Source organism: Cupressus sempervirens, chromosome 10 (assembly GCF_028749045.1).
Source record: "Cupressus sempervirens isolate cs-2001-9-10 chromosome 10, ASM2874904v1, whole genome shotgun sequence".
Taxonomy (NCBI): domain Eukaryota; kingdom Viridiplantae; phylum Streptophyta; class Pinopsida; order Cupressales; family Cupressaceae; genus Cupressus; species Cupressus sempervirens.
The window spans coordinates 128,361,240-128,649,597 of NC_143127.1; the positions used below are offsets into that span (position 1 = coordinate 128,361,240).

The following is a 288,358-nucleotide window of genomic DNA, read 5'->3' on the forward strand; positions in this document are numbered from 1 at the left end:
TGAGTCATGTTTCTTCAAAATTTTGCAGGGGCCGAATTTCTTCATTTTCAGCTTGTTGTAAGTACCGGCTGAAAATCTTTCTTTTTGTAAGTGCACCATGACAAGATCCCCTACTTGGAATTCCTTGTGTCTTCTCCTTTGATCAGCCCTAGCCTTATACTCTTGATTCATCTTGGTAATGTGTGCCTGAACCACCTCATGTAGATGCTTGATATGTTTAGCAAATTCCTCAGCTTTAGCACTTGTCCTCTCCCCTTGTTCTATCTTCCTCAATTCTGGTGCAGTCCTTGGGCTATTCCCATATACAATTTGGAATGGTGATTTTCCAGTACTCCTATTTATAGAGTTATTGTAAGCAAACTCTGCTTGTGGTAGAATCAAATCCTATACCTTGGCCTTATCCCCAACTAAACATCTTAGCAAATTGCTCAAACTTCTATTTACCACTTCTATTTGGTCGTCAGTCTGCAGGTGATGCGTGGAACTGAATTTTAAGTCTGTTCTCAACTTCTTCCACAATGTCCTCTAGAAATACCCCACAAATTTAGTATCTCTATCAGAAACTATACTCCTTGGAAGACCATGTAGTCTTACCACCTCTTTGAAAAAAAAGTCTGCAATATGGACAGCATCATGAGTTTTGTGGCATGGAATGAAATGTGCCATTTTGGAGAACCTATCAACCACCACGAAAAATGAGTCATTACCCCTTTGTGTCCTTGGCAATCCAAGAACAAAATCCATACTTATTTCCTCCCATGGCCTTGATGGAATAGGCAATGGCTGATATAGTCCAGTATTGTGGCTAAATCCCTTAGCAACTTGACAAACTTGACAACTTTGTACAAACCTTTTCACATCTTGTTATATTTGAGACCAAAAATAATGTTCTCTTAGAATGGAAATGGTCTTATCTCGACCAAAATGTCCTGCCATCCCTCCACTGTGTTACTCCTTAATCAGATTTTCCCTCATGGAACTCCTTGGAATGCACAATTGACTACCCTTTAACAACATGCCATCCTAAATCAAATAGTCTAACCAGTTGGTTCTATCTACAGCAACAGGTTCTTTACAAGCTTTCCATGCTTCAGAAAAATCAGGATCCTCGGGGTACAAATTCTTGAGTTCATCAAACCGAACTACTTCAACCTGCATTACTATAAGCAAAAACTATCTCCTACTTAGTGCATCTGCAACCCTGTTAGATTTTCCACTTCTATGCTTCAACACAAATGTATAACTCTGCAAGAATTCTACCCACTTCATATGCATATGATTCAATTTACCTTGGCTATTTAGGTACTGTAATGCTTGATGATCAGTATACAAAACAAATTCTTTTGGCAATAAATAATGCCTCCATTTCTTTAAGGCTTGAACTATTGCATAGAACTTTTGATCATAAATAGAATACGTCTTCTTTGCATTATTCAATTTTTCACTAAAATATGCAATAGGCTTACCTTCTTGGCTTAATACAGCCCCAATAGCACTGCCACTGGCATCACAATCCCCCTGGAAAACCTTTCTAAAATATGGAAGTTCCAACACAAGCTATTCTATCACCTTCTTCTTCAGCAATTCAAAACTTCTCGCAGCTGTTGAAGTCCATTTGAACTCTTTTCTATCCCCTCTTATTGTATCAGTTAGGGGTGCACATATTCCACTAAAATTCTTAATAAACTTCCTGTAAAAACTAACCAGACCATGAAATGATCTTACCTCAATAGTAGACCTTGGAGTAGGCCATTCCAAGATGGCTTTTACCTTCTCTGGATCCATTTTGAGACCTTCAGGTGATATAACAAACCCCAAATAGACTAACTCCCTTTTTGCAAAGATACACTTCTTCAGATTAATTAACAATTTCTCTTCCCTTAACCTTTCAAGGACACTATGAATATGCAATAAATGTTCTTCCAAAGTCTTGCTAAAAATTAAAATATCATCCAAATAAACAATAACAAATTTTCCCAAGAACTTCTTAAGTGCCTCATTCATGAGCCGCATGAAGGTGCTTGGGGCGTTCGTCAATCCAAAGGGCATGACTAACCACTCATAAAGAGCCTCCTCGATCTTGAAGGCTATTTTCCACTCATCTCCTTCTCAAATTCATATCTGATGATAGCCACTCTTGAGATCTATCTTTGTGAAGTACTGAGCTCCACTCAAGCAGTCCATAAGATCATCCATCCTTGGCAAAGAAAACCAGTACTTGATGGTTATCCAATTTATAGCTCAAGAATCTGTACACATCCTCCACTCCCCATCCTTCTTTGGTGCGAGTACTGCAGGTACTGCACATGGACTCAGGCTCTCTCGAATCAAGCCCTTCCTCAACAGCTCTTGAACTTGTCTATTTAGCTCCTCTGTTTCAGCAGGAGTCATCCTGTGAGCAGCCTTGTTAGGAAAACTAGCTCCTTGAATCAGATCTATCTGATGACTGATTTGCCTTACTAGTGGCAATCCATCTGGAACATTATCAGAGATAGTATCTCCAAATTCCCCTAGTAAATCTGAAACTTCAAGTGGTATTTCACTACTACCTTCTTTATCTTTCCTAGGAATCAAAGCATAGCACATATGCTAATGTTTCATGCCATCTAAAAACTTCCCTCCATCAACATGACAAATCCTAGCACTGCTACATACCTTTTCACCTTCTTTTTTCATGGGCTTCAATTTGTGGCAAACTCCATCCTTTGTCAGAGAGTATGTGTTTGCATGCCCATCATGTACTGCATGTCTATCAAACTGCCATGGTCTACCCAATAATAGATGGCAAACATCCATCAGAATAACATCACAGAGAACTTCATCATGGTAACTCCCAATTTTGAATTTCACTAAACATTGTTCACTTACTAGGACCTTATGATCATCTTTTACCCAAGCAATCTGATAGAGCTAGGGATGTTTCTCCCTCTTGAGCTTCAGCTTAAAGACCATCTCTTCTAATACCAAGTTATCAGTGCTACCACCATCAATGATCATGTCACAACATTTATCCTCACACTTGCATCTTGTACGGAATAAACTCCTCCGTTGTCCTGGTTCAATCTCACCACTTAGTAGGACTCTTTCATTTACCAAGGTCTCTCCTCTTTTTGCATCCTCTGAATGTGATGATTGTGCATCCTCATCCACATGAGCAACCCTAGCTTGGCCCTCAGCTCTCCTATCTGTCCTTCCTTATCGTTGAGGGCATTCAAAGGCACAATGACCTTCTTCATTGCAATGGAAATAGGTACCACGAAAGCCACCTCTTCCTTGTCCACGTCCTCTACCTCTTCCTCTCTGATTTCCAAAGTCTTGGTCATGGGAGCAGTTGAAACCATCATTCCTCTGGTTCTTGCTAGTACCGTCATCTTCATTTTTCTTTTGGGTTTCATTGTGGCCTCCAGATGACCTACCGCTTCCCCTTCCTCCTTGACCATGCCCTCTTTGTCTTCCTTCAAACCTTTTATTCAACTTCTCTTCAACTCGTAGGGCAAACTGGTATGTCTCTTCAACGCTGGTCATTCTTACCAGAATTAATTCCTCCTGGATGCTAGGTCACAACCCACTGATATAACAACCAACCTTCTTCTTATTTGCTTCTGCATGCCCTACTCTAATCAAGAGTCGATAAAACTCCTCTATATATTCTTGGACTGATCTTCCTGCTTGCTTTAACGCATGCATCTTCTTAAACAAATCAAGCTCGTAGTCCATAGGAATGAACTGCTTCTTCAATTTGTCCACCATGTGATCCCATCTTGTGATCTTCTCCTTTCCTCTTCTGTTTCTTTCCAATTGAACCTCTTGCCACCAGATTTTGGCATGGCCTTTCAGTTTGGCCTTTGCAAACTTAACCCTATCTAGGTCCCTGATATCCTCATACTCAAAGTATTCTTCTAGTTCATTGATCCAATTAATCAACTCATCTGGTTTCAGATTTCCTGAAAATACACCCACTTCAATTGTAGGTCTTTTCCCAAACTTAGAAATGGCCCTAAAAAGCCTTTCCTCTGCATGATTCAGAACTTCCCCTTCAAATTCCCCTTCTGGTCCAATTTTGTCTTCTTCGTTGTCATCTTCACTTTCATCACCTGTGGCCACAGTTGCTCCTCTACGGAGCTCCTCCTGCAATGCTTGTACCTACCTTTGGAGGGCTCTAACCTCCTCAGGATTAATAGCTCTGGCCCTTCCACTACGCTCTCTTCATGGAAGCATCTTCTTAACTCAAACCCACAACCACATAGTCCTGGTGCAAACTGCCTCACAGTTGGTGCTCTGTCTACACACTCAGGAAAACCAGCTCTGATACCACTTGATGGGGACACAACCCAGGAACAGAATGGACACAACAGAAAAGGGAAATTGTATTAATTGAAAAATAAGCTAGTACATTCAGTACAGAGAAAATAAACTTCAAAACATGCCCTAAGGCTTACAATAGCATAAATTTGGAGATAATTTCTCCTTTCAGTACCTCCTCTCAAACTCCACTCCGAACTGCCTTTTACAATGCCAGGAATCTCCTTATGTAATGCCCCACCCAGAGATCCTTGGAAACAAGGATTCAAATCAAGCCAAGATATTTTTTTTTTACAGGTATGAATGGACATGACAACATCATACAGGGATCACAAAGATCGCAACGAAAGACTTCAACACAATCCCGACAACCAACGAATCTTCGAATGCCACTACCCAACTGACACACCCAAACAAAAGCCAACAACTACCACAACAAGATGAGGGCACAAGAAATGACCAATCATCAACAAAACACCAAGCTAGGGTAAAATATAGAATCTCAAAGTTTGGCTAAGCCTGAAATCCTGAAGCCCTGAAAATTGGCTAAGTCTGGATTTCTGAAGCCCTGAAATTTCTTAGAATCCATAACTTATCTCCGAGAGGTTTGAAACCTATCTCAAACAATTTGTCGTATATATTAAAATATATTTTAAGTATAAGAAATTATATATATGTCAACTTAAACATAAACAATATATTTTAAACCCCAAGAGACTAAAACAGAAACACGAAAACTCGATTTCAAGAGAAATTAACAGAATTCAAAATGCAACAGCATAGGGTCGAAGAATGCCCAAAAGGGTATCCAAAACCACTCTCAAAATGATCGGATCATGAAGAAAACTTTCCATTGATGGCATGCACAGATTTTTCACAAAAACTGTCCGACACTTTTTACTAAGGGAGGGCGATACTTATCCTTAGGGCATGTGACACTCTTCCAGTGTCGTACGACATTTTTCAAGAAGGCATGCAACACTTTTCAGCATCGTATGATATTTCTCAAGAAGGTGTGTGACACTCTTCCAGTTTCGTACGACATTTCTCAAGAAGGTGTGTGATACTTTATAGTGTCGTACAACATAGTTTGCATGGGCATACGATACTTTACAGTGTCGTACGACATAGTTTGCATGGGCGTGCGATACTTTTTAAAGTGTCGCACCATGCTGAACAAATGTCACCCATAGAAACACAAAAATACTCCCAGAAGCAAAAAAGACCAAAATTAGAGCAAAGAACCTCCACACCAGGGAGTACCAGATCCACAAAGGCTCGAGGAATGAACACTCGAGTGCAAGAACAACATAGAAAGGAGAACATGCATCCATCTAAACTATAGTAGCAAAGAACACACTGAAATAAACATCGCAGTGAATTGAACAACCAAACTAAGTGCGTGGTTCCTCCCAACCGTCAATAGCATCATAAGACCATCATGGATCCTAGCCATCCCCCGCGCGTAACATCCCAAGCCACCAACCAAATCGTCAGTACTGTTGTAATAGGGATGTCACTACTAAAACATGCATAATAGCAGCATAAGAAAATCTAACATGCTAGTGATAACGCATAAGATAATCCTACAGTAGATAACATCACCTATCACATGCTAAATAGCAGTAAGCAACAGATATACTACTAAAGTAAATCACATCGTCTAATCATATGCTAAACATCATAATAAGGGAATGTGTCAAATAAAATAATCATCATCTAAACATGATATACAAGCATCCCAAGGAAAGCATAAATCACAAGAAAGCATACTTCGAAACTCGAAGTACCAAGTGAAGACATCCAACAATAGTCGCACTAGGATAAAAGATCGTCTCTCTACATCGATCCTTAGCAGTGGTGAAGGTAGCTATGCCTCCCAACCACATGGCACCCATAGGTCCACACCTGCCATGCTGATGGAGATAATGATCCAACCACAAACACACATAAAGCACAACATCCAAGGCTAACACTCATGCCCGACAGTATGATGGCTGAACCAAGAACCTAAGACAATGCAAGGAGTAAAGGTCCTGGTCAAACACTCAATAGGCTATTATGTAGGGGCTGACATCCTGGAGAGTTGCTTGGCATCAAAAGGCCCAAGCTCGGATCGTGTGTCCTCAAACTTAAACGGGTGCTCACACATTGTGTCCTCGAACTTAATCGGGTGCTCACACATTTTACTTATCTTCAGTTTTATTAACAATCACACATTTTATTTAGTTATCACTTGCTTAAAACTTCTTATCCTCCATCAACCTCTGACGCCATGAATGTCGAGCTGCGAGATAGAAGCCCCCTCTAGATGCTACCCTACCCTACCCATGCTCATCCTACAACAAGTGCCCATGGGCATGCATACTCCCATCCCAACCCCAATGATCATAACTTCCTAAAAATCCACGGAAGATCGAGCCTCGCAAGTCACCCAAAAAATGTACATGCACGTACTTGTGTGTGGTGCACCACCATCATGAAGATCATAACACAAGGATAGGAATGAGAACACAATGCAAAGAAAATGCCCAACTGAAAGCAACACGAAAAGGACGGATTCTACACGAATCCCAAGCCAATAAAATCATACATCATGAAATCACTCAATCGGCCTCAATTCGAGAGCATGGATTCTACATGAATCCCAATGATGTAACAAGACCAAACATCATGAACTCACTCAACTAGCCTCAATCTGAGAGTATGGATTCTACACGAATCCTAGTGTTCACGAAACAAAAGCAAAGGTCCAACAAAAACCATAACAGGTATAAAATCACTCAACCAAACACAAAGTCGGGAGTACGGATGCAACATGCATCCCAATGCAACATAAAAGTGCAAAAGTGGTCTGACTGATATCCAAACAGATCATCAAGGTCCATGACCCACATTATGCCAAGAAAACTCAAGAAAATAGGGCGGCATGCAAAACAAGGTAAAAACTCCAAAAATTTGGAAAACTTCAAAATTAAAACCCATTTGGCCTTTGGGTTCAAAAACTCTAAAAATTTGAAAATAAATGGAATCGGACACTGTATGCAAAAATGGCCAGCATAACAGCGTAAAATTCCAAACCCTTATCCCAAAAAATAGGGAAATGTTCATACCCGCCCAACCAGGTAGAACTAGCATACAGAAATGGAGGGGAACACTAGTTCTCAGCCTCCAAACAAATGGCTACAAAAAATAGAAGCAAAAACAAAGCAGAAACAATAAAATAGGAAAGCCCTACCTCACAGCCAAAAGGGAAAAATGAGAATCGGAACCATAAAATAAATATCCTACAGAAGTAGTTGAAAATTGCGGCAATCCAAGGTTTCCCTGAGCTGGATCCAACAAGCCCAACCTCGTGATGATCCCACGCCCGTAGCTCCCACAACGAAAAAAATAGTAAATCCTCATGAAGAGGATTTTGGGTTTTACTCTCCAACTTTCCAATTCAAAAGTGAGAAGTGAGGAATTAAATTCCTCTTTGGATACTTATTCACTTTTCGGGTGAATAATCGATTAGGGCATTTAACCAGCCAATCTAGTTAAACCCCGAATTGACCCAAACAAAAATAGGCTATTCCTATAAATAGGAATTCATCTATGGAAAAGCTGCCAGAAATTAAAATAAATCAATTAAAAGTCCTAAAAACTCAAAAACACAGAAATCACCTAAACAACTTTCATGACAATGCGAACCTCTAAATGCACAAACACGCTTACTGGTCTAATCACATAATGCAAATGAGTTCCAATTTAATAATCACTGAAAGGTTTAAATTAAACATTTTAACAAAAGATATGTCGACCATACAAGGATGACATTGGTAAAATATGAAAGGCTGAATCACTAACTCCATGTGCCACTGCCAAGGATATAAATCCTGCACACTAAACAACACGATCAAGTGCAATTGCATATAATGACATAGTCAAAGCAATAAATGCATTAAATCACCTAATTTAACCATTTAATTAATTATATTAAAATAATCTATTTACATCACTCACGTTCGCATAAAGCATAACAACGTAGGAATGAAGTAAATAACCGTAGCATTAAATCCATCACATAACATAATCAGAGGTATGTCCAAGTACCAGATAACCAGATATCATCATAAAACACACTGTCATCTCAAAATGGCATCATCATGCAATATGATTAACTGAATAGCATAGTAGTCTAATATCTATGATACTGGAATCAAAGAGTAACATTTGACCCTTAGGTCATCTCAAATGTAAAACATCACATAAGAACAGATATCTCTCAGATCAAAATAAAACAAGGTAAATGTGCGCAACACATAACCAAATAATCCAACAAGAACAATCAATTCTAATTACTTAAGCATTTAATAAGACACTTAAAACACATAAGCAAACACAGTCAAAACATGACTAACCACTGCTACAGGAACCTAGTCTTGTGTAGCATGGTAAAAAGTACACATTGAAATCTCTGTACACATCTCAAGGTAATCACAAAACAACCTCATGATACCACATCGATCCTGGTAACCACTGGCACAAACCTCAGTGAACCAAAAATCACATCATAATCTCAAAGATCAGTCAAAAGCATAATCAAAGCAACTGATACAGAAACATAAATCCAAACACCTCAATGGTGTAGACCACTTAGGGTCACAATCATGATCCCATCACAACAAAAGATCATCAAGGTTGCATCCATCAGGACGACTTACAAAAGTCAAATGGGAGAGGTACTACACCTTAAATAGACCCCAGAGGGCTAAGGACTAGGAGTACATTCTAGAAAGTGCTAGTAGGCATCCACTGACCAAATAGAAGGCTCCAGAAGCTGCATTAGAAATCGGCGCAAATCTAGAAGAATCCAAAAATGGTAATCGAACTTTCGGGAGGCATAACTTTTGAACCGTAGCTCCGATTGACGAACCGTTTACATTTTTGAAAATCTCTCGAAGTGCTCTATAGCCCTATGGATCAGCTTTGCTCATCCTCCATTTTTTGGCCCTTTTTGAAGTCATTTAATGCCCCTAACTTGACTTTGAAGCATTCTTAGGAGGTCTCCAAAACCCAAAAAATTGCAATAACTTTCAAACCGTGGGGCCTTTTGACCTGATTCTTTTTTTGGAATGCTCTAAATTAAAATTACATTCATCTAGCCAATTTACACCTCCTAGTTCACCAAAATGATGGCTCAATTACATACTCCTATTTTTTGGGGATTTACACGAACACTGATAGTGGAACTGTGAGAGTTGGAACCTTTATTTGACCCAAATGGGTATCCAAAAATGAAAAAACATGAAACAAAAACTAAGTCTAAGTACATTTTTTTGGGTGACACAGGATTGCCCTTATACCTCTGGATGCTCCTGCATCAATACATTGTAGCATGTTTAGGTGTGACATCCCTATTATAATAGTACCGATGATCTCTTTGGTGGCTTGGGATGTTATGAATGGGGGATGGCTAGGGCCCATGATGGTCTAATGATGTTATTGATAGTTGGGAGGAACCGTGCACTTAGTTGTGTTTTATGATGTATAGTTGTATTTCATGTTGGATGTTTATATCTTTTATGATGGATGGATGTATCATGTATGGTAGATGATTTCAATACTTTATTTTACTTTGTATCATGGATCCGAAGAGGATGATGTATTTCTATTTTTACATATGTATATTCTTTTAGCCTTTCATACCCTGTGACATGTACAGTGGATGATTGAGCATTCCGAATTTCATTTTCCAAGAGGAATTCAGAACAAATGTATATTATGGACTTTGGACTTTCTAATTATGCTTTCATGTGTTTGTGGTAGTTGTTAGACTTAGAATTAATTAAATTTAAATGTGACTCAACGTCTTGGGATCCTTAAGGAATGTAACTTGTTATGTATGTTTACAGTTGATAGTATGTTATTGCTTCTGCTACTACGTGATTGGTGTGAATGATTTATCCTTCTTGAAAAAAAAATGCTTGGAAAACTTAGTAAAACTTTAGGTTAATTCTTTCGGATCCCTTGGCGGGGCATTACATACTCTCTATTTGGAATTATTTGAGGACAACTTCTCTTTGGCTCTCAAAAGACTTAATTTCTTCTGATTAGTGTGTAGAGAAAAAGCAGCCCCTCAAAAGTCTTCTATTCTTGGATGGATGGAGTTTCCTCCTAGTTTGTTACTCAAGATGGGTTGAAATTGACTAGGTCTAAAACCATTACTAGATATTTGGGTATTCCATTTCCTCTGGAGCCTTCTTTTCTAATATGTGGGAGTGGATTTTCAGCAAGATTAATATAAAATATATTAGGTGGAAAACTTACTCCCTTTCTTTGGCTAGAGGTTGTACAAAAACTCCTTTCTTCTCATCATATATACTTTTCTTTGACCTGACTATTTACTGTCTCAATTTAGTATGCTTGAAAAAATTCTTAGAGACTTCCTGTGGTCGAATGGTATGGGATCCAAAAGAATACATTATGTTAAGTGGGAGTGGCGTTGCCTTCCCAAATAGTTGGGGAGCTTGGGGATAAAAGATATTAGAGTCCAAGGGATTGCTCTTGTGGCTAAATGGATATATAAATCTTTTTGGGGGATTGAGCCTTGGAAGATTCTTGTGAGAAACAATATTGAACAGTCAGTAATGAAAAAAGGTAAACAATGGACTAGCATTCCATTTTGGGATATTATTGTGGGGGATTTTAAGATGAAGATTTTTGGGTCTAAATTGTTCAATTCTCTTTGGTCTGCATGGTCACAAGTAAGGGAGTTCATCTCTTGCAAGAATACCACTGGGGGTCCTCCTAAATATATTGTTGCTAACAGATCAATTTGGTGGGTATTGCATTTGAATAATAAACCTCTTGCTCTTACTCAAAGTTGTTATGCAAAAACATGGAATGATAAAGGCATTTCTTTGATTAGTGATTTACTGGTTAATAATAAGCTAAGGTCATGGGATAAGATCTCCAAAAAGTATGGTATCCCCAAATCTCAAAAGAAGACATATACTCTTCTATCCAAAGTGATTAGTAAGGAGAATGTTTGGAAAATCATGAATGGTGATATGTTTATTAGAAATACCAAATGGAAGGATGGTATTATTATTGATAATACCTCTACCAAGCAGATTTATGGAATGTTTAAAAGTGATCACTTTGTATTCCTATGTATAGGTAAATGTTGGAGTCTTGAATGTCCTTTTCCAAACTGGCATTTTTTCTTTGATTATTTTTGGAAGGGTCCTTGTGAGCCTAAGATTATTTATTTTAGATGGTTTTTATTGATTAAAAATCTTGATGTCAAGTTAGTCCTTTCTTCCATTAATGTTGAGTCTCTGATTTACAGGTTGTGTAATAAGCTTGAGAGTTTTGAGCATGTCTTCTTTGAGTTTATATATGCCAAGAAAATTTGGGCCATTTTCTTTGGGTCTCCAATTGATCGGAAGAGTAGTATTGGCTATTCATGGTGTGAAATCTTGGTTGGTTATGTTAAATCTTTTGACTTATTTTTTAACAAATTTTGGTTTACTCTTATAAGTGAAATGCTATGGTTTCTTTGGAAGGAAAGGAACAAGGAGATATTTCAAAATGTTAGAATGTGCCCTACTGAGTTTAACCTTAAACTCATACAATTATACATAATGTCTTAGGTATCTTTTTGCTTGGAGATTCCAAAGTCCAAATTCATGAAGCTTATGCACAATGGAGTTCTGCAAATATATAAAGATGAAGTTAAGGCAGCACAGTATAAGTTTCAAAATTTTCTTACACAAGCAAAGGTTGATGAGCTTAGTAGTCTTTTGGAGAACTATCATCTAGATTCTAATGGAAAAAGTATTGTATACAAACATCATTACATAAAGAGCATGAGTGAAAGAGGGGCAAACACATTTTTTGCCTTACCAATAGCACACATTGATAATACTTTTTAGTCAGGGCATGGTTATCAGATATCTTAGGCTCTGCTCTTTTTTCTATTAAGGTGGTCTTTTGAATGTAAAATTGTATGAAGTAATCATGTAAAAAATATGCAGTACCTTATGGGTTAAGCTCCTAGATGTTTAAGGCACCTCCCTCCATTTTGTATCTTGGTGATCGCTGGTCTTATATTATGCATTTGTTTCATACTAAAATAGCTCTTTTTGTTGATTATACTATTTCAATATTTTTTTTTAAATGAAAATAAATATCTTTAATTTATTTTCTCTTTATAATAATATTCTAAAATTTAAATTTAAGTTTAAATATTTATATATAAACTAAAACACAATTATTTCAATTATATTAAGATAGAGACATTATTTCAATTATATTAAGACGAAGACTTAAATCTTTAAAATGTAGATTCTTATGCTAATAAAAGATAATAGTAAAAGAAATTAATAGATTCTTGATCTAATATGAAATTGGATTTAATAAAATGCAATTTATATTTATTAGATTAATATCTTTAACTATTTGAAACTTACTATCTCGAATAAAACAGGGGAAAAAATAAATATTTTAATATATCTCATGTGTAATTTCACATTAGATTAAAAAAATGATTATGTAAACTGAAAAGAAGACTTCAGTGGAGTAAATTCAACCCTACGATATAGAAGCAATAGGAAAGCATTTTCAAAAAACAAAACATTCAATCAAGACAAATAATTCCTTTGAGGTGCTAAAGGTAGATGATCATTATATTACGAATCGGAGAATTATTAAAAATAGGATACTAACCAATAATCGTATTCGGTCAAATCTTGTTAACATTGACAAAGCATAGAATTTAGTCCACTGTGGAAGAAAGGGAAATGCAAAATTCCTTGGGCAAAATGCTTCACCAAATTGGAATCATAAGAAATTCATTTCTTATCCACAATCGTGTTCATATTTTCATAAAATTAAATGTTCCCAAGAAAGTGTCTAGGAAAAACTATCAGCGGTTTCAAATAAAACCCCAGCTTAAATCAACTTCATCCAATTCTTTGAAGGTAACAAACCTATGGTCAAAGAAATTCAATAGAGTATGTGCATATTAAGAGTTTGAAGCATAATAATGAAATAGAGTTTCTAAAAATAAGTAACCCAGTGACTAAAAGATTATAGGAGGAATGTAAAATAATTGGTCAAATAGCATTTTGGCAAGGTAGTTATATTTCAAACTTTCATTTTTCTTTTTGGATTTCTTTGAATTTCAGAGGAAAGATATCTACCACTAAACTCAAGAAAGGTTTTTCCTTTGTAGAATGCTTAAATTGGCATATCAAAGATAAACTTTTATCAGACCCTCCTTTATATCTTAAAGGTTTTTTAATTAATTTATTTGAAAGAAAAAAATAGTTTGGACTTATCAGATTTACCCATTCCTTTCATCTATAGTTGGATCAAATTTCCTAACTTGCCAGTAGAATCAATGAACATTAACATATTGGAAATACTCAGGGAGGTTTCAAAGACATATCTAAAAAATTTCAAATTTCAAATTCAATTAAGATTTTGATTGATTATCCAATGAACCAAGCCCTTAAACCTTTAAAGATCATCACTAACAATTTTATATATAATTTAGATGCATCATTTTTTAGAGGTATGATTAGTTCTAAAATTATATTTATTGATTTAGAGTTAATAGAAAAAATTTATTCAATCGCTCCAAGAAAAATTGTGAAGGAAACTGGTATTAAAGTTTTAGAGCATGGTGTTTTTTGATTTTTTCAAACACTCTCGATCACTAGAAGATAGAGAAATTAGCATTCCTTCATTGTCTAAAGATTTAAACCATCAACACACTCCTTTTAACAATAGGAAGCCCTTGTTCCATCCCCCCTCTCCTTCACTTGTAAACCTAGCTAGCCATGATTCCTCAAATAGGTAAGATCAAAATCAAGATGAATTATTAGTCTCCTATTAATGAACAAAAAAATTGTTATCCAAAAAGATAAAGGATGATCATTTGTACTCATCTCATAATATTGAGATGGTTAATAAATCTATTTCGAATAAGATATTGCTTAACACTGAGTTGCATATAGTAAACTCTAAATTCAAAAACATGAATGATATAGATGTATTTATTAAAAATGTATTAAAAAAAATGTTAATCTTAAATAATCTAATGAAAGATATAATGATATCTCACAAAGAGGTTTTTTTAGAAATTGCCTCATGACATTATTTCTATATCTAGTTGTCCTCTAGGGAATAATTTTTTTCCAATGAGATTTTTCCCAAGGACTTATGTCTCCCCTCTATTGAAACCAATCATCAGTTTGAGGAATGTGGTATGGACCGATAGATGAGTATTGATTTGAATAATATTTTGTGATACAAGAGCATCCTAGGTGTAAGGGAAATGTTGCATCACCCAAAAATATTTCTATTTCCAGTTTTTGAGTTTTGAATAAGGGTTATTCCTCTATAGATTTCTATTTGTGGGAGCTTGCTAATTTTAGTAAGTTAGTATTATGTGCTCAGATTGTTCTAATCTCATATGTGGAGGTTCATCTTTGACATGTCAGCCTGCTAGATGATTTTTGTTGTCATATCATATGTATTGGTGTAGTTATTGCAGATTTTTGGTATGAATTTTGACTATCCAAACTTTAGGTCTAGCAATGAAGGCCTAAATGGCTCTGAAATGAGGCAAAACATCGACTAAGAAATTCTTGCATGATTAGTTGTTGTAGATCGCTAGTTGAGGATTTGGGAATGGGGTTATAAAAGCTCATTAGGTCAACGATTTTCTAGTTATGGTCTCCAAAAGTGGACCCATCCAAAAATATAATTTGTAAATTGTCTTGAGTAGATATTATATAATAAAGTGTAATGAAATGATATAATACAAGGTTGGTTGGTCTCAAGGGTTAGGTCTTAGTGTAAAGAACCTTCTTGAGCAATTAAAAGTGTCCAGATAAGGAAGTCCCTTAGGTTGTGTAGGGCAGTTATGGGTGATAGTCGAAGCTTTGTCTTGCAGACTATTGTAAGGAAGGCACCCGTGTGGGTTTGCATATTGTAATTCTATAATTTTTTATTTGCGGCGACAATAAGAAATTCATATTTCATTCTCTCAATTTGTGTTGTTCTCTATCTTTTTTATTTGTTGTGATATTAAGGGGGGCACCCTTCATCAAGTGGTATTAGAGTTGAAGTTCCTAAGTGTGTAAAAAGATTGTCGATTGGGAGGCAATTTGCACCAAGACCATGGTTTGTGTTGACCAAGTGGATAGATCATCAATTGTGAGGTAGTTTATGCTAGGGTTTCAGTGGAAGCGCGAAAAATGCCTCCATGAAGAGAGCATAGTGGAAGAGTTATAGGTGTTACACCTAAGGCTTTTAGTTCCCTCCAAAGATAGATGAAAGAATTGGAATAAAAAAGGCACAGAGGAATAAATCTTGGTGTAAGAGATGAAAGTGAGGATGAAAAAGAATAAAATGTTGAAGAAGTGGCAGTTTTGAACCCAAAAGAAGCTAGGCTTCTTAGGGTCATTTCCAAGATTGGAAAAAGACCTAAGTTTGAGGTTCCCACATTTTTGGAAAATTTTAACCCAGAGGAATTGATTGATTGGATCAATGGAATAGATTAATACTTTGATTATGAAGATATTGAAGATCTAAATAGGGTCAAATTCGCAAAGGCCAAACTAAAGGGTCATTAGAAAGATTTGGTGATGGGAGATTCAATTGGAGTAAAATAGAATAGGGAAGGACAAAATCACAAAATGGGACTAGATGATAGCTCAATTGAAGTTATAATTCATTCTCTTTGATTATGAGCTTGACCTATTAAAGAAAATGCAATGGTTGAAGCAAGTAGAAAGATCTACTCAAGAGTACATCAAATAGCACTACCGAGTTCTCATCAAAATAGTTCATGCAGAAACTAACAAGGAGAAAGTTTATTTTATCTTAATGGGTTAAGGCCTAAAATTCATGAGGAATTGAGTCTAGTCTAAATGAATAGTATTGAAGAGGCATACCAATTCTCCCTAAGAGTTGAGGAAAAGATGAACAAGAAGTTTGATAACAAAAAAAGTGGAATAGGTCACAATGGAAGATCTAGTGGACTATCTTATGGAGGAAAAAATTATTATCAAAAGAACAAGGATGAGGCCAGCAATATTAGTCAAAACTAGACGGGAAATAATTCCAATCATTTCCATGATCATAAAAATAGAGATTAGAGAGGAAGAGGAAGAGGACAAGGATTGGGAAGAGGAGGTTTCTATGGAAAAAGTGAGGAGAAGAATGGCATAGAGCATTTGAGTGTTCCCAACACTAAAGATGGACTGATAGAAGGACACAAGTCTAGGCCAGAGTTGCACATGTTGATGAAGACACCAAATCATCACATTTGAAAGATGTTGATAGAGGAGAAGCCCTAGTTAATTGAAGAGTCTTGCTAAGTGGTGAGAATGAACCTAATAAAAGGAGGAGTTTGTTTTGCACAAGGTAAAAATGTGAAGATAAATGTTGTGATGTAATCATTGATAATGGAAGAACTAATAATTTGGTGTCAAAAAATATGGTCACGAAGTCAATGTTGAAGAGGCAGAAACACTTGTGTGCATATCGTAGTACTTGGGTACAAGATGACCACAAGTTAATGGTCAATGAGAAGTGCCTAGTGAAGTTCAAGATTGGAAGCTACTAGGATGAGGTTCTTTGTTATATCATACCTATGGAGATATGATGTATGTTATTGGGTAGGTCATGGCGGTTTGACAGGCATGTTGTACATGATGGGTGTGCAAGTACCTACCCTCTTACAAGGGATGGAGTGAAACTTAAGCTGAAGTCATTAAAGGGGAAAGAAGAAAAGGTAAGTAGTGTTTCCATAATATGTTTTTTCGATGGAAAGGAGTTTCTCAAGGATATGAGGCATGAGTATATGTGTGTTTTTTTGTAATTCCAAAAGACGGTAAAGGTGAAGTAGAGGAGGTGCCTGTAGAAGTGGCATATTTATTGAAGGAGTTTCTAGATATTGTGTTAGATAATGCACTTGATGGATTACCCCCAGTGAGGAAGATCAATCACCAAATGGACTTGATTCTAGGAGACACTTTTCCAAACAAGGCAATGCATAGAATGACACCAGTAGAAAGTAAAGGGTTGAACAAAAAATTTCATGAGTTATTATAGAAGGGGTTGATTCACATGTTTTGTACCAATAATATTGGTACCTAAGAAGAATAGAGTATGGAGGATGTGTACAGATTCTTGAGCTATCAACAAGACCACAATCAAGTAAAGATTTCCATTACTGTGGATGGATAATATTATGGATTATTTGAGTGGAGATGTGTATTTCACAAAGATAGATCTAAAGAGTGAGTACCATTAGATTCACATCAGAGAAGAAGATGAGTACAAGATTTCTTTCAAGACAAGGGAAGGATTATACAAGTGGTTGATCATGCCTGTTGGGCTAACCAATGCGTCAAGCACTTTCATGAGGCTTATGAATAAGGTACTAAAGGAGTTTCTAGGTAAGTTTGTCATTGTTTACCTAGATGATATTTTGATCCTTAGTAAGACATTGGAGGAGCATTTGATGCACATCCATAAGGTGTTTGATAAGTTAAGGGAGGAAAAGTTGCTGATAAACTTGAAGAAGTGTAGTTTTGTAAAGGAGTTGGTGTACTTGGGATATGTAGTTTTAGTAGAAGGTCTAAAAAAGGACCCTCAGAAAGTGAAGGTTATCCTCCAATGACCTACTCCAAGGAGTGCAACAAAGGTAAGATCATTTCATGGACTGGCTAGTTTTTACATAAAGTTTATCATAGGTTTTAGTAGTATTTATGGACCTTTGACTAACACAATGAGAGGAGATAGAAAAGAATTTAAGAACATAGTAGGAGTAGATAAGAATTTCAATTTGTTGAAACAAAAAGTTATAGAGAAGCCTATTTTAGCACTTTTAGATTCTAATAAGGTGTTTCAAGTAGACTATGATGCTATTGGTACTACAATAGAAGTTGTTTTGAGCCAAGAAGGTAGACCTATTGCTTATTCTAGTAAGAAATTGAATGATGCCAAAAGAAAGTATTATGTTTATGCTCAAGAATTTTATGCTATAGTTCTGGCATTGAAGAAGTGAAGGCACTATCTTCTTCCTAAGGAGTTTGTTTTGTATATTGATCATCAAACTTTTCAATATTTGAATAGTCAAAGAAAATTGAATCAAAGGCACTTGAAATGTGTTGACTTTTTACAAAGTTATACATTTTTTTTGAAACACGGGAGTGGGGAGTCCAACAAAGCTGTAGATGCTCTTAGCAAAAGACAAGTTTTGCTGACAAAAATGTAGATTGAGGTGTTTGGGTTCAAGGAACTCAAGAATTTGTAGCCTAAGAATCCTTATTTTGGTCAGGCTTGAAAAGATTGCATAGAACCTATTGCACTTGATAGGAAAAAGTGGTTGGATTTCATAATCCAAGATGATATGTTGTCCAAGGGAAGTAACTTGTGCATTACAAAAAGTTTAATGGGAGATAATTTCATCAAGGAAAAGTATAGTGGAGAATTGGATGGACACTTTGGTAGAGATAAGACCATTGTGTTGGTTGTTGAGAATTATTATTGACCACAGTTGTAGCAAGATGTGAACAAGTTTGTGTACTGTTGCAAAGTATGTTAGATGGTGAAAGGAGTGAAGTAAACTACAGGGTTATATTAGTCATTACCTGTAACTGAGAAGCCATGGGAAGATGTTAGCATGGATTTCATTTTTTGTTTACCAAGGGCACGATGAGGGCATGATGTGAAAGATTTTCAAAAATGGCACATTTTATTCCCTACAAGAAGACAAGTGATGTTGTTCATGTGGGGGAGTTATTTTTCAAAGAAGTGGTCAGACTGCATAAATTGCTAAAGAGTATAGTTTATGATTGAGATACCAAGTTTGTTGGGTATTTTTTACATACACTATGAAAGACATTGAAGATAGAATTGAAGTTCAGTTCATCCCATCATCCACAAACTAATGGAAAAATAGAAGTTGTGAACTAGCGTTTGGGGAATTTGTCGAGATGCTTGGTTGGAGATATGACAAAAGTTTTGGATCTAATTTTACCACATGCATAATTTTCATAAAATAATTCTATCAATAGGAGTACTAGTAAGTCACCATTCTAGATTGTATATGGGAGAAGTCCTATAAATACTTTTGAATTGAGGTAGTTGGATAAAGGAGAGACAAGTACTATTGAAGCATAATATTTTGTTGAACATTTGAAGAACATCTATGAGGAGGTGAGCAAACACGTTACAAAGATGAATACATAGTATAAGGCTATGAAAGATGTGAAAAGGAGGTATAAGGAATTTCATATTGGAGATGAATTCATGGTTCATTTGAGGAAGGGAGACTTCTAGTGGGTACATATAGTAAGATGAAAATGAAGAAGTTTGGATCGTGCAAGATAGTGAAAAGGCATGATTATGGAAATGCCTATGAAGTAGAGTTGCTAGCTGAGTTGAACAATTCACCAATGTTTAGCATTTTAGATTTGATAGAATATTATGAGGAAGGTGATGGAGATGAAGTTTTTGAAGCAGAGTGGAGTCTTATGGCATCTACTTCAGCTACACAAGAGATTGAGGATATATTGGACAGACATGAGGGAAGAAGCACAAGGAACAAAACATATGAAGAGTATTGGGTCAAATGGAAATGGAGGCCAATGGAGCATCTTTCATGGATAGCATGGGAGGAGGTTGATCATCTTGGTTTTCCTCTGACTATCTCATACATGATAGGTTCACTTCTCAAATTACACATGTGGTTTTATATATTTTAATTATGTAATTCTACATTTGCAGGAATAATAAGAAACTCATATTTTTTTCTCTCAATTTGGCTTGTTCTTTTTTTCTTTTTTTTGTTGTGGTATTAAGGGGAGTGCCCTTCATCATTTTGGATCCTTACAATGACCCAAAATTTTCTTTGGCATCAATAAGTTTTCCATTACTTACGCATAGAACAGTAAGTGAAAAATGTACTCAAGATAATAAAGAGGAAAATTGTCCTAAGTAGGAATTTGAGGAAAATGCATGAAGTTTACACAAAGAACTTTAGTCGGACTCCCCCAATCTTAGTTCAAACATTGATTTAAAGTCCTAGAGAAATTAGGCATTTCAATTATTATTGACAGCCTTGATCATCCCAAAGTAGCAAAAAAAAGAAAAAGAAAAGAGGGAGGAAGCCCCTTTCTAAATTAAGGAAAAAAGATGGGTTGGCTGAAAATTAGTCAAAGACTATGAATTTGTTCAATGCAGGAAGGGGAATGTTCCCTTCCACCCCCAATGAATATATTCATGTGGAATGTTAGAGGACTAAATGCCCCTAACAAACAAAGACTCCTAAAGAGGAGTTTGAAAATTTCCAACTCAAATTTAATCTTACTACAAGAGAGAAAAATTAAATAACGATGATTCTGACAAATTTAATAGGAATATTAGACTATGGAAAAATACAAAGGTAGAATCCAATGGTGCATCTGAGCATCTAGCTAAAATGGGATCCAAGGAAAATTAATTGAACCAATATTAGCAATGGTAATAACTAGATTTGCGCCAAGGTTAGTAGTGTCAATAGAAAATTGACCTTTTCTATAGTTAATGTGTACAGGCCTACTAGCACAAAGGATAAGGCCAATGTATGGAATCAAATTAATAACTTACTATATTTTGACCCAAAGGAAACATTTATTTTAAGAGGAGACTTTAATGTAGTTTTAGATTCTTCAGAGAAGAGACGAGGAAGTAACTTTATTTCATAGGCCCAAAAAGACTTCAGTAATTGACTATTCTCTGATAGTTTATCTAAGATTTAACTAAGAATGGCACTTTTACCTAGAACAACAAGAGGAAATATTTTAGCATAATATCCAAAAAGCTTGATAAGTTTTTATTCAAAGGACACCTATCTTCCTTTAACTACAATTAAGAAGCAAAAAATCTTAATCATTTTGGTTCAAAGCATTTTCTAGTTAGGCTTAACATTTTAGAATCTATCATTTCATCAAAGCATCCATTTAGATTTGAGAATATGTGGGTTGAACACAAGGATTGTTGTCATCTAATTAAATATTGGTGGGAAAAATGTAAAGTGGAAGGATATAAAATGTTTAAGCTCATTTTTAAATTAAAACATATAAAGTTAAACTTAAACACTTGGAATAAAGAGATATTTCATAATTTTTTTGATGAAAAAGATACAATTGAAGAAGAGCTAGCAAACCTCAATAATTATATTATCAAAGATGGTATGGATAATGAGTTGTCTAAAAGAAAAATAGTTACTAGAAAATCATGAGGAAGTTATATCTTAGAAAGAATTTTTTTGGAAACAGAAATCCAAGGAGATATGGCTAGTTGAAGGGGATAGACACATGACCTTTTTTCATAATGGTACAAAAGTAAGAAGAGTTGATAATAAGGTCTCCAAGATAAAATATGTTAATGCATTTGTTCCTAAAAAGCTAGAGGAGATATCAAAAGAGATTGTTATTTTTTTCTCAAAAATGTATAATGAAAGGGACTAGTCAAAATTAGAAGCTCAAGAAAGGATGTTATCATCAATTCCTAACCTTATAACAAAAGAAGAAAGAAAGTTTTAAATAATATTATTTCCTTCAAAGAAGTTAGATCAACAGACTTTCAAATGAATCTAGATTAAGCTCCTAGCTTGGATGGCTTTAATCCAAAATTCTTTCAAAAATATTGGGATATCACTAGACATGATCTACATGAGGCCATTGAAGTGACTAGGAATGCAAGGTCCCTATTTGCAGAGATTAGTAACACTTTTGTGAAACTCATTCCCAAGCAATTACCCTGTGTGACCATTGGAGATTATAGACCCGTCTCTATTTGTAATACCATTTATAAGAGTTTTTCAAAACTTCTTTCTAATAGATTAATGTAGAAAACAAATTGATACGAGTATGATAAATGTATTTCAATCATTGTTTTGTCACTGACGTCAAACCTGCTATTTGTTCATAAGACAATTTCTTATATGATTTAAGTACTATCATTTATTTGATTGATGAAGAGGATTTGATCAAATGATGTAATAATAGCACCTAGAGGAAAGGTTGAGTTATGATATGAAAAGGAGTACAAGAATCAGCTAAGAAAGTGATATCATAGTGCATTAATAATCTACTTAAGGTTGGAAAGATTGGTTGCACTAAGAAAGTTCAAGAGAACAAGTTAAACAAAGTTTGTCTGCCAAGCTTGACCAAGTGGACAATAGGTGTTGAGAAAAGTTAGTTCAAGTCAAGAAGAAAATCAATTGGAGTAGAGTAAAAGTCTATTTTACTATATGTTGAGTAAAGTTTAGTTGATGTCGAGCACCAGTAAACTTTAGTTTGTGCCAAGTGATTTTACAGAGCATGTCGAGAAACACAGTAGGTGTCAAGCATCAGAAGCTAGTTAATGTCGAGTGTCAGCATTATTTGAAAGATCATGAATTCGATAGATCTAAGCCTACAAGTTTTTTTTCTTGGATTGTGTGAACCATGTGGAAGATAAGATTGATGAGTTGGTGGCACAAAATCCATGGTAAATTGTTTTGAGGCAGATTCAAAGAGGATTGAAGGAGAATTTTTTAGAAAGGGATGAAATGAAATAAGGGGTAGATTTATTGAATTCTACCTAATCTGTTCTAACCCTAAATTAGATGATGGAATATGAACAGCAAAATATCTTAATTCTCTATTTATAGGGATGGCTAGTCAAAAGCAAAGGTTGTCATGTGCGAGAACCTAAGGAAGACAAGGAGTCTAGGGTATTGCTTCATTTAGTGACCTAAGTGAAGAGTCTGCATTGGTAAGTTAAGCAAGAAGACTTAAGGGTATGGATGCTTGAAGCGTGAACAAGCTATCAGAGCTAAAGTGTGTGAAAGCCAAGTAAAATGGAGGACTAAAATAGAGATTTTCAATTTGCAAATGGAGTTGTAAGTTGTTATCAGATCAAGCCTTACTCTTACTCTCTAATAATTGTATCAGCTTAGGGTAAATCTTTTGGATTAAGGTTGACCTAATAGTCATTTATAAATCCGTTAACCGGGTGACACTTCAAGTGAATGGTTTAAAGTCCCCTAACAAGGAGATTGAAATCCTTTAACCTTGTCACATTTAACAGTGTGCATTGTAACCTTATAAGAAGTAAATTATTGTAGCAAGTGTGTTATTGAATCTATTATATTTCATGTTTACATTTCTACAAATTGATTTGACAGTAACCTACAAGTTTTAAGTGATTGCATAATCTTATGGATGTGTGTGCATGCATGATAAATTTTTTATGGATTCAATAAGATATAAAAAAAATTTAATAGTATTTTTGACCTTGGATATCTAATTCACCCCCCATCTCAGTTATTCTAAAGAATTCGAACAATTGGTATCAAAGCAATTTGCTTAAGGGATGAATGCACCAAATTGTGGTGCCAAAAAGATGACACATTTTTTTCTTCAAAATTTCCAATAGCACGCACACACTATAGCATGCACACACTATGGCCTGGGTATAGACTTGTTGATCCTAGGCCATAGTGCATGCATGCTATAGCATGTACATGCTATGGAAAAATGAATTTCTCAATAGTGCATATGCACTATGGAAAAATGGATTTCTCAATAGCATGTACACGCTTTGGAGAAATGGAATTCTCAATAGCGTGTGCGCCCTATTGGAAATCACATACAAAATAGAAACCCCTACTCTCTCTCTCCCCCTCTCTCTCCCTCCACCCTTTCTCTCCATTTCTCCCTCCCTTTCTCTGTGCACCCTATCATGTACTCTTTCCCTCCTCCCTCTTCCCCCCTCTCTCTCTCCCTCCCTCCCTCTATCATCCACTACTATATGTCCCCCCCCTCTATCTCTTAATATACATCCTCTCCCACATACTCTTTGAACACCCATTCCTCTCTCTCTCCCTCCCTTTATCATCCACTACTCTCTCTCTCTCTCTCTCTCTCTCTCTCTCTCTCTCTCTCTCTCTCTCTCTCTCTCTCTCTCTCTCTCTCTCTCTCTCTCATACCCTACTCTATTTCCCTCTCTCTTTCTATACATCCTATCCCACGTACGCTTTGAACTTCCATCCCCTGCTCTCTCTCTCTCTCTCTCTCTCTCTCTCTCTCTCTCTCTCTCTCTCTCTCTCTCTCTCTCTCTCCCTGCTCCCTCCCTCCCTCCCTCTCCATTTCTCCCTCTATCTCTCCCCATTTCTCCCTCCCTCCCTCCCTATCCCATACTCTTTCTCTCTCTCTCTCTCTCTCTCTCTCTCTCTCTCTCTCTCTCTCTCCCTCCCTCCCTCTCCCATCCCCTACTCTCTCTCTCTCTCTCTCTCTCTCTCTCTCTCTCTCTCTCTCTCTCTCTCTCTCTCTCTCTCTCTCTCTCTCTCCCCTTCCTCCCTCCCTCCCTCTCCCATCCCCTACTCTCTCTCTCTCTCTCTCTCTCTCTCTCTCTCTCTCTCTCTCCCCCCTTCCTCCCTCCCTCCCTCTCCCATCCCCTACTCTCTCTCTCTCTCTCTCTCTCTCTCTCTCTCTCTCTCTCTCTCCTCCTCCCTCCCTCCCTCTCTCATCCCCTACTCTATGTCTCTCTCTCTTTCTATGCATCCTATCCCACATACACTTTGAACTCCCATCCCCTACTCTCTCTCTCTCTCTCTCTCTCTCTCTCTCTCTCTCTCTCCCTCCCTCCCTCTCCCATCCCCTACTCTATGTCCCTCTATGCATCCTATCCAACGTACGCTTTGGACTCCCATCTCTCCCTCCCTCCCTCCCTCCCTCCCTCTCCCTCTCCCATCCCCTACTCTATGTCCCTCTATGCATCCTATCCCACGTATGCTTTGAACTCCCATCCCTCCCCCCCCTCTCTCTCCCTCTCCCTCTCCCTATCCCTCTCCCTCTCCCATCCCCTACTCTATGTCCATTTATGCATCCTATCACATATATGGTTTGAACTCCCATCTCTCTCTCTCTCTCTCTCTCTCTCTCTCTCTCTCTCTCTCTCTCTCTCTCTCTCTCTCCGTCCCCTCCCTCCCTTGCTCCATCCTTCCTTCCCTCTCCATTCCCCTCTCTCCAATTCTCTCTCTCTCTCTCTCTCTCTCTCTCTCTCTCTCTCCCCAACCTTAATTATTTAATATTTAATTTATGTGAACTCTCTCTCTCTCTATGCTCTTTCCCAATTCCCTTTTATTTTTTTATTCTTCTCTATCACTCTACATCATATCCCCTACTCTCTCTCTCTACCTCTCTCCTTCCTTCTCTCTCCTTATCCATCCTCTTTATTAAAATTGAAGGCTTAAATAGTGCATACATACTATAGTGTGTGTGCACTATTTAAGTCTTCAATTTAAAAAAGGTTTAAATAGCACGCACACACTATAGTGCATATGCGCTACTTAAGCCTTGAAATTAAAAATGCTTTAAATAGTGTGCATGCACCATCGCATGTACACACTATTGCATGCATGCACTATCTAAAGTATTAGATACCACCAAGTCTAAGGCTTGGATTTTCCTTGGGGATCCAACCCAAAGGTTTGGAGGCTCTAAACTAGTCTGAGACGTGTTTTGTAGCAAGCATACAAAAAATAGTTATTTTTTCTTCTTTGCTCTCCTTCAAGTTTTCCTATAGTTGAGAATTGATAAAATCAGGTTACATAGTATTATAGATCTCTGTGTTAGCTATATAACTATAGAATTTATTTCAAATTCATATTATTTTAAGCCTTTCAACTATAATTTCTTTTGAATGTATGTCCAATTTCTCTCAAAAAGCAACATGTACTAATTGGGGTGTAGATTTTAGCTCATTCATTGAATTTTGTAAAAAGTTAGTTTTTTTAGAAACTAGACTCCATTCTGCACACTTTGAAAAAAAGAAATTTTTATTTTGGATTAGTTTTCAATAATTAATAGGGGAAGTACATAGATATTTCATGTTTTTGGGATGTGTCCACTTACAAAATTCATTCAAAAACAAAACACATTATAAAAATACACAAAAATCTTGTGATAAACTACACAGTGTTAGGTAACTTTTGACTAGAGTGATTAAAGAATTTCAAAATAAAAGTTAAAATTTTAGGGGTGCCACACTTTGCACTATGTTATGTTTTTTTTGAAAAAATGGTGCCTCTTTCTGTGGCCCCCTTTTTTGAGGGCCTAAAACTAAACCATTTTGGGGAAAAATTAGTAGTTTAGAAACTAGATTTGAAGGACTACTACTTTTGTTTTTGTCATATCTGAAAATTTTGAACTTAACTATCTTCAAACTCTTGTCAAAGTTTAGAAATTGCTAATATCAGAGAAAAGGTGTCCAGTTATACCCCCCTTTTGGCATCACAACTTGGTGCACTTACCCTAAGATGACTAGTTTGAAGGCACTAGAAGCTCAAAGATTGAGATGTCAAAAAGAGAAGTACCCAAGCTTAATAGAGATAACTTTCCTACATGGAAAAGTCCGATGAAGGTACACCTTGGAGGACTTGGAGATCATGCACAATCCAGCATTACTGTTGAGCATATTGATCATGTTGAAGCCCTAACTACTAAGGATCTGAAAAAGAAGAAAGAACACAACTAAGCAATGTTGGTGATTACCTTTTCCCTAAGTTATGTTGAGTTTGATGATGTCAAAAGTCTTGACAGTGCAAAGAAAATGTGGAATGCTCTACACACCATCTATGGAGGAGACAAGAATGTTTAGAGAGCCAAATCTGAAAGTCTCAGAGGTAAGTTTGATGATATGAGAATGCAAGAAGGTGAGAATATTTCTCAATATTTCTCTAGGATAAAAGATGTTGTTAATGCAATAAGAGGAGCTACTAGTACAATAGATGATGATACAATACTAAGAAAAGTTTTGAGAACATTGTTACCTATATATGCTATTAGAGTTTCTTCTATACAAGAACTAAGATGTGTACCAGGGAATGTTCTAACTCTTGAAGGTCTAGTAGGTAAACTAACTTCTTTTGAGCTATCTAACTTTGATAATTAAAAACCTAAAAATATTGATTCTTCTTTCAAAGCTAAGCTATCATTGAAGGAACCTGATTAGAAGAAGAAGAAAAAGACAAAATATGTGTCCAATGATAGTGATATAGATGAGGAGGATGTAGATCAACTTGAAGCACTACTAAAAAGGAGATTTCACAGAGGTAAAGGAAAGTTTAAAGGTAAACTACCTATCATTTGTTTTAATTGCAATGAGGTTGGTCATATTGCTACTAGATGTCTAGAGAAGAACTACAGAGGTGGTGACAAGTACAAAAGTAGAAGAGATGAAGACAACAAAGATTTCAAAGACAAAGGCAATAAGTCTTGCTACATTTCTAAAGAGGAAACAAGAGATGAATCTGATGAACATGATGATGAAGTGGTGTATGTTGTAGTGAAGGATGAATTTGATGAAGATGAGACAACTACACTCGTGTCTTGTGTGAACAAGAATGAAAGATGGATGCACCATGTTTGATAAAAGGAAAAGGTTCTATCAAATTCACAAAAAATATTTTATGTGACAATTCTTACTATGTTGAAGGGCTTAACTATAATTTGTTGAGTGTGTCACAACTGAATAATTCAGGATGTAAGTTTGAGTTTGAAAAAGAGATTGCTAAGATATATGATATTGATAGACAATTGATTGGAAAGGGTGATCAAACTAGAAGTAATCTATTCTACCTTGATATAGAGGATGCTACTTGTTTAGTTGTAAAATTTGATGATGTGTGACTATGGTACAAGAGGTTATTTCATATTAATTTTGATAACTTGGTTAGTATCAATAACATGAGAAAAGTTAGAGGTTTTCCTAAGTTGAAGAAGCCTGATAGTATAATGTGCAAACAATGTCAGTTAGGCAAGATGAAAAAGTTAATTTTTAAGAGTAAAACTCATACTTCTAAAGGAATACTAGAGATTGTTCATACTGACTTGTGTGGACCAATTGAAGTACAAAGCTACAATGGAGATAAGTACATTATGCTGCTTATTGATGATTATTCTAGAATGATGACAGTTATGTTTCATAAACAAAAATGGGATGCTTTTCAAATGTTTAAGTGGTACTTAGAAAGAGTTGAAAACGAAACAAGTAAAAGTCTGAAGTGCTTGAGATCTGACAAAGGAGGAGAATTTACACCAAACGAGTTTGAGATGTTTTGTAATGACAAAGGAATCAAAAGAAAAACATCTGCTCCTAGAACCCCTCCACAAAATGGAATTGTTGAAAGGAGGAATAGGTATGTAATGGATTGTGCTAGGATACTCATGATGGAGAAAAATGTTGCTTTGAAATACTGGAGAGAAGTTGTAAGTACAGCTATCTATACCTTGAACCATGTACAAGTCAAGAAAGGTCTATGGATATTCACCCAATGTAAAATATTTTAAGGTATTTGGAAGCAAATACTATATTCTCAAAGATTTCAGTAATGGAAAATTAGATTCAAAAAGTGAGGAAGGTATATTCGTAGGTTATTCCACAAGAATTAAAGTTTATAAGTGTTTAAACACTAACACTAACAAAGTTGCGGAAAGTGCAAATGTGAAATTTGATGAATATACAGAAGTATATGAGGCTGAACCTATGAAGGAACTAGAAGAATAAAAATTATTTGTATACTTTTATGAAGGTATGCCTACTAAAGAAGATGTTGCAAATCAAGTTACAAACCAATAGCAAGTTTTAGTGGTTATCGAGTTGCATTCAGGAACTGAGCTACATTCAAGTGTCAAGTTATAGAATGAAGTTGAGGCACATTCTAATTCTAAGATTAGTGTACATGAAAGAGATGCTAAAATACCTAACAAAGATGTACATAGTGACTTAGAATCAAAGACCAAATGAAGAAACCAGAGCTAAACCAAAATTATCTAAATATATCAACAGACATCATCTTGTTGCAAAAATCATTAGAGATAAAGATGTTAGACCAATGACAAGGAACAAGTTGAGAAACAATACATTCTTGTTGAGCATGAAAGAGTCCAAAACAATGAAAGATGCCTTAGAAGATGTGGACCAAAGTAAAGCCATGGAAGAAGAGATTGAACAAATTGAGAAAAACAAGACATGGACTCTAGTACCTAGGTTAGAAGATAAAAATGTTATTGGCACCAAGTAGGTATACATAAAAAAGTTAGATTAAAATGGTGAAGTCACAAGGAAGTAGGCAAGATTAGTCTGTAAAGGATATGCACAAGAAGAAGGAATTGACTATGGAGAAACATTTGCCCCTGTTGTTAGATTGGAAGGAGTAAGAACTCTGTTTGCTTACTCTACATGCAAAGGTTTCAAAGTTTATCAAATGGATGTTAAATCTACATTTCTAAATGGTGTAATAGAGGAAGAATTTTATATAGAACAACCAGGAGGATTTGTTGATGTTAACAATAAAAACATGGCATGTAGATTACACAAAGCTTTATATGGTTTGAAGGAAGCACCAAGAGAATGGTATGAGAGATTTCATAATTATCTTGTGAAGATTGGATTTGAAAGGACTGATAATAATAGCAATTTGTATTTGAAGACAGAGAAAGGCAAAGGTCTTTTTTTATCTAAATTTTTTGTCGATGATATCATATTTGGAGGTCAAGATACTTTTTGTAAGGCTTTTACAAATGAAATGTAGCAATAATTTGAGATGTCTATGTTTAGAGAGATCCAGTTTTTTGTGGGTTTGCAAGTGCACCAGATGAAATATGGTATATACGTCATTTAGTCAAAGTCTATCAAGCAGATGCTGAAAACTTTTGGATTGGAGAACTCCAAGCCAGTAAGTACACCTATGGTGATAGGACAAAAATTATCAAAGAATGATGATTCAGCTGAGGTGAATCAAACATTATATAGGTTTATGATTGGCAAATTTCAATATGTAGTACACAGCAGACCTAATATTGCTTTATCTGTAGGGTTAGTTGCAAGACTCTTTGATAATACCAAGGAGAATCATTTGATGGTTGTAAAGAGAATAATGAGATATCTGAAAGGAACATAGGAATATAACCTATAATATAAGAAAAATGAGAAATTTGAATTAAGAGCCTATACTGATGTTGATTGGGTTGGAAATATTGATGACAGAAAGAGCACCAATGGAGAAGCATTTTTCATAGGAAAGAGGCTAGTTACATGGACTAGCAAGAAACAAAACTGCACTTCTCAATCTACTATTAAAGTTGAATATCTTGTTGCTACAGTAAATTGTACAAACATTATATGGATCAAATAGCTACTCAAAGGTATGAAGGAAGAGATCACTAAACTAGTGATACTTTATTGTGATAATACAAGTGTTATAAATATATCAAAGAATCTTGTGATGCACACATAGACTAAGCACATTGCAATCAAGTATCACTACTTGAGAGAATTATTTCAAGATAAAGAGGTGAAAATGGAATATGTTAACACAAAAGAGAAAATTGTTGATATCTTCACAAAGGCATTACCCAAGGATGCTCATGTGTATCTAAGAGGTAAACTAGAGGTGATACCCCTATCAAAGGTTGTCTAAGAAACAAGAGGAGTGCCTTGCATCAAACAAGTTGACTGACATATGTTACAAATTGATGCAGTAGATCTCACTTTAGGAGCTGCCTAAAGTAATCAAAGAGCTTAAACTAAAAAATAGTCACAAGTAAGGTGAAAAAGGGAGAAACTAAAGAAGTTCATATCTGTATATTAAGATAACAAGTCTTTGGCATTGTTGTCAAAGAGGGAGATAGTAACTGAAAGAGGGAGATAGTAACTGATTAGAAGAGATATTGAAGATAGAAACTAAATAAAAAGGGAGAAATCCTAACACATAGTATGAGGGAGGTTTTGATTGTTGAGAACGAAAGTGTATATGCTAATTACATCTACCTAGTAAGGGGAACATAATGTGGAGGAAGATTTAAGAAGTAATTCAGAGGGAATCACAAGGATGAGTTGATTGTTTTTTATTAGAACAGAACAAATTTTGTAACCTATTCAGAAGATAAAAGTTGTTGATAGAGGAAGAGATTTCAATACAAGGAACTATTTTATTTTTGGTATTTTGTTGGTCTTACTATTTAAACTGGGTCACTTTGGTTTATCAGTTTGGTTTGCCATCAATGCCAAAGAGGGAGATTGTTGAAAACAGATTGATACAAGTATGATAAATGTGTTTCAATCATTATTTTGTCACTGATGTCAAACCTGTTATTTTCTAGTATGACAACTGTTTATATGATTTAACTACTATCATTTATTTGATTGATGAAGAGGATTTGATCAAATGATGTAACAATAGCACCTAGAGGAAAGGTTGAGTTATGATACGAAAAGGAGTACAAGAATTAGCTAAGACAGTGATATCATAGTACATTGATAATCTACTTAAGGTTGCAAAGATTGGTTGCACTAAGAAAGTTCAAAAGAACAAGTTAAAAAAAGTTTGTCTGCCAAGCTTGACCGAGTGGACAGTAGGTGTCGAGAAAAGTTAGTTCAAGCTAAGCAGAAAATCAGTTGGAGTCGAGTAAAAGTCTATTTTAGTGTATGCTAAGTAAAATAGTTGATTTGAAGCACCAATAAAAACTTTAGTTCGTGCCGAGTGATTTACAGAAGATGTCGAGCAAGGCAATAGATGTCCAGCATCAAAGCTAGTTAATGTCGAGTGTTAGCATTATTTGAAAGATCATGAATTCAATAGATTTGAGCCTATAAGTTTGTTTTATTGGATTGTGTGAACCATGTGGAAGATAAGATTGATGAGCCAGTAGCACAAAATGCATGGTAAATCATTTTGAGGTGAATTCAAAGAGGACTGAAGGAGAAGTTTCTAGAAAGGGATGAAATGAAATAAGGGGTAGATTCATTGAATCCTACCTAATCTATCTTAACCCTAAATTGGACAATGGAGAATGAATGAAAAAATATCTTAATTCTCTGTTTATAGGGATGGCTGGTCAAAAGAAAAGGTTGTCATGTGCGAGAACCTAAGGAAGAAAAGGAGTCTAGGGTATTGCTTCATTCAGTGACCTAAGTGAAGAGTCTACATTGGCAAGTTAAGCAAGAATGCTTAAGGTTATGGATGCTTGAAGGTTGAACAAGCTAATAGAGCTAAAGTGTGTGAAATTCAAGTAGAATGGAGGATTGTAATAGAGATCTGTAATCTGCAAATGGATTTGTAAGTTGTTATCAAATCAAGTATTACTGTTACTCTAATAATTGTATCAGCTTAGGGTAAATCCTTTGGATTAAGATTGACCTAACAATTATTTCTAAATCCTTTAACTGGGTGACATTCCAAGTGAATGGTCTAAAGTCCTCTAAAAAAGGCTTACTCCTAACATGGTGATTGATATCCTTTAACCAGGTCACATTTAACAGTGTGTATTATAACCTTTAACGAGGTTGGCCTTTCACAAGGCATCACTTTAGAAGAGTGAGAAAGAGTAGCATGTTACTGGTGATTTTTCCCAAATTGGATTTACACGTAAATCATTGTGTCAAGTGTGTTATTGAATCTGTTATGATTCATGTTTGCATTTCTACAAATTGATTTGATAGTAACCTACAAGTTTTAAGTGATTGCATAATCTTATGGATGCGTGCATGATGATAAATGTTTTATGGGTTCACTAAGCTCTAAAAAGTTTTAATAGTACACTTGGACCTTGGATAACTGATTCACCACCCCCCCCCCCCCCCCTTTTAGTTATTCTAAAGAATTTCGACAATTAAAACTCCTAGTCTGTAAGATAATCTCTACGGAGCGGACGGGAACTTTTCCTAACAGATCCATCCTAGTGGGGATATATCTTAAGAGATTATTCATACGACCTAATCGAATCAAAACCCTTGTATGTTGATTAAGCTAGGTATACAAAAATCTTATGATAACATTGATTGGAGATTCTTATGAAAGTGCCTAAAGGAATAATTTGGTTTCTCTAAAACATGGGTAAACCATATCTTCAATTGTATCGCAACTCTCAATATCTATATTTTTCTTCACAAAAATTGAAAGGCTTTTTTACCATTTATAACAACATTCGCCAAGGATATCCATTGTCGCCTTTTCTCTTCGTCATAATGGAAGAAGATTTAGGTCAGTCTATTAAGAAAGACAATAATGATAGAGTTATTAGGGGAGTACAAATTGTTGATAACACTCAAGATATTACTCATTAATAGCTTGTAGATGATATTATTCTTCTAGGAGAAAGCACTTGTGAGGAAGCTAATCAAACATTCTAAATAATCATATGAATGCTTTTGGACAAAATTTTAATGTGGATAAATCAAAAATCTTCTTTATGAACACTAAATCAAAAGTAGAAAAAGAAATGTGTGGTATTTTGGATTTCAAACATGGGGATTTTCCATGCAAGTATCTTGGAATTCCCTTAGACAAAGGCACCAAGTGTAACAAACTTTGGGAAGATATTCTACCCTAAATTCACCAAAAAGTGGCCGGTTAGAAAGGAAAATAGTTGTCTAACGCTATAGAATAACAATGATCAAATCTATCCTAAAAATTATTCCTCCCTATCAAAAAAAAAAATTCCCTCAATGCATATTGTAGAAACAAATTAGAAGCCTAAATTTGAAAATTTTCTTGGCAAGGTTCTTTGGACAATGAAAAGTTTGCACTTTTTAAATGGGAAAATATTTGTAAATCTATTAAGAATAGGGGTTTGGGTATTAAGAACTTATATTGGAAAATCTTAGCCCTTGGTGTGAAACTAGTTTGGAATCTTCTTAAGAACCTAAAAGGAAATGGGTGAACATTCTTCTAAATAAATGTGTCTTAAATGTTGAGGTAAATCTTGCATCCCAATTATCACCAATAAACAAATTTGTTTGGGTTGGATCCAAAGATGGCAACTACAAGCTAAAAGATGATTACAAGCTTTTATCTTCTCCTTAGCATTCATCACAACTTTCTCTCCTTGTCGATCTTTGTTGGGATAAAAATTATTTTCCTAAAGCAGGAACCTTTTTATGGGTTTCTTTGCAAAAGAAGATCCTTACAGCAGCATGGTTCAAGTAAAGTGGATATGAAGGACCATCTAGATGTATCTTATGTAAATCATATGAGGAATATGTGGACCACATTCCCCTTAATTGCCTATATGCAAATGAGTGTTGCCTAGACATTTGTACAAAATTAAATTGGCAATCTACTTTCCATAATGATCTTATTGAACATCTTAAAAGTTGATTGCTATCTCTGCATAAAGGCTTATATTAGCACATTTGGAGGGTTTTTCCTTCCATAATTGCATGGGAATAGTGGAAATAGGGAAAACGTCGTACTTTCCAAAATAGAGAAATGCCAGTAAAATCCCTAGTAAACAAAATAGAAACTATCGTTGAGACTTTAAATAATAGAATTAATAAAATAAACCACCATGAAGGAATCTTCTCCATTATGGATAGAATCATTTGTAAAAATTGGTTTGGATTAATCATCCTTGTCTAATTTGGGAAAGGTGGTATTAAGAGTAAGGATGGAAGAGCGAATTGTAAATGGATTTCACCAAAACATGGGTGGTTCAAACTTAATTTTGATGGTGCGTCCATGGATAATATAAGTAAATATGGTATAGTATGTGTTACCCATAATTATGAAGATAAGGTGGTAGCTAAACTTGCTAGACGTTTGAATGAAAAAACAAATAATATAGTAGAAGTAATGGCATTAGTTGAAGGATTAAAACTAAGTAGAACATTAGGTATTTCCAAATTGGAAATTGAAGGTGACACACCAATCATTATAAATGCATTAAGAGTTGATAAAATCCCTAATCGAAAAATCTAATCATTTTGGATATAGCTTTAGAATTTTTAATATCCTTTGAGCATGTAGAATTTAAACATATTTTTCAAGAAGGAAACACAGAGGCAGACAAAATAGCTAATAAAGGTGTAGATGTAGCTACGATTAACTAAAATATAGATCCTCACATCTTTTATTGTATGTTTTGAGAGAGCTTATTATCCTTAAAACTACCTCTACAATTCTTAAAATCCTTCTCATTGGCTCATTGAATTTACCTAGTTATGAGATTATTTAGATAATACTTTAGTATTACATTCGCAATCCACATAGAATATAAGTCCTACATATAATCCCTAGGGTATTTCGATCCGCTTAAACAATATTATTAATAATTCATGGATTATTTAGAGCATAAAATTAGCCCTTACATTCCGATCCAAAAAAAAGTAAGCCCTTACACCATGAAATATCCTAACTATAGAATGGGATATCTAAAAATTCAATCCTTTTATAATTTGGTATAATTGAAAAATATGGTGGTCGATAATAGTACCCAAATATGGTAGTAAGTAAGAACTATTTCTAATTCCATCATTATAATTATGGTAGACATCTATTCGTAGACTTTCATAGTTTCTACAGGAGTTAGAATTACTTAGTTTTAGCTTATTTAGTGATGTAATCATTGTCTTTTCCAATAGAAAACATTGATTATAAACATTTATTAACCTCTATAGATGAGATGGATAATTCAAAATTTGTGCTCTCTTGGAAGGCCATTACGTATCTTTAATTAGTAGATTTAAACTAAAATCTTTATGATTGAATGAAACAATACAACTAACTAGAGTTAGCATAGCTCTACTAGGTATTTAAGCTATCAGTAAAGGATTAAGGCCTTTAGTTGGATAGCCTTTACTATAGTTTTAAATTAGGTCATAAGGCTAAAATAGTAACATTTTTATCTACATATTTCTTTTTAATCTTAACCGAAAGGACAATAATCAATCATTTGTTAGTATTAATTGTGGCACGTAAGGTGACATGAATGTGCATTCTCTTTGTCAGCCTTTATGACCGTGATTGATTCTATAATATGTGGAGTTTAACTTTAGTATTGGTAATCCTTTTCAATCAAGAAAAGTATTGTCATGCTCGGTTCTCAACAATTATTAAACTATGCATTTATGAGATGGTCACTAGACCACATGTCTATAAACATTAGAAAAGTTGTATTCATATTTATCAAGATTAAAGACCACAATGATTATTACAGCATTAACAACTCTAACAACTCTAATTCTTGGCCTCTTTTGATATCATTTATATACAATAGCTCATCTATCAATTATATCCCCATTAGTTTCCTTAGCATAAGATATGGTTTTAGTGACCAATTGACATTACTCTCAACATGAGTAGCTGTCAAGATAGTGTCATGAGATGGAATAAACATATTATTACTCTTCCAACCTTGGATTTTATATCTACCTAAATTGTGGTAATGAGCAATAATTACTAGCCAAAAATCTCGCCTCGAGCTCTCTAGATATTCTCAACTTCAATCCTTCTATATCTAGGATTTGAAATTCCAATTAACTCTATTCCAGTTTGTACCCAATCTTCCATTCTTCATTGTATTTCAATGGATACTGCAATAGTGTTATTCCACACACAAGAAAACAGCACTATGGTGTTTTTGGGCTCGGTTAAACCTGAGAGGTGCGGAAGGATTTTACAAGTACTAGACGATTTGGTTTGGTTGGCAGTGAGTAGATTGTTGGGAAAGACACTTTGACTATAGCCATACCTGGACAACAAAAAATAGTAAGGTGATTGGGTGCTTCATATCTTGTTTTCTGTGTGTAGGTGTCACCCAGTGGTATACGATAAGAATTTGTGAATTCATTTTTTACCCTACCTGGATGAAAGGGATTCACAATGCGGTATTCAATATTAACAACAAGATGGAGATCCCTTATCTGAAAGCTTACATGGATTGGCCCATTGGAAGCCTTAAATTGGCTAAAATCCCTAAACATCTCATTTTAACAACCAAGGATCCTATATTATTTGATAGAGTTTGGCCAGGGATGATGGCAAATGTGCAAATTTCTCCTCAGATGGTGCAATGCAATCTAGGAGAGGAATAAACAGTGGCTTGTTTGATTATTCAAGAAAGCTAAAATGGAGGTCCCTCTAGTCATAGACATAGACAATCATAATGACTTTACATTCATACTTCCCAAGCTAAAGAAGTCTAGCAACCCAAAGAAAATCAAGGAAGCATCTGGAGCAGTAAGCCTTGGCACTATCAACGAAGGTGACGACACTGACAAGAAACTTATAATCATTCCTTGCTCAGATGTTTGAATATCTATGATGGATCCTTCTAAGATGAGATTGTTTTCCAAACTATTAGGTTTAATTAGGCTAGTCTAGATACAGAGTACAATGCCAATGTTGTGTTTTTCTTAAACTTGGCTTTGTAATATTATTTAAAGTATGCAAACCGATCCCAACAGGTATATAATGTTTATATCTAGTCTAGGTTTGTTCATAAGGAAGACTTTGTTTCGATTATCTTGTTAGACTTTGTCTTAAATTGGATATAAATATACTTTATTAAATCAAATGCTTGATAATATTAAATTATGAATCATTGTGAAGTGATTCTAACTGGTAGCAAATGATTCATTTTATAAGGTATGGATTGGTCTTTTATATTGGTTAAATATGAAGGTGGTGGACGAATAATAGTTCATCTTCCAGAAATTAGTTTCCCCCGCAATTGAATTTTGTTCCTTATTATAGCATTTACAATACAAATGGTCTGATAGATTCGATTGTCCTTGAATTTCTTTATATGGAGTAAGACAATAATTTAGAATCATTTACAACTTTTTGTAATAGATCAGGTTTCTTCGATTAGTTTTTGGGTCTTTGTAGTCACACTAATCGTGTATTTCAAATAAACACAATAGATATAAAAAGTAAGATTATAGCCAAGTATAATTTCAATAGAAATTAGGTTTCAAACAGCATTTAAAATACCTTTAATGATAGGAATGTGTCGCATAGAATATATCGATTGTTAGTTAGTTTGGGAATTGCTAAATCAAAAATACTGCTTTTTGTCTTATATTTTCAAAATTTTATTGCTTAAAATTGGAATGAGCATTCATAAGATTTTAGGAGAAGTTACAAGCGATATAGATAATTTTTTATTGAATTATTTCGATTTTCTTTCCTGTGAAGATTACATTCAAACTTACTAATTGAAATTGATCATCATCATATCAAACAATGTAATCCTTCATAAACTTATGAATTGTATAGATTAACATCTTTTAAGGAAATCGTTAAAAATAATAAGTTGTCTCTAAATCAAGAGTCGATTCAATATCCTTTTTCAAGCCAATTATAAGTAATCATATTATTCAAAGTAGGAGTTGATAAATCTTTTGTTGCCTTTATTCCTTTTAGAAGTTTCATCATAATTTGGTGTTTAATCATTTTATTTCTCTCATTTTTTGCAGCTTTACCTAATCTATGTTTTTCTAATTTAGAAATCCCAAGTTGCAATGCTCTTGTCAGAATGAAATAAGTGTTCTTTTGACAGTTTGATTCCCTTAACCATAAGGGCATTTTTAGTGAGGGTATAGTATCTTGTTACTTGTGTTCAGTTCTTTGTCCCTTATTTATTTGTATACAAAATCAAAGTATTCAATACTTCTTGATGAGTTATGGTTTTTAGTGATATTATATGTTTGAGATTCAAGAACTCCCAAACATAACAATATCCCTACAAAGAATTTCCCCTTAGCCTCTTGTGCTTGGATGTTACCTCGTATCATGTTATTATATTCCAATATATAAGATTTGCTAAGTTGATGATTCAGTAAGTTGTTTAAGGAGAAAGTATGTATATACTCTATCCCTCATCTTTTCGTCGTAGATGACTTGCAAGGTAGATACCTTGTTATTGGGTGGGTATGGTTCTGTATACTTACCTTAGTCATAAATACCTTATCATGGCTCCTATTGAAACATTGATGTCTTATAACAAAGCAATATAGGTATGGATGTTTGATGAAACTCAGATGATGTCTTCCTTCCAAGCAGGATGAATCTTGACAGATCTTGTCTTCAATTGGACAACTTCCCCTTTTGTTTTTGTAACATGAGAAAAATGATTCTTTGAATACATCAAAAATGGGAAGGCTTTCTTTACTAGGACAATTCCTTCTGAAGACCAAGTTTGTAAAGCCTTAAATCACAAGTAATTGGGCTTGTTAAATATGTATAGTTTCTCAATTCTCTTGTCTCGAATCCTAGCTAAGTGTAACTTTCTTATTGAATTTCTTGGCAACAAATGTGATGTGAAAATAGCGATCGATTAGTCAATAGTATTGGCTTTCCTTGAGTATCTTAAAACACCTTAGTAGTTTTTAATATTATTTTTTTTGAACTTGTATTGTTTCATATTCTTGATCGAGCTTTCTTCACACATCCCTTCACATTCCTAGCTTATGCTTGCATTCACCTATTATACAAGGATGTATTTGTTATGAGAAGCATAGGTCCAAGGCCAAAAATTATAAAGTTATGTGGGCCTATTACAAAAATTGCATTTGCAAGGTCTGTAGCTGGAATGATGGTCAAAGATATGTTAAAGTCCTCTCATTTTCTGGTAAATAGAGCAGTATTTAGTACTCTACGGAAAGAATCCATTTTTAATATAGATTGATATAGAGTTCCTTTTGATATTGCACCAATGTTTGTAGCAATGGTTAATATGGTGGAGGCTGAAAAATACATAATAGAGCATCTATATAGAAAACTATTTAAGGTGTTTATCTTAGAGATCTAGAGAACGCACTAATTAATATCAACGAGGCTCGAATGATTCCCAGTCCTTGTAAATACGACTTTAAACTGATTGGAAGGAATAATGTTCTCTTGTTTCCTATTGTGTTCACTACAAATCAAAAGATATTTAGACAATGGAAACCAATCATGAGGAATGTAGATTTTTGGATGCATTATCTTCTTGTTAGATACCCTCCCTCCTTTCCTTAGATTGACTAATTTATAAAAGATCAAGTTGATTTGTGGGAGGATGTAGATAACATCAATCTCAAATACATTTAGCCAAATGATCCCTTCGATTAGTTGTCAATTCGGATATTACTTCTCCATAATGGCTTTCAAACTATTGTTTTCTAATGAAGTTAATTATGACTTCTTGTTTTTAATCCATATGGACTATAATTGAAAAAGAGGCACAAAGTTATGCATATCTTTGAGCAACAATATTCATTAATATGAAAATTCTCTTCTACACAATAATTGGAGTTAGGGATTTATAAACTCTATCTAGTTGAAGTTTGCAAGCATGTTCTTGCTTTTTGAAAATATTATTCTATAATCTTTATTTTCCTAAATAACTAATATGAACATTTCTAATTAGTAGGCATATCTAATAAAATATTATTTGTATATAGAAGAAATCCTTCTATATGACAATGAACCAAGGATTTCATTAAGCTTAAGATATATAACAAAAGATCTTAGTCAAGATTGAATTACAAGTATTGTAGGGAAGGATAAAACAAGTTAACAAGCATATCATGGAGGAGTCAATCATGGGATACTAATATGTCTATTTTGCATACCAAGTTTGTAAGGGCAAAACCAAAGATACCTATCGCATCTCTTATCTTTGCTGTCCTATTGAGATGGGTTCTGTAATTTTTAAAATATAAATCCTGGCCTTTAGGCCTATTACTGATCCAAAAAGGCCTATTACTGATCCAAAAAAAAACACTTTAGTTTATGAAAAAAAACACTTGTCAATACTTTATAAAATAATTTCGATTGGAACACATTTTATTAATGACTAGAGGCATTCTACAATGGACTTCTGGAAATTATGGTACAAAGGTGCTTGTGGCTATTGAAAATCCAAGATAGACTTCTTGAAAAACTTATTATTAATTATTTAGCTCTAATTAATGATTGTTTAATTTTCATTAGTAATTATTTTCATGAAAAGTCCATGAAAAATATTGCACAAGTGGTGAGCATAGTTTTGAGTTGGCTAAGAGTAGCTCTCTTACTATCATCACAAGTTCAAAGGTGAAGAGTAACAAGGTGGCGGTGAGCATGGTTGGAGTTAAGGAGGTCAAGGGAAAACTTCATTGTAAAAGCTGTAATAACAATGAGCATGTTGAGAGTAGAAGTCAAAAATAACTCCCAAATTTGAACCATTCTTGGGACAAGGCAAGGTAATAAAAACACTATACAAAGGCAAGTCAAAGGGTTTAAACACAACTTTGAAGTGGATGATAGTGTTCAGGGCTAACAAGAGCAGCAACGTAAAGAGTGACAAAGGTGGTGGTGAGATGGGTTGAAGTTAAGGTGGTCAAGAGCAAACTTTCGTGTAACAATTTTAATAAAAATGAGAATTTAGAGAGTAGATGTCGAAAATTACACCCAAATCTGAATCATTCTAAGGCAAAGTAATGATAACATTATACAAAGGCAAGTCAAAGGGGCCTAACATAAATTCGAAGTGGATAATAGATTGGCTTGTGGTATTCTTCACAAGTGCATTTCCAAGTTTTGTGTTCGCTCAAACAATGGAAAGTAGATAATTTTCTCACACCTAAGCAAATGAGACATAGGAACATTGATGCTACATCTTCACATTTAAACCTTGTCTCTCATTATTTGAAGCTGGTAGACCATCCACATCCACATGGTTTAGGATGCCTACAAAATTGAATAGAGAGAACTTTAACCAAGCAATGTAAGTTATCAATGAACTTGCTCCCAAATTGAAGGATGTAGTGTTTGTAGATGCCATTACATTATGTAATTGTGGTATCACATATGGAAGCCCATATCTCTTTGAGATTGTTAATGTCTCCTCTAGAAGATGAATGAATATAGGCTAAACTAGAGCAGGACAATGTTTATGCCACATACATACACTAGAAAATCTATGGTCATATCTGCAAGTACTCTTAAATTCATGAGATTAACTCCAGAAAACGGAAGGGTCATTCTTAGTAAGGTAAGGTTGGGAAAGAAAAGAAGATGAAAGAACAAGGATAGCAAGGAAATCATATCATATCAAATTTGAAGAGAAAAGTGTGCAAAGTTTAAGGATGTCATTTGCCTTGTGTTGCAGGGCAAAGTGGCATCTTTGTAAGATGAAGGGTTCATCAACTCTTTTCACTTTAAGCCCAAAAGGCTCCTATGAGATGTTCTATTCCAATATGTGTGTCAAATTGAAGGGTCAAGTTCTTGGTTAGCATTAACACTTATATTAGTATTAAGCCTTTAACTCATAGAATGTGAGGCATTTGAGGCAAAGATGAAATCATGAGAATATTCAGAGTGATACTGGACAACTCCCGTAATTTTTTAAAGTTGCAAACGTCAAAATGACATAGGCATCCAGATTTGGCATGGTAGTCACTCTCAATGGTTGATGAATGTGCTCCCCCCTAAAAAGCCAATAAACAAGTCACTGCTCAAACATAAGTGGAATATGAACAGTTTGGAGTGTTTCAAAACACTTTTTTTGGAAATTGATCTTCCATTCTTGATGTGCGGGAGGTTATTAGAGAGCTAAGTATCTCGTGGAAATTGAGGTAAACACTTCCTTTTAACATTGAAGATTTTGGAATCCTCGTTCTAAATCTTCTTAGAGTTCAATTTCCAAAATTGCATTCTGAATGGGTAGGTTGAAGTTGTTAAGACTTGCATATGTCGAGGGATAGTTTGATTCATCCTTCAGCAATGTATGCACCCTTTGAGCATTTTATCACTACTAAAAGACTAAGAGGTAGTGACAGGAGTTTTCTTCACTCTTACTGGAGTTTTCTCCTAATTTATGATCTCTCTAGCTATTTGTGTGTCTAGGTTGTTTTATGTCTTACTGCGTCTTTTTTGTCTCACTTGCGCTTATATACAGAGATGTTGCTCCTCTAATTGACCTAGAGACATTGTATGCTTAAACCATTGTTGGTGGTGAAAACTATGTTTGAAGGTTGTTACACGAATTCCTTGAGTAATATATTGTTGAAGACATGTGAGAGGAGCATTTTCCCTATTTGCAAATCACCCAAACCGACAATCTCTTCTTACATTATCAACATCTTCATCTCACTTTGCCAAATTGTGCAGACATCAATTAGAGACTAATGACAAATAAAAGACATTTATGCAAAACTTGTCCCTATCTTCTAAATATAAAGAAATCACGATAGGGTAAGATTGTTAATAAACATGATGTTGTGAGGCATGAGATACACAAGAAAGGGCTGATCGGTGCACAACTTTAGGAAAATATACAGGAAAAATTTCATTTAATTGCACAGATGTCAATCAGATTGTCAGCAGGTGAACAGAAAACTAATTAACATTGAAAAACAACAGCCACTATGGACATAGGTCCTGCATAAATCTATTTAGAATATCCTATTCCTTGCCAGTACAGAAGGGAACCTTGAAAGCTAGAATCTTTCAAAATAATCTATAGAAAGATTCACATAACAAGAAACATGCCAACATGCTGCTGCTGCTGAAGGGAAAGTGCTATTTGATCATTTGTAATTGCCAATTGAGCAGTAGGCTAAGCAATTGCCTGCACATGCAACATCAATGTTTTTCAGAGTGGTTGCTTTACACTCCTCTCAGATTCCCAGTCAAATCGCAGCTGGTTTTTTAACCATACAGGATTTATACATGTATAAATCCAAAAGAAACTCCAGCTTATCATGCGAAGCCTTAAATGATTCAGTACTTTGGATGAACTTCATATCCTCCAACACTTAAGAACCCAATCAATTACCATCATTCCGATTACGTGTTTCGAAAAGCTACAATCTGATTCCTAACAAGCATGTCCACAAAGGCAATCTTAATTGTCATCTGGCTAGACAGTGTTATAACACCACAAATCATGTGTGTGTACATGTTTTATGACTTAAGCTACTGTACTAGGCGGTTGTTCATGATCAACCTGGTGTACAGTCTCCTGAACCAATCCTAATTGATTTCCTGCATATTGTACCCAGAATATAGACCATCAAGACAGAAGCACATTAGCATCACAAACTTAATATAGCCAAAAAACATAGACTTAAAAAAGGATCTGCAAATGTGGTCAAGAAATAGGCAACAAGCCAAAGAATTTCATTGTACCCTGATTTACTGGTGCAGGAAGTGTTTGTCTAGCATATATCCCTCCTTGGTTGGCTGGGGGAGCAGAGGCCACCTCTTGTGTCGAATGTGAAGCTGTAAAGCCTGCAACTGTATAGTGTCTCTGATCATGCTGAACAGTTGATGGCAAGCACACGGGTATTGGTTGCTGTTGAAGTCATACCAAAAAGTCACAGTTGTCAAAGCTGTGAATGAAGTATGTAAAGTAGATATATTTATGTAAAATGAAAATGAAAGGATTAAATCATTAAAGCAGCGCTATCACCAAAACTGACCAAACTTCCATGTAGCATGAAAGCAAATAACAGGAAATAGTTGGAAGACATTAATCTAAAGATCTGTACAAAATTCAAATATAGAAAAAGAATGTGAATGTTCAATAACAACAAAGTTCACATCTACTAGAGAAACATTTATTGGGATTCAAATAATAAAAAATGGGTCATACTAGAAGGCAAGCACGTGGAAATATAACCTATAAATGTTGCATTATTTTAGAGAATAAGATTCAAACAAATTTATGAGTAAGAAAAGGAGCAAACAGCCATTCTAATATTAAATAGGTCGAAGTAGAATACAATTTCCCATGCCTTCTCAATACCTGATTTTTTACTTGTGTGGATAAAAAGGTTTTATTGAAGCCACCAGTAATTAAACATGGACTAGGCCTATCAATCAGTATCAACATAGGTGGGCCATGATTATGATTATGATAGGGGTTCAAATATCAAATGGGCTTGCTTTGTTGAAATGACTATGACAATATGGAGAAAAAAGAACACATATGGTTGCAAATTCTAAGTAAATAGGGCTACCCCAAGATGCAGTTTGCAATTCAAATACTTATTTAGATCAGAGAGTACCCTCCATATGCATCAAAAGATGGAAAATATAAAGGGAAACAATGACAAAGGTAATTGCATGGTTCTGTACTCTATTTCACCCCATCTAAATACATCTGTTACCAAGACCTTGATCCACACTTACCACCACCATCGCTTAACAAATAAACCTCTTCCAGCTTATATAAGAATTTTATATCCAAAAGTAAACATGATGCAGTAGAATGGGATGACCTTAAGTGCTCGACCATCGGGGATTTCCCAAAGAAGACTTATCATCAAATCCCAAAGAGAAATGTTAATGTTAGTATGTACAAATGTTGTGTTTCTATTAGATTAACAACTGCATCCAATTTCAGGTGTGGTAATCTAAAAGGTGAGGACAGATTCAATTGTTCAGCAGATTTGACAGAAGACATACCCCTTGATTGGGTTACCTATGCTGGAGGACTCTCCATAAGGAGAATTTAGAAAATAAAGAGTAAAACTAAAAAGATACTCCCAGATACAACTTCAATTCAAGAACTCATTTAGATTATAAATCTGATTGTATCCTCTCTATGCATTGAAGCTATAATAGTAAAGAAAAGCGTTGACGTAGGTAACTGAGTGGTTGGGATATGAGTCACTTCAATTTCTGTACTCAATTTGCCCCACCTAAATTCATCTTGTACTTACACTAATTGCTGCCCACTAGTTTATACAAGAATTTCTAATCAATCACAAAAAACATAATGCAGTGCAATGAGACAAATGATTAATTACAGGTTTTCATAGCAGAGAACCACATTCAATACCTTGAAGGCATGTTAAATGCTAGTGCATACAAATATTCATTTAAACAGTTGAACTGACACACCCAATTTTAGTTGTGGTACCCTAACAAATGAGGCCAGATGTTAATTTTGGGTAAATTTAACAAAAGAGACTACCATTGGTCATCGTATTTAACCTGAAAGACTGCAGTAAGGGTACCTAAAGAGAATTTATTCAACATTAATAAACAAAATAAAGAACAGAATGCAGCAAAGGCAAGAGATTTGTTATTGAAACCACAGTAACTGCTTGCAAAACTTTTTTGAAAGCATGTTTGTTTCAGCTTCTACTTTCATGATAGCAATGTCATCTATTAGGACTTATCGTACTCTAGCTTTGTTTATATATGTTGCAGGTATCATTCAGCTTATTCCCCATCAACTTCCATTTCTGAACTATGCATCTTCTTTCCCAAATTCTGATATCTGTTCTCTACTTGACAATTTGGGAAGCATTTACTTCTGTTAGCATATAACTTTGTCATCAAGACGAAATTAAATTACATCACGTAGGGAAGGACTACTTTTATTTGAAGGGGAAACTCTGATCATTCAATATCTACAAAACAACTAAAAGTTATTCACAGACATATATTTCTCAAAAATGTTGAAGAAATGATACTCTTACAAGATGATTTACAGAAATAAAAAAAATTGCATACAACAATGAATAATGATAAATTAAATGTTCAAGATTGCATAATATATAGAGAGAAAAGATTTCAAACCAATTAACAAGGTCATTCAATTTTCAGAGTACTGCAACGTTATTTACTATACATAAGAAGCAGGAAAATGTAACATCATATATAGAGAACAATTAGAATTCAACCATAGAGAAAAATATGATAAATTGATCTCTCTTATATGTTCTCCTCATATGAAATCATCCCACTTGATTATATCTTCCAATGTGAGGAACACATACCCCACTTCATCATGTCCCTTTGCAATGGTCACAACCTTCCACAGTTACTACCCCACAAAAAAATCACAACCCTTCATCATCGCTGCCCTTTCAAAGAGAACTTTCACAAATACCAAGAACTTTCACAAATACCATCCTTTGGAAGAGTCGCAACCCTTCATGAGTGCTGCCCTTCAAAAGGGTAACAACTTTCCACAATTACCACCCTTTCGAAGAGTCACAACCCTTCATCATTTCTACTCATCATTTCATTATATCTTCCAATGTGAGGAACACATACCCCACTTCATCATGTCCCTTTGCAATGGTCACAACCTTCCACAGTTACTACCCCACGAAAAAATCACAACCCTTCATCATCACTGCCCTTTCAAAGAGAACTTTCACAAATACCATCCTTTGGAAGAGTCACAACCCTTCATGAGTGCTGCCCTTCAAAAGGTTAACAACTTTCCACAATTACCACCCTTTCAAAGAGTCACAACCCTTCATCATTTCTACTTTTTGAAGGAGTTAATCTCTTATTTCCTTTTTATTCCTCTTTTCCATCCCATTAATTCTTTCTCGATTCACATCTTTCCATTCTTTTCTTCCTTTCTCTATATCCGCTTTGAAATGAACTTCTCTCTATTTTATATCTTATGTTGAGGATGACAATTCTTTATCGCATGCCTCTTGACGTATCATTAAACTTGACTTGTAATTATATTGCATTATAATTTATCATTATTTATTTTATTTTGGTATATTTTATTGCGAGTTTTTTGAAGAGGTACCTTTACAAAGTATAAGTCTGCAAGGTTTTTATATATTTTACGTAAGTGTTTGTTAAGATGAATGGGCCAGAAACAAAAACTGGGAGCACAAGCTGAGTTTTTAAGTCTTGTTCAGATGCATCAAGCTCTCCCTTCTACTTAATAAAGACAAAATTTAGTTTCTATCTAATGACTTGTGGGAATCCAGAAGGCTGAAATGTACAAACTTATGGAACCTTTTGTATGACTGCAATTAAGTCCACCCCTTCAATATTGTCTTTAGTGCATGAACATTATGGACTCTTGGGAGATGGAAATACATCTGCAGTTTGTAACTTTAACAAGAATATATGTGTCGTAAATATGCCAACTGGCTCCCACATAACGACATATAAAAATAAATTGTTTTAACTATACCCTTTATTTTGCATGATGGAACTTTTGTGTAACTCACAACCTTTCCATGTAAAATTGAGTATTGAATTGGAAACTTGCAATTTGATTCATTAATGGACATATTTAAACTTGCCAATTTTAATTAAAACTTCCAAACTTATTCCAATTATTTGACTTGGAACCCTTAAACTCTTCTGCCAAAGTAAATTAATATTAAAACTGGATTGGCAACGAACAATTTGACTGATAATGTATTTTAATGTTTTGCCAAATTTAATCAAAACAAACTTGGAAATCGACTAGTGACCATGTGAAACTGTAAAGTGTGAATTGTGACTTAATGAATTGCAAGTTGCATTATATTTTTGCAACTACACCTGATTATCAACTGGTATTGCTTTCCACATGCATTATCTGACCTTTAGTCAGAAAGAACAAGTTAAAATGCTGCTCTAAACTGTCAAATTCCTGAAGGAGAACACATATTGTGTGGGAAGCTTGTGAGCCATCTTGCAACTTTGCAAAACTGCGAACATGAAGAACTCCACTCGGGCTATAAATATCTAACAGGAGCAATCCAGGCGGATATTTAGACATTTATGCACAGAATTGCCAAACTGAAATTGTTTATGGCTCAACTCTGGTGTTTTACGACACTTCAAAATGACTAAAGTTGACTCCAGATTACTTGTAACCAAGGCCAATTGCCAAACTGAAATCATTTATGACTCAACTTTGGTATTTTATGACACTTCAAAATGACTAAAGTTGACTCCAGATTACTTGAAACAAAGACCAATAGTTCAACAATTTAACACTTAGGCATGACAGATGATTTCAAGTTTCAACAACTCAAAATGATTGAGCACATTTCCAGTGAAACCAATTGGCAATGACATTTTCAACTTGATCAAGGCAAGATGACAAGGAAACTTCATCAATTACATAGAATAATGACACATTTCTCAAGAAAGCCATTTGTTCACACTTATAGATATGTTCTTATAAAAAATTGTCTAAACTTGTCTCTCAAAATTTCCTCTAGAATTTTCAGCAATGTTGTATTCCACAGTTGACAAAAGGTCATGGTCAAGTGCTAGGACCCTTTGGATATCATGTCGGAGGCCACCATTCTGTCCTCCCCAAGAACATATTAGAATTGGAATCTCATGCTGTAACAGTAGTCCAACTTCAGTTGACAGAGTATCTGATGGGCCTGCAAAGGAAGAGATGTGGAGCAACAAGAACGATGTCCTATAGGAGGAGATCACAGATGCAGCATTCATGCAAAAAAGGTGCTAGAGGTCTGTGAGCAATAAAGATAGAGCGACAAGGAGGAAGGACTGCATGCAAGAGGAGCAGGAAGGCATACAAGCTTATACAGAGTAGTATTCCTGCATGTTGTAAGTGGACAAGGCTGTTTCTAACCCTCATAATTAATAAGTTAATAGCTAAAGAAAGATAGTGTACTCCACAGTTTTCTTCATCTTCGCCATATTTTTCTTACTAACATATGTGATACAATTCAGACAATAAAAACTTGTTTCTATTTACATTGTCATAAGGTGAATTGGCTTCAGAGAATTATAAATAAACACGATACATACCAGCATATAGTTAAAAATACAGAAACTCTCAGAAATTGATATAGTTGAGAAGGGCCAAGAGTCAAGGCAAGCTAACCATGTATTGCTGGTACATATCTGATGAAGCCACAGGTCGATTTGATGGTGAGACGAGTGGCTCCACAGGATTCCCTTTTGCCATAGATTCTACATCTGTAGCTGTGTGTGCTTGTCCATCTGCTCTCCTCACAGACTGCTTAACAGCACGAGCAATCTTTAATTTAGGCTTTCGTGTTTCACTCGATTTCACAGCACTAGCTTCTGAGGCACGTTGTTTCCTAAAAATGATAATTAAGTTAGAATTTCATAGCAAAACATGTCTATGAGAATCTAAATCAGAGCTATGCTAAAATGCCACTAACAGTATGAATGACATATCATTTAAGCATATTCACAAAAATATTGTCTTAAATTTTGAATGTATGTCACACGTTACACAAAGCATCAGGCAGAATTAGCAATTTCACCTGGTGAGATAAGCATGAACAGCATGAGCAAATCCTGGCTTATACGAGAACAATAGACCTCGTAATGGCTTCCCATCAATATTGGATTCAATAGTATATCCATAATGAAAAACATCAGTTATCTTTGCTTCAAAAATCTTCTCTTCAGGAGGCTTGAACTGAAGTGAAAAGTTGTCTGGACCTACATTTTCAACTCTAAAATAAATCATACAATATTGTCTTCCGATCACTTGATTGACCCTAACAATGTATAACTTTTATATGCCAAAACCAAACTATAAGGAATAAATTAATAATCTAAAAGAAATACTAATCTGGCATTTTGAATCCCAGACTACATCATTCTAATGGTCCCTACAAAAGTGTACAGGAAATAAATAAAACAAATTATGAAATTGTTTCTGTATAGCAATCAAATAAACTGCACAAGACTTTCCATAACACAATGATGGAAGAAAAGAATCCTCTAAACCCGAGCCAACCTCCTTATAAAACATATTTACCTTGCACAATAAAATCTTAAAAATATCTGATACGCATACTTGAAAACCGCTTGAAAAAACAAGGTTAATGCCTGCTGCATATGATATATGCATGGCCTATTTATAGTGAAAGCATGTCTACTTGTGTGCAAAGCATAAGGGATTAAGCACCTGGTAATTGAAACATCTAAAGGTGAGATGTGATTATTTATCTAGTTTCAGCAGCACCCTGAATTGGATTGGCATTAACTTCCTGTTACACTTGATAGGAGATTCAAAATATAATATGAGGAGTGATACAATAATGAAGGAAAAGCCAGATACAAACCACTAAGCATACGGCAGCAAGCAGCATAAAAGGCATTACTATAACGGTAGTGTTGATGTTTGGTAGCTTCTGTCAGATAAACATATATATAATTGAGATATAAATTTATGAGAGAAATTTATATATATATATATGATTAAACATATTATTATATTAATTATCTGATTAACGAATAGACATGTCCCATGAAGGGACATGTCTATTCATGGCTTATACTCAACATAAATGTAAGTGATTGTTGCATTTAGAAATCATTGCTTTAAAACGGAAGGTTTTTATATCCTAGTCATCACATATATATAGGTGATTATTGCCAAATAAAGGTGGAATTCTACAGTCAAGTCATCCGATATATATATTAAGAGATCATTGACGTAAATCAAAAGATTCATATGTAGAAGTCTTCCCATTTAGAAGATCGTTGTCGTTCAACTAAATTGCAGAGGATAGTTCAGATTCAAACAAATCTGGAAGATGTGGTCTAATGATCAATATCATTTGCCGAAGTGCACATTTATTTAGTTGAGGAATGCCAAGGAAAGTAACAATGAATTTAGAATAAATGAATAGTACCATATGGTAAATTATCACGTGAATGCTTTGCTCTTTTATGTGTGATGCAAAGACACCGAGGACATAAGCAACATTTCACCGAACACGGGAGTTCATTTCTTTCACCCAATATCGAGTAGGATGACATGCGACGTGTGGAAAAATTAAGGCACAAATACCTTGCATTGCTTGTCCAAAGCTGATGGCTCGAGACTTAGCGGAATATTTTCCACAGAAGCTGCGGGAATATCAAGCTGTATTTGAAAGGAGATGACATGTTGATATTATATCTTGAACAAGATTTACCTTTGTCTTCAGGAACAAAAGGGACAATCTTCCTTGTCGTGAGGACTTCCAAAATAGGGTTTCATAGAGGCCCTGGGCCAACACCTGTTAAGTTTGTAACAGTGATAATCTACTGGTCTGAGAGTGCAGACCGCACCTAATCTTCTCCTGCTTAATATCATTTGAAGGCATTAAATATATTACAAACACCTCTTGTGATAGGCGGTGACTTCTAAGATTGTTTAATATTAATGTTAACATTGTGTTAGTTACTGATATTGTTAACCATCCTTGCTAAGTCGCTGATTTCTGGGAGAGGGGTTTGAGTCAACTTAGGAAGGATCATGTCCCTTTGAGGGACATGCCCTTTAGTCATGATATTTAGGGAGAGTGTTATTGTAGTTTGAGGGCATACAAGTACAAGAAGTCTGCTCCCTCGAGCAATAATACCCAGTCAACTTATTGCAGAGATAAATAACTTTCAGTTCAAGATAATAGTAAACAACTTCTTCATACTTCAGTTTATTAAGAAGTTCATTTTCAGCAACCAAGGATAGATTACAAGTCTGATTGAAAAGGTACAGAATTTGCAAAAACTTTACATGGTATCAGAGCTCTCGTAGTCAAACCTAGGCTCTGCAAATTTAAGTAATCAGACCTTAAACATATCTAGCACCTTTCTCCTACCTTCAATGGCATACACAACCAAACCCGAGGGCAGGTTTGATGGGAAAGAACACATTGATGCCTGGAAATTCATAATCATGATGATTCTTGAAGAAAATGATGTAAAACAATTTGTTGATAAAGCATCCAAGCAACCTCCAGTTAAACCTCATAAATCTATCTGGAGCAAAGGAAATAGGAGAGTCATTCAAATCATATTTAGATGGAGTAAAAAATGAAATCGTACCCATGCTTACAAAACATCAAACAGCATTTGATATGATGAATGCATTACTAAATGCATATGAGGTCAACAATGCAACTAGAGTTCTTGCACTGAAAAGGCAACTAAATCACATACAAATAAAGAAAGGAGAATCAATGAATTCTTACTTCCTAAGGGTTGCTAGCATTAGAGATGAACTGTCAAGTATAGGAACCATTATTAGTGACACAGAATTAACACTAATGGCTATAGATGGATTACCAAATTCATGGGAAACTTTTGCATAAGGAATAAGTGCCAAAGATAAACTTCCTGACTTCAACAGACTTAAGGGGGATTGTCTTCAAGAAGAATCCAAAAAATTAAAGAAAGGAGGGAAACTAAAAACGGAAGATAATACAAACTCCTATGAGGCAAGAAGAAAAAGGGAAATCAAAATAATGGCAAACCCAAGAAAGATCTATCCAAGATAAAGTGTTTCAGATATGAAGAGTTTGGACACTACACATCTAATTGTCCTAAGAATTCTAAACAGCAAGTGAACAGTACAAATGTTACTAGGGAAGAAGATAACTGTCATCCCGAGAATCGTGTATTGTATTCATCACTATCAAATGAAATCTCAAGTAAAGCATCGGTAATTGATAGTGGATCTTCTAGACATATAACGGGATACAAAGAAGCACTAGACTCTATTTCAGAAAAGCTTAATGGCAAAGTTACCATTGGTGATAATCCAGTACATTTCATCAAAGGAATTGGAAACTGCACCTTGAAAATAAAATCAAGAAAGTCTCTTCTCCTCAAAGGAGTACTCTATGTACCAAGAATAGAAAGAAATCTAATCTCGGTTACAGCACTTGAAGATGATGAGCATAATGTTGCATTCCTAGACGGTAAAGTAATAACTTGGGCAAAGAACTCCTCTATTAAGAAAGTGAAGTTGATTGGTCAAAGAAAAGGATATTTGTATGAATTGAATTCAAAATCTAGTTGACCTATTCAAGCCTTAATTCATGAAGCTGCAGACATAAATGAAATATGGCACAGAAGATTAGGGCATCTAAGTTTCAAAACCTTATCAACTATGGGGAAGATGGTCACTGGGTTACCTTAACTAAATAAAGGCCACTCAAGCATATGCAAAGGGTGCGCTTTGGGTAAGAATACCAAAAGTCCATTTCATGATAGCACTAGAAAAACAAATAATGTTTTGGAATTAATTCATTCAGATTTACGTGGACCTATGTTTGTTCCTTCTCTTGGAGGATTCTGGAACTATATTTTGTTCATAGATGACTTCTCTAGGAAAACATGGATTTACTTCTTAAAATGCAAAGAATCAGATGAAAACCCAAAGAGATTTAAAGAATTCAAAACATTAACTGAGAACTTATCAGGACATAAAATTAAAACTCTTAGAACTAATAATGGAAGGGAATACACCTCAGATTTGTTTAAAAGGTTTTGTCGAGAAACAGGAATTAAGAGGGAGTACACCGTTCCTTATAATCCAGAACAAAACAAGGTAGCAAAAAGAAAGAATAAAACAATTATAGAAGCTGCTAGAGCTAAGATATCTAATCAAAATCTAGAATATTATCTTTGGGCGGAAGCCTCTTGTACTGCTGTCTATATTCAAAACGGAAGCCCGCATCCTTACCTTAGAGATAAAACTCCTGAAGAAGTATTTACTAAGGTTAAACCCAATATAAGTCATCTTAGGATTTTTGGGTGTCCCGTATATATCCATGTTCCAAAAGAAAAAAGAACTAAGTTAAAACCCTCTGGGAAGAAAGGTATTTTAGTAAGGTATAGTCAAACATCTAAAGCATATAGGATTTTCATACCTAGACAGAAAAGTATTGAACTTAGTAGGGATGTAATTTTTGAAGAAGATTTAGCATTCAAAAGAGCTCTAAGTTCTAAAGAACCTTCTCCTTTACCTAGTTGTGAAAGAAATAGTGAGTCTTAGTCTCAGAGGGAGAACATAGAAGAAATTGAAGATGAAATTCAAAATCTAAATCTTGGAGAAACTCAAAATTCAAAGAAAAGACCACTTTGGGCCATTAAAACAATCGAGGAAGCACAAGACTTTGATGCACCTTCTGGAACAATCAAAGAAAGCAAATGACCTAAAAGATTTTCTAATTATACAGCAAACATGAGTGATTTATCCAAAACAAAACCAACCAATTCTTTAGATGCTATTAAACATACAGCTTGAAAAGAAGCTATGACAGAAGAACACCAATCTATTATGAAAAATTATGTTTGGGAAATTGTTCCAAGACCTAAAGGAAAATTTGTTGTTTCTTCCAAGTAGATATTTAAAATAAAGCATGCTACTAACAGTAGCATCGAGAAATATAAAGCTAGATTTGTAGCCAGAGGATTCTCTCAGAAAGAAGGGATTGATAATGAAGAGATTTTTACTCCTGTCACCAAATATACCTCTGTAAGAGTAGTCCTTGCAATTGCAGCATCGAAGGGATGGAAAATACATCAAATGGATGTAAAAACAACATTCCTAAATGGAAAGATTGCAGAAGAAGTATATTTGGAGCAACCTGAAGGATTTGAAACTCATGATCCTAACGTTTTTGTTTGCAAGCTCAAGAAAGCTCTCTATGTGCTTAAACAGGCTCCAAGGGCTTGGTATGAAAGAATTGATAAGTATCTCACCGGCTTAGGATTTTCCAAGAATGAAGCTGATCCAAATTTATATTATAAAAGAGATAAAGATGATATGGTAATTCTGATACTGTATGTTGATGATTTACTAATAACAGGTGATGATCATCTCATAGATCAATGCAAGAAAGATCTAATTAAAGAATTTGAGATGAAAGACTTGGGACTCTTTTATTACTTCCTGGGACTAGAAGTACAGCAGAATTCCGATAGTATCATACTTAATCAAGGAAAGTATACATCAGATATTTTGAAGAGATTTGGAATGTGGAATTGCAAGTCTATGTCTTCTCCAATGGAGACTAATCTAAATAAACTTAAAGAAGCAGTAACAAAATCACCTTCCATAGATTCTACCCTCTACAGACAGATGATTGGGTCCCTTATGTACTTAATAAATACAAGACTAGATATTTGCTATGTTGTTAATGCCTTAAGCCAATTTATGTATGAGCCAAAGGAGATTCACCTAGTTGCAATTAAACACATTATGAGATATTTACAAGGCAGTCTTAATTTTGGACTCAAATATGAGAAAGTTGATTTAGATTTGCATTGATTCACTGACTCAGTTGGGGTGGAAGTGTTAAAGAAAGAAAAAGTACTTCAAGATGTTGTTTCAACTTAGGATCAGCAATGATATCTTAGATATGATAGCAATCTTCAATAGCTTACAGCTCCACAGAAGCCAAATACATTGCAGCAGCAATGGCCTCTCGAGAAGCAGTTTGGCTAAGGAAGTTACTTGTGGGATTATTTGGGCAAGCTATGAATCCTATGATTATTCATTGTGATAATCAAAGTTCCATCAAGCTTTCGGTGAATCCAATTTTTCATGACAGGTCCAAGCATATTGAAATTCCTTACCATTATGTAAGAGATATGGTAGATAGGAATAATGTAAAGTTAGAATACATTTGCACTGCAGATCAAACAATAGACATACTCACCAAACCTCTATCTAGAGTAAAGATAGATCACTTTAGGAGAAGACTCAGTATCGTTGAATTGTAATCCATTTATGTTCTTTAAATTATTGATAAAATAATTTTATTTATCAGGCTATTCACTATTATGGGCTACACCATCTGTATTCATTATATAAGAGGTGACGATCTCTAAGATAATGAATACTTGTGAATGACATTATGAGAGATGACGATCCCTCAGATAATGTATTGAACAATAGAGAACTACTGTTAGATCTAGGTGAGTTCAAAATTATTTGTGAAATAAGCATTTCTATGCCTATTTATCAAAACTTGGATAAAGGAAGAATTCATTCTTCAGTCTTTATCCTGCGTTTTGGTAGATCTTAACTCAAGATCAAGTTGTGATATAGGATTACCAATTCCTATGAGTCACAACCTGGATAAATGAAGAATTTAATCATTCTTTGGATGTTATCCTATGTGTGTTGCATTATGTGCAATATTGACATCACTAGTACAAGTGATGAATCATATCACAAGATAGTTATATGATCTTGTATCATGTATTCCATGATGCCATTTGCTTGAGAAGATTCAAATAAATATAGAGTATCAATCTATGCTCATTCATCATAATTCATGATGCTAGATATGTTATCTCTCAGTATGATTATCAAGAGGGAGTGTTGAGTTTGTAACAGTGATAACCTACTAGTCTAAGAGTGCAAAACGCACCTAATCTTCTCTTGCTTAATATCATTTGAAGGCATTAAACATATAACAAACACCTCTTGTGATAGGCGGCGACTTCTAAGATTGTTTAATATTAATGTTAACTTAACATTGTGTTAGTTGCTGATTATTGTTAACCATCCTTGCTAAGTCGCCAATTTTTAGGAGAGGGGTTTGAGCCGACTTAGGAAGGGTCATGTCCCTTTGAGGGACATACCCTTTAGTCATGATATTTAGGGAGGGTGTTGTTGTAGTTTGAGGACACACAAGTACAAGTCTGCTCCCTCAAGCAATTATACCCAGTCAACTTATTGCAGAGATAAATAACTTTCAGTTCAAGATAATAGCAAACAACTTCTTCATACTTCAGTTTATTTAGAAGTTCATTTCCAGCAACCAAGGATAGACTATAAGTCTGCTTGAAAAGGTACAGAATTTGCAGAAACTTTACAACATGCATAAGTTCACTGTTGTCTTTGTCAATGCACGATAGTTTTCTATTAATTTGAAATTTCCATTCACCTCAATGTCAAAGATCTGAATGCATCAAATTGAGGTGGAAGATATCTGCGAGATAATATGTCAATCATTCACAGGTGCATGATAGACTATCTGGAAAATACATTGACATCCACTCATGTTTTTCACAATCCGAGCATGTCAATTTTCTAAAATATTTGTGAGAACATTGAACTATTGGTGCGGCAATATCAGTGTAGACAACTGAAGGCAGACATATGTGTGAAATATGTTTAGACAGTATATACAATATATGACAGTAATATTGTTGGTAACGATAATTTGCAGATTATTGTTATCATTGTATATGAAGATATGAAGCACGGTCGTTGTATATATGGACCTCAATATATTTTGAAGAGGGTACGACTGTCACAAGGATTGGATGTAAGTACAATGAAACTCTTTTATGTTATGAATTTGTTTTATATAATTATTCATTTGTCGCCTTATATGTAGAGATATAAGTGAAATAATATTTATTTGATATTATGACCTTAAAAATATTTGAAGTGATATTTTTTAATTAAAATAAAATCTTATGTATGGAAAGATTGACTCAAATGGTAGTGTCATAATGGGAGATCTGACTAACATGACTATGTTTTCTATCATCTTTATAATGTTGGTATGTAAGATAATGATCTTCATTTGATCTTGACCAGCATGACTGAGATTAAGAATTCTCTAAAATATTAGAATAATGTGAAAGAATTAACAAATGTGTTCAAAATATAAAAGATATAAATTAGAGGAAGTATTGATATTAGTATCAAGAGGACGAATCAAGAAAGATTGCATCGAAGATGTTTATGTACAGAAAGTGCTTTCCTTGAGTATTATATTTACCTATTCATTGCAGTCAGCCTCTTATTTGTAATTCTATATGTATTAAAAGTGTTAATGTTTGGTAGCTTCTATCGGAAGTGTTTTCCTTGAGTATTATATTTACCTATTCATTGCAGTCAGCCTCTTATTTGTAATTCTATATGTATTAAAAGTGTTAATGTTTGGTAGCTTCTATCGGATATCCTCCCTTGCTAAGAGGGAGTGTTAATGTTTGGTAGCTTTTGTTGGATAACTCTTTGGATATACATGTAGTTATATATGAGATATAATTCTATGTGAGATATAAACTTATTATATGTGAGAAATATATATATATATATATAACAATAATTAAGTTTATATAAATTAATTATTTGATTATTGAATAGACATGTCTATTCAATAACCTATGCTCAATATAAATGAGAGAATGTTGCATATGGATAACATATACCTCAAACAGGCAATGCCATTACATTTGCAGCAGATCCAAGAAACATCAACATGGTATCAGAGTAGGTTGCAAGTGTAATCATAGAAAGCATGGAGAATGCAAGGACAATTCACGTAGTTGAGCAGGATGAGATAAAATTAGTGGGGATTTGTCATGCAGGAAAATTGAATTTTACATTATCTACAAAAATGATACTACTGTAGCACCGATTAATATTGTGACTGTTTGTGAAGATATATTTCTTTCTCTATATGAAATAAGAGTGTTTTATTTTGAGTGCTATCAGATCATAGAAGATGTCGCATCCATTTTTGACATGAGCATATATTGTTTCGTCATATGCAAAATTGTAAAGGGAGCTCGAGACCGCCTAAAATAATTTATTGCAAACTATTGGGTTATTTGAACTTTTCCAATCCAGAGTAACCTCCGGTTATTAGAGACATTCTGTCAAAGATTTGACATACATGTTCCCTTAGTAATGCACAGAGGCATATTGCATTCAAAGCCTTCTGAGACTTACGTGTAATGAAATTTTTGTTGATTCCATTCCCATAGTTTGTCGTAGCATGTCTTTGCAATGTGGTGTTGTAGGCAATGACAAGTTGTGGCAAGCATGGATTAGAGATATCTTCTAGCGCGGAATGAGGAGCTCCTAGATACAAACTCCACATTTTCTTTCTCTCACATCACATCATTAAAATTATTCACATACTCTCTATTATGGAAGTCAAACTTCATCAATGTCGCCACTATAGGAAGACTCTGTGATTGCCACAAATCGAAGGAAGTTTAGAAGAAATAATTTTGATGTGCCATCTCATGTGTCACAGAAGCAGAGAGGATTGACCTCCAATGTGGATCGGAAAACTTGATGCAGACAACTTCAATATTACATGCAAAATATATTCCTAAAAACACGTGTGCTAATGTTTCTTCTTCATAATATTATCTATAGTGTTAAAGATTCAAATGTTGATAGACAAATTTCATTAGTGAAATGAAAAACGCAATGTCTTATCGGAAGAAGTTTTTGAAGTTAAAAGTGGTGGTCATTATCATGGACATGAGTGGGGACAGAAAATTAAGGTACAGGCGATGGAGTGAGTAGGTAAGTTGTTTAATTAAACAAATTATATTGTTATGATTATGCCTTATTATAAATAGGAATATTAATTGTACTATTAGAAATATACTTTCTAATTATAATGAATATTTGAATATTCATGTTTTGAGTATATGTAATATAGGGAATATGGAAATTCCCAATTTAATTTATTTATTAAGTATTATATTTATTATTATTTGAAATGAAATCTATTCAAATAATATTACTGTGAAATTCAATTATTGGTTGGTACATAAGTAGAATATGTTTTATTTATTTATTTGAATAATATATTATCATTATTGAGAATAATTATTCAAGGAATTTTTTTTTACTATAAAAAGATATGTGCCTTGATCTTCTCTTTGCGAATGTTCTTGCAGGACATTGATGACTAATATCAAATTCAGCGGGAGTCTAACACTTCATCAAAAGCAATATTGAATGAAGAACTCTAAAAATTGATGTTCAAAGGGAGATTGAGATTTAGAGTGAGGTTGACATTTTAGACAACCTTGAAACAGAGGGAGAAGACTGGGGATGCTATTTTGTTAACCTTCAACGAACCCGATCTTATTGATTAAGAGAGAGTAAACCATGTTGAGATGGTTTCTCTAAAGTTCAATAAGTTGTCACAGTCAAGAGGACTGTGACTATGTATGGGCCTACCCCCTGAGTACATCATGAGGAAGTGACAACTTCCAAATGATGTCACTTGTATTTGGAGAAGTTGTTGTAAGGTGACAATTTTACAATAAACTTGTATTATGAGATAAAATAAATTGAGTAAATGGTGAATGTCTTGTATCTCAACATTCTAGGAGGCCATTACTCTTAGAGTACTTGGTGAATATCATTGATATTCTAGGAGGTCAATACTCTTGATATCAAATGTGATATCTAAACGTTTTGAGTAAGTGGTAAATATCATTGATATTTTGGGAGGCCAATACTCTTGATATCAAATGTGATATCTAAACGTTTTGAGTAAGTGGTGAATATCATTGATATTCTAGGAGGCCAATACTCTTAATACCAAATGTGATATCTAAACGTTTTGAGTAAGTGGTGAATATCATTAATATTCTGGGAGGCCAATACTCTTGATATCAAATGTGATATAAAACCTATTTTTGAGTACTTGATGAATATCGGATGTTGATATTCTGGGAGATCAAGACCCTTGATATCAATTGTGATATCGTACCCTAGTTTGAAAAATTGATGAATATCATATGTTGATATTCTGGAGATCAATACTCTTGATATAGTATGCTATATTAAATGGTGGAAAACTTTTGAGATATCCTTAATATTACCAATGGTGTAATATTTCTCGTGTTTCTCCCTTGCTAAGAGGGGGTGTTAATGTTTGGTAGCTTTTGTCGGATATCCTCCCTTGCTAAGAGGGAGTGTTAATGTTAGGTAGCTTCTGTTGGATAACTCTTTGGATATACATGTAATTATATATGAGATATAATTCTATGTGAGATATAAACTTATTATATGTGAGATATATATATATATATATAACAATAATTAAATTTATATAAATTAATTATTTGATTATTGAATAGACATGTCTATTCAATAACCTATGCTCAATATAAATGAGAGGATGTTGCATACGGAAAACATATACCTCAAACAAGCAATGCCATTACATTTGCAGCAGATTCAAAAAACATCAACAATAAGTATCATTTGCCTTGATCTCTTCTTTGAGATTGTTCTTACAGAAAAAGGGAGATTGATTGAGATTCAGAGGGAGATTGGCATTCCTTTAGAGACAAGTTTGAATTAGAGGGAGTAGATAGAGGATAACCTTCATTGATCTCGGCCATATTGATTCAGAGGGAGCAGACCATGTTGAGATGGATTCTCTAGTGATCAATATATTATAGCAATCAAGAGAACTATGATTCATGAATATACCTTGTGACTATATGATTTTAATGGGCCTACCCCTGTGTACATCATGAGGAAGTGACAACTTCCAAATCATGTCACTTGTATTTGCAAAAGTTATTGAAAGGTAACGATCTTACAATAACTTAATTTTCTATTATGATGGATACCTTACGATGTCTATGCAGATCATGATGGATTATACTTTGCATGGCAGATGTTTATATGGTACGCATTATGAGAATGCGTGCAAATACCTTATAAACATTTTTTAGTACATGGTGAATGTAATGCAAATTCATGTTATGGAGGCCATTACACAGAGTACTTAGTGAATATCATGCAACTTGATGTTCTGGAGACCATTACTCATAGTACTTGGTGAATATCTTGCATCTCTACATTTTGAAGGCCATTACTCGAAGAATATTTGGTGAATATCATATATTGATATTCTAAAGACCAATACTCAAATGTGATATCAAAATGGTGAATATCATATGTTGATATTCTAGAGACCATTGCCTTATTGAGTACATGGTGAATATCAAGTGTTGATATCCTAAAGACCATTACTCAGAGTTTTGATGAATATCATATGTTCATATTTTGAAGGTCAATACTTTTGATATCATATGTGATCAAAATGGTGGATATCTTCTGATCAAAGATATCTTTAAAATTTGCCATACCTATATTACCAATGGTGTAATGCGTATCATGTTTATCCTCCCTAGCTAAGAGTGAGGGTTGATGTTTGGTAGCTTCTGTCAGATAAACATATATGTAATTATATGAGATATAATTGAGATATAAATTTAAGAGAGAAATATAAATATGTGTGTGTGTGTGTGTGTAGATATTTATGAATGATTAAATATATTATTATATTAATTATCTGATTAACGAATAGACGTCCCGTAAAGGGACATGTCTATTCATGGCTTATACTCAACATAAATGTAAGTGATTGTTGCATTTGGAAAACACATACCAATTACACAGCAGTGCCATTACACTTGCAGCAATCCTTTAATTTAACAAGTAGGTTTCTTAAGTGAAGTTGATGATGGTTTTAATTCTTTTGTTAATGACATGGCATTAAAGAGGCAGTGAAAACACGTGACTTAGTGGTTAAATGACCTTTGGGTCTAAGAGGGGATGTGATTTTTTTTCTATGTGCATAGCTTCACTTCAATAGGAAATTGTGGATGATGTGTTATTTCAATTATAGAAGGCTAGCTGTTACTAATGGCATCTACTTACCCAAACTGTGAAGATAACCAGAGTTGCATCTCTTTGAATACCAAAATTCAGCCCTTTAACGTAATCCACAAAAAAAAAGGTGCAAATTGTTTTGCCCTAAACCAGTGTGCCCTGCAGGGTATCAAATTTGTTCAACAACTACCTCAAAGTGCCATATTGATAACATCATCAAGTTTATGACAATCTAAGCCCATACAAAAATAATGTTGACCCTTTTGAAGAATGTGAAATAACACAAAACACTAGTATTCCTTACACCAATTACACTCAGATGCTTTCTCCTCCCCAATGCCAGACTCAAAGTTCTAATAAATATTAGCTTGCCCAAGATTGCATCTGAAGAATGCTGCCATTTTACAAGAGGATTCCTAAATTTAATGATTTTTAAGACCAGCGGCACTTTAAGAAACAGATAGACTAAACTCTCTTAAATGTGATAGTTAAAAGTATCAAATATTGTTGATCTCTGGACTAGAGAAAAGGATGGGTAATGTTGAATGACCATGCAAAGGTAAACTCATGAGAGACAAGTACATTATGATAAGAGGAATTTATCAATGCTCAACAAAAGACTACAATGGTTCAAAGGGACTGCCAAAAACAATAGAAGAGGTCTGCCTATAGTAGGGCCACCAAATGGCACCCAAAGGAAAACAACTACAACAAGAGAAAACAGGCAACAACAGAAAAAAAAAAAAGAGGTGGAAGGAGCCCAAACAAGACCCCAAAACCCCACTGCAAAACTAGAGCAGCAGGGATGTATCCCAAGATAGAATGGTAAGCTAAAGAACTGGAAGATTGCATGGAAAGCTTCTGCTAGAAAGAGTTCCTATGGGGTCTCACAGATCTGAAATAACTAGAACAGGGATCAAGCTGACGCTTGGTACTACATGCAGTCCCAAGACCTGGGAAGGTGGTGATAAGCTGACAAGACTGCGTACTGGCAGGATGTTGGAGCCGGAGATAATGGTCTCGGTGTTTACCGGCCTTCCCGAAATAAAGTGCTCGACATTTTTTAATAGTGTACCTGAAAAAGGTGGAGAGAGACTCTACACCCCTGAAAAGGAAGCAGAACCTCCCACAAATCTCATAGTAAATAGGATACCTGAAGATGAAATGCTACTCTATCTCAATCTCCCAGATGTCACATAACTGAAAAGATATGTTCTCTATGTCAACTCGATCATCAGTCTCAATGCAAAGCCAATGCAAGCCCACTCTGAAGGACCTGCGAGGGATTCGAAGAGAATGTAACCTGTGGAGTGATAAATAAGAAAAGCGGACAATGAGTCTGTCCTTTAGCTCTAGAAGGTTCTCAGCATAAAACATCATCTTGTGGCGAAGATCCCCACGAGGGTTAACCCAAGTGGTTTAAATCAACTGCCTATATATGTATGTTTGTGATACTATTGTACAACTCCTATATGGGTAGGAGGAGGTGGTTAGGTGTGTCAAGAGCTGGAAGGGAGAGAGACGATCTATCTCAATCCTGACAAACCCAAGGGAAACGAAGCCTCGGCAAACCAACCACAGCTCCTACTTGAAGAAACAAAGGCAACAGTAGACGTAGATGAGCAGTATGTGAGGTACGAGTACTGCTTACAACCCATACTGTAATCAGCAAAACCATGAAGTGATGCATGAACCAAACAAGATTAAAGATGGCCCCAAGCCCTAAGGGGTGAGTCCCATACTCCACAAGGCTTACATTATGTGAAATAAACTGCTTGCACCCAATGATATGTCAGAGAAGGAAAATATGAACCCACTCAACATAGGCCCTACCAGACTCTAGTAATTATGACCCCCAAACCACATAACCATAAAGTATAGTAGGTCTGATCAAAGAATCCATCAAATTCATCTTGGATGTGATGTTCTGGAAGTGATGTTGGAAGCACTATCTCTTAGGAAGGGCCAAAGGACTAATAACCCTTGTTGATGCGCGGCTGGAGGGCGGGTCTTGAGGTGAACTGGGGGTTAGAGAACTTAACCCCCAGGAAGGTGTAAGAGGAAGATAACTCCACCTTGACCCCTCTGAAGAAGATGAAAAGTCTTGAGGCAATTGAAAACCATTACCTAAGTCTTCCCCAAACTAACATCATCAACAAATAGCAAGATAGAAACCAAAGCCTGGTGGAGAAAGCAGCCATCATTAGTATGAGAGTGTTCCCGATGAAACCCCTCCAACTCATCAATATAAATGTCAAATAAAGAAGGGGGAAAAGGACACCATGTCTAACCATATATAAGTTTCAACTAACACATGGCAATGTTTCAAGGACTCAATTCTTCAATTCAAAACATGGCTAATTTTAGAAAAAATCAGTCAAGAGTCTTCAAGAATTTAACAATTGCATCATAAATAAATTAGTTGAGGTTGAAACTTTTTTAAGGATGTTGCATATAAATAAAGTAGGAGTGAACAAGATATGAGAAATAGAAATGGTTAACAATGATTACCTTTTGTAAGAATTTGCCTAAGGCAATGACTGAAAATGTCAAGATTTAGAAGAGATAGCATAAATAACAAAGACAATGATGATCGAGTGAGAATCTCAATATTGATTAAATGATAATGGACGAATAATCGTAGATGTGCCTCAATATATAGGCAATCCATGATAACTAGGAGTGATGCAAACAATAAGTTATCAACTAGACAAGGTGTAACTGTCCACCAAAGATGGATCAACCTCCATTGTGCAATAAAGTATGTGCAACATGTGCGACAATCAGAGGATGATAATTTGCTATGAACACAAAGGTAGAGTTCACAAACAAAGAGGTGTGAGACAACAACTATGTGCAAGCGGATTTCTCCTACACCATTTGCTAAAATAAAATGAAAACTCATAGATGTCTCAATGACAAGTAATAGGAAAATGCATTATCCTAAGTAAAGTGTAATTAGTAATATTTAATTACACCAACACCCCCCCTTAAGTGCAACTTAGGGGAATGCACTTAAGCTTACAAAAGGTAGATGGCAATGCAAGATGGGTTACAACTACTATGCCTTTTCAGGTATCCATGTACAAACTACAAGTGCAAAAGATGTGCAATGCAATCTCTAATAAAGCGGAGAAAGAGAAAACCTCATGGGAAAAGCCCTCCCCCCAAAAGAGAAATGAAAATTGTATAGTTTTACTAAGTGTATATCAGATTTTGTATAAATTTTCTTTCTCAAAAATCTACGACTAAATGCTTTGAACCTTTCAAATTTGATCTTATATATATATAATGTGGTATGTTGCAAGAATTTCGTATGAAGGCACAGAAGATTGAGAAATAAGAAATGCTTCCAATCATCGATCTGTATATTATTCAGACTTTGCTTGATATTAATTGAATTCAATATCAGCAACAATGAGTTCCTTTGAATGAATATATATATATAAGTAGGTACAGGGGTGAATGAGCATGTCTCTAAATAGAGACATGACCATTCATCACTGTAACTATTCATAGATAGTTATCACTTAACAAATGCTAATGATATTAGTAAGTATAGGCACCGATTCAATAATGTGCATTCCCTGCACATAGAACTTGCATGATCGATAATGATAAATCGGCATTATTCAAACAGACCTTTAAACGTATGAATAGACAATGATCGGCATCTTCAGACATGTCGATAATGATATCAAATATATGTGAACTTGTCTCAATGAAATATATATAAATATACATCATAATAGCATTGAGCATATAAATGAACAGTGTGCATATATAGTATGCAAGTCATACTGATATATGTATATATAGATAGATAGATAGATAGATAGATATAGTTCAAATTTGTTATTCACAGTGTTTTTGTCTGATCGAAGCTATATGCTTTAACACTCCCTCTTAGCTAGGGAAGACAAAAGATATATATTTCAATAAGTTCATTTTTATATGTAAAAGTGATATCACCTATCTCATGACATCAAAAGATATAATATGCTTAAGAACATCAAGTCTCATGATATTCTTCTTATATGTACATATAAGTTATGGTATGTTTGTTGGCATCAAGTCTCATGATGTGTACCATAATAGATCATGGTGTATCCATAGATATTACATCTCATAATATCTACCATGATAAAGAAACATAATGATCTTCAGCTAATATCAAGTCTCATGATATCCATCATGATAGTAATCTAATTATTATAAAGTCGCCACCTTATAATGTTAGAGTCAATAATTCATTATTAAAAGATCGTGACCTTTCAATAATGTACATAGAACAGGCCCGTAAGTCATAGAGTCACACATATGACAAAAGAGTTTACACTTTAAACATCTTTATTAATATTAATACAAATTTACAATTTTGAGACTCTATCTCAAAAACTTACATTTCAACCATACCAAGTTTCTTTATGAAGTGATCAACTTTCACTCTAGGAAGACGCTTGGTGAGAATGTCAGCAGTTTGATCGCTTGTATTTATATACTCCAACTAGATTACTTTCCTTTCTACCATGTCTTTTACATAGTGGTAGGGAATCTCTATATGCTTTGATCTATCATGAAATACCGGATTCACAGATAATTTGATGCAACTTTGATTATCACAGTGAATGATGGTAGGCTTCAGAGACTCACCAAACAGTCCCACAAGCAATTTTTGAAGCCACATTGCTTCTCTTACTCCCACTGTGAATGCAATGTATTCTGCTTCAATTGAACTTTGAGCTACTGGAGATTGCTTTCATCAAATCCATGAGATCATAGTTCATCCCAAACTAAAACATTCCGATGTGTTTTCCCGGTCTGTCACACTTCCGACCCAATCAGAATCTAAGTATCTATGCAGTTCCAAATTGGTATTCTCATATCTAAGTCCATACCCAATAGTACCCTGAAGGTACATCAATATATGCTTCACAACAACAACATGTATCTCTCGAGGTTCACACATGAACTAGCTCAAGGCATTCACGACATAGCAGATATCCCGTAGAGTATTCATAAGATAAATCAGAGATCCAATCATTTGTCAATATAGAGTAGGATCTATAAGTCTGGACTCGACTATTGCTTGTTTTAGTTTATGTAGATTGGTTTCCATAGGTGTTGACATAGGTCGACAGTTCCACATTCAAAACCTTTTTAGAATATCAATAGTGTACTTCTCGTGATTTAAGAAGATGCTCCCTAATTTCTGTCGTCGTTCCAATCTAATTAATGAAGACTGCCTAAATATTTCATGTCAAATTCAGAAGCCAATTCCTTCTAAAACTGATTAATGAGGTGGTCTTCTCCTGTAATCAGAAGCTCATCAACATAAAGGATTAATATCAACATGTCACCATTAGTTACTTTAAAATAAAGATTTGGATCAGCATCATTCTTGGAGAATCCAAGACACAGTAGATATTTATCAATACTCTCATAGCAGGCTCGGGGAGCCTGTTTAAGTCCATATAGAGCTTTCTTCAATTTACAAACATAGGAAGTTGCATCATGAATCACAAAACCTTTAGATTGCTCTAAATATACTTCTTCCTCAATGGTTCCATTTAGAAATGCAGTTTTCACATCCATTTGATGAGTTTTCCAAGCTTTTGCAGCTGCAATGGCTATTACTGCTCTAATTGAGGTATATCTAGCAACTACCGCAAAAGTTCTTCATAACTGATTCCTTCCTTTTGAGAGAATCCTCTAGCTAAAAATCGTGCTTTATGTTTTTCAATGCTACCATCTGCAACATGTTTTACTTTGACGAGTCACTTGGATAAAACTACAGAATTCCCTTTTGGCCTAGGAACTATATCCCAAACATCATTGTTTAGAATAGATTGATATTCTTCTGTCTTGGCATATTTCCAAACTTGATGCTTGGTAGCTTCAAAAACATCAGTAGGTTCAGAGTCAAGAATTTCACACATTAAAGCATTATATGTTAATTTGCAAGGTCTTTTGTTTTCTTTGAATGTCCCTTTAGGTGCTGCAAATTGATCTCCTTCTATTATCTTCCTTGCCCAAAGTGGCCTCTTGGGATTATTGTCAAGATTTTCTTCTTGAATCTCTAGAGGAGTCTCATATTCACTTGTAGTCTCATCTGGGTACTCCCTCTGAATCTTAGGAGTGGGAACCTCTTCTATGGTTTTAGGTGTGTCACAAACCTCTATCTCATTTGAACCTTTCGCTCTTTTTAAAGCATGTCTTCTTCAAATATGACATCTCTACTAAGTTCTATTTGTTTTTGGCTAGGTATGTACACAACCCTTTGTAGTTTTATTATAACCAATAAGGATTCCTTTCCTTCCAATACATTCTAATTTTTTTCCTTCTCTCTTTAAGTACATGGATGTAAACTGGGCAACCAAATATTCTCAATGGCTAATGTCTGGTTTTATACCTAAAAAGGCTTCTTCGGGAGTTTTGTTGTCCAAATGTGAGCAAGGGAATCTGTTTTGAATGTATGTGGTTGTATTAGATGCTTCGGCCCAAAATGACATACTCAAATTTTTATCACATATCATGGCCCTAGCAGCTTCTACAATAGTCCTATTTTTCCTCTCAACAACCCCATTTTGTTGAGGGTTGTAAGGAATTGTGAACTCCCTCTTAAACCCTGCATTTGTACAAAATTCTTTAAATATTTTATAAGTATATTCTATTCCATTATATGTTCTAAGAATTTTAATTTTCTTTCCTGAAGAGTTTTCAATGATTGTTTTGAGTTCGTCAAAAAATTTAAGGATCTCTTCTAATTCCTTGCACTTAAGGAAGTATATCCATGTCTTTCTAGAGAAGTCAACAAAGGTTACATATTACAAAAATCCTCCTGAGGATGGTATTGACATGGATCCACGTAAGTAAGAGTGGACTAATTCAAACACATCTTTAGTTTTACTCAAACTATTAAGAAATGAACTTTTGGTCTTTTTCCCAAGGCACAACCTTTACAAGACACATTATGAGATTGACTTAATTTAGGTAGTCCAGTTACTAATTTTCACATAGAGGTTAGGGCACGAAAGTTGATATGGCTTATTGACTTAATTTAGGTAGTCCAGTTACTAATTTCACCATAGAGGTTAGGGCACGAAAGTTGATATGGTCTAATCTTCGATGTCATATTTCATTTGAATCTGAGGTCTCATGAATAAGAGCTTGGTTTGATTTAGTGCAAAGTTCATATAACAATCCTTGCCTCATACCTATAGTTTGAGCCTTCTTTATAGTAGAATTCTTTGCCCATGTTAGTACTTAACCTTCCATGAATGTAACTCTATATCCATCATCTTCAAGGGCTGATATAAATATTAGGTTTCTTTTAATACCTGGTACATATGGTACTCTAGGGAGTTGTATAGAGTTCCCTGATTTCAATTTGATAGCGCAGGTTCCAATCCCTTTTACAAAATATGCAGAATCATCCCCAATTGTTACTTCCTCATTCGTTTCTACTTGCATACTCTCTAGATTGTCTCGATATCTTGTGATGTGCCTTGAAGATCCCTATCAGTTATCCTAATGTTGGATTTGTTTGACACTTGACTAGACAATGTTGAGTAGAAAGAAAACTTCTCAAGATCTTGATCTATGTTCGGCTTATCAGTGTTGGCAAATGAGGCTTGAAGTTTTGATCAATTAGGGAAATTTAATGCATAGTGTTCATATTGATCACATCTAAAACATTGGATTTTACACAGGTCTTTCTTCTATTTGGATGATCCCTTTCCGTGAAAATTTCTTTTTCTTTTAAAGTTCTTCTTCTTGCCCTTCTTATGAGAGTTGGTGTTAACAACATGAATGTCTTCATCTATAGGCTTTTGTTTTCCTTTAGTCATTTTTCTAGACTCCTCTTGAAGACAATTAGATCTTAATCAATCCAATTTTGGAAGTTTAGGTCTCGGACTTATACCCTGTACAAATGGTTCCCATGAATTCAGTAGTCCTCCTAATGCTATTAGGGATAGCTCTTGATTGTCAATTTTGTATCCAACTGATGACAGTTGATCTCTTAATTTTGTGATTCTTATGAAAAATGCTTTTATTGATTCTCCTTTATTCATGCTTATATGATTCATTTGTCTCTTAAGAGGAAGTCTTCTGCCAGTATTATTTACTACAAATCGGCATAGAACTTGCATGATCGATAATGATAAATTGACACTATTCAAACAAACCGATAAACATATGAATAGACAATGATTGGCATCTTCAAACATGTCGATAATGATATCAAATATATCTGAACTTGTCTCGATGAAATATATATGGAATGCATCAAACATATTTTGAATAATATCAAAATAACATCGAACATATAAATGAACAATATGTATATGTACATAACAGTATGCAAGTCATATTGATATGTGTGTGTGTGTGTGTGTGTGTGTGTGTGTGTATATATACATATATATATATATATATATATATATATATACATATATATATATACATATATATATATACATATATATATATATATATATATATATATATATATATAGTTCCAATAAATGAATAATATCAAAATAACATCGAACATATAAATGAACAATTTGTATATGTACATAACAGTATGCAAGTCATATTGATGTGTATATATATATACAGTTCAGAGTGTTTTTGTTTGATCGAGTCTACATGCTTTAACAAAAATAAACAAGATGCATCCATAAATGGAGCAATCAAGAGACCTCGCACCCATATGCGTACCCTAAGTACTTGAGTACCCATGTCCCCATACAACCTTGCCAAATACTGAAAGTGAAATTTTCATCCAAAGAAGACTATACTATGATAGCATATCTGGATTGTTCTCTAAAAGCTATGCAATTTCCACAAGAACAACACCTGAAAATGTGTCCTTGAACAAAGCCTCTGAAGTTACAAAATCAAGGATTGGATAGGTACAATCACTAAAATCTGCACTTTCTGAAAAAATTGTCCACCAAAAGCTGCAAGTAATTGCACCATCGAAAAATTCAGGAGATTTAGGTCAAATTGAAAAAAATTGCATTCGATTTAGAGCCTAGATGACCAAGTTATGGCCTCCGAAAATCGGACTACTACAAATGGTGAGGGGTCTGATATTTGAAAACCGATGACGTTAGCAAGTACATATGCCTAAATTTGACAGTCGAATGGTTGTCACTTTGAAACAAAACAACTTATTCATGACAATCAAAAGGTCATCAAATTAAATGAAGCCAATTGATAATGTAAACATGATGTTAAATTTGAAGGCCTCACCACCTATCAAATCAAAAATAAAAAGTTGCCTCACTAACAGCGAAACTACTATCAATTTTAACACTAATTTTTTGATAAAAATGCAAAAAAATAAAAATAAAAATGCTAGTTTGACTTTGTGGTGTGAGGAGCGCAAATCAGATCTGCTCGATGATCTAATGTTAGTAGAGGATTGATTGGGTGTTTTAATGTGTCTTTGACTGCAATGTTTGGATGTGCGTTGGGCACATCAAGTTTCAGATCTCCGTGTTGATTGGAGTCACATGCTTACTCAGAAACAAATGCTCATGTTTAAATCTAGTCGCTAGTGAACTCAGCTTTGGCAACGAGCTCAAGAACTCACCGATTTGGAAGCAGGGTTGAGATCGCAAAGGAGAAGGCTAGCGAGGTTAGGTAGAGATCGTGGATGTGATCGAGTGATGATGCCAATTTACATTGCAGAGGGCAAAATGTTCTAATTGGACATTGTGCTTAGAAAATGGGCATGTGGGTGAATTATCTATGAGCTTGGCGATTCATTTCTTTGGGATGACTCAGCGACTCGCAAAGATTGCATCAATACTTGCATATATTGTGGAGGGATGCAAAGACCACATGAGGCTCAAGGTGTTAGCAATGTTAGTCAGGTAATGCAAGCTCGAATTGTGATGTGGAATGCTTTGCTAGATCGGAGTTGGTGAAGAGAGCACGATGTTTGATCAATGCTTTGTTCACTGATGATCACACTGATCATGGCTTTGTGAGATATTGCATAATCTTCATTGTTGTGCTCAAGAGGAAGTATGGCAACATGCCTAGGTGGAGTCGAAGTCACTAGTGGAGGGAAGAAATGCATTGCTCAATGGTGAAGTTGGCGTAGGGTTGCGACACTGCGTTGGTGGGCAACACGGTGAAGGCTTGCTCAAGGGGTGTGGGACTATTTAGTCCCACATTCCCAATGAACTATGGATATCACCTTTTTTAAACCTGGATCCTGAAGACTTTAAAAAGGGTGAGTAATCACCGAGTTACTATGTCGACTTGAGATGTTAGCCAATTTGGAAGTGACTCAAGTTTGGGCGATTTGGTTGAGTCATCAACTTGACGATGAATGCCAATTCATCTGGTGTGAAATGTATGCCCAACTAGATGTAATATCCAATTTGGATGTGATGTCAGATCGGGAGTTGACAACTCGATCCTGACTTGATTCTCTGACTACAAGTCACACCCTGTCGACTTGATTCCTACAAATTATCATATTGACAAAACAAGTTGATCCGGCAAAACAAATTTTTGCACAAAATAAGAATGACAAAAAAATTAATGGAGATCCAAATAAAGAATTTTGGAATATATTTTGAATTAAAAACTTCGAATTTCGAATTTTGCCTCAAATTGACTTTTGCCAAATATAGGCAAGTTTATAGTCAAAATTCATCAAAATGGCCACCTGAAATTAATGGTGAGGTTTGATCTTGCTCAAAATACTCCCAAAATAAATATTGATCCCAGATCTAAATCGTGGTCCTCTAAAAGAAGCGGCAAAATGCTTTCCAATGGGTATGCAATGAAATGCTCATTTGGCTCTAATACCATGTAAGAAGTTTCCCAAGGCAATGAATGAAAATACCAAGATCTAGAAGTTCAAGAGATAACACAAATAAGAGAGATGATGATGATCAATGAGAATCTCAATAATGATCAAATGATAATGGACGAATACATCATAGGTGTGCCTTAATATACAGGCAATGGATGATAACTAGGTGTGATGCAAATGATAAGCTATCAACTAGACAAGGTGTAACCACGTCCCCCAAAGGTAGACCATCCTCCACTGTGCAACGAAGTATGTGCAACAATGAGAGGATGATAATCTAATAAGAACACATAGGTGAAGCTCACAAACAACGATGTGTGAGACAACAACTATATGCAAGTGGATTTCTCCTACACCACGTGCTAAAATAAAATGAGAACTCTTAGGTGCCATAATGACAACAATATGAAAATGCATTTTTCTAAGTAAACTTAAGTGTAATTAGTAATATTTAATTACACCAGCACCTTCCTATGCAGATGCAGGAATATATTTCTTAGAATGTAAGCATGCTAGTGGGTCATGCCTTTAAAAGGCATACTCTCGTTTTTTAACCTTCAGAAATAGGGTTCCAACTGTTTTCAATGTGCACTTGGAGTTTCCATAAATACAAAACAACGTGGGCCTAAGAGTCTTCAGAAACTTCTCTATAGTTATGAAATCAAGCATTATAGAAAGAATGAAAGAAAGAAAATATAGTAATGCCTATGGATGAGCAAAAAAGGGTCAATGGGACCAGAGATTACCCTAGAAAAAAACTAATAAATTAAATAAAATTATGTAACACTACTCTTTTCAAAAACATGCTAACATAATCTTCAAGACTTTAGCCATATTATGATTCAAATGATGCCATTGCACTCATTTTTATTTATCACAAATCAGTTACAATTGTGTTTGAAACAAGGGCTTGAAATTTTCCTACTTGGATGGTAGTGATACTTTTCAAATCTCCTACGGGTGAACATAACTTTCATACCATGTCAGAGCATGCCCAAACAACTTCAATCATGCAAAGGAAATTTGCTGATCCAAAGGTGTCCTCAAAAGGCTGAAATAAACTACCATCTATGAAAATCATTGATTGACTTTATCTTCATTAATGTCATCATCCCACACAACTCCTCGTTTGAAATCTCTATCTTCACTATCAAATCTATCAATCTTCTCTTCAACATGCCTAATCCTTGCAACATCTGATTTCAACCTTCTGAATCATTTAATTCCACAAGCCCCTGCCATACTCGCTGTTCTCACTCTTCTCAACCAGACGCTCCCAACTCTATGCTGAGCTTCCACTTAACACTATGAATGGCATACAGTTGTACAACTCACAAATATCAATCCCAAAGGAAATTACCAATATGATACTGCTTCATCTGGACCTATATCCTAGTGATTCCTAAATTAGAACTAACTCTACAGAGAAAACTGAACTAAAGAATTTAATATTGATTTAACACACCCATAGCAGCATTATAATGTGTCCTAAAACTTAACCCACTAGTGGAATAGACAGTACAACCAACTAAACAATGTACAGAGAGAAAACACTGTCACATAACACAATAGTTTATCAGGAAAACCAAAAAGGAAAGAAAACTCTATGATAAGCATGTTTGTAGCATCTCACTCACAAATTAGTATTATTGTATGGAGCACCTGCCATCAATATGGTCTTATGGATCTGTGAAACAGTCGTACGGGCTTTTCTATCCCCTCTCTGCACTTGCAATCCACAAGAACCGTGGAACACTGCCTGATTTCGCTCCACACCGCCACGAAAGCGCTTTTCCCTACACTCAACTCTTTGCATTTATATCGGAATGTGAAATAGCAACAAAGGAAGATCAAGAGACTCTCTTGAATGTTTTTTAAAAAATTATTTTAACCCATTGTAAAGGTCACCGAACGTTTCAGCAACATATCAGCAGATTTAGGTGAAATAAAGTAAGTATATTGTCCAATAAGTTTCCCAAATGATCAATCATTATGTATATGTTTGTAATGTCTCCTCTCCAGAAGAGAATTAAATAAATATAATGTATATCATAATATTAAGCTATGATGAAGATTAAATATCAAGTAATGATAATTATATAAACAATTAATAATGAATAATAATTAAATATAATTTATGATTGCGATGTACACTTAGATAAGTTTAAATCAAAAAAATTAAACTTGCCTATTGACAAACATAATTAATACTAATAATATTATAATAGTAATATTAAAATATTAAATAATATATAAACAAATAGATAATAAATAAATCAATCAATAATTATTATAAATAACACTTCACTAAATATTAAATAAAACAAAATAACAATTTGAATATTAATAAATAAATTAAATAATATTCAATGTTAATCTGATCGACTGAGTCAACTACCGTGTCAATGATTCCACGTCATGAGAAAAATACACAGCGAGTTAATATTAATCTAAGTTGCTGATTCGAGTGCAGATGCAAGAATCAGGTGCACGGATGAGCAATTTTTATTTTTATTTCAGGGTGGGGGTGGGAGATGGGGCGGTTGGATGGGTTTGGATGCATTTGTATATATACATGTATACATACGTACATATATTGCTTTTGGGCATTTTTTTTGGGCAAAGTTATCAAAGCACTGCCTAGCTCAAAGTTCTTTGTCTGAAGAAGTCATTGTCCCTTCTCGTTTCCCCGTTCAGTATCTGTTCAAACTCTAGTTTGGCGGGAGTTCATTATTGCATCACTTGCCAGGCACAGAACTGCAGTTTAACTCTGCAAACAGCAGTTCACTGGGATCTTGTTTATTGTTTCTATTTAGATAACTGTTTGTAAACTCTAAACCGAATGTAATCTGCTTTAAAATAAGCTTTTTATTTTAGCGAAAAAAATTTCTATGAACCTTTGTGATCTTTGAACTGTGGCATAAACTCTCGTTTAAACTGCAGGAGTTTTGTCGTTGTCTCTAATATTATAGCAACTGTTATATATTGTTCATATGAAACCCAAGTTTCTGATGGTTGTATGACATAATAATCCGACCAAATAACCCCAGGCAAAATAACCCGGCCACAATAACGCAAGGAAAAAACAACCCAGGGTTATAATAACCCAGGCCAAAATACCCCATGGACATAATATCACTGTAAGAATATATAGAAAAGAAAGAAAAACTTATAAATTACCTATATGTTGCTAAAAAACATATTTGTTCAAATTTTCAATTAGAGTGTCAAATTATGAGCAATTCCCCTTATATAATCTAAAATGTTATGGTTTCCATAACCATCATGGAGTCTTCAGTCTTTCTTTGAGCTCAAGCTATTTTTTCCTGCTTCCTCGCTTAGTGTATCCAACCATATATTTCTCTATTTTATTCTCTTGGAAATCCCATTCTCTTTTAATGCTTTGATGAATTTGCAGGCTGACTTGCATGATGCTTAAAGCAATTTACTAAATCCTATATGTCATCCATCTATATTATTATTGGTTTTTGAAAGATCATCTTGAATAGATGAATAGAAATTCCACATTGTGATTGGAAACTTGGGCGATCATTTGTTGCCTCTTTTGGTTAGCCTGCCAATCCATGTGTCTTCCAACTAATCAATAATGGGTTGTAGAGTCTCCTCATGTTATGTATAATAAGGAGATTGTAGAAGTGTTTCCAATGCATCAATTAAGTCTATCTAAGGCACATAAGCTAATGCAACAAGTTCCTTGATCTTCAATGCAAATACTTCAACATTATAACATGTTTCTAGACCTTGTATATATTAAAAATTTTGAACAATGTGTTGGTGCCCTAAAAGTATATTGATATTTGTACACTCTTTAGGAAAACCCTAGAAATATTTAAATTAACATTCAAAAAATATATATTACAAAACATCTTTTATGTATATGGTTTTCTCCTCTTCTTATCACTCTACACGTTCTTACTTCTCCCTTTCTTGCTTTCTTCACTTCTCTTAATTCTACCACCTTATATATCTTCTTAATGCCTTTTCACTTATATTTTTTTCACTCTTTATTAGATTATTACTATGAAATTGCCCTTTATTTTTAGAATTATTTAGTATTTTATACATTATTTAAACATATTAAAGGTGTTTTAAGGCTATTTTAGGGGTATATAATGCAAAGTAACAAGACTCGGACCCAGCCCTAACTCGACAAGGGTAACTCAACATGTGACCTGGCTTGGACTTGGCAATGACTCGGCAAAGTGCCAAAACCCTTGAAATAGAAGGTAATTTGATCACATACATAACATACATCAATTACATAAGTACAAAGGTAAATTTTAGATGTATTAAGAAAAATTTGAAAACAAAAATTAAAAATCAAATGAGCCAGTCGAGTCAGCTAGGCAAGTCACCCCAGTTGACCCGCTGAGTCAGGGTCACGAGTCATTTTGACCCAGCGAAGGTAACTCAACACACTGACCCAGAAAACTAGCCTGATTCGCAGTGAGTCTCATTACTATGATATAATGGATATATGATCTAAAAATGACCTAAATAACATCTATGGTGCCTCACAATATCTTCTTTTGTCTTAATTCCTTTTACATGATCTAAATTCTAATGTTCTAATTTATTTTATATCATTTCTAGTTTACTAGCTTGATCTAAAATGACCATGGGTTATTTTGTCAATGGGTTATCATGAGCCTAGGTTATTTTGTCGTCGGATTATTATGGTGGGGTTATTGTGTCCAAGGTTATTTTGGTCGGGTTATTATGTCAACATAACCTTCACACAGAGCTTCATTGAATAATACAATCAAATCCCCATATGGCTTTAACTTTAATTTATACTATTCTCTAGAGATTATCTTGTCATCACATTGCCATTGAGAACACTTTGTGACAAACATGATTCTTCATCTTTGCATCAAAACAGCTACTTTAAAATTGTTGCAAACTGTCTAGTTCTCATAAGGATCACTATTGTGACTAAAGTACGGCATCCACAAACCTGACATGCACTTCCACGGCGCCTCCAAGGTGCATCTACATTCGCATCCGCATCCGGGGGTGGGGCAAGAGAATCGGTAACTAAGATATTAATAATATCTGCATTGACGGTCTTGAAATATATTTACTGGATTAATCATTATTATGATTATCAATTAATTTATGGTCACCCGGGTTGTCTTAGACAAATGCTGTCAAGACACACGTTCTCTTGAGAAGAGCTAAGGGATGAAACAGACATGTCCATTGGGACATGTCAAAGGCTAGATATATAAGTACGTCACCTTCTCCATTTGCCGAGGGGGGGGAGTGATAAAAAAAGATAATCGCAGTAAATGGGACTCACGGGGCAATACAACAAATATAGAGTATAAGAAAGGGAAAGAATGCCAACAATAGTTGCATTAAAAGATATGCTTACAACTAAGGACATGGATGGAGATAATCACTAGTGGGCCCTTTAAAAACATCATATGGAAAGTCAATAGAAAAAGACGAGACGTGAATATAGAGTATATGAAAGGGAAAGAATGCCAACAACAGTTGCATTAAAAGATATGCTTACAACTAAGGACATGCATGGAGATAATAACTAGTGGGCCCTTTAAAAACATCATATTGAGGTTCAGTAGAAAAAGACGAAGAGACTGGATAATCTTCTGCAATAAGTCATGGCACAGAAATTGCCTTAGATTATAGATGCATCAAGTCTGTACACTGCAAGAAGAGACCATGAACAAGCGAAGCAGAGAAGATCAAGGTGTATTTAGTATGGAACGGCCATTCAACATGAGTATAAGAGATATAGAAGGCTACTGCCAAGTCAAAAGCAGTATATCACACCCTTGGAAGGTCAGCAAAGTATATTATGTAAAGGCAATATAAATGGAGTGAACCAATTGACATTCTCTAATCTGTTATGGATTCAGTATCTTGTATTTGCTGTAGCAGTTTGACATGGTATATAGTCTCAACTTTGTTGTAATCATGCCACTAACACGTAGTTATCAGAATGGACAACCTATTGTCCATCAGAACTATTGAGTATCCCTTGGAACTAATTAGTGATTTGATGATTGTCGGTACTAAGGAGTCTATAGTTCCTCGATATGTATTGAATGTACAGTATTTGTATTAGTTGTAATTTAACATTAAGTCCTTCATTGATTAACATCCTTGAAGTTGACAGTCAATTCAACTAGTTTGAAGTTATTGATGTTTGTATACATAAATTAGGACTGAAGGAGAACCATTCAACACAAATACCTATATCACGGGTCCACCACTAAACTGTGAGGTTTATTGGCAACTTTGAATACTAATAGAAACTGTCGTCCAAACTTTGTGGCATATGGAGTTCACAGACGCCAGGCAGTGCTTTAGCAGTCAAGTCCCCTTAGGAGTTCTATAGCGACGTTCAAATGGCTCATTGATTGAAAGGAACCGAGCCATAAAAGTGAATCTTTTGGGACAGGAATGAACAAAGGGAATATGAGTGCTCAGAAATACCATTAACTAGAAATGTTTGACGAGAAATTGACAAGATGTGCGTGCACAATTCAGAAACTAAGTTTATGTTCCCAGATGCAATTCAAATCCTAATTATGGACCAAATTCAGTCTGGTCTCAGCAAGGGACATTACAGCAGTATTGCAAGTGGATAGCTATATCATTAATTCCAAAAGGGGATATTACAATGTTGAGCACCACACATGGAAGGCAAGTCACACCTATAACTGGCCTCTAACAAGTGGAAAGATATGTCAACTAGTCAAAAAACAGCAATCATTGTGTTCCTTCATCAATAGATATCCTGAAGTTCTGATGGCCATAATTTTGCAAGTGGACTCAAAACAAAACATTTTGTTTTTCCAATCACACTACTTTCAAAGAGGAATCCCAAACATGTAAATATTTCCAATTTCACTATTAATAACTGTTTCTATGTCTAAAGCAATCTTTAAATTAATAAGTCTAACAGTGAACCCAATGGTCCAACTTCTTCCATGATGCATTGTAAAACATTCTAGTCTCACTAGCATCTCATAAGGAGGTCTTGATCCATGAAGTGCATTTATAACTGGAAGGTCTTAAATAACACAAAGGTCTATAGGATGGAGCCCTACAAATAGAAAAATCAAGATTTTATCTGGTTTATACAGAATGAGTTTAAACCAAAGTCTAACTTCTACTATAAAACTGGTTCACCTCATTCACTTTAGCAAACAGCAACTAACATGCACGCTGTATGAATTAGACCATTAGCTGTATCCTCTACTGGCCTGAAATTAACTCTAAACTGAAAAGCACATAGATGGAATTTAACAAGCGAACTAGGCTTAAATAAATACCAGAGAAAAACGACAATCTAAATTTTCTCTTCAATGAAAAAAAGGTTTATTCCCATTCTTGCACCATGGACTAAGAAAGAATGTGATAATATAATAGAAGATAAATGTGAATATATGAACACTTAGCATCATCCTTTCAAACAAGCAAATGCAAAGATGATTGTATCAGAAATGGAACAAAGATTTATACCTGCATGGAAATAACTGGGAGAGGGTGCTGGTAGGATTGGTCTAGGCTTCATTTCATGTTTAGGTGTATCCCTCTCCTTTTCAGGATCATTTGATGAGTTTTGGTGCTCTTGCCTTTTTCTTTTCAACTCTTTCCTCAATGAAAATTTCTCCGGCTTTTGCTCTTCCTGTCCATTTTCTGTTGTCATCTCTGAACACACAAGACAAGGAATAACAAGAAGCAATAGTAAGACACAGTAAGTGAATAAAACCATAGTTAGAAAATTCTCACTCAGCAACAACTCGCCAAGGCCCAAAAAGTTTATTAGGGAAAAACTCGGCCAAATTTTTCAAAAAAATTCAGGAACCTTAACAACTGCTTAAATTTAATAAAAAATACATTTTTTTGCAAAATTCAATGAGAAGATGTATCTAATGAGTTAATTAAAGAGAACACAAAAGAAACAAGCAGAGTTTAGATATATATAAATGCATAGTGGGTACAAAATCACATTCTCATGCAGAATGCTGATGGCAGGAAGCAAAATAGTAAATAGTTTGTGTCAAATTAGAAGAAAATACATCATTACAATTATATCTTCCTCTTCCCAGCTCTACTAGCATACTGTAATTCTCTATTTTATATAATATATATAGGCTTATTGCAAACTGAAAATGAATATGCCCCACATTGCACTAGCAATCCATGGTATTCAAAAAAGAAAGAAAACACACATAACAGGCCACAAAAAGCACCAATTAGAAAAATTGAGCATAGCTATAAATAACCACATGGCAAAATTAAATTATCACCAACATGAAACAGCACACTGCATGTTACAAAGAACAAAGTTCTAAAAATGACACTATTAAACAAGAATAATATAAGCAAAAAATGAAATACCTGTTTCCAAATAGTACATGTCATCAAGAGCCTCTAAGTTTTCATTGCAACCTCCAATAAAGGCAAGAATACCCCTTTTGAAGTCCAAACAATCCCCTGCCATAGAAAATCTTGCAGAAGGTCCCTGACCAATGGCTGACACCTTTGTCCACACCCCATTTTCTGCATCAAGGTGAAGATCAAAGAGAGCAACTTATCAGTATAAGCAATTTGAAAAAGCAAAGAAAAGAATCAAAGTTAAAAAATCATGACCTTGCTCCTAAAATAGCAAAACAAAGTTAAGTGAGCACTTGGAATTTCAATGAAATTGGTCAAAATGGTTCATTACTTGATTTTTTAAATGCCAATTTAAGCAAATGAACAATGCTAATGCAGTGCTTATCTTCTGAATTGACATAGCTAATAACTTGGTAAATTAATTGCATAAAATTATGTGGAAAATTGACCAAAAGAAGAAACTACAGGTTCAAACCATGTTTCCTCTAACTAGTAGATATAATTTGATTTGAATAATGTCGTCATAAACGATTAAAGTGGGTTAGACTTGTACATGATAGAATAATGGCTTGAATGACACTGTAGAGGCCATCTTTTGTCTCTTGACTTGGATATTCTCTCTGACATTTTCTGTAGAGGTTGCCTTCTCAAAGGACTTAGATTGCCATACAGACTCTGCATGTTCAAGCAACTGTAGGTGGCGATAATGCCATAATAATAATTATTAGTAAGGATTAAATAATAATAAAATAGTTGTTTCCAAAAGGCATCAATTGGGGACAGTTTGCAGGCTTAACCAGCCATGGGTCTATATGTATCCCTGATGGAAGGAAGCAAACCATCATAATGTTTTGGGTGTGAATTAAGAGTATGCTTTTCCCCTATTGTACGCCCAAATTCTGTAGCTGAAAGGGCATTTTGGTTTGTAATGGAAGTACGTTTTGGACAGAAGACATGAAAGGTTGTTGACAGTTAGTAGTGTAGTGGCAAAGATGTCTTTGTTTACCCTCTTGTACACCCAGATTTTGAAGGAGAATGAGCATTAAGGACTGTAAAGGCAGTACGTATTGGTCTTTAGGCAGGGTAGGAAGAAGAAAGATGGTAGTTTACCTGCAAGAATGCCTGGTCTTCTCTATATGTATCAGACTTTAGATGCAACAAAAAAATCATTATCATCGATCAAAAACATAAAAAGAATACGTAAATACTTCACAGTAAGAAACTGCTTTGTAAAGGCAAACTTCCAAATGCTTTCAGTAAAATCAAAATTTACTATCTCTAACCACTAACTCTTGTATACACCATACTTATGGCATGAACACTAACCAAGCTGATCTTACCAACTACCAATATAAGCCTATATAAAAGATACTATAACTAATTAAAACTATGCACATTATGGGATTAAGGGTGCTAATTTCCATGGATTGCTTGCAGATGTAGTAGCACTACCTTTTCGGTATGTGTTTTCCAACTGCAGCCTCCCCTTATATTTATAAGAGAGTGAGAGATTAGACATGTTTGTTCATTATATATATATATACTAAGTCACAAGGTTCGAATTCAGGAACTATAAAATTCGGATGAAGTTCGACAAGGTAAGAAGTTCGAAAAAAATTCGACACTAAATTCGCCTTTGTATAATTTATTTATTTTAAAATATAAATAATATATCTACCAAATTATCAAATAATTAAACATAGCTAAATAGATTAGAAATCATTACATGTATACAAGAATATAAATATAAACCACAATGCACACAAGAAATTGCAATTACAAATATTTAATTAAACTAATTTTTAAAATTAAACATAATTTTGGATAAAATAAAACTACTAAATTAAATTCGGTTTTAAAATTAAATAAACTAAACAAATTTTAAAATATTTATAAATTGACTGGATAATTATTTTAATTTAAATTCAAATGTTGTTAATTTCATACATTACTAACTAATGTATAGACATATAACAAAATATTAAAATTTAATAATGAAATGTTAACATTAATATTTGATAATGAAATGTTAACAGTAATATTTGATAATGAAATGGTTATATTAAACATTAATACAAAATAAATAAAATATTATAAATTATATCATTATAAACATAGAATATACTCTTAAATATTTTTGAAAAACAACCCTAAAAATTAAACTCTATATGCATCCGCCACATTCAGAGTTGCAAACTAACAGAACAGAAGCGGAAGCTGAATACGCAGAGGTGTGGGTGTACCAGTTTTCAACCCTATTCGAAAAAGAACAATTTTTAAGCTTCTATCGAGTAGTATTATTTGCATAGGGGGCAACGATAGAACCAGAGCCACTGACAACAGATCGAGTTGTTGCAGCGACGAATTTATGGCAAACAAAAACGAATTTTTTGGGGTTTTTAAAAATTCGCAAGATTTCGAATTTCATTCATGAAATCCGCCGAACCTTGTGACATAGTGTATATATATATATATTGATGTAATTTATCCAAGTAAAGCTACAAAGCATCAACACTCCCTCTTAGCTAGGGAGGATAAACACATGACCATATATTACCTCAATGTAATATAAGAATATCTTTGATTAGATGATATTCAATATTTTGATATCATAAGTATTGGTCTTTCAAAATATCAACATATGATATTCACAAATTACTCAATATGGTAATTACTCAATAAGGTTTGATATCACATCTGATATCATGAGTATTCGTCTTCCAAAATATCGACACAAGATACTCACCAACTACTAAAAAGGTTTGATACTACATCTAATATCATGAGTATTGGTTTTCCAGAATGTCGACACATGATATTCACCAATTACTCAAAAATGTTTGATATCACATCTCACATCATGAGTATTGTCTTCCAAAACACATGACATTCACCAGGTACTCAAAAATGTTTGATATCGCATCTAAATTCATGAGTATTGGTCTTCCAAAATACATGATATTCACCAATTACTTAAAAATATTTGATATCACATATGATATCATGATACTGGTCTTCTAGAATATCGACACATGATATTCACCAAGTACTCAAAAATGTTTATAAAGTATGTGCGCACACATTCTCATAATGTGTACCATATAAAAATCCACCATGCAAAGTATAATCATAGACATTGTAAGATACCATCACAATAAAAAATTAAGTTATTGTAAGATTGTCACCTTTCAATAACTGATGAAATTCATGGATCATTTTCTACAAATGTATTTACACTACCATTGTTATAGGGGTGTTGCAAATGAGGATCCCAATCTCTTATATACATAAGAGTAGAAGACATGTCTCTATGATTAATAATTATTAGTTAATATATTAGCAATATTAATCACAATATAACATATGTATTGTATATAGTATATATGTATAATATAATATATAAAATATTTATAATATTATATATATAGTATAATTATAATATTATATATATAATATATTATATCAACATTGTATGTTAAGATTAAATCACTCCGACTGTAGCTATAATCTTAAGGCACTGGCTAAATAGCCGAATATTTGCACCGGCTATTTAGGCAGTGCCATTACCTCCGTCTCCTCCGTTTGTTCTATGTTTGCAGTAAAACGTACTATCTGTCAGCATTGGTATATTTTGTCGGATTGTACAGTCCAAACGCTGAGGTGATTTGTGTGGCCCTTGAATCCCACAATCTTATTTTACCAATTCCTCCATTTCTCTAAGTTTAGTTGTCTTAAATTTTATATTTATTTTTTGAGACTTTGTAAAACAACATTTGAGTGAAAATAAAAATTTATTTTCTGAGACTTTGTAAAACATCTGAATGAAAATAAAAATGATGGTTTGTTTTAAATAATTAAATGCGATTCATGTTAGACTAATAATTAATTTAGATAAAACTTTAATATGTATGACCAAATAAATAAAATATTGGTATTAGTATGTTAAATAATAATCTTTATCATAAATGTAAAATAAATATATTTGTAATAAATGAAAATAATTTAATTTTATAATAAAAATTATTAAATTTAAAAAGGATATCAATATCAATATTTTTTTTTGGTTTTTAATGTGTCATAAGTACTATATATAATTGTTCTTTTACAATTGTTAATATATCACAAGGAGACATTATATTAAATTAAACGTGTAATATTTGTGTAATTCTACATTTATTTTAATGTATCAATTGCAATGTACAAATACATAGAATTTCACAAGGTCTTTTTTTATAATTTATAAATGAGTATAAACTACCTTCTAGGAAAATATATATATATATATATATATATATATATATTCATATGAACCTAAAAAAGAACATTTATATGAACCTAATGACTTATCCTACAATCTCTCTCAAGCATTAAAGGTTTACAAGACTAATTCTAGAAATCTTAAGAAATCATAATAAATGAATAGATGTATCTGTAGATGTTTGGTAGAGATTGTCTTGATAGATCAAAGGTTAGTTGCGTATGGAGGCATTTTTATCATTTGTTTATGGATTAGAATAATGATATGTATCTTTTTTCTAATATGAAAAATAATAATCTTGAAAATATATTTTTATTTCAAAAGGAACAGCAATAAGGAGGGAGGCAGAGCCTCAACCAACTATCCAAGGCGCAACAAATAGGAACACTCCAACAAGCGGAACCACTATCTAAGATACATATATATCAAAGCTATACAAGAAGACAAGAGAACCAGAAGAATAACAAAAGGAATTCTAGTCCTGAGGGAGAGCATCTTCAAACTTATTGATCCAGGTAGTCCACCCTAGGGGACCCTCCATCCATATAACTTTTTTTTGACCCAGCAGCAGTTGATGAAAGACATGGAGATTATCAGCAGAGGGGTTTTTACTGTTCTTAATCTCTTGCATGAGCTTGTCAAGGACTTCATCAAACGCCACCTTATTGTCCGTTATACTAGCCAATTCGTAACCATTTTGCATCTCGTAGATAAACATGGTAGCTCGACCATCCCTCAAAAATCTAAGGAGCTTCCTTTTTTCCGTATTCAGAACACAGCAGACCTATGAAACAATTTTAAAATATATAAGATTTCTATGAAATCCAGTAAGAGTCCTGGCAAAACCTTGGAACTTAGCATCATTTCTACATTTCCATATATGCCAAAGGATGAGCGATGAGAGAACTTGTCAGAACAAGTTAGCATCTTTTCTAAGGCCTTCAATAAAACCCGAAATAATATCCAACATGTAAACATAATGAATAATGCATATACCAAACATGAGCCAGACTTCTCTAGCAAAAGAGCAATCAAAGAAAATATGTCTCATAGTTTCAGAAACTCTGCAGATAGAACAACTATCAATGTTAGCTTGCTGATTTCTTATGGGGACTCTGTCCAACAGGAGCTGCCACTTAAAACATTGAATTTTAGGCTGAATAGGAGCTTTCCATAGTTTATCAAATATTTTATGCCAATCTGTGGAGGTAAAGGAACAATACCAAGTGTCATTAAGGTGGTCGAAAATAGAGGTATCGTGATTAAGAAATCTGTAGATATCTTTAGCTTTGACAGAAGTCAGGAGAGTACCATCTTGCCACCTAAAGGAAAGATATCGGTGAGAGTCTATATCAGCATTACGAGGGAGATTAAGTTGAGAACAAGCCATTTTGATAAGACTGTAAGTACGCTTATGAGAAGCACGAATGTCATATTGATGGGCAAGGACATCCCAACTAATAAGCTGATTGTGTTCAAGGATATCCATGATATGCTTAACACCTTTGTTGGCCCAAAATCTAGCCAAACAGCCTTTAGTTAAAGCAAGAGGTTTGCCCTGATGGAGAAGATTCCACCATAGTGATCACTCACCTTGAAGAGTGAAGTTATAATCAAAGGCTGAGTTATCAATATGGTGCCAAATGTTCTCCCAAGCTTTCCATATGGAACGGAAGACCCAAGTTCCCTTCACAGAAACATGGAATTTGCCAAAAATCAGATCACTGAGGGGGAGATGTTTCCAAGATTTAGCAATTTTAGGAATACCATTTTGAATGTTACTTCTAACAAGTACTTTCCAAGGCTTGTTACCATCAAGGGATTGAAGGATCTATTTAGAGGCAAGAGCCATTCCCTGAAGCTTGAGATCTTTCAAACCAAGCCCACCTAGACCCTTCTCCAGATGACACCAGGCCCACTTAACAGAATGGGCTTTCTTCGTACCTTTGCCATCCGACCAAAGAAAGTGTCTGATGGCCTTCTGAACTTCCATAATCTGATGATTACTAAACATCCAAATGGAGGAATAGTATATACTATAGGAGGAGAGAATCTTCTAGCAAACCTGAACTCTCCCAGCAAGGGAAAAGAGCCTGTGATTCCATTTCTTAATCTTTCTGAAAATTTTATCTTTTATCGATAACCACATATCTTTGAGGGAAGGGCTCATAGAAAAGGGGATACCAAGATACCTAACAATCTTGTTAGGTCCCCCCCAAGAAAAACCAAATGGTGAAGCCAGTCCGGAGGACGATCATGCGATCCTCACAAAATGGATTTAGAGCTGGAAATACGAGCTCCTAAAGCTTTACCAAACATATCAATTTTATTGCGGAGGTAGATGAAGTTATCCAAACTAAGCTCTAAGAAAAGAGAGGTGTCATCAGCAAATTGAATATTAAGAAGCTCGGAGTCATCAAGAAGAGTAATACCACGCACCTTAGGGGAGATGGTGCCATCTTTAAGGATATAATAAAGAGCATCGGAAGCAATGACAAAAAGAGCAAGAGCAAGAGGGCAACCCTATCAAATAGATCGAGACAGAGGAATAGGATTGGACAAGGTGCCATTGACATCAATCATGGCAGAAGCATCTTTTAGAAGAATTTGAATATACTTACAGAAAATATCAGGGAATCCAAAAGCTTTTAACATCATCAAGATGAAGCCCCATTCAATTCTGTTGTAGGCTTTCTCGAAATCAAGAAGCATAGCTGCCTCCTAATGTGAAGTATTGGCTCATTCCATGGCTTCCTAGCTAGTAATGAAATTCTCAAGGATGAATCTACCTTTAATGAAGCCGGTCTGAGTGGAGCAGATAAAATTAGGGAGAATAGCCTCTAACCAAGAGGCCAAAACTTTCGCAAGAATTTTATAGAAAACATTAACTAAAGTGATAGGATGCCAATTTTTGATCAAAGCTCTGTCTCCCTCTTTAGGGATGAGCTTTATGATACCAGTGTTAATAGCAGTCCCCAAAGTGCCATGTGAGAAGGCCTCAAGGTATAACTCATAAAGGTCCTTGGAGATCCAATCTATGTTAGCTTTGTAGAATTCAATAGGAAAGCCATCCGGCCCCAAGGCTTTGTTATCTTTTAGCTTGCAGATGGCATCAACAATTTCTTGCTGGGAAACAAGGCTTTGGAGGGCAGAAATATCATCCTCCGAAAGCTTCTTAGGAATAAGCTCGGAACATCGAAGTCTCATCAACCTCGAATTGTCAACATCTTCAGAAGTAAACAAGTTTTTATAAAAAATTTCAAAGGCCAAAGAAATATCCTGGCCCATAAGCAGCTCCATATCATTATCATAGATTCTATCAATTCTTTCATTTCTTTGTTTCTCCTTGAGCAAATTAAAAAAATATTGGATTTAAATTCTAGTAGTAATATTTTAATAAATATAGTATTGGTGCTCTTGGAGTGTGAAAAGGAATAGAGATTGTGATATTGCTATCAAGATTTAACTATGTGATTTTGAGTCAAACTCATTGACCTATGTTTCATGAGTAGTGATTCAACATGAATCCATTTCTCATGAGAATAAATGAAACACTTAACACTCATTGGATCTAGGTGATGCTCACAGAGGTGAAGCACTGAGACTTCCCAGGAGGTCACCCATACCAATACCACTCCAGTCTGAGTACACTTAACTACGGAGTTTTTTTCATAGTTAAACCCAAAGCTTGGAACCCCATTTGGTGTGGAAATTATCTCCTACTCATTAAGGAATGGAGATTGTTGGATATTGGTGGAGGATGTTGATAGGAACAAATGTTACTTAGATCCTATGTCCTATGTTTATGACCAATACAACAATGGTATGTGATGCTCAATACCTTTTTGAAGATTTTTTAATGTGGATAGTAAGATTTTTATCTCAATAATGATATATTAACATTTATTTTTATATTTCTTTATATACATTTTATTTATATTTTTTATAATTATGAATGTAGGTTTAGTTGACTCTTACATTTATTCTTAAATTTAAAAATAATATATTATTGATAAAGTATAATAGGATTTTTTTTAAATATGAAGTAAAATATTATTATTTGATGTGTTTTTTTATTTTTATATGCAACTCCTTTATTTATTGATAAAATATAATAAGTATTTTTTATCAATATGAAGTAAAATATTATTATTTTATATATTTTATTTTTATATTTTTTTATATACAACTCCTTTGTTATTATTTAATTGTTTGTGAAAAAAATTTGTAATTAAGAAATTCAAACATATATTATATTTTAAATTGGTATGAATCAAATATATATTGCAACAATTACTCTTTATTAAAAAAAACTATTAATGTTTTTTTCAAAATTAATGTTTATTGGAAAACTTTAAAACCATTTATTATAAATATATTTCTTCTATAAGATTATTCAAAATTTAAAAAATGTTTGATATTGAAAAAGTATTTTTTATTTCATTGCATTTTCTTATTATAATATTAAATATATCCATTTAAATTTACATATATAATTTTTTAATTTAAAATGTATTTTAAAAAAATGATTTAAAAGTTAAGCTAATACAGATAGTTACGGAAGGAAATATTAAATTTATTCGAGCATTTTCACCACAAATGATAAATTTATTTGACAAGTCATAACTTAGGCAAGAGATGAAAATCAAACAACTTATATTTTATCTGCAAGTATATTTTATCTGATTGTACAGGGGCAATTGAAGGGCTACACAAATGACCTCAGCATTTTGACAATACAATCTGCTAACTCTGACAAAATATACCAATGCTGACAGATAGTACGTTTTACTGCAAACACAGAATAGACAGAAGAGACGAAGGCAAGGGCACTGCCTAAATAGCCGGTGCAAATATTCGGCTATTTAGCCAGTGCCTAATCTTAACACTCCCTCTTAGCTAGGGAGAATTTGTTATGGAACACATTATGCTCTCAAGCATATGGAGATATATCATCTCAATGTGATTTTCCTAGAATGGCATATCAACATTAATCCATCAAAACACACATATATATTAACATATTTTACATATGGAACTGGCTTCAATTCACTATGACACTAAATTTCTCAACACTCCCTCTTTAGTAAAGAGAGAACTAAAGCAATTATAATACAAGATTTGAACACCACCGTCACAGTGGTCTATGATAGATATAAGTTATGGTGTCCGACAAGATCCAACCCGAAGAACCATAACAAATTGATTTTCATGGTGTCCAGCAAAATCCGGCCCGAAGAACCATGATGAGTTGATTTTCAAGGTGTCCGGCAAAATCCGGCCCGAAGAACCATGATAAGTTGGTTATCAAGGTGTCCGGCAAAATCCGGCCCAAAGAATCGTGATAACACTTGCTCCTAGACATCCAGCACATTTAGGTGCTACAAGTTAATGTAGCATATCTAAGAGATAGGTCAACCATTGATAAGGTCGTCACCTTACAATGGTCACTTTATGGTTGATACATTTGTTATCATGACTTCCAACACTCTGGGACAACTTAATGAAGTCCATCATGATAACAGGTCTACCATTTATAAGATTGTCACCTTACAATGGTTACCTTTTGTTTCTATATGTCAATGAAAGATCGTCACCTTTCATTACATATCATATGTGATATAGTAACCACCATGAACCCAATTAGAGGGTGGTACAAAGGCTTTCACCTCAATTTTCTCTCACAGAGAAGAATGCATTACAAGGAGTTTCACTTAGAACTTCTCCTCATAGAGAAGATATCATTCACAAAGGACTGCACCTCAAAAATTCTCCCTCTAAACAATGATCCTGGGAAGTCAAGTCCAGTAGTTACTCCCTTAGAGGCTCTCTTCCCCCAAGGATTCTGTTAAGACTCCCTTTGAATCTAATATCAATTTTCTGATTTTCTAGCAATAAGTCATTACTTCCTCATGATATACATAGGAGTAGGCCCATCAACATCATGCAGTCACACATAAATATTCTAGACTCCTCTCAGTATCAATCTTCTAAGCTCCTGCATTGGTTTAGAAGAAGTGTCATACTCCCTCTTAATGTAGAAAGATCTCATAATCTCAATCATCAAAGATGTTTTCTTCAAGAGCCTCACTTTATCCATCTTGATCATCAAGGTCTTTGGAGCTACTATCAGTAGATTGAGTCTGCACAATCTTTGGTAGCATGTGTAAAGTACCAACTTTCTTTTCCTATAAGAACATCTTCAAACATAAAGGAAAAGATCAAGACAAAGCACCCTTATAGTATGTGTAGAATTACAAATAAGAGAGAGATAAATGTTAAAGTTGAGAATACTTATCTACACATGAAGATTCAGAAATTGTCTTCTTAGATTATTTGAGAATGGAACATCTCCCCTCTCAATAAGGTTCAAGTGGGAATGGAACATTGACTATTATACCCCCACAAAGTAAAATTTCCACTCATTCTTCTTGTTGAACAATTTTGTATGAAATATGACAACTCCTTTCTAAGTTGCAACTTGTTCTTTTCGTCCATTGAAGGTCTAAACATTCATTTAGCTTAACAGTAGAAGCGAACATGTCCTTCCATTTTCTCAAACTTGTCCACAATACGCCAATATCTTGATTGAGTATGATTGTGCCACATGTATGAATCTACAACTCATACGTCGAGTTTCATTCATCAAAGAGAGACTCATTAGATGGTTCAAATGAATTTTTAAATGCTTCATTACCGTCTCACAACAACTCAAGTTTCCTTTGTTCATGCAAAGGTATTTGTTTGATCTTTTGATTAAACCTATATTACGCACATCTTGCAATCTATGTATTTGAAAATTATATCATTAGTGAATCCATCACAACGTGGTTTACTCCTGAATTAATATGATCAAGATCACCAAAGGTTGATTGAATCATATCCTCTATATACTCCCTCTCTTTTAAGGTTGCCTCAAATGTCAGCCTCCCTCTGAATTTCAGTCTTTCTCTTCCTTAGACCCTATTAGTGCTTTAATTTCTTAGCACTCCCCTATAAGTCTTTAAAGGTATACGATAGCTCTATTTGGCATTGATCAAATTCCCTCTTGGTAATGTCCAACATCCAATCTACGTGGCAGCTCATCCAATTTTGGTGCTTGTTTATAGTCCTCAGGTATATTTTCACAAGAAATTTGGTGTGCGCAAATGGAAGCTTTGAGAAAATGTTTGATGTTATTTTCTAAATCATGATCATCCCTCATACAATTCTCATTTCCACCAACGTATTTGTAAACTCCACTCTCCTTCCTAGAAAAGTTGTTATTGTGGGCTCCGATGAAAACAACACAAGCTGCAAAAACTCCATATGTAAGTCATGGTGGGCGAAGCGGGGCCGTGCTTTGTAACTGCTTCAATTACATCGCTCATCAATGTTCCTAATTGAACTGTGATTGTCATGTCCTCGCTATTCACTTCAATGACGGAGTCATAATGTTGGGTTGAAATGACGAATCCTTCCCTCTCAACAAAGACAAATTTTGAGATGTGTTGTGCATGTCTACTAATCACTTCGATCTTTTCCTTATTTTAAATAGTATAGGCAACACCGCGCAAGAGTTGGGCTTCTAAAGTAAGCAATGCCTTGTTGGTCACCTTACAAATAGAGTGGTCCTTGGTTTAGAATAAGAATACAACACAATGCTTATTCTCCAGATTGGCTTCCTCTCAATTTCACATCTTTTAACCCCGCTCGTCATCAATTTTTCTAATCCTTGGTCTAAAAAGATGTCGAATTTGATAGACTATACACATTTAACCACATGTCCATATTTATGCCTATCGTATAATAGACATTGCAGGCTCACAACTAGTTTGTCACTTGTTATCATGATGGCTTCTATTACACGTTATTTTGCACTGACAATATGGCAGGCCCAAAAATGTGCATGCATCATCGAAAGGTAGTGCTCTCACATGACAGTTTTCACAGCTTCCTCGTAATTTAAGAGTACGCATTTATTACTTTTGTATTGCACAGATGGAATAGGCATGCACCCTTCTTCTTTTGTATATGCATGCCTACAATTTGAATCATCATATTGTTTGATGTGCTCTCTTGGATCTTGCAAATTGGTGTGGCACATGGCGATGAATTTTAGTGCCTTCTTGGGCCCGCATATGTGGTTCGCCACTGACATAGCAAAATTGTTTGGCCTGTCACGATTCTTTGGGACCTCATGGGTGGGGTTCCACAAACTTGGATTCCTCTGCACTTCTACAATTCCAATGCAACTGATGTCCAACCTACAGATCTAGACACTCAAATTCTACAGATTTGCAATGAACATTGTATATGAATAGATCAATCATGCAAGTCTCTAGCAGCAATACGACTCACAATTGAGTCATTACGCTATCCAGAAGGCATTAGCAACCAGAATAATTCTCCCACATTCTGATGCAATGTCTTATTCCCAGAACACTCGTCTACAGCAATAGAAATGAGCAATACCATAGAAGACCCTATGATTAGTGCTTCTGTTATGATTTTCTAGTCTCTTCGAATCAACTTGACAGCAAATTATCAAAACCTCAACATCGGTAAGTGTCGTATCAGGTTAAACTTATGTGAGTGATTTGTAAGTGCGACAAGTGTTGAAACTTGAAACTGAAAGAGAGCTCTTGCTCGTGTTATTATATCTCATTCCTCATTGGATTATAATAACGTATTTTCTCTTTGAGGAATGTGAATACTATATATGTCAACCGAAGCCACATTGTCAGCTATAAAGGCACTAGAATAATACATCTTTCCATCTATTAACAAAGTTCACAGTTGTTGAAGTTACACAAGCATCAAATTTGACCAATATTAAATTAAGAGGCAAATATTAAACTTAATTGTCAATAGTTATAGTTGCAGGTGTAGCTGAGAAATACAGAGTCTGAAGCCCCTTGTATACAGGGCATTATTTCTCTAGGCACAGAAGCAGTTCTTGTTCCTTTTGCAGCCACATCTCCACAAGTCATCATTGCAGACTCCACACCTTGATTGATCAAAACTTGTTGACATAAGCTCCAACTTACATTCGCAGTTTAGCTCTGATACCATGTTGAGATTCATGGATTGTTTTCTGCAAATGTATTTACATTGTCATTGTTATAGGTGTGTTCCAAATGCAGATCCCAATATCTTATAAATATAAGAGTAGAAGACATGTCTCATGAAGAGACATGTCTCTATGATTAATCATTATTAGTTAATATATTAACAACATAAATCACAACATAACATATATAGTATATATGTATAATATAATATATATATATAATGTATAATATAATATAATTATAATATTATATATATAATATATTATATCAAATTTGTATGTTAAGACTAAATCAATCTGACTGTAGCTATAATCTTAACAATAACTTTTGCAAATACAAGTGATAATCATTTGGAAGTCATCACTTCCTCATGATGTACACAGGGGGTAGACCCATTAAATCATACAATCACATGCATGATACCAAAATTTTACATGTTATCGAAACTCCCTCTCATTCTAATATGATCAAAATCTTCAAAGATCAACTGAAACATATCCTCTATCTACTCCTTCAGACGGATGTGTCAAACTCCCTCTGAACATCAATCTGCCTTTTCCTGCAAGAACATCCTTGGAAAAGATCAAGGCAAATAGCTCTTATAGTGCATATAGAAATAATAAGTAGATAAATGTAATACTCAATAATAATAAATACTTATTTCATATGTGTTAAGTCATTAATTATCTCCATATGTCCATTTAGTTCTTGTATTTGAACTTGGTTGACTATAAGTCATATACTTCGATGAAATACAATGCCCATGGAATTGTAAAATCATCCACTCAAAATCCATAATATTTCCTTGTAGTGCCATTTTTAGTAAAAGACTCATCCCCTTTATCAATTTCATTTATTTATTTATGTAGACTTTTAAAGTAATATATACATACATACATACATATACATATATATATGTGTCATTAATCAAATTAACTATCCATATTTATGTTAACTATAATAACCAAAATAGCCCAAAATACAACATCCCACCTTAATAAGCAGGTCCCTCTTGTACCGGGGCCCTACACACTTACCTTGCTCATGAGAATTTCTTCTCCCTTGGTAACAACCATGTTACCTTCCCTGCTGGCAGTCTTCCTCCCTTGTTGGCAGTCTTATACTTGTCACTCACCACTTGCTCAGCCTCTTCCGCAGGCAGTATTCTTGCACTCCTTATCAACTTGTGCAATGATTTTATTTTATTTTTATTGAACTGCCACATCGAGTTCAAAGGTGGAAAGTTAACATGTCACTCACAACATGGGGTTTAACACTTCAGAATGTAAAACATCATACACAACTTTGTCTTCTACAATCTGTAGCAAACCACTGATCAAAGTACATGGAATGCTTTTGAATCAATATACCCTCCATTTCGTTGCACCCTTTGTGATCAACGCGGTTGGTCTAACTAAGATTCTTTCTTATCAAACTTCCTCATCAGAGAATCACATTCCCTTCAATGGGGATAGTCTTCTGAGCCACATCGCATTCACCAAGATGCCACCACATTTACATACATTCCTGACCCAAATTGTAGATCTTTGAGTGCTTCGCTTGTGCTTGGCACAAATTAATGGTTTTGATCTCCAATGCAAATCATTGCCTTGACATATATCAAACTAGATTCTTGATGGCTGTGTAGGACCAAAATTTTGTACCCCTACTGGAAATGGTTATTTACGACGATGTTCTCAGTAATTTTGATGAATTTCTAGCTGTAACACATATAAGATGCCTATCTCTCTATTCACTTCTCCACACTTCATCTTTATCTCCCGATACATATGTTGCTGCCCTTTCTTATGACCCCAAGAGATTGGATACAATTAAGGAATATTATTCTCTCATTGATACATTAGCAAGTGATCTTTAATTTTCTGAGTCACAACTCTCTTTGTTTTTTTTTTTTTTGCTTCTGCCCTGCTGCATTCATCATTTACATAGAAAATCTACATACATCATTGCTCTTCTCTGATTTCAGATTTGTTATTGTAGATGCCTCAATATTAACAGTCCCAAGAGTTGTCTGCTCTGATACCATGTTAATTTTCATGGATTGCTTGCAGATGTAGTAGCACTGCCTTTTCGGTATGTGTTTTCCAGCTGCACCCTACCCATATATTTATAAGAAAGTGAGAGAATAGACATATCCCTTCGTTGGACATGTCTGTTCATTATCATAATTAAAAAATCCCCCCCCCCTCCCTCTCTCTCTCTCTCTATATATATACAAGTATAAATATATATATCTCATATATATGCATATCTTGATGTAATTTATCTGAATAAAGCTGAAAAACATCAACAAAGGGAAATAACAATTATTGTTTTTTACCTTTCGAAAGTATTTAAGTTTGAATATTGTCTTGCATACATTTAGACATATATTTAAAATTGAGGAATCTAATAATCATGCATAAACTATGGCATTTTTTTTTAATAATTACATTTTTTTTAGGATTTTGAAACATGTCCCCAAAGGAGGGACATAAACTTCAATCTATGACTGATGCAATTGACAGAAAACAAATTGGTAATTACAAAATTTTAGCTTAGAGCAACAAGCTCCATTATGAATTGAAAATTAAAATTGCAAAGAGTACAACAAAGGAGTGCTTAAGCTACTAAGACCAATCAGGTAATGTAGGACAGGATCCATGAATAGATTGACCTTGAAAAGAAGATTGATCTGTGATCTTAGATTCAGAAAATTTTGCTTATATGTTCGGTGAAAGAAGTTCAATCAGTATATACGCGAATGATAAAGCTACTACGGAATATGCAAATATTTAAAAGAGACATCGAAAGCATAAATTGATAAAACATTGTCTTCAAAAATAACTCTTAAAAACACACCTATATTTAGCATATGGAGATCATCAAATAAATTGCGATCATCAGTGAATCCGCCAAACACAAATAGATGTTTCCCAAGGGACACAGTAGCATGGCCTGCCCTAGGTGCTAATGCTTGTCCAGTTGTGTTAAGCTCCTTCCACGTCAATGTATCTGCAAAATATAAAACTTAGATTGCTTCTGTTTGAGCATGTACACAATTTTCTAGTCTTCATGTTTATCTACATATGGAGCCTAGATGCAGATAAAGCACTGTTAAGTATAAATTAAAGAAATAATGAAAAATGTAAATAAAACATGTCATGCTATCAGTGATGCTCTACAAGGTCAGTTCAATCATTATGGACAAAGAAAAAGAACTAAGCCTGATCAAAACGATTACCCTCATTAGATGGATCAATGGACACTGTAGTGTTTGATGCACCACTGTGAAACATGGGATAAATATAAAAGATAATATATCAGCACGAATTAAATGACCAAAAGGATAGAAGCTAGGCCGAAATACTACGAATTGGGGGGAAGGGAAATTACGATCATATGGAATAATCAAATTTGCGTGCATGGATAAACTCAAACATGCAAATTTATGTGTTAACTTTAAATATATTTGCTAATAGCCGGATAAAAGCAAGACAACGAATGAGGGCCTTCATCTACATAAGTACACCAAATATAAAATTAGTATCTTGAACCTTCTCTTTATCATATTTTGAGCTGATACATATGGGAAATGTGAGAAGCACTTTTTAAAGTGTTGAAAGCAGGTTATAAAATATAAAAGAAATCAAAACATGAAGGCCAAATATATCTCTGACATAATACGCTAATGTGAGAAAAAACCACAGAGGAGGTGATCATCATTACAATCGTAGTACAAAAACTCTCCAACACAGCAATTACTCAACTAAGCCAAAAGTTATAAAAATCTAGGACTAGGCAAAAACTTGGGGAAAGTTTCAGGTATAACTCAAGCAATTTCATCAAACATTTTAAAATACATTTTTTAAGTATTGTTCAAAAATACATGTAGTCCTAAATTTGAACATCATATTACTGATTTCATTTATTTACAACCCAAAATGCCAATCTGTATGTAGCATACAAAAGGAAAATAGTCCAAGCTCTCAATAGCCAATTACATGTGAACTCCAAGTTTAAATGACAGTAAAACATACAAATCGTCAATTTATTCACTGCCTAAAGCTCGAAATGGTCTGCTGCCACTATCTGGATTTATTTCCAAAATTTGTCCTCTGTTTCCTGTGCAACTGCAGCCTGTGACTGCAAATCACAACAAAATCCCCACAATTTTAACTCATTCCTGGCACTCTAGTTGCCATACAACTACAACCTATGATCTAGAAATTGCAAACATTTTAACTGATTCCTAAAATCATTGAGCAGCTCAGTATGTCAATGCACAAATTCTAATTCAGCCATTAGCAGTTTACAGGTTTTCGCCAACATTAGGCAAGTTTTTCCATTTTAAGCCACAGCAAGCTTTTAAAAATCTCACAAACAAGCAAATTTGGATTACAATAACGTGTGACTTCTGCAAATAAAATTTGCAAGTAATCACACAAGTTTTCATCATTGGTTATGATGCTGAGGCATTATACTTGTGCAAATTTTGGTTTATTTCTTCTTGCTTCAATTTTGTTTTTTCTTTGATTTTCTTTCCTTTTGATTCTTGTTTGTGTCTTGTCGCGGCTCTAATGCAAGTTCCTGTCGCCTTAGAACCTCCTGTCACCCCGGAGACAATAATTAATCGCAATTGGGCATAAACTATTTTTGGCTATTATTCTCCTAAACCCGACAGTGTTGTGTATTGGTTTGATCCTGCATCGACTATTGAATGGTTTGTTGGAGTCGACCAACCGAAGAGGAACCAAGGGAACATGGCAAAGAAAGGAGGAAGGCCCTACCAAATGAAAGGAGAGAGGTTGGTCATTTTAATAGAGAGAGGACTTGACAGTAATTGAGAGGAATTGTCTGCACTTCGAGACAGGTTTGTGCTAAGTTGCCGATTTGGGTTTGGGGACGGATTCAGGTTCGGAGTTCGGGTTCGTGGGTTCGGGCAAAAAAAAATTTCCCATTTAGGTTCATGGGTGGGTTCGTGAGTGTGTGTGTGTGTGTGTGTGTGTGTGTGTGTATATATGCAAAAAAAAGAGAAACATGCATAGTTATAAGACTAACTTACGAAGTCATTTCATAATATGAATATATCAATGTTACTTGATCATCGATCAAGGCCAAATGTGATAAACATTAAATACTCACTCATTAATCAATGTTAATATTGTAAAGAAAATCATACATTGAAAATATTTTTTAAATGATATTTTAATGTAGTTTGAAACACTTCTATGGCCCACAATCCCAATTAGGGACCTTGCCTGGACCCAAGCACGAATCCGGACCCAGACGAGTCCAGATCCAGACCCAAGCTCCAGGGTCCGAACCCAGTAACTAAGGGTTTGTGTGTCATATGTCGAGTGAGAGTGATCTAAGAAAGAATCTATTGATAGTGAAAGTGTTAGGAATTGAGGTCTTGTTCGCACTGGAATGAGTAGCTTATGTGTTGTATTTATGACAACATATAGTTGTATGTTTGTGACAGACACAGATTCACTATATCGCAGGTTGATTATCAGTACAGCGAAGTTGATGTGTACCAGCACTATGTATGCAAGCTTAGATTTGTGTAGCAGAATGAGTGTAGATAAGTTATGTTATGTTCTAGATAAGTTACAGATTGTTCTAGACCAATGAACAGGGAATAATGACAGAGACGGTAGCATTTTTGTTGTATCTTATTGGTGAGTTGGAATTAAGGTCAGCGAGCTTGGGATGTGATAAAAGACTCGTTCATGCATCTATGTTCATGATTGGAAAGCATTTGGATTATTCTGGAAAGGTTGCTGGTGTGTAACATGTCATATATTTTACTGGCAGTAGACTGTGTTGAGAAAGAGTATATTTAATCATTGGCAAATGTGATATTAATATTGTAACATGTGGGAACTGTATTGTAATATTTTTAATGATGATTATGAAGGCATGCATGCCTTAGTTTGAACCTACAAGAGCAAATGTACATTAGGGAAGGTTTAACAGGTCAACCTAATTAAGTGTTTGCAAAGGGTATAAAGGAGAGATGTTTTCCTTGGTTGGGTATCATAGGCATGTATATGGATGCGAACTTTTATACTGGATGGGCAAAGGAAAGCAGAGATGATGTTTGTCACACCCCTTTCCGAGACTGCTATGTTACATGTTTCATACTATTTTGCTTAGATTTAATTGTTTTCATTTCAACAGTAGTTTTGTAAATGTGCCCTAAGAGGTTAAGAATTATTAAACTGTGGTTTTAATTTTCCCTACATGGTATTGGAATTATAATTTACAATGGTTTAACTTTTGTGCCCTAAATGGTTTTATTGTGGCCTGCCCCTGGTTTTGCAAGTCATGCCCTAGGCAGATTCTAGTTTCCGGATTAGGACATTACAAATTAGACCTAATCAAAATTAATGGTATTTTATTATGTCACAATTTGTAATTAAGAAGGTTTACAATTAGTTAGGATTTATCAAGCTGATTCTAGTTATGAATGATTTTTAACAGGTAAAGCTGTGAATGAATTGAACTTCTATCAGACTGTATGTTTCTTTTAATTTTAATCAAGGTTGACTAATAAGTTTGCACTCTTATTTGTAGGTATAAGGGCAGATGTAACTTTATCAAAGCCGAATAATGTGTTCAATCTTTAATACCTCCAGTATATGTAACTCACCCTGTATGTAAGAGCCCGATCTGCAATAATATTATTCTCTGATTCTGAGTCTCGATCTGCAAGAAGACAGTGGTATGTAGACTGTGAATGCAATATAGATAAGATATAAATCAGATGGTATATGAATGATATGAGCAATATGATTTACGTCGATCTGCTGAAGGTATTGATCATTTATCGATTTCGATGTAATACTACAATCATCGGTGCACATATATATATATATATATATATATATATATATATATATATATATATATATATATATATATATATATATATTGATTCCAATGGACGCCTTTCAATATCAAGAGTAACGATTTTCCAATATGATTAGGTAGTATTAACTAATTAATCTGATCTTCTACAGGATCAGACTAATTGTGACTGATATGTATTCATATAAAGAGGCATATTGGATCAATCTACAAGACCATCATGTTTTGGTATCGAATGTATATATATATGTACAGAATTTCATCTTAATTTGATATCAAGTGCTTGATCAGATTTAGGATATATTATCAGACTGATTATGTATATGTATGTGAGTGTATGTAAAACATATACACACATACATATACAATCTGCAGTCTCTGACTGACGCTATCCAATAACAAAAGCAAATCTGGATACATGTTGAGTCTCCTACTACTCAGAATGATTATCAAATGTTTAACCACATTCGTTCTGGATTTGGATGCAGGAAACATCATGATCAATCCCGAAGCGGGAGAAAAAGTATGACCGGGAAAAGGGGATGATAAGTGGTTGTGTCAGAGACACAAATATAATAACTAGTAAGATCTGATGCCACAGATATATGAAACCTTGCAACCATTTTCACCAGACTTTGACATTGACATGTCACCCTATTCCTAGGCGTTGGGACACTTTCAACTTTATCTTACTCAATCATCAACCCCTTCATCTATAACATTGAAATCTTATCCTCACGATCCAATCACTGCTTCCGCATCGGAACTCGTCTACTCAGCTCATTGCTGCCTTTTTCACACCATTATCTCCTTTGCGTGGGGTGGAAAGGCCTTCTAGCTCTACTAGATCTACTAGGCATTCTAGATGCGTCAAGTCCCAGACCAGCTATTTGCACCAGCGACACTCTCTACAAGTGGTCACATACAAGGCAAGGCCTTTACTCATCGACATACATATCATTCAATGAGTTACTTATTTTTGCCTAAAAAGGACTCCTAGTCTCTTTCTTGGCCTCCTCTCTGGTTCTTTATTTGCTTTATCTTGTTTTTTTTTTTTCTTGGACACCTTTGTGTGCTCCTGCTGCTGCCAACCTCATTGTTGTAATTATTCAGTCCCATAGACCCTTTGTTGGTCTTTCGTTGAACATTAATATCATTATCTTATCTTAGAGTCTTCATGAAAAGAAAAGATATGTAGTTGGAATTAAGTAACTATTATGTTTAGTACTTGTTAAAGCTAGTTGAGTTGGGTAGTTAGGTGGTGAGGAAATGCATCGGTTAGTTTCCAACTAACCGACCCTTCTATAAATGTCTAGAACATTGATAATGTACTCATGTTGATTTTTTATATTAATAAAGAAATCATTTCCTTGCCTACTGGTATTGTGGTATGAATGGTATGTTCTAGGTTCTACTTCATATGTAACAATTGGATTATTCTGTGTATCTATGAAATTGTGTGATATTCCAATCTACACTTTTGGCACCGTTGCCTAAGTCCGAACCTGGAGGTCGGCAGGATGGACTAATGGGAAGGCCCTTTGTACCGCTCATCCAAGTAATAAATAGTGATGGGAAGAGGAGGAAATAACTAGGAAGATAGTTGACACGTGATCTGGTGTCAGCCTGGGAAGTTGCGGTCGATTAATACATACGAAGGGAAGCCCAAGAGAATGGTCCCTGAAGGTACGGTACGCAATGAACTCCCAATGCCACCAGCGGTGTACAATCTCCTAGGAGAGATTCCTCGCTTGTTAGCAAGCAATTTGGTACGAGTAAAAGAGAAAGACAATAAAATTGATTCATGCCCCTGATTCCAAATATATATCCCAGGTGGGTACTAGGAGAAGAAACCGAGGAAGGAGTTGCCTTGAGGGTACTAAGTCTCCAGTAGCAACAGGAGAGACATCGTAACTTGAAGGGAGGACAAGGGGATTCTACAAGAATCCAAGAAGAATTGATCGAGCATACAATCGAAGGTATAGCAAATTTGGTCATCTCGGAGACACCAGCAAGGAAGTTGGGAGACAGAAATCCAAAGACGCCTGCAGGGAAAGATCTCTGAAGGGAGCAAAGTCAAGAAGAAGAAGATACTTTCAGTAGTTCTTCCTTGAGAGTGAACTTCCAGTCGGGAGGAAGTGTTCCATCCAAAGTTCACTCCGGAGGAAGTGTTTCATTGGGAGGAGGTGTCCCATCGGGAGGAGGTGTTCCCACAATAGGGAAAAAACCTAACATAATGGCTATAGATAAACAAAAATGCCAAGGTTCACAGGGGACGGCTTAGAGGATCCCGCTTGGCAATGTAAAATGTGCATAACAATATGGCAAGCGAATGGAGAAAATGACCCAGCAAAATCGTTAAAAGCCTTCCCTGCCACACTAAGGGGTGTTGCCATTGATTGGTATACTAACTTGGACGTAGCAAAGAAAAACACCTGGAGTAATATCCGCACAGCTTTTGAAGAGGAATTCAGAATGCTGAGAGACGATGATAAAATTGTAACAAAGATTTATAACACAAGGGAAGAGTGAATCTGTCAAAGCCTACACTAGACGACTGAAAGAGCTCATAGGTAAACTGAACAACAAGCCGGCAGATGGACTAAAGAAATGATGATTCATTGAAGGACTAACACCGTCCCTTAGAAAAAAAAATGAAGATAGTTCCACCATCAACCTTTGGGGATGCATGTACTCGCGCCATGGACATAGAAAGTGAGAGTAAAACCTCTAAGGTGAGAAGGAATGTAAGCTCCAGTGAAAGTTCGGAAGAGAGCGAAGAAGAATCCAAAACTATTCAAGCCTTAAGAAAAAATTTGAGACGATTGATGAAGGACGTGGCAGGGAGTAAAGAAGATAAGAAAGAAGGGAGAGAACTCTAGTGTACTGACTGTGAAAAGGAAGGCCATACAAAAGGATCTTGCTTGAAGAAAGCATTTTGCGAGATTTTTCAGGTAATGGGGCACACAATTAAAGATCGTCCTTACAATTTAAAAATATGGAGCGCTCAAGTAATCCTGACCCAAGGGGAACAATCCACACCACCCTCCACTCCTCAGAAAAATATAAATATGGAAGCCTCACAAAGAGAATACAGAAACAACAGGAGAAGAAGTAACAATAATAGCAATGACAATAGCAATAACAACACACCCTGGCATCCACTTCAGTATGATTCCAAAGGGAGACCAATGATCCAATGTAGGAGATGCAATGAATGGGGACACTTTGTACGAGATTGCCAAAGCGGAGGAGGATAAAATGGAGGGATGCTCTGTAAATGGTGTGGGTCAGGCAATCATGAAGATGCAAATTGCTCAAGACAGAAGGGAGTAAATATGTTAAACATTGAAGATGTAGGAGACAAAATTCTTGCGGTCACCAGGATACAAGCCAAAAAATTAACCTACCCAAATGCTAGTACGGAGACGGAAAGATTTCATGAAGCAAAGAAAGACATTCAAGATAGCATGGGGGAGCGAGGAAAGACAATGTCAAAAAAACCTACTTCCAGTAGGGGTATAACGAATATTGTGAGGCAAGTACTAGAAACTGCTGTCCTAGTAAAAATAGGTGATTTATTAGAAACATTACCCCAATTGCAAGTGGAACTAACACAGGGCAAAACTAAAAGAGACAACCTCAAAGAAAGAGAAAGAAGGAGAAGTACGTTGTTCACCATAGGGATGGGGAGAACACCAGTGGTAGTAGAGATGGAGAAACTAGGGTGCAAACTCTCAAATACTATTGTAGATGGAGGTTCCAGTGTAAATGTCTTATCAAAAGAAACATGGAAGGAATTAGGGAAACCTACACTCTGGCCCCTAACATTTCAACCAGTAGGAGCGGACCAACATGGAATCAAGAGTATAGGAATGCTGATGGGACAAAAAGTCATCATTGGTACACAACAATTTTTTATTGATTTTGTGGTTATCCTTTTAGAAAAGAAAGGGTACGATGCTTTATTAGGCAAAGGATGGTTGGTCGTAGCAAAAGCTACCCATAACTGGAAACGAAACACACTATCTATTGAGATTGAAGGAAGAAAGTAAATCATAGATCTCAGAAACCAGTCAGAAAGTCAAGACTTGGCATCAGACTCTAAAGGAGAAAACTTTGAAGGGATGGAATCAGGTGAGGAAGGGGAGCTCAAACTAAGGGAATGCTTAGACGATGACACAAATTCCCTTAATGGATTATTCTACTAGCAAATGGGAGATTATGAAGTTTTCCACGCAGAATGTAATATGTTACAAATACAAAAACTCTCAGTCGGAAGGAATGTACCTGAAGGAGTACATGCACTATAAAGAGAATGGGGCAATAAAGTCATCTACTCTGGATAACAAACCTATCAAAGACATAGTAAATGGGTCTAAGTTGGAAGTGTATGAGAGATGGAATAAATTGGCAAGTAGCTATTTTATAAATATAAAAGAGGAACGAAAAGCAAAAGGAGAGTGACCAAGGAGGAAAAACCAAACCAAGTCCTTATAAAGAGGCGGAGTTGCAAAACATTAGCTGAATTGCGAGAGAAGGAATTGTCAGAGAAGGAATTGACAGAGAAGGAAGTCAAGAAGATGCAGAGGTAGCCACAGTCGAAGAGATAGTCATACGGACAGTCGTACAAAAGGAAAGGGTGGTCGTACAAACAGTCGTACAAGAGGGGAGGGTTGTTGTATGGATAGCCATACGAGAAGGAAGGGTGGTCGTACAGGGACACTTCCAGACAAGCGTACGGCAACATAAGGATAACGTACGGCAATAACAGGCTAACGTACTGAAGAAAGAGGATAACATACGCCATTTCTAGACTACATCCGTACGGCAAGAAGGAATTATGCTAGTACTTGACCATGACATCGTACGACAAAGTCGCATAGAGAGCAAGCCCGTGTAGCAGAAGCACACATCCGTACAGCAGCATTCTTCAGGTGGGAATTTCGTACGGCAACAATCTTCAAGAGAGGAGTTTGTATGGTAACAACCATCTGTATGGCATAAGCAGTGTGGGAAATCTGTACGACATAAGCAGTCTGGGAAATCCGTACGACATGAGCAGGCATGGAAATCCGCACATGTACAATCATTAATATCCGTACGGCAATTCGAGTCATTGACATCCGAATGTAAGGAAGAGGAAATATCCATACGACCTATCAATTCTGAGACGGAAAAAAAGTTTTGTTGCAAGCAGTCACATCGTAAGAACCATTGGTACAGTTAGTACAGGTGGCGGATACAAATAGTTGAAAAGATCTAGGAACTAACACATCAACACACAATGGTGACGTTGGTACAGTTAGTACATGTGGCAGATACAAATAGTTGAAAAGATCTAAGAACTGACGCATCAACGCACAATGGTGGGACTAAGCATTGGAAATCCGAGCAAGGGAAACATTATCAACTCCAAAAAGAAGAAATTTGCCGCATTGCAAACAAAGGAGGTAAGGAAGATGTCAAAAAGTAAAGGGAAAGAGGCACAGAAAATGACAATCACTGCTGAGAATATTACATTTGAGAGTGTGATGGGAAGTGAATGCAGGGCTTGGTGGGAGAAAGCGGAAGAGGATCATCCCCTAAAAAAGGCATTGTACACAGCAGAGGTAGACAAAATAATTTTTATGCCAATTTTTGAATGAAAAGAATTTGAGCCTATACTACGAAAATTAATTATAGGTTATGAGAAATCATGCAAGAAATCTATAGTACAACATTTTCAGCAACAGGTGACAATTTCTTATTCACCAGAAAAAATAAGTAGGGTATTCGAAATTCCTAGCAAAGGCAAGTGGAAAAAACTTCTATGACACAAGAAGAAATGGTTGAAATTAATGTGCAGGAAAGATCTTACAAGTCTAGAATGGGAAGGAATCTTGAAGAATAGTAGGGGTCTAAAGAAAATTTTCATAGCAAATGATGAATGGCATTGTGTTGTAGATTTGGTTAAAAGCAAGCTCCCTGCGAGCAACCGCACGACCGACATTGACCCTTGGATGTTACCTACAATGGAGGGATTGTATAAAGGACAAGTATATAACTGGTCTAAATTTCTTTCAGATAGACTATGAGAATTCATGGAGTTGAAACATAAAGCCTTTTATATGCCTCATCATACGGTGGGCTTGTTCTTAGAAGCAGTACACACTCTGGTGCGCAGTGAGCACCGAGGAATTCTGGTACCGGCTAATAGGGTGGAGCCCTAGAAGCCGACTATGACATACTGGCTGCATATGGATACCATAGGATCTCACAATGAAGGAGAACCTAGAAAAAGAAACTGAAACAAACAGTAGTGATCAAAGAAGTGGAAGAGGAGGATGACGAAAGTTCAGAAGAAGGTAGCGATATGGATTCATCCTCCTCGGACTCACAGGAGACAGAGATCTACTTGAGTCGTCTACAGGGGACTCCATAGGCAGTGACGTTTTTACCACCTACAAAGCGGCCACTTTCAGCAGGGGTCGCAGAACCTCCTGAACTTTACCAGAAACCGCCTAGTGGTCCCGACAGAATTAAGGCAGCAGATACTTCCAATCCAAATCAAGCAGGAGTCAAGGAAGAAAAACATGCCCGACAACAAATTCCGAAATGGGGGGCTTCCAAAATATCAATTCCGAAGATGGCGCCACTTATCTTTTTAGAACAGTCATCTCGTGCTAAAGTCATCGATTTGAGGTGTCAAACAAAGTGTGCCTATTAAGTGAGGTTACAAACACCTCTTGGGCCAAAAATAGTCCATCTGATTGCTTTTGTGGTACAACCAGTAGGAAGAGAGGAGAAAACTGGGAAAATTCATACCTAGGGTAGCATGACAACAATAGCTGGTACAGATGTGGTCAAGACAGATACCATCCTGGAGGAAGCGAACAGGGCACTCGAGGAAGAAGGCATGGTGTCTTCACCCATAGAGACAGCTGCTGAGGAACAGGTAGAAATACAAAGTGAGCGCAAGCAACCACCATTCACAGCCTCTTTTGCAACCAAGGCTGAATTGTTCCCCATGGAGCATTCTACTCGAAAGATCGTGGAGCAGGCCAGGGCTCAAAATCTAAAAACTATTATCATCGCAGCAGAGGCATTAGCTGCCTTTATGCAGACTGACTGCCACACGGATTGGGGGCTACTAGAAAAGGGTGACTATTCAAAGGAGGACATGGCTAATACATGGACGGGCAACTCTATCATTTCCATGGGACAAGAACAATTGCCTCTCATAGAGGCGCTAACAGCAATGGAGGTTGCCTTTTGGGTAACCTTTTTGAAACTTCAAAAGGAAAGGCTAGAAAGAAATAATTTTCAACAACAATGGGCCGTGGAGAAAGTTGCTATGCAGGAAACTTGGAACAAAGAAAAAGCTAAATTGGAGGGCAAGGTCGCCGCTGCAGAAGCCAAAAAGATGGACGTCTTATGGATATTCCAGGGCGTTCCAACAAAGTAGGAGATAGCTGAGTGAGACCTGCAATGGCTAAGGGGAACTCCGAGCACAGGGACGTCCTCCCATCCTTCCTCTTGAAGTCAAAGTTGTTTTTGTTGTTGGTTTCATGTTCTACAATCATCTGGAAGAGGACTTCTTTTTTCGGGGGGGATAGATGTAGTCGGAATAAAGTAACTATTATGTTTAGTACTTGTTAATGTTAAGAATATTAACCAAGATAACCTATAGGTCTGACAGTCTCTTAATAGTAATATATCTCTAATGTTGGCATTTAATGATATATACATTTGTCCTATAGGTGCCAAGTTTGGAAGGGTTATCTCCCTTATAGGACACAATTACAGCAATCTGCTCCTATAAGCATTTTATATCCTACAATTTATATCTGAGATTCTCTAGCACAATAAAAGGTTAAATATTCAGTATTGTATCTGCATTATAATAAGCACTAATTTCATCAATATTAATACTACATAGAAGATCATTCTCAACATATAAGACTGGATTAAAAGTCTAATTAAGAGATAAGGATTTAGCAGAAACTTTACATAGCATTAGAGCTCTGGTAATCGAACCTAGGCTCAGCTAAATTTCAGTAATCAGACTTCGTACACATCAAGCAACAATCTTCTATCTTCCATGGCTTACATAATCAGACCTGAGGACAAGTTAGATGGGAAAGAGCACTTTGAAGCCTGGAAGTTGAGAATCATGATGATTCTTGAAGAGAACAATGTAAAACAATTCATTGATGGAGCATCCAAACAACCCCCGGTTGAACCTCACAAATTTATCTGGAGCAGAGGAAATAGAAAAGCTATTCAAATCATCTTGGATGGAGTTAAAAATGATATTGTACCTATGCTTACAAAACATCAGATTGCCTTTGATATGATGAATGCATTACGAAATGCCTATGAAGTAAACAATGCAACCAAGGTTCTTGCACTGAAAAGGCAACTGAATCACATTTAGATAAAGAAAGGAGAATTGATAATTTCTTACTTCTTAAGAGTTGTCGGCATTAGAGATGAACTATCAAGCATAGGAACCATCATTAGTGACACAGAATTAACACTTATGGCTATAGATGGATTGCCAAATTCATGAGAGACATTCGCACAAGGAATAAGTGTCAGAGATCAACTCCCGGATTTTATGTAATGACCCTAGCCTGAGCTGACTCAAAAACTCCTCTTTGTTCCCTTGAAATTTTGTCAAACAAATTGAATAAAACTTGCTGGTCTGAGTTATCAGTCAGGTATAAATACTTGAAGATGATATCAAAGTACTCTAAACAATCAAAATTCAATACTACAATGCATAAATTCACATCCAAAGGCATGAATGAATTCTCTTAATCATCTACAATGCATATCAATGACTTCTAAGTAAAAGAACTTGCACCTACAGCCAACTGGTATTTTGTCAAACAGTTGTCATGCATCCTCGTACAAAGATCAAACTAATACAATGATTTAGAACTACTTATTCCTCCATTGCAAATGCCCTTCCAATACAATGCTGATATCAAAAGCCAAGACTCTGGCATCATACATATGGGTCATGAAATGTGGGTCAATGAGTTTGACTCAAAAATCACACAGTTAAATCCTAATAGCAATATCACAATCATACATATGAATAAATGCTTTAGTCTGATATAGACTGCCACCTAGAGCAGTAGCATCTAAATAACATATAATATGCATGAATAATCAAAGGAAACCTGGTTATGTTGCAGCCTCCTCAAAATATTCGATTTTTCAAAATGAGGTTGCCAAACAGCTCCAAAATGATGCGCCCCTGGAAAACTGCTCAAGGGAATCTGGATTTTTTCCTGCAGCAAGTTCCTGTAGCAACAAGAACACTGTAGCAAATTACTGTAGCAAAGTTCATGTAGCAATTTACTGTAGCGGCAGTATTGTAGCAGGGTTCCTGTAGCAATTTACTGTAGCCGCATCACTGTAGCAGCATTCCTCTAGCAATTTACTGTAGAGGTCGGCCTCAATAAAATAATATTATTATTTTTCTTTTTTGACTTCTAGAAGATTCCAATATTTTTTAATTGTTGCACTTTATAAAATATTAAAATATTATATTATTAATAAAGTGCATGTCAACATCAAATTATAAAATAAGGTTTCCACAAATAGAAACAATAATAATATAAGATGGAAAACCTTACTCCAACCAAAAACTGAGCCAAGTAATCATCGAATGACTGTCAGATGACTCTCTCACCATGCCTCATTAGCCTACGAGAGTCGTTAATAGGCTAATCCTGCTGATATGTCATTGTCAACTAGAAGGGGACATTACATTTTAACAAACTCAAGAATGATTGTCTTCAAGAGAAATTCAAAAAACTAAAAAAAGGAGGGAAACCAAAAGTAGAAGATGAAGAACTTCACGTTCTTAATACAAACTCTTACAAAGGCAAGAAGAAAAAGGGAAATCAAAAGAATGGAAAGCCCAAGAAAGATCTATCTAAAATAGTGTTACAAATGTGAAAAATTTGGACACTATAGATCTAATTGTCCTGAAAATTCCAAACAACAGGCAGATTGTACAAATGTCATTAGAGAAGAAGATTTATGATCCTAAGAACCGTGTTTTGTATTCCTCTCTATCAAATGAAATTTCAAATAAAGCATGGGTAATTGATAGAGGATCTTCTAGACATATAAAGGGATACAAAGAAACTCTAGATTCTTTATCAGAGAAGGTTAACGGTGAAGTTACCATTGGTGATAACTCAGCACACTCCGTTGAAGGAATTGGAAATTGTACGTTGAAACTAAAACAAAGAAATACTCTTCTTCTTAAAGGTGTACTCTATGTACCAAGGATTAAAAGAAACCTAATCTCAATTACAGCACTTGAAGATGATGGACACAATGTTGCAATAAGGATCCCTCACAACCAAGCTTGCACATCATCTTGTCCTAAGGAGAAATCTTGAGATTTCGGGGTGAAATGATAGCTCATGGGAATCCTCTGGAGAGAGGATTTGCACCAAACATTCAAATTTGGACACAATCCTACTTCCATCTCCCCAACATGAAACCTTTATGATTTGGACTAGAATTCTACCGTTCCACTAGGACTTAGACTTTGAAAATACCTCAACAGGATGCCAAAGCCCTTGCACAAACCCCAGACAAATATTACTTCTTAGCAAGCCAAAATTGCTCAAACTTCCAAAGCAATAACAAGTAATCCACCATGAGAACCATCAATGAACTATCCATTACTTTGAAAGCATCATGGCAACAATTTGATCACATCTCTCCCTTAGCTATCCTACTCTACTCTAGCTCTCTAATCTCATCTCCTAAACTAATTCCTGGGCTCATCCAATGAATTACAAATGATAAGGCATTGCCCTTTTATAGTAGTTCAATTACAAAACAAAAATTCACAACAAGTATCGTAGGCATGTGCCCCCATTTGCAATGACTCCTTGCTAAAGCAAAAAGTGGGGATCCCCATTTGCAATTGGCCGACAGTGAGAAAACCGCACAACAAGTATCATAGGCATGTGTATGGATGTGAATTTTATACTAGATGATCAAAGCAGAGCAACGATGGTGTTGGACAATTGAGTTGAGTTTTGATGGAGCTGTTTTGGCAAGTTGTAGATCAGTCAGTTTATGATTTTGGATATGTTATCCTGAAAGATTGCCTTTTACATTTTCAGCCATTAACAGGGTTGGAACCTTCTAACAAGGGTTCAATGTCTCCTAACAGGAATTTGTCCTCTAATAAGGACAATTGTACTAAATGCATTGTATATGACTCCTAACATGATCACATCCTTCCACAAGGAACTTATATATTAGTACATTATCTAGTGGGTACCATCGCCGCTGGGGTTTTCCCTCTGAGCAAGGGTTTCCCTAGTCATCAAATTATTATGCCACGGTGTATGGTTTCTTATTGTTATGCATCATTGTTTCAATTGTTGGAGATCTGGTTTATAAGTTTGGCTTTTATTATATTAGGTCAAAACTGATCCACCCCGCCCCAGTTGTGTGTGGACTTCTTAACAAAATGTGACAGCCAAATGAAGGCTATGTTGTTGAAAACAAAGATGGATTGTAACAGAAGATCATTTTGAATAAAATACAAAGTAAAAATTTGATTCCTGTCATAATCCCTTGATACAATACGTGGTTGACTAATTCCTCTCTCTTTTGTATTACGTAATTTGTCTTTAAATTTGCCATCATTTGGTATCAAAGACTGCAAATCAAAAGTGAACAAGAGTGTGGACAATATGACTCCAAGAAGAATAAGCAGAGGTGATGCTCGTGGAAGAGGCAAAAGAGGGCAAGATGGAGATTTGTTGCAGCAACTGATAAAAAGGATGGATGCTTTAGAAAGGGCACAAAGAAGAGGGACTCCAATAGATTGTACGTGAGGATGAAACAAAGGCGGTAGAACAACCTCCTGAAGGTAATAGAAAGGGACTAGGAGGGGCACAAGCCTGGTGAGGACAGTCATGTATTTGAGAGTCACACCAAAAGTAGAGGTTCCTATTTACTTAGGGAGTCACAATGGAGAAGATTTGATTGATGGGATTAATCATTTAGACAAGTATTTTGAATATGAGGGTGTAGCATTGGATAAGAGAGTTAAGTTTGCATGTACCAGGTTGAAGGGCCACACTACAATGTGGTGAGGCTTTGTCCAAATCGAGAGAAGGAAGAATAAAGAGAGAATCCATTCATGGGATCAGATGGTGGCTAAATTGAAGACAAAGTTCCTTCTTAGGGACTAGGAGAGGCAGAAGCCTTTCAAGAAAGGCTGGTGAGGAGACTCATGTATTTGGGAGCCAGACCAAAAGTAGAGGTTCCTATTTACTTAGGGAGTCGCAATGGAGAAGATTTGATTGACTGGATAAATGATTTAGACAAGTATTTTGAATATGAAGGTGTAGCAGAGGATAAGAGAGTAAAGTTTGCATGTACAAAGTTGAAGGGCCATGCTGCAATGTGGTGGGACTTTGTCCAAATCAAGAGAAGGAAGAATAAAACGATAATCTATTTATGGGATCGGATGGTGGCTACGTTGAAGACAAAGTTCCTTCTAGCATTCTCCTTCATCCTAATTATGGATCACTTTGTGTCACTCAAAACGTTGATGAAAAAACATATACACAATCAATCTCCAGAAAATTGTTGTTGCATTTCTAATAAATTGTGGAAATCTAATTACATTAAAGTTCCTTCTTGCTGGCTATGAGACCAATCTCTATAAGTGGTTGTAGTGAAAAGCACACAATTATAATAAGAGGGTGGGGGGGGTTGGAGGAATCAGTATAATAACAACTTTGACAATTTAGAAAAAAATTATCCAAACAATTGCTTTAATAACTTTAAAAGTTGAAATCAATAATTATGCACATGAAAATGACACACAAGGTTTATGTGGAAACCCCGTGTAGGAGAAAACCACAGCAAATAAATGCTTTTATATAAACTTGTTCTTTTAATATAATTTGTAGGTTCCAACCTACTAGAGGCTCCAACCCCTACGTTTATGAGCACCGACTCACTGGACACTCCAACTCTACACTTCGCAGGCACCAACCTACTGGAAGCACCAATCCCCACTGTTGTCTTCATGAGCACCCACCCACTGCACACAACCTGCTTTTCCACCTTCACTGTGTTTCTTGCTTCAATAGACGATGGATCCTTTTTTAGCACAATTTTTTCTCTTCAAACTGATGTGTATATCTGCTTTTAAATTCACTTTCACCTTTGCAAATATCTTTCTTTATATCGTCTTCAATAGGGCAGCAATTTTGTTTTATGTTTTACTTTATTCTTTTCTTCACAAGTGTTGACTTCTTTTAATCATATATATATATATATATATATATATATATATAAAATTCCATATTTACATTTGCAATTCTCCTTTCTTATATTTTCAAATTAATATGTATCAAAAGATCTGCATATATATTTTATAATCTGCACTTCATCTTTCACTCTTATATAGTTCTCATTCCTCTCCTTATTCTTCACCTCACTCTTTTTTTTATTCTGCTCTCTTACACCATTTCTATATACTTCACGCTCACTTCTCTGTCAATGAGTCCCTTTATATTCATATCTTTAGATGTGACTATTCAAGAATAGACGTGTCTCTTTGTTAATATCCAAACATATCCTTAACATATGTTTGGTTGCTTCCATATGACCATAGAAATATTGTTTGCTTTCATATAAGAATCGCATCTCTTTAAATTTAGATTATTTTCTTAATCTCATTGTTTTGTATTAAAGAGCATCTTAATCACAAAATATACTTAATGAGCATGTCTTTATTTAAAATTGTATCCTCTGCTACCGTAAGATATTCAGATATCTTTTGCATATATTACCAACTCTTTCATGGTTCTGTCTTCATATCTATTTCTGTTTATATGATGTGCGGCTAAGAAACTTCACCACATATGCCTGATTTTGATTACATGGCAATTCTGACTAAATAAGTGGCAACATACTTTCTTCTTTCAGAATCTTTCACCGTCAGGGGGCAGGGTATTTTCTGAATGACATTCTTCCTCATAAGATTTTTATTGCAGCCATAGCCGGCTATGTGACACATGCAGTTGTATCATCAAATTGTTTTGTCTATTCTCCTTGTTTGATATTTGACGTATGTTGCATCACCTCAAATCTCACACTGCTTCCATCGTATCAGAATTCATGGACTTTGTTGCATACGTGTATTTACTACACATTATCACAGTCCACTTCTTTACCATTTGGCACTATAGATGTTGCCAATAACACCATTTCCTTTTATTTATATTGTGATTTTGAAGACGAGCCACGATACGCTACATTTCTTAGTCATCATTGACGTGAGACTCTAACATGCTTCTGTCAGATAGTTTATTTTATTGAAGTCTGAAACCTCACATACTTTGACAACCGCTTAGGTGAAAATTCCTATTTCCAGTCAATTCTTGTGTCGAACATGTTGCTGTTTCATACTGAATAACTCACTGATTAACTCTGCAGTTCAATTTTGACATTGGGCACTGTATCCATCTATGATTATTGACTTTCATCAAACTCCATCAAGTCATCTCTGTCTGCGTTTGTTCACTGGGCTGCTCCTGATACAGTTTCTTCTACATTTATAATTTTCTTCAAACTGCGTAGATGTTTATCGGCCATTAATAATATATACAATCTTCTTCATACTGGTTTTCCAAATCCCGTCACAACATGATATATCTGTATAAGATATTCATTGATGCTGAATCTTCATAATCCGGAACTTGTTTAATACCTGTTGAATTAATTGTTTAAGACCAAGCTTGGTGCTTTGGTTTATGTGGAATAGATCGCCGACCATTACATTCAAAAAAGTCTTTAGATAAGTTTAATTACTTCAATACTTGAGGAATTGCTCTTTATTAAGTTTTCTCCATCCTATAATATAAAATGAGTTATAAATTCATTTTACTTATTATCCAATCCTTTGCAGATTTTGATTCTTGTCACAAATATTTTACTTGTATAAATGCAATGCACAGTTGTTGATCCCTCTGTTTTTAACTTCGAGAGTGCATAATCAACCATATAAACTTGAGTTCTCTTTTGGTCCTTTTGAATCTCCGGAAATTCTTTGGACAGCAATAACCAATGTTCTTTTTATGGTATTGGCTGCTCTGAATGACTTTGACATCAATGACAATACTTTCATCCTGCAGAACTTTAAGCAGAAAGACATGTCTCTACAGGACGACACCAAGCAATTTTGTACATTGGCAATCAGATCAGGGCACAGTGAGGAGGATGTAGAAAAGACAGCCTAGTATATGAATGACCTGAAGTATAGTCTTCAAGACAAATAGAGTCTTGTGGTCGCTAGAAGCTTTGAAGAGGCCTATCAACTTGCCCTCAAGGAAGAAGCGATGTTGCAGAGATAGAAGTCAGCAAGAGAAGAAAGGAAGAGAATTTAGAGGAAGGGGACAAAAGACAAGTAGAGGACAAGTCCATTATCAAGGAGAAGAAGCTGGAAGTTCTAGTAGTATAGAAACTAATGATTAGGAGGTTTTCAAAATAAAGGTTGCAGATCGTATGGCAGACGTGATTTTCAAAGTAGAGGCAGAGGGTTTGTCAGAAAGTGTTTCAAGTGCAATCAATATGGGCGCAGGAGTTGGGAGTGTGCTGAATCATTTCATGGAGGAAATTCAATGTTTGAGAAGAGTAACCAGATTGTGCATGTCAATCAAGAAAGTGTGGGGTCACCAGTGCACCCCAAAGATGAACCTGAATCAGGAGAGTCCCTGATGCTCAAGTGGGTACTGCTGAAACCACAAAAGGAGGTGCAAGAACCAATCTAAAGGAACACGTCGTTCAAAACAAAATGTAAACCACAAGGTAAATGCTGCAAACTTATCATTGATAGTGGAAGTACAGATAATATTGTTGCACGTGAGATGCTAAAAAGGTTTAAAGGATTAAGCATCCCTCTCCTTACACGGTGTCATGGTTACAAAAATGTCATCAAATTTTGGTAAAGAGCAGGCCTATGTTGATTTTCAGATTGGTAGTTATAAGGATAATGTATTGTGTGATATAATGTGCATGGATGTGTGCCATGTACTGCTTAGGAGACTAGCAATTTGAAAGAAAGGCGGTTCATGGTGGAAGGGAGAATACATGCACCATTGAGGACAGAGAGAAGCATATTATATGCCAAAAAAGAAAGAGAAGAAGGCAGCAGCAGAAAAAACAGCAATTTGGTGATGATGGTAAGTGGTAAGGAGTTTTTATCTGATTTGAAGAATGAGAAGTTTGGTTATGCTTTGCTTCTTGAGCCTGGAAGTATTTTGCCTTCTATGAAAGTTAATGGTTTGCTTAGTGAAGTGCAAGATATTTTAAATATAAGCATATTGCAACTTTTGAATAGCCTGATGAGTTGCCTCCTTTGAGGACCTTTGAGGAGTATACACTTTTTTTTTGTCATCTATGTCCTGTTCAAAGTCTTACATATATATATATATATATATATATATATATTAGCAGTTTGTCAAATTTTGGAAAGTATTTTTTTTGTCGTTTTACACAGAGATTTTCAACCTCGTGCCAGGGACCTCCCTGTGTGCTTGTCTGCGTACAGCACTTCCTCATACCTTAATCACAGTTCATTTCAAAGTAAGTTTTTTTAATTTTAAATCTGTGCTTTTTGAAAACATCAGTATGTAAAACTTGAATTTCTGTGGTGTGAAGTCGTAGAAGCATAACAATATGAAAGGTCTGATTGCTTAATCACAGAAAACAAAACTGTCACAATCTGTAGTTTTGACATCAACGACAAATTTAGGTCTAACAATAATGACCCTCCTTACACTAATGGGCTTACTTTCAATTGTCCAGAACAGTTGGTTCTCTCAATGCAAAACCTCTAGGATAAAGTTGACACAAAAACATAAACATTTAAATTTTTATCAACCCAGAGGCTCAAGGACTGATCAGTAAAAATTAAAACTCTGCTGAACCAACAAACCCATAGGTTCTACTAGTGTCCAAGAAAGTTGTGTGTATCAATTTGTAGGCCCTGAAGTCTAACAATGAAATAGGATAACGCTTCTTGATTGATAGTCTATAAGGACATTCAAATATAATAGGTTCCCTGAAACATAAATTACCAATGAAATGAGTCCCTCAACATATAGGCTCTCCTTATGTACGTTTACAATCAGTTCCCATAACTCTAAGGTGTGATAGACAATGTTAAATATGAATGATCTAAAAATTATAAATAAAATTGATCCAAACAACCCAAGGCCTTAAGGCTGATTGCAAATGAGAGCCGTAAGTAGCAACAAAAGTGTGTGTGTGTGCGCGCGTGCATGCGTGCGTGTGGGTGGGTGTGTGTGTGTGTGCACGCATGTCTGTGTGCACATGTGTGTGCGTGTGTGTGTGTGCATGTGTGTGTGTCCATTAAAAGGAGTGGAGAATCCAACTAATTTATCAATATGCATACTTATTACTGCATCCCAACATGGATATTCAGTATCTACCATTCACATTTTTTGAGATGGCAAGTATCCCTAATAATCAAGCTCCCTTTTCAGAATTTGTGCATACACTCAGTTTTCAAATTTGCGACATTGTGGCATTGCTTTGAGTCATGCTTACGGGTGAAGCATTGTAAGCCTGCACTCGTCATATAAAATAATAAATGGGTCTAGACAGAATGCCAAAACTAAACAAGATGCATTGACTGCACTTGGAACTACTAGGAAAAACAATGATGACTAGAGAAAGGAAAAGGTATGCTTTATTCACATATTTTCTTTTTAGTTCAATGATATCTTCCTTTTTCTTGTGTGCATCTGTTGACCAGTTTTATTCTCTCCCACTAGGTTAATTGAAGTATGACCACAAGTGACGTCTGATTTTTCCACTTTGATGATGCATAATTCTTTCAACCTCTATTTTGTAATGTCCCCTTTTTCCAGGACATTATAATTTTGTGTTGCTGGCTCATTTTGCCTAGGTTTCCGAGGCAAAAATGTTCTTTATGGGGTTCACTTCGAGATTTGGCCTAGACATTTCTAGTTTCAGACCCATCAGAGTAGTTTTGGCAGGTTGTCTGAATACTTACTATTTTTAGTAAGTAAACAGAGCTCAAAATTATTGGTATCTCAGTGTTGGTTTCGAAGCGTCTCGCTGAGAGCTCTCCAACGAGCTATTGCACGTGCTTATCCGAGTTCATTTGGTCAGTTATTTTGATGCCTAATGATTATATGGTTTACTAACTAAGTGACTTCTAAAGTTCATTTAATTTGTCACTTTATTTTAAAAAGGTACTATGTTCACTTAAGTGACTAAAGGACAAAAAAGGTGTTTTATCCCACATTGTCTAAAAGGGCGTGCATCACATTGGGAAAAATTATAAAGGTACAATAGGCTCCACATGGGGAAGTATGAAGTTTATAATATTTAAAAACAAATATTAATCTGGGAGCTGGAAACAGTGACTAGTTATCTCTTTGAGGATGCAAACCCTTGAAGAAACATTTGGAGGTTGGACACAAACCTAGCCTTCTTACAGATTTTATCTACATTTGCCAATCTAACTGTTATTGTTGTTTATAAGATTGGATTTTTTGGAGTGTTGCGTGTTATTGTATTGTTGCTGTATAATACAATAACATATTTGGCGGTTATTTGTGTTAACTGCCGGTTTATATATGTACTTCTGAATATTGGAGGAATCCAACAAACTTTTATGAGTTTTCTTGTATGCATATCTACTATTTACAAATTGATTAAAGTTCTGGAATTTATATCAAATATTGGTTTACTTTTCAATTTTAAATTTGTAAGTTTTATATTAAAGGTTTTTTTAGTAAATATCCGGAAAGGGATATTACAGTGGTATCAAAGCTCTGAACCTGCCATTCTGTTGGGGATTTTGCGATTATGAACAAATCGGAGGCAGCATAGTATCCAGGAGCAAATTATTGTTGTTATTGCAAATTGTTTATATTGAAGTTATCAGTTTCTTCAGGCGGGGCTTTCTGTGAATAAGTTTATCGAACATTGTGGGAATGAGAAAATATATTGGAGGTGGAATTTGAAGTCCTACTGAAAGTTAAGGCACAAGAAATTATTTTAGCGGCTTTGAGAAACTCAACAGCAATAATCTTATATAAGTTGAAGGATGTAGCTAGAATAAATTATGCAATATTTAATTGCCGTGAGTGGTATTGTTGAACAGAACATTAGCCAAGAGTGATGTAAGGCACATATTAAAGCTTTATGTTTGGGAGCGGGGCCCGATATAAATTTTGAGCGGCTTAATATAATATCTTGACATTGTATGGTGAAAGATTTAATTTACCCTATCGCCATTATATTCTAAGTTAGAAAATATATTTTGTGCCATGAATATATATAAACAGGTTTGGCAAAAATCAGCAAAGATGAAAATGATCCTAGTTGGACAGGTTCGAAGTAAGTATAGTCAAAACACATAGCAGAATATGGTTTGAATGTTTTATTTAGTCTCCATTCGAATGAACAATTCTTCTGCCGGCTAAAGAAGAGTGTTCGGGTTTGAGGATAGTAAGTGAGTTTTGGCACGTGAATCCTGTCACGCAATTGGAGGGAATTCTATAGTCCAGAGGAAGCATGGCATTACCACCACAGGCTGAGACATTAACATCTTCTCTTACTGTCATTTTGTAACATTCCTCTCAAGTATCGAAGACGCCAAGGGAAATGGTATCACTCATGGGTCAATGCCTAGCAATACATTGAAGCTGCGGGTTGCATCAGTACTTACGGTTCAGACTTCACTAGCAATAGACGTCTTAACTTCACATTTAGCAAGGTCGTCATAGCTGTTGGACTCCCTACGATGACAAAATAGACCAAGCCATCTGCCTACACCTATCCACCAGGTCGACTCATACAAAACTACTGACTCCAGGCCCATCTTTAATCTCAGTCTAAGACAATGTAATAAAGTTTTGGAATAAACATTATCAAATTCCAACTCCTCACAGGTGTCGTGCTGCAGTAGTATTTTCTATTCAATGTTAAATCTGATAAATTAGTCCCATCAATGCTATAGTGTTGAAGTCTCAATGTTATTCAATTTTATTTTGAAACTGGTGTTAGTATAGTTTAGAATTGCAGTGGCTTCACAGTACAAACATCAGAGAATGTACACCAAGTGTTTGACCAAATTCCTACAGCAAACATTTAAGTTTTCTGTTCAAGTTAGACAAAGACTATTACAGTGGTAGCCAGACCCGAACTTCAAGCACGGGTGACAATTCAATAGGCAAGTTCACGACAAATTACCAAGCAATCCACGTGCAATATCGGGGTCCGAGTAGGGGTTGGAAGCATTAACGCCACAAGAGGCATGTAAGGCAACATATTTCAAGATGGGTAATGTTCTTATTGATGACCCGAGAAGACATGTAGATTTCAGTCAGAGTGTATCTAAAATTTGGAATCAAGATCGTAGTGGAGGCAAGAAAAATATGGATAATGAAGGGAAAGGCCATGGTTCTTGTAAATGTGGAGAAGAGGGTCATATTGCAAAGGATTGTCCAGAGAATGCTAACGAAGCACCCAAAGATGCAGTTCTAGAGAAACCAAAATATGTCTTGAAAGACACAAACAGGCAGCACCAACTAGCCCGAGATTTCCAACCCGATATTAAAACTGACGTAAGGAGACTGTACGATGATTATAACAAATTCTCGTCAAAGCTTCAAAAAGAATTTCTTTTCATTGTTTATGTGGACTTTAAGCTAGAGCTGCAAAACAAGACGGATATGATAAGAAACAGATGCTATGATTTGGCTTGAGATCTCCTTGCAGAGGACAGTTATAGAAATTTGCATAAGGAAGACATTAATCAACTTGATAGTAGTACTAAAAAAGAAGAGCAACCTTCGCATGATAATTTGCAAAATACTAATAATGGCACAAGTATACTAATAGGTAATTGGGAGACAAAAGTATCTTATGGAGCTATTTACACTAGTCCTTCCGATGAGCATGTTCATGGCCCTTGTAGAAGAGTTAACCATACCGCCAACGTTGGCAACTCCCCATCTTATTTAGACATGGAAAACACCAACATCTTATTTGGTGAGATGGAAATTAACTTGGATGAATTTTATGGTCATACTAGGTTGGAAATTATGTCAAATATTGAGGAGAAGCAAATGGACCGCAATGTTGGTAGGATAGATGATCTAACACACATTGAGTTAGAGGACATATCTAAAAATGTTGTCCCCCTAGGTGATGAAAAATCAGAAAATTCTATGGAGTACAGTCCACTTGTGTTCGAAGGAGATAGTCAAAAACCATTATCACTCATTGACTTATTGAATATGCTTTTGGTCAAAGAGGACAAGCTTGTCCAAGTGTTGACAAGGATGGATGATTCCTCCAAATTGATTGAGGATCTCATGCGGAAGATTGTGATAGAAGAGAGACATGGGAATGTATGTGGTGTCACAAGTCGTCTTTTACATCTTATTTTTGAAACCTTGAAAATTATAAAATATGATTACTTGCAACTATTAATGGATAGAGATCTAGCAATAAAATTTGGAAAGGACAAGGAGAGTGTAACATACCCTACTAATTCTACCTTGAATTTTTTAGTTTTGATTCAACAACATTTTGTCAAACAGTTGGTGTGCAAAGTCTGATTTGTAATTTCTGAGTTCTTGTTCAGATGTTATAATACTTCTCTGCCAAACAATGACCATATGATCTGAAGAATAGCAAGGACAAATATCTTGGCACTTGAACACTACTACAAATATGCAATGTAAAGAGTTCTTATGGACTGATCGTAAATGTTCCGTACACTTATTCCTCTATTCAAGATATACAAACTTCATATAGCTGTGTACAAAAGTGACTGAGTTTGTAGTGCAAAGACTGTTACACAGTGACTGAATATGCAAAACTCTTTATAATTATGACACCTATACATTCATTGAACTATTATAATCGGGTGTAGAAGAACCTGAAAATAATATGATCGCTGCTGTTCGAAATTTGAGGATGGATGTCCAGTTTAGCAACCCATCTAATAGCTGCTCGGTTAGGGTATGAAATATGACCTCCAAGTACACAGAATGAGGATTGTTCATGCGCACTATTCACATGCACTGTTCACGCGCACTGTTCACGCGCACTGTAGCAGCACTGTTTACCCACAAACCTGCTCCAAATCTCACCTCCAAATCTGCTGTCCATGCTGTTCAATGTCTGCAATGATATGCCTTTGGAAATGGAACAATTTCAATCTTACCTGTAGCTGAAAAATTGAAGCTGAATGCACACAGTATGAAGCTAATAGATCTTAAATCCCTTGACTCTGTCTTCCAAGAGCGAAAGGATTGTCACCAATGGAGGATTTCGTCTCCAAAAGCCAGCAACCAAACCAACCAAACTAAGCTTGAATTCATCAATCTCTTCATATCTCCACACCCCATTCATGGCTGTATATAAAGTCCTCTTAGAGGGTCGACCCCCACTCCACAAGCAATGTGGGATTAAATCTCATATTTGCATTTTAATATATTGTTTCCATTTATCACTTTAAAGTCCCAAGGAGATCATTTGGTGTCCCACTCTTGGGCACACATATAAATACAAAATATAATAAAGTAACCTTATAATATTAATTTAATTGAAGTTACTTTATTAAATAACTTCCGGCATTAAAATTCCATAGCAAATGATCTCGAAACACCACAAATGATAGCTCGTTAGAAAGAGCTAAGAAAAACACATCCAACCCCATCATCAAAATTATCATCCGGCTAGCCTGGCTGACTTACTAAAAATAGTAAGTCACATTGTAAATGCCTCCAAACGAACTTAGTTGGCCCCAGAACAAAATCGACTAGGCCAAAACACCACAAGATCCCGTCCATGTCCTTGTTAGCCCCCGGGACCACATAGAAGTAGGCTAACGACAACATATATCCAAACTGGTTAAACAGGGGACATTACAGTCCGCCCCTCTTGAAATTGCTTGTCCCCAAGCAATCTCAACTCTGGATGTTGAAGAACCTGCTCTGCCTCCCATGTTGCATCCTCAATAGGTAGGTTCCTCCACTTCACTAGGTACTCCCTGATAGTCCTCCTGCGAAGCACCCTCTCCCGGGTGTCAAGTATAGCTTCAGGAACCAAGATAAGCTTTCCCTCATCATCGAGAGGTGGCAATACTACTGAAGGCACCACATTGTGCCCCAATGCCTTTTTAAGGCGTGACACATGGAACACATTATGCACTTTACTGTCTGCAGGCAGTTCCAACTCATAAGCTACCTCGCCCACTCTCCTGATTACTCTGAATGGTCCATAGTAGCGCGGTTTCAATTTCTCTGTTCCACTCCTCTTGAGAGAGGACTGCCTATACGGCTGTAACATGAGGTACACCATGTCTCCCACCTCAAAAGACCTCTCAACCCTGTGCTGATCAGCATATTGCTTCTGCTGATTTTGTGCCTTTTGCAAGTTTTCCTTCAAGGATCGCATAATGTCCTGACACTCTTGCAAAAGATCCTTGGCCTTAGGCACCCTACTGTCCCCAAATAACAAATCCAAGAAATTAGGAGCATCATACCCATATAGTGCCATAAAAGGGGACATTTGAATAGACATATGGTAAGAGGTATTATAGCAGTACTCCCCTAGATGTAGCCACTTCACCCAAGCCCTCTGCTGCCCTGCAATATAGTTTCGGAGATATCCCTCAACCCACTTGTTCACTATCTCTGTTTGCCCATCAGTTTGGGGGTGGTAACTGGTACTCGGAGTGAGCTCTGTTCCACATAACTTGAACAACTCCTGCCAAAAGTGGCTCATAAATCTGCTGTCTCTATCACTGACTATGCTTCTTGGTATCCCATGTAGTCTGAATACCTCTCGAAAAAATAGTTCTGCTGTTTGTGTTGCTGAATACGTAGACGAAATTGCAAAGAAATGTGCAAATTTCGTCAATCTGTCTACCACAACAAAGATACAATCCCGACCCTGTGCCTTGGGGAGGCCTGTGATGAAATCCATGGAAATGCTATCCCACTTCTTCTCTGGTATGGGTAGGGGCTGTAGTAAACCACCTGGAAAGGAATGTTCCTGTTTGTTCTGCTGACATACTTGGCACTCTCTAACAAATTGAAGCACCTCTGTTTTGAGTCCTTTCCAAGTGAAGCGCTCTCTCACCTGCCGATATGTCTTAAAGAATCCAGGATGTCCTGCCAATGGTGAATCATGAAACGCCCTCAAAATCTTCTGCTTCATAGCAGACCCAGGTACTAAATAAATCCTTTCCTTGTAGATGATCAGATCATTTACAACAGTGTATCGGCTATCCTGAATAGTTCCTTCAATAATACTAGATGCCCAACTATCCTTGGCATACTCTGCCAAGATCAACTCTCTCCAATCATCCATGACTATCCCAACAGCAAGCAAATGAGGCCTTCTGGATAAAGCATCTGCGACAATATTTTTCTTCCCTTTGACATAGACTATGTCGAAATCATAAGCTTGTAACTTACTCACCCATTTCTGTTGCCTGTCATTAAGATCCTTCTGCCCAAGGAAATGTTTCAAGCTGTTATGATCTGTTTTTACTGTGAATCGGCTCCCTGCTAAATATTGCCTGAACTTAGCTAGCGCGTGCATGATTGCTAGCATTTCTTTGTCATAGATGCTGTAAGTTCTCTCAACACCTCGTAATTTCCTGCTCTCATATGCGATGGGATGTTTGTCCTGCATGAGGACAGCTCCTACGCCCTCTCCCGAGGCATCACACTGCAGCTCAAAAGGCCTGGTGAAATCTGGAATGGCTAAAACAGGACACGTACTCATCAGCTCCTTGAACCTGTCAAAACAATCCTGAGCCCTCTCTGACCACTTGAAACTGTCTCTCCGTGTCAAATCTGTAAGTGGTGCTGCTATCTGTGAAAATCCCTTCACAAATCTACGGTAGAACCCACAAAGCCCGAGAAATCCCTTGAGTTGTGAAGTGTTCCTCGGCGGTGGCCAATCCAGAATGGCCCTGATCTTGTCTGGGTCAGCCCGAACACTTCCTGCACTAATAATATGCCCTAGATAGAGCAACTCTGTCATCCCGAACTCGCATTTACTCATCTTGGCATATAATGACTCCCTCTCTAGAATACTGAGCACTGTATCAATATGCTTCAAATGTTCCTCCCAAGTATGGCTGTATATCAGTATATCATCAAAGAATATCAACACAAAATTCCTCAGCTGATCTCTGAACACTCTATTCATACAGGACTGGAAAGTGGCGGGAGCATTAGTCAACCCGAAAGGCATGACTAAGAACTCAAAATGTCCGTAGTGGCATCTAAAAGCTGTCTTCTCCACATCCCCCTCTCTAACCCGTATCTGGTGGTAGCCAGATCTCAAATCAATCTTAGAGAAGTAGCATGCACCGTGCAATTCATCAATAAGCTCGTCGATGCGCGGGATAGGGTATCGGTTCTTGATTGTCTTCTTGTTTAGCTCCCTATAATCAATGCACATCCTCATTGTACCATCCTTCTTCTTCACCAATACTACTGAAGAAGCAAAAGGACTCTTGCTTGGCCGTATGTGCCCCATGTCAATCAACTCCTTGATTGCCTTTTCTATTTCATCCTTATATCTCTTGGGGTGGCGGTAAGGTGTGATGATAACTGGCTTAGCCCCTTCCTCTAACTCAATAACATGCTCGATTCCCCTATCTGGGGGTCTTCCTGGAGGTATCTCATCAAACACCTTAGTATGTTTGGTTATTATTTTTTGTACATCAGGTGGATACTCCTGTTTATGCTGCTCTGTCACCTCAGGCATTACTTTGAACTCTGTTGCCCACTGCACCTGATCATGTCTAAAGAAACTCTGCATTCGTTTGAGTGAGACCACTCGAAGTCTCCCATCTGACAAACCTCTGAGCACTATCTTCTTACCATTTGCCTCAAACCTCATTTCCATTTTCTGGAGGTTAAATGTAAACTCTTCCAGAGACTTCATCCAGTTCATTCCAAGCACCATATCCTGATCACCAATGTTGACCACAAAGAAATCTCCTGTCATGTCATAATCTCCCAAACGAAGCTGCAAGTTGGAGATTTTCTTGGTACAGTCAATTTTGAAGCCATCGGCAACCATCACCTTAAATCCCCTATGCTCCTCTGTATGTAGCCCTCTGCGTGTCACAAACTTCTCATCAATGAAGTTATGTGTTGCCCCTGTATCAATGAGTGCCACAAATCTCTGTCCATCCAAAGTTCCCCTAACTCTGAAAGTGACGGCCTCCTGTATACTAGACAACTGAGCTATCGTGCCATCACTACGTGCTTCCTCATGTGAGGAATTATCATCATCTCCATCTGATTCTGATGACTGCTCTGAATCTCCATCCACTGACTCTTCAGCTGAAAAGTACTCCATCTGCTTAGCTTTTGCTTTCAATGGACACTTATGTGACAAATCCCAAGGCTCCCTGCAATGAAAACAAAGCTTCTTCTTCCTGAGATCATTAAGTGTTTCATTGTCCAACCTCTTACTTTCCTCCTTAGGTGGCGGAGGCTCTCTATGAAAAGGTTTCTTGTCCTTATCTTTCCTTGAAGGGAAACTCTTTGCCAGGAATTTATTTTTAGAAGCTGAAGAGGAATCCATGTCACGAGCTTTCTTAATGGCTTCCTGCAAAGTGGGAGGGTTGAGAGCTTTAATCCACCCTCTCAACGGATCAACTAACCCATCCATAAATAGAACCAGTATCCTCCGTTCAGATACATCTGTTACTAACACTGCAAGTTTCTGAAACTCTGAAATGTATGTCTCCAATGATCCCCATTGTTTAAGCTGAGCTAACTCCTTGAAATGGAGTTCTGGATCCTTCCTATCAAAACGTTCAATCAGTCTTTCCGTGAACTCCACATATGAGGTAATGTGTGCATGACCCATAGTGACCATACCATGATGCCACCACTCGTGTGCTAACCCCTCCAGATGAATTGCTGCGTACTTAATAGCTTCTTCCTCAGGCATAGGGTTCAATTGAAAGTATGTGTCAAGCTTTTGAACCCAAGCTCTTGCTGAAGACTTCCCCGAGCCATCATAATATGGTAACTGAAGTTTCCCTACTTTCTTCCGTAGCTCATAGTTCTGGTTCCTGTCATGTCCACGTGGCATATGTTTCATCCGCACATCCATATACTCCCTAAAGGTAATTGCAGCAGTAAAATCTGGACCTCCGGCTTCCCAATCTCTCCTCAACTGGTCCTGTATATCAATGATCTGGGGTTCTGGTACGGGCTGCTCTGGAGCTCTAGGAGGGAATGTGGGAATCATGGGCCTCGAACTCACGGTCCTAGCTTGCTGGGGTGCATGACCGAAATTGTTCCCAACTTGTTCACCTCCATTATGTGTCCCATCCTGATTATTCCCATTCTGATTGTTACCATTCTGATTATTACCTCCACCCATGTTAGCATTCAACCCCATTTGACGAGCCATCATCTGCATCATAAGCTCCAATCTCTGATTCTGTTCCTGTGCCCTTTGTTCTGCTAATCGCTGTCCCTGTGCCAAGGTCTCTAATAATTGTAAAAATCTTTCCTCTCCAGGCTCTGGACCGGCATTCCCGCCTCCACCTAATCTTGTATTCCTGTCATCTCGGTCACCCATATTGCTGTCTTGATCAAAAAATACCTCCGCTGTGTCTGTATGACTGGATTCTATACCCCCCTGTACGGATGAACTAGACTGTTTGCTTTGCAGGTCTGAACTCCTACTTTGTCTTGCTCTGGTATTGCGGAAATTATAAGGCCCCTGTCGCATGCTCAAACATAAATGCTCTGATTTTAGTGTTTTGACAAAAACACTTTCCCCTCTATCCGCCAGTTCCAAATTTCCTATAAGACCTCCACAGGATGGCAGGACTTATAGCTCTGATACCACTGTAACATACCCTACTAATTCTACCTTGAATTTTTTAGTTTTGATTCAACAACATTTTGTCAAACAGTTGGTGTGCAAAGTCTGATTTGTAATTTCTGAGTTCTTGTTCAGATGTTATAATACTTCTCTGCCAAACAATGACCATATGATCTGAAGAATAGCAAGGACAAATATCTTGGCACTTGAACACTACTACAAATATGCAATGTAAAGAGTTCTTATGGACTGATCGTAAATGTTCCGTACACTTATTCCTCTATTCAAGATATACAAACTTCATATAGCTGTGTACAAAAGTGACTGAGTTTGTAGTGCAAAGACTGTTACACAGTGACTGAATATGCAAAACTCTTTATAATTATGACACCTATACATTCATTGAACTATTATAATCGGGTGTAGAAGAACCTGAAAATAATATGATCGCTGCTGTTCGAAATTTGAGGATGGATGTCCAGTTTAGCAACCCATCTAATAGCTGCTCGGTTAGGGTATGAAATATGACCTCCAAGTACACAGAATGAGGATTGTTCATGCGCACTATTCACATGCACTGTTCACGCGCACTGTTCACGCGCACTGTAGCAGCACTGTTTACCCACAAACCTGCTCCAAATCTCACCTCCAAATCTGCTGTCCATGCTGTTCAATGTCTGCAATGATATGCCTTTGGAAATGGAACAATTTCAATCTTACCTGTAGCTGAAAAATTGAAGCTGAATGCACACAGTATGAAGCTAATAGATCTTAAATCCCTTGACTCTGTCTTCCAAGAGCGAAAGGATTGTCACCAATGGAGGATTTCGTCTCCAAAAGCCAGCAACCAAACCAACCAAACTAAGCTTGAATTCATCAATCTCTTCATATCTCCACACCCCATTCATGGCTGTATATAAAGTCCTCTTAGAGGGTCGACCCCCACTCCACAAGCAATGTGGGATTAAATCTCATATTTGCATTTTAATATATTGTTTCCATTTATCACTTTAAAGTCCCAAGGAGATCATTTGGTGTCCCACTCTTGGGCACACATATAAATACAAAATATAATAAAGTAACCTTATAATATTAATTTAATTGAAGTTACTTTATTAAATAACTTCCGGCATTAAAATTCCATAGCAAATGATCTCGAAACACCACAAATGATAGCTCGTTAGAAAGAGCTAAGAAAAACACATCCAACCCCATCATCAAAATTATCATCCGGCTAGCCTGGCTGACTTACTAAAAATAGTAAGTCACATTGTAAATGCCTCCAAACGAACTTAGTTGGCCCCAGAACAAAATCGACTAGGCCAAAACACCACAAGATCCCGTCCATGTCCTTGTTAGCCCCCGGGACCACATAGAAGTAGGCTAACGACAACATATATCCAAACTGGTTAAACAGGGGACATTACAGAGAGTGAGGTAGATGAGCTATGCCTTCAAATGAGCTTAACACATTACTCCATCCAAAAAGTTGAAAATCAATCGAATGGGGCAGCCACGCATGAAGAAGATAATCGTGGTTCAAGGGCACAAGAAATCACACAAATCATTAAAGGAATTCATTAAGTGGGTACATGTGAAGGCAAACAATGTAATTCAATCACATGTTCCCCGTCTAAGACTTTCTATGATGAGAAAAATACTATGGACCAGCAAGTTGATGAGTCTGGAAATTCTGATTTTTATGACAGCAGCTGTACATTTTCACATGAGCACATGGTTAATGATACAACAAGTGAGGGTAATTCAGAGATTTCAATTAGTGGTGAACCTTAGTTTTATGAAGACTTTGACACAAGCGAGGGTACTTATGGTGGAGTAAGAACTTCAAATTTATCCTTAGCATGCTATGAGGGATTTTTCAGCTTACCCAGAGATTTATCACCCAGCTCTTATGAGATGGCCACGGCCTACTTGTTGATTGGTGATTTTACTTGATGGTATACTCCAGCTATCAGTGATTTGTCTATGTATGTTAGTAGTATATTCGCTAATTCTATTTGGCCTTCAAGGGTCAATGAGTTATTTGCAGATGATTGGGGAGAACATACATTACCCTACGTTCCACATGAGGTGTCTACATTTTTTATTCAGCAGTATATTGAACACAGTGTTACCATTCATGATGTTGGTGATTCACCAACCACTCTTTCCTTTACCCAGGATCATGTTGATTGGGTGATCGAGGATCCAAGTGTTAATAGTATCTTACATCTGGTGGATTATGTTGTGTTGTTACACGGTCACAGGATTATGATCTGTGTATTTCAGCCTTCTAACACGTCAGAGTTCAAGAGATTAGGATTACTCCCTTTTCACCAGGGTGATATGGTGGTGGAGTCAGATTGGTCGGATTTGTCATTGTCATCGGTACCGATATTACAGAAGTGGTACAATGGTACAGATATTACAAGAGCTGGTCAGTGGTATCTCAGACAGCGTATGAGTTCTCATTTGGGATCCAAGTAGAGCATCCCTATGTATTGCGTTTCATCGAGGAGCTAGGTGGAGAGTTTGGTTGCTATCATCTTGGGGTAGATATTGGTATATTGTTGAGCTCCCATCTTCACTTGACAATAGAGACTTGCAAGGGTCCCTCATGGAGTGAGGCATTCATTCTGACTGAGGGTATTGGCACACAGGGCAGCAGCACATGGTAGTTGGTGTCCCTTTATAGTGAGACTTGGGATCCTGGCATTCAGTTATTTGGCACATTAATCCTTATTGTACTATTCCACCATTCCGAGTTTGGGAAGATGCATGCCGGGGTATATCGGCTGAGGAGTAGAACCTCTTTCTCGAGATGAGTATGGGATCCTGGCATTTGGTTTTTGCAGATATGAGCGGATTGCTTGAGGGCAAGCAATCTTTGAGAAGAGAGGCTTTGTAATGTCCCCTTTTTCTGGGACATTATAATTCTGTGTTGCTGGCTCATTTTGCCTAAGTTTTAGGGGCAAAAAAGTTCTTTACGAGATTCAGTTCGAGATTTGGCCTAGACATTTCTAGTTTCAAACCAATCAGAGCAGTTTTGGCAGGTTGTCTGGATGCTTACTATTTTTAGTAAGTAAACAAAGCTCAGAATTCTTGGTATCTCAGTGCTAGTTTGGAAGCGTCTCACTGAGAGCTTTCCAACGAGCTATTGCATGTGCTTATTTGAGTTCATTTGGTCAATTATTTTGATGTCTGATGATTATATGGTTTACTGACTAAGTGACTGTTAAAGTTCATTTAACTTGTCACTTAATTTTAGAAAGGTACTATGTTCACTTAATTGACTAAAGGACAAAAAAGGTGCTTTATCCCACATTGCCTAAAAGGGCGTGCATCACATTGGGAAAAGTTATAAAGGTACAACAGACTCCACATGGGGAGGTATGAAGATTATAATATTTAAAAACAAATATTAATCTAGGAGCTAGAAACAGTGACTAGTTATCTCTTTGAGGACGCAAACCCTTGAAGAAACATTTGCAGGTCGGACACAAACCTAGCCTTCTTACAGATTTTATCTACATTTGCCAATCTAACTATATTATTGTTGTTTATAAAGATTGGATTTTTTTGGATTGATGCGTGTTATTGTATTGTTGTTGTATAATACAGTAACGTATTTGGCGGCTATTTGTGTTAACTGCTGGTTTATATATGTAATTCTGAATATTGGAGAAATCCAACAACCTTTACTGAATTTTCTTATATGCATATCTGCTGGTTACAAATCGATTAAAGTTCTGGAATTTATATCAAATATTGATTTACTGTTCAGTTTTAAATTTGTAAGTTTTATATCAAGGGTTTTTTAGTAAATATCTGGAAAGGGATATTATACTATTTAGTTTCTTATACATGAAATTTATGCAGCTGTTTTCCTGCAGGAATTGAGAGTTAAAAGTAGGGTAATAACTACGTGTGACAACTACTAGCCATAACTGTTGTATTTTTCTCAGAAGACATGACTGGGTTCAGCTGATTCATGGAGATTAGAATCTTGAAAAAGTTTATACATAAAACTGAAAGATACACCGATTGCAGTTTTCAAGATATGGTAGATGAAAAGACCCCGTATTTGATGCAAATTTATGTTGATAAATATGATTTTACTACGATAAATTAATCTCAACTATATCAACACTACATGATCCAATCTTAAAGTACTTCTGAAGATTTTTTATATATTTTACTGCATTTGAAGTTGCAAATTTAGAATTTTTTGACATTTTTTTCATACCTCAGTTTCTCCATCTATTCTTGTTTCTGAAAATCTCTTGGTAGATTGAAGCACATATAAAGTTGTTTCCAGGGTTAAGAATGAGCTTAGGCTGGGAACTACTCTCACAATTGTCCAACATAATGTGGCCTGACTAACATTTTGAGGTCCAGACGAAGATATTGCAGTCAATTTGTATTCCAAAACATAACTCAAACGCCAGCCAAACTTCCATTTTGACCACCCATACCATACTAACAATGATTGCAGCACTATGTAGCAGATGTAGGTGAGCCATTCAGCTCAGTTATGGAGCCTTACAGATATATTGGGGACTTTGTCCAGATTTAATAACATTATTACAGAGATTGGACAGCACAGCCGCATGATCTTGTGATGTCCCCTTTTTGAAATAGGATTTAGTAATAAATAATAATAATATTAAAATATAAAAGAATTAAAATAAAATTTAAATTAAAAAATATAAAACGATAGAAATAAAATATAACATAATTAAATTTAAATAAGTTAATGGAGGGTTAAAAACTTAGAAGTAATGCACTGAAAAGTTGTGACTTCCTCAAACATGAGATATAAAAAGGGAGAAAAGAACTTTATTTGAAAGGGGGAGATAGGAAGGAAGAGAAAAGGGAACATTACAAATCTGCAGATCCTTATTCCAATTCCATGGCTGCATGTTTTCTCTAGATGGCCTGCTACCGAAATGAACATCTTATCCTCTAGTTTTACATCAATTGTAAATTGTGTGGCGACTTGTCACCAACAATGAAATTTATTGATAATTGTTTGCATCCCAACTACCATATGCTCTAAGCTTTCCCACATTGAGATCTTTGTGATAAAAAATACTAGTGTTTTTCTTACAAAAATTTAATAAAACTAAGCTAGCATCCCAGTTAAGGCCATTACATTCAGAACTTGGTAAAATACCTACATTTCTCAAACATACACAGTACATTAAAAACCATAAAATTTCTCCATATTATGGCTATAAGACAAGCTTATACTTGAATTATGTTGCAAACAATATCATACATCTATCGATCGTGAGATGCAATGTAAATTTAATCATCACACAAAGCATAGTCAAGAAAAAGTGTGTACTAATGGAACTACCATCAACTGGATCAAGAATTTATCATTGTAAGAGATTACTTATGAATCATCCTGTACATGAATTCATTCTGGTCAAAACCTGAATAATAAAGACCTTAGAAAATAGACTGTAATTTAGAGTATTTGAAAGTACCTGCATCAAGGATATAGACATCTGATAAATAATAATCTGATGCATCTTCCCCACCTAAAACAATAATTTTGTTCATCCATGAGGAACAAGTGTGGCTATCTCGTGGAGAAGGAGGTGTTCCAGTTGTAGCAGCCTTTGTCCAGCTTAAGTTATCTACATATATGTACATTGCAAATCAGACAGCCTCTTAAAGGAATAGAATTGCACCTTCGCAAGGTCCAACCAGATCATATTTTTCAGTTCAGATATTTATGGAAAAGAAGGAAAAGCAAGTGAGAGTTTTCAGGCACAAATAGCATGTTGTGTGTAATTAAAACATTTCATCTCATCAGGATAAACAAAATGGAGTACAATTTTTCAAATTGCAGATTTAAAAATTCCTTTATAGTTCACACACCTGATTTTTCAGCTACCATTCTTGCCAACTTGGCCTATATTAGAGCATTGCTCGATCATTTTATAAAAATTATGAACAGTTGCCGGCAGTTCCTCCTCCTCTTGTCCATATTGATGACATTTTTGTTTGTTTATACTTGATTAATCACTGAAATCGCTCAAGTGTAAGTTAAAATCTCTGGCTTAAGTTCCCAAGCCAATCAGGGGTGTAAGTTACACCTCCATCCTTCCAACTCAGCACATATTAGTACCCTATGCAGATGATAATCCTCACTTTACACAATCAAAATCACAGCTGAGTCTCAATTTTTACAAGAAAATATCTATAATTTATTTAATTGAGTATGTAAAAAGCCAGGCTACTTTTAAGTTGATTCTAACATTTTGTTGAATTTTCTCTATGATCATGAATCAATTTGGACCAGTCAAACATTTGAAATTGTGTACTTGCAACATTTAAGTCCATTTATCAGTATGATGTTCACTTCCGAGGTTCAACTTCAGCCAAAGTCATAGTGTTTATGTATGAAATTCCTTGAGACATGAGCTATTTTTAAGTATCAAATAAACTTGTCACTAACATATTGAATACATAAATGCATCTGAATTTTCTAAGAAATCTAATAGTGTGCCACAACATTGCAATATATGAAATTTTGAAATCATCATGAACAGTTGTAGCATGGGCTTGCAACACAAATGCATACACAATTGAAAATAAAGAGGTTCAGAAGAAGACATTAATGCTGAATGGTATTAATTTTGAATATTAATTTTGAATAAGCTCATAAAAACAAAGAACATAGTATTTCACATCATCCTCTTAAGAGTCTCTCATTTGTAAAACTATGCAGAGGCTAAAACCGCAAATGCGCCAAATAAGGGTGGGAGAAAACAGGTGAATCTCAAAATAGTTAAAAAAACAATACCTTTAAGGCCAGAAGTCAAAAGCAAAAGACATCAGCAGATATAACCATGATGCAGGAGTGTCCGTGGTCTAGGAGCTATACTCATCAAATCAAAAACATTTTAATTTTAATTTTCTAAGGTTTTGCTGAATAAAGTTGTATGAGGAATAGATTTGTAATAAAAGGTGAATATTTTATTAAATATTTGCGGCCATTTTTTTGGAGGCAAGTTCAAATAGATGATTCAAATATGAATTTAGCATATTCTAGTTCAAACATTTGTGACAACTCATTATTTCCCTCCTAAGCAATGGCTATTCAAAATGGATGCCAAAAATGACTTATTGGTTAGACGTAGTTTCTATTTTGTGGGTCCTGTGAGTTTTTACTTTGCCATTTGTCAGCACGGCACATGTCTAAATGATCGTTCCCCCCACAATCCTTTGGGAGATTCGCATATGCACCACATGTCCATATAGCTTGTTCCTCTTAGACCATGGGCCCAAACTTCTACCACACGAAACATCAACGAACGATTTAAGGTGGACCTAGCTTCGGGATGCATTCTCACACATCGCGAAGGTCGTGGATAGTAACACTTGCACCACAGGTCTTCATGTGTGCTTCCAAATTCAAATGCCATCCACCTTTTGTAGAAGAATGAAAAACAATTCACGACCTACATAATGTACCTCCACTTCAGTTGACAGTGTGTTTGACAAATGTCTGATTATGAGGCAATGGGCAAGAGATGACAGTGATCTAATAGCGTAGGAAGAGGCAGCCAACGAATTTCACGCCACTTACGAACACGAAGTACAGGGTATACCCGAGCCTTTAAAATGGCGAAGGGAAAGCATTGTAAAGGAAGCCCGAACTGGGAATTGTTACAAAAATCGAGAGGATTCCTCTTTGTGTCTTAAGATTGTAATCAAGTTTTTAGGATTGTGAATATAATCAATCGTGCCTCAAGCCCTTTCGTCTCTATTGTAAATTGCATCTTCTTTATGAATGTCTTCTATGCGAAACTTCGACTTTAATATGCTCATAGGAACAACTATTGATGAGACTATGCACTATGCCTTTTTTGTTTATAGTTGTTATCATATGGCTTGTTCTACGTCTAGAGTTTTCTCCTTCAAAGAACAATAGTTGTTTCTAGTCGGAGGGATTCATTTTTGTGCCTCAACATCCCATATTAGGGTAACATGTGCACTCAGTCAAAAGTTTTGGCGTATCACCTTGGTTTTCATCAATATCTTTCTACAGCTTTTCCCCTACACAAAATGAAGAGTCAGCTTCTAAAATCTCGAAGATCGTCTAGCGAGGTGCAATAAGTGTGCCACACTTGTACTTTCTATAGATATTGTTGCCCCTTTCGAGGTCAACTTTGGGAGTCAACAGGTCCTACTGAGGGGAGTGGGTAGCCTAATCGACTTTCATTCTTAACATATTTGAGGGTAGGATTAAAAAAGCATCTAAAAGCATAAAAAGTAATTTCTAAATGGCAAATATGCTTGCCTCTTGGTTTTTCCATACCATTCTGGGAGGTAACCAAACCAAAATTTGAGGTAACTCGTGGAGTTTTAGCAATTTCGACTCTCACCCTTTCATTGCTAGACTTAGAGATTTGAGGGTCTGAAGATTAAGAAGTAAGGGAGAAAGGAGAAACAGATTTTTTATGGCATTTTCTGTTGTAGATTCTTCTTGCATGTTATGAAGACTTGTGATCAGATTTACATGCATCATATGTAAAGCCAATAGGTTTAGATATTGTAATCAGTTTCATATGCATCATGTGTGAAGCCAATAGGTTCAGAGATTGTAATCAGCTTAGGTTTTTTATTTCAATCTAGAATTCTATGCTTTATCTTGCATATTTGTAATCAGATATTTGAGAGTTCGCTGATTTATTTTAATGAAGGTTTGAATGGGGAGTATCTCTTTGCATCAAATCATGTATGACGTATTTACAATGCACCAACACTCATTACTTACTCAGGTATGAAATAATCAGTACATGGATTGTGTACATCACACCCCCCCCCCCCCCCCCCTACTCATGTCATGGCCTTAATAGCAAACAGATTAAAGAATGTTAGTTGTGACATAACTATAAAATATTAAAATGAGACCCAACCCTATTCCCCAAAAAGGTAGCTTCTCTATAAGACTTAATTGTGATGTAAGAAAAGATACAACAAAATGCCAAGGGCAACAAGAATAACAAATCTTAAGAGGCATAGCCTATAGAATGAATTTTTGGATGGAAAATCAGTACCTACATATGACTCAACTAAAAATGCTCTAAAGCATACTAAGGTGCACTCAAAATATCTAGATGGATTTAAGATTGTGATGTCCCCTTATATGATTTATGTTGAAGCCCAAACTACCCATTTCCTATCACCAACATTCCCCCCAATCCAAATTTGTGTGTGAGTTCTTCCCTTTCATCCCCCAAGCATCTGATTAGGATTTCAAAACCTCTGAGTGTGGAGGCATGACCAATTCCCAAGAAAATGTAAGGCATTGAACTTGGAAAGTTTCCATTCCCAACTTGACTTTCTTCCCTTCTCTACTTTATTCTCTATTTTCATTTAAGTATCGAAACTCCCCACACTACCATGCCTTTCATTCACAATGTTATATCTATCTCATAAGCACTTTGTAATTCCTCAAGCTATCATAACTTTCCAACAAACCCTAATCCTTGGTGTGGCCTTGTTAAGAAGTTAAACTAGTCCTCTCTAACATACCCCACCTTCAAAACCAGAGCTCTAAATTAAGGTACAAGTCATGGGGCATTCTCGACCTCCAAATTTTGACACTCCTGCCTCTTTTAACTATTCATCTCCATGTAGCACCTATTAATGTGAGTTTAATGGCCACTCCAACGTGCAGAACAAAATACTAAGTATACTATCCTCTCTTGAACAAGTAAACTTCAAATGCTAAACCATTTGGCAAATGTGTGATCAAATAAAGCGACCGCAAGATTTACAATGTCTACATTTGACTTTATGTTGGACAAAACTCAATCTAATGATGTTACATGTTGGTAATTGCACGAGGATTTATACTATTCTTTAATGAATCTATCAGCTTTCCTCAAATGGCAAATGATTTTGCAATGTAAGCTCTTTGACAAATCCTAACTTGAAATGAAGTGCAAAAGAGATTGAGTTTAGGAATTTACTCTACTCCTAGAAATGCAAGACTGTCGATGACTTAGTGAAACCAAAACAAACTTTGCTTTGCCAACTAGAACAACAACGAAACATTGATGCGAATCTTCTAAGGATATGTAAATGATTTTCAAATCACTTACACGCATCGACATCATAAGACATACAAAACAATAAGCATTTAGTAATTGAAGTTAAACATTGAAATGAGTTCAGAATAACTAAGCAATACAACTTGTAAACAACAAAGTACAAATGGTATAAGCATAAAAGGTTTCATCATCAATCAACAACAATTTCCATTCAACTACTCAACATGAGAAAAATCTAATAAGTGAGAAATAGGAAACCATGCTTACACCCAAAATAACACAAGTCTTCACTAAGCTTCAATGAGTTAACAATTATTTTGGCAATAATTGACAAAAATTTCAAACACGTCTCCTTACAAATTAAATGAGGAAGCCTTTATCTAGGCCTCTACTTACAAATGAAAAAAGGAAGCCTTACAAAGATGCATCCAAAATATCTTCCATTCAACTAAATACTACTTTCAATCAACATGAAATAAAATCTTACTCCAAATGTTACAAGCATTCACCATAAGAAACAAAAATGAAGAAGGAATAATTTTAATAGTATTATAGCGACAATTTCAACAAGCCTCTCCTCTTTAAAAATGAGAAGGCTTTGCCTTTTATAGTACTTTCCAATATAATGAGTGGCCAATATTGATTTGAAATCAAGGGCCAAGATTATGCCGATAGAACCCTAATATATCTAACATCTACAAGCATTAAATGTTGACCAAGTACAATTGGTCACGACTTTGTGAGCCAATGAAAAAATTTGCATTGCTTTAAAGGGCCAATAAATAATTGGCTAGGTGGAAGCTTATACAAGGCACCAATTAGTGGGCCAATGATGAAATGCCACATGGGCTTACAACAAATCTTTCTTTAGAAGATAATTTTATTTGACTTATCCTTTTTCGCAAATTTAATAAATCTAGAAATAATGTTGTTGAGCTCTTCCACTAAGGCACTTGGCATGATCTCACTGGTAAAAAGTGAATGGGCACCACCTCAACATGCTTGTCTTAAAGACTTGATTGAAATCTGACGATGATGATAGAATATCTCTTGATATTCAACATTATGAAGCCCTCAATTGCGATAGCATATTCCCAAACTGCTGCATCTTCATGTCTTGATGTCATCCTGAAATTTTTCAATTGGAAATCTTCTCATTGCCTTGACTTTGAACTTGCCCTTGTACTTGAAATCTTGATGGCTGCATGATGTCTTAATCTTGATCTCGCACTTGTAGTGATATATGTGTTTCATGTAGTTGGACAATCTAATTGAACATAAATTTAGGAGGAAATTCAAGTTTGCAATGCATTTCTCTATTTGCCTGTAGAAGTAATCATGATGTTGTACTTAATCTACAAACTCTATTTCAAATGATGTTTGAAAATTTACAACATAGATTGCATTAAGAATTCCAAGTTAAAACTTTACAATTCCTAACTTTCGGAATTTCATATTAATCAATTTTACTATGATGTCCCTTGTTCTAGTTTTGAATAATGAATACTCAAACCTTTGGATTGCCTCTAGATATGTCCTATATCCTTTTCTCGATACTTTTATTTTATTCCATACTATATCTCAGATGTGACTTGGTTTTCGAATATTACTCTCTTGTTTTTATTTACTTATGCTTTGTTGTCTATGGTGATTTAATATTACAGTTCTCTGATTCTATACTATTGGTGTATGTGTGACACTTATCCTCACTCTCTTGTTTCCTTGCTCAAATTAATAATTTTTTGTCTATGGTTTAAGTCTGTAACTGGTATCTAATTCTTTCATTGTTATCTTATCTTTCTAAGTCATTAATTTGTTATGTTGTCAATGCCAGTTGTCTTTGTCTACAGTTTGTTTATTTTCCAATTATTAGTCATCTCTGTCATGTCACCTTTTTATCTTCTTTCCAGTTGTTGCTACTTTTTCCCTCCTCTCTGTCCATGCTGCTTTCTTCTTATGCAAATCCTTGTATTTCTTCCATGTTATATATAAATATGAAGGAATTTCTATTAACAATATATTCTTCTTTGCAACAACCAGATGCATACAAATTCCCAAATCACAGTTGTTTTGTTATCTGAATGTATTGACGTCCGAATGCTTATATGTCACTAGCTCTCATATGTTCCACAAGTCCCTCCATCGCTGAATTGGTATTTCAGTGGCTTACATTCCTGACTGATGACTCCTTGCTATATCCAGATTGTTTTCTCGTAATTGGTAGTCAGTCTCCGATATGGAAGCCCTTGGTTATCATTTATAAGTTGTTTCTTCCGAAATTAGTAATTATTATCCTCCATTCTGACCTGTAGCTTGCATGGCTATTCATTTTCAATGCTTTCTTTGTTGATATCATAAGTTGTTGGCTTGGCCTCCTATAATACCTTCATAGCTTCCGATAGAGACTGCATGTATCCATTGAATTGCAACGTCTTATATTCATTGCAATGCCCTTATAGTTTACTTTTTGTTTCTGAGTTGACGTTAAATACATACTATTAAATTCTTAAGGTTGCACCCTTTGAAAGTTCATATCGTTTCAGGATCTCATTTTCCAGATAATATTCACTATCAGTTTATTTTGATACGATTCAATGATTAAGTGTAACCAAACCATAATATTAGTTTCTAATTATGCCGAACTATATGCTCTTGTTCGCGTATTATTAAATACTTTGTTTTGGTCTAGCATGAAATTCTTCATCTAGTTTGATATTATTAAATATAATCTTTTATAATTATTATTTATTAATTAATAATATTTACTTATTTATAATAATTTTATTAATTAATAAATTATTTATTCATTATAAATTATATGTGATGTTCTCTGCTATTGTCAGCCTAATGTCACGTTAATAATTACTTTTCCTTATACTCAGTATTTTAATAATTTAATAATATTATTTAGCTATTTATTTTTTATAATTCAGTTTTATATTATTATTAGATGTTACTAATCTCCTTATTATATTTATAATATATAATAATAAGCTATATTACAATTTATTCTTTTATTATATTATTAAATCTTATAAATATGGGGACATGACATTTACCCAGCCATGCTGTAATGTTCAAGCTACATGAAGGATTTCCGAAATTTGTGCTCACTGGGCAAGATTTTTCAGAAATTTCACCTTTATTGGGTAAGCTCTCATTTGTCGTATCAGAATTTAACACTTGATTCGGCCAATAAAAATGCACAATTCAGAAATTCATGCACTATTGGGCAAACATCAGAGATTTTTGAGATTTTGACCTTAACTGAGAAGACACTTTCGGATTCAATAGCCCTATTGGGCAAGACCTCCATGCATTTTCAGAATTTTATATTAGGTTGCACTAAAATCACAATGGCCATTGCAGAATTCAAGGCCTCATTGGGCAAGATAGATAACTTATCTCGGAATTCAAACAGCACTTAGGCAGACAACCATTAATTCAATTTGGAAAGCCATATGGAGTTGCGCTAAGAACACACAGGTTTTCAGAAATCCACTGAGCATTGAGCAAGAATACACAACCACATTTGGAAATTTGATCTTCAGGTGGAAAACCTCTATAACACAAATAAGACAATGGTAATTACTTGTTTATTACTGAATTAAGAATACAATTTACAGGTAATTACATTGCACTGAGTTTATAAAAGAAACTAAAGACTATTCAAGACAAGAATAGAAACATTCTACTCCAACTAAACTGGAAAAAAATTTAAAACTAATAAATTACATTATTGACCATTAGCTACATAGAGATATTATTCTAACACCCTCCTTAATGGTCAATAAGTCAAATGTACCAAGTTGCCCCCTAAATTTAACTTATCTGGGCTCAAAGACCTGGTGGGAATATTTGCACTCTGATATTCTATTGAAAGATATTGTTTTTAAACTGATCCGTTTTCTACCCGTGCAATAGCATTTTCCAGCTGTCTGGAGGTGTTTTTTCCTTCATTCTAAGAGCTTCAACATGCTCTTTTTTTACAACACTAGTTTTTAACACGATTTCATTTTGTGTTTTGTTTTCTGTATAACCTGCTCACGATTTTTTGTGATTGGCAACTCTTCTGTGAGCCTTTTTCATGGCTAGGGTTTCCTTTTCCAGGTTTCAGATTTGCATTATTCACTTCACGCTGTGAATTCTATCTTGGCTAGGGTTTCATGACTGTCCGCAAACTTTATGTGGTTCTTTTTTATGTTCAACAAGGGTGTTAGAAGAAAAACATAACCCAAACTGATGAGCTAAGAAGAACGTTGTAGTGAAGAAACCCACGCGACAGAATACGAATTGAACTTGCACGGCCAAAATAAAGCCACACAAAAACCCCACAAATTTCTAAAACAAGCAATCTTTTAATAAGAAAAAAAGAACAGGTTGCGCTAGAAGCAAATTGCACCAAGATGTGAGACTAAAATGACTAGGCTTACAAATATGTAGATAGAAAAAAATTCAAATAACTCCCAAATGGAAAATTTTTGAAGTAAAACTTTACTAAATATCCCAAACCCGCTCAACACCATGTAATGCAAATGAGACAATAGTCATTTCTTGTTTATTACTGAGGTAAGAATACAATTTATAGGCAATTGCATTACATTAAGTTTCTAAAAGAAACTAACAACTACTAAAGAGGAGAACAGAAACATTCTAGTCTAACTAAACTGAAATAATCTAGACTAATAGATTGCTTATTGACCATTAACTATGTCTAGATATTATTTTAACAACACCATCCTGCAATTTTCGGAAATTTCACCTTCATGGAGCAGGCCTCCATATGCCAGATCAGAATTTGAGGCTTCACTTGGCAAGGCTTGCAGTGTCACTTTGGAATTTAATCCTTGATTGGGCAAAATCAACATTTCTATGGGAAAACCAAGCCCCAATTGGCAAGCTTGGGCATGGAATATTTTGAGAGTTTGAAGTTCATTGGGCCAAGCTTGCATAATGTCTGAATTTCAGATGAAATCATGCCAGCATAAAAGGAATTTTAGAGATTTTAGCCTCAGTAAGTTGCTTGACTTCCTTCCTTGTTCAAATTTAAATTCCTCATGCATTTCAAGTGCCGCCTTTGCTTAACGTCTTGATGCTTACCTCACTCAAACCTAGTCTTTACCAACGAATTCAAAAATTCAAGATCCAATCCCCATATATCCTTACAGACTTCATGTTTCTCATTTGATTGTCTTGAATTTCAACTCCTTGGCTTTCCCCTTAATCATCTTGAATCTAAATTTCACTCTGTCCTTCATATCAATTGAAAATTCATTGCTCTTTGATAGCACTTGATCCACTTTGAGTTTGATTCCAAATTGTCAAGCCCTCTCAGGCTTGACCCAAGTTGCCACTTTGCATGTGTTACATGAATTGCCCATTGCTCACTTGATCATCACAAAACTTGATCTCGTTGTCTCTTTTCAATGACTAGAACACCACAACTAGCTGAAAACTTACTCTCAAATTGCTGCCGACCTACTGCTAAAGTAAAACCTACTGATAACAACTGCAAAAAGAGGGGTTCCAATCTGTAATAGGGTGATGGTGTGAAAATCTCAAGGTTGAGTGTTCAACACTCAACTCAATTCAAATTCACACATTCTTCAAACAACCTCTGCTCTGATTTTCAATTTTCAGATGTGCATTTTACTTATTCTGCCCAGATTTTTGCCTTAGTTCGTGCTCCTCTTAATCTGATCTGTCTTTGGATTGTGTTTTCAAATTATGCCTAAAACAACTACATTTGACCTTTATTTATAGCCTCCGAACACATTTAATAAAGGGTCACGTACATTTGCTAAGGAGATGACCTTGACATTGTCAAATTTTGCAGTTAAATTACCGAATCCATTGTCTATTAACAGAGCCGACCTGCTCATAAAGCTTCTCCAATTCGCATTTTGAAAAACAAAAGTAAATTTTTTCCTAAAACATGCCAATTTTTACGAAGATCAGATTTTACAACAAGAGCTGGAAACTTTTAAGATTTCAACCAACTTCCTAGGTCAGAAATCCTTTAGGAAGTTGGAAATAGTTAAAGTATTGGGTCTGACTTCCAGCTTGGAGCTGGAAATGAGTAAATGTATACCCAATTTCTTGTTAAGACTCAAACTTGCTTTGCATTTCTCAAAACATTTATCATTAACCTTCTTCAGTTTTGGATTAAAAATTGGCCAAAGGATGTATTTCCATGAGAATCTCTCACGGATCTGCCCACAAGTCTTGTAATAACCAGGCTGACCAGCCACTGAAATGTCTTTGAAATCTGACCTCTGATCGTAAGTTCAGGTACTGACATTTTTCTATCCATGTCGAAAAGAGACCCTCCCTTACCTTTTACCTATCATTTGTGTCATCAGGAATACTATTGACAAAACATTATTTGCATAATCAGCTTGCATTTGCTCCTTCCAACCTGCTGCTACCTTTGAAACTTTAACACGTGTGGCCTTCTCAACAATGCACCAGCCACCACGTTTCTCTTTCTTCTAACATATATAATATTGAAGTCATAGGGTTGGAGTTTGTAACCCAATTTTTGCTGCTATTGTACTTAAGGCTATTGTGGTCAGTTTTAACAATAAATCTTCCTCAGTTTTAACAATAAATCTTCTTCCAACTAAATATTTATTATGCATTATGGATTATGGCTAGCATCTCCTTGCCATATAGATTGACTCTATTCTTTCACCTCCTCTTTAACTTAGTACTTTCAAATGCAATATGGTGTTTATTTTGCATTAGGACAACCCCAATAACTTTGTACTTTCAAATGCAATATGGTGTTTATTTTCCATTAGGACAACCCCAATACCTTCACCTGAAGAATCACATTCAAGCTCAAATGGCTTACTAAATTTTGAAATAGCTAATAATGGGCATCTGTTCATTAAGCATTTGAAGCTCAAGAGCTTGCTGCATTTTTTCTGACCAAGCAAAGGCTCCTTTCTTTGTCAAATCTATAAATGGGGCCAATTGAGAAAATCCTTTGACAAACATCTTGCAGACTAGAAACCACATAACCCAAAAAAAAAACCTTCTACCATGCACATTTAGAGGGTGAAGGCCACTCAAGAATGGCTTTGATCTTCTCAAGATCGACACTAACTCCCTCGGAGCTGATTATATGTCCAAAACATAACAATTATATCATATCAAAGTTGCTTTTAGACTCCTTAGCAAGCAAGTACAAACTCTTAAGGATACCCAAAACTTCATCCAAATCTCAAATGCTCTTCCCAAGACCTACTGAAAATGAGAAGGTCATCAAATAAGATAAGAACAAACTTACGCAATTGCTTCTTGAATATTTTGTTCATCCACTATTGAAAAGTTATATTGTCATATTTTCACTCTATCGCACCAATGCAAATGGGTACCCTTTCTTTTTTCTTGGTAGTTAGGCAGTTGTCATGTTGGAAACAATTCTTCAATTGTAGATTGTCATTGATGTTTACACAAATGTCAATATTAACCGAGCAATGTAGAGCTTGCAGTATTAACCTTGTGTATCTTAGTATTAACCGAGCAGTCGGGTAATGAAGACTTTCCACTATTAACCAAGCAGTCGGTTAACAAGATGGATTCCTACTTGCAGTACTGACCAAGTGGTCGAACATCAAAGGCTTGCAGTATTGACTAGGTGGTCGGACATCAAAGGCTTGTAGGATTGGAATTGAAGAAGTCACAGTGTCAACAGAGTGCTTAATCCTAGTGTTGATCGAGTGACAACAGAATGTAATTGTCAAATATTTTATTAATGGAGGTCGACTATTTGGATGTTTATTAATGTTTTGAAAAGGTATTCAAGCCGACTAGCTTATGATATATAAGAAAGGTCAAGTTGTGAGGACAAGAAGTAAGAAGTGGAATATGAAATAAGATGGATATGTGAGCGAAGGCAAAAGGCAGAGCAGGAAAGCGTGAAAGATAAGCTACAAAGAAACATTTGATCAAGAAGGTCAAGCTAGAATAGAGATCTGAATCTGCAAAGATAGTTGCTTCATAAATCAGGTCAAAATTGTTGTTACTTTCTAACCATTGTAGCAGTAAAGAAATCTTTAAATAGAGTTGACTTAACAGTCATTTTGTAAATCCTCTAACAAGGTGACATTTCAAGATTGAAGTGTTTAAAAACCTCCAACCAGGCCGCTCCTAACAGGGTGATCTAAATCCTCTAACAGAGTCATAATTTACAATATGTTTTGTAACCTTTAACAGGGTTGGCTCCTAACAGAGCTCACTTCAAAAAGGTGAAAATTATTGTGACTAGTTGCAAGGTGTTTTCTCCCAAATTGGGTTTCCACGTTAAATCTTGGTGTCATCTGTGTTCATGTTATTTGCTTATGCTCTAAGTTTCTGCAAGTAAGTTACTGAAGGATAAAACAGTTTAATAAATCTTAAGATTGCTTTGTTAACCGAGTGACAATAAAATTCTAATGTTAACCGAGCTATCCAGTATTGCATGATTAGTGGAAGTTTGTATTGACATCCAAGGGAAAAGGATTTGTTTTTGTGGTAATTGATTCACCCCTCCCCTGTCAATTACTCCTCTTACATTTGCAACAATTGGTATCAAAGCAGTTGGTGCTTGCACGAAAGGTTTTTAAGGACATAAGCTAAAGATCAGGATGTCTTACAAAAGGGAGATCCCTAAGCTAAACAGAAAAAACTTTTCAGCATGGCAGGAGTTGATGAAGCTACATATATCAAGCATCAGTGATATTGGTGTGTTCTACCTGGAGAACAAATATGTGCCACCAGCCAAGCCTATGACTATGGAGCAAATAAAAGAAGCAAAGGATCACAATATTATGATGATTGATATTGAATCCTCTTTGAACTATTCTGAATTTGATGAAGTCAAAGATTGTCCTAATGCAGTTGACATGTGGAAAAAGTTGAAAAAAGTCTTTGGAGGTGACAAAAAAGTGCAAAGAGCCAAGGCAGAAAGTTTAACAGGTAAATTTGATCACTTAAAATGAAAGAAGATGAGAACATCACGCAATACAATGAAAGGGTCAAAGAAAGTGTTAGTGCAATCAGAGCTGCAAGAGCTAAAATTGATGGTGAAATAGTAATCAGCAAGGTACTAAGACCTCTTCATCCTATTTATGCAATTAGAGTTTCAGGTATTCAAGAGATGAGATGCAATCCAGCACATGACCTAACCCTAGATACTCTTGTGGGAAAATTGGCTGCTTTTGAGTTGGATAACTTTGATAACTATGCTCCTTCCAACAATCTTGAATATTGTAATGTCCCCTTTTTGGGACATTAGAAATATTGAAGTCTTATTTTATATAATGTTAAAATTGACTCTGAAACGTAAACTCAAATTATTAAAAGATAATTTAATGTTATAAAGAGGGCAAAAGGTCAAGGAGGAATGAGACGAAATGCCAAAGGGAAGTTGAAGAGTCACAAGGGAATAGGACGAAAGCCAGAGGGGAGTCGAAGAGTCTTAGTTCGTGTATTAAAAGGGGAAAGCGACTCATTGTTGGACATGCTTGATTTATGATTCAACTCAGTTTTCTCTCTTGTGAGACTTTTCAGAAAGCTTCAACTTTCAGCTAGTTTGAGGGCATAGCCCCTCGTGCTAGCAGATAGTGGACGCAAACCCATCATCCCGGGAGACACCAGTTCAGGTGTTTCATTCGCACTTACTAGTTCTTATTCTAGTATTCCAATCTGACTGTTAATCTGTATTTAAGGTTGGGTTTTTGTACTGGTTATTGTATTGCTGTTGTATAATACAGTAACGTGTTTTTCAGAGTTGTATGAGAGTTTTTTGATAAAGGTGTTTCTTGCTTGTATTGTTGTTGTAAAATAGGAAAAAAGGGCAATTTTGTGAGCATCACCTAGATCCAATGAGTGCTAAGTGTTCCATTTATTCTCATGAGAGGTGGATTCATGTTGAATCACTACTCATGAAACATGGGTCAATGAATTTGACTCAAAAATCACACAGTTAAATCCTGATAGCAATGTCACAGAATTAGATATAGTTACTCATGAAAGGAACAAGTTGAAAATTAAGCTTAAGGATGCACAAGACTTTATTCATAAGTTTAAGGATCAGATTGAGAGCACAAGATCTAAGAAAGCACCTGAACAAATCAAGGATAATTCGTCAGCTACAAAACTTTAAAAAGAGAATGAAATTCTGAAGGATGAATTGGAGATCACATCATTAAAGATGAGCATGATGGAAGATGAGAAAAAGAGTCAATCAGATTTGAGAATTGAGAATGTAGATCTGAAATCACAACTTACTAAAGTGACATCTGAACTTGAGAGTACACAACTGAAGTTTGTAGAACTTGAGAAGTATAATACTACTGTAAAAGGAGAACATACACAAACTAAGCAACATCTTGAGAAGCTGTACAAAAGCACAAAGAAACTTGATGAACAAATTATGGCACAAAGGCCTGTTGGAGATAAGACAGGAATTGGATAGTTGAACGAGAATCATCTAAAGAATCTGAAGTTACTGAAGAACAAGTACTTGTGAACCAACAACCTAGTCAACAAGCAGATCTGAACAATGAAGGACCAAATCAACCTAACCAACCTAGAGATCAAAGGAAACAATTCAATGGAAGATGTTTTGCATGCAATTAACCTGGACACATGAAGGACTTCAGAAGTAAGTATTCTAAACCCTTTTCCAGCTATTGCTATAATTGTTTTATTTATGGACATAGATCTAGTGAATGTAGGAATCCTAGATTTAATGATAGAATACATGAAAGGACTAACATTACAACTAGTAGACCTATGGGAGTGAGTAACAATGGAGTTATAAGTTATAAGTGCAACAACTTTGGACACATTGCAAACTACAGATTAATCAGTTTAAACCTAGATATGGAAACAAATTTATGGCATGTCAAATTTTCATTAACTTAGGACATACAACAAGATTTTGTATATTGATTGATTTCAACAACATGAGCACACCTAGCTTGAGAGCACAAAATATGAGAACACCTAATACAAAAAAAAACATGAACAATGTGAGAAATGATCAGAATGAGAACAAGAAGCAAGTAGGAAGCATTGACAAGACAAGACATTTGTAAGAGAACAAACACCAGCAAACACTAAAGTGTGGGTGGAAAAGACAAAAGATTCATTAGAAGAAAAGATGGGAACAGTACCAAGTACCGAACCCTCCACATCAACATGAACTATCTCTGCTTAAGCATAAACAAGGGATATTGCACCTGAAATCTATCAAACCCCTGGATGGTAGAATTAATTTTCGCAAGGTTACCAGTAGCATGGCATGATATTATCGAATCTATATCTAACACCGCAACAGTTTTTATGATCATATGTAAGGTCACTGAAGAGTTGAAGGTTACTAGTATGAAGAACTGCTTTTTGTGTGTATGCATTTGCGCATTAATTGCAGATCCAATTTTTGGAGGATTTAAGGGTTAAAATTGCATAGTTTGGTCACCATTTGAACGAAAAAGAATAACAAAGAGCTAGCAAAGCGATTTGGAAGCATATTCAAAGCATTTGAAGAGATTTTTCATGAAGCCCTAAAACCCGAAGTAAAAGGTATTTATTTCATCCATGAGATCGTAATTTGCTTTGCATTTTCAATTTAATAGAGGAAATGGCTACACCCATTGTTTGTGATGCAAGGGAAAGAACTAGGTATCGTCTAAGAAGCACCCTTTCGTGTCTTTGGGAGATGATCCTATGGGAGCATTTTTGCAAATTTCGAATAGGGTTTTACATGTTGAGGATATCTGTGCATATATACATTGCAAATTTGAGTCAATTGGAGATAATTATATGAATGAGGTTTACAACAATGGCATAACATTCAAACAAGGTTATGAGCATTTAGGTCAACTGAACATAATAAATAACATGTTTTATGAAGAGTTTGAACAACCTGAATGGACAAAAATTATACATAGCAGAATTCCTGATGGAATTTTTTGGGTAGGGGACATACCAATTATGATAACCAATGACCTAATCCATAAACTAACTGGTTTGATAATGAAGGCAGTGTACCTATTTCTTAAAAAAAGGTTAAGAACTTAGTTGAAGTTAACACAGGATCAACTTGGGATGGATGAGGTATGAGATTAGACCAAATTAAGCAAACTAATGTGAGACTAAGCAAAATAATTAGCTACAAGATGAATTACAGTTCAAGCCTCAATTTTGTATCAGCTAGATTTATCCATGCTGCATATAAGATGATTGTTGATAGAGAAAAAGTGAATGTGTGCAATTTTAAGACAGCAATTGCTTAACAACATTGAGAGGATTAAGAAGAACAAGCACACACCTTTCAGATTTAAATCTTGTTAATTCACTTATTCTTCCAAGTAATGAACAAATTTCTGGGTATGTCTAATTATGAGTGGACTAGTGACAAATACACTATGGAATTGGTTACCTATTACTTCAGGAAGCAGCCTAGTATAATAGAGGATATATCTAGAATGTGAAATGGTAAATTGATGTTGAAGTCGTATTAATGAAAAGAGATGAAAGCGCCTTATATAGATTTACAAAGACGATGTTTCTAAAAGAAACAATTGTGGACTAAAAATGAAAATAGAAACTACCTAAAAAATTAAAGACTAACCATGATGACCACTAAAGAAATATTAGAATATTTTGTTACCCTCCCTTAATGGTCATTGTCTAACTATTGTCTTTGGTCACAAATTCTAAAAAACATTTTGCTACTACTGAGACCCTCCCTCCCTAGATCTGCAAAATGTTAATGACCAAGAAACCAAAATTTGTCCATAAAAGATCAGAGACGGGTGTCCCCTTCTTTAGAATGTTTTGCAACAAGAGACAAGAGCCTGCCACTGACTCTGCCACCGAGATAAGTCTATCATTAACCCTCTTAGAATCAGCAAAACATCTAACCAGAAATCATCACAAAATATCAAACCTGATGTTGGATGACGAATCTGCTCTTCCCTAGAGACAAAAACAAACACTGAAAACAGCTAGTACAATTTTGAGGAAAAATCAACAAACGCTCCAAACATTGTAGGTGGGTATGATGCTCCAAAACAAATTGCAAAAAGCCACGATATTTTAGAAGAAAAATCAATGAAAAACCGAACACAATCTTTGAGGTGAAAATTTGATAAAAACCAAGCATGATTTTTGAAGTGAAAAATCAATCAAAACCAAACAAATTCCGAGACACGGATAATAGCTACAAAACTTTGTTTTTAGGAAAAATAGTAAAACCCAACAGATAATTTTTGAAGAAAAAATTATAAAATCACAAAGGAGTCCCATGCAACTTTGCAAATTATAGAAATCCATAAGAAATTTTTAAGGGCAGCAAAACACAAGACTTTACATGGTAAACTAGCACATGCAAGTACATACAACCCTAAAAAATCAGAGATTTTTGTTGCAACCAAGAAATCGCGAGATCAAAACCTTTAACCAAGTTTGCAATTTCCAGCAAAAATCCTCGAAGACAAAAGACAAAAGTTTCATAAAATACCTCTAATGATTTTTATTTCTAAAAAGCACGAAGCAAACTTCTGGAAAAAATTCCAACTTAAAAGAGGCTCGAATTTTCCTTAAAAAATCTACCAAATTTTATGAAATCCCATCGACCTGCTCTGATACCATGTTACAGTAAATCAATGTTGTTGTAATTGTATTAAACAAAAGAGATGAAAGCTCTTTATATAAATTTACAGAGATGGTGTTTCTAAAAGAAACAATCATGGACTAAAGACAAAAATAGAAACTACCTAATAAACTAAAGACTAACTACGATGGTCATTAAAGAAACATTAGAATATTCTATTAGAATGATGAAGTCTTTTCAAACTGAGATGAAGAAAAGGTTTAGAATGCCTGAATCAATTGTGGAGAAATACAAAGATGATATATGTTTTATGGTACAAGCTGATCACACATGCATGGAGACTGTAGAACCTAGACAACTATACATTGAACCTATGGGATGAGGTGACAGAACAAATGTTGGATAATTATGCACAAACAATCCTAAAATCAAAAATCGATGAAAAGTGCCCTAGATGGGGAACCTATGAAGAAAAGTACAATGAAGTAAGAGATCAGCTATATAGTAAACAAATCAAGAAGAAAGTGGATAAAAAGATTGAGCAAATGATTAAGGACATTAGAATGACAAGGCAAGAATTTCAAGAAGCTAAGCAGACTATTATGGAGATGAGAGCTAGTGGCCAGTCTGATATACTCTTGACTAAGCCACTTGCAATCGAAACTACAACAGCAGCACCTACCACAGTGACACCATCAAAAGATGAGGTGAAGATTACTCACATCCAGTCTATAACACTGCAATCACACCAACAAGAATATCTACAAGAAGTTCACCATCTGTTATACCAAGCAAGCCTACAATAAGTTTGGTGACAGAAATAAAAGAAGAGAAGTCAAAAGAATCACCCAAGAGGACAGAGAGTAAAGGAAATGTCTCAAGGATCAAGACCTAAAATGCCTAAACTTGATATTGTTTATAAAGGCAGAAAGAATCAAGCAGAAGAAAAAGATGCAGCAGAAGAGAAACCGAGAATGAGAGGACAAATCACTAAATCACAAGACAAACCTGAATCTAGCAGTGGGAAGAAGAGGAAAGGACGGATGCCTGAAATTGGCAGAATGAATAATATGATCATTAATGATGGAAACTTTGAGCAATTGAACAAATATTGTGATTTATATGATCCTAATCAAAAGAGATAACTTGAGAATGCAATGGTTAAGTACATGATTAACTTCAAGCAATATTTCATTCACATTCAAGGCAACATTTCACAAGAACTGTACAATAGTTTAGAGACTAAGAAGCAAAGAGCAGTGGAGGAAAAGAAAATGCAGTACATAAATTATTATTGTTAGAGAGTGATGAGCAATTGCAGGACATTCTGAAGAAATCGGAACCACTCCTAAGAAAGAAAACCAGACATCTTTAGATCATGGGAGGACTTTATGAGGAAGTCATTAAGGAGACTGAAGAAGCAGTACTCAAAGTACTTGGTGGACCTAAAGATTTGCAGCCTGCGGATGAAAATGAATCTTGTGAAGTACCTACTATTTTGACTAGTGAGGACATTGGCACTAAACAATATGTTAGCAATATAACTCAGCCAGACATGAGCATTGATGGAGTTCAAACAATCATTGACACATCAAAGGATCCATTAAAGGACCAATCAGAATACAATGTTGACAATTTGGTTATTGATAATGTTGAAGATTATAGTAGTGAAGAGCAAGATTTAATGGCAAAAGAAAAAGAGCTAGATAAGGACGGTCATCAGGACCAGGACACTTTGTGAGGTGAACAGACACCTGTAGTACCTTTATTGACTTGGTCACAACCAAGTATTATCACTTTGCAACCCAGTTCTGAGGCTGCAGAAACCAGTTTGTCAGATCAGAGGCATGACAGTGAGCAAAAGGCTACAACAGTTAATGAAGTAGAACAAGAGCAGAAACAAGATATGGGACAGAGAGCAAAGGAGGTAAGCAAGCAAACTCAGATTGCAATCTTGCAGACCCCTACAAAGGACACTGGTAAGGATAAAGATAGTATTTCAAAATCTCCATTTGAAGCACTAATTGCAAATATGTCAGAGGATGTTACAAGATTCATTGCAGAGGACATGGACATTCAGAAATATATTCAATTATCAGCTTTCTCAATTGACAAAATAGCAGAGAAATCACGGAAGATGAGAAAGAATGCACAAAGGATGTTGGAACTATCGATTGAAAAAATATGTAGTACACTTCCTTTTCCCATTCAACTAGCAGAAAGTTGGATTTCTGAAAATTGCTGCAAATGTATTTGCACTGGCATAACGTTTGGTATGTACTTTCCAAATGGCAGCGTCCTCTTGTATTTGTATGTGGAATAAACCAAGAGACGAGACATGTCCCCTCATGGGTCATGTCTATTCATCAATATAATTAATATAATGGCAAACTTAATTATAGTTGTATACATACATATATATGAATATTGCAATTATATTAATTTCTCTTTGATCTCATAGGTTTATCCTACTAAAGCTACCAAAACATCAAAATCCCTCTTCGCAAGGGAGGATAAACATAAGACACGTATCACACCATTGGTAATATTAGGTATGGCAAATTTTAAAGATATCTTTGATCAAAATATATCCATCATTTTGATATCACATATGATATCAAGAGTATTGGCCTTTAGAATATCAACATATGATATTCACCAAAACTCAGTGTAATGGTCTCCAAACTATCAACACTTGATATTCACCATGTACTCAATAAGGCAATGGTCTCTAGAATATTAACACATGACATTCACCATTTTGATATCACATTTGAGTATTGGTCTCCAGAATAACAATATATGGTATTCGTCAAATAGTTTTTGAGTAATGGCCTTCAAAATGTTGAGATGCATGATATTCACCAAGTAGTGTGAGTAATGGTCTTTAGAACGTCAATTTGCATTACATTCACCACGTACTCAAAAAATGTTTATAAGGTATGTGCACTAGAGAATCCATCTCAACATGGTTTACTCCCTCTCAAATCAATATGATCGAGATCACCGAAGGTTGACTAAGTTAGACTCCCTTTGAACATCAATCTTCTGAGCCCCTTTACCTTTGAAAAAAAAAGTGTCAGACTCCCTCTGAATATCAGTCTCCCTTTTCCTACAATGACATTCTCAGAGGAAAAGATCAAGGCACATAACTCTTATAAAAACAAAAGTAAGAGAGAGACTACAATAATAAATAGTTTGCATAAGATCATTTCAATAGCATAGATAAGTATAATATATATTCAATATTTTAATCTATCTCCTATTTATTATTTTCTCATTAATAAATATATGTCCTTGATGCTTTCTCAATATACCAATATTCATTACATAATATTTTACTTTCTATAATGTTTGTTACCACCTATATTTTCAGTTATACTATCTCATATAATATAACTACAAAAATAATTATTAATAATGATACATACTTAGCGGATTGGTGCCCGATGTCTCTTTCTCCTCTTATGTATTAATAATGCAAAGAATTCAAACAATGGAAAGAAAATCATATTACACCATAACTACTTACCTTAGAGGGATCGATACTCACCATTATCAACTCTCACCGATATTTCTCACGCACTATGTCCACTATTATCATCTTTCCAATGGCTTTGATATCAATGATTTCAATCTTTTATTAACTCTTTCTATGATTATTTTCACTTGGATAGGGGAGATTAATCCTCCTATTGTCCTCCATATACAATCCTCGACTTGGAGGAGAGTGTTTATGTGATATGCCCTGAAAATTGGAGGAAGACAATTTTCAAAAGAGAATCATCCTCTTTCATACCCTTTGTATCCAAAACATATATGCAGTCTCTAACACCTGATCCACTCTGCTCCTTTGTTTGCCTTTGTCTACCTCTAACATGGACCTTCTTCTCGAGCATCTAGCGAAGAGCCCTAACTAGAATCTTTTGCAAATAATCGCTCAATCAAGTGTAAACTCTTCAAATTGTCAAAGGCAAGAAATGAAGCCTCATACACCGTTATCAAACAGTTGTTCGTATCCAAGCATTATGCATAACTTGACGAAGCTAATGATACCTAGATTCTGATTTTTTGGCAAAATACATATTGTCTCCGTAGAAGCGATCATAATCATTGTATTTGAATGTGAGTGCATCCAGCGAACACAAGGAAATATATATAGTATCTCTGAGATGATTTAGTCCCCTTACAAAACTAATCCTTCACCAACTGTGCAGAATCACTTCACATACACGATGGCCCGTGGCAATCATTTTAACTTATTCAGTTGTTGCTAGTCGATGATTTACAAAAATCCCGATGGATCTAAAGAACGTAAGAGATATTGACAGGCGTATCTCATTCACTACTCGCCAGTTGCATTATGCAATTTGTTTGTCTGCCTTACAGATTCCCATATCCATACAACTCTAATAATTTCTCTCTCAAATATATTTATATTCCAATACCTGATGTTGATGCGCTATAGCTATGAGTTGTTAGCTATTCTCAATACTTATTCATTTTGACTTATTGCCCCCATGGATGCCAATTTCAACGATATACAACTCCAAACTGTAATTTCTAAACCATGGATTAATAGCATATATTGTGCTTACCAGTGACATTTCTCAATTTAAAGCCCATATGTTGTATTGTCCTACATATACAATGGATCAGGATATCTATTGAGAGCTTACCCGATACTTCCACAAGGATATAGTTATGGACGCTAACTTTGATGTCTTCTGATCTGCGATGTCTTTTATGTCCTTTCTTGTCTTGCATCCACTGCCTATGCTTATCGATATCCTATAACCTGTCTTTATTTACTGGCACGATGAATGTTCCCTTTGCCATGATTGATTGTTTGATTGAGGAATGTTACTCAATATTCCATCAAGATATAACCAAGATGCGTTTCCGATGTCTGGATTTTTTCTTTATTGTTCTTGTTTGCCTCTTCCCTTTGTTGGAAGTATCTTACCTTTACCCTTCATGAGTGTTTATTGCTATCACGATAGCTCTTAGCAGATTTTTCTATATCCAAAATAATCCCTTAACGAATAATCTCATTATTCCTTTCTAGCTTTCATACATCTACAGTAGGCTCTGATACCATGTTGGATTTCTGAGGATTGCTGCAAATGTATTTGCACTGCCATAATGTTTGGTATGTACTTTCCAATGGCAACGTCCTCTTGTATTTGTATGAGGAATAAACCAAGAGAAGAGACATATCCCTTCATGGGTCATGTCTATTCATCAATATAATTAATAAAATGGCAAACTTAATTATAGTTGTGTATATATATATATACACACAAATCATTGTAATTATATTAATTTCTCTTTCATCTCACAGGTTTATCCTACTAAAGCTACCAAAACATCAACACAGAGCAAGATATTGAAAAGAAAGTAGAAAAAGTGATAAAAGTGTATATATATATATATGAATCATTGTAATTATATTAATTTCTCTTTCATCTCACGGGTTATCCTACTAAAGCTACCAAAACATCAACACCAGGCAAGATATTGAAAAGAAAGTAGAAAAAGTGATGGAAGAATTTGATAATTACTATTCAACTTTTGAGAAGGCAATCAAAATCAAAGTACAAATTGAACATGATGGCAAGCTTTTCAATACAGTTTGTGACAATATCAAAAGCGATTTTAACTGTACTTGATATTTGCATTAAAGAGATGAGAAGGTGTATCTATGAGGGTAAGACATTGTATATTGAATGTGCTAAGGCACACAAGCACACCCTTGCCACCACCAAAGCTATCAAAGAGAAGGAAGATAAAATAGATAGGATAGCACAAAATGATGCAAAGATCATTTTGACAGACCAAAAGATTGCTAAGGCTAATGATGAATTAAGAATGCTAGAATATGACAAGGAAAGATTATTGAAAAGATAAAATTTGCTTGGAGATCATTTAATGCTAAAGTTGGAGCACTTGGAGACAAATATTTCTGACTGTTTGACACTTTACGGCACTCATCCAAGGAAGCAGAAGAAGACATCAAATTTTGACATGTACATTAGTTTTTGACTTAGCTTTGTCATTGATGTCAAAGGGGGTGAGAAGAAGAAAATTTGTAAGTATTATATATAGTTTATAATGCATATTGTAAGGGAGAGCTTAACAGCATGATAGATATAGAAGTATAATCGAAGGGGAGCACAGTATATATTAACGAAGAAATGAATATAAGATAATCCACAATTTTGCAAACTTTCACAAGGCCACAATTTTACAATTCTGAAATTTTATCATACTTGGTCAATTTTTCCCATATGTTCGCATCAATGCCAAAGGGGGAGAATGTTGGCAATTTGGCTTAGAGCAATTATTAGGGCTGTCATTTATGACAAATATTACTAAGTTTGAGATGCCAGAAGACAATGAAGTTTGAGAACTATACTTAGAAAATTGTCTAACACTGATTAACAGGTAACAAACAAATAGTTTTGCTTGGCGAGCTTCACAAGAAGCATATTAGGTTATACGAGCTTAATGGCAGATAGCACAGATATTGTATATAAGGTAGGCAAGGCCGCTACAGATTATGTAAAGTTTTGCATGAGTTTTGGAAGGATTTTTAGAGATAGGCATAACGGCGCAAAACAGGGCAACTGGCAAACTATTGAGTTTTTGGTTAACGAATTATTTTGGCTTCACAAAATAATTACTTAACAAGGTAAGGATGACATCCCAGATGTTAACCGTCACATGGAAAAAGTTTATTTGAAGATTGGGTAACATGCAAAGTAGCACAAGGTTGACAGTTCAACGATTATGGTATAAAGGAGAATCTTTTTGTTTAGCAAAGATGCCAATGATATTGTAATGACATGATTGATATATGCGAGCTTTGTATATGTTGTATTGATGTGAACTTACATGCTAGAGCAAAGCAAAGCAATTGTATGAATGTTTGTGAAGTGGAACTACAAGGACAAATCAAATATGGAAGATATTAGCACTGTCAAGGTTTTGTATCTATTCTATAACTTATAAAATTATGTATGCATGTTTGGGCAGTGGGCTCATCTTGTATTTTGAATCGTAATAACAACTCCTAACATGGTTGAGGCTTCTAACAAGGCCTTGTCCTCTAACACGGACAGCTACACTGTATGAATGTAATAGACTCCTAGCAGGGTCAATATCTTTCACAAGATACTTTTGATTAGTGGATCATTTTGTGGGTACCATCCCCACTAGGGTTTTTCCTTGGCCAAAGTTTCCCTAGTTAACAAAATATGGTGTTATGAGTTTGTTTATTTGTGCATGGTTTTACTTTTCAGTTTGCTGATTTATGGAAGTTTCAGAATCGTAAATGATATCCATAGTTGGGCAGATAGTTATTTAAAGTTCATAACTGATATACAGCCCCCCACCTCTCAGTTATATTGGAGAACTTTACTTTCTAACCAAAAACTGATCGTATAGAAACTTGAAATTATTAGAATGTGGTGTAGTGGTCTCACAAGTCATACAGACCTGTGCGTCAATTTATCTCCCTACCAATGGAATCCACGCGGGAGTGCAAGTTGTTCAAGTATTGTTTAACTTGGTTGCCACGCACGATGGCTAATGGCAAATGCAGTATGAGGACATTGGGCAATCGTATGGGTTTGCCCTTTCAAATATCCCTTTTTCTCCATTCATTTCCCATTTCGTGGGGGTTATGTTCTTAACTTTAATTTGCTTCCCATTTCATATTGTTTCCTTCTATGTCTTGACTTCTCTTTATGTTTTCTCATTATATATATTATTAGCCTGGTGTATTCAAAGGATCACCGCCTCATTTCCTATGGCTTATCATCACCTAAATTCCCGATGTCCTAAAAGCCCTTTTTACACCATACTTACCAGTCTTGCTTTGCTTGCCTATTATAGGATTTGTTCGCTACCTTTGTTTTAACAATGTTCTTCGCACTAATTCTATCTTTCCTTCCAACCGACACTAATGTCATCTGTGAATGCTTTTGGTTCTGATTCGCCATTTAGTAATCAATTGGGAGGTGGCAATTTTAAGAATATGCTATGCAAGCTTCTTCTCAACACAACATTCCATCAAAAAACTGCAATGCTTTCGTTTGTTTCAAAGCTATGTTGTATGTCAAACCAGTACTATGCTTGTAATGAATGAGTACCATGATGAAGAAATGTACAATTGTCGCACTCCTTGAAGACATCTCTCATTGGTATTTAGTGGAATGACTCATTTGTAGTCGACTTGAATCTTTGTGGTATTCGATCATACTACTTTGTGGCTTTGCATACTCAATCATCAACATCTCCAACATTACAAGATTCCTTCAATATGTTTGCTATTTTCTTTCCTTTCTGACATTTGCAGCCTGGCTCTAATAACATGTTGAGGAAGTAGGATCACTATTATGTGTATGAGATGACAATTTAATATTGATAAATATTGAAGATTGATGTGTAATTATAAATTTGGTATTTGCAGTCACCGAACTCCAAAGGGCAGAACATATATTGATTCCAATGTCTTTCCTTAGGATTGGATCTGCATTATAAAGGATATGAATAGACACATTCATGAGCAAACATGGTGGAGACATGCCCGTTCATGGGTATGTCTCATGAAAAGGTGCCTCTCCATGCCCGATCTCTAATCAAGTTTCAACCCTTGACAACTACAAATGATTTCTTTAATAATAGTATTATATATATAGTATATTATATCTCACATAATATTAAATATAATATATATATATATAGAATTTATCCGACTGAAGCTACAAAACATCAAAATGTGGAAATCTAATAGCTATGAAATTTCTAAATCTTCAAGCTAGCCACTAGCATTTGCATCCTAGTGATACCTACTCAATTTGATCAATAAAATGCATTTATAATGTCATCTGAGAAAAATACGAACTCCTTAATAATTGCCCACTGATTGGAAGTTGCATGACATTTCATTTTAAAAGTGTGTTCACCATTCATTTTTGTTTTCGTGTACAAAACCAGCACTCTAAGGCCTCCCTGGGGGCAGAAAATCACTTTGCATTATCCTAAGAATATAAAGCATTTACTATTAGCATCTAAAGTTGGGGTATCTGCTACAAAATACTATCTTTTATCAAACGAGAAAGGCAATAATCCTCTAAAGATCAATAAAAGGGATGCATAATAATAATTAATCAATCACTCTTATCTATTATATTTCCCTCTAATCCAGCTTGTTTCATGATGACATGCATGGCAAAACTCCTTCAACAATCTTTCAAATTCCTTGTCAAGCAGAGTTTTCACCCAATTTAAGCAGGAATACTTCTGTATTTCAAGGACCTCATACCCTACATTCTAAAATATTCATTCTTTCCCACCATAAGGCTGTGTCTCACATGTTAGAAAAATTCTATTTGAACATCCTGAATGCATAAAAGCCAGCCAAGTGCATAAATAATGAACTTTGGTTGTCATTAGTAGCTGCATATCATTTTGATATATGGTTTGTAGTTTGAATTACAATGAATTGGAAATGTTTGCAGATACAAGAAATAATGGCCCTGAAAAAATATTTGTTTAATAAAAAATAATAATATATACAAATAAATAATAAAGAGAATAGATTACAAAAGCCAACTGTAAAATATCAGGATGTCTTCCACCATTACAAAGATGCAGATATCAATGTGTAAAAAATACAGCCAATAGCATATGCAATTTGTAAATATGCCTCACATTTAACAATCCAAAGAAAAACCACATTACTTACAAACTTAAGATGACCAACAAAATTCCATCACACCCAGCTAAACAACAAAGTTGCATGTAGATTGGCTTACTTGTGTCCAGTATGTACAGATCATTGTAATACATCTCTTCTGTTTCATCATGAGTTTTTCCACAACCTCCAAAAATAAAAAGACGATGACCAACAAGTGCAGCACTATGCCCCTCACGAGCTTCGGGCCCTTCACCAATTAAATTAGGTTGTATCCATGTATTGGAAGCTGCAATACAGAGATGTGGAAACTGTAACTAGAAATATACATATTTGCTATAACAAGGAAGAATGAGCAAAATAAGAAATGAGCTTTAAACTTGTTTAAAAAAATGAAAAGAAAGGACTTATGGTTAAAAAGTCTTCTTGAAGTACTTCAACAATGTCAATGCATTCATATTTACATAGAAAACCATTCTTCTAATCACTTAATGGGGATTAACAACAGACCCTGCCCTTCTAAATGAAAATTAAATAAGAAAGAAAGTTGACACAACCATGAATAAGAAGCATTCATCCACACACAATCTGAAAAAGACCTTGTAATAAGGTCAGGTGTAACCTACATCATTTACATTCAGTCTTAAAAGATTAAACAAATTATTAAACATCCTTAAAAAAATTCCTTTGTTATCCACTTTCTTCATATGCATCTATACTTGTGTGCTGCATTTCTCATTATTGAGGATAATGAAAATCAAGAGTATGATTTTTATAAATCAACCCAACAACATCTGAACATGTTAACAATCTCTAGGCCATGTGTCATATTGGATACAATAACAGAATGCAAGAGCTTGGGTAGGTTTCTTTAAAAATACACATACACTTTCAAGTTGATCAAGTTAATGTTTTTGTTCTGAGAAATAAAAAGAACTATGTTTTGCGTAACTGATAGAATGCCAAAATGCTTGGCAAATCCATGGCCCCTTCAAGTATGATTTTAGAAAATTCTTGCTTCACTCTGAAATTATAAGAACAAAATGCAAATAAAACCCAATAGCATGAATGCTGATTGTACTTTTATACAGCGTTGATCATAACTGGTTAGTGGTTTCCATCTGAGAGTAGTTCTCTTCTTGTGTTAGGATGGGCATAGCAATTTAGCAGTGCAGTACATATTAATAGGAGAAACAACTGATCTTTTTCCCCTGGCGTTCATTAATAAGACAATAATGCATACCGTGAATTTAACTGTTCTTTTTAAACCATGCATGTGAACTTCTAATCGAAGTTTCTATTCTTACTTGATATTGAGTCCCCTGCCCCCAGCTGGTTCTAGGAATTCATTTAATTCTTGGATTTCACAGGCATTGTTTGACGAAAGGGAAGGCAAATGTTCTTCATGCTTGCTCATAAAGGCCTTTGACTTTTTAGCTGAGCCAACAAAAGAATGGATGAACACCGCAATAAACCTCATGGAACCCAGACAGGGTACATATCAGAAAGGTGTCTTGGGAAGCAAGAAAACAAATCTATGGAATAAATGTTGAACAGTTAAATACAAAACCAAATAATGCATTTTCATGACAAAAGGGAGGGAAAATGTTCTTCATGCTTGCTCAAAAAGGCCTTCGAATTTTTAGCTGAGTCAACAAAAGAATGGATGAACACCACAACAAACCTTGTCAAACCCATTGACGGTACATACCAGCAAGCTGTCTTGGAATCAAGGAAACAAATCAATGGAATTATGTTGAACAGTTAAATACAAAACCACATAAATGCATTTTCATGATTCTCTGCAATTGAATTCCAAAACACCTTGACAAGATTCAGCTCACATAGAATTAAAAACCTGTAATATAATGATTCAGACCTTATTTGACAAAATAAACATGTTAGACATTGCAAATATGAGTGGGATGATCGACGAGAATATAAATGATAAACAACTAATAAAAACTTCTATGCCTAAAACATAGTATATTCATAATAATTAGGCTTCAGTTGTAGTTTTTATAGATGATGTTTCCAGGTGTACTTTTGAGGTAACTCTTCTGACATAACATATAGTGATGTCATTCAACAAGCCTATAATAGCCCAGTGGTTCAAATATTTGTATTTCAATATCACTACTACATATCACACTCAACAATGCACTTTACCCTTAGCCATATTATCTCATTTTAATTAGGTTGTGCATGGTCGGTAAAAAGTTATTTAAAATATTAAAGAACAATTATGAATTAATCTATCATTCTGGCTAGGAACTTACTAATTACTAATTAGATAACCGTGCATGGAAAAAAATTGAAAACCATGCATCTAAGCTCCTTTTGAGAGAAAGTAGTTATAATTGTAAAATATGAGACCATGAATAAAATAGACAAACAAATTACTTCCTTTGGCATAAAAATTTCCAGTTTCTGAGTGGCTGACAAAGGTATAAATAGTATAAAGAATTTAGTTTCCAAATATGAAAATGTCACAGCACTTGATCATGACAAATTAACATTTGAATTTTTTAACCAATGTGTCCACTACCTCCTGCTGATTATAGGATTTAGTCATAATTTTGGATTTCACAGGTACAGTAAGACAAGAAGGGTAGAAAATGCTACTTATGAGCACTCATATAAAGCATAGAATTTAAGTTAAATCAACCAAACAATGTATGATTTTTTCTGTGCCCGCCACATATATAGCTTAAAAGCAGAAAAGGAATTTGCCAATAAGCCTTTATCAAAACAAGAAGGCAGATTCATAGCATAAATATTAAACATTAAAAGTACAAAACGAATATTTCATTGATGATTTTTCCTGCATTAAAGAGTATTAAAATATTTTTCCAAAAATCAATGCTCCTAGGAGCTCATACTTCATGATCCGTAATCTGTGGGCACAATAATGTGGCAAATTGCAGAAGTGAGCAATAACAAATTGCTACTAGAGAGTCCAATGATGAGCAAATGCTAACAAGGAAGAGACAGCAAAAGAAATCTGAAAAAAGGTCGACAAGGAAAACAGAACAATGAATTCAAGTTTATCTGCAACAGAAATCTAAAGAAACAGATTTGAAGATAATCAGCTTACATTTAAGAGAAATGCAAGATACAATGATTTGTCTCTCGACTAAAAGGGCAACATAATGTTAAATATTGCAAATATAAGAAAGATAATTGATAAAATAATATATAGCCTGTGAAGACTTCCATCTTATATGCCATCATAATTTATAGATTGTGCCTTGAACTGCACTTTTAGTGCATCTCTTCAAAATCGCTATATCATGATGCCGACCATAAAATGTAGAATAGACCATGACTCAGATTATTGAACATCTTAAAACTCAGCACCCACAAAGATTATTAATGGGCCACATACCAGTGATGCATTTTCCCCTTAGCATTGGACCAAAGGGCACCAAATTTTCTAAAATCATCAAAATTCATGATTGGAAACTCACCCGTGTCAAGAATATGCAAGTCCCTAAGAGGATTCTTCCCATCAGTCCCACCAAAAACAAATAAGTTTGTTCCAACAACAGTGCAGCTATGGCTGTCTCTTGGCGAAGGTGGGACCCCTTTCACCATAGGTTTACTCCATGTCTGTTTACCTGGATTGAAAAATAAAAAATGCTCACTTAAACCATAACAGTCTGCCACAAATTTTAAATCTCCTAATAGTAAAGACTAAGCATTTTAACAGGGAAACCAGAATTTAAAGCCTAATTAACAATCAGATAAAAAGAGATTTTTGAAGTTGTCCAAGGAGTTGTTGTGTAACAGTAACAGGTGCATCCTTGTAAGTGTGACACACATTCAGATCCAAGTTACCACAATAAGGCAGCCCCTGATTCCAATGGACATGTTACGAGATAGGTCAAGATATACAATTATAGGGTGCTTGAGGTTATGATTCAAGGACCATGTAATAATATGATGCATGATTCAGGGATGTACATGAGTTTGTGATATAGTGATTACAGGTTAGGGCAGTACATGAAGTTGCGATGTAATGATTATGAGGTACACTCAAGCATAATTGTAATAAGATTGAGATGTTACAATAATGAAGTACATTTTTCTCTCGACCAAGTTTCTTGGTGGGGTTGTGATGTAACTGATTATGGATACATTATGACATTACTTGGGTTCACAAATCTTAAGACTGAAACCAAATTTATACCCAATAAAAGAATGCAATCTAGCTTACCCTCAACAACATGCATACCCCATACCTTTACCCAAGTCTTACAAATCTATTTGAAAAAGATGTAAATATAAATGAGCAGAAGAGGAGGCTCTCTTGCAAACAATTTGGTTTAGTGTCAGTATTTCCTTTTCCCTTTGTAAATCATGGGAGAAATCAATATTATTTTATATTTCCTCCATGTGTTTGGGTGAAGTTATATGTTACTCAGGTAGAATAAGTTTGGACCACATTTTTTGGGTTTGTAGACTTCAACCTAAATGATGCTGCAATATTACCCATATTCATTAGACCACATGCTTTCTACCTCACCAAATAATCGGCTAGACTTATGGACAACAAAACTCTGGTGAGGTAGGACTGCCTAATCATACTTCTCGCAGTGCCTCTATTGCCATCACACCACCATCATTTGCACTGGAACTGAATCTTAGTTAACATTAAGATGTATCAATATTTTGAAAAAGTAAAATGTCACCAAAACAGAAGACTGGAAAAGCTATCAACCCCTTTAACTAAATTCAAATCTTTCATCGAGCGTGCAGATAAATAAAGATTAAATAAACATAAAATGTCCCATATAAAACAGGACGAGAATTGACAATATCGAAGAAAACGAGATCTTACAGGAATCGAAGACATGAACGTCATTTGTCTGGCAATTGTCTTTGCCATAGCCACCAAAAACATAAAGAAACTTGCCATTTTTGACTGAGTTGCAAGTATGACCCCATCTCTTGCCAGGCCCCATTGTGCCACCTTTCCTTCCCGGGGATTTTTTCCCATCTGGAGTTGGGGTTTCCTTCGGTGTTTTGGTCTTCAGCTTTACTCTTTCCCATTTCATCTCAACAGCAAAATCTTGCTCACCAACACAGAAGAAAAGACAACAAAAATATATATATGCAGTCTAAAAACCAGCTACAGCAGCAGCTCTTCTCTGCACACCCAAAAGTAAAATTATGACCAGTCAAAAAAATGAAAATAAGAGAGCATAACCCAAGTCAAATCACAATATCCCCCAAATATAGCAAGAAATCTGAGAGATGCGACACTATTCGAGTGTCACCTGAATCAAACAAAAAATAAGTGCACCAAAGCAAACTGGCTGTTTTAGCTATGGTTTTAACTGCAATTAGTGAAATGTGTCGCGCATAAAATGAAATGAAAGAGGATTTTGCGATATGGGTTGAAGCCAAAACCTCCTCTAAATGCCCGGATAAAGAGCATCCTCCTTTGAAATGATAAAGAATTATTAGGCAAAGATAAATCATTGTTTAACGAACGGTGAATGAGGGATAGCGCGTCGTATCTAACTGCCGTGGTTATATGTTAGGAAACAGAAATGGGAGAAATTAACTTGCCATTGTTAGATTTAGGGAAGAAAAAGTATATAGCGATTAGCCAAAAATGAGTGGTATGGTTTAAAAAACAAATTTAGGGAAAAGGCGATTGGCCAAAAGTGAATGGCGAGATAAAAAAATTAGTTAAGGGAAATGGGGATTGGCCAAAATTGAATGCTCTGATATAAAATTTAAATTTAGGGATAGAAACCGTATTGGGATTGACTCAAAATATATAAAATATTGAATCCCTATTAATTAAATGTCCACCGTTTTAACACGTTGAATACTACCAATGGTTAAGGTGGTAAGTTTTATGATTCCACCATATTTTTAAAAATGATTTAGAGTTTGGTTAATTTTGTACTCTCTTTTTTAATAAATAGTGTAGATATTTAGTCATATTTCATAGGAAGAAGTTGAGATGTTGCAATTGTACCATGGCATTGTGTTAGAATTGATTTCTTTATATTGTTATATAAAGACATGCTATTTATAGAAAGAATTTGGAAGTCATTACAGAGTATCTCTTCGTAGTCTATTCTTTGTAAAGAATATTATTTTGTTTAATAAATTTTTTAAAATAAGTATTTTTATGAGAAAGATGTCACTTGTTTCATTAAGCTAGAAAACAAAAAGCAATGCAAAAGAAGGGAAAAGAGATCCTAACAAAGAGGGAAAAAAAATAGAAAAGAGATTAAAAATAAAGATCAACCACATAGAATGCTCTTACTCTCAAATGTGAATCCTCCATGAGTTCCTTTGTTTCCCATCTATCGATGGCCAATTATAAAGCTTCCTTTGATAGGTATTGTCTATCTCTATTATATTATTGTATATGTTTTACTATATAGTCTTTATATAAAAGTTTTGGTTATGTTATTCTTAATTTTTTCTTATAGTTCTTCATTGACCACCGTATATTAGAAAGATTTTCAAGTTCTTAAAAAAAATTAATAGTCAAAACACAATTTTTATTTTTTAAATATAGAGTCATTGTGTTTTAGTTTTTCAAATATACATTTGTCATGTTTTTGGTTTTCTTAATATATCGTGGTAGTGTTTTAGTGGTCCTTTTTATTTTTTAAATATATAGTAGTTTTGTTTTTAGTTTTTAATATGTAGTGGTTGTATTTTGGTTTTTCAAATATATAGTCGTTGTGGTTTATTGGTTGTATTTTTATTTTTTAGAAATATAATTGTTGTGTTTCTATTTTTAAATACATATAGCCATTGTGTTTTTAGTTTTAGTTTTTCTTTAAATATATAGTCATTGTGGTTTGGCATATATAGAGGTTCTCTATTATTGGTGGTGTTTTTAGTTTTAGGTTTTTCTTTAGAGGTTATGTATTATTGGTGGTATTTATTTTTTTTATTAGATATGTTGTGGTATAAGTTTTTAAAATATATAGTTGTGGTGTTTTGATTTTTCAAATATATAGTTCTTACGTTTTAATTTTTTAAATAAATTGTAATTGTATTCTAATATGTATGTATGTACGTATGTATGTATGTATGTATGTATGTACATATATATGTATGTATATATGTATTTGTATGTCTATATATACATATACATATACAAATACATATAAATATATGTGTGTGTATACAGATACAGATACAGATACATATATATAAATATATATACGTATATACATATATACACATATACATATATACATTTATATATATATATATATATATATATATATATATATATATATATATATATATATATATATATATATATATATATATATTGTTTATATATATATATATATATATATATATATATATATATATATATATATGTATGTATGTATGTATGTATGTATGTATGTATGTATGTATGTATGTATGTATGTATGTATGTATGTATGTATGTATGTATGTATGTATGTACTTATTTTGTGTTTTAAGATTTTTAATACAAAGTGGTTAGGTTTTTTATGTATAATGTGTATTAACACATTTCTAATGTAGACCTATGAATAGGTGGCCATAAGCAAGGAACCTTTTCCTATTTTATATTCAACAATTCCATTAGGGTAGTTTTGTTGAAAATCTTATCTTGTAATGATTTGTGATATCTATTGAGAATTATTATATTTTAATTTAGAAGCAGTTAAGAATTTATTTTTATTTTTTATTTAATGTTTTATTATGAATTATTTTGTCAAATTGTAGAGATGGCCTATGTTGTGCATTTATGATAAATTGTTCAAAATAAACTTACGTTAAATAATATATTTGTTAATAAAGGCATTTTGATTCTCATAACTTTTGTTATGATGTGTTATTTTTGTGGTAAATTCTCAATAATTTAATTTAATTTATCTTTACACATAATTAAAATTAAAAGTTAAATGTCATTGTTTTCAATAGAAAAATGGTTGTAAGTTTGTGTTATATTATTTTTATTGTGTTTACTAATTATTTTTAGTTTAAAAGAAATTAGTATAGCAGTACCTCAAGATCTTGGAGGAGAAGCACGAAGGCTCATGCTATCATGAGTAATAAGGAAGTAAATAGGTTTAGTAATGATCATAAGGTCCTTCACACCCAACTCACAATGTAATAAGATCCATTTGTAAGGTCATTGATGTTGTAAGCTTTGACAAGCCAACATGGTCAAATTTGGTCAATGGGTCAATAAGGTGGTAGAAAATATGGATTAAATGTTTGAGAGTATTTTTTTTCATGTTGGACCAATATGTGATGGTTCCTAGGTGATAGGAAACAAAAATGCAAAAGTTACACAAATTGTGTAAAAGTTGGTTGCTTGACAATATTTGCAACTTTTCAAATATGTTTGCCTAACTTATCCCAGTGGTCATGTTAGTTCAAATTTTAGTTGGGGAAGTTCTACTGGTCTATAAAAGAGCTATTGGATTGAAAATGATTAGAGAAGATGTAATTTTATGTTTTGAGTCAATAGAGCATTTATATTTTCCTATAACGTTATTGTTCAATCATTTTTCATTGCATTGTATGGATTAGTGAAGGTGTGAAAACCATTGGAGAGTACGAGGTAAGAATTAACTTTCCTTTGAACATGATTTGTTATGAATCGATTGAGTTTGGAGGGAAAATCCATTTTTATCCTAAGACTAGGTTTGAAACCCCCATTCTCCTAGGGTTTTTCACAAAAATGTCCTTCTCTTGAGATTTCATGATATAGTGCAAGGCAAGAGAATCCACAATGGAGATCCCAATAACTAACCACACAATAGAATATAAACAATAACATAGAGATTAAGATCCACAACATGCCAATTCTCATTTCTTTATTCATAAAATAACTGATTACATGCAATGTGTTGGGCTATAAGGTGTTCCCGATTACAACCAAATATAAAGCAAGTAACAGTTCTACAAAATCCTCAAGATCCAACCCAAACCCTAGTTGGTTCATATTTATAGCACAACAACACTCTGGTAGAAACCTCCACTGAGATCTAAATGTGTGCTCACAAGTTGTAATGTTCCCAACTGATTAATATTGTAATGACTTGGGTGATTAATGTCTATGAGTACCACACAGTGGAAGAATGAAGAGGGGATTACACAGAATGAGTCCATATGGATGCAATAAGAGGTACAACATGGAGGATGATTGTAAGGTGATTGGGGAAGCACGTCTGTACGGGAATGGAAGAGTAACCATATGGTGATAGGGGTGAGAGCAACGTATGGTGATTTGCTTTAGAAGTCATATTGTGGGGGAAAGGTATCCGTACGATCAAGTGGACATACGGGATGCTAAGAAGAAGTTTGCATGATTAGAGTGGGAGGGAAGGGGTATGTTTCCAAATGAGTGTATAGTATTAACAAAGTCGTACGAGATGGAGAATGTGCAATACAGTGGTTTGCAGGGAAGTACGGCAATGGGGTTCGTACAGTGGGTCTGTGAGGGATGTACGGAGTGTGTAATAATGGTCACACATGCAGATGAAGGGAGCAGGAATGTCGTACATGGAGAATTATGAATAGGAAAATCAATTAAGCACATCAACCAGATACCACGTGAAAATGCAGACTGTATATACACAAATTGTAGGCGCCGAACCAAAAGATTCAAATACACAAATTCTTCCGAATATGTTTGCCAAGAAAAGAGCACTCCAATTTGCTAGATTCGAACAAGTAATACATGCAGGGATGGAGTAGGGTGAGGGTTGAGTCCCACTGAAACCGTGTGAGCCAAATAGGGAAGATCTTTCACTTTCAAAATGGCGAACAATCCAAAACTCCAATAGGAATTTGTAGTATAGAGAAATATAATGCAAAGCATACTTACAGACAACCTATAGTCGTGCTTAAATACCTGTCGGGAAACATTCCAAGGGTGTACAAAGATAGCCAACAGCGACACAATCTACTAAGACAAAAATAAATATGGGTCCAAGATAAATTAAAAATAATCAGCCTATTACATAGATTAATTAAATACATTTTTTTTTGTCAGGGACATTACAGTCCTCCAATCCCAAAACTTGCTTGTCCCCAAGCAAGTGCAATGTCGGGTGCTGGATGATGTGTTCGCCTTCCCACATTGCGTCGTCCAACGGTAGATGTCACCAATGTAACAAGTACTCTCTGATGGTTTGGTTCTGCAAGACCTTTTCATGCACTTCGAGAATCTCAACAGGTTCCAAAATGAGTTTCCCCTCCTCGTTGAGTGGTGGAAGTTCGGTAGGGATGGTGATGTTTTGCCTGATAGCCTTCTTCAGATAAAAAACATGGAAGGTATTGTGAATGTGGCTACCCTCCGAAAGGTCCAGTTCGTACACTACCTCACCAATGCGACGAATTATGTGGTAGGGACCATAAAATTGTGGCTTCAGTTTCTCCTTCCCTATTCCCTTTAATGAGGACTACCAATATGGCTAAAGCTAAAGATAGACCAAATCCCCCACTTCAAAACTTCTCTCAATCCAATATCTATCGGTGTACACCTTCTGTCGGTTTTGTGCCTGCTGAAGGTTTTCTTTCAAGCTCCTCAAAATGTCTTGTCCCTCCTAAAGCCAATCCTTCGCCCTTGGAGTGTGGCTGTCACCTAACATTGTGTCAATGAAGGAGAGTGGTTTGTGCCCATATAGAGCTTTGAACGGTACCATCCCGATCAACATGTGATACGTGGTATTGTAGCAGTACTCCCCAAGATGGATCCATTTTACCCACGTGCATTGTGTCAAGATGTAGTTTCGTAGGTAGCCTTCGAGCCATTTGTTTACAATTTCAGTTTGGCCATCCGTTTGTGGGTGGTAGCTCGTGCTTGGTGATAATTCAGTCCTTGCCATTTGAAATAGTTCTATCCAGAAGATACTGACGAATGGTCCATCCCAGTCACTAATGATGTTTTGGGGTAACCTGTGCAGGTAGAAGACTTCTCTGAAAAATAGTTCAACGACCTATGTAGCCTGAAGGTCCAAGGGGATGGTGAAGAAGTGAGCATACTTTGTCAATCTGTCAACTACCACAAAGATGCAATCCTTTTTGTTCACCCTGGGAAGACCTATTATGAAGTCCATTGATATACTTTCCCACTTATGTTCAGGAATCGGCAAAGGCTATAATAGTCTGGTAGGAAGAGTGTGTTTGGATTTGTTCTATTGGCAAATAGTGCATTCTCTGACATGCTGCAACATGTCCCATTTCAGTCCCTTCCATGAAAATCTCTCCCAAATACTTTTGTAGGTCTTAAGGAAGCTGGGATGTCTAGCCAAGGGCAAGTCGTGCACTTCCTTTAGGATCTTCTGCTTCAGCTTAGATTCTGGTACTAGGTAGATCCGATCCTTATAATAGATGATATCATTCACCACCCTATGTCGATCGTCATGGATGTGACCGTCCATTATCTCATAGGCAAATGTATTTTTAGAATATTCCACCAACAATTGTGCCTTCTAGTCGACTGAGATCTGTTCTAGTGAGCAGATGGTGGGTTTTCGGGACAAGGCATGTGCAACAACATTGTTTTTCCCTTTTACATATTCAATGTCAAAATCAAAAGATTTAACCTTACTTACCCATTTTTGTTGTTGTTCGTTCAAGTCTCGTTAGTCCAGGAAATATCTCAAGCTGTTGTAATCCATACGGACAACAAACTTGACACCAACTAGATACTGTCAGAACTTGGTCAGTGCATGAACAATGGCCAACATTTCTTTATCATAAATAGAATATAGGTGTTTGGTTGGTGTAAGCTTCCTACTCTCATAGGTGATGGGGTGTTTGTCCTGCATCAAAACTGCTCCAATGCCTTCCCCCTGATGCGTCACATTCCAAAATGAACAACAGGTGAAGTCGAGTAGTGCCAGCACCAAACAAGTGCTCATGGCCTCTTTTAACTTATCAAATGTGATTTGTGCTTCTTCGTCCCACTAGAAAGCCCCTTTCTTCATCAAATTCGTTAAAGGCATGTTGAGTTGAGAAAAACTTTTGACAAATCTTCTGTAGTAACTGCACAATCCAAAGAACCCTCGCAGATCTGTGAATGATTTCGGGGGAGGCTAGTTGAGGATAGCCTGAATCTTCTCTTGATGCACTTGAACCTCGTATTGATTGACGACATGCCCCAAGTACAATATCTCTATCATTCTGAACTCACGTTTGGACTATTTGGTGAACAGGGACTGTTCTTCCATGATACTCAGAACCTCATTCAAATGTTTCAAGTGCTCTTCCCACGCCCTACTATAAATGAGAAGATCATCAAAGAATATCAATAAATACTTACACAACTATTTGTTAAAGATGTGGTTCATGCACGACTGGAATGTAGCAGGTGCGTTGGTCAGACCGAATGACATGACCAGGAACTCATAGTGTCCATAATGACAGTGGAAGGTCGTTTTCTCCACATCCTCTTCCCTCATTTGGATTTGATGGTATCTAGAATGAAGATCTATTTTTGAAAAATAGACCGTGCCATGTAGTTCATCTAGCAGCTCATCTATCCTCAGGATGGGGTACCTGTTCTTTATTGTCCTTTTGTTCAGTGCACAATAGTCCACACACATGCGCAATGTTTCGTCCTTCTTCTTTACCAACACCACAGATGACGCGAATGGTCTAGAACTAGGACAAATCCATCCCTTCTCAAGCAACTCTTGAATCATCCACTTAATCTCATCTTTAAACTTCTTGGGGTGGCGACACAGTGTGGTTATGATAGGTTTTGCCCCTGATTCCAACTCTATTGTGTGTTCAAATCCCCGATGCAGTGGTATGCTAGGAGGAATATCCATGAAGACCCTTTCATGCCTACTTAACATATCCTAAAGCTCTTTATCTTGTGGAGGTGTTCAATGCCTCTTTATAGGTTCCACCAAGATAAAGCATTACGAAGTCCATGCAATGTCATCATGCCACAGGATTGCCTCCATCTGATGTGCGAACACTTCCCGCGGTCCTTTATTTTCCATCCCTTGTAGGGCCACCTTCTTCCCATCAACCACGAAAGTGAAGTCCATTCGCTTGAAACTCTAAGTGTACTCATCAAGCATCTTCATCCACTGTATGCCAAGAATGACTTCCATGTTAGCGAGGTCCACTATGAAAAAGTCCTCTGTCATCGTATGATTCGCCATCGTGATGCTCAGCTGAGGAACAAGGTGTGTGCAGGGTAGGAATGTCCCTCTGGCAACGTTGACCTAAAAACTTGCATGTGCCTTCGTTAGAAGATTTCTTCACTTTACCAAGGAGGAGTTTATGAAATTCAATGTAGCTCCGCTATCCAACATCACCGTGACCCTCTATCCCTGAAGGGTACCCCACACACAAAAAATCATGCACCTTGAACTGCTAGCCAAAGCAATGGATCCACTGCGTTGTACCAAGGTGGCAATCCTTTCCGTACGGTTTAAGTTGGCCAAGTTGGTGTCACCACTAGGTTGGATATCTTCCACTATCATTTCCTCTTGTTCCTGATCATCTTCTTCATCAGACATTACCTCGATGTAATGAATTTTTCCTTTCCCAAGGCATCAGTGGCCAAGTTCCCAAGGCCCCTTGCAATTGAAACACAACTTCTTCCTTCAAAGTTCTTGATGGGATGCTTCATCTAATGACGGCTTCTTGGACAGAGGTTTGTCCCTTGGAAATGTCGACGATTTTAGATGTGAGTGACTCTGAGAGGACGAGGATGATGTTGACGATGATGCCATGCTACGTGCCTTACTGATTGCTTCCGACAGGGTTGACGGATTGAATCCCTTCACCCAACCCTTCAGTGGTTTCTATAAAGAGCATGACCCACCTTCATTCAGAGATGTTTGTGACCAACACAAAAAGTCTCTGAAATTCTGCAATGAACTGATCTACCGATCCCGTTTGCCTCTATTGCACCAAGTCTTTGAAATTGAGTTCGAGGTCTTTTCCATCAAATCGTTCAATTAATTTCTCTGTGAACTTTGCATAAATCTTTATTTGATCATGCCCAAGTGTGATAGTTTCGTGGTGCCACCATTCGTGTGAGATGCCCTCCAAGTGCAATGTGGCAAATTTGATCACTTCTTTTTCAGGCATAGGATTTAGCTAGAAGCAGGTGTCAACTTTCATCACCCACACTTGTGTTGAAATGGAGCCCAAACCATCAAATGGAGATAGGTTCACTTTACTCAATTTTCTCCTCAGATCATCGTTAAAGTATCCTCCTCTATTTTTGCTTCCTGCGTATCTCATTCTTAGATCTGCATAATCCTTGTAGGAAATGTCCTCTTCAATATTTGCATTCCTCCAGTATTCCCTTATCTCTTCAAAGGTTGGAAGTCTTTCTTCGTGATGTGTCTCTGTCCATGGTGGGAAAGTTAGCATGGACGGTCGAGAGCGTGTTGAGTGAGGGTGTGATCTACCTGCCACTGAGTTCGCGCTGTGCCCATTCTGTTCTTTAGATATTTTGTTCTTTGCCAACTTCTTGAGAGTTTCTTCCATGAGCCGTTGCATATCAGTGATCTATGCTTGGTTCCGTGCAAGATCCCTCAGAAGTGCAACAAGTTTAGCACCTGTCGGATCCCGTTCCCATTCTTTAGCCATTCAATCAATAGAATGTGTCCTTCTTCTCTTCGGGCTATAAACTCTCATTCACTATCCATAGGCTAGTAGGATCAAAGGCTCTAATACCACTGTAATGTTCTTAAATGTTCCCAACTAATTAATACTGTAATGGCTCGGGTGATTAATGTCTATGAGTACCGCACTATGGAGGAATGAAGAGGGGATTACACAGTATGAGTCTATATGGATGCAATAAGAGGCACAAAATGGAGGATGAATATATGGTGATTGGGTAAGCATGTCTGTACGAGAATAGAAGAGTAATCGTACAGTGATAGGGGTGAGAACAAGGTATGGTGATTTGCTTTAGAACTCGTACTATGGGGGAAAGGTATTTGTATAGTCAAGTGGCTACATGAGATGCTAAGAAGAAGTCTATACGATCAGAGTGGGAGGGAAGGTGTACGTTGCCAAATGAGTGTACAATATTAACAGAGCCATACGGGATGGAGAATGTGCAGTACAGTGGTTTGCAGGGAAGTACGACAATGGGGTACATATGGTGGGTTTGTGAGGGATGTATGAGTGTGTAATAATGGCCACACATGCAGATGAAGGGAGCAGGAATGCCATATGTGGAGAATTATGGATAAGAAAATTAATCAAGCACATCAACTAGATACCGCATGAAAATGTTGTGTATATACACAAATTGTAGGCGTCGAACCAAAAGATTCAAATACACAAATTCTTTCGAATATGTTTGTTGAGAAAAGAGCACTCCAATTTGCCAGATTCAAACAAGTAATACATGTAGGGATGGAGTAGGGTGAGGGTTGAGTCCCACCGAAACTGTGTGAGCCAAATAAGGAAGATCTTTTACTTCCAAAATGGCGAACAATCCAAAACTCCAATAGGAATTCATAGTATGGAGAAATATAATCCAAAGCATACTTACAAACAACATATAGCCATGCTTAAATACTCGTCAGGAAACATTCTGAGGGTGTACAAAGATAGCCGATGGCAACACAATCTACTAAGACAAAAATAAAGATGGGTCCAAAATAAATTAAAAATAATCGGCCCATTACACAAATTAATTAAATACATTTTTTTTTGTTGACGACATTACACAAGACACCAAGCAACCTCCTTATTTAGCAAGCCGCACTGAGCTACTAGCTCTTCTCAAACTTTTCTCCTCTCAGCTACTCCTTCTACATGTTGGATGACAATGATTCAAGACTCCACAATACCCTCTACTTATACCCAACTAAGCCACAAGTTAGCCTATCAAGTTACATTTAAAATATAAATTATTTCATTAAATACCTATTTAAGCCAAGTCAGCCTACAACAAATATTAAATACCAAATTCCTTAGAAGGTTTACAACACCCATTAAATACACCTAAGACAAATAACCAAGACCCAAATAGGTCCACACAAACTCCCACAATCACTCCATGTCATGATCTCACTCCTCACACATTAAATGCACCAAGTCGGCCAACCAAAATCTTAAGAACTCCAGTCAACACCATCACCCTACCGAGTGTCAACAAAACAATCAAGCATGCATGTCGAGCTCCCACAAGCATTGCTGAGTAAGCCAAGCATCACCAAGAACAAGTTCTGCTAAGCACTAGAATCTATGTCAAGTTCCTTCAAGGACTGAGTACCTTGGTCAACACTACACTGAATAACAATCAAGTACCACCCATTTAGTGACTGAGTCCTCAACTCCAAAGCTAGAATCCCTCCAACATGTAGGATTTCTAACTACCCTAGGATGCTCCTACATCAGACACCCTATGTGTGAAAATATGCTCCTAATAGCTAAGAACATCTTCTAGGATTCAACACATAAATCTCAAATTGGTTCTTCACATACATATCCTCAAAGTCTTCAACTTGTACACTCTTTCCCTTGTTCCATCTCTTCTTCTTCACATCCATCCTCAGTGTGCCACAAGTTTTCTTTCTATGGTGATCTCTAACCCTCATAGAATCCTTCAACTCAATTCAACTACCAATACTCAAGTTCCTCCTACTGAGTTCTTCATTCTACAAAGGAATCAGGTAATGCTTCCTACCACCTTTCTCAAGAGTGATCACATTCTTGACACAATCATGCATAGCTCTGCAATCATACTAAAAAGGTCTACCAAGCAATATGTGACAACTGCTCATGTCCACAATATCACACAACACTTAATCCTTATACTACCCAATCTAAAAATCTACAAGACATGGATCCATCACTTCCAAAGCATGTTCATCTTGTAGCCAACCAATCCTATAAGGACAAGGATGTCCATTCTCTTCAAACCAAGTTTTTGAACCATCTCCTCAGCAACAAGGTTATTTGTACTACCACCATCCACAATCGCATTGCAGATTTTACCATCATACTTACAACGAGTCCTAAACAAACTACTCCTTTGACAAGGTTCCAATACCCTCTTACCAAATAGTACTCATCAAGCTAGCAAGCTCTCTCCCTTCTCAAGTTCAAAGACTGAGCCTTCAACTTCATTGACAATAGTAGATCTCCTATCACAATCCCTCTTTGAACATTCATAAGCTCTATGACCTTCTTCACCACATATATAGCAAGTACCCTTGAATGCACCTCTACTTGTTCTTCTCATCTTCTCAACAAGTTTCGGTTCATCTTCTGCACTTAGTTTATCCTTTGTTGAGAGATCACACTTCTCCTTCCCACAAGAACTACCTTGATTTCTCCTCTTCAACTTATCTTATTCCTTCAGGGCATACTAATAAGCATCCTTAACTAAATCAATCTTCAACATACCAACCTCATTCTGAATATTGAATCTCAAAGCATTAATGTACCAATCCACCTTCTCTTTAGACAGTTCTCTATGTCCAAGCCAAATTTTCAACTTATAAAACTCCTCAATATAATATTTTATAGATAAATCCTTATGTTTTAGATTTTACAACCTCTTAAGCAACTCAAGTTCATAATCGTAAGGAATAAACCAAGCCTTCAATTCATTCACCATTAATCTCCAACTAGTGATCTCCATTTCACCTTCCTCTTCTCTATCTCTTTGCAATTATTTCTACCAAAGAGAAACATGCCCTTTCAACTTCGTTTGTGCCAACCTCACTCTGAGTAGATCTACAATATCCTCTACCTCAAAGTAGTCTTCCAATTCACCAATCCAATTGATCAAGTCTTCAAGATTCAAAGTACCTAAGAAATTAGAAACACCCATCTTATAACTAAGTGTCAAATCTTTCTAACCGAGCAACTCTATCTTCCATAGATCTCTCCACATGATCAGTTCTATCTTCAACACTTGATCCAACAACCTTGAAGTCTTTAGCAACTTCTTCATAACCATCTTTAGCATCCACATGCTCAATTACACCAGTTATAGCCCTCATGATATCATTCTTCATCAACTCCATCTCAGATATGAAATCTGTTTTAACCTTCTCTAAGATCCTTGCTTCCACAACATCACAAAGATCTTCAATCGTAATAGGGTCCAATATTCTCAAAGGTATCTTCCAAGATCTTCACAAACCCTCCGCAACAAATCTCCAATGAGATAAAACCTTTGCTTTGATAATCTTCACCCCAGGCCCTAGTGTAAACTGCCTCAACTTTAGTGATATGTCTACACTCTCGAGAAAACTTAAGCTCTGATACCATCTGATGTAGTGGAAGGCAAGAGAATCCTCAGTGGAGATGTCCTAGCCCCCAATAATTAACCACGTAGTGGAATATAAATAATAACATGGAGTTTAATATCTTCAACAATGCTAATTCTTGATTCTTTATTCATAAAATAACTAATTACATGCAATGTGTCAATCTGTAAGGCCTTCTTGGTTATGACCAAATACAAAGCAAGTCATAGTTCCACAAGATTCCTCATGATCCAACCCAAACCCTAGCTAGTCTAGATTTGTAACACAATAACACTCTGGTAGCAACCTCTAGCGAGATCTAAACATGTGTTCACAAGCCACCAAGCAACTACCTTGTTTCCCAAGCCGTACTTAGCTACTAGCTCTTCTCAAACTTTTCTCCTCTAATCTATGTCTTCTCCATGCTAGATGACAATGAATCAAGGTTTGACAAGACCCTCTACTTATACCCAAATAACCCACAAGTTGGCCTAGCAAGTTATAAATTAAATAAACCCTTTCATTAAATACCTATTTAAGCCACAAGTCGCCCTACAATAGATATTAAATACCAAATGCTTTAGAAGGCTTACAACACCCAAGAAAAATAACCAAGACCCAAATAGGTTCACATAAACTCCCATGATCTCTCCATGTCACGATCTCACTCCTCACACATTAAATGCAACAACTTAGCCAACCAAAACCTTAATAACTCCAGTCGACATTATTACCCTACCAAGTGTCAGCAAAACAATTGAGCATGCATGTTGAGCTCCTAGAAGCATCATAAAGAATAGGTTTTGTTGAGCACTAGAATCTATGTCAAGTTCCTTCAGTGACCGAGTACCTCAATCAACACTACACCCAATAATGACTGAGCATCACTCCTTTGGTGACCAAATCCTCAACTCTAAAGCCAAAATCCCTCCAACATGTAGGATTGCTAACTACAATAGGATGCTCTTGCATCATTTCACCATTGGAAAGTCTTGACTTTTAGTTGAATACAAGAAGAAGAAATGTGTTATAGGAAGCAAAAGATTTCAAGATGTCTATTGGAAGAACAAGTGAGTTCTAGTCAGGCATCTCAATGTGATTTGTTTTTAGAAAGTTAGAATTAGATATGCAGATGAACATTGATAGTGGATTGGAGGGTATGATGGATGAAATGGGTGTATAAATGGTGAATTGGACATTTTTCAAGGGTTTCCTTGATTGGTACATCAAATTTTGATTACTTTCTTTGTAACAAATCCTAATTAGGTTTATGTAGCCTAGTAGTACTTAGCCTATCATAAGAAGCATTCAAGACCTTCACTTATAGTTAATTATACAATGTCCAAAATGGTATGTAAAAGCCTCATTCATTTGAAAGGTCATTTGGGATGTTGAGGAGTAATAGGGGAGAAATTGTGTTGACTAGGCTATAAGAAGATTAGGTCTCTTATAGGCAACTAACCCTAGTTAACCCATAATTCCCAAAACTTTGTTGTGGATAAATTGGCTGAGGTCTAAAAGATATGAAAGGTATGTGCAATTCACTCTCTTGGTTGAACATTCAAATATGCCTACAAGTAGAACCCTATCCTATGTGGGATTATGTATAGGAAAGGATCCATAGGGTCTTTTCATGCATAAATTTTAATTGGATTGACTTATAGGACCCTTGGAGTCTAAAGTGATTAAAAAGAAGTGTTAAATTTTTTAAGGGTGATCAAGTAGTTGTTTTCTCTAGGCAGAAGGGTAAATTGTGGGTTTGGACTAAGATAACCTTATGTTTCCTCGTGGCTCTACATTAGAAATCAAACTTACACACACATGCGCACGCACGCACGCACACACACACGCGTGCGCGCGCACACACACACACACACAGGTAATGGATTCTATATTAAATATAAAAGTAATTAATAAACTAAACTAGAAAGGGTATTAGCTTCCAAAAATAAAATGTTAATATATGATTTTAATTATTATTTTGTCCATACATATGTTTCTAAAATTTATGAAATGATTTATTGAATCTATCAAGTTAAAGATTTTGACTTTGCTTCCACTCACCTCTTTTTGATATTTATTACTGATTAATGTTTTTTCTCCATGTGTACTCCCCATAATGGTTATGTGTGTTAGTAGATATATCCAGATGTTGCAGCCATATAAGATCTTGTCATTGAATGATGGTGATGGATGAAGATTTGTGGATGTAATGTGTAAGGAGGACAAGCAATATTTTTCTTTTGTGATGCCCCTAGCACAGAGCCACTTTCCTTACCCTATTCTTCCTGCTGAACTCTAGACTATGACTTTAGTAGTTTTAATTTTGTGCCAAAGGTTGTAATGCCTTCCAACTCCATATTGAAAAAATCCTCAATGGTGATTGATAAAGTTGTGCATTGTGTCTTTTTTTGTCATTCATACAACTTCCCACTTTCTTCTAACCTCTCATCCATAACCCTTGAAGAGTTTTTTAATGATTTTTCCATGGATCATGAGGATTTTGTGAGATGATGTCCTAATATGCCAATACATGAAGAATTTCCAAAATCATGTGACTTGCACTAGTGGGTTTCCTGAAAATAAAAAAGAATATATGGAATTAACCTTGTGACAATGGTTTCTTTATCCTAGAATTTTATTCTCAAGAATACAAGGAATTGGCATCGGAGAACAATACTTGGGTCTTTGGAAGTGATTTTCTATGTATGAAATTGGTCCCTAACTTTGATCTATGTAAATTAATCTTCACTGCAACATACTATTTTGGTTCAATTATTGTATCCCACTTTCCAATTTCGAGAACTTGGTTGTGTAGACACCTAAATCTAATCACATAAATTCGTAATCAAATTTACTCATCTTCTAAAGTAAATTTTAATTAAATATTAAATTATTTTAGCATTATCTCCTAATTAATTAATTATAGCCCAATTAATAAAGTAACAAAGAACCAATAGTTTAATTTATTAATAAAACCCCCTTCCTCTATTAAATTTTAAAAAAAAAAAAAAAAAATTCATTTAATTTAATCTCCAAAAACCCATCTCTATTTAATTAACTTATTTAATTAAATCCAATGCACAAAATATTGCTCTTTTAATTAAATAATTTATTTATTTACTTAAATCTCATGCACCAATAATTCCTCTTTTAATTGAATAATTCATTTATTTAATTAAATCCCATGCACCAATAATTCCTCGTTTAATTAAATTATTTATTTATTTAATTAAATCCCATGCACCAAATATTCCATTTTTAATTAAATAATTAGTTTATTTAATTAAATCCCATGTGTCAAATATTCCTATTTTAATTAAATAATTCATTCATTTAATTAAATCTTATGCACCAAATATTCCTCTTTTAATTAAATAATTTATTAATTTAATTAAATCTCATGCACCAATAATTCTTCTTTTAATTAAATTATTTATTTATTAAATTAAGCTCTCCCATCAACATTTTATCTAACAAATCCATCCACCTCCCACATAATAATCAACTTAGTCATCCCACCCACCTTAACTAAAACACATCACCTCTTTTTCCACGTCTAAAACGTCTCTTTAGATCACTTGTACGAATTAAGGCACAATTTATTCTTCCTGACTCAAGTCCAAGTCCATTCTCATGCCACATCTCCCTCATCCATCTCTAAACATAGAAGTCTATCTCCACCAATCTCAGTACTAAAGCCTATCTCACACCTTACCTAGTTAACTATTTATCAAGAATTCTTATTTCCTCCTCACCCAATTTCCTATAAATTGAACCCTTTGCTCCTTACAAATCATATACCTTTTAAGTAGAATTATTATAACATTTCGAGAGCTAATTACTTTCAAAGTGCTATTTGGCGATACTCAGATTTTGATGCATCTATCAAATCAATTCATTGTTGAAGCTTGGGCACCATATTTGAGCACACATCCATGATCATGACCACATCAACACATCAAGGAGGTTATATAGAGATGCATGTTTGCATGTTTTCTTATTTAGTTTTGTTATTGGTTTATCATATATGTTTGTTAATTGATTTAGTATGTTAGAAGTTTGGCTTTAGCTTTATATCTTTTGCATCTTGATTCTAACTATATCACCTATTATATAGTAGTGTAATTTGAAAACTAATACTAACAAGAGCATTAACAAAACTAAACAAAGCTAACACTTACGATAGGACTATATGGTTATCACCACCAAAGGAAGCAAACCAAGAATGGTAGGCTCCTTATGTTATAATCCATGATGAAGTGGATGTGTCCCTGATAGGTAGAGATGTGTGCTCATGATTGTGCTCAAGCTTCAAGTGGATGGATGGTGTGGTATGGAGGGATTTCAACATTATAATGGTATTTTGGCAGTTTTCAAGCTCTCAAAGTAGCATTATAACATTGCATGAAAGGTGGATGATATTTGTGAAGGGGGAGGGTTCCATTTATAGGCCAAGGGGTAGAGAGATGGATGGTTAGGATGCAAGGATGGTAAGATGGTGAAGGAGGGTCAAGATGTACTCAAAAGGGAGCACATGGATTGAGCTTGTTTAGCACCAATAGAGAGGTGACACTTGTCACAAGGAGGTTGAGTGTGAGAGGATAGGATAAGGGTTGGTCAAAGGAGTAATGAGGGAGGTCGAGTGTGTAAGAGGGATGTAAGAGTCATAAAGGGAGGTGTAAGAGATGTAAGAGTCATTAATGGTGGTGTAAGAGATGAGGGTGAGTTTGTTGACTTTGGCTTGGGTTAGTAAGTCTTAACCCTTGCTTAAAGTTGTGTACATGTTTAGGGGGGGGATTAAGATTAGCTTAGAAGGGTGGTTAGGGGGTAAATGATTTAGCTTTGATGGGATGGGTTAGTTAGGTGGCTAAGTGAGGTCAGTATGGGTGAATGGGTTGGATTAGGGGTTAGGATAGGGTTTAGGGATGCTTTTAGGGTTTTAGATATTTTATTAAATGATTTATTTAATTTGATAGAGGAATAGGGATTTAATTGATAAATTGATTTTGGGTGATCATTTGATTTTATCAATTGGACTATAGTTAATTAAATTAGGGGATGACAATTAATTAATTAAATAGTAAATATTTAATCAATAATGTCCTAGGAGATGACTAATTATGATTACCTATTTGTGTAATCAAATTTAGGTGTCTACACTAACACATACATTTTGCAATGCCCATTGGGACGTCGCAAATGGGTCATTCCACTACCCAAAATTCATTTTTTCTTTGTTAAAGGACTAAATGATTATCTAACACTTCTGTATTTTTATGATTCATTTGCATAGTTTCTCGAGTTTTGCAAGTCAAGGCTGATATTAGGAGCCTAAAAAAAATCAGATTTTTTAGATCAATTTTGAAATTTATAAATTTTTTAATAATTTTTCATTAAAAATATATATTCATAGCAAATGAAACAATTTTAAGCTCAATTTTTTTTGAAGGTTTCTTCTGATGTCGGCAGTCTATAGTAAAAAAAATAGATTTCTTTGAGCAATTTAAGATTTTTTTTCATACTTTTTCATTAAACATTTATTTCAAGAGCAAATAAAAGAATTAAGAGCTGGAATTTTTTTGGAGGTTACTATTCATGTCGCCATACTATAGTAAAATATTCATATTTTTTTGAGTAATTTATGATTTTTTATATTTTTTGGATGGTTTTTCATTAAAAAATATATTATGGGTGCAAATAAAAGAATTAAGAGTTGAATTTTTTGAGAGGTTGTTGCTAATTTTTCCATTCTTCAATAAAAAAATCAGATTTGTTTGAGCAATTTCAGATTTTTAATATTTTTTGCATGATTTTTCATTAAAAAATATTTTGGGATCAAATAAAGGAATTGGAAACTAAATTGTTTCTTGGAGGTTGTTGTCAATGTCAGCAACCTACTATTAAAAAAATCAGTGTTTTAAGATCAATTTCTATCATTTAAAAAAAAATGATTTTCATTAAAAAAAATCTTTCAGGAGCAAATAAAGGCATTGTTTGATGAATTTTTTTATAGGTTGGAGATGTTGTTAGGAGGTTGCAATAAAAAGCTCAAATCTAAACAAAGCTTTAGGAGTTTATTTTTTAATCTTAAAATTTAACTCACATTTCATTTTAGGCACTTAAAAAGAACAATACACACTCTCACATACACACAATCTTGAATGATTAAGGGAATAAACCAAACAATGATTTTTTTAATTTGGTTTTAAAATAAAGTTACATAATCTTGATTGCATAAAGTTTCAAAGAACATTGCAAATTGCACACTTCAATTTAGGCTTTAAAATGAATGCACAATTCTTAAATAATTAAGGTTAACATGCTCTTATTCCCTTCTCTTTCTAGCTTTCACAATTCGATTTATTAAGTTGATGATCAATTTCTTAAGTTGACAACATGCATTCTCAAATTGGAAAAATGAATATTGCAATATTAATGACGTGTGTTTTCTATCATAGATAACCAACTTAAAAATCTTCAATTTAGAAAGAACAAACTTTTTGGTGTATTTCTAGGAGTGTTTCTACTACAACACTTTCGTAGGCTCTTTTGATTTCTTGCATTTTAGAATCCAATTAATTAAGCAATGTGTTTACCGAAAGGTTATTAGCAAGATCATCCGCAACAACCCTAGGAGCATTTCTAGAGAGGCATGTCCATTGGGAAGCATCACCCCATTGGGGAACGACCTTACACTGGTAAATTCCCCAACTGGTATAGAAACAAGGTGCTAAAAAAAATTCTCTCTTTATATCCATGCAAGTTCGGGTGATGGGTTTCAAATGGTAGTTTGAGGTAGGACAACTTTCCTACGATTTTAGCATGGTCAAAATAGACTCATAAGTGGGTCACGTGTGTAACAACCTTTTGGGAGGACTCCATGAATCTAATTATGAACCAACTTAGTAGCTAACTTTTCAGCCATACTCTACATAGCCAATTTGACCTTAGGGAAAATGTGTTTTGAAGTGCTTATATTGTGATTTGACCTCATGAAAACATGTGTTGAACGTACACAACCCTTAGTCCTATTATTCATAATCTTTTTTAGAAGAAACCACTTTCTTATCTCTCTCAAAGTTGTTATGTCCTTTGAGAGACTCTTTTGTCACTTATCTTATTTATTAGTAAATTTTTGTGCATGTGCTGAAAGGTTGTTAGCAAGTTCATTGATAATAATCCTTGGGTTTATTTCTTAAGTAAGTATTATTAGTTAAATCATTATCATTGCTTTTAAAATATTGTTTGTTTGCATATACAGTTTGCCATTGAGATCCCTATTATTGACATGTCAAAAGGTTGTTATAAAGTCCATTCACAACAACTGTACTTGGTGAAGGTTTTACAAATGGGGTTGCAAGCTTTGGGTTTAACCATGGAGGAAACTCCGTAGTTAAGTGCACTCAGGTTGGAGTAGTACTAGGATGGGTGACCTCTCGGGAAGTCCCGATGCTTCACCCTTGTGAGCATCACCTAGATCCAATGAGTGTTAAGTGTTCCATTTATTCTCATGAGAGATGGATTCATGTTGAATCACTACTCATGAAACATGGGTCAATGAGTTTGACTCAAAAATCACACAGTTAAGTCTTGATAGCAATATCACAATTTGACTAGCTATGGAAATTATCTCCTACTTATCAATTGATGAGCTTAAGGGGCTTTCTAATGAATGGTTCATAAGGCACAACACTTGGTAAAGGTTTTGCAAATGGGGTTGCAAGCTTTGGGTTTAACCATGGAGGAAACTCCGTAGTTAAGCGCACTCAGGCTGGAGTAGTACTGGGATGGGTGACCTCCGGGAAGTCCCAGTGCTTCACCCCTGTGAGCATCACCTAGATCCAATGAGTGTTAAGTGTTCCATTTATTCTCATGAGAGATGGATTCATGTTGAATCACTACTCATGAAACATGGGTCAATGAGTTTGACTCAAAAATTACACAGTTAAATCTTGATAGCAATATCACAATTTGACTAGTTGTGGAAATTATCTCCTACTTATCAACTGTAGGATTGTTCTAGAGAGATGTTTCATCTAAACCGAAGCTAGGGTATACTTACCATAGTCACTGCCTCAGTTGTCCAAACTTCTCAACGTGGTCATCCTAGTCTTAGAGTCTCATCCTTGCTATCATCCAACATCATTTTTCTTCTAGCATCATTATTCTAATCTTCTATCAAGTCCTATTTTTTTTCATCCATCTTCATCCTTCATTTCTTTCTAACTCGTCATCAAATCATGATGTTAGAATCCTATTATGATGAGTTTGCTCATCCCACCTTTTCTTCCACTTCATCCTATTGCAGTGACGATGAGAGTCTTGTTGACTATGATGGGTACATTGAAAGTCTTAGAGATCTTGCTCCAAACATCCTCCAAATTATCCCATTATGCCTCCATGCATTCCCAACAATACTCCTTATCCTACCTTTGATAAGGGAAATCTATTTTGCATCCATCTACACCATCTTCCTATATCCCACCCACATATCCCCTATATACATCATCCATGTCTCCATAGAAATTCTACTAGCTATATCCCTAGTCCAAATCCACCATCTTCATATCCTCCAACCCATTTTCCAAATCCTCAACTCTTTCCTAGTTATGCAATGTGTCAACCAAATGCATCTACTCTTTTGAATACAATTACATCCACTCTATCCTCCATCACTCCTCCACCTTGTATTAGCATACCATATGCCACCTCACCATCTATTACCACCACCACTCCATTCACAAAAAAATTGATCATGTCCATGTCATTTCCATTGACACCATAAGGATGAGGTTGATCACAAATGTAAGCTGCAAGTGTCCCTACTTTCACCCCTATTGCGCCCACTGCATCGCAAATAACTTTTCATACACAACCACCACCACCATCATCACCACCTACAAGTAAGATTCTACCTATCACCAACTACTTTGTGATGGTACCACTCAAAAGTAGCCACATCACTCATCCACCACCACCTATAAATATAAATCCACCTATCATCAACTACTTTGGAAAGCCACCAGTCAGAAGTAGCTACAACACTCATCCATCATGTAAGCAAAAGATGAGAATGACCCTCACTATCAACTACTTTGCACCATCCACACTCATCATTCCTCTTCCATCTCCCATAACTATCATCCCTCTTTTATCCACCCCACATATAAATCCCCTTTCATTTCCTATCAGTATTGAAACCCCACTTATAGATCCCCTTCGATATTCTACCATCATTGAAACCCTCCCATCCATCAAATCCATCCAATTTCTATCCATGTCTCCTCCTCCTAACATTATCCAAACCCTATCTAATGAACCCCTAAATCCATCCTCCATCTACCCATCTCCATTAAAGAAACTCGCATTCATCTATCTAAAGATTTCACCTATATGTCTCTTATCAGACCATCCACTTCTAACCAATCCTATCAAGATATTGTCCAAAAGCATTTGAGATATATATTGGCATAAATTAAAATCCTACACTCTACCTAATCTATCTCAAGATCCTCCCATCCCACTTATTCCCCTACATGATCCTTTTTTACCCCCCACTCCATCTAAAGAGTAGTCACCATCTACTCTGTATCGAGATCATACCCTTTCATCCACCACTCCACTTCAAAATCTGATTATTTAATTCATCCCTCCAAGTCAAGATCCATTTCCATCCACCCATTCAAATAAAGATAATCAAACCCCATGTCTTCTACTCCATGATCCTACATCTCTTGTAATCCATGATAATACATCTACAAAAGAAGAAATAATTGTCATAGCCAAAACTTCTACTCCTCTGCCTGCTAATGGACTCACGTCTTGTGTTTCAAATAATGAACATCTTATTGAAAAATAAATAAAAATGTAACGCTAGATGTTGGTATCCCTTCCATCCCTTCATGGTCCAAACTCCATACATTTTAGCCTCAAATTTCTTGTCCATCTTATTCCACATCCATTTTGGGCCCTTATGTGACTACTTCTTTTCATTTCTCTATTTTGGGTGTATCCCTTATCTAAATCCTTCACTCTTTCCATCCATTTTGTGTCCTTATATACCTAATCCAAAACCTTTATCTCCTCCATCTGTTTTTGGTCCTACCCTTCCTCTCTTCCATCTATTTTAGGTCCTTATCCTTCATTCCTTCCATCTATTTTGGGAAATTACATGCATCCATATCCTATATTCCAATTCATCACTCCATCCTATCAAATTCACAAGCTAGATCATTAAAGGCACTCATCCTTGAATTCCTTCCAACCTTCAACCTCTATCATTCCATCCATAATCTCTCCATATCCTCCATGCTCTTGTTCCCATACCATGGCTAATGGAAGAAAATTCGATGCCAAAATTAAAAATCATAAATCCAAAAATCCAAGTATCAACATGTCCCATGTAGGATACAAGATCAAGAAGAGAAAAATCTAATCCAAAAGAAAGAAAATTCTAAAAGGCCTCAAAGGCCCAAAATGAAAAAGTCAAAAATAATGTGGATACCCAAGATACTCATACGAGAAATGCATCTCAAAGAAAAATATCAATTGGCATCCATTCCTTCTACTCAAAAATCCTAATTTGTTCATAATTTATCGAAATCTCGATATAAGTTCTTCTACCCACCATACCCATCCCATCTTCCTACTATATTGATGTAGGAGCATCCTAGAGTTGTTTTCAATCCTGCATGTTGGAATTATCTTGGCTAGGAGTTGTGGAATCATTCACCAAAGGAGTGGTGATCGGTCACTTTTGGATGTGTTTTTAGCTAAGGAGCTCGGTCATTGAAGGGGCTCAGTCATTGTTGGAGCTCGACATCTTCTGTTGTTTGGCACTTGTTGTGCTCGACATGTATTGGTTTCTCAAAATATGTTGGTTGCTCGAAAATGCTTGGGGGTTTGCTGACAGTCAGGAGTGTATTGGTGTTGACTGGAGTTCTTGTAGATTTTCTTGATCGAGTTGAAGCATTTAATACATGTAGCATGTGATCGTAATGTGGATCGATTTGGGATTTTGTGTGGACCTATTTAGGTCTCAATTGTCTCTCCTATGTGCATTTAATTTGTGTTGTAAGACTTTTAAGGCATTTTGGTACTTAATATATGTTGGAGGTTGACTTATGGCCTAACATATATTTAATGTTAGGATTTAATTTATAATGAATTGGGCCAACTTGTGGCCTAGTTGGGTATAAGTAGGGGGTCTTATGGAGTCTTTAAGTGATTATCACCCAACTTGGAGAAGAGGATGAAGTGTAGGGGAGAATTTTGAGAAGGCTAGTAGCTATGACTTGGAAGACTAGGAGATTGCTTGGTGGGTTTGCGAGCATAAGTTAAGATTTCCTTAGAGGTTTCTACCAGGCCGTGGATTTGGACTAGCTAGGATTAGTGTTTGGATTGGATCTTGAGGGATCTTGTAGAACTGTTATTGTAATTGGTGTTGTATTTGGACGTAACTGAGAAGGCCTTACAACCCAACACATTGCATGTAATCAATTATTGTATGAATAAAGAGTTGTGATGTGGTATCAGATATTGCTTTGTTGGTGTGTTTCCATTGTGTGGTTATTGGCTGGGGGCTAGGACATCTCCTTGTGGATTCTCCTTCTATGTACTCCATGAGGTGGTATTAAAGTGAAGGTTTTCTGAAGTGTGTAAACTAAGCATCAAAGTTGAGGAAGTTTGCAGTAGGACTTGGGTGAAGGCTAGAAAAGAAGGTTGATCTTGAGGAGTTGATTGATCTTCTAGATTTGTGGATCTATTGATTTGGGTTTATGATAATCTTGGAAGATGCCTCCAAGAAGATTGGATCCTAGGACACTTGATGATCTTAGAGATGTTGTGGAAGAAAGGATCTCAGAGAAGGTGAAAGAAGATTTTAGATTTGAGATGGAGGAGGTTAAAGCTAGTTTCAGATCAGAGATGGAACTAATGAAGAGTGACATGATTGCTAAAAGTGTGAGTGCTTTAGGTGGTGTACCTAGGCATGTGGGTACTAAAGATGGTTATGCAGAAGTTACTGAAGACTTTGAAATTGTTGGATCGAGTGGTGAGGATAGAATTGATTGTGTGGAGAGACCTTTTAGAACTAGGGCGGGTCAGTTTGCTAGACTTGGATCTTAGTTGAGGTTGAAGCATAAGATGGAAGTTTCTAATTTCTCAAGTACTTTGACTCCTGAAGACTTGATTGATTGGATTAGTGAATTGGAAGACTACTTTGACCTAGAGGATATTGGAGATCCACTCAGAGTAAGGTTGGCACAAATTAAGTTGAAAGGACATGCTTATCTTTGGTTGAACAAACTACAAAGAGATAAAAAAGAAGAAGGTGATATGAAGATCACTAGATGGAGATTGATGGTGACTAAGTTGAAGGCTAAGTTCATTCCTGCTGATTATGAACTTGAGTTGTTTAAAAGGTTGCAAAATTTGAAGCAGAAGGATATGACTGTGAAAGATTATACTAAGGAGTTTTACAAGTTGACTATTTGGTTTCGACATAGAGAATTGTCAAAAGAGAAGGTAGCTTGATACATTAATGGTTTGATATTCACTATCCAAGATGAGGTTGGTATGCTAAATATTGATTTAGTTAAGGATGCTTATTAGAATGCTTTGAGAGAAGAAGATAAGTTGAAGAGGAAAAGTCAAAGCAATGCTAGAGCGAAGGAGAAGCAGGATAGCTCGACAAAGGCTAAATCGAGTGCAGAAGATGAACCAAAACCTATTGAAAAGAAGAGGAGAATAGGTGGAGGTGAGTTTAGAGGTACTTGCTATAGATGTGGTGAAGTAGGGCATAGATCATTTGAATGTCCTCATGGTAGGAGAGCTACTATTGTGAATAAGGTTGAAGTTCAAGGTAGTCAACCTGAGCAAGGAGAGAGTTTGCTAGCTTGGTGAGTGTTGATTGGTCAAAGAACAATGAAATCTTGTCAAAGGAATAATTTGTTGAGGACTTGTTGTAAGTCTAGTGGTAAAGTTTGCAAGACAATTGTGGATGGTGGTAGTATTGATAACCTTCTTACTGAGAAGATGGCTCAGAAACTTGGTTTGAAGAGAATGAGACATCCTTATCCTTATAAGATTGGTTAGTTGCAAGGTGAGCATGCTTTGTAAGTAAGGGAGCAGTGCCTTGTTGATTTCCAGATTGGGCAGTATAAGGATCAAGTGTTGTGTGATATCGTGGACATGGACAGTTGTTATGTGTTGCTTGGTAGACCTTGGTAGTATGATTACAAGGTTGTGCATGATTGTGTCAAGAATGCGTTTACAATTGTGAAAGGTGGTAGGAAGAATTCCCTAATTCTTTTGCAGAATGAAGAGCTCAGTAGGAGGAACCTAAGTATTGGCAGCCAAATTGAGTTGACAGATTTTGAGAGGGTTAGAGATTAGCATGGAAAGAAGACCTCTAGCACATTGAGGATGGATGTGAAGTAATAGAATAAGAACAAGGGAAACAATGTACAAGTTGAGGACTTGGAGGATATGTATATGAAGAACCAATTTGGGATTTATATGTTGAATCCTAGAAGATGTTCTTCCATCTACTAAGAACATCATTTTAAGCCTAGGATGTTTGATGCAGGAGCATCCTCAAGTTGTTTGAAATCCTACATGTTGGAAGTATTTTGGCTAGGAGTTGTGGACTCGGTCACCAAAGGAGTGGTGCTCGGTCGCTTTTGGATGTGGTTTTAGCTGAGGAGCTTGGTCATTAAAGGTGCTCAATCATTGTTGGAGCTTGACATCTTCTATTGCTCAACACTTGTTGTGCTTGACATGTAGTGGTTTCTCAACATGTGTTGGTTGCTCAGAAATGCTTGGGAGTTTTCTGACACTTGATAGTGTGTTGGTGTTGACTGGAGTTATTGCGGATTTTCTTAACTGAGTTGAAGCATTTAATGCATGTAGCATGTGATCATGACATGGATTGATCTGGGAGTTTGTGTGGACCTATTTGGGTCTTGGTTATCTCTCCTACGTGCATTTAATTTGTATTATAATCCTTTCAAAGGAATTTTGGCATTTAATATTTGTTGGAGGCCAACTTGTGGCTCAACATATATTTAATATTAGGATTTAATTTATTTTGTAATAAACTGGGTTGACTTGTGGCTTACTTGGGTATAAGTAGTGGGTTTTGTAGAGTCTTCAAGTGATTTTCATCCAGCTCGGAGAAGAGGATAAAGTGTAGGAGCAAATTTTGAGAAGACTACTAGTTATGGCTTGGAAAACTAGGAAATTGCTTGGTGGATTTAATGTCCCTTGTATGGCTATTATGTTATATCAAGATTATCTTCTTAAAGTTGAATAATAAGTGGATAAATGGCACTCAATTATCTATTTGGAATTGTAATGTTGGCATATGTACTCTTATAAAGATTGAATAAGTTTCTCAATCTCAAGAGATTTTCTTTCTTTCCACCATTTATTTGATTCTAATGTATGCATTTAACACAACTTGGTAAATGTATAGTAACAAACCTTAGTGTGAGGTTTACTAATGAAAATTATGCAAGAATAGTATTGCTACTAATTCTAATATAATTATGTCTCTAGTGAAATAAAATAAACCTGAATGTATACAGAGTTCCAATGTTTGATACCAATTTGAATATGATAGTAATTGCTGGTATAAATATTGATCTTCCTTTATGATGACTAAACTAATTTTAGGTTAGGAGATATAGTTATAACATATTGATCTAATATAAGATTGATATTAAAACAATGTAAGAGTCATTATTTCTAACATCTCTTTTTTCAAATGATGATGAAACTATCATTGGCTAGTTTAGTGAACATTAAAAGTGTGTTATATTAACTTATGTAATCAATACCTTATTAAGTGTCTATGATCTAATGATCACTTGAGACTAAGGAATATAGAGTAACATAATAAGAACAAATTATTGATCTCCCTAAATCTAAAAAACTTATTGAGAAATGTTGATATGGGTAATCTCTAATTGGATATTAACTACTAACTATATAGGAGGTTCAGGACAGATACAAAAATGTGATTTGGTATTTTTCTGATTGATACTCAACTTAACACTAATCATTGGTGACAATGTTATTGTAGGCTATTGAACTTGATTTCCTGATTATTAATTGAATGGTTATTGAATTACCTATATAGATTTTATTTATATATCTTTTCTATTTATATTTTTTTCATATTGAAGATGTTGCCTTGATAGGGTTGAATTAATGCTGGTCTTATTTTCTTTCATTGCATCTCAATAATAGTATCACTGTTTTCTTATCCCTCATGTTCATTGTTGACTATATGTCTATAAGCTAGTTCAAATACTTGATCATTGGTATTTTTTTTTGTTGCACATAGGAAGTATGATTCTAATTCTCCCCAGACTTTGATGTCTTCCATGAATGGAAAATATTGTGTATAATTGCACATATGAATCTGTGGTTGCTTACCAGTTATGAACAATGCCACGTGTCTCCTCTATTAGTTGTTTGTAAATTCTTATATCCTTGTGTGATTATATACAAGTCTAGTAGCCTGAATATGTCCATTAGATGTCTGGGTCTGATATGGGTCCTTTTTTATTGTTCTAGTTGCCCATTTTATTTGGAATGTTCCTTATATCTGTTTTCTTGATGGTTCCCCTGCCATGTGGGTGCTACGTGGCAATGGCTTCATTTTGTCTTCTTATAATTTCTCTTGTTGCATTTGGTATGCCCAGTCCGCAAGTCCCCCTTTTTCATCGACTACTATATATATGTGGTCACATGTGGTGAGTTGTGACTTTTGGTCACCTAGTCATTTCATTCATTTGGTTATTAATTTATACTCTTTTCATTTTCAAATTATAATGGTTATTGTAATCTTCTAATGTTTATTAATTTTATATTCCTTTGAGGCTTATATTTCAATAGTACATTTTCAATTAATCATCAACTATTATAACTATAAATTGTATTTATTTATTTTATATTGGATTTAATATTATATTACTAATCATTATTAGACCCCTTATTAAGTTTGAGGTATATATGTCAATTATTGTATATATTTCTGTAATTTATTTTTATCAATATCATTATAATCATAATTGCATTTAATCTTACATATTTAGCTCTATTATCATATAAATCGATCTCAAAAATGGAGACATTACAATCCACCCTTCCCAAAATTGCTTGTCCTGAAGCAATTCAATATTTTCTCCTTGTGATTTGATTGATGCACCTTACTATAGTCCTATCACAACAATTTCAATTTTGTTATTCGGTAATTGTAAATATAAATTTGAAGATCATAGGATTTAATTTAAATTACCAAGAATAAATTTTTAAAAAGGTACTTATCTCAATTTGTCGTAGCACTTGTGATTCTCCTTTTGCTAGGTGTTTCTTTCTTTTCGAATAAACAAGCCATCAAATACGTAGACTCTTTGTCTTAATTCCTTTCTAAGAAGTAAAACATTGATTAGAATGTCCTCTTAACTTTAACACTCACCAAGAATGTCCTTGATCCAATCTTGACAAAATATTGTTAATCTTCACACTTTCTAAAAATGTCCATGAGGCTCGATACTCCTTAAGAATGTCCTTACTTTTGACACTCATTAAGTATGTCCCTAATCCTTGGTACTCACTAAGAAACATAGACTAGGATATATGAAAACACAATACATGTACAAAATATATACGTTAGTGTATGAAGACATGATGTAGACACAAAATATACACATTAATGCATGAAGACATGATGTAGACACAAAGCATACACATTTTAGAAGCTTTGGTAGAGTCCTTCCTCCAATTACAATTTTTGTGTTGTCAAGGTTGGTGGTGACTAGCTCCTCGACATATAGACCTGTATCATATGTGTAAGCATGCTTTAGCACCCGCAGTTTAAACTTCAAATTCAACCCCATAGAAGGAATCTTTGATTGGTTTTTATTGCCAAGGATGATTTGTAGATTGTGACTTGTGAAGAAGACAATATTTTGGGGATATGTTGAACTTGAACTTTGAACCTAAAAGTTCAAAGGCTCAAGTTCAAAGTTTGAAATTGAGCTTGTAATTCAGAGAGTCAAGGTTTAGATCCTAGTTCAAATTTAGTGGTTCTAAGTTCAAAGATTGAAATGTACAAGAAGAGTTCAAGATTCTCCAGTTCAAAGGTTTAATGCCGAAGTGATGGTTTAAGGGGGTCATGTAGTTTAGGTTTAGATGTTCAGAGTTTGAAGGCCTAACATCCGCAATTCAAGGTTTAGATTCTGGATTCATCAAAGGCCCATCTTTAAAAAGTTCAAACTTCAGGTTCGAGAACACAATTAACCAGTTTGTGATTTAGTTTTCAAATGTAGATCCACAATTCAAAGTTCAAACTCAAAAGTCCATCATTCAGAGGTTCAAGGTTCAATTCAAAGTCTTAGCAAAAGGATTCAGGTTGTTCAGTTTAGAAGTTTAGAGTCCAAGTGCAGGTTATTCAAGATCCAAATTTAGAAGCTCAATGCACAACCCAAGTTATTCCCAAGAACAAGCATATTAGTGATCCCAAGTGTGGATATATTAATTTAAAGTAGAAATTCATAGAATATCAAGGGTTACTTACAAGTGCACCAAGTCAACAGACATATTGGAATATGGTTCATACTCAGTCTTTGATATATGAGGAAAATGTAATTATGCTCCATTTGGATTCCCCAAATAACTTGAGAATATGGATTGCATACCAAATTACATATACTCTTTCCAAGGCATGTATAGATGATAGCTTATTTGTATGGCCCTAGTGAAATGTAATTTGTTAATAGTTCATGTTGACATTCAAAGATGAAGGTGTAAAGTATCATTAACAACTAAGATTGACCTCATGACTATGATGATTCCTTCACATACCCTAAACATATCAAATCCTAATCAAAGCCATGGGTGTCGATGATTGTGCTTCCATCCTCATAGTTGGAATTTGTTATAAGAAATAGTTTAGGGCTCATGCTAGGAATTAAAGACAAGGTTTGTATAAGCAACTATTGACAAGCACAATAGTAAACGATTCATGGATTGACAGTGCAACATCTTGATCTTCATTGACCTATGAAAAGAAGGAATGCTAGTAAAGGGGAGAATTAGTAAGTGTGACATCCCTCGAATATGAATGTTGTGGGCACTTCCATAAAGGATACTTCTCATCGTAGAGAAGGATGCTCATGATCTATTTGACAAAATGCCGTACTATTGGGATGATTTGTGAGAATATGTTTTGAGCATGTGAAGATGGAACTCGATACCGATTATTCATTGTGACCAGTCAATAACTTAAGTACCCAAAATTCCCATTTTAAGTTGCAAATATGTACCGTGTCATTGGGTGATAGTGGTGACAGTGATAAAAGTTGATGGGAGTCCTGTGAACTAGACATATCATGACCCAAGCTTGCAGAAGAGAAGAGACCATTCAATTCTAAGTCACTATGAAAAGGATTAGGGAGAGTGATGTAAATCATGACTATGATAGTCATGCCTCATTATTTATATTGACAATATGTAGATCATCATTGATAGGGTTATGAACAACCTGATAAAGGAAAAACTCCATCATCAAAGTGAATTGGGAACCTCAACACCAAATAAGATGTGTAGAGGTCAGTTTAGGAAATGCTTGGCTTAAGATCAATGTTCATACAAGTAATTACATAGATTAATGAAACAAACATGGTGATACCAATACCCACCTTACATTTAGAATGGATCATTTTCGTGGGTCTGGGAGGATCCTAAATTTCCATTCTTCCTAGTTAATCCAATTCAAGGATAAATGATAGATATGGGGAACCAATTAAAGTTATATGTTATTTTGAGCTCATCTTTGATCTTAATAATCATGAAGATGATGTATATCAAAATGAAGGGCTTAGTATAAAGTATTCAACATTTGAACTATAAAGTGGAGACAAATGTCATCTACACCTATCGATATAAAATATGACAGAAGTTTGGTTCCACGCTACTTTTAATGACAATAGAAGACTTGTATTATTTTAAGTAACTATATTTTCTTCCAAGGGGCGGTTATCATAATTGAATAACAACTCAAAAATGTTATTTATTGGAACACCTTAGGGGAAAAGGGAGTTCCTTTTTTAGCAATGGAGAGTCTTGAGGTTGCCACAAGAAGAGGACACATTTTCTAAGTTTCATTATAACATACAATAGAGGGAAGTCTCAATGTTTTTTTTTTTCTTAAAAAATGATTGAAGGGGGGCAGAGTTTCAAATGCTTAAGAATAAAAAGGATTTAGCATATGTGAATATGTAGGTTCTGGCATGTGGTTTTCTGATTGAAATATTTTTGTTGGTGATTTCAATCATCCTTAAATATTGTTTTGTTCCATATTTTCAAGGTTATGCATGCATTACAAGTGTGTGGGCTTGATGTTTTCACATTTATAAATGAACATCAAGATCTCCTTTGCCTTTCTATTTTAGGAAGATTAGATAAGTGATATGTAATTCACTTATTTATTTATTTCTTTCTTATCCTGCAAATCATATAATCATATTCATTTAATGCTTATGAACGAATTTCAGAAAGTCCTTTGTATCTTCAGGTGAAAGATACACTTTGTTATTTAATTCATTATAGATCTTTCTAGGAGGGAGTTGTACCTCTCAATTCAAAGGGAAATTATCAATGCAACAATAATCTATCCAACTGTTAGTTCTATTTGTTCTTCTTTCTAGGCATTTAAGAGTCAATTTATTTCATTATTGCAAAAGGACAAATCTATTTACTAACAATATGTTAGTACTCCAACCATAATAAGAATATTATTCAATCTTTTAAGTCATTAAAATATAGAATCCTAATTCCCAATTTAATCCCTTTCTTAAGGAGAGGTTATGATCAAATGCTTAGCTCTTGGGCGAGTGATTCATAGGGCTCTAATTAATAGAACAACTCTCCACTAAGCACCATCTTCTCACATACTTCTCTCTTTAAGACCTTATGGATAATCAATCTTGATATATACAAACTTCCTAGGAGAGAGTTCTTTCTCATCCTAGGCCTTATGAATACTCTCTCTAGGTGTATCCATCCTTCTTAGGAGAGGTATTACTCATCCTAAGCCTTATGGATAACCACATGGGTATATCCATCCTTGCATATGCATTTGTTTAATTATATACTAGTCTTTTAGAGAATACTTTATTCCCTGCCTTACTTCCTTAAGAATATTCCTTTATAGAATATCTTGTGAAGTCCTTCAGAGAGGTTAGCTCTCTACCTTAATTCCTTATGGGAATTACTATTGTCCCCTTATAAGTGGCTACTTAGAGTAGTCTATTCCTTCCATTGATCTCAATAGATTCCATGCTTTGCAAGAATTTATAATTAACTATAAGGAATCACTAAATCAATGATTGGTCATATATATTTTGGACTGATATTTTTGTTGCATCCTTTTGAGTTCCATTTGAACATTATTGCATTATCAATTTGTCTTACTTGAATCCTTTCCTTGACTATTCATTGTTATTGATGTTCTTTCTTTCATATATGTTGACAGGTACATGTTGTCTCTTATTTAATCCGAGATGAATACTATGTGATAGATGTTGAATGAGTTATGTGTTATTTATTTTACTTCTTCTTCCTCATGCCTTTGATGATTTTTTTTTTCTTATATGTTGATCCTTATTAAAGATTCTCCCTATAGGATGACAAGATCATGCTCTGATACCACTATAATGTCCTTTGTCTGGCTAGTATGTTATATCAAGATAATCTTCTTAAAGTTGAATCATAAGTGGATAATTTGGCACTCAATTGTCTATTTGGAATTGTAATGTTAGCACATGTACTCCTATAAATATTGAATAAGTTTCTCAATCTCAAGAGATTTTCTTTCTTTCCACCATTTATTTGATTCTAATGTATACATTTAACATGAGTTGGTAAATGCATAGTAACAAAACTTAGTGCAAGGTGTACTAATGAAAATTATGCAAGAATAGTATTGTTACGAATTCTAATATAATTATGTCTCTAGTGAAATAAAATCAACCTGAATGCGTACGAAATTCCAATGTTTGATACCAATATGAATATGATAGTAATTGTTGGTATAAATATTGATCTTCCTTTACGATGATTGAACTGATCTTAGGTTAGGAGATATAATTATAAAATATTGATCAAATATAAGATTGACCTTAAAACAATGTAAGAGTCATTATTTCTAATATCTCTTTTTTTGAATGATGACGAAACTGTCATTGGCCAGTTTAGTAAACATTAAAAGTGTTTTATATTAAATTATTTAATCAATACCTTGTTAAGTTTCTATGATCTAATGATCACTTGAGACTAAGGAATATAGAGTAACATAATAAAACTAATTATTAATCTCCCTAAATCTAAAAATATTATTGAGCAATGTCGATATGGGTAATTTTTGATTGGATATTGACTCTGACTATATAGGAAGTTTAGGACAGATACATAAATGTAATTTGTTCTTTTTCTGAATGACACCCAACTTAACACGAATCATTGGTGACGATGTTATTGTAGGCTATTGAACTTGATTTCTCGATTGTTAATTGAATGGTTATTGAATTACTTGTATGTATTTTCTTTATATATTTTTTCTATTATATTTGTTTCATATTGAAGATGTTGCCTCCATAGGGTTGAATTACCGCTGGTCTTATTTTCTTTCATTACATCTCATTAATAGTATCACTATTTTGTTATCCCTTATGTTTGTTACCCACTATATGTCTGTAACCAAGTTCAAATACTTGATTGTTGGTATTAATTTTTTGTTGTACATAGGAAGTGTGATTATGATTATCTCCACACTTTGATGTCTTCTATGAATGAAAAATATCATGTATAATTGTACATACAAATTCATGGTTTTTTACCAGTTATGAACAATGCCATGTGTCTCCTCTATTGGTTCTTTGTAACTTCTTATATCCTTGTGTGAATATATACATGTCTAGTAGCTTGAATGTGTCCATCAGATGTCTGCGTTAGATATGAGTCCCTTTTTATTGTTCCAACTACCCATTCTATTGAAATGTTCCTGATATATGTTTTCTCAATGGTTCTCCTGCCATGTGGGTGCTACCTGGCAATGGCTTCATTTTGTCTTCTTATAATTTCTCTTGTTATGTTTGGTATGCCTAGTCCAAAATTCTCCCTTTTGTCATTGACCACTATATATATGTTGTCACGTATGGTGAGTTGTGACTTTTGGTTGCTTAGTCATTTCATTCATTTGGTCATTAATTTATACTCTTTTCATTTTTAAACTATAATGGTTATTGTTATCTTCTAATGTTTATTATTTTTATATTCTTTTGAAGCTTATATTTCAATAGTACATTTTCAATTAATTATCAACTATTAGAATTATAAATTCTATTTATTTATTTTATATTGGCTTTAATATTATTATTAATCTTTATTAGACCTCTTGTTAATTTTGAGATATATATGTCAATTATTGTATAATATTTCTATAATATAATTTTATCAATGTTATTATAATAATATATTATAATTATATTTAATCTTATATATTTATCTCTATTATCATATAAATTGATCTCATAAATGGGGACATTACAGTGGGCTTGTGAGCATAGGTTAAGATTTCCTTGGAGGTTTCTACCAGGGTGTGGATCTGGACTAGCTACACTTAATGTTTGGATTGGATCTTGGACATAGGCAAGAGGAGGAATAACTAGGGCCAAAGGCTCACCTAACTATTCAGACCACCCTGCAAGAGTTGACACAGTGGAAAATGCAACACAAATACAACACCAAGGAGAGAGGACAAGATATCTTTTATTGATTCATCAAATATTCAACATACATGCCTAGTTGTAAGGCCTTTTGGGTTACGACCAATTACAAACACATTCACATTTAGTGATCCAACTACAAATTTGCACTTTCAGTTCTACTCTCTAATCTTCTTCCTAAAAACTTACCTAACTCTAAGCCTAAACACTCTATATATACTTGCCAAAATAGCTTACAAATTATTCTAGAACATTACATAAGAGGAAGGCTAACCCAACAACGGTCTGGACACATCCCAAGAAAATATCTTAACGTAAATGTCACAAACAAAATAAATCCCACAAGTTGGCTCGTAGGAAGAACCAAAAATACAGATAACTTGACATAGACTGGATAACTCAGTGCACACTGGAAAATTGGTACTCGGTAAGAACTGGAAACTGGAACTTGGTAAGAACTGGAAATTGGAACTCGGTAAGAACTGAAAACTAGAACTTGGTAAGAATTGGAAACTGGAACTCGATAAGAATTGGAAATTGGAACTCAGTAAGAACTGGAAATTGGAACTCGGTAAGAACTAGAAATTGGAACTTGGTAAGAACTGGAAATTGGAACTCGGTAAGAACTAGAAAGTAGAACTCGGTAAGAACTAGAAATTGGAACTCGGTAAGAACTGGAAACTGGAACTCGGTAAGAACTGGAAATTGGAACTCGGTAAGAACTGGAAACTGGAACTCGATAAGGACTGGAAATTGGAACTCGGTAAGAACTAGAAATTGGAACTCGATAAGAACTAGAAACTAGAAATTGGTAAGAACTGGAAACTAGAACTCGATAAGAATTGGAAACTGGAACTCAGTAGAAACTGGAAAGTAGAACTCGGTAATAACTGGCAAAAAGAATAAAAGTGCAGGATTGCAAGGTAACCAAGGATGCTCTTGCATCAATCTTGAGGGATCTTGCATAAATATTATTGTAATTGTTGTTGTATTTGGTCGTAACTGGGAAGGCCTTACAACCTAACACATTGCATGTAATCAATTATTTTATGAATAAAGAGTTGTGATTTGGTATCAGATCTTGCTTTGTTGTTGTGTTTCCATTGTGTGGTTATTTGTTGGGGGCTAGGACATCTCCTTGGGGATTCTCTTGCCGTGCACTCCATCACATACCCACCACATCTTATCCATTTCACCTCCTCCATCCTCTGGATCTTGATTTAAAAAAGAAAAGGTCACCACCATATATACATGCATTTAGTCACCTTTTGATGCTCATTCTTCCATCGCAATGTCCATCCACATATCTTTTATCCATGCATTCTTCCTTCCATACAATCCATCATACTCCTTTCATTTAGTGCCATCCATCTCTATATACCTCCCTCATCTTGTCATTTCCCTATCATCCATCCTATCATACCTCTCTTAAGTCCTTCTCATGCACGACACATTATAACTTGGGGCATTATATTCCTTGGAGACCCTATCCTATCCACCTTCCATATCCCTATTCTCCTTCCATTTCCATCTTCATTTTCCAATCTCTATCTTCTCACTTTCCTCTACCCAAATCTTCCTATTCACCATTCTTTTTCTTCCATACTTGTGTCTCCCAATATCTCCTCCATATTTTCATCACCTGACATATCCCTTGTCATTGCTATCTAGCTCTATGCTATCCCCATGTAACACCCTACTTAGGAACCCAAGATAAATAAACCTAACATGTAACAATATTCATTGAACTATTTAAAAAAAAGTTTAAACAACATCAAGATGACATTAATGCGGAATCAATATAAACATACACATAAGAAATTACAAATATAGTTTCAATTCCTCAAGGGTTCCTTCATGATGAGTTACATTAAGTAGTTATATTGATTAGTTTAAATCTCAAGTACAATATCTCATGATCAAAAAGAAATAACAGATACATAATCTCATAAGCAAATGCATAAGTATAAATAATACAATGAAAGTACATCCAATAGTTAACATCCACTACACATGTCGCAGGGTATGTAAGAATAAATACAACACATCAGAATACATAATAACATATATATACATCAACTACATAAAAGTCTCTAAGATAAGAATGATAAATGTACAACTATATTGTTGTATGTCTAGTAGTTGGAAGTGTGAGGAGGACCCAAATGATAAGAAGAAACTACCTCACAACTATGTGGTCACCTAGTCAGGCTTCCACTCTCACTATGCAGGGAAGATAATGAATCCAAATACGACTAATCAATCATGAAACATTCTTAGGTGAGAAATTGCTAATAGCCAAAACTACCTCAAAGGTAACACATACTACTCTAGAAGCTAAGATAATCCAAAAAGAAAGAACATTCAATCCAATAGCAATACCACATAACAAAACATCATACATATACCAAGAATAGATCAAATTACCAAAATCATGAGATAAAGTCAATGAAAGATACCCACCTCAAGTCAAGAACCACATGTCAAAAATACATCATCCATGAACCACCAATCACCATCAATGAAAGTAAGTAGCCACATTAAATACATCCAACAATAAGTACTCACCAATAACCACACCACCAAAAGCAACTACAAAATCTATGGAGGAGACTCGGGCTACATACTAGGTAGCGTCATCAAATGGTCAGACTACTTGAGTTACCCTAGACTGGTCTCTTAATAGACCCCAGACCCTCAAGCGTTGAGTTACCCTAGACTAGTTACTCTAAACCTTAGACCCTCAATATGACACATGCGAAACTAGAAAACCCTCTCAAGGAGATGAAGAAAACTAGTCATATTATCATCCCATTCCCATCTTTATTCTATACAAGCACTCAAGGCATGAGAGAGGCAATATCTCTAAGTTATCTATTTTAGTGTGTTTCCCAAAATATTAATTACAAGATTATCACTTATTACATAACTTATAGTAGGTTGCCCTGGCATTGACCACTTTGGGTCCTAGACCCCTATTGCAAACCACTCTCAAAGACATGTACTTAGAAAACCTCTCATAAACACATAAAACATAGTTGTGTCCCATACCACAACACCCATAATGAACAAGCTTGGTCCCTTATCAGGAAACCTGAAAATAAGTTGGTTCTCCCAACCCAAGTAAATAATAATTACTCATCAAAATAAATCTCATAAACATAAGTCTCATTACAAAGCATAAAATGCATCATGAAATCCAATCATATACACATAATAAAATAAAACACAAAAGCCTCTAATGTATGTCCTATTAGGCCATCTAATCAACTCAAACCATTTATATTGAAGTTGTTTACAAATCTTGTGCTTATTCAAACAACAACATGAGAATTACAAACTTATTCAAGCTCCTTCCAAGCAACCACACTAGAAAGAACATTTGGAAGACCAAGAGTCACAACTTAGAATCCACCTTTTACAACAAGACAAATACAACCAATAGAAGACCAAGAGTCACAACTTAGAATTTCACAAAGATGCCCCTCTTGGGATTTGAACCAGGGTCTCCACAATAAGAACTCATTGCTTCAACTAACTAAGCTAAACCCCTTGGACAAATCAAACCATTTACAAAATAAAACCATCAGATAATAAAAAAACACAAAGAATACAAAGTCCAGTCACATGTTTTCAACAAATCAATCTCAAGGTTTGACTAAGCCATCTGACCTGGTTCTTCGTAGGATGATAAACAATAATATTTTACATAAGAAACTTCTTGTTCATAAATCCATGCATGCAAATATAAATAACTTGACTAAATAACAATTTCCAACTAACAAATAGCATGAAAAATAAGATATCTAATAATAATTATTAACCATAATTATAAATTTAATAAATATAAATTAGTTTTGAAAACCTATGCCTTAAATTTCTAGCCTTGCTAACTATAAATAAATTATAGTTTAAAAGAATCATAAATTAAAATTTATTACTTTTTTAATAATTTAAAATGTAATAAGTAAATTAATTTATTATTCTTTAAAAATAATAAAACATAATATATATTGAAAAACACACACAAACACACACATATATATAAATCTGCAATCATAGTTCGAAAGGGCTCACATGGCCTCCAAGATGGAGGGGCCACCAAGGCAACCATGTGGGTTGCCAAAGCATGAACACACACTGCCAAGGCAGCTACTTACATTGCCTTGTAGCAACATTCAACCCAAGGGGGGGGAAGGGCTAAAAACCTACCCTCCCAATTTTTTAATTTAAAAAAAAAATATTATGTTTAATATAATACATACATACATACATACAAACATATATATATATATATATATATATATATATATAATGTTTGCAAGTACATGCTTGTAGGATGAACTTTTCCAGTCAGCAAAATATTATTTAAAAAAACAATTACAAAGATATTTAAATCAAATTGATAATTTAATCTAAATAAAATTCTAATCAAACCCTATCCTCAAAATTTGTTTTCTCCCTAATATTTTCTTTTGTAGAAACAAATGAAATTCCATTCATACAGATCCGGGAAAATAATCTCGATAACAAACATGATTCAAGCACCTAGAAAACACGATGCAAACAGATATTTTCAAATAAAATATTCAACCTTGGGTTTTCAAACCCTACCTCACATTGATGCTAACAATTTAGCAACTTGTTAGAAACCCTTGTTGAAATGAAACCCTTCAAGCTACCGTAAATTTCTTCTTCTCCCAAATCCAAAATTTGCTGCCCAAAATCTGTGTGTGCAATAATGACCTGAAAACCCTCTAATATAGAATTATAATTACCTTTTAGGGGTTTTGTCCTCACAAGCTCTAAAATTGTCATTATTTTTATTTAATCATTCCTTTCATGCACACTTAGCCCACTTTTGAATTAAAATATTCTTTTATTATTATTTATTTATTTCTCCACTTTTTCATTTAAAGTAAATTCAGAATTTATTATTATTATTATTTAACTAACAAAGATAACTTAAGTGCATTATTTAAATACCACTAAATTATTTTAAATCTTTATTAATTAAATAACAATAACAATATTTAATATTTAATTTCCAAATCCTCTTAATGTAGTTTTCTAAATTAGGAGTTTTAAATTAAATCTTTTAATTGAACTAAAAATCCATTTAATCCCAATAATGCAAAATCGTCTTATTTTTCCATTTTTAAAATTAAATGACATTTGATAAATCAATATCAACGATCAATCCAAGAATCATAAATAACTAGTCTATTAGGAAAATCACCAAGTCAAACCTCGAGAAATACATAAGGAAAATCAATCAAAGCAAGAATCAAACCACATACACACAAAAGACTCACAGGTTTAAAAAAGGGTATATAGTTTGTTCTAAGTCCTCCTTGTAGGACAAGTATTTAGGCTATGTCTGGAATTGGACTTGATCATTATCTTCCTATTTTCACCATTTGAGTATTTCTAATAGGGCACACTCATCTTGGCAATTTAGAGAAGTCAATGTGTGATACTTGTATCCCGCATAAAAGATGAGCATGTACATGTACATAAATATATCTAAACAAAACAAGAAATGACATGGAGTGGTACATTGTATAGATCTTGACTTACAGGTGACTACGACTCCCTCCCTTAACTACACTAGACATGTTAGATAGAAGATAAAATATATACACACACCATATACATGCAAATATGGGGTAAGTATCATAATAAATCACAAGTCAAAATATCAAAGGCTTAGATATAACAATGCATCATTACGAATGTAAAATAATCAACATTATCTGACATCATTATAAAAGACATGACATTTATTGACTATGAATTATTTGAAACATCATTAATGCACAATCAATCATAAACATTAATAACATGTGAAATTATATCAACTAAACAATCATCACTAATATATCTCTAATCCAAGTCATGAAATATTATCATATAATTATAAATTAGATATATCTAAAACTAACAAATTCATGAAATAGCCCTAAAAGAGTTTGGCAATCATAACAGAAAAGAAACATATACGTGGGTCTCATTATTTCCTATTTCTGATAATTGGTATCAGAGCACAATTACTTAGAGGAGGCCTAACAACTTGAGTAAGATGTCTATGGATGTGGATCAATTCTAGAAGAATCTAGATGTAACTCTTGAGGAACTTGATGTAATCATAGAAGAAAGAGACAATTTGGAAAAAAAATATAGAGAGGCAAAAGCTTCTGTGTTAAAAGTGGAGATTAAATATGTCAATTTTCATAAAATCAAGAATCAAATAATTAGATCAAGGACATTGATGCAATGGCAAGGCTTAAAAAGGAAAATCAAAATTTGAAGCATGAACTAGAGATTAAAAATCTAAAGTTGTGTATGGAGGATGATGACAAGAAGATTGAATTAGATTTGAGAACTAAAAATGCATACATGAAATACAAACTTACCAAGGTGATATATGAACTTGAGACTTCAAAGTTACAATATGTAGAACTTTAGAAGTATAATACTATTGTGAAAGGAGAACTTACACAAACAAAGCAACATCTTGAGAAGTTGTATTCCATCACTGAAAAGTTTGATGAGCAGATCATGGCACAAAGAACTTCCTATGATAAGATTGGTTTTGGTTACTATGTGTAAGCACACAAAAATGGTCACCTTGACTATGTGCCCCAGTTTCTAATTTATCTCAAGCTTGAATCAATATTTTCATCATCAGTTCCTTTGATCAAATTAAATTATTTGAATTATTCAATTCATTTGAATTATTTAATTAATCATTATTATTTTACATCAATTTCTATGATTAAATTGGAATTCATTTATTTAATTATTTTAAATAAATGTGTTTAATCATCTTGATTTTTGTATCATTTAATTAAAGGAGTTTGCTCCTTGTTAATTAAATAAACCCCCCCCCCCCTCTTAATTTATTTTACGTGCAACAATTATTATTTTAAAGGAAAAAATTAAATAGCTGTCAAACACTTTATTTTATAAGAAAAGGGATTATTTTACATTTAAATTAAATAAAAAATACCCCACATTTTATAATTTTTATGGAGTGTTACACTCCACATCTCTTAATTAAATGCTAATTGCATATTCTCTTATGTGGGTCATACCCTTTCATTTAATTTTCATTTTCCCTCCAATTTGGGAATGCCTCTTTGGATTGATATATAAAGGAGACCTCTTTCTTCATTTTGACATCATGATGATTTCTTATGCTATAGTTACTATAGACATTTTTGAAGCTTTCTTGGAGACTTGGAGATATCTGGCATGTTTATGATAATTTTGAATCTTTCGTTCATTGGATGTACTTGCGAAGACCAAGACCGATGTTCATATGGGAGCTACCACTTCAAACCTTTGAAGGTCTTTGCACATTGATGATAGGAAGCTATGAGTCAATTCTTGCGATCTTACATTTTCATGGTGTTATTTTGAAGGATTTTGAGTGTTGGCAACATATTAGAGAAGCTTCCATTAAAATTTCAGAGTTTTCTAAGGTAATTCATATTTTTAATAATTTTTTCTTTATTTTTCATGAAAAACTATTTTTTGGATGCAAATTAGCAAAATTTTTGGCAAAGTCTACTTTTTTGGAAAGGTCTTTGAATTCTAAATAAGGTTGTTTCTTTGTATTTTGAGTTTAGGGATCATATGAAGGCTCAAACACTCAATTTACAAAAATTGGTTTGTTTTGACAAAATGGATCCCTAGGTCACAAATGATAATATTTTTCTAAAATTTTGACATTTTTGGAAGGCTTTGTTTTTTAACAGGGGTCTCTTTTTGACATTTAGGGTTTTGGATACGAATTCATGTCATATAGGTCCAATCTTGTTGACTAGGTGAAAAATCAAAATTAAAAAAAATGGGCAAGTAATGATTAGCTTGCACTTATTTTTCACATAGTTCAATGCATGATATGAGTTCTCATTTGGATTATTTTCTGGTTATTATTTCTCCTAATAATTTATTTTCAGATCTAACCCTAGGGTTTGCATAAGTTGAATATACATTGCATATCTCATTTGCTTGTTTGCTTGTCTTGCTTGTTGGAGAGTTTGTGGCTTGCTTGCGTGAAAAGCTCAACAAAAATAAAAATAAGGTAAAATCTACTAAGCGTGTTGTGTATACTACCAGGTATTTTATTTAAAGCTCTATAACATTTGGTTTCCTTTCATTAAAATGAACCTCTCACATGTCTTACTTGAGTGATTTCTTGCATTCATAGATCACATTTCAATTTCTGCTCTAAAGGAAAGAAAGAGCATAGATGTTTGCTTAGAATCCCTAATTATTGTTCTATGTGATTGACTATTATTTAAATCTAGAATTGATCTTAGTTGGTTAAAAAGAACAATTAAAATTGAGTTCCCCAAATCCAACTCTCTAGTTTACTATCTGGTTGTCGCCTTGCTTTTTATGAAACTATTTCCTAGTTAGCATTCATCATTTGGAGAGTTCAATTATTTAATATGACTCAAGGGTAACCTTTTTTTTGTCATTCTTGAGTTAATTTGACCATTGTGGACCTAATCTTGATCATCTAAACTTATTATCACTTTGAATCCTTTCATCCTAGCTATCTTTCAGTTAGTAAATCTTGTGTTATCTTGTTGCCAACATCAAAACTTTCTAAGTTAGAAATTTCCCTTGTGGAGAAGGTTTTATTTGATCTCATCCTTGGATTGTGGGTATTCACTTGTCTAAACATACCAATTTGTCTCATATCATTACATTTTTGTTACAAAACATTACAACTCTTGGATAATTCCACATTTGTAAACCCAACAGTGCCATATTGTGTTAACCAATCATGAGACCTCTATAGGCTAATTGAGTTAATAATTGTGATAGGCAGTTACATTATTACACCTTATTAATTTTACAAGTGATTACTTTACTACCCGAGAGTGATACCAACGCTTCTTAGAGTCTTCCTATTTACTAGTGTTTTCCCTCTCATGTTGATTACAACTAGGTTTCAAGTGAGTCACAGTAAACAACCTCAAGTTAAATTTGATCAATTACCCTTAGCTCCAACTCATCAAAAATGCAAAGAAAAAGAACCTATCTTTGATCAATCACCTAAGGGAGAAACAAAAATTGAGTTTACTCCTCCTAGTCATCTTAGTGAATTGAACATACCTGGGCCTGTTCACTTTTTGAGAAAGACATGATATTCACTGGAAACAAAGATAAAAGCATGGATGACATGATGAATGATAGATTATTGAGGCAACATGGAGTTGAACCTTTGGGACCTCGCAAAAGTCTTGAAGATATCTATGGAACTACTCAGTAAATGATTTTGATAGAGATTTACATGGAGGAAATTAGTACTACTCTCCATTTCTTACTCTTCCTAGATTGTCACCTAAATCTTTTCACTCAATGGATAATAAAATCAAACAAGATGAATTGGAAAAGATAGCATACTTGGAGAAATAAGAGAAACAAGTAACACAAAAAATCAATAAAATTTTGGCTAAATCTCAAGAATTTCTCAAGAAAACTCCAAGAACCCCTAATGGTTGGCTTAGTAAAGTGCGTAAGATGTATATGGAAGCACAAGCTAGAGGAATGGCTAAAAATATAGCTAAAGAAATAGCTCAACAAATGGTTAATAATATTATTTCTTAGAGGGGTGATGTTTCTCCTAGATCTCCTAGAGGTGATGAAGAGAGATGTATTCTACAAGAAAAACAAGCTTACATGGATGCATTCATACATCGTAAGGCAGAAAAGAAAGCTCATGAAATAGCATGTCAAAAACTTAATGATATACATTTGCTTGGTGGTGGTAGTAGTTCTCCACCTCCTTCTCCTCCTCTAAGAGCTACTAGACATATGTCGCCTTCACAATCTCCTAAAGGAAATAGGAGACAACCATCTCCTCCTCCTAGATGTCAGCAAAGGAAAATGTCTCCTCCAAGGAATTCACAACAAAATCCTCAATTTACTACACATGGTTTTAGTGTGGAGTATGATTTATTAGAGAATAACCTATAATTTCACAAGTACATGGATCAATATATTCAGATTAATAAGGATAAATACTTCATGGATTTAATCAATAAAGGTGTTCAAGTACTCTATAATTTTGATGTGGGTAAGAATATCAAGAGACGAGATCCTTCAATTCAAGAAAAAACTGAGAAAAATATGAAGATGTTAATGGATAAACTTACACATAAGAATCCATTTTCTCTACAGAGCATGTGTCCTCTACCTTTTGAGAGGAGTATTTGAGAGGTTGAATTCCCTAAGAAAATAGAATTTCCACATTATGATAAGTATGACGAGAATGGAGACCCTAGTGATCATGTGAGACAGTTTAATGTTTTAAGCTTGGAATTTGCACATAAAGATGCTTATCTTATGAGATTGTTTCCTAGGAGTTTAAAGGGACAAGCTATGGAATGGTTCTTTAGGATTACTCTCCCACTTAAGAATTTTGAAGAACTTGTTCAAAAATTTATCCAACACTTCTCTTACAATGTTCAAGAACCAGTTTCTATGCTGGATTTATGTGACCTCAAACAAGATCAAGGAGAACCTTTTGTTACCTTTTTATAAAGATGGAGAAAGTTATGTTCTTGTTACTCTAGAGAATTTCTAGAAAAGAGAAAATTGATATACTTGTGAGTAATTTGGTTCTTGAATTGAGAAATGAAATTGGCAAATGGGAGTTTGAGACTTTTCATAATATGGTAGAAACAAATTTCTGTATTATGTTTTGAAGAATCAAGAAATTATCAAGCATAATAGGAACAAGAGTAACCAGTACAATGGAAATAAGAATAATAGAGTTTCTCAATAGAATAATAGAGGCAATTCTAGCTCCAATAATAGAAATCCTCATGAGAGAAGAACTTTTACAAAGATTAGTAGACCTTATGAGAATATTTCGAAAGAGTTGGTTGATAGCAAGATATTAACTTTGATTGAGAATTGGCAACCACCTCCTATAAAGGGTCCACGTTGGGATGATAATGCCTATTGTAAATATCATCAGAGCAAAATTGGTCATACTACAGAAAAATTATCAAAGGTTAAAACATGATATTCAAAATTTGATTGATAATGGAAACTTAAAAATTGATGGTGTTAGTCATGCTACTAACAACAATCATCAACCTTATAAAGATCCATTGCTTAAGTATGAAAAGGGTGAATAATATAAGAATGGGAAAGCTCAAGTGAATTGTACTTATTCCAATCAAAATTATGGATATTCTAATGCAGATAATGTTATCAACATGGTTGCAATTAAGGAAAATGATAAGGATTTGAATCATCCACATAATCTTGCCTTACATATTGAAGTCATGGTTCATAGAACTCTTGTTAGACATGTCTTGATAGATAGGGGTGTTGGGTTGAATATTTTTCCTTTCAACATACTTGAAAAGTTGGGATATTTAGGATAAGATATTGATACTAGACATAAGGTTACTATTAGAGCTTATGATGGTAGTGAAAGACAGTCTAAAGGATTGGTTTTTTTACGTATTCAGATTGATTCAGTTAAGAGAGCTATTCTATTTCATGTGATTGATACTAGTACCCTTGATTATAACATTTTATTTGGTAGACATTGGATACATGAAATAAAAGTCATTCCTTCTACATATCATCAATGTGTTAGATTTCCACATAATGGGATCGAGATGTGTATTTCAAGAGTTAATACTTTGGCTATCAATAATATTTTAGCAGAATCACATATACCTTTGGATAGAGTTTCAGATGAGTTAATACTTTGTCTATCAATAATATTTTAGTAGAATCACATATACCTTTGGATAGAGTTTCAGATGAGATAGTTGAAGAATCCATAGAATGTGTGACAGAATCCAAGACACTTAATAGTAAAATGGAGGGATGTGAGATTGTTTCTTCAAAATTTTCAGATGAGATATGTACTGATTTCAAACTTTGTGAAGATGAAATTAAAATCTTGACACAAGAAAGGGAGAATATAGGATAGATTCTATAGACACTCTTCCATTTTCACATCATTCCTATGAGTTACCTTCACATTAGACATGATCTTCTTCTTTTACTAAAATCAATTGTCATACTTTGGTTGAACCTTTACTTCCTATGGAAGAAGAGGAAGAATAAATTGTTGTTAGAAATTAGATTTACAAACAAGAAAATGATGATGAACCCATCTTTGATGTTTATGATGATGATTACAATGATGAGGAAGTGGATATATTTGATCAACATGATATATGTGATGATTTGATCCCTTTTACTAATCTTCTTTGAAGAGACATACATGGTTTAGTTAATGAAGCTTCTACTTCAAAAATTCAAAATGATTCAGATATAAAAAACAATGATGAGAGAACATATTGAAATTAGTATGAATTGGATTTATTTTTAGAGCCTTCTATAGTTGACTTGGGTATTGATGTGATTCATGCTTATGATGCTCAACCTAGTATAGTTAATGAGATTTCGAACTCTCATATTCCTCATGAGCTGGATTCTCTAGTTATTAGACAACTTTATGATTCAAGAGAAATTGAGAGGAACTTGATGGACTCTAATTCTTCAGTTGCCAGCAAGGATGTTATTCATATTTACAATATTGAGTCTTTAGAGGTTGAAATTCTATCATTGAGGGTTACTCTTAATAGATTAGTGACAAATGAAGACAAAAAAGTTATGAGATTACAAGAACTTGAGTTACTTGATGAGAAGAGAAAAGTTACTTTTGATCACATGAGAGTTTATTAGAAAAAACTATCTAAGACTTATAACAAGAAAGTTTACCCTAGAGAGTTTTTAGTGGGAGATCTTCTTTTGTGTGAGAATCCTAAGAATTGACAAAATAAAGCTTAAAAAGGAAAATTTGAGCCTAATTGGTTGGGTCCTTTTGTTATTAAATATGCTTTTGGATCGAGTGCCTATTTGTTGTCTACATCTGAGGGAGATCAACTCCTTGATCCTATCAATGTGCTTCATTTGAAAAAGTTCTATCCTTGATGTCCATTCTTGTTGGGGACATCTGTACATGTTTATGGGTCCTAAAAAAATAAAATTCAAAAAAGTGATATATTCCAAAAATACAAAAAAATTATAAAAGAAAAAGAATAGAAAACAATATTTTCAATATCAATAACAGTGTTCCTTAAATATCTTAAACACCAAAATAATGTTTCTCAACACTACCCCAAGAGTCTTGTCTTGTGATCCTTGCCTACTTATGAGATCTTGACCTTTTCCTTGGAACTGAATGTTGATTATCACATTTTAGTTTATAATTAATGTTAAGCTATGTTTTGACCTCTCTTTGTATGCTGACTGTTCATTTCTATATATACATGTTTACTACACTATATTTGCATATTTTTTTATTCCCTCCCTTGTCATTTTTGCATTAGGGGCATGTGGTTTATTTTTTTATAAGTTATTTGATTAGTATTGATTTTTGATGAATATCTCTGTGGTTTTCTTTGGATGCATATCGAGAGAACTATGGACCATGAGACAAATTTTTGGTTGATTTCTTTCTTGTGTGGTTTCAATATCGAGACTCACAATGTTTTTCAACACTACCAGATCCCATTCATATCATCATAGTTGCCTTGGTAACTAGTGATGATTGTGGGAGGTTTTCAATCACATTCATATCTTCAGATTACTTTGGTGATTAGCAATGATTGTGTGATCTTTTCGAAAGAGTTACATTCATATCTTCATGGTTCCCACCAATGAAGGTTGTGTAGCTTGGCTCGATGATTATAACTAGGATCTTAATCTTGGTTGAAATGAGTAAGTACATAAAATAGATAGAAGCATCATATGGACATGAACATGCATCTTATCCTCTTGTCTTTTTAGAGTTTTTTGATTTTTTTGTTTACCTTTTGGAGGTCTCCTTCATCTTTTCTTTACTATTAGTTGTAAGGAAACTTGGCAATAAAGAATATAACCATTTCCACATAACCCATAATAGATCTGTAATAAACACGAAATTAAAATCCACATGCAAGAGAATAGACAACATACCCACAAAATTGTGACACAAGATATACCCTGAGAAACCCTCATTGAGGGAAAAACCCAGCCTCCAAAAGCATCCATCATCATGTATTATTCAGCAAAAAATACCATTGCCATACAACCATGGAAGCCTTCATGGCCATAGCCACAACCGAGCAAACTATGTGAACAAGCATGAATCCACACATCCCATGCCATGCTTTCAACCTTCACAAATGCTCCCTTGGCTAACCTGTCAAGCCTTGTCTCGCTCGACTCTTGCCTTTCTTTCTCTTTGTCACTCTCTCTCTCTACAACAACTACCCTTGTGGCTGCTTATATAGTAGCAAGTCCCACAAAACCACTAAGTGGTATTACATAAACCATGTGCTACCTAACCCACTGACCCCACATTTAATATTGGACATTTAATTCTTTTCCCCAATATTAAATAATTACATAAAATATTTTCACAATGTTACAATACAACTCATCAAGAATATTCTATGGGAATCTTTACATGTTGCACATCCATCTAGGCACAACATTACATAACAAAATAAAATATAACAATATTATGCAATGTGTACAACACCCATTATCTCAACAATCTCCCACTTGTTGTATACATTGCATAGGGTCAATCCGTAGCCACATAAATGAACAAGGGAACAATCCCTCCTAGCACATCCACCATCATGGATCAAAATATACCAAGTGCTCCATCCTGGTACCCGCAACAAAATCAAAGTATCCAGCATCTCGAACATGAATGATCTCACCTTCTATTATGCCACTACCACTGGACATACATAGAAGCCATCCAAAGAGAAAGCCACCCAACCTGTCACATTAGAAGATCATAAAATCCTGTACCAACTAAAATTCCAAGCACAAATAACCTGATCCAAAGGTAATCACATGTATCCGTAGTTGTCAAAATATCTATAGTTGAAATGACACCTACAACAAAGTGCCAAACCCATCCAACTATCCATACCTCAAAGGTATAACAAGTGAATCTCATATCACCGACATATCTAATCTGCAACCTGCAATCACAAGCCTCAAGAGCAATACCTGCCACATATATACCAAGAAGCTCCCACTGCAAAAGATAATGTCACATCTATAACCAATCCACTCAACACATCTCAAAGAAGTGAATCCATGTAATATCAAGGAAATCCACAATACATAATCCAATATCCTGCAAGAATAACTCTCATAACAAGTCTCCAACAGTCTCCCAAATTCTCCACAACCAACAAAGGAAAGAGATAAAGAAATAACCATGTCAGCTCTCACATGACATACATGAGCACAAACTAGTGATCACAATCTCCAACCAATCTCAAATCCAATGTAGGCAAAACTGAACATCCAAGAAGATAACCAAGACCAGAGAAACCATGCAAATCAAACCTGTATCATGTCCTTCTACACACACCTCTAGATGTAAACTGTGCAAGTATGATATCCTCTATTAAACCCCAACAAGAAGCCTCAACAACACCCAAACCATACCATATAACTAATCATGGATGTAAGCCTCTCACAAGAAGATCAAACTCAATAAAACCATTCCTAAACCAAGGAATAACCATTCCTAATCCAAGGAAAATGTCCAATATAAAACCATCTCCCAAACTCAACCAGCATAACAACATATGCACATGGAGATAACCGATGCTAAACCATCTCTCAAATGAACCCTCCAGAACTAACTCATGTACCATAGCTCAAGATCCATATCCATGAAAGACAAGCACAAATATAATGCAACTGAGAGAAACAATGGGCTATACCTCTCAAGTAGCAAACCGCCGAGTAGACGAAGAGTGGGGAATGAGAATGCTCATCAAGATACCCAAGTCTCCAACCAAGACTCATCTAAGAACAATCTCCTCTCAAGTCCATATCAAGTGACTGCCCCTCAGACTTTTTGTTGAAACCATCAACTGTCCCAACAAATACTTCTCTAATCCAAGATAAATCAGCGTCACCACCGTCTCTAAGTATCCATGAGCACCTGTAACCAATCAATCCATGCCAACTCCAAATGCAACATAGCAATATCATGAAGTATCCAGCTTATGATTAGTGTACTCAATACCAAGAAACTAAACCAAGATCAATGTCAAAGTTCCAACCATGGCCTCAGGAACATAAACACGACAACATGATCTAACCATCTCAACTAAAGAGATAACATGCTCCATATGAACACACCATAACATGTCACAAATCTAAACGCGTATCAAGAATATACCATGACATAATAATGAAACCATCCTCATACCAAAGATAACATGCCAAATAAAAACATAAACCACACCTTTGCCAAGAACCTTGTGAGTCCTCAAGATGCAACCATCTCCACACACCATGAAGAAAACCATCTCCACATACCATGAAGAGCCATCTCCACATACCATGAAGATAACTAAGAACTACATGAGTCCTCAAGATCTAACCATCTTCACACACCATGAAGATAACAAGTGCACCATGCAAATGTCAAAGACGCTTCTGCAGCAACAGGATCTAAGACAAACCTCCAACATCTGCAAACACTCAATAAATATATCAATGCCAACAACTCCCACTCAACTGTGGTACCAAGTCACTTATGGCATTATAAAATCCATCTTCTCTAAACCAAGAAAATATAAACCAAACCAGGAACTAATCCTGCACTGTCACCCCATCACTGTCACAAGCTCCCACTAAACTATGTATCTAAGCTATCCATGACATCATGATGAAAAACCATCCTCTAACCATGAGAATCAACCAAGGCATCAAACCATCAAAGAACTCAAAGTGCACATCATGAGCTCCTCAAAAGAAACCAAATAACCATGATCCTCAACCAAGAAGATATACCACCATAACCAAATCATAAAATCCAAGCTAATGAACATCAAGGATGTACCTTTATAACCAATCATGTCATGCCAAAATCCATGACACCATGATCACATCCATGAACTGAACATCTATCTCTCAAAGTGTCCAACCTATCAGCATAAAATAGTCAACCACAATCATCCACCATGACTGTACCTGGTAACAACATCTCATCCCTTCTACATGAAGATAAAATAGTAAATCATGTGACTTAGGGCATAGACAACCCAAATCCAAGCCACCAATCTGAATATGCATCAATAATGAAAGATCAATGGGCAAAGACAACACATAACCAAGCCATAAATGCAACCTGTAAATATAGACCGCTTACAACACTGCACAACTTGTAGACCCAACAAGTCATCATGCATATCCAAACCAAACACTGATAACCATATCATCATGAGACCAATCTGAAATATGAACTGAGTATACAATGACATCAAATCTTAAATCTCTAATGCCATAAACTCACAATGTTACCATAGTCAAAATATACTTATAACTGTTTAGATCAATATATCAACAAATAAATCATGCCAAACCTGCACCAAATCTAAACCAATGTGTAGAGCTCTCCAAGAGCTTTTCGTTGACTACTCGAAGTCCAAAATCCGACTCCGTATGCCCAAGTTATGCCCTAATCCGTGCTCAAAATAAATAACATCTGACTTTAGGGCTCTTAAAACCTAACAAAATTTCAAAATCATAGAACCAAACCTACACCATATTGTAGTGCTTTGAATTATCTTTCCAACGCCTGTAAGAACTATGAAATCCGATATTCTGAGAGAAAGTTATGGCCATTTTACTAAGACAGTCTTTTTACCATTTTCAGTACGATTTTTTATTTTTTATTTTTTCAGTGACGAAAATTTCGACAGGATTAAATTTGACGGCCATCATGGGCTGAAACTTAAAAACTCTTTCATTTCCTCTGAACATGGCCAAACTAGGGCATATTATATATCAAAATTTATGAAAATGTTGACCCGGATCCAATGGTGAGGTCTATTTTTACCCAGGAGGTCATTTCTGCAAGCTACCCCCCAAAACCCTCATTTAAATGAAACATCCGAAAAACTCATTTTCTCTAAGAATTTCACATGCCCAAATATTTTAACATCCCATCATAACAAAAAATCCAAAGTCCTTAGATCTGCAATAAAATATTCATATATCTTGCCCTTTCTTTTATCCTCTCATGCATTTCTCATGGATTCAATCTAGGGTTACAATAATAAAACCATATCTCTAATACCACTTGTAAAGAAATTTGGCAATTAAGAATATAACCATTTTCACATAACCCATAATAGATCTGAAATAAACACGGAATTAAAATCCACATGCAAGAGAATAGACAACATACCCACAAAATTGTGACACAAGATATACCCTGGGAAACCCTCATTGAGGGAAAAACCCAGCCTCCAAAAGCATCCATCATCATGTATTATTCAGCAAAAAATACCATTGCCATACAACCATGGAAGCCTTCATGGCCATAGCCACAACCGAGCAAACTATGTGAACAAGCATGAATCCACACATCCCATGCCATGCTTTCAACCTTCACAAATGCTCCCTTGGCTAACCTGTCAAGCCTTGTCCCGCTCGACTCTTGCCTTTCTTTCTCTTTGTCACTCTCTCTCTCTACAACAACTACCCTTGTGGCTGCTTATATAGTAGCAAGTCCCAGAAAACCACTAAGTGGTATTACATAAACCATGTGCTACCTAACCCACTGACCCCACATTTAATATTGGACATTTAATTCTTTTCCCCAATATTAAATAATTACATAAAATATTTTCACAATGTTACAATACAACTCATCAAGAATATTCCATGAGAATATTTACATGTTGCATGTCCATCTAGGCACAATATTACATAACAAAATAAAATATAACAATATTATGCAATGTGTGCAACACCCATTATCTCAACATTAGTCGTGATCACGAATGTGCTTTTTAGTACATGTCACTTGTTTGTGATCTCAATCAAAATTTCTTATCTTGCACAATTGATAGTTTTTGAGGCATTTTCCCCTTTTCTTCTTCCCATCTTCTTGTCTTTCATTCACCCTCCTTTCTTCTGATTTGGGGCATGCTTTTCATGGTTGGTGATTTAACCTTGGTTTCTTGATCTATATCTTTCTTATATTTCATCATGAACCCTTTTCTAATTTGATCATATCTATCTTGTTCTTGCTTAGCCTCTTTGTCATTTCAATTTCAATCCTGAGGGAGTAGGAACACTCTATTGAGCTTCATTGTTTGCAAACCTGATTCAAAATCTACACATCTTTTTCTGCCTAGCTTGGGACAGATGATTATTGTACCTAGGGAAAGTTAATGTGTGATTTATCATTTTTTGGGCATTGATATTTGTCTTTTGACTTTATATATATTTCATGAATTTTATATTTTTTTAAAAACTCTTTGGGTAGATTGACAATTATAAGACCCGTAGGGGCATATTGTGTTCCAAGCATTGTAAGACCCCTGATGGCATGTTGAGGGAACAAAATTTGGATGCTTAATATTTATATTTTTTACATTAATCAATCTTTATACACACTTTCTCTTATGGTTCTTTGACTTAATGCACTTGTCATGTATGTGGACACACATTAGTCAAAGAGGGGCAAATGTAAGCATACAAAAATGGTCACCTTGACTATCTGCCCTAGTTTCATAATTTATCTCAAGCTTGAATCAATATTTGCATCATCATTTCCTTTGATCAAATTAAAGTATTTGAATTATTCAATTTATTTGAATTAATTAATTAATTAATTATTATTTTACATCAATTTCCTTGATTAAATTGTAACTCATTTATTTAAATAATTAAATAAATGTGTTTGATCATCTTGATTTTTGTATTATTTAATTAAAGGAGTTTACTCCCTTTTAATTAAATAAAACCCCTCCTCACTTAATTTTATGTGCAAAAATTATTATTTTAAAGGAAAAAATTAAATAACTGTCACACACTTTTTTTTATAAGAAAATGGATTATTTTACATACAAATTAAATAAAAATTCCCCTCATCTTATAATTTATATAGAGTGTTACACTCCACATATCTTAATTAAATGCTAATTGCACATTCTCTTATGTGGGTCATACCCTTTCATTTAATTTCCATTTTCCCTTCAATTTGGGAATGCCTCTTTGGATTAATATACAAAGGAGACCTCCTTCTTCATTTTGACATCATAATGATTTCTTATGCTACAGTTATTATAAACATTTTTGAAGTTTTGTTGGAGACTTGGAGAATTCTAGCATGTTTCTGATAATTTTGAAACTTTCATTCATTGGATGCACTTGTGAAGACCAAGACCGATGTTCATATGAGAGCCACCACTTTAGACCTTTGAAGGTCTTTGCACATTGATGATAGGAATCTATGAATCGATTCTAGAGATCTTGCATTTTCATGGTGTTATTTTGAAAGATTTTGAGTGTAAGGATTCATAGAAGTGTGTTTGCTATTCATCCACATTTTTCACACATACTATGAAGGTGAATCATCCAAGAAATATGATATTGCAAAAGAACCAGATCTTGTGATCCAACAAATTGAACAAACATGAGGGGATATGAACAAGGTTGAGACTAATTAAACTGAATATGTACCTAAATAATCTAAACCACCTAAATATTTGAGAAGACAATTTACTAGAAGATGTTATGAATGCAATGATAATGGTAATATGAAGAAGGACTATATAGGCGAGTATACTAACCCTATCTCTGGTTATTGTTATAATTGTTATGCTTATGAACATAGAGCTAGTGAATGTAGGAAATCTAGATTTAATAATAATATGTATCAAGGTACTAACTATGTAGGTAGTAGACCTATTGGTGCAAATAATATCATATGAAATGGAATCATGTGTTATAAATGCAACAACTTTGAATGTATTGCTAGAGATTGAAGATTATATACTAGTTAATCGAGACCTAGATATGGAAACAATGTGATAGCATATCAAATTTATAATAACATGGGACATACAAAAAGATCATGTAGAATGAACAATATGAGGAGTAATGTGAGGACACCTAACATAAGAAGAAATGTAAAGAATGTCATAAGGAATGAAAATATCAATAACAAGCAAAAGGTGAATGTGAATGAGCAGATAAAAAACTTCAATGAAGCATTTGTTAAAGATATGACAAGCACAAAAATTTGGGTAGAAAAGAAGACAAGTGACACACCTAAAATAAGTTGAAGTCAGTGATAGTTGTTGACAAACCTCTCTCAATTTGAGCAATTATTTTCATAAAAGATAAAGAGGATTTAGCAATAAAAAATTATTTAACCCCTACATTATTGAATTGAGCCTTGTGTAGTTAAGAGAAGGTAGAGATGGATGAAAGGAAGCTACACCTAAGTGTGAATATGATCCTAAGTTCATATGTGAGTGCGAGAACAAAAGGAAGTTCTTTGGCTAATGGAAATAACTTTTTGAAGCTTGTGTACTTGCGTAATTGATGTAGAAGTAAATTGGAAAGGATTTAATGGTTGAAATTGATTATTTGAGTACCATTTGATTTTGTGAAGAGTTAAGAAGCCCTTAGAAGAAAACTTGAGCGAAAAATTGAAGTGTGTTGAAGCAAATTGGAAGCAAATTCAACAAGCCCTAGTTTCTCGATTTTAAAGGTATTTATCGCTTGCGCAGTTATATTTTTAAGATAGGAAAATGTTTAAGTTTGAAAGAATGGCCACACCAACTATTTGTGACATAAGTGAGAGACCTAGGTATAAGTTCAAGAAGCACCCATATGTTTCTCTTGAGGATGATCTGTCTGGTGCATTTTCGCAAATTCCTATTAGGGTTCTACATGTAGAAGACATATGTGCTTATAGTTGCTAGAAGTTTGAGTCAATTAAAAATAATGATATTCTTAGGGATATGAACCTACTTTAAAACAATACCTAATCTCAAACAAGGGTTTGAGCTCTTAGAGAACCTAAACATGACCAAACATATGTTCTTTGAAGAGTTTGATCAACATGAGTGGACAAGAATAATTCTTAGTCAAATTCATGAGGATATGTTATGGGTAGGTGATATTCAAATGATGATTGAAAATGACATGATTCATAAATTGAATGGGTTAAGTAATGAGGGTAGTAACCCTGTGAATGAGAAGGATGTTAAGAAATTGGTTAAAATTGATGCAGGAGCATCCTAAGTTGCACTATTGTCCTGCATGTTTTTAGTTTTCCTTGTTTCTATCGCGTTGCAATGTCTTGCATTGCTGAGAATTTATTGGATGCCGAGCTTCCTAGTTGATGTTGAGTTCTCAACTGATGCCAAGTGTTCTTTGGTTGTTGAGTCATCCTTTGGATGTCGAGCTTGTATGGTTGCCAGGTTTATTTGGATGCTGAGTTCGTGTGGATGCCAAGTTCATTTAGATGCTGAGTGTTAGTATTTTGTGGAGCCTTCATTTGCTAAGTTGTCCATGTTCGGTTTCCTATTGAGGTCGACCTTTGCATTTAATTTAATGTTAACTATCTACTATGAGTCGACTTGTGGCTTGTCCTAGCATTTAATTTGAGAGTTTAATTTGTTATATTTGTAACAGGAGGACTTGTAGCCATGCATGTATTTAAGAGATCTTGGTTTGAGTCTCAAAAAGAGGAAAAAAGGGAGAACTTAGAGAGTAGGAGTAGAATGCAAAGCTGGATCATCAAAGATTGTAATTGAGTTGTTATATGGTTGTAACCCAGAAGGCCTTACAATTGGGCATGTAAAAGATCTTTTAATGCATATATGAATGAAGAAATTTTCTTCCTCTATCTCCCATGTTGTTTGTTTTATTGTTATTTCTGCTATGTTGACTCAAGTTGAATAGCTGGGTGTGCCTCTGGCCCTAGTTATTCTCTTCCTCCATTTTTCAGGTGGTTTCAGAGTAAAGGTTCATCCTTGTGGAGAGTGGATTGCATAGAACCCTAAGTGAATTTGGTTGTGGGGTAGCAAATATGAGGATTTGACCTACAACTTGTAGAGGGTTACAATCTTGTAGGAACCTGATTTGTAAAGATGGTTTGAGTTAGAGGAAATGTTGATAATGCAATATTGGATACATTGAGACAAATTACAAACAAATTTAAAGATGTTGTAGAGACAACCTAAAGGAGAGGAGCACACCTTAATGATGTAACTAATGATGAAGCAATAGTACCAAACCCTAATCCAGAATCTAAAGAAGATCAAGATGAAGCAAAGTTATTGAGAGTGTTGTCTAGAGCAAATTCAAATCTTGCTGTCGAAGTTGTTCCTTATGATGGAAAATTGGACACCAATACTATGTTGGATTGGATCTCTAAAATGGAGAAATTCTTTGAGTATGAAAACACCCCTGATAATAGAATGGTGAAAATTGTAGTTATAAGGTTGAAAGGACATGCCTCACTGTGGTGGGAGCATCTGAAAACTTATAGGCAAAGGAGAGGAAAGGAGAAGATCATAACTTGGGTGAAGATGGCAAACAAGGTAAAGAAAAAATTTCTTCCTAATTATTACCAAGTTAGCTTGTTGAGAAAAATAAAAAATTTGAGACAAAAGGACATGAGTGTGAAGGAGTATACTGAGGAATTCTATAGATTGGACATCAAATCTGGACATGTGGATGATGATGTTGAGAAATTGCAAGATACATAAATGGATTGAGATTTGGAATTCAAGATGAGATAAGCTTTTTGAAACTAGAAAGTGTGGAAGAAGCATACCAATATGCCTTGAAATCTGAGGAGATCTTGACAAAGAATCATGAACAAAGACAAAAAGGCAAAGGTGGTAGATTCCAGAGAGATAGAGGTAGATCTTATGGAGAAGGTGTCAGATCTAATAGTTTTGTGCGAGATAAAGGGAAATTTGAATGGAAAAAATGATGACAAAGACAAGATTGAGTGAAAAGGTGGTAGTTCATTCCAAGGAGGTACTGGTTCTTACTGAAGAAGAGGTAATTCTTATTCTAGAGGTGGTTTTCATGGTAATTGTTTTAGATGTGGTAAAGAAGGGCATAGATCCTTTGAGTGTAGACCCTATGAAAGTAGGAAAGGTAACATAAATGCTATGACTCAAGGAGACATTGAGGGTTCACCAAGTGGAACTAAGGCTGGTGAAAATTTGATGGTGTGAAGAACCTTATGTAATAAGGGAAGTGATGAGGAACTTGTCCTAAGGAGAAGTCTTTTCAAAACCAGATGTGAGATGGCTGGAAAATGTTGCATGGTGACCATTGATAGTGGAAGTTCTACAAATTTGGCATTAGAAGAGTTGGCTACAAAGTTTTAGTTGCAGAGGTTGAAGCATCCCAAACCCTATCATGTTTCATGGATCAAAGAGGATCATAAGATATTGGTAAGTGAGAAATGCCTTGTGAAGTTCAAGATACATTATTTTGATGAAGTTTTGTGTGATATTATGCCTATCGATTGTTGTCATCATATTTATTGGGTAGACCTTGGCAATATGATAAATATGCTATACATGATGGAATATTGAATCAATATACTCTTTGGGTGAATGGGAAGAAGCAAATATTGTTGCCTTTGATTGAAAGTCCAGATGAGGTTAAGTGTACTACTATAAGAATTTGCATTGTTGATGGGAAACATTTTGAAATGGAAATGAAAAAGAATCAAGTCTATTTTTCTATAATTCCAAGGAGATCGAGTTGTGTCAATAGCAGCTGAGTGCCAGAAATAGTGTTAACTAAGTGCCAATCAGTGGTAATCGAGTGATAGCTGATAGTATTGACCAAGTACTAGTAGAAATTGTAGAATTGCTAAATGAATACAAGGATATTGTTGTAGAAGATATTCTTGATGGTTTACCACCATTAAGGAGTATAAGTCATTGTATAGATTTGATTCCTTGAGCTATTTTGTCGAATAAAGAACTATATACATTAACATGTATAGAAAATGAAGAACTTAATAGACAACTGCATGAGTTATTGGAGAAAGGTTTGATCAAAGAAAGTTTGAGTCCATGTGTTGTACCTACCATATTAGCACCTAAGAAAAATGGAGAATGGAGAATGTGTACTGATTCCAGAGCTATTAACAAGATCATAGTGAAATATAAGTTTCCTATGTTGAGGATGGATGACATAATGGATTGTTTAAGTGGAGCAAAGTATTTTACCAAGATTGATTTAAAGAGTGGCTATCATCATATCATAATCAAAGAAGGTGATGAGTGGAAGAATGCTTTCAAGACAGAAGATGGTTTATATGAATGGTTGGTTATGCCTTTTGGTTTGACTAATTCTGATGCAGGAGCATCCTGGGTGTAAGAACAATCTTGCATCACCCAAAAATATTTTCATTTTAGTCTTCTCTATTTTAATAAGGACTAGTAGACAAGGTGGTTACCATTTATGGGAACTTGCTATTTTTAGTAAGTTTGACATGCAAGCTTAGAATCTTCTTATTTTATACATAAATGTTCATTTTAGAGTTATAAGCCTACCATAAAAATCTCATTGCTCCAGTTTAAGTATCAGAGAAGTTATTGCAAATTTTCAGTGGAAATATTTGTAGAAAAATCTTCAGGCTCACCGTTGGAGGTCTTAGAGTGTCTGGATGAGGTCTAAAAACTCAATGGAAGGGCACTTGCATGATTTCTAGCTTGTAGATCAGGAGCTGATATTTCCAAAAAGTGGTTATAATAGCCAATTGGAGCAACGGTTTGTGAGTTATGATCATTCAAAGTTGGGCTACTTGAAATATCTAAAATAATTGCCAAAGATGTATTTGGCTGACTCTATATGTATTATTAGGATCTATCAGCCCTAGGTATTAAGTTTCATTGTCTAGAACCTTCTCGAGTGACATAAAATTGTCTATTTAAGAAAGGCCCAAACATTGTCTAGGACAACTCTGGGTGATTGTTCACAACATTGTCTTGTAAATTACTATAATGAAGGTGCCCATGTGGGTTAGCATATTATACTTGTGAATTTTTAAATTTCCACATTTGTGGCACAAATAAGAAGTCTATTTTTTGTTCTCTCATTTGTTGTTGTTTCTTTATTTCTGTTATAGTTTATGGTATTAAGGGGAGCACCCTTCATCAAATGCATTTAGTACTTTCATGAGGTTGATGAATGAAGTTCTAAAAAGATTCTTGGGTAAGTTTGTGATTGTTTATTTGGATGACATTTTGATATTCAGTAAGACTAAGGAAGAACATCTTGAGCATGTTAGACAAGTATTGTAGAGATTGAAAGAGGAGAAGTTGATGATTAACCTAAAAAGGTGTTCTTTTATGCAAAAGGAGATTGTGTATTTGAGATTTTTTATTTTAGTTGATGGTTTGAAGATGGATCTTGAGAAGTTAAAAACAATTTTGGAGTGGCCTACACCTGAGAATGTGGGTGAGGTAAGATCATTTCATGGTTTGACTAGTTTTTACAGAAAGTTTATAAGGAATTTTGTTTCTATTTATAATGCTATGAATGAGACAATGAGAAGAGATAAAAAGGAATTCAAGTGGACACATGGAGCTGATAATAGTTTTGAGACTTTGAAACAAAAGGTTGCTGAATTACCTGTATTGCCTTTGCCTAATTTCAATAAGGTATTTCGAGTTGAATGTGATGCAAGTGGTAGTGAAATAGGCGTTGTATTAAGTCGGGAAGGTAAACTTGTTGCTTTATTTAGTGAGAAATTAAATGATGCTAGAAAGAAATATTCTATGTATGATCAAGAGTTTCATGCTATTGTTCAAGCCTTGAAGAAGTGGAGACATTATTTGATTCCTAAGGAGTTTGTGTTGTATACTGATCATAAATATTTACAGTACTTGGGAAGTCAACATAAATTGAATCCATATGAAATGGGTTGAGTATTTGTAGAGTTATACATTTGTGATTAAGCATAAAAGTGGAGTTACTAATCAAGTTGCTGATGCATTAAGTAGAAGACATTCCTTGCTGGCCGAGATTAGGGTTGAAGTTCTTGGTTTTGATGAGATGAAGGAGTTATATGATACTGATCTTGACATTTCTGAGGCATGTAGAGAGTGTAGAGCACCAAATATAATAGATCACATAAGTATGTATGATGAATATTTCATTCAATAAGTTATGTTGTTTAAAGGTATTTAGTTGTGTATTCCTAGAAGCTCTATGAGAGTTAATCTGATTAAGGAAAAGCATAGTGGTGGATTGGTTGGACATTTTGGAATTGATAAGACATTGAGTTTGCTGAAGGAGAAGTATTATTGGCCACAAATGTATAAGAATGTTCTAAAATTTGTAAGGAGTTGTGGAGTTTGTCAAGTTGCAAAAGGAGCAAGTCAGACTGCTGGTTTATATACACCTATTATTGTTCTTAAGAAACCTTGGAGTGACATTAGTATGGATTTTATTCTTGGATTGCCTAAAACAGAGAAGGGGTATGATTCTATATTTGTTGTTGTGGATAGATTTTCTAAGATGACCCATTTTATACCTTGTAAGAAGACATCAAATGCTGAGCATGTTGCTAAACTTTTCTTTAAAGAGATTGTGAGATTGCATGGATTACCAAGAAGTATTATTTCTGACCAAGCTAGTAAGTTTGTTGTTTATTTTTGGAAGACTTTGTTGAAGAAGATGGTTACTAAATTAAGGTTTAGTTCTACATTTCATCTATAGATAGATGGACAGACAGAGGTTGTGAATAGAAGCTTGGGTAGTTTACTGAGATGTCTAGTTCTAGATAAGCCAAGTAATTGGGAGATGGTATTGGCACAAACTAATTTTGCATATAATAATTCTATGAATAGGAGTACATGGAAAACACCTTTTGAGATTGTTATAGGAATGCTTCCTAGAGGAGTATCAGATTTGAGGCATGTTGCTAGAGAAGAGAAGAGAAGTGCTGTAGGGGAGGAATTTTTTGATTTTATGAAGTCTTTGCATAAGGAAGTGAAGTTGAGGTTGGAATAAAGTAATCAGAAGTATAAGGAGAATGCTGGTAAATCTAGAAGAGATCATGTTTTTGACATTGGTGATGAGGTAATGGTTCACTCAAAGAAAGGAAGATTTCCTGTTGGAACATACAACAAGCTGAAAATGAAAAAGTTTGGACCTTGTAAGATCCTAAAGAAGTTTGAGAGTGGTAATGCATATAAAATTGAGTTTCCTGATGACATGGATATATCTTCCATATTCAATGTTGCCAATTTATACAAATATCATGAGTTAGAAGATGAAGTGGATGTGTTAGATGATTATTCTAAGAAGAAAGTCAAAGAAGTTGAACAAATACTAGAACAAAAGTTGGTAAGAGCATGAGAGGAAAAGACTACTATGTGTATTTGGTAAAATGGAAAAATAGACGTAGTGAAGATGCTACATGGATTTCTCAATCTAAGTTGGATTTAGCTCAGGTTGTGACACTTGCATGATTCAGGAGAATAATTTCTTTCTACCTTGGTTGTTTGATGTAGGAGCATCCTGGTTGCACTGCTGTCCTACATGTTTTTAATTTTCCTTGTCAAGTTTTCCTGTTGTCTTGCACTGCCGAGCGTTTAGTGGATGTCAAGCTTCCTGGTTGATGCCAAGCTCTTAGTTGCTGTCAAGTGTTCTTTGGTTATCGAGTCATCCTTTGGATGTCAAGTTTGTATGGTTGCTGAGTTCATGTGGATGTTGAGTTCGTATGGATGCCGAGTTCATTTAGATGTCCAGTGTTAGTATTTTGTGGAGCATCATTTGCCAAGTTGTCTGTGTTTGGTTTCTTGTTGAGGCTGACCTTTTCATTTAATTTAGTGTTAGATATCTATTGTGAGCTGATTTGTTGCTTGTCCTAGCATTTAATTTTTTGTATTTTCAACAAGCTAACTTGTGGTTGTGCATATATTTAAAAGGTTTTGGTTTGAGTCTCAGAAAGAGGAAAGGAGGGAGAACTTAGAGAGTAGGAGCAAAATGTGAAGTTGGATCATCAAAGATTGTAATTGAATTGTTATATGGCTATAACCCATAAGGCCTTACAATAGGGCATGTAAAAGATCTTTGAATGCATATATGAATGAAGGCATTTTCTTCCTCTACATCCCATGTTATTTTTTTAATTTTTATTTTCACTATGTTGAATCTATACAGGCAGGTTGAATAGCTAGGTGTGCCTCTGGCCCTAGTTATTCTCTTCCTCCCTACATCAAAAATTAACACTAAATCTGAGTCTGATGGAAGGAATGTGAAATTGGATAAAATCAAGTAAGTTGATGTGAGATTGATTAGTAAGATAATTTGTTATAAGATGAACTACAATTCTATAGTAAAATCTATACTCGCTAGATTCATCCATGCAGCCTATATGACAACTATAGGAAAAGAAAAGGTAAACATGTGTGAGATCCTTAGACAAAAACTGATTGATAACATTGATAGAATTAAGAAGATTAAAAGTGTTGCATTCAGACTTGAATCTTTATTAAGACACCTATTCTTTCTAGTGATAAGAAAATTCCCTAGAATGCCTAATTATGAGTGGGAAATAAACAAGAGTACAAAGATTCAAATCATGTTTTTATGGTTGAAAATGATGTCACATGTATGGAAGCAGTTGAACCAAGAGTGAAATTCATTGATCCCATAGGATATGAGATGAGTGAGGAGTTAATTTAAGGATATGCAAAGATAATTATTGAGTCCAAAATAGATGGAGTGTCCTTGATGGGGTACCTATTAGGAAAATATGAAATAATTTCAAAGTTAGTTATATAGTAAAGACAAACAAGAAAGATGACAAGAAAATTGAGGAGTTACTAAAAGAAATTGGTGTGAATAGATAGGAATTCATAGAAACAATGGGTATAGTAAAGGAAATGAGAGCTAGCAGCCAATCATAAATTCTAATTACAAAGCCAATTCCAATTGAAAGTGGACCTTCTATGGAGGTGACAGTTCTAGAATAATTGGCTAAGAAATCCATTACACCCTATGTACTAGTAGCACCTTCCACTCTAGATGAAGAGCTCAGTATAAAAAAAGGGCAGACATCTATAGTAGAATCTCAAAGGAGATCTACTAGAAGCACTTCAACAACAATTCAAATTGATGTAAAGCAAGAGAAGTACAAGTCCCATAAACAAAAATGAATGAAAAAATTAGCCACTAGACTTATAAAGAGGTAGGAAACATTGGTCACCTATATTAGGAAAAAGAAGCCACAAGAATAAGAGATTGGAACAAAGAAAGAAGATAAAGACAAACTAGTTGACACTAGTGAAGGAAGAAAGAAATGGAAGCCTAAAATTGAAAATATGAATAGTATGATCATTAATGAAGGCAATCTAACCAAGTTGAATATATTTAACCATTTGTATGATAATTTTGAGAATTTGTAATTAGAGAATTCCATAATGAGATATAAGATTTTGTTTAAAGAAAAGTTTATAAATATTCATGGGAAGATACCTAATGATTTGTATGAAAGACTAAAGAATAGAAAAGGGAGAGTCAAGGAAAAAGATAAAGCTATAAGGGAAAGAATTGTAAGAAAACTATGTAAATTTAGAAATGAGAAACATTTTGAGAGGATTATGAAAAATCTAGAGCCATTGTCGAGGAACATGACAAGACCAATCTTGATCATGGGATGCAACTATGAGAAAGTAAATAAAGAATTAAAGGAAGCATTTATAAATGTTATGACAAAATTTAAGGATAGATTGACTGAGATACATAAGACTTTAGAAGAAAAAATAGTGTTAGGTACTCCTTGTTGGGCTGTCATTTTGCATGATACTTAACGACATGAATCCTTTCGAACTCCTCTCTTGAAAAGTTAATCTGGGATCAACTCCAAGGTTTTTGGTGATCTTGCGACCTACTAGAATCCACTCAATTGAAGATAAATGTATTTTTTCACAAGGAGGCATTTGCTAGTTCTGAACAATTTCAGATAAGATATAGAATTTGCTTGCCACCTCAAAAGAATAACCGCATAAAAGGAAATATATTTTTTGTATTTTTCTATTTTTTAATGAATGCGATCTAATAATTCAATTATATGAATTCCTAAATTAACCAAGTGTTTGTAAAAGAAAATAACAAAGATAGGGTAACAAGAAGTTTAAGCAAATGATTTGAAAAGTAAATTCCTAACGGACATAAGTCACAGAAACAACATGTCTGTGAGTTAAGCCTTTGAAAAGATCGGTAGGTAACCAATGAAAATAGGAGTAGAGCTTCCTTAATTCCACTGATGCAATCATTGATGGGAATTTAGTAACCATAAGATGTTTCACTTTTCATAAAATCTCAAGGCCACAAAAAATGCGCTCATGTGAGACAAAAAGCTATGCAGGAACAATAAGGTGATCTCTTCTCCAACTAAGTATGCTAATGGAATTCATAAACACGTTGAACAAAATAGAATTAAAAGATCACTCAATCAAAATAACACAATAAAACTATTGGCTCAATTACACTTCACAAACATACATTCACAAAATATAACACACTTAGGCAAGAATAACTACACTCTGAATATGAGCACCAATAGCATATATTGTTGCATCAAAATAATGAACTAGAATACATATTACATTCTTGAATTTATAAGAAATCTTTTCCTCAATTTGTGTTGAGAGTGAGAGATCTCTTTATGTAAACATATGCTTCTAAACTAATAAAACAAATCTATTTATGTATGAACTAACCCTCTAACTAGTGCTAATTAGGACTCCACCATTTTAATATCATTTAATGGGTACCTGAGCCTTTACATGTCTTAAAACAAAGAAAGCATGAGAAAATAAGAAGAAGAAAGCCATTAGATGATGTAGGAGTCTCTGGAGATGCTAAAAATAGAAGCTTAACCTTCACTAGATGTTTGTAGGAGTTAAACTATTTTTAGAATGGATTTCTGGTGCATGGAAAGCTCTAAATTTGGAACTGGTAGTTAACTATTGGCACACCTTTGACTTCTTCAAAAACTTTTAGTGCACCTTGGAAGAAGTGCACCTCAAAAGTAGCGCACCTAGTGCACCTAGCACACCTCAGAAGCTAGGTCCAAAAAATGCAAAATTTTACCAAGTGTAAAAACTGAAATTCTAACTTCTAGGTTTTCTTCCCCTTTATACCAGATATATGTCTGGGTATTTGCTATTGAATTTATCTATACTCTTCATGACTTGGGTTGCATCTAGAAGTTCTAAAGCTTCATATTTATCCTTTACCTTTTGCCGATAGTTACCCAACTCTATGTGAGTCTTTGCAAAATTTCCCAATTTCACATCTAAATCTAGCAATGCCTCTTCAGTCTTAAATACTTATTTGACATCCTCTTCAATGTAAGCTTATTCAAAAGTCTTTTAAAATTGGTCAAGAACTACTTGTACAGTCATTAGTTTATCTCTTGAATCATCTTCAAAAATGTCCAAGCAAGCATCACTGTAATGTCTCTTTGCCTCCAAAATCTGCTCTTGGGTTTGATCCTTGAGCTTATGAATATCCGCATGTAATGTTTCCATTACTTTATTGCCATCTGTAATCTTCTCTATCCAATCATCTATTTTGTCTAACTCATATATAGTATATACATCCATTAGCATTCGATACCTTTGACCCTTTATTGACTGCAATGCTTGCAGGTCTTTACCTTAGGTATGTACTTCATTAATTAACCCAAAATCCTGGTTCAATATAGCAACCAACTTATTTACATTATTTTGCATATGGTGTTGTAGTTTAAGATTTCCTTGTATTATCTACACATATTTCTCTTCAAAACTTTCTCGCTATTGTTGACAAGCCTTCAAAAATGGATCTAATTGCACATTCTCCTTATCACTTTTCTCAAGTGTTGCATTTAGAGTCTCCTCTAGATTTTCAAGATCCAATGGACCAACTACTTCATATAGATATCCCCTTAGGATTTCATTCTACTTTCGAAGGTTTAACAATTTAGTCTCATCTTGTTCTAAGTATCTAAACACTTCTTTGATTCCCGTAGTAACCATTAATTTGGTAGTATCCATAGTGGGTTTCCCAAGCATGACCTCCCTAATTTGATAATATTTTGGGGTCAAATCCTTAATATCTGCATGCAAAGGAGTGATAGAAACATGGGCAAAAAAGTCCTAATTTCGATCACTCATGACAAAGGCCAATGTTCATGCATCACCTATAGGTGGCTTAGGTTTCTCGATAGCTTCAATTAATTATCCCATTCCCTCTTCCTTAGTAGAATACCACTTCCTTTTGTGTCTAACCATCACCTCTTTCCTCAACCATCTCAAAGTATTTTCCATCAAAGATTTACCTTTAGAAGAAGGAGTTTGTTCTATTAGGATTTTTCCCTTATCACTCCTCTCTAGAGTTTTCTCCTTTTGTGAGAGATCCACATTAGGCATCTCTATATCTGTCAAGTCCATAGTCCTCACCTTTGTATCTTGGGAAGTCTATTGAGGTTTGTCATATATTTTCCCTTCCTCTGTCACTTTATCGATAGGTATTTTTTGTGGCTCTTCTTCCTATTAAGCCTACACCTATTCTTCATTACTCGAAGGGAGAGGAGTAACTGAACCTTTATCCAAGAAAGATAAAGCTTGACTTGGTGATGGAGAAGCACTTGAAGGTCCTTGTGACTGAGGTGGCAATTGACTTCAATCCTCTTATGAAGCTTGATTTGTTAGAGTATCCCTCATCTTATCGCCAACCAACTTAGTGCTTACAAGCATGAAATCAAAATCTGACATCTGAAAGACATCAACCCCTTCATCCTCTTACTCATCAATCCATTGTTGCAACTCATCCTTTGAAGTTGTAGCCTAAATAGGCTATGTAGGAATGAATGGTGGTGTAATAGTGGAGCTTCTTCTCTATTCTAACTCTATAGCCCTAGCAAGATGAGTCCTCTGACTCAAGGGAAGGTTATCTTCTTCATCTTCATCATCCTCTTCTTCCTCTTCTAGAATAACTTATGGAACTGATGGAAAAGGAATAACCTTTCTTATCACCTTTTGTCTCCTTTTAACTAGAGTTTTCATATTTCTTCTCTTGAGAGCAGATGGTGATGCTTCTACCTCTTGTGCAGGTAGAGACACTTCTTGTATTTTTGTTTCAGCTCCTTGCCCTTGTTCTGGCGATGACACTAGAGGATTATCTTGAGTTTGGATAACTTCTACATTTTCTACCCCTTGTACATTCTCTATACCTTGTTGTTCTAGAACTTGAGTTGCATCTTCTCTAGGCTCAACTTGTTGAGGGGAAGTTCTTTTCCTTTTACCCTTACCCTTCTATGACTTAAAGTATCCAACTTCTCTGTCAAGTTGATGCACTATTTCTGGCCTTATTGGAGACTGAGCTGTGAATGTGGACATTATCATCTTTGCTCCTCTACCTTTCACTAGGTGGGCTATAGCTTCGAAACCTACAGTTTGTGAAATTGTATCCAGCTTGAATGGTCTTTTAATCCAATCCTTGGTTAATTGGATGAAATGTCTCACCCCATGACTAATATCTGTGTTTTCTTCTCGATCAAACTCTACATTCATGATAGGTTGATCATATATCTTATCTCTATTGTACAATGTATCTAGGATCTCTTAGTGTCTTGCTGCACTATCTTTAAAGGGACCTTTATCTTCAAAGCACTGTCAGCCAAATAGAGAGTCATCCTACAATAATCCCTTATACATATTTCATAGTCATCCACAACATTCATCCAATGGTCCTTTATAGCATCTTCGTGTTGGAACTATTTGCCTGCTAAGTACTGAACTCTTCCAATGTTATCAAAATAGGGACGAGGAGAGTTATATTCCTCCAAGGGATACTAATCCCACTTAGACTCAAAAGTCAGAATATCCTATTTTTAGACAACACTAAAAGGACCTATAGTGATGGGCCATACCTAGATTTTCTTGCATTGCTTCCTTACTCTCTCATATGTAGACAAGAGTTGTCATGTAGTCTACAGCAATATAAGTCTATCACACAGATACCTAGGGAGCTTCTTTGGATTGATAGCCCTTCCTACTACCCTTAACTAGGTGAATGTTTTAAATTGGATGTAGTAAGCGCTGATTTCTATAAGCTTTGCCACTACCTCATCTGACATCCTTTCCGCATAATCTCCCTCAATGAACCGAATGATTGCAAAAATGAAGGCTTCATTCACTATTCTATACTCCTTACTGTGCTCTGAAAGCTTTTTCTTTACCAATTGGGGGTATACCACATAAGACCTTGCATTTGCATGTTGCATGTTGCCCTTTTTGAACAACCTCAGATAATCTATTGCTCTTGTAGCTAACAGGTACACAAAATAAGATGTCATGTAGAACTTTTGATTCTTCTTGACCACCACCAATTGCTCATCTAAATTCTCACTGAGAATTGAAATCTAATCAATTGGAATCTTTGATGTTTTGATGGTCTCAATAAAGTATACCATCCATATGTTCAAGTGTCCTAATGCTGGTAACCCCACGACTCTATTCAAAAGTACTATAGAATATCTAATATCATCTTTCATGTAGTCCCTTGTCATGTCTACTTTTCTCGCTTTTCATCCAAGAGGATTTTTATCAATGAGATATGAAGATTGGATGATTTCTGATGCTTCGTCTCCATGCTCTTTGTACCACCTTTCTGCTTGATGATATGTTAACCTAATGTACTAATTTTCTCTTGGAAGATGGAATACCTTCTCTATATTCTTAGGTGTTAGATCTAGGATGATCTCTCCAGTTATATTGTAGTGCCTAACCCTAGTTAACTATTCTGATTATTTTTCCGAACTCTTTTAGGCCAACTTTATGTTTATGATTGATGATCAATGATAGTTGTTTTCTAGATTATCAGATATTGTTTTCATACTCTATTGATTATATGATGAGACTACTTTGGTACTAGTTACTTCATGTATGCATGATTATACCTTGATGATGATGATTATTGACATTGATTTTAGTTATTTCATGATGTTAGTTAGATGTATTATTTATATGTGTTTTCTATGGATACTTACCCCATACTGATGTGTATGGTGTGTGTGTATTTTTTTTTATGTGTGATGTTTCCGATGTGGTTAAGGAAGGGAGTTGTAGTCACCTGCTACTCGGGATCTACATGATGCACCACTTTCTATCATTGCATGTTTAGTTTAGAATATATGTGTTTGTACATGCATGAATTTTATACAGATTGCAGTACTGGGTATCGACTTCCCTGAATTGCCAGGATGAGCATACCCTATCACAATATCTCAATGGTAAGAGAGGGTAGATAATTTCTTGAGTCCAAATCCTAAACTTAAAACTAATTGTCCTAGAAAATTAGGACAAGTATCTGAGATGATTACCCTTCCGAATTCATCATATGACATCAATTCATGATTATAACCCTCAAATTTGATCTTGTATGCTCTATTTTATGATGGGTTTTCATATTTCGTCTTGTAGGTCTTTGGTGTTTTTTCTATAAATTAAGTCAAATTAAAAGAATATCTAATGATTTAATTTAATGGAAAATTATTAAGATAATTTCAATATTTTATTTTATTTGATTAATTAAGAAATAAATAAAATAAAATAATTAAATTTAAAGAGAAATTGACAGTTCTAATTTTAGAGCGTAATAATATTTATTTAATTTAATAAATATATATTTAGAAAATCATTTTAAAATAAATGTTAAATATTATTACTTAAGTTAATAAATATTTTATAAAAAAAATGCTTCAAAAATTAATTAAAGAGAGAAAAAGAAATTAATTTATTAAAGATATTTTAAATTTCAAAAATTGTGAATGAATATTCAAGAAAGTAAATAAAGAGTTAAAAGATTGTGATCAGTGAGTTCCCTCAGGTGATTGCACAATCAATGCCCTAAATTTAGTGGAGAACTCCTTATCAGAGATTGGGAGTTCATTTCACAGGGACCGAGGTTTTTGGAGAAGGGATTTTTAGAGAGAAGGTTTTGAGAGAAAACAGAATTCTCTCACAATGTTCGGGTGGTTGCATATTAGCATCAGAGTCACCTAGAGTCTTGTGTTTTATTTGCACAATGAATTATGTTCTTCGAAATTCCTGTCTACATCATGTTTGCTAAATTTGTTTTTCCAAATTTTGTTTATGATGAATCTTTTGTTGTGAATTTACTGGTATTCATATCAAATTTCTATCTATATATGAGGATTTAGGAAACCTTTGTTCTTTAAATTGAATAGTTGATTATTTTAATCAGGAATAGTTTTGAAATGAAATCAAAATTTAGAATGAAAATTCAATTGGTTTATCTGGGTTTCCCTATCAGACTAAATTCACAATGTTTATAATATATATATATATATATATATTGGGGGGGCTTGTTTTAAAAATAATTTATATTAAAATAAATAAAAATGAAATTAAAATTTTTTTGGAGGGAGGTGAGTTTCATACCCCACCTCCCCTCCCGATGGTGATTTTAAGCCGCAACTGCCCGCAGTAAGTACTGCAGCCAGCAACCTTTAATGACCGCACAACATAGATAGGCCGGCGGGCCATAAACACATTACATTATCATTTAAAAAAAAATATTTTTTATTTTTTATTTTTTATAAATTTAATTATTATTTATTAAATTTTTTGTTATTAATTAATTAATTAATGATTAATAATTTATTTATATGGTTTGTTTTAAATAATTATTAAATTAATTAAATTAATTCAATTTAATTAAGTTTTAATTAATAATAAATATTATTTAGTAATGGTTGAGGGTATTTATTGATATTATTATTTAATAATGTTGATTGTTAATAAAATCGTAGTAATTTTAATTAATGATAATAATTATTATTTTAATAATTTACATAGAGAATTATTTTGAAGTCATCCTATGATATTTATTTGTATTACATGTGATCTCATAAGATAAGGGTAATTGTGCAATATGTTCAAACACGAGAAATGGGTTAAGTTGTAAGGGTAAATGTAAATATCATCTACTTGAAAACTTACATTGAAATGAAAACTTAAACCTTACTGTTAACTTAGACTATGTCTTCAAAATCAAACAAAACTATGAAACTACACTGTTAACTGTATGTTGTCTTATGTTTTAGGTTTGGGTTGACTAGAGTGTTGACTAGTCCTAGGATGTTTATCAGAGGTTGGGAAGTATTATTTTGGTGATTATATATGATGTTATATTGTTGGCTTATGTGTACCTTCTTGGATCAGTCCTATTAGGATGATCATATTTATCATGTTATACTTTAACTAAGTGATTTCTATACTTGTCAGTTGCTTGTTTAGAGAACTGATGTATAGTTTTGGTCATTTGAGATCTTTTTTGGTTTGTTGAGCATAGGGTAGGTTATCTATATGTTAAGTTGGGAAGGGACTTGTAATGGAGGCCGTGGCCCTAAAGAGGCTAACGGGTAACCCATTGTAAGTAGTTAATAAGTGAAAACACTACACTAAATGAGAGGAAAATGAACTTAATAAGAGTCTTTGTCTTTCCTTGCCCATGCCTTAAGTGCTAGTACAAACTAGGTGGGAGTAGAGAGGACACTTGGTTGTGACCATGCATCATTAGTATGCCTTGTCAGTATGAAAGGATATTGGTGCCACATAGAGTCACTAGGGGGTCAAAGGATTAAAAAACTAGCTGGATAACCCTAGAGTTGGCTCATGCAATGACACTTTCCCACTAGCATTATAGATTTCCTACGTGTCTTTGTTTGCCTCTAGGTGTAGATGTCATTTTATCTTACAACCTTTGAGTTAGATTACTTTTAGGGTTTTCCTTGACGTAGATATTACTTTTGATTTTTGGGATTGATATCCTGTTTGGGACTTGAGATTATCTCCTTAGCACGGTGAGAGTGGACCTTTTTGGGTTACTACGAGGTTGGGTGGTAGTGCTTTTTACTTCTACCATTGAGATCCATACATTGATGCCGTGACTAGAGTTCCTTGTGCTGCATTTCCTTTCATTCTATCTTTGTGTATTGTGATGGATGGTTATATCTATATGATAGATGATTTTACTTATTATATTGTATTTTGTTTCATGGATCCAAAAGGGATGATGTAATCTATTTTATAAATGTATATTTTTTCATCCTTTCATACCCTATGACATGTACAATGGATGATTGTGCATTTCAATTATTGCCAAGTGACATTAAGAACAAATTTATATTATTTAAATGGATTGAACTTGTATATATTCTTTTATGTGGATGTGTTATTTATTGGACTTAGTATTATTTAAATTTAAATGTGATTCAACATCTTGGGATCCTTAAGGAATGTAATCAGTTATGTGTTGCTTATGTATGATTGTATGTTATTGCTTCCGCTATTTTATAAATTTTTAATATGTTATCCTTTAAAAGAAAATGTTTGGGAAACATAGTAAAACTTTAGGTTAGTTCTTTTGGATCCCTTAGCTGGGTGTTACATATACTTTTCACAACCCTTTCCTCTGAAACATAGTTCTCTACTAATGCCATGATCAATTTTGAAGACTATACTAATATTAGGTGTGACACTGCATTAACTAGCCTTGATCTAATAAGTGTAGATACCATTGGAGACCTCTTGGTTGGTTTGTTGCATAAAACTAAGAACGCATTCCAATTGATATGGCCAAGCTCAATGTCCTATATCTCTGAATATTCATCCTAGAAGTGTGATTTTGTTGGAACACTTTGAAATTTGAAGATTATTGATTTCAAAGCCATCTTTGCAGCAAGGAAGGATGAGGAGGAAGCCATTGAATTTGCACAAAATCAATATCCATTAGTCTAGAGGATGAGAAAACTAATTAACATAAACCCTAATTATGACAAAATTATAACCCAGAAACCCTAAAAACTCAAACTGTTGAAAAGACCTAAAAACCTAACAAAAAACCTTTGGAAGACAAAAAAGGGTGCACCTTGCACACCTCAGAGCTGCGCTAGATGCACCTTCCCCTACAAAAATTTTAATACTAAGGGTGCACACCTAGCACACTTTGTGGGGTGTGCTAGGTGCACAGCCTTATGGTACTTAAGTAAGAGAAGTGTAATAGGAAAGGGTGTGCATTAAGCACACCTTATGGGGTGCGCTAAGTGCACAACTTTTACTTTACTTGGGAAATGTTTAGCTCTAGTAAAGGTGCACATGTGTGCACCTATGCACCTTTATCTTGGGTGAAGGTTTGTGCCTTTTAAAGATTTTTAGGGTTTTGTATAAATTTTATAAAAGAAATGTGTGCACCTTGTGCACCTTGAGGGTGCACATGGTGTACACCTTCCTTTTTTGTTTCTTTTACTTGTGTGTAGGTGATGGAGAAGGGATCAAGCGTAGTGACACACCTTAGAAGTTGTAGAGGTGCGGTAGCTAAGAGCTGGAGGAAGGAAATGAAGTGAGGAGAGGGGCAAAGTCCTAGGCTTTATAGGCTCGAGGTTTAACGCACCTCTTGGAGGTGTGTAGGTGTGCACTTCCAAAGGGTGTGTGCTTTTCTTTAAGTGACTAGTGCACTAGCGCACCTGGTGAGGTGTGCTAGGTGCACTAGTGTGCTCCTTTACCATGCAAATTTGCTTTTCTCCTTTAGAAACATGGTTTTTAGAAACTGGGTTTTCAAACAAAGAACTAGATTAGGTAAAAACACTAGGCGAAACCCTAAAAAAGACTCAAATCTTGGACTAGGGATCTAACAAGCTAAAAATAAATAAAATAAACTAGGGGTCCCCATTTTTAAGTGAAATGAGGTGTGCGTTGTGAAACCACAACACTCCTGAGCCTAGAAAAGAGGAAGAAAGTATGTTTTTAGGGGGAGCAAATCCTATAGCTCCTACCACTATAGTAGAGGCAAAAACAAAGAAAGTTATTATTTAAAATGTAGAAAAAGTCACAATAGAAACAGAAGAAAATGTTAAGGATACATTCATCGAGAAACCACATATAACTATTGATGATGATACTATAAACATTGAAAATACTCATGTTACTGTTGATGAGGCTAAGGATCCATTTAGGGATCAAAATCAAGGAGATACAACAGTTGAAAATTTGGCTATTAAGAGCCTAGTTGACTATCCTAGCTCTGATGGAGAGAAGGATGTAGAAATGAAGGAAGGAGAAGAAAAGAAGAGTGAGGAAGAGGATCTAGCCACATTGGTCGAGACACTAAAAAATGTAGATCCAAAATTGCAAACTGATTGGAGGATAATTGTTCATGAAACATCATCATTCTCCCCATAGTTAAAGCATACTAAGGTAGAAGAGGAAACAATTAGTAGTCAACAAGCAGATGAGATAGAAAATCATGAGATGATTACTAATGATAGATTGACACTTTATCCCCTGCAACAAAAAGATCATAGTTAGACAGTATAAGAGAAGTTGATTACTCCAACTAAGGAATCAAATAAGGAGATACCTTTTTCATCAAAGACTCCATTGGAATGTTTGTTAGCTAGCACAATGAGCATTGCACTACTGGAAGGAATAGAAGACCCATAAATTAAAATGTTCAGTCAATTATCATCTTTTGCTACTAATAGAATAATTGAGAAGAGTAAGGGAATTAAGAGCACTTAAGAAATTCTTGAGAAAATGATAGGCTAGCTGGAAAGTTTTATAAATGTGAAGATTAATGAGAGCAATCCACAAAAGAAGGCAAGCAAAGAGTTAGAAGAATTTGATAGTCATTATAAGACTTTGGTTTAAGTTACTACAATCAAGATACAAGCCGAGCATGATGCAAACCATTTTAGCAAGGTATGTAAAAATGTGAAAGATGACTTAGCTGACTTGGACACTTGTATTAAAGAGTTGAGAAGATGTGTGCATGAAGGTAAATAACTTTATGAGAAATGTGATTTTTCACGTAAATATACTAAAACTTTCATCACTGAGATCAAATAGAAGGAATATGATTTAAAGAATGTGGTAAAAGAGATTTGGAATGTAGATGCTCAAGTCATTGACTTGGACCAATGAATAAGCAAGATTTGTGAATAGTGTAGATCGTTGGAACGATCCAAGGAGAAGACATTGCAAAGATTCTCTTTACTAAGAGAACCTTTGTCATTAAAGATTGACCCAGTATAGAAACAACTTGATGATTGTATGAAGGCTATTAGCCCCTCTTTGAGTTGCTCCTTTTTTCAATGTTTAAATTTTAAATCTTGTCAGCGATGACCTCATTTTCATATTTTATAGGTGTTAGTAACTACATGGACATAGTTTCTCAAATTTTTAATTGGTGTTTCCGAACCTTTTTGAACCTTAGTTCAAAGTAGTTTGAAGTGGTTCAGTGGTTCAAATGACTCATCCTGCAGGTTCAACACAAGCAAAGTTCAGATTCATGGTTTGAAATGTAGATTCATTGACTTAGAAAGTTTATAATCCATGATCAGATTAAAACTTGAATTTGATCTCGATTCATAATTCGGTTTTAGTGGTTTATTCTGAGAGGTTTGCATTCAATTCAGTGGCTTAGTTTCAGTGATTCATTTCCAGTTTAGAGATGTAGTTTGTCAATTCACAAATTCAAAGGCTCGGTTCAAAGAGGTTCAGGGATGGAAATGCTAAAGCAAAGTTCAGATATAAATATGAGTTTGAAATGGGAATATGAATTCAAGCCTCATGTGAAGAAGTGTCAGATGATCAACTTATTGGAATAAGAGTTTCAGTTAAAAGTGTAAGATGGTTGCTCGAAACAGACTCAAAATTACCAGTTAAAAGTCTAGATGCAAATTATAAGAGATAGTCATTATTTTTGGGATGTATTGATTTTTCCCCATCTTTGATTCTTGTGCTTGATGAGTTGTATGGTTGCCACAGATGAAGAAGGAAACAACAAGCATTCATTGGTATGCTTTCTCACATACTTCCATAAAAGTCAAATGCCCATGAAGTGTATGGTGTAAAACTTAAGTTTCAAGTTCAAGCCACCATTGTTTGAGAATAACCAATCCAAAGATTAGGTTCAACAATTAAAAAGTAATATTTTAAACTCAAGTTTATGGTGCAATGAGAAGTGTAGAAGCTATTTAACAAAATGCCACTTCAACATGAATGCTCATAGTTGCAAAGATCATCACCAAATTCATAGACATCGACACTCAAGGTCAGGACGATAGAATTTGCGACAAATCACATGTTGTACATAGTGATATGATCGTGTAGTAGAGTTAGGTGTACTATTCAAGTAACGAAAAGGTTGTTTAATTCTAGTTTGTCAAGGTTTTAGGAGATTTTGGGTATCAACATGAGACAAAAGTAGAAAATTTGAGGATTAAGTAATGGTGGAAGAGAAATGGTGCCATCATCCCAATATGCCAGCGTTGTGGACTGCACAACATTATGAATGTGTAATATTGGCTTGTTAGAAGATGACAAATTATGTCCAAAATATACATATAGCTCAAACCCCAAAACACATGTATGTTGATTAGAATAAGAGCAAGAGGATAGTCATAGTCCAATTGTCATGCTCCATGAGAAATATGAACAAAGACACCTGTAACTGGTCCACAGAGATCTTGCGCCAAGCCATGGAGTAGTGAGGAAAGCCACATCCCCGATTTCTCCTGAAGAATGTGACTTTATCCACGCCAAACCTGTGCATAAATCTTAATGATGATTTTTAAGCAATTATATGATTCAGTGACAAAGGTAGATTATAGCACATGCACCGGTGAATTATTTAACAACATGCTTTGAACAGTAAGTGTCTGATGCCAAGCGTAAATTTTGAAAGGCTCTGATTTGGAAAGTATTGGGGGTCAATAGTCTGAGTTTGAAACATCACATAATACATGGTTTTGCAATAAGCTAATGCCTCAAGATGTGCATAAGGTCTGTCAATATTTTAAGCCCTCGAAGACAAGAAATGACATTGGCAAAGCACATGAATTGTGAGATAGATTGCTTGCCCGAGCCCGATAAAAAACATAGAGCTGAAGAGCTACAAGTGATCGAGGAATGGCTATAAACACATTTTCCATGGAAAAGCAGTGGTATCCTTTAATATAGGTCAGGAATACCCCCAATATTTCTGGGGGCTACTCTTCAGAGGATGTAAGACAATATCATCAAGATTCTTTGGATCCCATAAAAGTTAAAGGAAAGATAGTTTTCTGTGATGGATTTGATGCTGATTCAGTAGTGCTCTTAGCTAGAAGTGTTGGTGTCAGTTTAACTTCGGATTTCAATGAGGCCGCGAAAAAGTATCTTCTTCTTGCAACAATATTCACAACTGTAGAAGCAAACAAGATCAAGTCCTACATCAACTCCATAGCTCATCCTTTGAATGATAAGCTCGATGGCAATGTAGATGTAGAATTTGGATATGGGTCTAGACTTATTGATCCAGTAAGGGCCATGGATCCAGGGCTTGTGTATGATGTAGATGTTAATGATTACACCAACATGATGTGCAACCAAGGTTTCAATTCTATAACATTACACCTAGTGACAGGAGACGATAGTGTCTGCCCCTCCAATGTAACTAAGAATAGGCTTAGAGGAGTGAGGCAACTCAACTATCCTTCCATGATGATTCTTACTAAGGAAAACACATCATATTTTGTTAAATTTCCCTAAACGGTGACTAATGTAGGGCTTACAGATTGTATATACTAGTATGAGATAATTGAGCCCTCGGGAGCGAACGTGGAGGTACATTTTAGATGGAAGGTCGTGAATGCCAAATGCCTGCTCACAATGCCTGTTTAATGAGAATTGTCGAAGAGATGAAATGTTATTGTAGATTATAAAAAAAAAGGATGTAAGCAAATTTGAATGGTCAGGTTTGCATAAATATCATACTCTCTTCCTCTCCAAAGATCAAGGACAGGTGTAGAGCCAGGTGTCAATAATCTCCTAAAGATTACTTGATGTTTCCTGTGTAGTGTCATTAATTAAAGGTGACCAAATATTAAGAATATGGGCAGACTATATAGGTGAATCTCATATCATGATTATATTAAAAGGCTATCAGGTATGGGAAGATTTCAGGGATAAAGAAGAGTAAAATATTAATAATCAACCTTTCCAAGAATTAGTTAATCAAACTGAACTGAAATCGATAGGGAAAAAGATAAATAGGCCAATGGAAAAAGTTCCATAGGAGTGGTTCCACTTTCTCTTTTGCTGATTACAGACCTTGTGCTATAGCAGGAAGGGAGAGTTTTTCAGATTCTTCAGACCTTCAGAAGGAGAAAAAGCAGGGCTTTTGTTTATTTTTCTAAACTATGTGTTAGAAAAGAGGGGATATTTTGATTTTGATTGTAATGCAGGGGAAGCAATTTATGTTTTCTTTTTAGACTGTGATTTTGATGCATAATGTAATGAGATCTTTATTGTTTTGCATTTTTTAGAGAAGGGAGACTCGGGAGATAATTGCAGACCAAAACTTTGAATTTGGGAAATTTTCTTTCCACTGATAGTTATCTTTGTATAACTTTCAATTTTCTCTAAATGCATTCAATATCATGGTTTTCTGAATATATTTGATTTCAAAGCATCTTTAAAGCTCTGATTCTTCACTTTCTTAGACTTTCTTTCTCTTTGTAATACAACATGCGAATGGACTTTGTGTCATTTTCTATTTATATTCTTGTAGTCATTTAGCTTTCTGCATCTACTTTATGTTTACAGGTAGGTGTTTGTAAACCTTTTGTACTTTTTAGTTAAAAGCACCCATATTCAAATTTATTGTAAATCATATACAAGGAGCTGTACCTGGATAAATTCAGAGGGTGCTTACACTTTTTCAATAGTGAAGTGACCCAACTGTTAGTGCTGATTAGTCTTCTTACTTGGGCATTTAGAGTTATATTTGTACATATTTCTTTGGAGGACAATTTGTTCACTAACAATAGGGTGAGAAATTAGGTTCGAAATCCTAGGAAATAAACAAATAGGTTAAACCCTATTATATTTTGAACCTTTTTAGGGCTTTCTTTAATAAGGGATAATATTTCAAAAGTGGATTATTTCTTAATTTTTTCGTGTTTTATTTTTCCCCATGGTCATAAATTATTTTTCCTAGGCTATTCATTTTTAATTCCTCATTATTTCTTACCTTTGGTAGACCCTTGAAAAGAGTTGTTCTACAACTATTAGATCTAACTTAGATCTATGACTCTCACTTTGTCGCTATACAAAGTAGCAAGGTTTCTGATTTTTTTGACAAAGTGAACAAGTGATGTGTGTTCAATGGGACCATAAAACATAGTTAGTTAAATGATCAATGGGAGTCCTCAGATCCCACACAAATCAATGACCTTCATATTTTTGCTCTAGGAAGATGTGTTGAGTTTAACCAATGCAACATAGCAAGAAGAGGATATATATATATATATATATATATATATATATATATATATATATATATATATATATATATATATATATATATATATATATATATATATATATAGTGGGATTAGAAGTCTTGTGAATTTCAATAGGAATGGCCTCATCAGGTTAACATGTATTACACTATCATTTGTTCATAGCTCAAGGTAAGCAAGTTTTGAGTTTCATCCCCATTGTTGATCAAGTTGAAGATCAACGAACATCGCATAGTTGTTATGAAGAGATGCTTAATCTTTAAGAAATTTGACAAAGAGAGAAAAGGACACGTGTCCTAGTGGGTCTTAGCTCAAAGTAAAGGTGATTTTTTATGCACCATTGATCTTACCAAGATCAACAATTGTTGTATCATTGCAATGAGAAGGTGCTTGTGGTTTAACAAATGCAAGGAAGCAACTCAGTGCCATGTGTCTTTATGAGCCATGCAAAGAAAGGAAAGTGGAATCTTCATATTCGTTAAATCATAAGATAATACATGGTTATTGTATTGGTAGTATTGCAAGATGCAAGAACTTTAGCTGATGTGCCAATGTGACTAGGTGACATGTGTCCCCCGTGGGTACAACTACATAAAATACCAACAAAGCATCTTAGCCATGTGATGCTTAATATATTGATAGACATCAAAATCTTGCAAAGGGAACAAGCAAGGTTTTTGGAAAATGCAAGAATGCAACATGTAGACATGTGTCCAAGGTGGACCCACTATGGAGAGAAAGACTAAAGGATACCAAACTAGTTTGCATCGTCTGATGCAAGATAGATCTATGACTCTCGCTTTGTCACTGTTCAAAGTAGCAAGGTTTTTAATCAAAGTGAAAAAATGAGAGTGTGCCACTTGTCCAAGGTGTCATGATTAGTACATCAAGTATGTAGAAAGGTGACGTGTCTTTTAGGTGGTAGAACACAATTGGTTTGATGACCACATCAGTAGATTGAATAATGACTCAATAACAAAGTTCAATTGATACTATTGTATATGCTACGAATCAACAATCTATTTTCAAATTTGCCTATAATACATGCATACCTATTCGTTGTAGGACATTAATGGCAAAGTAAATTCTTCTCTTGTGAATGAAACTTGAAATATAACGTACAATTCCTCTTTTTTTTTTTTGTAAATGCATGGTTGATTAGTAGAGAAGAAAGGGTACATAATTCAATGCAAGGAGATTGAGAATTCTTGTGATCAAAGTGATTTTATTGTGACAGGGTGAACCCACAATAATGGGTTCCACTTTAGTGGGACAAAGAAACTTGAAAAAAATGGCAAATTTTTGCATCTCAATTTCTCATACGTTTGTGCGAACACCTTGAGCATGTTCGTGCGAACATGTACGTAGCGCGTGTTCGCGCAAACACGTGCTACGTACATGTTCATGCGAACATGCATTGACCAAATTTTTGGCACCTTAAAACGTCTTTTTCACTTTCCAAAATTCATTTTTACGACGAGCACTGTTGATTGAGTGTTCGGGCGAACGTGTGGCTTGAGCAACTTCTGTCCACGTTATCCTCTCGTTTTTGTTCTTATTTTCATTATCGGGTATGTCAAAATAATATTAATTTAATGTTTTCAATGTTTTTGAAGTATTTTTTTATATTATCAAAATAGATTTTAATATTTTCAATGCATTTTTTTTGTGTTTTTAAAACATATTTAAATGTTATTTACATTTTTAATAGTTTTGAAAACATATTTGAATGTTATTTACGTTTTTAGTAGTTTATAAAGCATATCTAAATGTTAATTTAATATTTTTATTGTTTATTTATATTAATTTAGAAAACAGAAAAATATTATATAGAAAACATTAGAAAACATTAGAAAAAATAGTAAAAAATATATAATATAAAATTTAGGAAAAACATTAGAAAACAAATTTAGAAAAAACATTACAAAAACATTAGAGAATTTATAATTTAATATAAAATTTATAAAAAATATTACAAAAACATTAGAAAATTTATAATTTAATATAAAATTTAGAAAACAAATAGTTAAAAATTAGAAAATTTTAAAAAAATATTTAAAAAAAATTAAAAATTTAGAAAAAAATTAAAAATTTAGAAAAAAATAAAAAAAATTAGAAAATTTAGAAAAAAATATTGCAAAAACATTACAAAATTTAGAAAAAAAATAACAAAAATATTAGAGAATTTATAATTTAATATAAATATCTTAAAAAATATTAAAAAATAAATTAAAAAAAAATTAGAAAAAATATTAGAGAATTTATAATTTAATATAAAATTTAGAAAACAATTTAAAAAAAAAATTGCAAAAACTTTAGAAAATTTAGAATTTAATATAAAATTTAGAAAATAAACTTAGAAAAAACATTACAAAAACATTAGAAAATTTATAATTTAATATAAATTTTAAAAAAACAAATTTAGAAAAAACATTAGAAAAACGTTAGAAAATTTATAATAATATAAATTTTAGAAAACAAATTTTAAAAAATATTAGAAAAATATTAGAAAATTTATAGTTTTCAAATATTTTGAAAATAAATTTAGAAAAATATTAGAAAAAATATTTTTAAAAAAATTAGAAAAACATTACAAAATTTTAGAAAACAAATTAAATTTTTTTTTTATTAAAAAATAAAATAAAATAATTTTTTTAATATATATATATATATATATATATTAATGTTAAATGTAAATATGTCAAATTCACTTTAATGTCTTAATCTTAGAAGTTTAATTAAATGACATATCTTAAGGGTCTAGATCTTGAATTGTACGTGTAAAAATATAGATTAAAATGTATAATTTTTTATTTTGAACATAGATGTACATGTATATTTGTTCATGGTTAAAAGTAGATGTATGTACATATTTTTAATAAATTCACATTTTTATATGTATAATTTGTGTATATGTTAACTATTGATCTTAATTTATCTTATAACTAAGTGTAATTAACTATATTTAATAACACATGTCTTAAGGGGAGATCCTAAATTATACATCAGAATGTAGATTAAAATGTATATTTTATTTCATAAATGTACATGTAAATATGTTCATGTGGTAGTTATAGATGTACATACATATGTTTTCAAAATTCATGTTTAAATGTACATATGTTATTATTTTTAATGTCTTAATAATTAGAAATATATAATTAACTATATAATTCAATGACATGTCTTAAGGGGAGATCCTAAATTATACATATATAAGAATGTAGATTAATTTGCATTTCTACCTGTATGAATATAACATACATGTACATCCAAACCCTAACCCTAACCTAACCAAATCCTAACCCTAACCATTATCCAAACCCAAACCCTAACCTTGACCTTAAAATTTAATTTCTAAACCCAATATTATAAATGATAATAAATACCCTAAATCATAATCTTGAACCAAATCATAAACGTCATATGCTAAGTTCCCTTATCCTAAATTCTTAACCATGGACTTTAATATTAACTCCTAAATTTAATGCTAGAAATTATGTAAGTTCGTGTAAACCTTGACAGTGTCATAAGGTCTTAAATCTTACCCTGAAATTGAGCCTAATTACACTAAAACCCTATTTGAAAACCTAATTGAAGCCTAACTTACATAAAATTAAAACAAGTTGACCCTAATCCTAAATTGTTAAAAATTACATTTGAGATACATGCACATACATTCAAACACATGTACATACATGAAGTATGACCCTTGTTTTTGTTAGTGTAGTTTTTTATTTTTCCTAATTTGCTAGTTTTTTTCTACACTTTTAATAATCTCGCTTAGGTTAATAAAGCATGTCTTATTAGGTGAATGGTTGTGAGGTGTCACCTTCCTACATGTGAGCATCCATTAGCTATCTTGGGAAGATACTTTTCTATCTTTAGTCTGATAGATGGTTGCTCCTCATTGGTTGGTGTTTCCACCTCCTCCCTCTTCCTAGCCTATATAAGCATGCTACCTAGCTTGTATTTGTATCTCTTGTTTTTGCATCCTCTTAATGCTTTTTTGCTTCCAGCATTTGCATTACTCTCTTGGAGACTAACTCTATGATGCTATTTTGATTTTGTATTATTTGCATTCATAGTTTAGATATTTACTCTTTGCACTAGTTTTCTGGGTTATTAATCTTTTCAATTCTAACATGGTATCAGAGATTTTCTATGTGCAAAAGTAGATTTTAGTTTCCTTATTTGAGAGATTCGGGGGGGCAAATAAACTTTATTATAATTTTTTGAAAAATGAAGTATGCTCTTCTCTTGCATCTTTGGATGATCCTGAGAATCAGAAAAGTTTTGACAAAAACAATTTTTCTCTGGGGTTTCAATCTCAAATCTGACAACCAACTTGCATATTTGGAGTTTTCAATCAGTTTTGCAGGTTCCAACATGCCATTGATGGACTTAAGAAGCTGATCCAGCATTTGCATGTCATATTTTGGTTGCTAGGGTCATTTTTTGATTTTTGGAGCCATTTTTTACTGTTAAAGGCGTCTGATTTACACTACAACAACATTTTTTGTACATTAGCAAGAAAAATGCTTTTTGGGTTTTGTTCGCAGCCCCAAAAAACTATCTGGGTATCTTTTAGATTTTGCATGCAAGCTGTATATTTTGTAGAATCGAGCATGCAAAGCTACAACCATACCCCTCTCCGTTGGCAGTCGCAGATTTGAACGCAGTTTTCAAATGTCTTGTTCTTGCTCATACGGACTCCAATTTTGATGATTCTTGTTATGAACTCAACTATTTTTTTGTGCTCTATCCACTAGTGGAGTTGTTTTTTGATTTTCATGCATGAATTCTTTAGAAATTGCAGATTCTCAGCCGTGACTGTGCACAGTTCTCATTTTGGAAACTTCGGAGGATCATAACTTTCTCATACGACCTCGTATCGAGGTGATTCATTTTTTGAAAGTGCATGATTTTTCGAGTAGATCACAGTGGTGCTATTTGTTTTCTTGATTATTATGCCCAAGTTTCACTTTTAGCATATGCTCTTCATGAGGAGGCCCTGTTGGTTTTTGCGCCATAACTTGAGCATACAGACATATTTTTATGATCTAAAAAATGCATCAAAAAGCTGGTTCCAAGACGAAGATGATGGTATAGGTGTTTTTTATTTTTATTGCAGTCTGGTTGCTTATTTTTGCAGTCAAAGCCAGATGTTCTATTTTGCCTTCCGAGAGCCATATCTTGCTCATTCAGACTCTTTTTTGGGCTCGCCAGATATCGTTGGAAAGCTGGTTCTATGAGTTATTCAGTTGCAGAGGTCTTTTATCCATATTTTGCTCTAGGTTCTTTCTCCTTCGAGTTTTACACTTTCGCACTCTGGCGGATTACTTGGATTCTACAGGTCCTGGAATCTCTTCTTCTGTTCTTTTGGCTCACTCTTCTTTCTAACTTTTGAGCATTGTATGCTTCTATTCTGTTGCTTTCCTTTTTTTGTAAACACACTGAGATAAAGTGCCTGCTTTTTCATATCTAGGATTTTGTACACCTTGTGTTTGTTTGTACTCGCACTCAGTTATAAAGTGCCATGGGGGGTCATGATGTTTTTCCATTTTGTGCTCATCCACCTTTGTCAAGTGAATTTTTCTTCCACGACATTAGCCCATGCAGTGTGTCGGTGACATCGCCCTTTATCCTGTGCTTGTACTTCTATTGCACTATTGGTGTTCTTGATTCTTCTTCTTGCAAATATTTTTGGCATTGCATTTCAATGTTCCTGTCACCCCTCTCCCTGTTCAGCATTATGGGGGGTTTCACTTGTTGTTCTATGCTTCTTTGGTTGATGGTTCGTGCCTTCTATTTTCATGGAGGTTCTACAGATCAGCATTTTGACAGAGTTTTGCGGCTTCATGCTTTGGAGATGCTTCATGCTCTTTTTTTTGTTCATCTCTTTGGGACATTTCCTAGATTGGAGGTTTAGTTTCCTTCATCTAGTTCTTTTTCTTGTATTGGGTACCTGATCAGGCCTTGTTGTCGGGACCCATTTTCCTGCTCTCATAGCTTTGCTAGGTTAGCATCCACCTAAGCTTCGCTTATGGGGGGGTGTTAGTGTAGTTTTTTATTTTTCCTATTTTGCTACTTTTTTCCTACACTTTTAATAATCTCGCTTAGGTTAATAAAGCATGTCTTATTAGGTGAATGGTTGTGAGGTGTCACCTTCCTACATGTGAGCATCCATTAGCTATCTTGGGAAGATACTTTTCTATCTTTAGTCCGATAGATGGTTGCTCCTCATTGGTTGGTGTTTCCACCTCCTCCCTCTTCCTAGCCTATATAAGCATGCTACCTAGCTTGTATTTGTATCTCTTGTTTTTGCATCCTCTTAATTCTATTTTGCTTCCAGCATTTGCATTACTCTCTTGGAGACTAACTCTATGATGCTATTTTGATTTTGTATCATTTGCATTCATAGTTTAGATATTTACTCTTTGCACTAGTTTTCTGGGTTATTAATCTTTTTAGATTCTAACAGTTTTAAATGATATATATGTAACCCAACTTGAAACCTAAACCTCGAAACATTATCTTTTTTTTTTTTTAAAGGGGTAAAAATTTATTCAAATAAAACAAGATTACAGAAGGCCTCAGGCCCAACCAACCAAAACACCAACCCAAAACCAATTACATTCTGTCCTTTTCCACTAATTGCTCGAAAGTCCTAGCAAGATCAGCAGGAAGATCATCCCTAGTAGAAATATCCCAACCAACACCTTTCTCTGATGCCCATTTTGCCAAGACATCAACCACTCCATTCCATTCCCTAGGAATATGACAGAAAGAGATCCCATCCACAAAGCTACTCAAGTGGAGAATCTCTCTAACAATAGAGGCAATTTGCTAGCTAGATTCATCCACTCTCCGGTTATTTATCATATCCACAACAATCTGAGAGTCAGACTCACACACCATTCTCCTCCAACCAAGAGAACAAGCCCGCTCCATAGCCACCTTAATGGCCAAAGCCTCCATCATGTTATTGGATTGAACTCCTTTGTGAATAGAGAATATGAAAATAACATTGCCATCTGCATCTCTCCCAATCTTCCCCACTCCAGCCAGTCTAGGATTCCCATGGGAGGAGCCATCAGTGTTAATCTTTAGGACTGCATCAGGAGGAAGACTCCATCTCCCCACTCTACAAACCTTCCTCTTTCATAGTTGAGATCTCTTACTGCTACTAGTTCCAAATCTTTTATCCACTAATCCTAAATTCTTGACAATACGAGAATCACCAAGATCCACCGGCTCTGACATATCACATTTAGCAGAGATAGTCTCTTGAAGCATGGTTAGGATCAACTGCCATAGTTTAGTGGCTTCCAAGCTGGAATTATAGAAGATCCAATGGTTACGCTCCAACCAAAGATTCCACAGAATGAAAGAAGGTCCAATAGCCCAGGTCACCTGAAGGAATTAAGTTTTCGTAGTGGGTCTGCCAAGGCTGTTCCAAAATTCAATAAGAGATTCGGCATGAATACAGCTATGGCACCACACCTCCACCACTTATGCCAGATCTCTCTAGAGAGAGGACATAAGAAGAAAACATGAGAAACATCTTCCCCATCCAACATACATAGGGGATAGAAAGAGGGTCCTTGAAACCCTCTTCGCTGGAGATTATCCCAAGTAAGACACTTATTTTGCGCAACCAACCATAGAAAAAAATTACATTTTGGCCAAGAAAATTTATTCCAGACCTTCCTCCACTAGGGAACCACCTGAACTACATTACATTGGCTATCCAGTCAAGCATATCCCTGGGCCACACTAAACTTACCTTTTGGGCAAGGACCCCAAGCCAGGATGTCTTTGTCTTTAGAAGAGCTGCAAAGCCTAGTAGAGAGAAGATGTGCCAGTTCAACCCGAATCTTTGAGGAGCCCCCTGTGGGCCAAATCTGTGGATCCTTCCAACTAGCCACCTCCATCAATCCACACCTTCGAACAGTCTTGAAGTGAGCTATTGTGGTCCAACCTGTAGAAGAAAAAACCTGAAACAGAGGCAAAAGGTGGGGAAAAGTGGAGAGAATAGGAAGGTCGCCATCCCAAGAGTCCTGCCAAAATAACACACTTGACCCCTCATTATAGATCCAGAAAAGGCCATCCTTGATAAGAGCAACACCCCTTTTAAGGGTGTCCCAAATAAAGGACCCCTTACCATCAAGCTCAAGTCTAGGAATATCCTGGACCTCCACTCCATCAAAATCTTTCAAAACTCCCATGGGAGGTGTTTGCACTAAACACCTGTAAATAGGAAGAGCCTGAATCACAGTCTTGAGCAGGGTAACCCTCCTAGCAGATGAGAGCCACCTATGAGTCCAGTGACTCACTCTGCTAATAATATCAATCAAGAATTTCAAATCTCGAAACATTATCATTTAAGAGTAATATAAATAATTTATTAGGTACTCTTTAATTGAATTCTCTAATAATACCCCCCAAAATATAATAAAATCTTAGAATAACAAATTAACTCTAACCATAACCAAACTCTCAACTTTAAAGTTATCTTATACTTATATGCAAATTAATCTAGGTCCGGATGTGTTACAGATTATTTAGGTCCATGATGTGTGATGTATGTTTAATTACATGTGTATAATTTTTAATGTTAAAAATAAAAAAGTATGCACAACTGGAAATTTAGCTCTTCATACATTTTTACAGATATGGCTTCACACGATATGCTTGATGCGGTTTCTGGTGCGACACCTGATGTAGTTCCTACTGTGGCTCCTACTACGACATAGGTTGATGCGGTTCCTGTTGTAGCACCTGATGCAATTCCCAATATGGCTCCTCATGCAGCTCGTGGTGGGGCTCGTGCTATAGCTTCTAGTGGGGCTCCTTGTGTACCTTGACATAGGGCTCATCGTACAGCTCATGTTCTAGCTCCTGGTGTGGCTCATGTTCCAGGTTAGGCTGCACCTGCAGCTCCTGCTGGAGGTCCTGCTGCACCACCTCCATGCATCGATATCGATGCATTATTTGCATTTTCAGAGCATGAGGTTGCTAGACTTCAGCACTCTATATTGACCTCTGATGATGGTCTTTATAGAGACATATGTACTACGATATGTAGGAGTTTAGAGGATTTGACAGCTAGGTTTAGAGGTCACCATTCATTTACTCCTGCCATATTAGCTTCCATATCTAGGGAGCTTAGGGCTGAGGTTTCAGGAGATGCATCATTCAATGACATCAAGAGGGTAGCCCCCAAAGAAGTCATTCAGAGAGAGCTATTTCTAGCTTATGAGGGGACACAGGGTAGGGTGAGAGGCTACAGAGTCACACGATGCAAAGACCCTATTATTGCTAGCATGATCTATCCACAATTTTTAGCTGCATATGGTCGTTATCCTAATAATGACCAAATACCCCTTTATTTTGCACAGTAGTTATACGCTGAGTTCCGTATAGGGCTCAACGTCAACTACTTGGATATTCTTGATTATTATGGACAGGGGCGTGGTTAGATCACAGATCGTGATCAGTACCGCAATGTAGATCGTCTACCACCTGTAGATCTTAGACAGTTTGTTGGAACGAGGATGCCTCCTGTGATTCCTACACATGCGCCTATTGCAGATAGAGTCGTCATTGCTTCCCAGAGGGAAGCAATTGACACTATTGGGCACATTGCATCTATAGCAGCTAGTATCACATCAGATTCTATTGGTTGTTATCTTCATAGTCGACGTCCTCGTCCACTTGGTCGACCATCTTCACAGGCATCTAGTAGCACTTCATGTGCCTCCTTTGATGATGCATATAGAGCTGCTGGGCTACCAATGCCAGGCAATATTCATGGTCTTTTAGGACAACAGACACATATGGATATGGCACTGTATTTTTTGGAGGATATGTTGCACTTTATTAGCTATATTTCTGATACATAATGGATTCCAGTACACGCGGTGATGGATGTTGTTAGACAGCATCAGAGCCCCGACACAGTTCCACAAACACAGGCCGCCACACCAGTGACAGATGATACACCTATGCGTAGCTCATAGCATTCGTCACCAGACTCACGACACTCTACAGATGACTCGAGTATACGAGTTGGAGATGTCCATATCATAGCTGAGGGCCTTGATGATTTTGGAGAGTAGTTGCGAGGCCTCTCTGAGATTGATACTAGTTCGATCCTAGGTCTTTCATCATACATGGACCTGTTATTCGGACCTGGTAGTACTGATTCTACACCAGATGTACCCAGCCAGTTACACAGTCCACTTCACTTAGATTTACTAGCAGTTGGACATGGAGTTTCAGGCTCAGGTGCATCAGTAGATGATATGATGGAGTCTGCTGATCATCCTCCACCTCCGGAGACCCAGGTACATATATAATTTATTTTTAATTTTAAATATATATGAAATTAAAAATATGTTCATTTATTGAAAAATTTAGTTCAGATATATATGTAGATATTTAATTTAATCTTTTACTCATAATAAATCATGTAGGCATAGGTCGCTGAGCACATGGTTACACATACTGTTGGTTCAGGGCATCATATACATGAGAGAGATGATTCTATTGAGGCACCTAGTAGTGCTCAGGTACTTGAGTTTTAAATAGTTTGTTTAAAGTTATTTAAATATTTTGAAAACTAGATATATATCTATATATATGCAAATTTGTATTTAATTTGAATGTATATGTACATGATGCACGTATGTATATATATGTTTTAAAGATAGAACTCTAACACCTGTATGTATATATGTATATATATTTGTAGGGCTTGGTTGATGCGCCTCGGCGAGAGGATGTATAGGAGACTCGATCAGAGGGTCATTCTGTTCATATGCATCTTGAGGGGTCCTTCTAGTAGTAGATCAGATTTATATATTTTTTGATGCATATATATTGGAGGTCCAGTTTACATGTACACATGTGTATTTCAGTTCCTTGATGACATCCATGTACTTTCACTATTTATTTGATTATTGAGTATTTCAGTGTTAGATACCATCACATGTATGTATATATGACTTTTTATATTTTGCTACATACATATATTTATTCGAGATTTACAATTTGCATTTCAGATACATAGAGATATATTAGATCTGTAGATGTTTATTCTTGAGATGTGTATATGTGTACAAGTTGATAAATGAATTTAAATTATTAAATTCATCCATGGTATAATTAATTTAAATTATTAAATTATATAAATTTTTAATAAACTAAATTTGATAATTAAGAACTTATGATCGTACAATTAAAAACACATTTAATTCAAGATGAAACTCAATAGTTTGAAAAAAAGTTGATATTTAAGAATTGTAACATAGATAATGAAATTGTGTAAGTTCGAAATTGTAACATAAATAATGAAAGTGTTGAAGTATAAAAAATAAATAGAGGGTATGCAAGACACGCAAGCAGTGTTTGAAGTATGTGATGCAATCCCTAATTTGTGTCCTAAGGAACTAATTGGTTTTGGAGTTCCTGGGAGACCTATTGGCCAACGTTCAAAGGAAATCAATGTGTTCATACAAGGGCCACCTTTCTTCTACTATGAGAATGATGCTTTTGCATTGAAGGATATTTGCAAGACAATATCTAAACAATTTAATAGTGTTGAACCAGAGTTGGTGGACTCAATGTTCTTTTCAGCTTCCAGAAGAGCAAGAGGGTATGTGCATAACCTTCCAATAGAAGAGTGATTTCAAGCAGAACCTCTCCCCTCATGACTATTCAGGAAGCACTTTTGCAAATAAAAAAGTATTGGCCTTCATGGGATTAGACGAAAAAAAAAATTCCATAGACTCAAGACGAAGTGATACTGTCCTTATTGATCAACTGAGAGTTATGAATCAGAATGCACAAGGGCAATTGCAAGATAGTGCACAGAAATATATACTTCAAAAGTGTGAAGAGTGGAATTTGGTATGGGTGGGGCTAGGTGACCTTGTCCCTCTAGAGCTCCATGAGATAGAGCTTATATTAAAATTTGATAGAGATCACACTCGTAGAACTTCTTGTCCGACTGACCGCTTGTGTTGTTTGGGTAATTCATTCCAAACAGATACAGTTGCATATCATTTATCAGTCTTGAAAGCATTATATCCTGATGGCGTCAGAGTACTTTCTCTATTTTCTGGTATTGGTGGAGCAGAAGTTGCTCTTCATCAATTTGGAATACATTTAAGTTGTGTTGTATCTATTTTAAATTATGAGTTTCCTCGCATTGTGATGGAAGTGAGAGAAATAATGCACTCAAAAGCCTTAGCTAGTAATTTTTCTTGATCAATGTGTAGGCTCATTTTTTTTGTAAATAACTCAACGTTAATAAACTACCTGAAAAATAGAAAATGAATTTAACTAGAACAAAATGTTCTCTACTGATTTTAAATTGTCAAATCAAAGGATTACATACCCTAACTAAGAATAATAGTTTTTTTCGTTTTCAAATTAATTTTATAAAGGTCTACAATCATAAAATACTTTTTTTTAACGAGAGTTCAATTTTTAGTCGTCTAACAAATTTTTTTGAACCGACTCTAAAGTGGTTTTTCGTGGAAGCTTATCGTAATAATAATGTTTCTGATCTTCTTTAACGGATGGTTTTTAATTATAACTTTTGGAGGACCTCCGTGGGCTTAGAAAGTATGCGTTTTGTTTTACAATGATACAAAATCACCATATTTATTGTTTGCAACTACTTGAATTTCCTTGGAACTTTTTAAGGTAGAGTATTATTAAATTCATCCATGGTACAATTAATTTAAATTATTAAATTATATAATTTTTTAATAAATTAATGAAAATTAAGAACTTATGATCGTACAATTAATCTAAACACATTTAATTCAAGATGAAATTCAATAGTTTGAAAAGAATTTGATATTTAAGAATTGTAACATAGATAATGAAATTATGTAAGTTCGAACTAACTTCTAGCCTATTTATATCGAGTTGTTAAATTATTAAATTCATCCATAGTACAATTAATATTATAGTTTTAAAATAAACTAATGATAACTGAAACTCAGATATTCAGATTAAAAACACAATTTCACCAAAGTTGATATTCACAATTTCACCATAGTACAATTGAAAACACATTTCACCAAAGTTGATATTCAGATTATTATAAAATAAATCTCAAAGGTCTAATCAACCATTATGTACACTTATAACATCCAATATTTTTTCATGATCTTCACTGTCTAGTCTCCACTTGCGACGTACATGCTTAAGTTTGACTGGATGCAGACAAAGCCTTGTAGCAACGACCAGGTGGCTATATTGTAAAAATTTTTGTCAGTTTGATAATCAATAAAGTGTATTCCATGTTGGACTATTTTCTCTTGCTTCAAATATGTTCCCTCTATCACAACAGAACCTGTACCACAAATTTAAGTGTTTTAAAATTTGACAGATATGAAGTTACCTAAATATATATATTTATTTAAATATATATGTGCATGTACATGTATATGTATAATTTACCTACGGGGAACAACATTCCATCACTTTCTTCAGGGCCATATAACTTTGTCCTCTCTGCAGTACATCACAATAAATAATATGATGTAGGAGCATCCAGAGGTATAAGGGAAATCCTGTGTCACCCAAAAAAAAATACTTAGACTTAGTTTCTGTTTCATGTGTTTTCATTTTTGGATACCTATTTGGGTCAAATAAAGGTTCCAACTCTCACAGTTCCACTATCAGTGAGCTAAAAAATCCCAAAAAAATAGGAGCATGTAATTGGGCCATCATTTTGGTAAACTAGAAGGTGTGAATTGGCCAGATGAATGTAATTATGATTTAGAGCATTCCAGAAAAAGAATCAGGTCAAAAGGCCCCATGATTTGAAAGTTATTGCAATTTTTCGAGTTTTGGAGACCTCCTAAGAATGCTTCAAAGTTAGGTTAGGGCATTAAATGACCTCAAAAAGGGCCAAAAAATGGGGGATGAGCAAAGCTGGTCCATAGGGCTATAGAGTGCTTCGAGAGCTTTTTGAAAATGGAAACAGTTCGTTAATCGAAGCTACGATTCAAAAGTTATGCCTCCTGAAAATTTGGTTACCGTTTTTGGATTCTTCTAGATTTGCACCGACTTCTAACGCAGCTTCTGGAACCTTCTATTTGGTCGGTGGATTCCTACTAGCACTTTCTAGGATGTACTCCTAGTCCTTAACCCTCCGGGGTCTATTTAAGGAGATTCTTGGCATTGTAAAAGGCAGTTCGGAGTGGAGTTTGAGAGGAGGTACTGAAGGGAGAAATTATCTCCAAATTTATGCTATTGTAAGCCCTTAGGGCATGCTTTGAATTTTATTTTCTCTGTACTGTTTGTACTAGCTTATTTTCTCAGTTAATACAATTTCCCTTTTCTATTGTGTCTATTCTGTTGTTGGGTTGTGTCCCCATCATAATAACTGACACATTCATGATTTTCGGGCTCAACAATCACTGCAAAGACATCTCTTGCATAACAAGTGTACATGAATACATGTGTACAATGTATATAAGACAATTGAAATCGATAATTAAATAAAAAGTTGAGATTAATTTTTATGAGACTCACCCACTTTTACCAATCCAAAGATATGATTATAATCATCAAAAATCAATGGAATATCATCCAAATTTTCATCTTCTTTATCAAATGTATCGGTAACATCAAGTGGTACCAAAATCCATGCACCTGTATATCCATGTGTCTGATTGATGCATTCTCTATAGTTTTCATCAATGCAACTGTCACAAAAACATGAGTATTCTCTTGTCTTCAATGTCCAATTGCAATTATCTATACTCATGACTGAATGTAAGGAACATGTCTTTTCTATCCTCTTGCAACCATGCATGTTTTTTCTATTGACACCTGAAAGTTCGTTAAATTGAAAATATAGAAAAATTAAATTTAAACTTCAACAAATTCAAAAATAAAACTTAACAATAAAATTTTATAATTTAATTGTGCATAAAAGTTAAATAGATGTACACATCCATATCTGTTATCTCCCAAAAGACTCTATATGGTTTTTGTTGAGTCATTGTTGATGATGTCCTGACCTCATCTAATGCAAAATGAGTCTTACACCATTCGACAACATCATGTGCATCATTTACATGAACTCCCTGATAATTCATTTGATACTTTCGCAAAGCACGTTTGATGCAAGCTCCAGCACCATCATGTTCACCTTTTCCATGGCCACTCTCAAATAAATTCCATATGTGTTTTATATTCTCATTGCGATGATATCTACACAATGCATAAAATGGTCTAGATGATTTAAACTGTGTGGCACATCCATCAGACCAAACATAATGTTTATAAACATTTATGTTTCTTTCTTTCAAATAAGAAAAGAACGTATTAAAGCAATGTTCTACATAGTGAATGTCATGTTCTTTATCATCACTTATATAAAAATGATATTCCTTTATAATTACTCGTGCTTGAACTGTACTCTGAACACCATCCAAATCTAACTGTGCATGTCTATAAAAAACATGTACCATAATAGTGACCTATTTATTAAAGTAATAATCGGATTGAATTGTTTTCTGATGAACAAATGAATAGTTTTCTGCAAAATCAACAACTGATACAATTGTTCCAAGTGGAAAATTATCTCTCAGAGTTTGAAACTGTTGTGCTTGCCACTTTGCAAAAAATGCATGACAAATATAAGGTTGAATCAATTTCTTAAATCTATCCATAAATGTTAGAACAGGCAACTCCTCTTCAACATATTCCAACCTTTTTGTTTCTTTCCCCAACTTTGTTTCATTCTTGACATACTTGTAACTTTTGCAATTCAATATTTTTGTTACATCAATATTTTCAGTTTTCAAAGGAAATAGAGCCAATTCACCACATGTTTCACATAATCCTTTGATGCAATTTATTTGACCAGCTGGATCATCTATGTTTTCACACAAAATGGATGATATAAACTCACTTCTCCTACTAGGAGGAGCAACATGAAAACCATATGTGTCTTCTACAAACTTTCGAAATACCTGATAGTGGAGATCAAACTCAATATGATGACGACAACAACACGTTTCAAACACTTTATTTGACCTCACAAAGTATGGCTTCAATTTTTCAAACAATGTTTGCCCAACTTTTACATTAGGATGTTGACTACAAAACAACACATATAACTCATGATGTGTTGTGTCCAACCAATGTTTTGTATGATGTTCATATTGACCAGGTGCAATCCTATGCCTGATAACATCTCCACTATTTGATGAAGGACAACTGTTATCAATCCAAAATGATATGATTAATTTTTTTAATAACTCTTCAATCCTATCAGAACGAGGTGCTCTACAAATGATTGCCCAATTGCCCTCCATAGTACTGTCATCCACAATTAATCTTCTCTTAACATATTCTCTCATTATTTTCCTACTAAAACCCATTTCAGACAAAATTGAAGATATTTTTCTATTTTGGGTCATATTCTTACTTACAATAGACATAAACATCACTTTTCTTGCCGCAGACTTATCTTTAGTTTGAGAGTGTTTTCCTATGTTTCTCAAACCTTGTTTAACATTTTCAATCAAATTAGTTTGCATGTTAGAAAATCTTCTCTTCTTTGATGTTGTGTTTACACCTAACAATTTCAATGCCTCTTGCAACTTTTTTTGTGTAAGCAAAAGTGAAAGCAACTAAGCTTGTTCAAGTGTTTCAGTATTATCAAATTGAGTCATAATTTCTCTTATCTTCTTCTTCATTGACCTTCTCTTAGACAAACTTAATGGTTGAACACTAGCTGCAAGTTTTCTCAATTTATCTACATCCATTTTAAGTAAATGATCTAAATTCTTATGAGAAATACCATACTTTACAGATTGGACAATATTTAAGAGTTCATCCATACTAGTTTCTGCACCTGATCTCGACCCTTCTCTGATTTTTGTTACTGGAATTTCTACGGGGACCGATCTTGAGCCTTCTCCAACATCCATTATTTGAGATTCAACAGGGAAAGATTCTGAGCCTTCTCCAACTTCTGTTATTTGAACCTCTGTAGGGACTAATCTTGAACCTTCTTCAACATTCATTGTTTGAGATTCCGTAGGGAGTGTTCCTGACCTCTCTCCCATAGGCACTACTTCTACTTCTGTTGAGCCTTCTTCAACATTTCCTTCACCTTGTTTAATTCGATGATAACGTGCCATAATCTTCTGAATATTTCTTTGTTCTACTTAATCAGATCTTTTCCTTTCATATATTTTTTGCCTTCCTCTCTTGTTTCCCATTATAAAATCAAAATAATAATAATTTATCCCTTGCCTCAAGATAAATTTCGTGCAATAACCAGATAAAAAAATCACTGTACGGATTTGTCTATTGTTGTCAGTACTTTTAAATTATTTGACAGAAATCAATAAAATGCAGTCGTCTGCAACAAGGCATAAATATTCTTCATTATATGACTAAAATCTGCGAGTTGCATTCTTTACAAGTAGCAAAGCACCAAATCCTTCTTAAGCCATCATTGAATCACAAAAAAATAACATGGTATGAATACTAGAATGTTTGTCCTAAAAAATAAAATTTTCTTTCTTATAAAATATATAATTGTTTTGTCTCTTTAATTTTTTCGTTCTTAGTGTAGGTCTAGAAAAACGGGTTAAATGCATAACATACTATGAGAAATCACAAAACTCAATCAACATACATTAGCACCCACTAGTATACCATGAAAGCCAAACTAATCAAAAGAAGAAAACACAAGGTTAGAAACCCCCTCTTTCGTTTGTAGCTCCCATGTCCTTCTTTCTTATGCAAATGATGTAGCTCCAAAGTTTCCTAAAATGCAAATTTTGAGTGTTTTGAGTAATTTAGAGTGTTTCCTAAGGTTTTGGGATGCAATGCAAGGTGTGGAAGTGCAGATTAGGGTTTTGGAGCCTAGAATGAAACACCTAATTACCAAGTGCACCCTAAAACTACCAACTGCGCCCATGCAGACAGTGTTGCAGTTGATAAAAGAGGTCAAAACTTGATAATTAAGATGTGGGTATGCAAGATATGAGTGTTTTTGATATTTTTAAGTGTTTAGGGATGTTATGCAATGTGAGGAAATGTTAAATGACTTAGGGTTTTGATATGCAAAGTACAAATGTCCTAGGGATGTTATGCAAGTGCAAATGCAAGGTGTCATTTTGAAGGTATGCAAGATGAAGATTATGATGTGCAAAATGAAGTTAGGGTTATGTTTTGGACTTGGTAAGGATGTTAAAGGTAGGTTTACGCAAAGTGGACTATGCAAGGGATGGTATGCTAGGGTTGATAATGACGTTTAGGCTATGCAAAATGAGGATAGGTGATCAAGAAGACAAGTTGGTTGATGGACAATTTGATAGGGTTTGATAGTGAAAATGATGCTAGGGTTTGAAAAATGCAATATGAGGGGGATATACCACTAGGGTAAGTCAAAAATGACATTTAGGAATATGATTATGCTAATGATAGCTCGATATACATAAGGTTTTTTGAACATAGGTGAAATCTTTACAAGGTATTAACCTAAGAGTTTAAAGTTATGACAATAGACTTTGGATCTTGACCAAAAAAATGACAAAAAAAAGATAAGATCAAAATGACAAAGCCAAATCTACCTTGACATAGGTAGTAGTTGGGAAGCTGGACTGAAACTAAGGCAATTCTAAGAGCTATGTTTTCCAGATTTTTTGTTGAAAAATGGGTCAAACTTTACTAGTGCCTCTATAGAGAGATCCGTAAAGGCCCAAATGCTGAAACCTTAGCCTTAAGATTTTGAGTCACCTATGGAGGTACACCAAAAAATTAACATAATTCAACTTACGATTTAGGAGATCTAGGTACCCGAAGTTAGCCTAAGCGACTACTAGGTCTCTTTCCCAAATTGGTGTCATTGTTGGTGAATGCATTGATAGGCTCCACAAAAGGACTGAGATTGTTTTGGCCTAGTCATTTGCATTGTTTTTTTATTTCAGTAAAAATAGCTTTTCACATTTCTAACAAAATAAAAGTTTATCGTTTAAATGCATTATTCATCTTCTTCTATTTTAAAATATATTATTTAATATATATTTAACCAAAAAAAAAGGTATCTATGTAAATATGTATATGTATCATTATTACTATTTAATATAATTATATCTAATCTATTTAATCTATTATTAATTTTTACGTAAAAATAATAAATAAAATATATTACTCTTAAAATACATCTAAAATAAAACATGTCTTATAATATATTTTTTCTTATTCAAACATAAATATTTTCTTATTATGTTGATATTCACTGAAAAGGAGATTTAAATTTGAAATATTAGTAATATAACAATGTTGTAAAAGCTTCAAAAATAATTGAAATTCTTAAATATAAATTTATTCAATTAAATAGGTTGCATTAATTCTTATGTTTATAATAATTTAATGAAAAAATAATTTACAATTAAAATGTATACTTATTAATTATATTATAATGAATGTAAATATTTACAATAGTTATATATAGATCACTACTCCAAATGATAATTAAAAGATAATATAGATAAAAAAATGTCATCTAACAAACTTAAACTCATAATATTAAATGATTCATAATAACATATTTTTAAATTTAAATATATAATTATTTGATATGTTATAATTGACACAAAGAAAAAATAATAATTTGAGAGAGAGAGAGAGAGAGAGAGAGAGAGAGAGAGAGATGTGGTTTGGTAGGGTAGGGGGTGGAAAGGAGATAGAAAGAGAGAATATGCAAAGGGAAGAGAAAGAGAGAGTAAGGGATTGAGAAGAAGAGGGATATGGAGATGAAAGGAAGAGATAAACAAAGATAGTGAGAATGAAATATATAACTAAGAGAAGGTAGAGAGGGAGATATAGGGATAGAGATGGATAAAGGGAGAGATGTAGAAGAAATATGGATATAGAGGAGAGGTGTATGTGGAGAAGAAAAGGGATAGGTGATAAGAGAAGTGAAAGGGGTAGACAGAGATGGAGGGATGAATATAAAAATGAGACACAAGTAAATAGTGTTTGTGTGTGTGTGGGAGAGGGAGAGAGCAGTGAGGGAGAGACACATTCAAGGAGATAATTCAAAATGAATGCTCAAAATGATGTGTAGGACATCCGAAATGATGGTTAAAGTAGTCAAGATGAGGGTTGGGTATGCAGAGATGCAAGATGGAAGATGCAAAGTGATAATTTTTGAGGTGAAATGCAAAGGATGCAAGCTTAAATGCTAATGATTGCAATCTGAATATGAGGGATACTAAAAAGGTGCTATATGAAGTCTATATGATGCAAGTATGAGGCTCAAACTATAAAGAATGCAAGTGGATGCGGCAAGAGTGAAATCTATGTTTTGCCAAGCACGTTTAGGAGCACAAGTTGCCATGTTTTCCAAGGTTTGAATGTATTGAACCAAAGTTTGTGATGTTTTGACAATGTTTGATATTTTGACAAGGTTTTGCAAGTTTCCAATGTGTAAATTTGAATGTTGGCTTTTATCTTGATTATATTTTACACACACATAAGACACATTAAGACAAGAATAGCTGTTGTTAAAAGTGAATAGTCACACCACAACCTAGGCTTTAGGACTGTATCCACTGAATTCCTACTTGAACTAAAGTTCAGCCGCGCTTATCCAGAGCAAACAACTTAGGACCTTTGCACCACAGGCTCCCCCTTACAACGCACTCACTTCTCGGGGCTACCAAGATCCGCTTCCCAAGGGGCATGACTTCCCAAGGGACTGTTGTCTCTACTAAGGACCACGAGAATGTAGGATGTCTTCACGGGCATCGGTGATCCCTTGAGCTAGTGGATAGAAAGGATTTTGGCCACTAAAACATGGTTTTTAGTAAGGGCATTCCATTCAGCAAGTGAGTGATAAAATTCCTCAGAAGGTCTCCCAGCCCCGAGAACTGAGGTTTGATGCACCATAAGGGTACTGGAGGAGAGCTATCACTCAGCAATACCGCCGACACGGCTTTCACCGTAATTGAGTTTTATAATGCGACTGGAACATTGACCTGGCTTTTGGCCCGTTACCACTCTGAGGTCATCCCCTGGCATACCCAATATCGAGTATCTTGGTCCAAGGCAGGCCTCCTATAGAAGTTACATGGATTTCTCTTACACCCAAGATCCACGAATGGTGAGGGGAGAGGATATGTCCAATGCAACTCCTAGGGATTCAAACACTGTAAACACGCCAGGCAGAAAATAAAAAGTTCATTTTAAGCACCAAACGAAGTGTTATTTAATGTAATAAATCCACACACATGGTTTTGACAAACACACAATGGTCTTCGACAACGTCCTGCAAAGCAAACATTAGTAGTTTATAGTTATGATTATGTCTTCATCCCACAATTGGCACATGCTGCAAGGAGACCATTAGTAACACAAAATCATCTAATCTATGCTCTAGAAGGAAATGAAAACCTTAGATTATTTCTTTATAGAAATTGAGAATTCATAAAGAGTTATGGCACATTTATTTTTATTGAATGAATTTGATTTGAAAATAAAATTAAATATTTTTCATTAATTCAAGTTATAAATTAGAAAATTCAATTAAATGTAACTGTTGAGATAATTAAAGTGAGATAAGTAAAACTAACATGTAACCACACGTTAAAAGTATCCAGTTTGAATCTATTTAACTTCAATGTATCATTTAAACAACTTCACTAATGAAAGAAAGAAAGAAATAATTTAGATGTTCAATTTTTTTTTAACAAATTCAATATTTAAAAAAATGAAAAAATCAATGAGAATATACATTTCTTAACACCATGAATGTGTTACTAATTTTTAATTTAACTTCAATGCATCCATTAAACAACTTCATTAATGAAAGAAAGAAAGAAATAATTTAGATATACAATTTTTTTTATCAAATTGTGAACGAAGATAGGAAATATTGATGAAAGCGTGAACGAAGATAGGAAGAACATTAATTTTCAAATATTGAGAAATCTCTCACTTGCCTTCGATTTATTTGTGGACAAAATTTGTGGCAAAGACAGGCCTGCAATGCACTATCAAGTTGATGCCAAATACGGAGATTGATGGCACAAAATGACATCTATGATGGAAATTTGCAATCAATATTGAAATGCAAGACATGGCGGTTTTTGTTTTGTGGATAGAATGATGTTTCATGCATGTAGACATAGGTCCCATTTTTGATTTTTTTTGGTTTTTTTGACTGTTCGCACGAACACGAAAAATTTAGGCATGTTCGCGCGAACATGGTCACTTAATTTTCTAGCCGCTATGAAATTGCAATGGGCATGTTCGCCTAAACATGTGTTCGTGCGAACATGCTCAATATGTTCGCATGAACACCATGTTCAGGCGAACACCCAAAATTAAGAAAATTTCAACCCATTTTTCATAATTTTTAAAATTTTTTGCTCTTTTGAGTCCCATAATTGTAGGAGAATGATCTCCTACTGTAAAATAAAAAATGTAAAAATGTGCTGCTTGGAGCAAGCTTTCCAATGACTATAATTTTAATACATATTTTAGTCATTAAGACTTTCAAATATGAGTTTAACTCATTATAGGTTCATTATCGATTGAACATCAACCGACTTCGACACCTCGGGAAAATTAGTAAATTAGGTCAATTTTTTTTTGAAAAATATGTAGGCACTAGCTTATTGAGATACCTTCCTATTCAAAAAAAAAAAAAAGGTTTATGATAAATTGACTTCAAATTATCTGTGTCAAATGGAACATATGTCTGAATTATGATTCGTGTCACTTCAAAACTTCATAAACTATACAATATTCAACAAAAATAAATCAAACCAAGTGTAGACACTGGATATTGATGTTACAAATCCAACGCCGAAAGAATTACTTCATTATCATTTCTAGAAAAAAAGTTATGTGTGTCAAACGAACTGTCACTCTTTAAAATATTAAATTTTATTATGTACCACTTTTCGGAGGAGATAAAAAAAATTGACATAATTTTTTTTTTTTAAGATTAAAAAATATAGTTAAAAAGTAGGAACAAAGTATTCAAAATCACTAGTTTATGTCATCTTGAAATTATTTATAGTTTTGGAGATATAGTCACTTGAACGTGACGTTTGTTGCAAAAATATTGATTTCAGTGTCAAAATTGGTCAAAAAGTGGAACCCATTATTGTGGGATCACCCAACAAGGAATCTATGGCGATATATCAGTAAATATTTAACCTATTTTTGTGAAAAATTTTCTGTGTTGAAATTTTTAGAATTTGTAAAAATGCCTCTTAGAAGGGATTTTTTCAGGAAAATAGATTTCGAGCATAGGAATGTCCACGATGATTTCTTGGAACAATTGAGTGCCTTAACCAATGAATCAACAAGAGATAGAGAGCTAATTCCTAAGAGCCCTAGATTAAAGGTCGACAAGGGCCTCTATGACAAGGGCAATTTGTTGAGAGATGCACAGACATCCATGGGTGGCATGGAGTTATTCAAAAGGTGGTTCTCTCAAAGAAACTAGGACATGCCTCATAATAATAATTGGGAATTTGATGTAGGGAAGCTTTTTGCACCTAGTGTGTTCATGGGTGTAGACTTTCTAACCATGATGGCAAGAAGATATGATCCCATGTTGTGGTTGATACAAAATCATTAAGGGATGGCCTATTCAAGGTGACAATGGAGGTAATTAGGGATGTTTTCATGCTAAACCCTAACTCTACCCTACATGAAGAGATAGATTTTGGAAAGTTGTAGGCTAATTATGATGGATAGAGGGTATATCTCAGAAGTGGGCCCTTATAAGAGTATTTTTCTAGGGTTGGGAATTTGACATTGGTTACATAATCTACCCCAAATCCTTTATTAAAGAAATACTTCAATCCTAGAGTACATGTATTGTATGTTTCTCTTTGTAATATTTTTGGTATAGATGAACATGAATACATCCTAGCGCCTCTAGTGTATATGATAGCTCAAATTCTTCAATATGGAATTAGTTCTATTTTTGATTCTGCTTCCTTTTTGGCTGAAGAGATTCATATGGATTAATTAGCATAAGCAAGGTGAAAGTGGATAACCCTTTTGGTTGGTACTTTATGCTAATGTATATGTGTCTATTTAAAGGTGTTTCTATGTTTGAAAGGGAAATGGTTTTGGAAAAGGAAAGAGAGGGTGAGAAGTTTCCTTTGCAGTTATGGAGTGCTAATATGACCTGGGAGGTCACATATGCTAGTTTTGTCAAGTTTGATAGATATTTTGAATAAAAAATGAGGGCACTTCTAGTTGAGGACAACCCTCAAATTCCTAAACCCTTGTTGGAGTTGATTAGGCCAAAGGGGCATGCTATAGGGTTGAAGGTAAGTCATAATTGGGGAGACATTATCCCTTACTTTGTTTGTACTATTTTTAGAGTTTATGGTTTTTAGGGAAAACCTCATGTTTTACCCTACCAAGTCCCTCTCAAGGTAGGTATTATTGAGTTGTTAAGGCAAGTTGGAGGGCTTGAGGAAAGAGAATTGGTGGGAAGATCAAGAGGGAATTTTTTCCCTAGCTTTATAGTTGCCCACCAATTCATAATAACAAAAGGTGGTTGGAAACACCTTGGAATTTTTTTCGACAAGTATCAGTGGCATAGTCCCACCATAGGTTTGTAGATCTTGTGGAGTTTTCTGAAATGTTTAAAGAAAGAACCAAGGCTAGGAGTTATAATCATGTTTTATATTATCCTAAAGATATCATAAGGAATGAATTCTTGTTGTAAGAATAAGAGGTTAAGAAAGAGAAATGGTGAGCTTTTAGAAAATTTATTGAATTCATTCACACCCTAGATAATAATTATGACCCATTGATGTCACATTTTGCAGCAATCATGAAAACCTTGAATAAGAAAAAGGAGATTTTGATAAAAAACATATCCAGATCAAGCAAAGGAGGTGGAGAAGAAACTAGCAAGAAAATCTATCATAGATCTAGGACAATACACCCTCCAACAAAGAGCCAGATATAATGTGGCTAGAAATATAGATACACACCATGTGCTAGTATACTAGAGGCAATACTATGAAATCCCTCCCTCAGAGCCATCTACAAAGAGACAGAAGTTAGAGGAGGGGATATCATGAAGGGTTGAAGAGTATTTACCTTCCCAGACTCCTATGCACTTTGATAGTGAAAAAGCACTAATGAAGAAGCTGAGGCGAATGGGAGGTCAAGATGATGCTTTAATAACAACATTAGATTTAGAACAAGGAATGCCCCAAGAGCCCCTAATGCTAGTTTTGGACCTCACAATTGAGGATTTCAAGGGGAGGGAGATAAATCATGTTATTGAACAAGCTTCTAAAAAAATCATTTCTAATGATGATTTTGTTAAGTTTAGGGCATTCATTAATTTTTTTGTGGAGAATCAATATTTCAAATTTTGAGACTAAATGCAAGAAAATGAAAGTAGAGCAACTTGATATGGAGGAATCTGCCATTGCAAATAAAGTTAAAGAAGAGTTGATATAAAATTTTGATCGAATAACTCTAGAGGCTGGAAGGTAATTGTTAAAAGATGTCAGTGTTATGATGCTCCCTAAGTGGGACATTGCTAATGCCATGGTTTTTGATGCCATTAGGAAGGCAAAGGAAACCAAGTTCAAAATAGAGAAGGAAGTTAAAGAAGCCCATAAAGGAGTGAAATATAGTGGAGACCACCAAGTATTGGTGATGTGGTCAATTTAAAAGCAGGCTGAGTCTAGATTCCAAAAAATTTCAGATTCAAAGCATATAGGGAGCCTGATGGTATATAAAGTGGCAGAAACCAACAGTGAAGAATCAACCCTAATGAGTAAAGAAGTGTCTGATTTCAATGTGGATGTGGCTAGAAAAGATAAGAAAAAATTCATTGATTTGAACACTAGATTTGATTTTTTTGAAGAATATGATGGAAGGGGGAAGAAAATTAGTGAAATAGAAAGAATTATTTTCAATTTCAAAAAGCAACAAGGAAAAAGGAAAATGGTGGAACAACCAAATCAAGCCATGATTGTAGCATCTCCTTCTCCACCTCCTCCTAATGGAACCATTATTGATATCCCAGATACCCCCCAACATCAAGATTTCTATACTAAAGAGGAGTTAGATGAAGAAAAGGCCAAAGTCAAGGCTACCTAGGTGGAAGCATTGTAAAAATATGAAGATAAAATCAGGAATGCTATTATGTTTTTAGTTGACTGTGTTATCTAGCCCATTTTCCACTTTGAAATGTCTAAACTAGTAGACATGTGAGTTGAGTTTAAAAATAATGAACTTGTTTTGAGACCAATTTTGGATAAGTGGATATATAGAGAACAAGATCTAACTAATTGGTGTGTCAATCTCATTGATAAAACTAACACAAATACTTTGATTGAAAAAACATATGATTAGACCATTGACCTACTAGATTTTGATACAGAAGGGATTATTTTCATAGAAAGATGAATGTGTGTTTCTCTAGATATGTGAGTAATAATTTTGATCTCTTTTCCCATATTTTAAGCAATCCAATTAATTTCAAATAAAAAGAAAGGTGGGGAAATGAGTTGAAATAAATTATGAGTTCAAGAGTGAATGGTATTATAAATAAGGAAGATAATATTTGGTTTTCTAGGGTAGTGGAGGAGATAGTAAATGCCCAAATATTTTTTGATTCTTTTTGGCCCAAGTTTGAAGAACTGAAGAAGATGAGAAGGATCATCATGACAAAAGAAAATGAACTACTTAATTTCAATTGGCCTGATGACTCTATTTATAATGAGTGGACAACAAAATATGCCATAATAGAAGAATCTTCACAAGTAGCACCAAAAGATGAATCACAAGACAAACTATTAAAATTAACCATGGACATAAATAACAATTACATGCAAATATAACCAATATTAGAAAATAACGAATCACATAGAAGAGAACACAAGACATAAGGATTTAATGTGGTTCAACCAATCCTTGGGCTATGTCCACCAAGAACAAGTCCAATATTATTATTATCCAATGATTACAATCTACAATCCCTTATAGCTTACTACTACCACAAGAAGCTACAATATCATCATACATCTTGAAATCCCTAACCCCAAGCTATTTTATACAAGCTTTTTCTACTTACAAAATTAGGGCTATAATAAGTCATCCAATAGAAAAAATAACAATAAATGCTTTTTACAATTGTGAGGCATTTTTGGCTTCGGGGCACTACCCCCTGAAACCCCTGCAAGGGCGTTGTTCCTTGACCCACCCTATACTATGACAATGAGCACACTTGGGGTGCTTCCCCAGGACCTTATCTTGGGGACGCTACCCCCAAAACCTCGTAGAAATAAATAGAGGGGTAACTGCACCTAATGAAGCTCTAAGTTTGATTAGGCTCCACATCACAATGTAAACAAATGACCAATGAAGAATAGAAATTAGTTGACAAGGTATTCAAGTAATGACCAAGGAAATAGAGGGAGTGGCTCCACAATTTGCACAAGAAGCTAAAAATAAAGTATTAGAGGTTGGTACAGAGTGTAAAGAAGTCAAAATTGAAGAAGCCCTGATTCCACCATAGAGCATAGACACCTAGAGTGCATAACAAATGATCATTGCTAGAAAAGAAAAAGTATTTATCATAATAAGATACCTTACTTTTTTGGTTCATCCACGGTGGGTATACTTGCTTAGAAAATCATGAAACTATTTTCATAATCAAATGAAAGATGCCACATATACTTAATTTAGCTATCCTATGGTTTGAAGATAGTGACATTTTGTCCTCTTATATACCTTTGTTTGTTCAAGACAACTGCCATTTTCCCTTGATGTCTAAAGTTTGTTGGAACCCATCCTATATAAATGAGTTCCCAATGCTAGAGGAGGTCCAAAATTTCATTCTTGAATGAACATATACTCTCATTTTTGAGTTTGTCTGGAACTATATAATTGTATCTTGTTAAGAAGTACTATTAATTGAATTACAAAGTTAGATGGCTAAGTCTATTTTTTTGAGTTTTTATTAGTTAAGTTGAACTTAGTTGTATATTTTCAAGAAGATTAATACAAAAGTATTTATAGTCTAGTTACCCAATCTAGATCTTGTCTCTTCTTGTGTTGCTTTTAATTTTTTGGAATTTGATGATAATGTTTATTGAGTTTCAATTATGATTCACTCCGAATGATATTTGAGTTCATGTTTTGCTGATAATTCGGTGGGTTATGTAAATGCTTGAAATGATTTTAGAAAATTGAAATTTGTCAAAAGAAGATCATGATAAGAATGAGATTTTAGATTGAGTATTGTTTTCCTCTTCACAAAGTGATAGGATAGATCTAGTTCTAAGTGTCAAAATTCCATGAGTAACAACCTAATGGATAAGGCATTGATCATCTTCTAAATTGGTGAAATCTAGATGGATTATATAGTACAAAACTAATCAGTCAAAATATTTTAATTTCATTGTTGTGAACTTGAGACTATAGCCTACACTTGTTTTGAGGAGTATTAGGGTTTAGGGAGTTTGACATCTTGTATCCCTTTTGCAATCCTAAAATTAGAATAATTACATGCATTTATATATTATTATGAATTTCATTCTAAGAAATGACAAATATGTTGAAGATTCATGGATTTCTAAGTATATCCTGAATTTTGCAGAGTTCAAAGGGAAGAAGATTGAAGTAGTCTTAATAATTGGTCCTATTGATTTATCTTAGGAATATCCATTATGGTCTCTAGCTGTCTCCTCTAGGTATCCTTTGTATTTACAATAGGTTGTTAAAATCTTGTCAAATCAAGAGCCAACAAAGGCAAAGACATCTTATGAAAATTTTGTATATCTAGACTTCTAAGCTACAAAATTGGCATCTTATGGACTTTGCGCACTCATTACTATGTCAAATCCACTTAAAGATGCATGGAAAAAATGTTTGAATAGTTCAAAGAGTAGTTTTGTTGATTTTATCTCATTTCTAAATAATTCATTATCAGGGAAGAAAGGTAGAATCAAGATTTTGACTTGTAAATAGTTTTTGACTCATCTTTGTCATTGATGTCAAAGGGGGAGTGATTGTATGGAAATTGTATGTATGAGGAGATATAAGATAGAACATAGATTGAGGGAGATTATAATCATGAATAATGAAAAGATGGTATATAATATAAATGATCCATATTTTAAAATTTTTGTATGGCCATGTGAAGAACTTCACAATTTTGAAATTTTGCATTTTGGGACTTAACCAATTTCCCATATGTTGCAGGGGATATTGTTATAAATTTGGCTAAGAGGTGAGTATGGAAATGCATTAAGGTTATAATTTATGGAAATATATCATCCATATTAAGACACCATGTTATCAAGACAAATTTTTGGTTTGAAGACTTAGAAATTTGTCTAAGTATCACAAAGTTTATTTATCAACATAGATGCATTTTTTTGGTTTACGAAGAGATTGAAATAAAGCTGGCATGTTCACATTTGAGGGAAGAAAGAATGATGTATTATGATACTACATGCAAGAGCATAAGTCATTATGACTAGTACAAACATAGTTATAAACGTTTTATCAATTATAGTATTGTACAAGAAGAACACAACATAGTGAAGGAAATAGTAAAATGTGTTTAGCAATTATTTTTGTTTACAAAAATAATTACTTGAATAATTAGGGATGAAATTGTGGATGTTAACCCTAACTTAGAAAAAGTTAGTTTTGCATTTTGGGACACCTGTGAAGACATGAAGGTCAATAGGAAAGAATAACTTGGTATAAAGGACATGGTTTTGAATGTGAAGTTGAGTAAGGTTTTTGTAATATATTTTTTATTTTAATATACTTGATGTAATATGTGATCTTTATGTTAGAGAAGAGAAGAGGTAGTGTATGTGAATATATGTACAAGAGCTACAAAGGACAAACCAAATATAGAAGATATCAACATTGTCAAAAGGTTTTTGTATCTATACCTTTTGTGTATAGAAAATATCATTGTAATAACATGTTTGGGTAGTGAAATAATGTTGCATACTTTTGTATTGTATTACTACAACTCCTAATAGGGTTGAGGCTTCTAATGTGGTCTAGTCCTCTAACAAGGAGTGAGACACTATATAACATGCTCCTAACATGGTCAATATCTTTCACCAGATACTTTTGATTGGTGGATCATTTTGTGGGTACCATCCCCACCAGGTTTTTCCCTTGGCCAAGGTTTTTCCATAGTTAAAAAATCATGGTATTATGAGTTGTATTGTGTTAATGCTATGCTTACTTTTTAGTTCAATCACATGTGTATGTTTTAAGGTTGTAAAAGATATCCATAGTTAGGTAAATGTTTATGGAATACTAATTCACTCCCTCCCCCCCACCACCCTTCCTCTTAGTATTCCTATATCTAATAGCTCAAACCTATATTTGTTGATCTTAGATTGGTTTTGACAAATGAGTGTCAACACACTTAAAGACATTTACTTAGTTCATGCTGAACTAGTAATGCATGCCAAGTACAACATGTAAATATTATACCATGCTGAGTTGCAATGAGTGCCGAGTCAATCATGTGCTGAGTCACTCAAGAGCTAAGTAGATAGACCATGCCAAGTAATTCAAGTTCTAAGTAAATAGTAGATGCCAAGTAGTTTAGGTGCCGAGTCATAATAGTGTATGCCAATGTATCAGAGACTACATATGTCGAGTAACACAGATTGGATATGTTTTTTTGTTATGGCACAAACAACTATCTAAATCATTTTTTAGCCAACCTAAGGATAGATTTTGATCTTTTAGAGATAAGGATGAATCTAGATGCAGATTCCCTATGTAATTACATGCATCCAATTTAAAATAGGAAGGTTTAAGTAGAAAAATGGATGAATCTCAGCGATAGATTCATACCTAACCCTAAGCCACTTCAATCTTCTTAAGGAGGACAAAACCCTAAATTTTTAACAATGTTGAGAGCATTGCAAAGGGGTGAATGATCAAATTGGAGGAGAAAAACAAGATAGTTTGCAGAGCATTCAAGGTGATTTAGTAGTAAGAGTGAATTACAAAATTAGTTAAGTGAAGAACAAAGGATAGAGGATACAACATTTATACATTAGATCATGAAGGATTAATTAGAGATTGGATAGAGGTGATCTGTTATTAGGCAAGCAAGTGCCGACTACAAGATCTATGCTGAGACGTTTTGACAAGTGATTTTAGTTAAATCTTGTAATAGAGTAGTCTTAATAGGCTGTATGAAATCCTTTAATAGGGTTCTTACTTTCTTGTAAGTTGAAGTCCTCTAACAAGACACACTTCTAATAGAGTGTTGAAATCCTCTAACAAGGTAGGACTTAATAGTCTTTGTAAGCCTTTAATAGGGAAGACCTTTCATAAGGTAGATCATGATTTATGGTCAAACCATTGTAACCTTAATTGGATACACTTTATTGCTACAATAGTGAAGATTTGTGGGTATCATCCCCACCTAAGTTTTACCTTCTCATTTGGAGGGTTTCTAGGTAATCATATCTAGTGTTAAGTGTGTATGTTTGATTACATGTTTACATGATTGATGCATATGATTTATATGTTATTTTAGTTTATTATGCATGTGATGTATGAAAGGTGAAAGTTTATGGATCCAAGTTTAAAGTCCTAATTCACCTCCCCCTCTTAGAAGTTTACTCCTTTCCCACTTGTAATTTCAACAATTGGTATTAGAGCTAAGTTCTCAGAAAGAGAAGCTTTGTAGCTTAGAGGAAAGATCTTGAAATGGAAGTCTACAAATTGGGAAAGACTATTGAGAACCAGGAGATTGAAATACATCTTATACTACATCAATTGGATGAAGCCATAAATGCTTTAAGGAGCTCCTTGAAGAGAAGGAAAGAAATTGCCATTGAAGAGAATGACACACTATACAAAGAGATAGACACCACCAAGCTATTTGTAGATGGTAACTCTAGTGAATTTGATGTAGAAGTTGTAGATCTAATGGAGAAGAATAGAATCCAAGTTGAAGAAATTAGAAATCTCAAGTTGGAGTAAGAATCACAAGCTATAGTGCTATGTGAGGTGATTGAACAAAAGAATAAAGACATGGAAGACAAAGCCATGATTAAAGAGGACAAAAGAATCTTGAACAATAGACTAGAAGAGAAGTCAACAGAGCTAACTAGGATCTCAAACATGTAATTGGATACCTTAAGCCAAATCATGAATGCTCATCATGAATTGAATATCAAAGACATTGAGATAACCACATTGAAGTTGTAGAATGAACAACTATAGAATAATCTAAAATGAGAAAAAGAAATTGCTGAAAGTTTCAACAAGCTAGATGAAGCCATTAAGTACTTTGAACAATTAGTAAAATCCCCAAGATCCAACAATGCTGTAGCAAGATTAGGCTACACAAGCATTGAAGAAGGAGAATCATCAAGAGTTGCTGAAGAAAGGAACATCAAAGGTAAGAACTCCAAACCTACTTGTTACTTTTGTGGTAAGAAAAGACATAATGATAATGTGTGCAAGAGGAAGAATACAAATTAGAATGCTAAGCCTAAAAACATGGTTCATTGTCATAAGTGCAACAAACAAAGTCATCAGGCATAGGAATATAGAACCCGAACCATGCATAAACAAAAATTTGAAGGATATTGCTACAATTGTCAGAAGTATGGACATAGAGCCTTTGAATGCAGATCCAAGTCCATGTGGTCATCAAACAAGATAGTGAAGGTAAGAAGCTATAGAAACTCTTATAATTGGAATTACAATACAAGATATAGCTGCCACTTTTGTCAAGAATATGGACATGTTCCTGAGAATTGTAATTTGAAACACTTTAGTGGTAACTACAAAAGGTGGTTGAGTCAAACTACATGCTTTAGCTATTTGAAGATTGGTCATTTTAGTAAGCATTGCACCAAGTTGTGAATTTGATAAAGACAAAGGCAAGAAAAATGTTGGACATACTAGAGATGAGATGAACAAGACAAGGAAAAAGAAAGATTCTTGTAGTACATCAAATGTAGAAGGGATCACTTCATCCAATGGGTCAAGTGATCACACCTCATCAAATTAAACAATCAAGAGGTATGTGGGACTGATATTTAAAGTATTATATCATACATTAGTTCCAAAAGAAGTTAGTACTGAAAGGATTACATTAGCAGGAATGAAGATGCAAGATGTTGAAAATTCAAGATTAAACTTTTAAGTTTTTATGTTGTTGCCGAGCATGAGAAGTTTTCAATGGATGCCAAGTGGAATGATAGTTGATGTCAAACTATCAACCTAGCTAGTTGATGCTGAGTTTGTAAATAAATGCCAAATGATTGTAAAATCAAGTTAATGCCAAGTTTACAACTATACAAGCTCTAAGCATTAAATGCAAGGGTTTTTGAAGGGCATATGGTAATTTTTCACTCATTTTTCATCATTTCAAATTCAAGCAAGAGAAAATAGAGTAGAAGGTGATTTAGAAACTTGTTCAAAGTGATTGCAAAGATTTCAATGATGACCTCACATCAACATACATATTTTATAAGGTATTTATCACAAGCTGGGCTACATAGTTTTTATTTGCTTAAACCCTAGTTTGACAAAATGGAATGTAGTTCAAGGAATATAGAAGGGAAAGATATTTTAAATGTTTATCTAACAAGTAACGAAGTCAAACAACCCATATTCAAGGCCATCCCTGATATAGCATATAAACAAGATCCCTCTGGTGCACTATCCATGATCCTGCCAAAAGTTATTATGGTACAAGATGTTATGAAATGTTACAATTGAAAAATAGGAGGAATAGGAGAGATGGAAATAAAAGAAGCCTATGATAGACTATGTGAAAATGGTGCTTTGAAAAAAGAATTCAAAATCATCAAAAGGAAGGGTTTGACCTGTGCGCTAGACTTTCCTACTATTTTCAAGACTGAATGGATTAGAATTGTGTTAAGCTGAATACATGATGGATCCTTGTGGTTAGAAGGAGGACCAATAAATATTACCAAATGAATAATCCATAGGGTTACTAGTTTCCCAACCCTGGATCGGCCCAAGACTATGTGAAGTGACTCCAAAGAGGTAATAGAGAAGAATACATGAGCAAAATGGAATAAAAGAGGAATGGATATAGACACTATAACTGATCCTCTGATAAAATTTGCTATTAGGGAAATGTCATATAAATTCTATCAATCTAATAGATTGAATAGTGTACCTTGTATTGTAGTAGATGTTGGCTACAAGATTGTGAAGAAAGATCATACATATGATCTGGCAAAACTCTAGCTACAACAATTAATGGAGAACCTTGGAGCTATAAGGAAAACCAAAAGTGCACAATGCAAATTTGTTTCAATACTTATCTACATATTCTTCTATGTATAAAATACATTCCCCTCTTTTGGTACAGTTGGATGGAAGACCAATAGGTCAATTGCAGTTCAGATAAATGAGTATATTGAATAGATGGGAGAAAATTTTGAGACATTTATAACTAGATACTTTGAAGAGTTTAAGAAGTCAATGAAGAAAAGGATGAGGATACTTGTTTCACTAGTTGAGAAACACAACAATGATATACACTTTCTTGTTTAAGCTCATTATACCTTTACACAGGCTTCTACACCAAGGGTTAGATGGTTAACACCACTTGGATATGAGATTAATGTTGATGAATCATTGACAACAATAACTACACTTATAGTAGAGGAATTTGACAAGACTACAAAAATCTTTGGAAATTATGATGTGATAAAATCAAAGATTGAAATGGAGTTGAAAACTGCCTCCACACTTAAAAGAAAGATAAACTGGTAAAGAAGCTAAAGGCCAAATTTGGTGAAGGTGCAAGTGAGGAAGAAGAGGATGAAGAAGAGCAAGAAAAAATACAAGGAGCTCTTGCATTAACCCAAGGCATAGGAGAGGACAAGGAAGAAGAAGAAATAGAAGGTGTCAAGGAAGAAGAAGTCAAGGAAACACCCATACAAGCTGAGCCAAAGAAGAGAAAGGATAAGGAACACCCTATGGCTAAGGCAAAGAAAGTTATCAAATCTATCCCAGCCAAGCCTACTGCTTCGATCACCAGAGCCAACACACTTATAAACATACAAAAGGCCAAGGAGAAGACTAAGGCTATAGATCAAGGAGGCCAAGTGTAGAAGAATTAGAGAGGAAAATATGTTGCACAGCCTGAATCAGATGAAGAAAAGACTAAATCAAATGATCTGAGTCAATTCAAAGTGGTAAGTCACAAACCACTTTCTGATATTGAAAATTTGAGTGAAAATGTCAAAAATATTGCAATTTTTCCTGGATTTAAGCATATTGATTTTGAAAAACTTGAGAAAGAAGAACAAAAGTTAGTAGAAGATGCCCTATATGCAATGATGTCTAAATTTAAGACTATTCCATTGGAATTTTCTAACTCAGTACCTAAGAAATTATATGATTTAGTTGAGCAAAAATGGCATTATTGTTTAAATTTGGAAAAACAAATAAGGGAAACTACATTGGCCCAAGTAATGCTAGAACTGACAAAAGGGAAGATTGCTAAGGCTACTAAGAAATATTGAGTTAGGTTTACACCTAAGTATAGAGCCTTCAACATACTTCAAAACAACATTGAAGATGTGGTAAAAAAGTCTACCCAAATATGGAAATTAATCTATAGGTTGACCACTATAAAGCAAGGAGAAACTAACCCTTTTGAGGGTAAAAGTGATGATAAAGATGAAGATGAGAAAGAAGATGATGAAAAATAGGAAGATGAAAATAAAGATAATACAGTTAGGGAAGAAACACAAAAGAAAGATGATGACATGGCTACAACTGAACAACAACAAGATGAACAGAGTGTGTAGGACACACAAGTGCTGAGTGTCAGTCCCCCACATAACATAGTTAAGTCAACAAAAATTATTATTCATCCTTGATGCATCAACTTAGAACATAAATCCACTAACTATAGATGACTTGAAGAAAATATTGAACCAATCTACATTACATGCTAAGTTATGTGATAATCCAGTCTTGGTGAGTGTAGATGAGCTCCAAAAGGCAGTAACTAACATCAAAAGGGACAAGGTGAATCCACAAGAACCACCTTCTCCCATCCCTTTAGTTACTCAAGTGAAACCTTTTATTCAAACTATAGTAGATGCACCCTCTAAGGTTGATATACTTGTGAAATTTATTACTCTTGAGAAGAATTAGGAAGAAGAAAAAGATACAAATGGACAGTAGGAAGCAGGATAGATAGTTTCATCTATACCTGAAGCACAAGGACAAAGTAGTATTCATGTCATTATATTAGACAAGAGCCAATTTGAATAAGGTAAGAAAACACCTAAGGCAAAGGATCAAGAAACCATCCAGGCACTAGTAACACTACCAACATCTAGCACTTCTACAAAAGTTCTTCAGAAGTCGAGCATGAAAGCTATACCATTGCAGATCTCAGTGCCAAGCTTAAGCTCTTCAAAATGTAAAAAGGTAATTCACTATGGTGATATCACTCTTGATGAAGAGATTATTATTCCAAAGTTTGATTATGATACAATGACCTTAGATCAAATAAGCATTTTACAACAAGCTTTAGAGAAGAAGCATCAAGAAATGATTAGGAAAGAATATAGGAAAAAGCAAGCACTACAAGAAATCAAAGACATCTTTTTACATGCATTTAGTTTACCTAATAATGAAGAGACCAAGCCACTACTAGAGAAATTTTTAGACATAGTAGAAAAGGTCAACAATGAAGACATTGATACAAGTGCAAAACTTTTAGACTGGTCAAAAAAGAAATTCTAGAGCAAGGTCAATGATAAGATATCTGGTGACATAGCACTAACTCAAGTTGCATTAGCAACAAAGGTTGAGGATGTGAAGAAGGTACTTGAGAACATATTCTCATTGTACACCAAATTTTGTGACCCTATACTCTTCACCCTAGAGACCAGACATCATATTCTAAGCTTGGAGAGAAATCTCAACATATTAGGTACAAGGTTACCTCTAAACCCAGCTCAGAGTGAGAAGCACTTTAATACATTACTTCAAAAATGAAGTTAATTAGCTATGTTAATAGTAGAAGAGGCTAACATAAGAGCCAAATTGATAAATATAGAGGCATTTCTCACCCCTCATATGGAGATACTGCACAAGGAGCTAGGCTATGCAGAAACTCTATTGAAGAAAGACCCCAATCTTTCTACTTTAGATGGCCTAGTACACCTTTCTATTGATCTTG

The 288,358-nt window shown here is 34.9% G+C and overlaps 1 protein-coding gene across 2 annotated transcripts; it reads right to left on the reverse strand.

Annotated features, from left to right (window-relative positions):
• Positions 1–43,662: 43,662 nt before the first annotated feature.
• On the reverse strand, positions 43,663–169,474 carry LOC149532957 (uncharacterized). 2 transcript variants are annotated; one of them, XM_089807295.1, is made up of 12 exons: positions 169,244–169,474; positions 168,672–168,981; positions 167,299–167,448; positions 163,950–164,117; positions 135,930–136,082; positions 98,479–98,631; positions 82,309–82,470; positions 81,427–81,615; positions 50,131–50,311; positions 49,722–49,941; positions 44,285–44,450; positions 43,663–44,140 (listed from the first exon to the last, which is right to left on the reverse strand). In XM_089807295.1, exons 2-12 carry the CDS (start codon positions 168,886–168,888, stop codon positions 44,067–44,069), a joined length of 1,833 nt encoding a protein of 610 aa, XP_089663421.1. In that variant the 5' UTR covers positions 168,889–168,981; positions 169,244–169,474; the 3' UTR covers positions 43,663–44,066. The 2 variants fall into 2 exon arrangements, with proteins under 2 accessions (XP_089663421.1, XP_089663420.1); XM_089807294.1 differs by having other exon boundaries at positions 169,111–169,279.
• Between the last annotated feature and the right edge of the window lie 118,884 nt (positions 169,475–288,358).

What these genes read in the sequence shown, in the direction of transcription:
- LOC149532957 (XM_089807295.1), bottom strand. Translation starts at nt 168,888, where the DNA reads ATGAAATGGGAAAGAGTAAAGCTGAAGACCAAAACACCGAAGGAAACC. An exon ending in CTTGCATATTCTTGACACGG is followed by an intron (nt 164,118 to 167,298) that starts GTGAGTTTCCAA and finishes TCTGTATTGCAG; the next exon opens with CTTCCAATACATGGATACAA. An exon ending in TCTCCATATGCTAAATATAG is followed by an intron (nt 82,471 to 98,478) that starts GTGTGTTTTTAA and finishes ACCTTGATGCAG; the next exon opens with AAAATGGGGTGTGGACAAAG.